This window comes from Cyprinodon tularosa, unplaced genomic scaffold (genome assembly GCF_016077235.1).
Source record: "Cyprinodon tularosa strain WSP-4 unplaced genomic scaffold, ASM1607723v1 ctg3, whole genome shotgun sequence".
Classification (NCBI taxonomy): domain Eukaryota; kingdom Metazoa; phylum Chordata; class Actinopteri; order Cyprinodontiformes; family Cyprinodontidae; genus Cyprinodon; species Cyprinodon tularosa.
In genome coordinates, this window is record NW_024039007.1 from 2,553,687 (window position 1) to 2,802,987 (window position 249,301).

Consider the following 249,301-nt stretch of genomic DNA (forward strand, 5'->3'; position numbering starts at 1 on the left):
GATATCTTGTCTCGAGGCAAGACGTAAAAATACGACAAAATGCGATGAAAAAAACGTCTAAAACGTACGAAATTACGGTGCATAACTTTTCGTACGATTTCATACGAACTAATATTGAGAATACACTGCACAGATCCAATTTTTTCCAATGCGACCCAGGCCACTTGGCTATGTGGTCCTGAATCCGATACGAATCTGATCTTTTCAAATGCGACCTGTGTGTGAACGCATTCATCCAACCTGAATGTCATTAATACCCGACAAAGGTCACTATTATGCGACTTAGAAACGGCAAGAAAAACAAAAACTATGGCAGATGATGATACAGAGAGCAGTATTTATGTTTAACCATATTGAAAAGATTGTGTCTTTATGGTTGGAAAAGACCGCTAGACGCGTGCCGGCACTACCGTCCATGTTTACTTCCGGGAAAAAAGAGCACGCTGGCCTGTGACGTCATTGCGTCCTCTACTGAGCATGTGGGACACTTGCGTTGTATGACTGCAGTTCACACAGAAGATCACATACAAGTCGCATATATTATGAAATATGAACGGCAACACGGAAAAATCGGATTTCACCAAAAAATCGGAATTGAGCATCAATGCCTGCAGTGTAAATGTACCCTAATACTCTCAAGTGGAATATTCAAAACATTTATATATTTTTTATATATTAATTACTTGACAACAAAAAATACTGTGGTCAATTATGCACATCAACATTAAAGATGATATGTACAGAATGCATGCTCTTTTCAGAAATAGATTTTGTGTTTTATGGGGTAAAGAGAAAATGATGTGTATCTGCAAGTCATCAAGGAGTCTTCAGTGAAATCATAGATAAATAACTATTTTAATACAAACTTAATCATCAATTTATGTAGATATTAGTAATTGTAAAAATCTATTTTATGTAGAATGATTACTGATAAAAGTAGGTAAGTAATGACAATGGAAAATATGCTCGCCCAAAATTCAAACCTGAAAGAATTTTATCCACAATACCTTTTATCTAGAAAGCACAGATGTTTGAATATATTTGTCTATTTGTTAGCAAAGGCTGTGGAAAAGTATAGTTTGTCTTTATTTAGAAAATATGGGTGTTTTTCTCGTTAATTTTTCTGTTGAAACAGTGTAGATCGACCCTGAGGTTATTGCCTGGCCACCCTTATTAAAATTTTCTGGTTACGCCTCTGATTGCTAACTGTTGAGGCTTTTCCTTTTACCTATTTCCACCCCTAAATATGGAGAGCCAGACATGCCACAGTTCAGTAACAGCTGGTGGGGTTTTCTCCAAGCGTGGTGGGACTATAAAATTGAAATAGACGTATACCAAAAACAAATCAAACCTATTCTAATTTTAATTTTAATCTGAGGCTTTGTGAATGCAAATCTGTGTTTTGCATGGTCCAATATTGTGTCAGTAACCTAAAAAAATATCTACCAGTTTACTAATGGAGAGGCTATTAGTCAGCTCTATATATTTTTTATTTATAAAAGTTATTTATTTTTTGAGAATGAGTTTATTTAAGAACAACTTTGCAAATTAAGAAAAAAGCTAGAATAAGTACACTGTATTATATTATTTTCCACGTGAATCCCAGATTGGTAATTCGTCTTTGCCTTTTCTAAAAAGTGTTTTAAATCATACCTATCTATATTCATGCTGGGTCAGATCCTGACATTTGAAAAAGGAGGCAGGGAAAGCAGAATAAAGCATTAGCCTCTCTGCATGCAGATAGCCAAGCCTTGTAGCTAAACCAGGTCCTGAGAAAAGACAGAGTGTAGAGTCTCTATCTGTCTTTGAATTTGCTGATTAACTTTGATGTTCAGCTAATCAGGTTCAAACAGTTTTTGTAAGTTTGTTTTAAGGGAGTTCACTGCCATGACTCGACCTGTCAATCACCAGCATGACTTTGATGACAATTCCAGTATGCTCCAGGTGCACCTCTCCTGCACCAAGACCTCTCCTATACGTCTGTATTGTAGAGGCTCTACTGTGCATGTACAACTTTTAAGAACATTTTAAAGAAAAGGACATCCCTATGAAAAACATGCCTAAATAACATAAACAGATATGATTATTATCTAATGATTTCATGAAATAAGACCAAGTATGGCAGTTCAAATTTAACATTCTGCATTTACTATGAATTTTGATATTTACTTATTTAATACTGTATTTGATATTGCAGTAATTTCTTTCTTTTTTTATGACTTTCTATGCAGTTTTATATACGTAAACCCAAAAGATTGTGAAAGTGTTTACATATAACACCTATTTAAAATATTTAACATTTAGTGAATTTCTGTACTTTTCGGTACCTTTTCCTTTTTTTTTTGGTTGTACTTTAGCCTTAACGCATCAACATGCAGACTCATTCTTCTCTTGCACTGCCCTTGTTCAACCACAGCTATGCTCACTAAAGTTCCTCTTAACACTGTTCCTGGTAAACCAGAAGAAACTTTCTGTTCTTTTTTTACTCAGTTAATCTTCATTGTTCAACTAAATCCCTTTGGCTGTAATGAATGAGTTCCTTGTTAATGGGCTCACTAATGATCTACAAGCAGAAGACTGCTGACTATGAGCTTTAGACTGTGAGCTATGAGCCTGATAATAATTTGAAGTCCTTAAGCTAAGAAATTCATTAAACCATTTTAAACAGGGGTTCATTCATTCAAGCAATGGCCACAAGATGGCAGTATTTGGCAAAAACGTAGGTAAGGAAAATGTATAAAAGACAAAAAAATAGATAAAAAAGGAACTAAACATTTTATTTAATCTGAAAATATAAAAAATTGTATTTTTTTTTCCAGGTAGCTTATATGCTTATAATGACAACATATACAAAAGTGTAAATATATAAAACATAACTGGCTGTAATAATATGAAAACAGTAAATTAAGTACAATGTAAACACCATTTGTGAATTTATATATGAGTGTTTGAAAATGACGCCTGCGCCAAAAACAATAAAGAGGTTTGGTTGTTTTGCAAAGGGCCAGAAGAAAATGTGCCGTTTTCTGTATAGTTTTCTAAATATAAAATATATATTTGTTTCCATCTTTCACCATCATGCTTGGTTAATACACAACCTTATATTAATGAAATGCTTTTATCCAACTTTAACATGGTAGATTTTCCTCAATCCAGTTTAGGAGATCTAATGTATTCAAAGTAAAATTGCATCAGATATTAAAACACTTGACTAACGTGCAGAACCTTACCGCATGTAAAGTTAGACATAAAAGAAAATTATTGAAATGATGGTTTAAAATGAACTGGTTTTGCATAATTTTCCATTTTCTTCATATGGAAAGTAAAAAATGTGAAAAAAATTGTAAAACAACCAAAAAAAAAAAAAAAATGCATTGAGATTTTCTTGTTTTATGTCACAATAAAAAATGAGGAGTCTTAAATTTAACTGATCCGCTGAAACTGTCCCAGCTGCTCAGCTCTTTGTGGTGCATTGCTCGTATGTTTCTGAGAAGGAGCTTAAACGAAGTGCTGTTAGCTGGCTGCTTCTTCTCAACTGTAAACAAAAAGGAAAGTCCCTGTTTGTTCACTTGGTCTGAAGCTGCTGCAGCAGGGGGTTAACTTCGCTCTCTGGGGTTTTGACGCTGTCCGTCCTGACGATGCATGTGGGGCGGTGGCGGTTAAGCATGAGGATGAGCTGCTGGCGTTCCAGCTTCAGCTCCTCGATCTGGGCTTTAAGGTCAGAGTTTAACACCTCTAATCTTTCTGACTCCTGGGAAATGAAAGAGGAGCTCTTTTTAACAATCGAAAAATAAAAGGTTCAAACTGTGAAACACTGCAGTGAACATGTCTTACCTTTTGTAGGTAATCTGTCCTCTCTTTCTTTTTGTTTCGACATCGAGCTGCAGCCACTTTGTTTTTCTCTCGCCTTCGTTTCCTCCTCTCTTCCTCTTCATCTCTCTATGGAAAGGCACAGCAAAGGAATACAGGACTGTCATTTAGTTGTTCTTCATGATTTTGCTATGTTTCAGTCAACATTTTTATAATGACCAGAAATAATGATATAATGACATTAACGCTTATATACCATTCAATTTGCAAATCTTGATAAACATGTCATTTTTGTTTGCTCATAATTATAATATTGTTAAAAGTGTTTTTTAGTTAAACTTATCTATGTAAACATAAAGCAATGACAAATTACCATTCAATACCAGAAAGACATCAAAGTCTATTTTAATACACAAAATATGATTTTGAATTACATTTTTTATGAGGATCAAAGAAAAACTGAATTGAAAAATGTTGCATTAAGCCCTGCTTTCTTTGCTGTACAATTTTCATTTTACTCGTTTATTGTTAAAGCCACACCCTGATACAACCAATAGATGCCCCTAAAGAGCAAGACATGAGAAAAATAATAGCGGTCACATGAACTGCTTTAAATATGCCTCGTTACAGCCTCATACTTTAGGTTGCGTTAGTGGAAAAAAAATATTGTGATAGACTAACACAAAGTAGCACCATACTGTATATATTTAATGCTCTGAACTACCATATCAATGCATTTTTGGAACCATTTTTTATTAAAATGTATTTATGTCTCTTCTCATTTACAGATTCTGACATTTTTATTGACAGATATAAAACCCCACGTTTTTATTTTTATTTTAAAGTTACTCAAAGAAAACAGCACGTCTACATTAGGCCAATGATACCAATATGGTTATGATGCACATAAAGCCCAGTATTTAAAAACACACTTAGAGGTTAGATTGCTAATGCTGTGGTCTTATCATTAATAGGTTGTTAAAAAAAAGTGTGTTATTCTGTGAGAATACAGTGTAAAATACTATTAGTTCATATTATTATCTAAAACAAGTGCAATAATTACTGTATAGTTAATAAAAGTAAGCAAAGCATTGGAAAAGTAAATATATCTTATATATATATAAGATATATATATATATATATATATCTTATATATATATAACTAATTAGGTGGCATTTTCTATGGTTTATAAAGCGGCTTCCCAGTCAGAGGCTAATGCTGTTTGTGGGACAGTGGCATGCACATGTTTAGGAAGCCTTGGTACCAAGCAATGCATATTTTGTTTCAGAGCATCCTAGTCAAAGTCCAGATGTAAATCCAATAGAAAATATTTTAAAATATGCAAAAGAGGTCGTTGGCTGTGGATTGACCAGACATCAGTGGTAGGAAAAGCCAATTCCTGTGTGTTAAGGATTCAGTTGAACTGGAGTTTTGCTAAATCAAATAGCCTGTAGGTTTAACACATTGAGTTACACTTTTTGTTGCTCTTTAACATTAAGTCTTGAAAAAAAAGAACACGACAATGTTTGTTGTTTTATTTAACTTAATGTAAAATAGTTCCAAGTGTTTTTTTGTTTTTTTTACTGATCTGCATAAATAGCTTTGATGCATCTTTTTATTCAATGACGCTTTTAATGGCTGAACATTTTACCAAAGCAACAGATAAGCTGGGAATGCACTACTCGCCATTTGCTTAGATTGTCCTGTATACCTCAGTTTTGATGACTACTGGTCTCTTTCCCTGAGTGTCCAGGAAAAGCAGGGGTGACAACATTGTTCCGATGTCATGGAGATCGCCAAACCTCAGCTTGTCCGTCAGCGTGGTGGCAGAGATCCCAGCAAGCGGCCCCAGGCTGGGCAGGGAGCCCGCTGTCACGGAGGGATCTGGGATTTGTCCTGGCATTGCGTCAGGCTCAGCCTTGACCACAGCTATAGGAGGCAACGAAAAAAAAAACATTCAGATGCAACCAAAAGCAAGTCAATTAAGAACCTGGAATGCTTTCACTTTAAAAATGTATTAGAGCAGAAAATACATATTTTCAACAAACTGGACACCACAAAGTTAGTCTTTACATTTAAATATTTCTGTATACAACAATACCTTTGGATAATAACTAAATTATGTTTAACACCCTTTAATAGAATTTGATCCTGCTTTATAAATATAAAAAATATCTAGTAATGTGTTTGGGGGGTTTTCTTCCTTTTAATACACCAAACTGTGTCTAAGTTAGAACCATCTAACCAATAACATCACCCTCAAAAGTAGAAACACTAGAGCCAGTTTAACATTCAGGGAAATTGAGGAGTGTATGTATGGCATATTTTCTTAAATTTCCATTTATAAGAAATCTGATAAATCACTTATTTTTCACAATATTATTTTGTGCTAGACTTAGACAACTTTTATTGTCATACACAGTTTGTATACAAAACGATATTTTGTTTTGTACAGCTTTTCAGACAGTAAATGAACATTTCAATTCTATAAAGTGCAACAGTGATCAAATGAAAACAGTGGAAGAAAAGAAAAACACGGAGCATAGATGCATTGATATGGAAGTTCAGAGCATTAATATATATGATGCAAATATGGGGTATTTTTGGTTTGGTCTTATCAGTATGATGTAGAGTTTGTGACATGATTTAAAGTTTTTTTTCAGCAGTTCAAGAGTCTGATGGCGTTGGACCAAATGTATTCTGGAATAAAGTCAGACTGACAGCATTTGATGGAGTCTCTGGAGCTTTTAAACTGTGTGTTAAACATGGTGGTGGGAGAATCATTATAAGGGTCTGTTTAGCTGTCAGTATTACTGGTGCACTGCACAAAGAGGCCAACATTAAGATGACTCTTTATCTTCACCTGCACTCAGCACCCAGATGGTTTAAACTTGGACAGATTCAGGTTTTCAAACAAGTTGATAAACCCAAGAAATGAAATAATTTTATGACTAAAGAAGGCTATCGGTGTGTTTCTAAAACAATTTTTCTCTGCAAGCAACTGTTTAAACTATGCTTCAAAAGCTTGTCTGACAGGAAAATAACCAGTTTTAAAAAAAAGTCATCTGCAATTCAAATATCCATTAAGAGTTATGCAAGAAGCCTGGTGGTGGATTTAAAAAGCACGTGATTTTCATGCTATGAAGCTTTGGACAAAAAAATCAAGTGTGTCTGTGTGTGCATAGATAAGAATAGAAAACAAATCAACATGTTCTAACTTGTCCGCACAAATCCTATATTTTTTTTGTATTCCTACAAATGCACAGTTAAAAGCCCCAAAAGAAATGAAGCTTTAGCTCCATGATGACCCTCAGAGACATGAAGCATTCCTCCCTCCACATAAACACGTGGAACACAAACCAATGTATAGTTCTCAGTGATTTATTTCAGGGTTTGTTTTTGAGGATGTTTCAGTGCGTCTTTACAGATCACACCACCATGAAGTATACCTCGATCCATGAAGCTTTGCAGCGTATTAACCACTCATTTTATCATTCATTCATTATCCATCCATTTGTTTTTTGCAGTATTAAAGTGACACTTTAAGAGTTAAATTTAACACCAATCAGATTGCATTTGGTCCCGCTCTGAATTAGTGTTAAATTAACTCTGCATAGTGTATATCTAAGTTCACTTGGTGTAATAACTCTAAAAGCGTCAATGTACTTTGATGCTACATATTTAACAGTGTGGAGTTTACTGTTTCTTTTTATTATTTATTAATTTTTTAACTTGTCAAATTTACTTTCGTTGCACCTCCGAAATGTTTAGTTTACTTGAAAATTGAGCCAAAACGCATTTCATTTGAAGAAGAGAATATTGAATGTCTTGGAGCAGGTTGCATTCTCAGCACCCTGACTCAGCTCCCGGAGATGAATTACTAGTCTGTTAGAGAGGCAGGATGCCAAGGCTGCTGCTTAGTTGTTAGTATTATTTTTCTCAGTTTTGGAGGAATTAATGTAAAACTGTTCACAAAATCTTGGCAAAGAGTTTCCTTATTTAATCCCGAGAGATGAAAAGAAGAATGAACAACTGTGCAACGCCAGACTCACACAAATTCCTCTTTATTCCAAGGGGAAATGAAGGCAAAGCCAAGAAATACCAGTTAACTGTGGTTTCCTCTTTATGAGACTCAATGTAAGCAAAGTGGAATCTGGAAGCCTGAGAGAAATCATAATATGGTCAAGATGAACTAAAATGATTCGTTTCACAACCCTTCCAAATAGAAGGTGACATTCAAAATAGTGTGTGGGGTTTTGCATCTAAAACGGCTTTCCTTGTTAGTGTTTTTTTTTTTTATATATATATATTCAGGAAAATTAAACAAGCATGTGAGCAAAGCCAGGCACGAAGGAAATCAGTACAACCTCACCTGGATTTCCAAGATTAATGTCACTCCCTCCTAAAACAGATGCCCAGGCAGACCAAGACCTATAATCAAACACCACAGAAGGGCTGCGACTGGAAGATACATCTATGCTGTCTTCCAGCACAGAGACGAAGACAGTCCCTGATGTTTTAATTGGCTCGTGCAGAAATAAAAGGACGTCCAAAGTTTAAATCAACTTTTCACCTTGCTTTTTTTTTTCTTTTTTTTTTTTAAAGATTTTGTCAAGTTTCACCAAATAAAATCCTTTTACCTGTGATTTTCTCAGAATTCTGTCAAGTAAAAAGAAAGCAATGCATGATTTACATAATGTTTTATAATGTTTTCAGCAGGGCCGCAACTAACGTTTATTTTGGAAATCGATTAATCTGTTGATTACTTTTCGATTATTGGAATAATAATAATCGGATAGGAAAAGTTCCTTAAAGAAGATTTTTTTATTAAATCAAAACAGGTGAAGCTAAACCTTTTCCAATAAAAAGTTTTTCTTATTTTGAATGCATACATATTACATATTTATATTTATATATTTTTCTTTACAATCTTAGTATACTTGCTGCTCTTAGGTTGCTCTGTCAGCTAAAGATTGTTTCCGTCTCTATATTCCAGTTAATCAATGACTAAGTTAGTTGATGATTACTTCGATAATTGATTAATCACGAATAATCCAATTGATTTTCTCAGCCCTGGTTTTCAGATCCTTAGAGTGGAATGATATTTGAGTAAAATACAGTTGCCAGTCTTCTGGGGAAATGCTTGTACCAGCTGACACAAACTCTTTTGGTATAAACAGAGACCACCTGTGAATGATTCTACAGCTATGGGCTATAGGCCATTTTAATATATGAATATGCTTGGAAATCAACCAGCACACTGCAGCTTTGACTGTATCTTCAAGGTTGTTATCATGCTGTAAGGTGAACCTTCACCGCCGACTAACAGGTTTCTTCCAGGATTGCGTCTTTCTAGGAATGATGATCAGCTTTCCTCTCCCAGGAAACAGAAAATGATGCTTTGCTACATGTGTCACTGTTTACATGCTGTGATCAAGGTAATATATGGTATTAGTCTTTTACACACACGTCAAAAACTATAGTACCGGTAGATAGGCTGACTGGGCTTGGTCTCATTTCACCAGAGCACCTTTTAACAAGGTAAACACTTATTGCCACAAATTAGGGAAGTATATGAATTGTAAACAGTTTGTTGTGTAGTGGATCTCTGCTGCTCCTTAAACCATACCGTGAAATTCTAAATTGCTTCCCTGATTAATTCTCTCTTTGTCCAGCATGTCAGTTTAGTTGGATGCATGTTGGTAGTATCAGTATGCCATAACGTCAATAAACAACAATGGTGATGAAATTGCTAAAGCTTGGGATAGAGTTTTGCTATCTAAATCTGATTTAAACTTCCACACACTTCTCTTCAAGGGATTTATTTATTTGGTAGGGAAAATGCACATTATTTAACAAAATGTAAATATGTCAGAACTAAAATTCCATTTTTCATCTCTTGTCCAGGGAGAAAGCACAATTTATGTAAAACCAACAAAAACTATAATCAAGGTTAAAATGACTAAACTGCACAAAATTGTCAAAGAAAATAAAATATGTCATAAAGAGTATAAAAAGCACTTGAAACTGACTTCATATTGATGGCTTTGCAGGATATTGACAGATCTAAAGTGTTATGAGTCAATTCTTTAGTTGTTTTTTTGAATTGATAATAACTAGCAGATGTTCTGATTGTCTAGGAATAGAGTATCACTCCCGTGCAGCTGTAACTGAAAATGCACTCTAATCAAAGAACTTTTCCGTAAAGGACCAATACAATCTTCCCTGATGCTGTTTGTTTACAAATCGAACAACGTAACAGAGCAACTACTTTTTTTTTTATATTGCAATGCTGGATTATTTACATTGGATTTTGCCTAGTGACCTATATTAATATGTAATATTACACATTAATATTGGTCTTTTAAACACAAATTCCCATAAAATATACAGAAATTAGTGGTTGTAAGTTAAAACAGTTAAGGCTGTATGAATGATTTTTGTAAAGCACCACACCTGGTTTATCTGAGACTCTATGAGAACTGATGGAGAAATATCATGTGTACTCTAACTGGTTAAGTATGAGTCTCACAACAGGGGCGGAGCTAGATGGGGGGCCAGAGGTGGCCATGGCCACCCCTGTGGCAACCCTACCATTTTTTCGCCTTCTAATACAGACGATGGCAGCAATAATACTCTCAAGAGGAATGTTTACACTTAATAAACACTTTAATTTTTCATATACTAATAGTTACTAGACAACTAAAACACTGTGGTCAATTATGCACATCAAAATACTATCATTAAAGTTGATATATACAGCATTCTTTTAAGACCCTAAATTTGTGTTATATGGTGTAAAGAGAAAATGGTGTGTCTCTGCAAGTCATCAGGTAGTTTTCAGTTAAATCATAGATAAATAACTTTTTTAATAATATTATAAAATTAGTACATGTAATATAATTTGTTATGCAGAACAATTTTTGATACAAGTAGGTAAGTAATGACAATGGAAAAGATGTTTGCCCCAGACATTTTGTCCACTATACCTTTTAGACAGCTTGTAATCAAAAGGCTGTAGGAAATATAGTTTGTCTTTATTTAGAAAATATGGATGTTGTGCTGGCTCCTGTTGGAACAGTGGAGATTGACCCTGAGGTTCTGGCGCCTATCCTGCTTTCGGCCACCCCTCAGTTTACTCTACATTGGTTTTTGACTGGCCACCCCTATTCAAATTTTCTGGCTGCGCCTCTGCCTCACAAATAAGAATATACATAACTTTCATTCCAGCTGTTCCCATAACACACCAAAAGAGAAAGTGGAACATTGGGGCATTTTGTTTAAATCCACAACCCTGCCAAATAATGCAACAACAATAAAAAATTATGATGTTTTATATATATATACAGAAACATTTATAAGATTACTAATATTTATGCAAACAAAGCCACTGACAGATTATATTAATGCTTAACTATGTTTAGTGCAAAGACACTAATTAAAATCATTGTTTTACCCTTGTTATATATCTTTTTGTGCTACTGCATGCGTTAAATTGTTCTCTTCCCAGAAAAAGCCTGATCTAATTTATTGCTTTGGCTTGAACATGTGTAGTCATCTCCCAGCAGATCACATTGCATGCATAGCCTGCTGCTGAATTGGTCAACTTGAAAGCGGAAGTCATTTTTTTTTTTCCAACTGTGGCGTTCATGTTATGTAACTTTGTCTATCTATCAAACACCTAAAGCTACCTGCAGCTTTTTTTGTGTGTGCAGGATGGATCAAAATCACATATATTTTAAGCATCACTGCATGGCTTTGATGAGAACATTATGTTCTGGATTTAGAGAATAGAGTAGAATATTTCTAATAGAAAAGCAGTTTGCATGAAAAAAAAAGAGAGGGAGAGACAAATGTATAGAAGGAGTCTGGTCTACTTCGTAAGCCACAATTCAGAGAAAGCGTAAAAGCCGCTGAATAACCGAGAACATCAGAGCTGCAGCCAATCCGCTGCGCCTCAGCCAGCAGCGGATCAGCGTGCGCAAAGGATCATTCAGCTCTCCTCTATTTTCTTTTCCCGGGAAGTTTTCTTTTACCGACCTGACTTTGATCCCTGCTGCAACAAATGTCCTCTCTTCTGGTCGGCCGAGGGTCGAGAGTAGATTTTAAAAAGTGGGAATCGTTGCATCAGACCGACTTTAAACGTGATCCCAGTCTGGGAGGATTTGGGAATGCGGAAATTAAGCGATGCCAAGCAAACGTAAGCAGGGATGTTAAAAAGAAAAAAAAGAAGCCATAGTATGGGGGGAGTTGGAAGAGGGGAAGTAACAACCGCTCCTCCCATGAAGACACTCAAGCTGCACTGCTGTTTTAAAGAGAAACCATTGCAACAGTGACCACAGTAACCTTAAAACATTTTTACACCCTTAATTCTTTTAGATTTTGATTCAGCTGCAACATAGCCTGTTAAAGTAATTTTGTTTCTTCATGTGATTTAAATGGTTTAAATCATCCCATTGGCGCAAACAGTTTAGTTTGTACAGAAGATGATTAGGGCCACTGAAAAAAAATTTAAAAAGTTAACTGATTTTTAAATTGTATTTCTGTATAATTTCAGAAAAAAGTCAGAATTCTGAAATTTTTCTCAGAATTCTGACTTTAAGCTCAGAATTCTGACTGCAAACTCAGAATTCTGAGTTAAATATCAGAATTCTGACTTAAATCTCAGAATTCTGACTGAATTCTGACAGCTAACAAACATGTTTGCAACAAGCCGTAGCCATGTCTGTTTTAGAGACTAGCTCTCTTATTTTAACCACCTTCTGCTTTTCCATTAATGAAATAGCATCACCAGGAACCCCTTGGGCACGTAAAAACTTGCCTAATTCTTAATTTTGTACCAGTGTGTTACTGGCCCTCTCAAACAACTCACATCTTTGTCAGTGAAGCTGAATGCTCCCACATCTCTTCCTACATTTTTTTTTTTTTTTTTCAGTGGCCCTAATGCTCTTCCGTAAGTTTTAAACTCGTATCCCCATTTTAATAAATGTATGTGTCGCCTTTTTTGACTTGGGCAGTTTGGCTTTCTTTTCGGGATGTAACAACACCTGGGCGTCAAAAGGCACAGCGACAGCAAACAAAGGGTTATTTCTGTGTTTTCTCATATAAAAAGGGCTTTCCAACATTTAAAGCATTTTTGAAATAAAGAGATATTTGAGGAAAGTAATGAGAACATTTTTCCACAATAGGACAAACATGAAAATGTGCTTAACTCAAACAAAATTGAGTTGGTCTGTATTTGTCTACTTTGCAAATGTAGTAATGTGATTACACCTTCAAGCTTTCTTCATCCATATTTTTGGATATTTCGGTGGGCATAACGACTCCCTACATAACACTTTCCGATATAAATATATTAAATCATTTAAAACAGAATTTAATCTTACTCAGGCCAGAGAAATTGTAGGATTACAGATGGTAAGCCTACTGGAAAAAACTATTGAAAAAACCTATTTATAGATCTGCAGAGTCACATCCTGCCACAGTCATAACATCACAAATAATTATTTGATTCACATATTTTTTAAATGACGAAACATCACTGTGTTCTTAGAGGGCACAGCTTTCTTTGACAACAAGGACAACCTGGTGCACTGTTAGTTTCCTTTTTTGAAGTCCAAAATAATTGCCTGTAGGATTCAGAGTTTCTAGAGACCGGAAGCAGCAATGGGTAGCACTGCTGCCTTGCAGCAAGAAGGTTTCGGGTTTGATTCCCAGCCCAGGGTCTTTCTGCATGGAGTTTGCATATTCTCCTTGGGCATGCAGCGGTTCTCTCTGGGTACTCCGGTTTCCTCTCACAGTCCAAAATCCTGACTGTTAGGTTAATTGGCTTCTCTAAATTCTACTTAGTAGTGAGTGTGTGCTTGAATGGTGGCTTGTCTTGTTTGTCTATGTGTTGCCCTGCGATAGACTGGCAACCTGTGCAGTGTGTACGCCGCGACTCACTCATTGACAGCTGGAGTTAGGCACCAGCACTCATGACTCCAGCAGGGATAAGCATGACAATGGATGGATGGATGATATACACTCACCGGCCACTTTATTAGGTACCCCATGCTAGTAACGGGTTGGGCCCCCTTTTGCCTTCAGAACTGCCTCAATTCTTCGTGGCATAGATTCAACAAGGTGCTGGAAGCATTCCTCAGGGGGTTTGGTCCATATTGACATTATGGCATCACACAGTTGCCGCAGATTTGTCGGCTGCACATCCATGATGCGAATCTCCCGTTCCACCACATCCCAAAGATGCTCTATTGGATTGAGATCTGGTGACTGTGGAGGCCATTTGAGTATAGTGAACTCATTGTCATGTTCAAAAAACCAGTCTGAGATGATTCCAGCTTTATGACATGGCGCATTATCCTGCTGAAAGTAGCCATCAGAAGTTGGGTACATTGTGGCCATAAAGGGATGGACATGGTCAGCAACAATACTCAGGTAGGCTGTGGCGTTGCAACGATGCTCAATTGGTACCAAGGGGCCCAAAGAGTGCCAAGAAAATATTCCCCACACCATGACACCACCACCACCAGCCTGAACCGTTGATACAAGGCAGGATGGATCCATGCTTTCATGTTGTAGACGCCAAATTCTGACCCTACCATCCGAATGTTGCAGCAGAAATCGAGACTCATCAGACCAGGCAACGTTTTTCCAATCTTCTATTGTCCAATTTCGATGAGCTTGTGCAAATTGTAGCCTCAGTTTCCTGTTCTTAGCTGAAAGGAGTGGCACCCGGTGTGGTCTTCTGCTGCTGTAGCCCATCTGCCTCAAAGTTCGACGTACTGTGCGTTCAGAGATGCTCTTCTGCCCACCTTGGTTGTAACGGGTGGTTATTTGAGTCACTCTTGCCCTTCTATCAGCTCGAACCAGTCTGGCCATTCTCCTCTGACCTCTGGCATCAACAAGGTATTTCCACCCACAGAACTGCCGCTCACTGGATGTTTTTTCTTTTTCGGACCATTCTCTTTAAACCCTAGAGATGGTTGTGCGTGAAAATCCCAGTAGATCAGCAGTTTCTGAAATACTCAGACCAGCCCTTCTGGCACCAACAATCATGCCACGTTCAAAGTCACTCAAATCACCTTTCTTCTCCATACTGATGCTCGGTTTGAACTGCAGGAGATTGTCTTGACCATGTCTACATGCCTAAATGCACTGAGTTGCCGCCATGTGATTGGCTGCTTAGAAATTAAGTGTTAACGAGCAGTTGGACAGGTGTACCTAATAAAGTGGCCAGTGAGTGTATATATATATATATATATATATATATATATATATATATATATATATATATATATATATATATATATATATATATATATATATATATATATATATATATATGCTATCATAGATTTATAACATTTTCAACACTATAACACACAATACCCTTGGCGAAACTTATGGTGGCAGCTTCATGCTGTGGGGATGCATATCTTCAGAGGAGACATGATCAATTAGCAAAAATGGATGAAGCTTAAAGAGGAAAGGGAATGAGTATCATCCCAAGACTCCCATAGCATCAAGCTTGGAGGTATTTTTCTACACATGAGACAAGGCGACTGCACTATAATAAAGAGAGGATGACTTGAGCTATGTATTATGAGATTTTGGGGAACAACCTCCTTCCCTCAGTTAGAATATTGAAGATGGGTCGAGGCTGGGTCCTCAAACATGACAATGACCTGAAGCAAACAGCCAGGATAACCAAGGAATGGCTGTGCAAGAAGCATATTAAGGTTCTGGCTTGGCCTAGCCAGTCTCAAGACCTAAACCCAATATCCCTCCTGCAGTGTGTGTGCAAACCTGGTGAAAAACTACAGGAAAGGCCACTATACCAAATATTAAAATTGATTTTCTCAGTCATTCAAATACTTATTTCCAGCTGTATCATACAAATAAGCAGTTTAAATAAATCATAAATTGTGATTTCTGGATTTTTTTTTCTAGATTATGTCTCTCACAGTGGACATGCATCTACAACCACAATTTCAGCCCCTTCCATGATTTCTAAGTGGGAGAACTTGCAAAATGTTTAAACATCTATTTTCTTCACTGTATATGTAACCAAACTAACTGCACCATCTGCTGACCCCTTTGCCCAATAACTGCAGGGTCCAGCAGGGGACCAAGGCTGTCCTCTAGGTACTGAAAAGCCAGATGATCAAAGGCTTTCATGACTAGATGTCAGTGTGACACCACCTAATTCATTTAACCATGTGATAACGTATCTCTTGGGGATTAGGTTGATGGAGGAACATTTGAACCTGGAGGAAATCTCATGTATCTCCATAGCCCTGCCTATACAGCAGCCTGCCCCCTCCTCCAAGCCTCGTTCTTGTTCCTATGCAGCTTGCTGAGATGTAAACGGAGCCATAGCTTCCTGTTGTTGTATGTGCAAAATATCTTGACCTGCACACATGTCCTACGAAAACGGATACAGCAAGTGACACGTGTCGTCAAGCTCATTAATGGATGTGGTTCCTAAGCAGACCTGCAACACCTGTTTTGACTGCTTCATCCACTTCAATGATTTCTGCTTATAGGTAGTCCCAAACCAGTCGTGGTGAAAGACAGATATGCATCAATGAAAGCTGAATAACACTGGTTGAGTGTGTTTTCATGAGATGAAATAGGTATTTTATAATCTTATTGGAGTTGTTTACACTGTTAAAGCTACAGTGTGTAATAATTACAGGGATATACAGTCAGAAATGTTATATATTATACATAACTATGTTATTTATCATCATCTACGAGCTCAGCCTCTTAACCTTAATATTTGCGTTGCCTTAGAATTCGTTATTTATAATTACATAGGAGCGGGTCTCGCAGCCATGGAGGCAGACATCTTTGCGCTACGGCAGCGCAGAGCCAACAAACTAGCGATTGCGAGATCGCCAAAACGTCACAACGATGTAGAAAAAATAACGGGTATATTTATTATCTTAAGTCTACATGAAATCTATACCCTACACAGACTAATGAAATACTATCTGTAAAATTATCTATGTAAACAAACCTCATCACTTGAGAAGGTAGGTGATGCGGACGTCGTGGAAGACATTTTGTCCCGTAACGCTCGCCGTACTGTTGGGGGGGAGAAGCGTGGGGGGGGAGATGTTCATGTTGCTGCAGTCTGCAGTCTGACCGCTAGATGTCGCTAAAAGTTACACACTGTAGCTTTAAAGTCCCTAATACCAATGATGAGTCTGTTATTAGTTCAGGACATGGTTTTTGGCCTCTAATGTCCAGGCTTTGTAATGGAATGTAAACTCCAGCCAGAGCAAACAATGAGAATGAGAATTCTCTTTGTAAATCAAAAAGCATATTAATCTGTATAAAGAGGCTAGTTGAGTACTACAGGCTCTATTTAACAGACATAAAAACACCAAACTTTGCTTATGTAAAAGCTTCTCTCTTTACGATCATTTAGTGCCGCGGTTTGGGGATTTCAGTAAAACAAAGAGGCGAAGGCAACTGTAGGGTTCAGAGTTTTTAGAGACCGGAAGCAGCATTTAGTCCATTTATTTTCTTCATCTCTGGTAAATACCATAGAGGGCCACTGCTTTGCCAACTAGCATCAGTAAGAGAGAGGAAGGTACTGAGGATGCCATTTGCAGCTATCCTCAATGTGTGAAGGGCAGATTAGATTTCTGCAACTGCACACATCACATCGTCGCTTGGGTCTGGTCGTGAACCAGTTTTGCTGGCATGCTTCTGCACCGTCGGTGTGGAATTTCTAGGGACGCACAGAAGATTCCCGCCAAAGCACAAGGGGGAGCCTATTCGAGAACTCGTGAGAACTTCAGCGGATGGTCACAAGAACTTTGTTTTGGCAGAGACCTTGGCATCTTTATATAATTTGTCTGAGGCATCCTACAAGTAGTTGTCCATTTTTTTAAATGGTGCACCCCGGCACCGAATCAAGAAGGACGACCACACAGACAGCCGGAAAGGCATACCAAGGACCAATAACAGTTGCTTTTTGCCTGTGCACTTCCGCTTGAGGTTTGCGACTGTCCAACAGGTAGTCAGGATTTTTTTTAGGTGCGCGACGACGGTTGCAGAACCTCTGCGCAGGGGGCACCTCAAAAAACATAAATCATGTTGAGAATATAAGACTTAAAGATAAAATTTAATTTACCAAGGCTTTGGTTCTAACTGACTTACTTTAAAACAAGGAATATACATATACTTTAGTCAGTTAAGGAGCTAGGATAGCTGAGACATACCTGCAGCTGTAGTTTTAGCTAAAATATTGACTGGCATAAATGGCACATTTTATTTTTAGGTTTTTAAGGAGAAATACGTTTTTAATTACTTCAAAATCATATTTTGATCAAATGCAATACAATACATTCAAGTTAATGGTTGCAATGTAAAAAATTATTTAAAAAAACAAAATTATTAAAGGGATATAAATGCCTTTACAAGCTTGCTTGCACTTTTAAACTCATCTTTGACGTCTGCTTGCGAAACTTCCTTATAATTCAGCTCAATAAGCAGATGGAGCCAAGTTGCCAACTTTTTTTTTTTTTTTTAAGACGGCAGCAGCCAACAGTATTGGGAACATAGATTTATTGTTATTAGGCAGCAGCATAGATTAACAATCAATGCTCTCTTTTTTAAAATGTTAACAAGTCAAAATCTTAAAGGTAAAAAAATAAATAAAAGTTACATCTCAATAAGATATATAGTGTATAGCACTGGATGTTTTCATGGAAAACCTTCAACATTTCAACAATGAGGTCAAAGCACAGCTGATGACACTGAGGTATGGATGAATATTTAAATACAGCAATCAATACATTTTTGGCACAAAAACACCATAGAGATACATCAAATTGCACAGTACACTTTAGACCTATTAACAGATCATGAATACTTATTGATTAGCTTCGAAAATGATTTCAATTTTCTCTGCATGCGTTTTAAAATCAAAACGTCAGTCCCTCGTGCTGAATTAACAGCCATGCTTTTGGCTACATCACTCTGTTGGCTATCAGAACAAAGTTTATATGCTTAGTCAAACACAAGACAATTCATTTTATAGCTATTCCTTGAACAGTTACAGCATATTTGGGCATATGTTGTTGATTTCTTTTTTGTCAAGTACCTAGAGAAAAACCAGAGAGATCAGGGATATCATTTCCCTCTTTGAGTTATAAGGCGAGGAGAGTTGGAGAGTTAAGGATATCGAGAGATTCAGCCTTACTCAAACCACCTTTAAGGCCGTCTAGGCCCTCCTCTGTAAGAGAGTCCAGCTCAGGACATGCAAATGTGAACACGGAAAGGTAACTACTGCAGGTGGGGGTGGAAGTCACCACCGGAGTGCTGAGAGGCTCCAGGTCACAGGAAACAGACTTATACAAGGTCTCCCAGTCCGAGACTCCGAGGGAGCTGCTCAAATCTATGTCTGGAACTGATCGAGCCGTTTCCATGGGGATTCTGTCCTCCAAACTAGGCAGCATATTGTCTAGAAGCCCCTCCTTAATGTCCAGGGAGGGCTCAAGGTCGGAGATGTTGATTTCAGCATTGGCGCACAGTAAGATATTGGAGTTCCCAGAGATTGCTGTGGACGGATCACTGGGGATGTCTATGTCCTGGAGTGATGGAGCTTCCTGGATGCCTTCATCCTGAAGGCGATCCTCATCTGAGCTGGGCGGCAACTCTGGGGAACTAGCAGAAGCCTCTAAAATCGTCTCAAGCTCCTCTTGGATCTGGCACACTGGTTTATGTGTGGTGAGGATGAATTCGAGCCGCTCTTTTTCTTTGAGCAGGTTGGCTATTTCTGTTTCCAGGGCTGCTTTTTCCTCCTCCAGCTTGTCTGTCTCCTTCAGAAAGATCAACATCCAAAATCATACACAGGGACAAACACTCAGCCGTAAGTGCAAATGACAGCTGAGTAAATGCATTACTGTTTACTTACAGCCTGCAGCGTATCTGTGAGTTCCCTCCGTCTGTTGCGACACTTTGCTGCAGCCATTTTATTCCTTTCCCGTCTTATCCTCTTCTTCTCCTCCTCCTCTGGAGACAGCTGGGGGATGAAAGAAATAATTCAGTTACTGCCTTCATCACCTAATCCATTGTATCCATTCCCACTTCCAGCTCTGGGGGGGGAAAAATGTGCAAAAGCATGTCTCCCTGCATTGCGTCTAAAAATAGATCATTGTTGCAGACTTGCTATGACCTGAATTTAAATTGACATCCTTAAGGAAGGCGCACAGCCACTGAGGAGCAGACACACAACAGCCCACACATCCTATCATGTAAAATACAGATTTTTCTTTTTGTTGTGGTTGGATTGCAGATGGGCTTCATTGATCGACCCTCACCTGCTCTGTTTTCCCCTTTCTGGCAGCATTTTTTCCTTTGCTCCCGCCTGCTTTGGGTGTTGCCTTGTGAGAGCTTTGCGGTTCATTGGCTTGCTTGCTGCCCAGAGATGAGGAGACAGATGTAATAATTGTAGGCTGGACCATCCACTGGAAATCTGGGGTGGAGGATATTGCTGTAACTGTTGGAACAAAGGGATTGTCCTGAGCACTCATATCTTGGTTGACCTCCTGAAAATGAAATTCATAAAAAAGATTAATATTTATTATTTTTTTATTTTCTGTGTGTGTGATCAAAGCCCCCAATAAAACCTACAAATCATATTGTTTTGATGTATATATATCCCTCACCAGAAATAGCCTTCTCCGGATCAATATTTGACTTTATCATTGTTCCTGACGTCAACACTGACGCAGAGCGGCTGAGGAGTCTCCTGAATGAATTTATTTTTTTTTTTCTCAATGAACCGCTGCATCGACACGCTCACAATTGGTCCCAGGACGTCAGAACCCAAAACAAGGCAAAACACCATGCTGTGCAAAAGCCCATCCATTTTGCGCACATGGCTCCTATTCAATAAATGCGTCAACATTTGATGCTGACATTAAGCGCTTCCAAATCAATTAAAAAAACATCAATCACCCCTTCTCCTCTCACCCCCCCACCATCTCTATAATTAAAAATGAAAGCATTGAGGCGCTGATGTAGGGATCAAATGTTTTATGTGCTTGTTAAAGCGTAGATATGGAGGCTGAATAGATGATCAACAAAGCCATTCATACCTTGGCACCGCTCTCTGACGCTGGAGAGCTCTCCTCTTCTGGCGTTTTCTGGCAAAGCGTCCCGACAGGAGACTCTGTCCGCAAGGTTGCATCCATATTCCCTCGTTATTATGCACAATAATTGATGATTTAAAAAATAATAAATAAAACCCACACCAGTCCTGCTCAATGACAAATATCTGACTTCCGCTGTGCAGAGAAAGCGTCTCTTTTCTCCAGGTATATACCTGGTAACTGGATGACTTGAATGCAAGCCCCTCCTATTAAGCCCTGCTAGAATTTTATGAATGAACCAGGACTGTACCACTATCTGATCAGGCGGGGGGGGGGTGCTGATTGAGCGCCACGGGCCTACATTCTCATGTAAAGCAGCGTCATTGTGTAATTTAACAGAAAACGCACATCGGATATGAGAAATAAAGCAGGACTCTTATTAATGTCTACCTTTAGATTACGTAGGTAGTGATGCACCGACATGCTTTAAGTAACCTTTACATACATTTCATTATTTTTACATTGATCAAGTGGAGCAGATCTGGTTAATTTTCAACATTTTTCATAAATGTTTATGCAAGAATTACGCATTTTAATTAACAAAAAACAATCACTGTTGTGCAGCTTATTTCGTTTTAATATAAGATGGATATTTTGAAAATAAATAAATAAAGAAATGCTCCTTTACAAACTGTTTACATGGCAGATTAAGAAAAAAAAAAACAACAAAAACAAGCAGATTGGCTTTAAGAGGTAAAGACCCACCCTAACAATGTCAGACACCTCTTTATTCTGGACTACCAATCACAGCAAAGATTCCTGCCCACTGTCCAAATCACTGATCCATCAAGCAGGGACCTTGGACTTTTTTTTTTATGTGGGGGCAGTGAAGTCACGTGGCATGACCCGGAAATGAAGAGGAGGATGCAGCAGCAGAGGGGGAGGGTTTCTCGGAGCAGCACCATCCTTTCCTCCCACCTGAACATCTGCATCTCCGCACACAAAGCCCGGATGCCTCTGCTACTAAAATCTCAAGGACATTTCCACTAGATCATAGAAAATGGTTGGAAGAAAAAAAAAATCTGCTGCAAAAATTGCATACAATCAAGAGGAAAAGCTTGGAACTTTTCTTCATCCCAAGTGACAAGTGTTGCACTGTGGTATGGTGATTTGCAAAAGTATTCATTCAATATTTTGACGCAGAGCAAACCCAAACCTTTTAAAATAATGAACTGACACATGCTAAAACGTAAATGTTCAGAGGAAGTTTAAGTCAACATGTTTTTTTAAATAATAAATCTGAAAAGTGTGGCATGCATTTCTAGTCAGCCCTGTTGCTCTAATAACATGAAAATTAGCTGAAGCTGGTTGGATGCAGACGTCGTTTAACTGGTAAATAGTCAGTCCAGGTCAGATAACATTGGTGAGAAGCATTAAAGGTATAGAGGACGATCTTTTGTTTCCAGGTGGATCATCTAAATAAGTGGTCCTCCTAATTGTCAATCATTCTGGTGAGATGTTCACGTAAGGCCGTCATACGTGCTTGTCCCGTTAGCCATCTTTTTCTGCACATGCACATTTTCAGGCAAATACGTGTGGTGAGCTATGGTTTCAGACAGTAATTGAAGCTCACCTTTCTCGCCACGGTTCTTTGAAAACAGCAGAGGGTCATAAGACAAAAAGTGTCGATGAAGTGTATGAGAAGAAAAAAAAGGCCTCAGAAGAGGCAGAAATATCCCAGAATGCTTTGCACAAAGCACTATGAGATTTCCTTTCACAGCAGCCCACTGTCGCTACCAGACAGCGGTGACTAATAACAAAGATGGCGCAAGCACCGCGCGATGGAGGTGGAGTTACATGACCAACAGGGAGCAAGTAGCAGTGATCATCTCTCCAAGCGGTCAGTTAACTGAGTTCACTATGAAGTCCACTGTATACTCCTGACTCTATATAGTGAATGAGGGATTTAGGGGTTCAGGCACAGTAAGCTTGTATGAGCTATGAGAACAGCAACTTTTAAACAGAGTGTGCACGAGGAGAAATGGCTCGTGCATGCTTCTGCACACCTTAATTAGGGGTTCCCTTTCAGGGGCGGGTACAGGGTTGTGCATTTACATTTTTTTTTTTTTTTTAATTTGTGAAAATCCTCCATAATACCTTTAAGTTAAAGAACAACGTCCGAAGTTTCAAAAATCTCACAGCACAGTGTTTTAAACCATGATTTGTAACATGTAAAAGAAATGAGACAACAGCCAACTACAAGGACGTCCCCCAAACTGACAGGATATGGGAGCATAAAGAGGAGCTGCTGACAGTAATAGTTGAGAGGAAAACTTGTAACTGAACTACAAAAATGAGAACAGGGGTGTTTAGAAAGCAATCGAAAGAAATCTGCTAACATTTTGGAAGTTTTTAAGCAGCTGTTTGAGATGCTGACCAAAGTATTAACATCAGACCTGCAGTGGTTTCTAAAATTATTATTATAATTATTAGTTGGGGCTGAATAATGCACTTCAAAAAATATCTAAATATATTTATATATTTCTTGAAATGAATGTAGCTACCCTTTGAGAATGTGAATACAATTATGTTCAAACAAAGAAAGTTTTTTGGCTGTCGAAATATGATGACTGTGCAGCGCTGAAAACACTAACTTACATTCACAACCTAAACTTTGATTTTCTTCTTTCCAGCTGTATTAATTTAGTCCACACAAACCATTGTCTTAATTTTTCAGTGTTTGTCTTGACTGTGCTGCTTCCATTACCTTTCTGTGGTTGCTACGGTATATTTTTTGTCCAATCACATTTCAGCCTTGGTGCGTTGATTTTTCATCCGTCAAATCTGCCCAGGACCTCCAGAGTCAGCAGTGCTGGTCGATGTTGCTTTAACAATATTCATAAGGAATATCTTCTTCTGCCAATCAGATTTCAGATTTGCCCCACTGGGCCAGCTAGAAGGCCCATCCTTACGTTAACATTTTCTGTCCTCTGATTAGTCAGTTACAGCAAAATGTTTACAGCCAAATTAAGCTAACGACGATCTGCATTTTAGATTCGTTTTGCTTTTGTTAAAAGTTTTTCTGGCCTCAATGACTGATACTAAATTAAAATACTAAGACTTCCTACACAGAGACAGAAGGATGAATTCTGTTTACAAATAACCAGCATCTCTGGTGACTGAGATATATTTTATTTCCACGCTTTATGCACCATTTTATCTGGTAATTAGATTCATATTGAATCTGAACGGCTAATGTTTATAAATCCGTGGTTATAGAGTCGAGGGTTGCTGTTGTCTTAACTAGGCTTCTTGCCTAATTGATCTCTGTATTCACCCTCACACTAATCTTCCTCTGTTATACCTGTGCTTGTAACATTTCATTTGAATACTATTGAGGGTTTCTGTTATTAAAATCTGAAAATAGTGATATTAACACCATGACACGTCATTGTTGCAAATAGACGTCCAAGGGATAAGAAGTAGGTTAAGTTGAAGTGTGCCGACTGAATGCCTAGGTACCATATGCGACACCTACCACTGGGTTTCAGTATATTAATAAACATTTATTTGTAGTTGCTGTTTTTGTTTCATTGGGCTTTGTTTGGTCATGTGACTAAAATAATGAAGAATGGCAGGAATGTAGGTGTCCATAGGATCGGGAAATATATAACCTAAGATTGGTAAATACTGGTTGTCAGCCATAACTTCAAAATTAATATTGGATGACGATATCAGCCCAGATTTTATCTTTACATCTTGTCTGAATAAGAGGGATGTTGGGTTAGTGGTTAGAGCAGTGCGCTTGTGCTCTGAGAAGGTTGCAAGTAACTGGTTTGATCCCCACAGACTGCTACTCTGGGTCCCTGAGCAAGACCCTTAAACCCTGATTGCCAAGCAATGGCAGCCCACTGCTCCCCAAGGGGATGGGTCAAATGCAGAGAGAGAATTCCCCATTGTGGGACAATAAAGGGATATATATGCATGCCACACAGCTCAGATTACTTGCAGAAAATAAGACATTGCATCACTGTCCTCAAACTTTACATTTATAAACGGTTGAGTGGTTTTTCTGATAAAACAATGAAACATGTGGAGGTGTAACATTAAACAAAGGTGGGGATATTTCTCTGAGGTACTGTAGTTCTCCCATTTTGTAATTACTAAAATCACATTGAGCAAATAGTGTCTTGGTATTCTTGGTTATTCTCTTCTGCATGTGGTAACTACAGTATGACTGTACTGTTTGATGCATCTCAATTTAATAAACAATCTGACTTCTTCACATCTAACCATTTTTTTTTATTATAAAAGATTTTTAAACAACAGTTTAGTTTTTAGTAAAGCTTTTTGTGTTTGCAGTAAGCTGCATTTTTTAAATTAAAAGCACACCTTGTTTATTTATTTCCATAAAGCTCCCATGCTTTATACATTCTTCTTAGCCTTTTCAGGTTTGGTTTCTGGAAGTCCTGCAAGAATAAAAATGTATGCTCGTGATCCGATTTCTGAGCCATTTAACCTTTTTTAGGATGTGTCCATATGTTCTAGTACCTTCTGGTCCTCGTCCAGATGAAGGAGGTCTACGAGAGGAGCAATAGAGGGGCGGCCGTGGGCGCACTGGAAGGGCAGCTGGCATGAAGACAAGGACGCTACCAGGCTGCGGCACTCGTCTCTGCTTAGAGTGTCATTAAACTTGATGGCACCTTTTCAGCACAGAAATGAATCAAGATCATCGATTTCAGTCGCTTCATCCTAAAAGAATATAAGGCATAATTTAATAAAAAAAAATTTATTACCATGGCATGCCAACGAGGAGAGGACTTTCAAAACAGTAAGTGGCAAAGGGCCTCCAATTCTGCCTGTTTGACGGAGTAACTTAAAGAGAAGGAAGAAGAAATGACTGCTTGTTTGTTAGGGTTATGATGATTTGCGAGAGGCAGAAAAACAGATGTTTTACCTCAGTCTGCTCTCGAAGATACTCCTGAGATGAGACAAGGCGGGAAGGTTAACCTCACCAAAATTGGGAACCGATAACGGAGTTATCGGTCCAAATTGTATCGATTGACCCGACTCTGACCTCCTACCTCAACAATAGGCTTGATGACAGACGGTCTTCCTCGCTTAAGCTCATTACTTTCTTTTTCCATGAAGCACAGCGGCACCTTTCCCACAAAAACCTTTGGAGCTCCGGTCTTTGAGAAGGTAACTTCCAGGCCCAAACTCTTTAAATGTGGCTGAGAAGACCTACAGGACGACAGTGATAAAGATTAAACTAACGTGATCCCATTGGTACAAAGCACTGCTTATAACATCTACAGCACTCTCTACATTATAACTACTTTAGAGAAACCTAGCAGGTAAAAAATGTGTCCACTACTGATAGGTCAACTAACACTGATTCATCCGAGCATGCGTGGAGCTAATAGAGCAAAACCCAATGTGTTGCACATATTGTTTCAAGAAAGTCTTGTGACAGGTACAGCAGCTGTTCTGAAATGACTGCCGCACTAAACTGTGTTTATAAGCACACCTGTCAATGTGCATCTGCCAAAAAAAATATCTCTGATCTTTTCTTTATCAAATTCATCAAGAAATATGGATCTGCCTTAAGGAAAAAGAAAGGTTTTAGCAGTGCTTGAGCTTTTTGTTCTCATAAGTTTCAAATTTCTTGTGTCGTCCCGTTCCTTCTACTTATGACTAAAGTTACCTGAATTCAAATTAAATTCAAATTGACTTTGTTTACCGTACTTACTGTAATTATATTTTAATTTTTGTATCTGAATCCTCGTCCACAAGCATTCTTGTTCACATTATTTATTGACTGCATCTAAAAATATCAACCATATTTTCAATATAAACGAAGATCTGAAATAATACAATATAACATAGAATGACTTAAATTATAGTATTACAAGGTCATGAAATCAGTGTGGGTTTAGTTTGTCAAATAGGCAGCGTGGAGGGATTTTAAAAGTCCAGCAGGTGTCAGTATTGAGTCAAACTTCATCAGCTTGGCCCCTTATCAACTCATCACTACTATCCAACAATGCTGAAGCCACCAAGAAGAAAACTATGACTTAATAATTATTAGTTAATAGTTAGAATATATATATATTATTTGACGGGTCAACAAAGAGTGAATACTAAGTTTAAGGGTGAGAAAACGTTTTTCACTTAGTTTTTCGTCACATAAAACCATAAGAAGTGTGGAGTGCATTTACATTCCCATTACCCAATACTCTCCAGAACCTGTGTTAAACATGCAGCTGCAGCTAAACCTGTCAGAGGTATTGCACATGAAATGTACTTTTATTATTTTACAAACTTTGTATATCTAGAAGTGGAAATTTCATCCTATATTTCTTTGCAAAATGACTCAGGCTTTGACAAACTGGATAAAGATCTGTGAAAATATGTTTCACAGTCTTTCCAACAAATTCCCTTTAAGATTTAGAAATGGACTGATCGGCTTAGAGCTGTGATCTTTTCTTTCTGATTTTAAAGAAGGACTAAACAGTCATGACTGAGATTATAATACACACAGGTGGGCTTTATTTACTTCTAATGCCAAATTTCAAGGCTGAATTTATTTAGAGATATCATAGAAAGGAGGAATAGTAAAAATTTCAACACGTACACATTTCTCTTTGTTATTTGTATTATAGTATTTTGACTCTCGGTTACTTTCTGTTGGTATATTACACAAAATTCTATTTCAATGTATTTTTTCAGGTGAATGAAGAATTTAGAAAAGTGAGCAGCAGCACAAAAGCAAAACAATGACCGAAAAACAAACACACACACCTAAGCAGCCTGAGCTCCTCTTCCGTCACATTGATTTCCAAAGGGGGTAAAATGGTTGATGAACAGAGACGTTTCTCCCTGGAGCCATCCTGGTCGTCTTTGTATGAATCTAAAGCAAAACCTTGAGTTATCAACCTGATATCTTCATGCTTCCAAATAGACAAACAGGGTCCCAGATATCGAACAGTGCGTTAGGCTACATTCACTCTGCAGGCCTTTATGCTCATTCTGATCTTTTTGTGAAATCCTCATCATCTCCTGTGTTAACTGCATTCATACAGCTTAAGTGTGCCGCATGCACATTAGAGGAATGCAATGACATCACAAACAAGCTTGCTCTGTAATAACAGAAGTAAACATGGATGGTAGTGCTGGAGCACCTCTAGCGATATTTTCCAACCTTAAAAACTCAATCTTTTCAAGAAGGTTGAAAATAAAGACTTCTCTCTGTATTGTCATCCCCCGTGGTTTTTTTCTTTTCTTCCCACTTCTGCATAGCAAGACGCAGAAGAGTGACCTTTGTTGAGTATTAATGACGTTCAGCTTGGATGAATGCCACCTGGCTTTCAGACACAGGTCAAATTTGAAAATCTCAGATTCGTATCAGATTCAGGACCACATATCGGTCCATTTCACATCACTGCATAAATCGTGCTGTTCAGACTGCCATGAAAAAAAAAAAAAATCAGATACAGGTTGCATGTGGGCAAAAAAATCTGATTTAGGTCACTTCAGGCTGCTTGTGAATGTAGCCTTTCACACTTTTGTTTAATCTTTTACCTGTGATTAAATTTTCAAGTCGAATCCTCTCGTGTGCTGCGTGCTGATCTACCAAGACCAGCAGGTTACCTGAGATTTCGACAGAGGAAAAAACATAAAAACACTACAGCAGAACAGTATCATCAAACTAAGGGAGGAGATGTTTTATACTCTTACCTTGAGTTTCAGTCTGTGCAGCGGAACCCTCATCACTGGTATCAATAAGGCATGCAAGAAACTTTTTATCCACTTGATTCACAACCTAGAGTATATAACCTTGTTATGATGTCATCAAATGAAAATATGCGAGTGTTACAAGGAAAACATTTACCTTCATGGAGTGAATCATATTCTTAGAAAAGCGGTATGGAAACAGGATGTTGTGGATCTTCACAGCAAGTTCATCAGCTTGTCCAGTGGATATATCCACCCCAATCTGGAGGCGTACAAATATTAAACTTTTTTTTTTTCATAAGCAGAAATGTGAATTTTTTATTATGCCATCCTTGGAGTGGGTGGGAGTAACAAAACTTTTTAACTTCATAAAAGTTTCAAATGTTTGGCTTACCGTAGGTGGGCGAACAAACACTGGATTTTTCCATTTAGAGTATAATGAAGAAAGTGAGTTGGAGCTCTGGTCTGCACCATCTGTAAAGACAGCAACATTAGCAGTGAGATAAAGACAACATAAATAAAAAAACAAATAAAAAAAATAAAAAAACAGACCAAGCAGGTAGCAGGTGGAAAATGTTTTACAAATAAATAACCTCCCTCCTTACCCATGCTAATAACTTTTGTATAAGGTGGCTTTCATTCCAAATAGGCTGCAGGGCTTTGTAAATAGCTCACATGCAGTCAGAGGTTGAAAAAAAATGTCTGTTGACATCAATTTTCAAGGCTTAATATTGTTTCTGTATAAAATTAAAGTTTTAACTTTGACTACATGAGTATCTCTTGACCCACCGCAGCCTTAAGCAGATGTGGTGTTTAGGGAACTTATGGCAAACTCAGGTCTACTGCAGCTTCTAACAGATTTACTTTTAAGGTTCCCCTGCATTTAGATCCATTCTTTTATTCACTGTTAGTACGATGTGTTCACAATGATTCTCTGGCAAATGTAGAGCTTTACATGTAGATTTACATTTGGTCTCACCATCTTATCCCAGTTTTGTGTGACCCCTAAAAATCTTGCAGCAAAATCCCAATAAAACAGCTAACAGGTGTTTCCTTGCTATGATTTGTTGGGCACATTTAAAACAGTTATTCTATCAACAGATATCACTGAGGAGCCGTTGATCTATGCAGATTCTACCTTGAGTCTCTAAATTGTTTTGTTTTTTTCAGGCCAATGCTCCTTGTGTTAGTTTAGTTTAGGTAGACGACCACATCCTGGAAGGGCTGCAGCTTTGCCAAACTCATTTCCTTCTCAGATTATAGGAAGACAGTACTGAGATATTAACAGGCTGAGGTCCTTTTATAAAATACAGCTTTCACAATTTTATCCCTTGCTTTGGTTGTTGGCCTATGATGCTGTTCATTAAGGTTCTTAAAAAATATCTACTCTATGCTGAACATAAGATTACACACTGGGGGAAAGTGATATCTAAAGGCAACGATGATGATAACAGAGTAACCCCAGGCTTAATAAAAATGCACATAACCCTTTTGTGTTTTGATTTGTAAAGGAAAAAAAAAAAATCACCAGCCATGTATGTTTTTGTAGTACCATTCTAAAGGTATAGTGGAGGATTTTTTCCCCCAGGTGGATCATCTAAATAAGTGGTCCTCCCAATTGTCAATCATCCTGGTGATATGTTTACGTGAGTTTGTCCTGCAGTTAGCCATATTTTACTGCGCATGCGTGCTTTCAGGCGTGTATGATGAGCTACAGTCTCACACAGTCATTGATTTCCGCCTTTCTCACCATGGATCTTTGAAAATGGCCAAGGTTTTTAATAGCAAAAGTGTCTACGAAGTGTACGAGAAGAGAAAGGCCTAAGAAGAGAGAAACAAGACCAGAGTGTATTTGGGAGGTTCTTTCACGCAATGGTGTACGCTGAAAGAGCAGGTTGGGTTTTCCACTGGTGCCTCTGTTGCAAAGTTTCTACTCGAAAGGTAAAGTTTGGCATGCTATTTGGAGAAATCCATTTCACATCACTGCAAGTAAAACTTATATACCTCTATATTGTAACTTTCCAGGGAAAAAAAGTTTATTTATTTTGTAATCTGCATCAGTAGTTGTTCCTTATTCCTAATAGATCCTTACTTAACCCACAGAGATGTCCATGTCCACTGCAGCACACACACGGATACAAGCAGGTCATGATTTTTTTAATGTACCAGTAGTTTTATTTGCAGGGAAATTTTTTATATATAAATATGGGTGAGATGAGATCCATCCAAGCGAGCATCTTATCATTGCATCCCCACACCTCCTCCAGGAGAAATGGACGCGTGCATGGTTTTGTACGCATTTGTTAGGCGTTCCCTGTCGGGAGCGGATACAGGGTTGTGCATGTGAATTTTTTTATTTTTTTTTAAGTGGAGAGAGCAGTTCTTTTCAAAAATTAGCAAAAATCCTCCACTATACCTTTAAGTTGACCTATCCCATAGTATCTGTATTAAATACCCTGGGGTTTCTAGTTGCAATGCGACAAAATGTGAAATAGTGCGAGAAACAGTGATGAATTTGTCAGCGATGTACCTCTACAGTCATTTCCTGAGCTAATCACTCTTCCTTGCCTGGGATTAGGCAGGAAAGGCAACACTAAATCCAGCTGAAATGGGTAACATCTGTATTCCACACCTACGGTTTAAGCAACAAGGAAACAATAATTACCTTCAAATAAACAAATCTTTCACAATGTTGAATTGATTAGCTTTCTTACTTACATTTTTAAGATATTCACACTATTCTCTAACTAGTAATAAAGATTCCTAACTCACCCATTTCAGAGAAGATGCTAACAGCCATGTTGGAGACATCAGATGTACACGGTACTTGTGTGTCTTTTAAAGCCGGGTCCTCGTATCTGCTGAGCCCAGTCTTTTTGTTGATATAAACTGTTTTTCCAACAGATGTATCATAGTGATGGAGCCAGTCACTGCATGCTGAGCCATCCTCATCCTCATCCATCTGATGTTTACAGCCGTCGAGTGAAGGTTCAGCTTTATTGTTCTGGCTATTGATCCTGTCCTGGGTAAAATCTGTACAAATGCTGAGAGTGCCTGGGTCTTCTGGAATATTCATGCAAGTTTGCTGTGGGATTTCTACATCTTCTTCCATGTGTTGTTTCAAATGACAGAGTTTAGCTGCCAAAGATATTTGACCACCTTTGGGATCAGCTGTAGGTGTTGCTCGGCTTTGAGAGTCTGTAACTTGATCTTGTTTATGTTCTTCACAAGACAAACGAGCAGGGTTTTTAGCCAAGCTCAAATTTTGAGAAAAATTTGCCACAGATTTACCGTACATTTGTCTAAACTTATCGAGCGAACCTGGCAGCTTGAATGCTGATAACTTCCTAACAGGATTAACTTTGGGAATCTTTGATGGGATCGCCGTAAACTGGTCTTTGCATGGTTTCTGAGAGGCGCCATGCAAGTTTAAATCAAGTGGCATTTGGCGTTTTGAAGCTGTGAATTTCCTCTCAAACTTTAGCTTTAAATCTTGAACCTGAGATGAAGACCTGTCGCTTCGGGACAGGTCTTTTATCTGTAAACTTTGGTGAACATACGGGTCAGACAAGCTAATCTTTCTGACAGGACCCTGCAATGTGTTACTATTAAACTTTGACTCTAGCTGACATGTTGGAATTTGGCTGACAGGGTGTGAATCGTCACCAATCTGTTGGATTTCTTGCTCACTCCAAACTGCACATTCTGCTCTCTTTTGCTTGTCTAAATTTTCAGCACTTTCAGAGACTGTTGGCTCGTTTTTCTCATTCAGAACAGTTGATGCAGGCTCCGGATCACAAAGTGGCATCTTCTCAAATTCATTCAAATCCACATCCATTTGCTGACATTGTGGAAATTCATCAGCTCTGCACTCATTGCCGTCATTAGCACTCCTACGATGAACAAAACCAGATGACAATTTTATTCCAACACTGCAGTCAATTGTGGTAGAACTAATAGCTTCCTCTTTTTTGTCTGTTCTTTCTGTACCAAAAACTTTAGGGGACGCACAGTCCAGATCTTCTTGATAAAACAAGGACACCAAGTTCTCCCGCTTAAGAAAAGCTTTAACTGCTTCCTCTACGCAAAGCAAGACACCATCCCAGTCTTTAAATTCAACCAGAGTTTTTGCTGGCTCCAGACAGATGTCATACTCCGAATAGGAACACTTTATATTAATGATGTACACTCCATATAGATCCTGATTTCGTTTATGCTTTGGACTCCGAATCAAAGAGGTGCCGTCTGAGTTGTCATGCTTCTGATTGGAGCCGCTCAGCCGGCGCAGGAGACAGTTGAGCAGCTTGTGGATCCGTGTTTTTAGCAGAAGTCTCTCGTTCACATACAGGTACTGCAAACTGTTGTTGTAGTGTCCCTCTTTGCCCAGGTAACCACTCACTTCAAACTGCTTGTGTGTGTGGCTGATGTCTCCCAGTTTCTCTGCCCGGGCCAGGCTGTGTATTTGAACAAAGCGGTGATAGGTGTCTCTGGCTTTTGGAAGCTGCACCATCATGACCCCTGTGAGGTCATTCTTCAGGGTGAAGGACACAGAGGGATGCATCAGGGACACAGCCTCCACTCTCTGTCTGATCCTCTCCCCCTCCATGACTACATCCATTCTCTTCCTACGGACAGGCATGTTGTGGAAAAAGTTACAAATGATAACAGTTGTCCCTGCAGAGGGTCGAGCAGTGTCTGCCTCACAGACGCCCATGCTCTGGCCATCCTTAAACAGTTTAACATGAGTTTTCACTGACATTTTGGTCCGGGAGGAGATTTCAACCAGCATGGCTAGAGAAATGATGCTCGCCAGGGCTTCTCCTCTGAAGCCATAACATGTGAGGTTCTCCAGGTCTTCAACACGGCTGCATTTACTGGTGTGGTATCGGATTCCCACACGCTCCATGTCCTCAGCGGTCATCCCGGATCCATTGTCGATCACCTGGACCTTGAACGCATCCATGTCGACCCTGACGCCCACACAGGTGGCCCCTGCATCGATGCTATTTAGAACTAGCTCCTCCACACATTGCTGGAGGGACGGTAAGGCAACACCTGAGCGAAGTTTTCCTTGAACCTCCGCGGGCAAGCACCTTATCATTATGCACACTTTACTTTACATTTCCGAGTCTTAGATAAATACATGCTTTTTTATATAGTTTACAGTTGCTACCAAGCTTACTCACCCATACGAATTAAATAATACACATTAAATCTGTGTTTTTGTGAGTAAAAATAATAAATTAAGCTGAAATTTAAATACAACACTGAGAGTACCTCGTCTGTTGTAAACATTCAACGTAGCACTAAAAAAGACGTTACTATGACCGTCACCTTTAGCATTAGCTAAAACGAGTATCGCCACCTTCTGGCTAGTTGTAGTATAACTTATTGTCTATGGTATCATGTCAACCAATTACAAGGCGAAATTTAGCTACCACCTGATGTTTTTTTCATCAAGTCCCGCCCCATGGATAGAACTGAAATATCACCACCATATTGTGAGTGGCAAACAAAACAAGTAAAAGCAATTTTCGCGGTTAGATTGAGTTGTTTAGCTTGGCTTTAGCAGCAAAGGGGTTTACTGTTGAACGTTACACAAACAAAACAAATGAAAAAATATAATTCAACTCATCAGAACTAAATATGGGTTAAGAATAAGTGTAAGATTATCATGTAAAACATATTTTTCAACATTATTATGAAGATAACTTGATAAAAAAAACAATTATGTAGTTTTATGAATATAGACAGTATTTCATCAGTAATTCTCACCAAAATATATCAGTAACACTGGTTTTGTAAAACTTTTAAAAAAAAAACCTAATTGAAAAATGCACTGCATTTAATTTCTGCAATTCTTCTGATTTTGCTCTAATTTCTTTGCAAATGTTTACATTCACTATGAGGTTTTTGTAAATATGTATTAGGCACGTAAAAATAACATTTCTGGACCCAGCTAAAGTTTTTCTTTGATTCAGAAAGCACAATTTCCAGCACTGTTGATGGATGTATTTGTTTTTATTTCTTAAGTATTTGCCCCTAAAGGCCAACACGCAGTCAAAAATATACATACATGTCCTAGGTTAAGGAAAAGGGATTATCTGATAATTTGCAACAAAACCAGAAAAAAATACATACAATTAGTTTTACAATTCTTCAAAAAAAAACATGTGCAGTCCAATACTGCAACACCCAGTGCACACTCTATGATCCAAAAGCAGGAAAGTTTATTTTACCTATAATATTGTCAATAATTGGGAATTGTAAATATTTACAACTTTAATTTCAGCAGAAAAGCACAAAGGGGAAATTCAAACCATGACATAAGTGTAGTTATGTTTTTATGTCTAAAATAATTCGATCCTCATCCAGGCTGCTCTAAATCCCATTCATTAAATTATTCCATTAGGAAAATTGAGAAAATGCATATGTTCTAATGTGGTTAAATAAATGTAAGGTGTTAAATCAAATAAGACACATCCTTTTACTTGAGTGTTTTAAACCCTATCATTTTAAAATAGTTAATAGCTTAAATAATATTACAGACACAATAAATAGCTCATTTCATTTGACTACATTAAAAGATGAGTGCTCTAGGCTCTCAATAGTTTTCTCATTCCTGAATTCCACCTTTGTGATGCGAGACTTGGGGCTCCCAGTAGATCTCAACCATTCTTGCATTTTTTCCACACTGCTGCGTGGACCTTGTAGCTGCCCCTGCACGGTTCCTGCTTCGGTGTTTTGGACCCATCCAACTAAACCAAGCTTCTTCCCCTCAGCCTAGACAGGGATTTAAAAGAATATGAAATACAATTCAAGAAGGAGGTGAATAAAAGGGGGGAAGCAGCTGAGCAAGGAGGTAGGAGGATGTATCAGAAAGAATTTAAATTATATTTGAAACTTTCTCTTTGTAATCAGATATCCATTCAGGTGCATCACAATTAACAGCTTGTGCAAAAACACCAAATGCTTTTCAGTCCATGGTATAATCACTAGATTCAGATAAATGGTAATGGAGAGCTGTTATTAGTATGTGAGTTAAAAACAATTTTTGACATAGTAACATATAATGTATATCTATATATGGTTGGCTAAGCTCCATCCTATGTGTCCAACAGAATACAGGTCCTTCTCAAAATATTAGCATATTGTAATAAAGTTCATTATTTTCCATAATGTAATGATAAAACTTGAACATTCATATATTTTAGATTCATTGCACACTAACTGAAATATTTCAGGTCTTTTATTGTCTTAATATGGATGATTTTGGCATACAGCTCATGAAAACCCAAAATTCCTATCTCACAAAATTAGCATCTTTCATCCGACCAATAAAAGAAAAGTGTTCTTAATACAAACAAAATCCACCTTCAAATAATTATTTACAGTTATGCACTCAATACTTGGTCAGGAATCATTTTGCAGAAATGACTTCTTCAATGCTGCGTGGCATGGAGGCAATCAGCCTGTGGCACTGCTGAGGTGTTATGGAGGCCCAGGATGCTTCGATAGCGGCCTTTAGCTCCTCCAGAATGTTGGGTCTTGCGTCTCTCAACTTTCTCTTCACAATATCCAACAGATTCTCTATGGGGTTCAGGTCAGGAGAGTTGGCAGACCAATTGAGCACAGTGATACCATGGTCAGTAAACCATTTAGCATTGGTTTTGGCACTGTGAGCAGCTGCCAGGTCATGCTGAAAAAGGAAATCTTCATCTCCATAAAGCTTTTCAGCAGATGGAAGCTTGAAGTGCTCCAAAATCTCCTGATAGCTGCATTGACCCTGCCCTTGATAAAACACAGTGGACCAACACCAGCAGCTGACATGGTACCCCAGACCATCACTGACTGTGTGTACTTGACACTGGACTTCCTGCATTTTGGCATTTCCCTCTCCCCAGTCTTTCTCCAGACTCTGGCACCTTGATTTCCAAATGACATGCAAAACTGAGCAACAGTCCAGTGCTGCTTCTCTTTAGCCCAGGTCAGGCGCCTCTGCCGCTGTTTCTGGTTCAAAAGTGGCTTGACCTGGGGAATGCGGCACCTGTAGCCCATTTCCTGCACACACCTGTGCACGGTGGCTCTGGATTTCTACTCTAGACTCAGTCCACTACTTCCACAGGTCCCCCAAGGTCTGGAATCGGCCCTTCTCCTCAGGGTCCGGTCACCTCTCTTCATGCAGCTTCATGCAGCTTCTTCTGCCACACGTTTCTCTTCCCACTAAGGTGCCTTGATACAACACTCTGGGAACAGCCTCTTCATTCAGAAATATCTTTCTGTGTCATACCCTCCAACCTGAGGGTGTCAATGATGGCCTTCTGGACAGCAGTCAGGTTTGGAGTGATGAACCAGGCTGGGAGTTTTAAAGGCCTCAGGAATCTTTTGCAGGTGTTTAGGGTAAATTTGTTTATTCAGATGCTTAGGTGCATAGATCGTTTAGAGACCTTTTCATGATATGCCAATTTTGTAAGATAGGAATTTTGGGTTTTCATGAGCTGTATCATTATTATTAAGACAATAAAAGATCTGAAATATTTCAGTTAGTGTCCAATGAATCTTAAATATATGAATGTTCAAGTTTATCATTAAATTATGCAAAATAATTAACTTTTATCAAAATATGCTAATATTTGATGGGACCTCTATTTCAGCTGACTTGCAGCCTATGATAGTTTTACTTGTGGGTCCTTGACCATCTAGAAACAGGGGATCTCAGTATTTCATCATTAGGAAGAATGTTTTCTACTTTTAAAATGACCATAATAACACATTGCAACAACTAACAACAGGTAATGTAAAAGCTGAACAGGCAAACTATTATACCAAAACAAACGAGGCCTGGCCTTCAATGTCGAACTCACTTGAGTGTATTTTCGAAAAAATACTCCTTGCACTTTGCCAAAAACTTCGTAATCCACAGCAACAAGCTCCTCTTTGGACATAACGGATCTAAACAGACGTAATAAAAGTCTCTGTGAATGAGAGATACACGACTGGGGTTCTTTAAAGCTTGCTAGGTAAGGCTAACATGGTTACCTTATGTTTCTACGGCTTCTTTCTATCTTTGCTTTGTATTATTTATCCGGGACCAGTGTGAGGCTCCGTTCCAACAATTTAATTAACCTTTAATTTAATAAATATACTCGTATGTCATTCAAATACCGCCATGCACGGAATGATCTCGTTTTTAAAACATACGGGACTCGATCACAGGAAGTGACGTTTGAAGGACCAATCAGAGCAAACAGAATCGTTTGGTTTCTAAGCAACAGAACTAAGCGTTGAAGGACTTATTTTGCTTTTTCTTTTTTCTAGTAAAATATAAGAGGGAGGATGTCTACAACTCTTACTTAATGTTTAGATTGAAATGTTTTTTTTTTCATTTAGGGATTTTTTTTAAGCTGATGAGTAAATAAAATATGCAAAAAGCACAGAAATGTACCATTTTTTCTATGTATTTAAACTGATCAAAATCCACATTTCTGTTTTAGAGATTTTAACACTACATAAAGGGACATTTTTTAAATAAACTAGCAACATTTAAATGTTTTATAATTTTGTCACTTATTTCAGATAGTTAAGCTCAAAGATTGCCTACATAGAAAAATAATGTGTTATATTGTGAGAATATGGCAAGCCTTTATTTAATATATGTTTGGATAATTATGGTTTACAGGTAATGAAAACCCAAAAATTAACTTCTGTGAAGATTTCAACATGGCAAAAAAAGCTAAATATGAAAACTCATGGTCTTGCATCCGATCAGCTAATTACCTGAAGAAAAAAAATAAATTGTATTTTCCTATCAAAATTGTCAGTCTGGGTCAGTAGGTCACACATTAATGAATCTAACACACTGAAGCATAATTTTTTCTTGAAATAAGTATTTTCCCATGATTTGATGGTGTAAGACAATTTGTAAAGGTAATGATATAATTTACATGTAAAAACAAAAAACATACAATTAAATTGTTAGGAAAGAAATACTATCATTAGCAGATGATCGTATTTACCTGCTACTACAAGTTTTATGAAATAAGTACTTATTTGTACATCATTTTGCAGTGCTGTAGGTGCTCTAATTATAGATCATTTGGTCAACATTTTTATCCAAGTTTCTGATTTAACAGGAGCTGTAAATATTTATGGTAAATCTTAGAGCTAGCACTTAAAGTATTCTGTTTGTTTGGTCCTTTTTTTGGACAAAGATGCAACTAAAATATATTAAAACCACAAAGGTAAATTTCTAGTTGGGAAAGGAGGAACTAAGACAATCACATCATGGATGTTTTCAAATGGCCCCAATCCATTCTCTCCCTTCATTATGTGAACAATGTGATATCTTTTTAGCGTGATACCAATGCCCGATTAACTAAAACACACACACACACAAAAAAAAAAAAAAAAAAAAAAAAAAAAAAGCACACCAAGGAAGAAACTGAAAAGTATTAAATAAATGTTCAAACTTTTAGGCAGCTGTGTTTTATTTCTGGTTTGGACACTAAACACAATTGAGGGAAGATGAAACATGTTGACAGAACCAATGACGGTAAACATACAGCTGGTGAACTACAGACAAAAAAAAAAAGCATCTAACACAACCAAATATAACATCTTCCCTAAGGCACAGTATTGTCATATTTGCAGTTGTTCTAATTCATTGGTTTACTGCATAGGAACGCTGCAAGTATGAACTAATAACAGCTCACATGCCCATAGACTTGGGAAAACTCTGCAGCAATAGAAGCGGTCCTGGTCATAGGTTTCACAACAAACATTTCCCCTTGAAATTTAAAAAAAGGGCTGGAAATAAAGTGCTCAAAGTAGAAACAAACACACAAAGAAAAAAAAAGATAATAAGGTACAAAGTACAGTCTTTCGCATCATCAGAACAATATTGTACTAAACAAGGTGGTGCTTTCATCCTGGAAAAATGGTGTGGAGAAAAAAAAAAAAAAAACAGAAGTCTGGTGGTAAAATAATTGAATCTTCAATGACACGCTGACCCAAAATATCTGATATCTGTTGGTTAAACAGCAAATGAATGAAAATCTTCCACAATCTAGAGGAAAAACAATAGACATCTATTGTACATATTGTGTGCATAAAAGTAAATAGCAACTTGACTCACCCCCACCAAAAAAAAAAAAAAAAACATACACAATCCAATAAAACAGTTCTGCTTTTATAAATGATGCAGAAAAGGTTACATTTACACATTTAAAAAGTATAAAATAGAAACATAGGCTTGAAAAGCAAAGAAGGAAGTCCGTCTGTAATGTAAATGTTATGATAAGGACCACATGTAATACAGCTTACAGAAACTGTTCAAGTGTTCAGAACTCCCCAAAGGTAAACACACACCTTTAATAACATATTTAAAGGCCTAAACATGTGTTACAAAAATAAATCAGTAGTTTTGTGTTTCACACTATTATTTTTAAAAATAGAACATGCAAGCTTGTAAAGTAGTATATATTTAACTGTGAAAGGCAAGATGTTAAATATATATTTCAAAAGGCTGTTTAGTTAAGGCCACAGAAGATAATCTGACACGTTGGACATAAGTGATTCCTGAAGCTTTGTGTTCACACTGATGATGCAAACGGATGAGCTGCCCACCCTCTCATGTGGGATCCACCAGCAAAGAGTTCTCTGCCTGCAGGAGCTAATCCAGACTATTATGTAAAATAAAAAAACAACTAATATTTAGTCATAGATAACTGAAGACTCAGTGCTGAAACTGAAAGGAGATAGTATCCCGACGGCAGAGCTAATCTGTGTTCAGATTGTCTCTCATATACTAAGGTTTGGTGGATCTTGTGGAACCCATGCAACATTTCAGGAGAAACCCAGGAGAAACGTTTGCATGTAATACATATTATTTATGTAAAACTATCATCAAACAGCATTGCTTTGATGTTGGTTTAAATCTCACACACTGGCTCCAGCAGATCTGCCCCCATGGTTTGTCAATCCGGATCTTCTCCTGCTTACTACTTTGCTTGTCACGGGTTCAGAGCGACGGTTTCCGTTTCGGTCTTTTTCCTGCTGCTGGGAGCGATTGATTGCCGCCCACAGCTTTTCATTTTCCTTTTGCTGCTCCCGGATCTAGAGGCAGAAACACAATATTAATATATAAATATACACATGCTGCCAATTAGGTCTATTTACTAAATAAATACACTCGTTGTTTGCTATAAATAAAGATGACACATTTTATAAGCCAGACACCAGTACTATTTAACTGGTCACTAAAATTTTCACATAAAAAACTTTAATAACTAATGCATTCTACAAATAAAACGTCATCTACTGACTATATGCTTCCATGAGGCATTCCATACATTATATGCAGTAGTCTGTTCACTACAAGCAAGTTTATTGTTGTTAAATTTTATAAAGTTCCTGCAGCTTTGCTTTTATATAACAATTTAAACAGTTCCTTAATTATTTAAAGCTACAGTGTGTAATTTTCAGCGACATCTAACGTCCAGACTGCAGACCGCAGCAACATGAACATCTCCCCCCCACCGCTGTGGGGGGGAGATGTTCTGCCGGCAGATTTCTGCATTTTAGGTTAATTTAGGCATCAATAAACTGTTTAAGAGGAGTGATCATAGCCTCTGATCATCAGCGCTGTGTCTCTCTCCCTGCGTCAGATGATTAAACGCGCCCGACGCACTGCTTCAGCTGCTCAGACGCGCTGCGCCTGCTGCTCAAAATGCGCCGCAGGACCTTTTGCTGCGCCTTGACACGCGTCAACCATTGACTTTGCATGTAAACTTGCTGCTTCTTTCGCGCCAGCTGCGTCCGTTGTGAACGCAGCATTAGTCATTCGTTGCGTTCGCTTGTCTGCTAAGCTCAAAACAACCGCGCCTGGCTTGACGGAGAAACCAGGAGAACAGCTGTGCATATTTACGACAGTGCACTTTTACTTTCGCCCTCTGGGGGGAGCCTTGCTGGAAAATCAACACCGGTTGCATAGTGTACCTTTAAAGCAAGCCCCCCTCTTTTGCTATTACAGCTAATATGCATTGGATGTTGAATACTTTTAGATAGATCTACTTTCATTGCTTCTTAAGTTCAATAGAAATAAAAAGATGGTGTGGAAAAAAAGAAATACCTGCTTCTCAAGCATCTCAATCCTCTTCTCTTGATTGGAAACTGTTTCTTTTAGCTGTAAAATGAGCCAAATTGTCTTTTATACTGTGGGTTAAATTAAGTAGCTTGTGATTTTCCCTGATAAGTGTGTACATGTTCTACCTGAGCCACCTCGCTGCTGGCTTTACAGCATGCACCGTACTCCCCATTTGTGCTCCCATCTAAACATTTCAGTTTATCACAGCTCAAGCGTCTTGTCTGCAGAGGCAAACAAAATAAATTATCAGTTTTTCACATTTTCAAAAGCAGAATTGTGAAAAACAAATATAAATCATGACTTTTTGTATATTAGAGGCATATTACCTCTGATCCTGCCTCACTGCTTACAGCCTCTGCTGCCGCCGTGAGCTCTTTCAGCTCTTCATACGGCCGAGTTACGCTTTCCGAAACGGACAACAGCTGGTCATGAGAAGACTGCTCCGAATCCTCTGGCATTGGGATATACTCTGCATCCTCTAGCTCCTGTTGGGGAAGAACATCTTGAATATTTGAGTGACCTAAAAATCACATAAAGATGTAATGTTTTAGGTTCTTTCATGGAGACACTAAAATATAGATTTTGAGCGTAATGAGAAAAATTCTTGATGTGATTAGTCTTAACCAGATACTGGACACGCAGAAACTAAAAAATCCCATCCTTTTTCAATTAATGAATGCACCTTACGTAGGCGCTGATTAGTTTTGCTTACAACAACACTGTTCGCTTAGGTGTTCATGTTGCAATTAACTTAACAATAGCAACATATTGAGGTGTTTAAAAACTAATGGAAATTATTTAAAAGGAAACTTATTTGAATTAAATAAGAACCTCCGTCTTGACTCGCATTCACCACTGATTCTACAATAATCAACCAATGACCACTGCTGGCTCCAAGAATGGAAAATATTTCTAAAGCTGTTTTTACATATTGTTATAGTTATTATAGCACTAACAGAAAAAACCATTATTGGTATTCCAATCAATGCTGCTCTATAGCAAACCTTTCTAAGCCACAGAGGACAAGAACTGTCCCCGGTCTGGTTTCCAAAAGTCATCATTGGTGCATCTGTGAGGCCCTCTTCTGTGTTGACCTCCCGAGTTCCTCCAAGGCTGCCGCTGCGACATTCCGTCTCCGATTCAGGTTCTATATCCAAATCCTCCAATGAAGTCGATGCCTCCTGGCCAAGCCCTTATTTTAGACACAACTGTATGTAGCCATTAGACCATTCAAAAGATCTAAGCCGTTTCTAGTGGTAGAGAAAAAATCATACCAATTGATATTCCACTGCTATTTGAACGGATGGTCTTTGAGTGGAGTACCTTTTCTAAAAAAAAAAAAGGAAAATTGTTAAGGTATTTTGATTAATTTGCTTGAGCCGTGTTTTTTATCTGTTTCTAATAACTTACCCATAATGATAATAGTATGCCAGCCTCGGCAGGAGAGGTCAGGTACATGGTGAAGGGAACCAAATATAGGCCTTGGCATAGCAGGGCAAACCTCTGAACCAAATCCTTTGTCTGCAGGCATTCCAAGTCGTCCATTTCCTGCATTTCCCCATGCAAATATCTGATTGTCTAAAACATCAGGGGGGAAAAAATACCTGATGACAGAGTCCCACAGCTTGACATAAAACCTTAAACATCACACTTTCTGCAAAAGATTTTTCCCACCTTCAGTGGCTGCAATGGTGAATCCATCTCCACAGGACACTTTGTTTACCGTCTTCCCTCCAAAAGGTCCAACAAGGACCTGGACGCCTTGGTGACGCTTGAAGTCCTTCACACCCAGCTGCCCATACTTGTTGCAACCAAAAGTTATCAGACGACCTCGTTCTGCAAGGCCAGAATAAATCAATCGTAAAAAAAAAACTGTTTAAAATAAATTCTCCTGAAAATAGAGAATCTTTTTTGTACCATCAATGGCAGCTGTATGGCTCTTTCCCGGTGCTATGGCTTTAATTTTGAAGCGTGACAGCTGTTTGACCAAGGTCAGCGTGGTGATGTACGGTATCCCCTGATAAGCCTGAAAAGTAATGAAAGAAATGAAGCTTGTGAACGTGCCTGTACTATCTGAAGCCTATTGCTGCGGCATTAGAAGTACAGCTTAGTACCTCTCCGGAGTGGTTTTTGATACCAGAGATGCCCTGGTTCAACCCCAGCTTGTTGAAATCGTTGTTTCCACATGCCAAGACTTTGCCCATCGCTGTCAGAAAGAAGGTTCCATCGCTGCCACACGACACAGAGGAAATGCTCGCACCTCTAGGAACTTCCACCTTAAAAAGTACACATGACCTCATATGTCAAGAGACAGAAACATCAATTGTTTTTACTAGGATATTTCAAAAAGGGGGAAAAAAAGAACCCCCACAAAAGTGGGGAGTCTTACTTTCATTGGAGAAGAGAAATCATCCTCACACTCAAGGCCAAGACGCCCTGAAACAGGAAACCAATAGACTTAATAGTACTTTTTATAATATCTTTACAATACCGAGAAGACTAGTGAAACCAAACAAGCCTGTCAAATATAAAGAAAGCCTTCTGAAGAGATCAGTTTCTCCACCTTGTAGCTAAAAGTATACCACCTCAACAAAACGCTAGATACTCCTCAGGACAGGACTCAGCTGTTCCCCCTGTGGGTTTGTTCAATACGCTGGATCTAATCAGAGCATAAGAACGCCAGTACTAGTGGCACAAACCAAGAGAAGCCAAAATAAATGCTGTGCCAATTACAACAGTGTTTGTCACAAAGACCAAATAGACAGAGACCCGTTGACTGCTGTTACACAGGGAGCAGGTAAATGTAATATTACAGACACAGGAGGCAGGTTTATTAGCGCTTTATCCATATTTGACATTTATCCATATTTGCAAAAATTTTACATCCCTGGAATGTTTTGGATATCTTTCATTAGACTTGCAGCTCACGTAAACACACCAACTCAGCATTTAGCGAAGGAAGTAAATACTTGCCAGGCCATCCTCTCTTAGCTATGGTTGCTAAGGTATTATTGATCAGGGGCAGGACGCAGTGAAGGATGAATTATGCTACAACCACCCAATAATTCATATTATTTAAGTAAAGCATAGCTGTGAAATAGAAGTAGAAGAATGATCTTAACTGAAAACATAAATCTGAAGTGTGTGGAGTACATTTGTGCTTTACTGTGAGTTAATATCTGCAGACCCATCTCTCAATGTTTATCTACTTGAAGCTATTTCAACAGTATGTTTGGCCATTCTTCTTTGCAGAGGCAGAACCTCGGTCAGATAGGATGACCTGATCTATTTTCAAGTCTTGCCTCAGATTTATTTGTTGGACTTGTCTGGATTTTGACTGTTTATTATATTGAACTTTATAGATCTCACATTGGAGAAATTTACCTCTGCATTTAATCCATCCCCGCGGGGAGAGTAGGCTGCCACTGTGTAGCACCCGGGTGCAGTGTGGTGTTAAGGGTCTTGCTCAGGGACCCAGAGTGGAGGCTGTGGGGATCAAACCGAGTACTTCCAACCTTCTCACAAGCGCACCGCTCTAACCACTAGGCCAACGCTCCGCGGCCAAACTCTGACACTCGAACAACAGTCTTTCCCTAAAACATTTCATGGTAGCTCCAGTAGGTTTGTAGGTTTATAGAGGACAGGATTTCCCTTTATTTAGAAAATTCAGTTTGGTCTCCCTGTCCCTATTGAGACAAAAAAATCCAATCTCACTGTAGGGACGCTTGTTAGGGGTCATGTGCAACTTTAGTATCTCTGCCTCTCATAAGATTTTGCTTGAGGGCAACACTTTTCCTTATTTTTGCCATGTCTTCCAATTGTTTGAAGAAAAACTGCAGACAGAACTTTTTATGACTGTTTTCTCTCTTTCAATTTTTCATAAAGGGAGTGCTTTCATATTCATTCTCTCTTTAGCTGCTCTACAGTTACAACAGGACTGCTCTCACCCTGTCAGTCAACCTTGGGAGACAGCAAGCTCAATTCGGGGCAGTGGAAACTCGTGATGGCACTTCCGGTGGCAGGTCGGGCTACCATGCCGTAGTACTGGCAACTGCCAGTAGGCAGTCAGATCGGCTCAAACGTTTACTGCCGCCGTTTTGAGGGCTGCAAAAGCCCAAGTCATTTCAGCAAATTACTTGGTTATATTTCCCCTAGACCGATTATTGTTTTAGCCTGAGGCTTTCACAATAATACTGGATTTATACTAAGATTTAGCTGGACTCTATTTAACACTAACTCACTAACTTAAAAGTTTATAGAGTATTTATTTATGGGTATCAAGTAAAGAATGTCAAACAACACATTTTTAAGATTTTTATCAATAAAATCTTCAAAAACTAAAATAAATCAAAACCATATTTTTCCTTTAGGTTTACAGCTATGTTTTTTTTTTTGTAAAAGAAAATAAAATAAAATCATGTCCTGTATAATAGCATCCCGACGTACCGTACTCTCCGCAGCCCCACGAGTAGATGCCACCATTCTGTGTCAGCACCACAACGTGGTTGTCTCCGCAGGAAACCTGCCGGACATGGCGGTCCTTGAAAAACTCCAGAAGCACCGGCTCCAAAATCTCCATGCCCATTGTGCTTTCAACACCAATGCAGCCGTAGTAGTCCGACCCAAACATGTAGAGCTGGTCTTCATCTGAGATACAGGAAGCAGGATTTGTAACATAACTTTTACACTTGCAGGCAGTTATTGCGATAACCTTAGAAAAAAATCTCTAACTCACCCGTTACACAGGCAGTGAAGTCAGCCCCACATGCAACCTGCCTGACCGCCTTCCCCTGAAGCTTCTCCACCCTCTTTGGCTGTCGGTAAGACGCCTGGTCCCCATGCCCAAGCTGGCCCACCATCTTTGCTCCACCTTGCACATTCTGAGGATGTAAAGTTTCTTTAAACAAAACAAATAATAATAATAATAATAAAAAAACAATGGCCTCTCTAAATTCACAAGAATGCAAGTATGGACTTGTGTTCTCGCCAAGTATGTTCTTGACAAGAAAACAGTAATGTGTACTTGGGGAGCACACAGCATAAATCTGGGTCAATTGGAACAGAAAAGTACTTGTGACATCACCACACGCTCGGTTCGTCTGGAGCTGCATTTCACCTCCTGTTAGCCTTGGAGCTCTAATGGAAAACACGGTCCGCACTAAATCAGTAAATGGGCCATATAGTGAAGCCTAAAAGTATAATGTTCTTGCCTTAAATGATCTTAAAACACACGTTTATAGAACAACGGCAACAAAAAAGAGATGTTTTAACTTAATAATCTGAGTTCTGTGAGCGCTCCACTGGAAACTGCTGCTGCCGCAGTGCATGCTGGGACATCTCGAGAACAGACAAGTCTGCTCTGATGCCTACTCTGGAAAAAGCAGAGATGGCAAAAGTACTCACTTTCCATAATTGAGTAAAAGTACAGATACTTGTGTTAAAAAATACTCTGGTAAAAGTGGAAGTACTGATTAAACTTCTTTACTCAAGTAAAAGTAACAAAGTACAGGCTTGTAAATTTACTCAAAGTATAAAAGTAAAAGTAGAAACCACTTTTTTCATGCCGTTGCCAACATTTTAAATGGATGTCTGCCAATAGGACTAGATCTCCGTTGTGTCCATTTTCAATTATCTCCTCGTCCATGCTACTATGCTAACGCCACCGCCACCAAGCTGCAATGATTTGCCGCGAATGAATACCGCCGAATCTGTCGATTCATCTTGTAGTGGTGCGTCAAATGCAACGTAGATTCCCATCCAATTAGATTGAATTTGGTATTGATGACGTGAAAAATAATAACGGTAACTCCATTGAAATGATTCAAAACTAAAGTAACGAGCCAAATTTTTAAAATGTAAGGAGTAGAAAGTACAGATATTTGTGTAAAAATGTAAGGAGTAGAAGTAAAAAGTCGCCATAAAAATAAGTAGCAAAGTAAAGTAAAAATATCAGGAAAAATCTACTTGAGTACAGTAACGAAGTATTTGTACTTCGTTACTTCCCATCTCTGGGAAAAAGGGAGGGCCGAGAACAACATCCAGGGACTTTGTCTGTTCTCGGTCTTGTGTTTTTGTGAACTGGAACAGTACTAGGGCTGACGCCGGTGACGTTTCATGAGCACAGAGGAACGCACAAGTATACATATTGAGAAACGGCCACTGTCTACTTTAAGGACTCATACTTACAGCCCATGTATACAGCTCCTTTTCCACAGTCACCACTGCAAAGTGATTCTCCCCTGCGCACACATGTTGGGCGCCGCTGCCACCTTTGAAGGAGTCTAGCTTCTGGGGGGTGAACTTTCCTCCTCCCCAATAATAAACGTCCCTTGAGCGTGTCGTCACCACAGCAACAGGAGTCTCACTCACTGTGCTCAGCCTAAAACAAGAGAACAGCAACACGGGTGGTAACTGACAACAGGAGGCTTTTACAACATTTAACACACAATGTCTCAACTTACTTTGGTTTTTTCATCGCTGAATTCAGCATAACAACTCGCTCCTCTAGCTCCCTAAAAGCAATACAAACTATTCAGGTGAATCACAGACATTCGCAATCAGATGTATCCACCGCTCCTAAGTAAAGGGTCTTACTGTCGGCAGGAGGATATTAAAGGCTGGTCCAGGATTTCATCTGCAGTAGGCCTCTTTGCAGGATCCTGAAATATGATCATTAAAGGGGTCCCAATTTTAAGCAAACACTTTTTCTATAAGCAGTTTTTAAGAATAAGAATCTGATTATATGTCTGACTCACTTGATTGAGGCACTCGTACACCAACTGGATTAATCCACTCCCATAAATATCTGTGTTCACATCCATCGTCCAGTTTCCTTGGACGATTTTCACGCACAGGTTTAGAGGGTTCTATGCAGACAAAATGTCATTATAGTGGGAAAATAGGTGATGCAAATGCATGCATCAGGTCATGATAAAGAGAAGAAACCCACCGTGGCATCAAATGTCTTCCTAAGCGTCATAACTTCAAAAAGGACACAACCCATTGCCCAAATGTCTGATTTGAAGTTGTACTTCGAACCCTGGCACAGCTCAGGTGACATGTAATAAGGAGTTCCCACACACTGGAGATGGCATGAGGAAGGCAGAGAGAAAGAGTGATCTTAAAACATCATAGGGGGCTTTTGTTGTAATAATGTAAGAGAGTCTGTTAAACAAATGTCTGAGAACTGTAGGGGTGGGGGCTCACCGTCTCTGCCATCGAAAACTCAGAGTCTAGCTTCTTTGCAAGGCCATAGTCTCCCAGTTTCATGAGGTTGGTCTTTGTTAGGAAAATATTCAGAGTTTTGATGTCTCTAAAGGTAAGACAGTCAAATTGACATGCATCAGTCATCTACAGCGGCAAAGAAATACATCTGCCAACCTTTTACTACATTCTGACAAGTCACAACCCTCAATTTCATGATTTTTAATGGGGATTTCATGCAATGAACAAAGCAGTACATTAGATTACAAATAGAATAAAAGAAATAAACTCCAGAACAAGGTTACTATAATTTAGTTTAAGCCATAAAGAGACATTATGGTCAATTTTACTGAAAAAATACTGTATCTTCACCTATCTAGCCTTTTTATTTTACCAGTTGCATCTAAGGCTACGTTCACACTGCAGCCTGAAGTGACCCAAATCCGATTTTTTTTGCCCATATGTGACCTGAATCTGATCTTTTCATGGCAGTCTGAACAACACAGATCGGATTTTTCCAATCCGACCCAGGCCACTTGGCTATGTGGTCCTGAATCCGATACGAATCTGATCTTTTCAAATGCGACCTGTGTGTGAACGGCCAGGTCGCATTCATCCGACCTGAACGTCATTAATACCCCACAAAGGTCACTATTCTGCATCTTGCTATGAAGAAGCGGCAAGACAAACAACAACCATGGCAGATGATGATGCGGAGAGCAGTATTTATGTTTAAACATATAGAAAAGATTGTGTTTTTATGGTTTGAAAAGACCGCTAGATGCGCGCCGGCACTACCTTCCATGTTTACTGCCGGAAAAAAAAAAAAAAGAGCACGCTGGCCTGTGACGTCAATGCGTCCTCTATTGCTCATGCGGGACACTTGCATTGTATGACTGCTGTTCACACAGGAGATCACATACAAGATGCATATATTCGGAAATATGAACCGCAACGCGAAAAAATCGATTTCACAAAAAAATCAGAATTGAGCACCAAGGCCTGTAGTGTGAACGTTTCTTGATGAGTAGACTGACACCTCAGTAGTTCAGTGTAGATGCATCTATAAGCCTGTAGGCTGTTTTCCTTGATTTATTTTGCTGTTCGGCAGATGTGATGACAAACTTGTCCATGTTAAATAAGTCCGACCTAGCAAACATTCGAAGTGTTATATTCAAGATGGATTTTGTGGATACTCAGAAGCGAACAGCTCAACTCAAAAACAAAGGCATCTCGAGTTAGTGGAAAAAAGTAATTAAACAACTTCACAGTAGGGCTGCAACTAATGATTATTTTGCAAATCGGTTGATCTGTTGATTATTTTTTCGATTAATCGAATTATAATAGGATAGCAAAAACGTTCCTTACAGAAGTTTTGTATTAAATTAAACAAGGTAAAACTAAAAAGTTTCCACTTGAGGAGTTCTGGATAGAGCATATTGACTGACATTTCTTTCTTTTTTTTAAACTTAAATACAAAATGTTTAGATATTTTTTACAATTTTGATATTATCACTGCTCTAAGTGGGTCGCTCTGTTAGCTAAAGGCATGTTTTAGAGTCTCTATACTCCAGTTAACGATTAATCGATTACTCAATTAGTTGACGAATAATCAATTAATCCGATGAATTCTTTCAGCCCTACTTCACATAATCAGCGATTGATTGAAAAGGCTTTTTATTGCCGATGTGAAATAACCATTATTATTATTTTTGACATCAATCTATCAAATGAGCTGATTATGTTTTTTAGAGAGACAGATTTTATTTGTCATTTTGTTTATACAAGTATAAAAACAAAAATAATTTTCGTTTGGAAACGGCTCTCTCTGATGATTGTTTTGGTAAATGGTAAATGGCCTGTACTTATATAGCACTTTTTCAAGTCAGGAAACTTGACCAAAGCGTTTTACACTACATTCAGTCATTCAGCCATTTACGCACACACTGATGGTGGCAAGCTACATTGTAGCCACAGCTGCCCTGGGGCTCACTGACAGAAGCGAAGCTGCCGTACACTGGCACCATCAGGCCCTCTGACCACCCTCAGTAGACAATGCAGGTGAAGTGTCTTGTCCAAGGATACAACAACACTGAAAATCGGAGCATGGTCTTGAACCGTCAATCCTTCAATTTCAGGGCAAACTCCTACATCCAACGCTACTGTTTTGGGGCTAATCTTCTAAGTCTTAATTGCTTATTCTTCCTCAGTTACGATGGTATAAATGACAAAATGATAACAAATACTAAGCAAGTCTCAATTTGAATAAAAAACAAACATGTATTAACAATCAAACAAAACATTAAAAATAGATAGTAAATGCAGGGAGCGAAGTTTGCACACGTCATCTCAAGTCATGGCTGCCGAATGCATTGATGAATCAGTGAATGATTCATCAATGCATGTATCAGAGAGAAATAAACCTTGATATCAGCCCAAAATAAGAGCCGGCCGACACGTGCGTCTACCGCTACACATAATTAATTTATTATTAGAGCTAATGAGCAACAATATTTCTGTTTGTTTTTACCCTTTACAACTCTGCACTACTGTGGTCTATCAAAAAAAAAACAATCAGATAGCTAAACCAGAACTGACTAGATCAACAACATGACTGACAAGATCCTTTAAATAAAAGAGCAAAAACCTTACCGATGTATGACCCCAGCCTTGTGAATGTAGGCCACTGCAGAGGCTAATTGGTACAAGTACCATATAATAATCTGCAGACACATTTTTAGAGATTAATAACAATACCACACATGTCTGTTTAAAATTAGCAAACCAAACACAATAGTACCTCTTCAGAGAAAAGCTTCCCCCTTTGCTGGATGATTTTGTCGTTCAGATTTCCACCTGTGAGGACACAGCTATTAGGGATTCTTCCTCCCAAACTAATCCACGGAACCAACCATCAGCCTTTACTTCCTTACCGTTGCAGTACTCCATCTCGATCAGCAGAGTATTTCTATCCATGAAGTGATTGAAGTAGGCAATGATGTTGTTGTGCTCCAGCATGGCGAGGATGCTTATTTCATTCATGACTTCTCGGCGCGTCTTCTCCGAGAGCGAGTTCAGGTCCACCTCCTTCCACACAACCAGGGAGTTGTCCTGTGAAAAGTGCACAAGAGGGTACTTTAAAGAAATGCAAGGACAGAATATGACCAAAAAGAAACATAAGAGGAATGAAAAGAAATGAATTGATACTAGACAAAAAAATATAAATGTTTAGAACTAGAAATATCTATTTTGTTCCAATAAGAAACAACCTTTAGAGAACATGGGTGGGAGAACAAGGTGATATTCAGTGAGTTATTTAGATTAACATGATTATATTTTTCTAGAAGACCTGAACAGAATTACTGGACCGCACTAGAGCTGAAAGAATTAATCGGATTAATCGATTTTTGACATAATCGTCAACTAATTTAGAAATAAATTAATCATTAACTGGAGTAAACAGACTGTAAAACATGCCTTTAGCTGACAGAGTGACCAACTTAGAGCAGTAATTGTACTAAAATTTAAAAAAAAAAAAAAAAAAAAATGTAAAGATTTTGTATTTAAGATAGAATACCTTATATTGAAAAAGTACATGCACATGTATGCTGCTGTTACTTTACTGACAAACATAGATAGATAAAATCTACGTTTTTTCTTTTCTTTTTTTTTAATCAAGTCATTGCAGCAGTTTGGAAACCTCATGAATAAAGATGGGGGTTGTTGTGTGATGGTTAGACTTGCCCTGTTTGATAAAACTATTATTTCATCAAACAAGCAAAACAAAGGCTTTGGAGTGGCCTAGTCAAAGTTTGAACCAAATCTAATTTGGCTCATTTGCCCACGATCTTAAGATTTTAAAACCTGTCAGTGAAGATGAATTAAAACAATTCAGCAAAGATGAGCAGACCAAAACATAACCTAAGAGACCCACTGGCAGTTTTCACATTGTCTGTCTCATATGAAACACTGTTTAACAACAAAATAAATCAGTAATGATCTGTTAACAAGCATGCATACATATGTTCTTTCACTTCGTTGTTAAATTACTTTTTAAAAAGGGAACTCAAATCCCTGGAAAGTAGAATATTTTTGCTCAGTATTCATATAGCTAGAATTACTTTGGAAAGGAAACCAAACACAGATATATTTTATAGTCTAATCCGTGGGGTCCACAGAGGTACTGCATGGGGGTCGGAAAGTTTTGGTTGATTAGATTAATTTTATTTTTTCCTGCAATTTTTGTCCACTAATTGAAACGTATTTAAATCCACATTAACATTAATTCAACACACTGTGGTAAACAGATAAATGGAGGCAGATGATGTCTTTTAGTCATCAATGCACACATTGAGAGACATAAAGGAGCTCTTTCAAGCTGGGCACCGTTTCATTCACAACACCTGTCCCGTCAACGAGGAATCAGAATCAGAAATAGTTTAATAAAGTTAATAATCCCAGGGCGAAATTGCTTTCATTACTTTACTCCATATGTAATAGAGCAGCTATAGAACCAGTTTGATATAAGACTATTTAAAACAATATATATAATTGGGGGTCCTTGGCCTGGAAAACGTTGCAGATCCCTGTTCTAATCTGAAAATCTGCCTTGACTTTGAATTCTGATTTGTATTCTTTAGGTTTTGAGAATTTAGAACATAAAACTGAGACACAATTAAAGAGGATTTTTTAAATTAAGAGCATCAGTGCTTATTTATCAAGAGTTGATAAGGCTTTAAGCTAAAAAAGGAGACACATTGTGCCCTCTACATACTTTATAGTCCACAACAAATGCTGATATTAACCTTTCCCCCCTAGTATTGGCATCAGCTGACAAGTCCCTGATAAATTAGAGTATTCAGCAGCCATAGCTTGACATAGTGTGAAGACCATGCATTGCAGCTCTTGCTCTAGCTTTTGTGTCTGTGTGTTTTTTTGTTTAAATTGAGACTTGCTCGTCATTTATATCATACAAAATAAGTAAGAATAAGCTAGATCAGCTTCTATAATCAGCAGGGATTGATGTCAAAACAGTCTACATGGGCCTTAAAAGCGTTGACATCTGCTTTGTATGGCTTTTTGTTTCCACCAGAGCTGTGAATCTCTGAAGCTCCTCCAGTGCTGCAGGTCTAATCTGAATTCTCCCCTGGCAGGGCCTGTCTATGTTTAGGTTGAAGGCCATGTGTTGTCATCCACTGAATTTGGACTAGGTAACAAACATGTGGACTCCACTGATGAGGTGACCTCTGAAAACAAATGGTTGCATTTACATTTAAGCATACTAAAGTAAACAAGGTTAAACAAAAATGTAAACCTTATTAACAGAAAAAGTTTGTAACCCTTTACTTCCACTTCTTTGTGTGCAAAATCCCAAATAAGTGCATTAAAGGCTAAATTTTAAGAAAAACATGTTAGGTTATAGAAATCTTTATGACTGAGTTCCATTTTTTTCTGCTAACCTACTTACCTCCGTCCTTCTGTAGAGGGTAGCTTCACCAAACGCCCCCTTTCCAAGGATCTTGATAGGAATGTAATGCAGCTTCTCCTCCTCGCCATTAAATGTGCCTGAAGCTGATCGCTCGCTGACCACAGACCCTCCGTCCAAATCTGAAGTCAGCGAGTCGAAATGTCTCTCAAAGTCCTCCAAAGACATTTCTGCTAGTGCAGTTAACTACAGACAGAGGGGTGGAAATAACCCGACAAGGCCTAACGACAGCACTTAATAAAATACTTATATAAAAGTGCGCACACATGTACCATATTAGCCCCTTCGACCATAGGAAACAGTTGGTGAATTAAAAAAAAAGTCCGCCAGACTCCTCCAACATGTAACACACACCGCCACAAATAGATATCGTAGCAAAGAGTTTAACTACAGGAGTTACAAAAATATCAAGTGCCATATATTACGGTGAAGAAGCGAAGTTAACTTTTTCTTGGACTTTCAAAATAAGACACCCTAGGTTTAAACGCACTGTGGTTGATTTAAATGTGAAGGAACAGGAGCCTACTTCCGGTTAAGTTTATGTTCCGTGTCAACGGTAAACTTGATTTAGCCAATGGGCTAGCAAGAAAGGCAACCTTCAACTAAAATCGACACATTTTCATATTTCTGATGATTTTTATTCTTCTCTAATTAGCCAGCTTTACATTTTAGAATCCAAAGGCTGAAGACAATTAGAGCTAAACTATCTTAGAATACGGCGCAACAAAAACACCGACAACAGCTGCGTCACTTCCCAAAGCACAAATCCGGAAACTATAAAAAATACTTTTTTTTTTCTTTTTCTTTTTTTCTTTTTTTTTTTTTTTTTAAAAAAGACATTCATTTGCATTTTCAAGTAGGAACCTCCACTTTTATTTCTTACAAAAAAGGTGAAAATAACAGTTATATACAGGAGATCAACTTAACTTGTGCAATGCAACAGAAATAAATAAATAAATAAATAAACAGGCAGTAATATTACAACCAATGGAAACATACAAAACTTAAAAAATTATTAAATTAAAATAAAATTCAGACTCATCCTGCAACAACACAGTTTCTTGCATCATGTTAACTTTAGCAATTTTGTGAGTCAAAAAAACAGAAATTTTGACATGTCACTACATAGTTTTTGTCAATAATTGTCAGCTAACAGAGACAAAGATGAATAGAAGATTTTGAGCTTGCTTTTGAAACTCATTAATGAAGGTTTTTGATTTTTTTCCAATTAACGTACATGTATGTGGTATCTTCCCATACTTATAACAATATGGACCATGTCAGATAAATCCTTAGGAATGTCATTCTTGTATATTAATATTTGACTCAAAAGGTGTTATATTATCTATTTTGTTACTTAACCAAATTTGCAGGTTCTGCCAAAAACAACCTGTGACTCGACACGAATAGATGTTCAATAGTTTCTGGTTCTTCAAGGCGAAATATGCAGGCATCCACCTCAAATCCAAATCTTTTCTTAAGAGTTTCTGCTGTTGGATAATAACTATTAATAATTTTATATGGTATTTCTTTTACTTTTGGTGGAATTTTTTGCCATTTTAAATATCTAAAATATTTCCCTATGTTACCTGAATCATTTATAATTCGAATGTCTATCATTCCAGTAAAATTATGTCCTATAAAATGATTGTTACACTTTTTATCTCTAATAGGCAGTTGCTCAACTTTTAGTTTTGGCAAGACTCCTTGTATATTTGACTGAGAGATTGTGCTTCGTATTAGATGCAGCAGAGCAGCAGGTATTATTTAGCATACTTTGTTAAAATCTGTGGATGAACATTGGATACCACTTTTTTTTTTAAAAAGGTGTTAAAATGTAAGACATTTCCTTGCTCATCCATTAGGTCTGTTACAAAGATCAGCTTTTTTTCAAACCAAACTTGTTTAAATATTGTTTTCCTGTTTATCACTATAGTTCTGTTGTTCCAGAGTGTGAAACCATGTGGAGTAAAATTATGTGAAAAATCATCTTCCAAAGATGTGTTATATCTATTTATGAAATTCAGGTAATTTGACTGGCAGTTTCTTAATTTCATAATCACATTTCAGTACGAAATTTAACCCTCCGACTTTCTTAAAAATATTTTTTGGGTTATGAAACCAAATGGATTCTTTTTGTGACATAAAAGCTTTTATCCAATTTCTTTTTAAAACTCCTAACCATTGATTCAAAATCTATTGTTTTCAGACCTCCTTCTTCATAATCTTTAACATAAAGTATATGAATACAGTTTCCAATATTGGGTCAATAGTAACAAGCTTAAGTTAGGCATGTGATTTTAGTATTTAAATTTTCAAAGAACATCATCTTACTCAGACATTTTTTTTTTAGATCTGTGGGTTTACATTTTTGAGTAATTTGTTTTACTTTTAAAACTAAGATTTTGTCAAACATTGTTCCATGTATGGCTGCAACAAATTATTATTCAGCAAATCGATTAATCTGCTGAATATTTTTTCGATTAATGGATTTATAATCGGATATCCAAAGGTTCCTCAAAGAAGAATATTAATGAAATATAACCAGATGAAACATAAACTTTTCCACTTGAGGAGTTCTGGATAGTATGGAAGCCTGTTTCCGACCACATTAAAATAAAAAATGCCAAATAGAAAGTCATAATTATGAGATAGATACAAAGTCACAATTTCGACTTTCAAAGTTATAATTATGAGTTACAAAGTCGTAATAAGGAGATAAGTCATAATTATGAGTTACAGGGGTCATAATAATGAGTTATAAAATCCTAATTCTCTGTATCTACTCTGCATCAAACTGACCATATAAATGTGTTTATTTTGCACTATGTTTTGTTCTCCCACAATGTTTACATTTTATAACTGCTGCACTTTAAGAAAATGGAACTCTGTTTTAATTATTAGTTACAAAGTCATAATTATGGGATACAGAGTTTGAAAGTTGAATATTTCAAAATTATGACTTTGAATCTCATAATTATGACTTTCTATTTAGCATTTTTTTAAAGGCACACTATGCAACATTTTTCAGTTAATTAATGTGTTCCATAACGTTTTGGATGATTAAATGATTCATTTCAGGTTGAACAAAGGTATTCTCGGCCGCCCTGGTGGTCTGTGGGGGAAATACCGCACTTGCAATTGCAGGAGCACCGACCCGCACCCACAGGCTCAGAAGTCTCACGAGAGTCAGTCTTGCTTTACGGCGAGAACTGCTACACGCCCCCAGTTAAAAGCATGCTCGTTGCTAGCACACTGGCGATCTTTGTGCAGTTATGCTACGTTCACGGACGCAGCAAAAGCAGCAAAATCGCGTCTGCTGCTTCTTTTTTGCTGCTTGTACCAGTTAGTTCTGACGCGCGGCTGAAGCAGCTTTGCTGCTCTGGCTGCGTGGTGCAAAAGTGTGTCTGACGCGCGTTGGGCGGAGCTTCACTATCCTTTCTCTGCCTTGCAGCTATATTTGCTGTGATCAGTGGGAATAAAGTAGTTTTAATATGTTTTTAAGTGAGAAAATACAGCTGAAAATGTCATCAGTGCAGTCAGTTCATTCAGATTATCATCCTGCCTTCAATATTTTTTCTTCCGCTCAGACCTCCACATACCAGCGGTGCGCCGACAGTCGGAATCCCTTCATCAGCAGCCTCTGGCCGGGTCACCTCCTTGCGGTTCACCGGGGCAGCTGTATGGCAAGCCAAGAAGGTCACATTTCGCATTGAATTGTCGCGTTAAGAGGTCCCGCGGCGCGTTTTGAGCAGCAGGCGCAGCGCGTCTGAGCAGCTGAAGCAGCGCGTCGGGCGCGTCTAATCATCTGACGCAGGGAGAGAGACACAGCGCTGATGATCACTCCTCTTAAACAGTTTATTGACGCCTAAATTAACTTAAAATGCAGAAATCTGCCGGCAGAATATGTTGGCTTTTATTATCCTGCTGCCTGCAGTTTGGATTATTTAGATGAAAAACACCTAACAACCGCGCCTGGCTTGACGGAGAAACCAGGAGAACAGCTGTGCATATTTACGACAGTGCACTTTTACTTTCGCCCTCTGGGGGGAGCCTCGCTGGAAAATCAACACCGGTTGCATAGTGTACCTTTTAAATTTCATTTGGTGGAAGGGATAGGATAGCATAACAACAGACGAAAAAGATTTTTATTTATCTGAAATAAAAAATGTTTACATATTTTTCCTAACAACTTTTTTATAATTACTGCTCTAACTGGGTTGCTCTGTCAGATAAAGGCATGTTTTACCGTCTCTATACTCCAGTTAACGATTAATCGATTACTAAATTAGTTGACGATTATTTCAATAATCGATTAATCACGATTAATCGGATTAATTCTATCAGTCCAGGTTCCAGGGATGTAAAAGTTGATGTTTTGAAACATAAAACTGCATTTATACTGAGATTAAAACTACACACAGTTGAGCTATGTTTGCTAATCAAAATTATATTAAAATGCAATTAGGTGCACAGGTTTTCATTTGGGGACACCATAGGATATCAGTTTATCTAATTGTACTCAACACTTTTAAGCTTTTTAGTAAATAATGGTTTATTAAAATTTTACAGCACACTCATGCCATTATTTGAAACAACAGGAAATGAATAAACACAGAGTAATTTAAACTAAATGTTGTGGCCCAGCTTTGATGACACAAAAAAAGGTCCACAAAGGCCACAGATGCACCATGGACAAGTAATTTAAAAGAAAACATTTTCCAGGTAAACTCCTTCAGTTTTCTTAGTTTATTTCTGCTCAGGCAAGCAAACAGGAAAGGACAAACATTTCCTCCATACTTCACTTACGCTGGTAAAAAAAAAAACATATGGCCATCCAGATGCATGCTGGTCCTACCATTGACAGCCTATTTATAAAAAATAATTCTCTGAAATTAATCAGAACTAACCAGAAACAAAGGAACATGACTAAAAAACCAAATAGCATCATCTCATAACAGATATCAAACAATAAAGTAGAATAAACTTAGCTAGATTATCCACAAAAAAAAAAAAAAACTTTGTTTATTATTAACAAAATATAATTGGCTCCTACATTAAGCTAACCTCAATAAACTAACTAGAGGCAAGATAAACCAATCAAAGCGTAAAACTGACCCATGCTTAACTAGAGTAGATTAAGCTAACCCAAGCTACCTACAATAAGATAAGTAGGTTGTGGGTATTGGTGTAATTTGGATCACATGGTTTTCCTAGTGATTATAGGATCACCTGCTAGCTCACCTGGTTAGCTTTAGTGACTGGCTGACCACTTTAAGCATCAGATGTGTTTTGCTTTCAATCACTGTTTAAACCAACAGTTCTGTCTTTATTATGCTGCTGTGCTGCATAGATACTACAGTTTCACAGTCCCCAACATAAAACACAGAGATGCTAAATTAAGCAAAGATCCTTTAGGCTCATCAAACTAAAGCTATTAAAAGTACTTAAAGGTAAACTAAGTTAATTGGGTTTGAATAAACTAGCTGGGGATACATGCATTGATTATGATACCAAAACAATTCTATGTACTTTCAATAGCAATGTCTAAAAATCCAAAGCTTAAATCTGTTTTTATTGTTTTATGGGTAGTTAATTTGCTAGAGTTCCTTTATTTGAACTAAATTAGGTATGCAGTGACTCAACTATCTGCATATGAGCATGTACTCTTTATGTACTGTGTTGTACTTTTCAAAAGCAGTTAAAGGAACACCTATAGCAGCATCTGGAAAAATACATCCTACATAAAGCAGGTACATGTATTTATATGTCATATTATAGAGATTATACTGTATAATATTAAAATCTTTAAACTAAATCATGGACAGACTTTGATTTCAGAAGTGGGAGGGGGGGATGCAAGTATTTTTTGATATAACTAACTTCAGCGTGTAAGACCATCCAATCACCGACCTGCCTCAGCTTGAGCTGCAGTTTTCTGCTGGGTCCTAGTGCTCAACGAATGTCTATGTACTGTAGTATAACATTGTTTTTGGACAGTAAAACGTGCAGGGGACCAAAACTGATGTTTGAGAATGCAGGGGACATGTCCCCACTGTCCCCCAAAAAATTACGTTCATGAACTAAATATATTATTATGTTATGTCTGTTCTAAGCCCCTTAGCTGTAAATTGCACCAAGATAACTGAATTTCCTTTACCTTTACCCCGTGCCTCTAATGGTAAACACCACACAGTCCCGAGCCTTCCATTTAAAAACTGGTCACTCAAGCACACACCGCCCCCTTATCGTCAGTTTGAACAGGACAGACAAACAGATCAATGAGGACTACTTGCAGTGGTTAAGTGCAGAACTCAGAGTAAAAGAGAGGAAAGAGAGGAAAACATGTCGTTCGGAGGAAAGATTTATCAAGATTTGACCACAGAGGAGAGCTCACATTCTCCTCGCCAATCATTTGGTCAAGGTAGAGTTTGCAAGAAACTTTAATGTCTGTCTGTCTTCCTTTTACAAATTTTAAATAATCTATTTAAAATGTAAGGAAAGTGGAACAAAATAGTGTCACAATTGATTTGAAATTGGTATTTTTTTCTTAAAAAGTGAAACTTTTATATCTTCCATGAGGAGTAAACACATTAGAGCGTAAACAGTAACTAGGAAATATTTTCTAATTTCTGTTTGAAAACAATAACTGAGTAGAATTAGCTATGAATACTAACCCTGATAAATGTTTTAAAGGTCTGTTTACCGAAATTGGGAGAAATAGGTTTCAACACCACCGACTGGTTATACTAAGTCTGGGTCTGCTAAATGCTGCTCTGCTCATTTCTGCTGCTGTCATTGGGATTTATTGTAAGTATGAAAATCTGTATTGTGCACTACTGTTAAGTTATAAAATACCTGAGCCGATCTCCAAACTAATAGGAGGATATTAGACATATCAAAAGCAGAAATGTTTGCCCTTAAGGTGCCACAGGCTAGTGATAAATAGGTAATGTCAATTGATTATGAGATAAACACATTTTTGCATTACTAAAGTGTTAATGAACACCTTCCACTAAATATCTCATAGTGTCTAACAGAGTTTTCTTATCGTACAGGTGCTAATGCCAAAGACCTTCAGATTCCTGATTTGGCAGCTTCACCCCTTCTTGTTGAGGTGAACTTTCTCCGCAACCACACAGAGATAATAAGAGAAAAACTGGAGGCTCAGAGAACGCTGGCGAACGAGCGCGTCAACCATGTGCAACTAAAGCTGCAAGTGAGGCAGAAGAGGACTCTGACAGACAACCTTCAGAGGCAAATAGCCAAGTTGCAAACAGAGAAGACAAATCTGAAGTCCAATACATCTGCTTTTGGTAGTTTTAAGCATTCAAAAATTATGTTCCATTTTCTACTGTTTCTTGCTAAAGTATTTGTATCCCTCTTTTTGATTAGTTAATCTGGCAATCAGTCAAAAATCAATCATTCAATAACTGATCATTAAAAGAATATGTTTATAGTATTATGCACTGGTCAAAGTAAAAAGCAAACATTGAATACATAGAGCAAAATATATTACATTATATATTGTAAAAACAAAGTTTGAATGAAAAAGAAAAAAACCCAGAAGCATAGAGCAAAGGCTTGCAATACAGACTGGTGAGATCTCTACCATCTCAGTGACATTTTATCATATTTTGATTAAAAACCTAAATCTATTCATTAAATAGACGAGTAGTGGATAATTCCGGAGTTGAAGAAAAAGAGCTCCTACCACATGGTGTTTCCACCCCCACTAGTAACAATGGAGTGATGTGCCTATTTTTTGGCTGCATACATAAGCTTTTTTGGGGATTTCTTATGTTTTCCTTTTTTCTTACCATCCATCCATTTTCAGTCACACTTTATCCCTGCTGGGGTTACAAGGGGTGCAGCTACCTATCTACAGCTGTTAATGTGCGAGAGGTGGGGTACACCCCGGACAGGTCGCCAGTCCATCGCAGGGCAACACAGAGACAAACAACCATTCACGCACACACTCATACCTAAGGAGAATTTAGAGAAGCCAATTAACCCAACAGCCATGTTTCTGGACTGTGGGAGGAAGCCGGAGGGAGAACATGCAAACACCATGCAGAAAGACCCCAAGCCAGTAATCAAATCCAGAACCTTCTTGCTGCAAGGCAGCAGTGCTACCCTTTTCCCCACTGTGCAGCCCTTTCTTTCTTACCACTCATCCATAAAGGCAGTTTTCCTGAAGTGCCAAGCTATTAGTTTTTCTATTAAGAGATTCCCCCATCAGACCTGTAAACCTGTAACCTCCAGTTACCCCCCTAAGATCTTTCTCTGATTAATACGCCTTGCAAGCCAATCAGTTTTGAAGGACCGGATCTTGGTAGGTTTGTAGTTGTGAAAGACTCTTTAGACCCAGCTTTAAAATTATCTTAACGTCTCCCTTCTTTCTGTGGTTTGTTCAGTAATGTTCTTTGAAAAACCTGCTAGGCCTTCAGAAAACATGAAAGTTGGGTATAGTTGTGTCGCCTGACTTTTTGATGCAAAATTCCGACTTTTAGGGGTGTACCGATTCAGTTTTCTAGCAAAGCAAATTCTAGGATTTATTACAAATAGGTGGACTCTGTGCAAATTACACAAGTTTTAAAGGCCATTGGATGCAAAAGATTTTATCTATGGAAGTCAAAGTAAACATCACAGTTTAAGGTACCTGCACTACTCTGTTTTGGTCTGTCACATTACAATATAATGAAGCTTGTGGTGGTAATGTGGCAAAATAGAAAAAGTTCACCAGGTCTGAATGCCTTTGGGAAAACATTACAAGTTTTGTTGGACTGTTTCTGAAACCATTTAAAAAATTCTGTTCTCGTTTTTATTATAACAGAGAAAAGCTGTGGCAGATGTCCATCAGGGTGGATCCTGCTTAAAACATCCTGCTACTACTTTTCTGAATTTGAACCTGTTGCAAGGAAGAACTGGTCAGATAGCAGAGCAGACTGCATTCGCCAAGGAGGTGACCTGCTGGTGATCAACAACTTGGAGGAACAGGTGGGTTCAAACCTAAAGACAGAGTTATATTAAAAGAATTTGACTTTTTAGGAAAAACAATTATTTAAGGGCTGAATTCTAATATATGTATGATGATGAAATAAATGAGATCCTGCATAGAAATAAAGTAGTCATGCCAACATCAATGTTTAATCGCCTGTTTACTCTTTGACTACACGAATGTCTGACCCCAAATGTCTTATTGTTTACAGCAACTCATAAGTACTAATTTCATAAGAATAGACAGCAGCAGCATGTGGTGGATGAATGGTTTCTGGATCGGCCTTACTAATCTGCAACATCAGGGGAGATGGACATGGATAAGCAATGTGACTGACGCATCCGTAATGTAAGAAATCATTCGCTATTATGGCACTCATATAAATACCCTTTAAAACCATCACTGTTTCTAAGAAACGCAACCATAAGTATCTCAGAATATTTTTAAATAATCACAGGTACTGGAGAACCGGGCAACCCACTGAAACTGGACATCAGAGTGGAAACTGTACTGCGTTTCATTATTATGGAGACCCTATGAAGACTTGGTACAATGGAGACTGCCAGCAGCTTCTACTTAACTGGATCTGTGAGATGTCATTGAGCAATGTGTAAAAACGCTTAAAGATACATATGAGCTGACTTAAAACTTTTTTTAACCAATCTAATCTGTTATAGTGTTTGTTATTAAAACTTTGATAATTACATTAAATCATAAAGAAAGATTTGCTTCCTGTTTTGTCAAAGATTTTTACATTATTATGTTTGAAGTATTAAAATGCAATTCATTAGGGTCAGGCCCTAGAGATTTAATCTTACTGATATAAGTCACAATATACTGAGAAGTTAGGTAGTAGGGGTGTAATGATACACATAGAATAGAGATTTTAGCTTTCAAAAACTAGAAAGTTTCATTGTTTTCAGAAATGCAGGTTTAGCAATTCACAAACCGCATTTTAGAATATTTCACAATTTTGGAAAATTATAGTCATGGTTTGACTTGTCTATTGGTTCCTTTTTTTATGTTTGCCTAGTTCTAGAAATACATTACTGCATGAATAAACATTCAAATTGACAAATTCTTTGTACAAATAATTAAAGGCTTTGTGAAAACTGTGTAACAGTATTTGAGTTAAGGACAAACAGGCAAGTCATAGCAACTTGCTTTGGCGACCCCTGAACAATTCAATTCAACTCAGTTTATTTATATAGTGACCAGTTCACAACACACGTGATCTCAAGATACATTACAGAGACAATAGTTAGTGAGTTGAATGTTTTTTGTCAAGCAAAATCTGTTGAATGCATCGAGTCATTGACTAGCATCACATAGTCATCCTGATTGACCTTGTGGCGATGAAATTTATTTGCATTTGACACTTCAGCATACCTTCACACCAAGCATGAATGTAGCGACAGTGGAGAGTAAAATCTCTGTTTTAACAGGAAGAAACCTGCTTCAGAACCAGGCTCAATGTGAGCCCCCTTCTGCCAAGGTGACTGGCTTTCAAGCAGACAGAAGCAGACATAAAAAAAGAAGCAGAGATAAAAAATATAACTTTTAACTTGCTCCACAGGTGGCCCTGTAGAGTAAAGGCACATCCAGGCAGACAAGCTCAGAGCTAATTCTCTTGACAGAGGGTGAAAGAGAGCACATATGGTTACTCATACTAAAAGGCTGGTTATACTCCCTGCAGCAGTGTGTCGCAGTGAGCTTGACACAGACATTTTTGATTTATGCTGAATTTTGAAGCGTGGTCTGCGCTATATGCTGTGGGTCTAGATATGGCCGAGGCGGTGAGGAAGTGGAGGCAAGTTTGTCTGACAACGGAGGGACATTAGGGCGAAAAAGAGCGGGGATCCAGGTGGAAAAAGGGTCCCAGTGTAACTGCACACCTCGCTCTTCTAGCTGGTCCAACTTGACGAGTTGTTTTCTACAATTAGGATAATAAAAACAAAACAGGCTGGCCTCCTGTCTGAGTCACTGTCTGCATTCACCTACAATTTGGGAGAGGTGCAGCAGGGTGTCTGCGGAGGGGGCGGGGACGTCTTTTTGTTTACTGCGACACATACGCAGACAACCTAGTTTTGAAGCATAAATAAGCCTTAAGAGAAACAGGACTACACTGAAAAACAGGCCAAGCTCCAATATCTATAAACAAAGGTGTTGTTGGCACCAGCACAGCTGATATTTCTCTCCAGGATAATGTCACATTCAAACAGAACAGATTAGATGAAGCTACTGGTACTATGGCAAGAAAATGCAGAGACAATATACAGTTAGGGGTTGAACTAACTAAATACTGCAGGAGATGGAATGATGGAAAGTGGTCCCTAAGTCCTCCAGCGGCTTAAACTTATAGCAACATTAATATAGAAAAAAGCTCAGGATAACCTACATATTTTGGGTGAGGTATGAGGAAGATAGAATTGAGTCAAGTCCACCTCAGCTGAAAGTACAAACAGGAAGCTTTAAAGCAGTTTCCTGCTAAGTAACATTTTTCACGGTTCCAATGCAGTATTTTTCAGCATTTTGGAAGATTGAGCTTCACGATTAAAGCAGTTCCTACATGCCAGGTGTATCCAAAATGTGTTGCACTTCTACAAAATCAACGTAACTTTAATTTAGACATTTGAAAAACAAGGTAAAACAATAACATCACAGCAAAAGTACCCAACTATGTTCTGATACAGCAGAAACATGTGAAAGTCACATGATTAATCTTAAAGTATCTGCACTACTTATAATAGGAGCCAATAAAAAAACCATACAAATTTAGACAACATTTTATCTTTCAAAATTTACATTTAAAACGGTTTAAAAGGTGCTTACAACTCAACAGCATACATAAGATCAGGAACCCTGTCAAAAATGATTTATTTAATTTGTTGACTGTTAAAAAAGAGAGAAGAACAGCTAAACTACTTTCTTCTTAATCTAAGTGAGAGTTTCAAACATAGATGCATAATGGTTTTCAAATTTAAAGTGCAAACAATATGCAGCGGTGAACCAAATTCAGGGTCATTTTCTAACTGTGATATTATATCTCTTCTTTTTTAATTGGTTCCTCAGAATTACAGTGTCACTTCTAGAAATGTTTCACCCATGATTACATATAAAACATAACTGGCAAAACTTTTGAATAGTTTATTTATTTATTTAGATTTTTTTTTTTTTTTTTTGACTGATTCCTACCTCATATCCTTTCAGAAACAAACCTTCTGGTTGGTTAAAAGTCATTTTCAATAAAAATAAAGGGTTTTAAAGTTGTTGGGGTTAACTGTATTTCACTTTAATCAATCAGAATACACTAGCTTAACTTAATATGGGGTTACAGGTTTTGTTTCTAAATTCCTAAATATAATTTCCTTGAGATTAGACAATTATATTTGAATTTAATTGAATTAATATATTCTGCTTGTAAAAACATCCATTTACTAGACAATTAAATAATTATTTAGCCCCAGACTGGGGTCCAGCCTAGGTTAGTCCTGCTAAAGTCCGGCCCAGTCACTTGGTTTACCTCTGTCAATATTTAACAAATGAACTTTTTCTGTGTGTAATGTTACACAGGGCAACGTCCTGACAAACAATCTCTGCTGGACTGTTCTTTCAGACCACTCTCAATATAACATTCAAAAATGGATGAAACATTAAATGCAAGTCGTCCTTACAACCAACTGATCAGTCACGAGGAAGCCACTGAAGATGATTATACTTTTTCTTCCAATTCAGAGAATCAAGGTATGGCAGACCTGTGATTGGCTTTATTGACATTTCAGGACTAATTTTGGCCTTGTGTGTGGCTGTACAATTGGATTTAAAAAAAAACAAGTGAAATTTAAAAAAATACATTCAACTAGTTAAAAAATACATTCAACTGTTTTCTCATGCTTATATATCCCTCTTTTTCTCAACTGTCGATGGCTCTAATATTTCCTATGTAGTGACTGTGTCGGCGCTGAGACCTGAATCAAGCATAGATCATTCCAAGTTGCTCAAAGTGGGTCTCGGAGTGTTTGCACTGATCCTGCTAGTGGTGAATATTGGCCTGGGGGTATACTGTAAGTTATTTTTATGCAAGTAACTTTACACTAATGTTGATGTTTAATGCAACACTTATGATGTAAAGAGAGTTACAGTAAACTGACGATATTGAATTAAGGGATTAATATGTTTTAATCAAATCTGTTGTCAGATTTCTATAATGTATTACGATTCAAAACCAACCAGATTAGACAACTTGTTGTAGATTAATCACACAAGTTTGTAATATCAAGAAAATGCAATAAGAAAAAAAGATTATGTGCACCAATAATGATCAGATAAACAGCATATTGCAGTTCTTCTGCTGCTTGAACTGATTTTTCTGTATATATAAAACCATTCATCTATATCTATATATATATATATATATATATATATATATACACTGCTTTTTTTAAAGTAGATACATGTGACCAAGTTAAATTTATCCGAGATTTACTGTAATCCACAATACAACTACTATGCTTAGACTATGCTAAGACTGTCAAACCTTATTAGGTTTGAAAGTCTCACAATAGTTTATCCCAGTATTATTCCTATCTTTTAGGCCGAACAGTTTAATAATAGTCTAATTTGACTAAAAAGCATTTTTTTGTTTCAGAAAAAAAGGTTTGAACAGTCTAAACATAAGCAATATGATGAAATGAACTTCAATAGCATTATTGTAATAACAGTTGCATTCCATTATGTTCTCGTTTACTATTGCCTTAAATCTTAGTCGCTCCTACAATGTTCTTAAAAATACAAGCATGATATTTCTAATCCGCATTTGGATTAGATGATTGGTATCTGGACACAAATGAATGTTCCTACTGGATGATGACCCTCAATGCAAATCTGAATGGATTTAGGATTTTTTTCTCATCGTAACCATATTGAATATATATATTATTGGAAAAATAAACCTTCCAATATTGTAAAGAGTGTAAAGAGTGATGAAATATCCAGTCAGAATGGATGGGTCTGAAATTTGTATTGTATGTTCATGTCCACCATTAGAGACATAATCTAAAAAGAAAAAAATCTAGAAATCACAATATATGATTGGTAAATTTTTAAGTAAGAAAATGAAGTAATCTGTGTTCAGAAATTTTAAAAAGTGCAAGCTTGTATTGAAAAATTAATAATGTTCTATTCTGGATATATAAAGAGCACAGCGAATAAAGGTTTAATCTAAAACTATAATGGGCAAACGTCTCCAAAAGTCTTTTAACATCTTATCCTTTTATTTAAAGATGTGGTTCCTAAACTGTGATATATGGAAACACATATTCTGAAAATGTTTTTAACTTTACAGAATAAATTATTGCCAATATTTCATACTATTTATTGTATATATCATCCAATAAATGAATGAAACGTACTCAAATAAAAATTTGAAAACTTTTCTGTTCTATCAAAAGAATTGAGGGGAAATAACTTATCATTTCACAATTTTTATTTCCTACAGATAACAAACTCACTGCTAATAATATAGTAAGAGACATCAGTGGTGAGATAACCAAACTTCAAGCTTCTTATGACGCTGCAGTCCAAAGTAGGGATGAAGCCAGGAAACAGCTGGCGATGGAGATCCGTGAGCAGCAGGTCACCAAGTGGGAACTCGCGCACCTGAACGTTAGAGTTAAGGACTATGAAAAAAAGGTTGAAAAGATTCAGCTGGACACTGTAGCACTGAGATCCCACCTCCTAATGATAAGTGCGAGGCTCTTCAATAGTCATTTCATATATGTAATTACTGTAAACAAGCTAACAAGAATTTAAGATTCCTTTTTTTTCCAAAATAGAGGAAGGCTGCAGACACTGTTTGCCTGGATGGACTTTCATGAGCTCAAGCTGTTTTTACTTCACGTTTTCTGACACCGTCAGCCGCGTGTCATGGAACGGGGCCCGCCAGTCCTGCAAGAGGTTAGGAGGGGACTTGGCAATCATAAACAGCAGAGAGAAGAATGTAAGGCAACACATTCACACTCCTGACAGATAGTTTTCATCTCAATGCATTATTATTTTTACATTTAGCATATGATTGTCATTTTTTGCTCTTCGTTATTTTTGTTGATTTATGAAAACTGACCTTTATTGAGGAACAATCATTGATACACTCTTTGAGTAATTTTGGTAGCAGGCCAATACTGAGAAAGACTCACCGCATGCTCTCTCCATTTGTGGATAACAGCTCTCAGGAGACTCAAAGTCTGAAAAAAACATCTAATGGCTTTATTTCTCATCCGCTTTCAACTTTCTCCTCAGATACTGAGCTTTTTCAGGTACTTTAGCAGACTTCATCTTGTCAGACTGGTTCTACTCAAGCAGTGTTGGGAGAAACACATCACATAATAATGCTGTTAGTAACTAATTTCAGAAATGGAGTTATCTAACCAATTACCTTTCACATATCGATAACGCTGTTATGTTACAGTCTAACGCAGAGCATTAATACACCTTAATCAATCAAAGCGACTTTTCACGACTGCATTTTCTCTGCTGAGGGGAGAAAAGGCTTTTAGTGCAGAGACAGAACAGGAGCTGAGGTTATACATGAAGCTGATTGGCTGAGGGGACGTAATGTTAGTGATCGTTCATGATGCAATGGTTGCTCGCACAGAGGAGAGACCTAAAGCGATGGGGTAAAGAGCATTATTGCCATTTTATAGCCAACTTCAGCCTGCTAATGTGTATTTAAATCAAGATTTAACACATCTAGTTTGCTTTATTTTTGCTTTACTTATCTGTCTATTATGTCAAAAATTGTTTAGCAATTAAACAACAGAATAAATCCATAATGGGATAAATCCTTTTTTTATTGCTTTGGTATACCCAACTATGAAAACCTGTGTGTAAATTTTCTTTTTACAGATTGGAATAACTAGTTTGATTAGCTCTTACCAAGACCCCTCAAGAGCAATGATCCACAGTGGTTTCTGGATCGGTCTGACAGATGAGGAGGAGGAAGGCGTTTGGAAATGGCTGGATGGGACGAGACTGACTGAAGGGTAAATTTTGTATATGCCTAATAAACCTGCTTAAAACTATCTGTGGTTTTAGATAAACCGTGTAAGAGTTTATATTACCTCTCAACAAAGTGACCTAATATTTGCTGCAGGTTCTGGAATCCCGGAGAACCAAACAACGTTAACAACGAGGACTGTGCAGCAGTGTATCCCAAAAGCAACCCTTTCACATCCTGGAATGATGCACCTTGCAATTTTAACTTAAAGTGGATTTGTGAAATGGCACCAACATCTTTGAGATAAAAAATAAATCGTTTCAAGGTTCTGGTTAAATTTGGCAAGACAGCAAATTAACTCTGAGATTCCTTTGTCTTGTTTATTGTTTACCACTTTATGAACTATGCATGGAAGATCAAACTACAAAACAACTGTTACAGAAAATACATCTGTTTAAAAAGTTTGTATAACAACAAAAATCTGACTTAAATGTATAAACAAAATATAGAAACTTAGCACTTAATTTTAAAGTTCTTCAGAATTTTACATAAAAATAAACATATGAGTCCTTCTACACACAGAGTAAAAGTTAAAGGCTACACACTGTCATAGAAAACAAAATTTCTACTTGTGTAAAATCTTTGCTAAATTCAACTCTTATTTGTATAAAACATTAAGAAATAAAATGAATGCCTCTTTGCCGTTTTCTGTCTGACTAACCCCTTCGTCTTTTACTATTTTCATAAACTTTTAGTGGGAGGCCTGATAGACTTTGAACCTCACAGCGCTGCAAAGTGCTGCCGAAGCTGCTTGAGGAGCTGCTGAGTGTCGGCGTGCTCTGGAAAAGCATCTTCAGACTTCTGAGCCGCAGTGTAGCTGCTCTGAAGGTCTCCTATCTGGACAGAGGCAAAAGACATCTGTATCATTAACATATATATATATATAAAAAAAAAGACCATGGCAGAAAATTACATTTGAGAAGCTCTTATATATCACAAAGCAGTGCTTTACCTTTTCACACAGAATGGAGAGATTGTAGTTTGGTTCATACATGTGAGGGGCCAGCGACGCAGCTGTCTGCAGGAAGGCTTTGGACTGAACAGGAGATGATGTTTCTTATAAACACTTCTCTATAAGATTGTAAATAATGCAACCATATTCATCTAATGTCACCCAAGCCACTTATCTTTTTAACAACTTTTTTCATAATGAATAGCTTCCACAAATGTGCTTTACGAACGAACACGAACGAATACTTTATTTGGTTAACACAAACTCCTCTTATGTCTGATTACAAATGAATGACAAGACTATTTATAACAAGTTTCGTATTAATGGGGATAATATGGAACTTTCATTTTGTTATAACGATACAAACACATTGTAGCTATAAAAACAAAAACCTTTGCATATTTACAGTTGAATAAAATCCATGACCTCACCTGCTCAATATGACCTTTCCGAAGCTCCAGTACTGCTAGGTTGTTGTATGCCTCAGCGTGATCATTATTGAAAGCCAGGGTGAGCTTGAAACACTGATACGCCAGAACCAAATCCCCAATGCCCTTAAAAAAAGACACAACTCAGTCTCAATTTGTTGTACACTGGCTTCCAAGTTCTTTGTGGAAACGTTGTTAGTAACAACAACGTAGACCTTCTGGTATTTTTCTCTAGTTTGCTCACTCACCACAGCAACATGTCCAATGTTGTACCAGACATCTGCCAACTCTTCATCATTGGCCACCAGAGTTAAAGCCCTCTCAAATGAGGACAGGGTCATGTCATACTGTTGTGCGTAGAAACAGCAGAGGCCCAGGTTGTTGTACAGCTGGCAGTTATATACTCCCATTTGGAGAAGCCGTCTAGGAACAGAAGAAGCACCCTGCATTCAGTTATAACTTCTCATTAGAGGCGGAGCTTTAGAAAGTATTAAAAACCCTAAAACCTTCTCACATTTTGTCAGATAACTTCCCAAAAATATGTCATTTGTTGCACTATTATGTGGTAGACAAAAAAAAGGCAACAAAAGAATTACAAAAATATTAAGGCTGGTTTTTGAAATATAAGACTCTAAAATGTTTAGCAAGCATTTACATTCCTCTCATTTGACTTTGATACATAGTAAAATCCACTGCAGTCAGCGTACTACAACTGTAAACCTATTAAGACATGGAGGTCCAGCTGAACTGACAAGTGGAGTAAGGAGAGATTTTATCAAAGATGAAGTCCATCGATCCATTTTAACTTTGGAGGAGCTGCAGAGCTGCAAACGTGTGAATGATGGTGCACCGCTTAGATGAGACCACCTTTTACTCTATGACTTAAATAAAAATACTGGCTTTGGAGGAACACTAATGAAACATAAACTGCAAACGCCAGCAATATTACGACGCATGGTGGTGGCAGAATCATGCTGTGTGAGTAGGTTCCTTTATTGTTGAGAGGGAAGCTAGTCAGAGTTGATGAATGGAGCTGCACACTGGGCTATCCTCAAGGAAAACCTGTGAAATGAGCTCAAACACACAGCCAAGCTAAGAGAAATGGTTTAGACTAAGATAATTAGTATATTTTGTAATGGGTAAATTGACGTTTAATCCTTTATCCAACAGAGAATTAATGTCAATAAAGCTTATGTTAAAAGATACTATATAATCTGAGCTTGAGCTATTTTGTAAATGCTAATGGATGAATATTTCAGTCTCGATATGAGAAACCAAACTGGTAGAGTTCTACCCAAAAAGACTTTCCATTATAATTGCAGCTGAAAGTAGTTCTACAAAACAATGCCTCCCGCCAGACTACATCTTTTCTCTTCCCAATTATTGACTAGTTGGTGTTGCTCATCCACATTCATGGATTAAAATAGTGAGTCCTCAAAATGTAAAAAAAAGCTTCAAAAGATTAATTCTGGATGGAACTTTAAACTGTGAAAATACTGCAATAATTCAAAGTAAATCTTCCCGACCTGTAGAACCGCAGGGCGATTTCAGGCTGATCAGTATAGAAGTGATTGCTGCCTATGCAGGCAATCGCCTCAACGTGTGTGTTGTCCTGCTTCAACACCTCCTTGTAGTACTCTGTGGCTGATGAAATGTTGTTCATCTCCTGCAAAGAAATCACATTAGAAACGGTAAATACGTAATTTTTCCTAATTTGTATCCCGACAGGAGACTTGAAAACCGAGGCTTTTATGTCGACTCATTGTACCTCATGGATGCGGGCGATTCCTGTGAGAAGCGTAACCTCACCAGGGAAGTGGTCCAGACCTTGCTTGAAAAGGTTAAGAGATGTTAAAGGTTGATCCATCCGCTGATAAACCTTGAAGTAAACACAGACACAATTTTTGAATTTCAGGATTCTTTTTTTTAAGTGTTCTTAATCATTAAGTCCCTACCTTTGTGAGGTAGAGATATGTATCTACCACCTCCTGGTGGTTCAGAGCTGATCGAAATTGTTTTTCTGCTTCTCTGTATAAACCAAGTCTGAACAGGCAAATAGATTGACAGTTTTAATAAACAACATTATTATAATGCTCAGAGTTTAGATGGTTGTGAGTCCCATTTACCTGTAGTAACATTTTCCCAGTTGAACCTTCCACCACCAATCTTTGAACTGCTCATGTTCAGTGGCTAGAGCTGCCAAATCTAAAGCCTTGCAGATAATTAACCCATATTTATCAGCTTCAAATAGTCAAAATGCAAACCAGTTCTCTATACAGCACATATGAATGCAACACTCACATTTTTTACATCGTTTTCATGATGAAAGATGTACTCAAATAGAGTCTGCAAACAGAAGATTAAAGAAATGACAAAAAAAAAATGAAAATAACTTAAATAAATTATTAGAATGCATTTTTTTATTGTCTTACCCGGGATAAACTGGGTTTTTGGGAGTATTTGGACAGATTTATTCTTGACAGATTTATAAAGGGTCCTTCTGGATTGGTTAGCATTGAAGCCTGGGGAAAAAAAAGAAAATACAGTGTTGTTTTAGACATTTAAAAGAAATTTATTTTTAGAAATGAGCTAAATAATATTTTGTAAGATCAAATGTACAGTGATGTATGTTTACTGGCCCCCTGATCTAAATGTCTAAAAAGGGTTAGAATAAATTCATTTTTAAACTAGAGGTACAGAAGATGCTTAAATTATCAGAACGTATTAACCTATATTTGGTTAGACTGATAATGGGAAAGGTCAGCCTTAGAATAATAAATTGATGTTTATTTTTTTATGCTTTTTCTCTTGCAAAATAAATGGGCTAACTATCTATAGTTTAATAACTTTAAATAAATAAATAGAATCTGAAACACTTTTTAAATACATCCTTGTTTTAGGCTTATCTGAGTTTCTTTAAAAAGTAAAATCAATAGGAAATCCACAACTTGTTGATGTCTTAGGATGTTCTTCTTCATACACATTTTTACCAAAGGAGTCTCATTAATTTCTCAATTCTTTTATGTTATGTTTAAATTAATTTCTAAATATGATCTGAATTGGCTTCGATAAAAGCAGAACACTCACCGTTCCCAAACGAATGAATCTACCAGAAGCACTAGTGACAGGACGAGCGGTGCTTGCTGTGCGCGGTGTTTTGATTGCCTGCTCCATGGTTCCAGGTCGCCCTGACTGTGTGCTGGGTCTCACAAACCCTGTGATAGGACGCCCCGATTGTGTCATCGGCCTGATCATCAGAAATCATAGTCAGGTTTATTTTAAATATTAACACAGAATATTTAAATATATTCCTGGTGAAGGCAACATACCTGACTGCTGGAGTGGGACCACCACCCTGACTTGTTCCAGGGAGTCTCAGTGATGTTCCAGGTCCTAGAGGAGAGTTTAAACAATTACAATTTATCACAAAATTTATCAGAAGTTTATTGTTTTTGCTGGTAAAGAGCTGAAACCTACGTGCAACTTGTGCAATCGAGCTCTCATCCAGTATCATCTCGGCAATTCCCTCCTCATCAACATCAACTTCATCAATGTACACCATCTCTGTGAGGGCTCTAGTTTTCAAGCTCCATGCAGCCTGTAGAGGACGAAGCTTGAATCATACAAAGCACCCAAATGAAGCTAAAGGTGGACATTTTACAATTTGGGCCTATTATGGACACAAAAAGACCCAGAAAAGAGTGCAGCATTTTTTGTTACCTCTGAGATAAGGAAGGATGAGTCCTTAAGACATGCAGAAAGTTACACAGGGATAAAGCCAGGATGTAAAAAAGGATAAATGGGCGAAAGACAGAAAAAAGGAAACAAAAAGGACGAGCAGAAAAACAAAAACAAGCATTAAAAAGCACAAAAACATTTTGATAGTTGAAACAAACACATGCAATCTTAGTGATATAGGTTGCACCTAAAGGACTAATCTGGATTAGTTTGCGACAGCTTTAAAACTGTTAGCTAGCATTGTCAGCTAACATTACCTGATCGTAGGGACTGTCTTGCAATATTTTACTACAAATATCCGAACACTGTTGAAGCTTCCGCCTCCTGAAGTAGCTCCATGCAAGAAACAAAGGGTCCATCGTCACCTCCATCGCTGTGTCAGGCTGTAAGCTCTGCTAACCTGCTGCTATAAGAAAATAAGAAGCTGACGAGGCTAAAGCTTTTTTGGTTACTTAGCAACAGCGGAGAAGGCGGAAGTACCGGAACTTCCGGTCCAGATTTAAGAAATAAAATATATTCATTAGATTGAAACACAAATAAAAAAGAGTTTAGACTATAATTTAAAATCATATGGCATTGATAAACGACTTTTGTCTTTTGAAAATTAATTATAAGTCGCTATGGTGGATTCTTAAAGTATAATCTATTGCAGTTGCGGACTTAGCCATTTCGGGGCCCTTGGCGAACTTCAGCCCCTCCTCCAAGTCAGCCCTCGTGCCCCAGTCGGCCCTGAGTGTGACAGATTATGTGGAGTAAAAATAAATAAATAAATAAAAATAAAAAAGATTGTATGGAGCAGTGATCATACTGCAATAATGCAAACCAGAGAGCAGCGCCTTTATTGTAGTCCCTCTCCTGGCCTCCACAACTGAAAAAATAGATGCTTATCCCACATCACTCAATGACAAATATACATGTTGATCTGGAGTCGCTGTCGTTCAATGGTACTGAAGCCGAGAGCGGCCGTCCCCCTCTGATACTTACACAATGGTTTTCTCGAGAAAATGTGTTAATTTTCTCATTAACAAAACACAACAAAAGCTGTTTGCTCATGATAATGAGATGATTGGTGGGTGTTAAAAATTATTACATCCTTCAATACCAGAACAGCGGGAAAGGATTTATAAGTATAAGTCATGGCAGCCTATGTGTAATTCTGTTAATAATCCTGTGTTTAACATTTAGGTAATGAGATGACGTTGTTGGTTTGATAATTTGCTTCCACTTCAAATTCATAAGCAATTAGACCTATGCCGCTGGCGCCGTAGCACCTGGTGTTTTATGAAACAGCCCCAGTGTTACGCCTCTAACAGGTATCAGTTGCATTAACCCCCAAAATGAGTCCAGATTAAAGAGTTTCATTAAAAAAAACAGTCAGATTTGTTTCTACTGTATTCCACGCAATCCAATCATCCACCATGATCTGAAAATGAGTAAAAAGATAATGAGATAATTATCTTGTTATCTCGAGAAACCATTAATGGTTTAAATGTGACAATGAGATAGTTATGTCATTATCTTGAGAAGACAAAGAAAAAAAAAGTTGAGAAAGACCCCTCTCGGCTTCCGTACAATGGACATTAACCTTAGAACGCAATATAAAATAGGTGATGTGTCTAGATCAGTTAAACTGCCGCACTGTATAGGAGGCATAGCTCTTAGGGAATAAAGAAGGTGAAATATCACTTGTTATAAGAAGAATTGATGGAGAACAAATATTGGGTTCTGGGTTCCTGAGGATCTTGCTCAGGAACCTGGGTTCCTGAGGATCTTGCTCAGGAACCCAGAGTGGAGGCTGTGGGGATCGAACTGGATACTTGCAACCTTCTCAGAGCACAATCACACTCCTCTAACCATCTATGTATATGTATATGTATATATATATATATATACATATATATATATTTTATTTTTTTTATTTTATTTTATTTTTTTTATAATTGTCATTATTTCATCTTTCTTTTATGGACACTCGCAAACTACCAGTAGCAAACACAATTACCTGTTTAAATCAGGCAGACCAAACTGACTTACCCTTTTTATTTAAAGAATATTTTTTATTTAAAAATCACCTGTCAGCATGTTCATGTTAAAACCATTCAAAGAAAAATTTGAAAAAAGGAGAAAGCCCTGCAAAAAATTTCTTGAGTAGTGTAAATTAAAGGAACACTTTGTAATCAGAGTATAGCATTAAGTTAATTAAACTTCTGGGATATTGATTTGCTCAGGTAAGTAGCAGAGGGCGTTGTTAATCAGTTTCAGCTGCTTTGGTATTAATGAAATTAACAACAGCTGCACTAGAGGGGCAACAGTGAGACACCCGTCAAAACAGGAATGGTTTTACAGGTGGAGGCCACTGACATTTTTTCCCCTCCTCACCTTTTCTAGCTCTTTTTCACCAGTTTTGCATTTGGCTAGGGTTACTGTCAATACTGTTAACATGAGGTGCTACCTGGACCCTACAGAGGTTGCACAGGCAGTTGAACTCCTCCAGGATGGCACCTCAATACATGCCATTGCCAGAGGGTTTGCTGTGTCTCCCAGCACAATCTCAAGAGCATGGAGGATATTCCAGGAAACAGGGAGTTACTCCAGGAGAGTTGGGCCGTAGAAGGTCTACAACCCATCAGCAGGACCGGTATCTGCTCCTTTGTGCAAGATGGAGCAAGAGGAACACTGCCAGAGTCCTACAAAATGAACTCCAGCAGGCCACTGGTGTGAATGTCTCTGACCAAACAATCACACACAGACATCACGAGGGTGGCCTGAGGGCCCGACGTCCTCTAGTGGGCCCTGTGCTCACTGCCCGGCACCATGGAGCTCAATTGGCATTTGCCACAAAACACTGGAATTGGCAAGTCCGCCACTGGCGCCCTGTGCTTTTCACAGATGAGAGCAGGTTCACCCTGAGCACATGTGACAGACGTGAAATGGCCTGGAGAAGCCGTGGAGAACGTTATGCTGCCTGTAACATGGTTCAGCGTGACTAGTTTGGTGGTGGGTCATTGAAGGTTTGGGGAGGCATATCCATGGAGGGACGCACAGACCTATACAGGCTAGACAACGGCACCCTGACTGCCATTAGGTATCGGGATGTAATCCTTGCACCCATTGTCAGACCTTATGCTGGTGCAGTGGGTCCTGGGTTCCTCCTGGTGCATGACAATGCCCGTCCTCATGTGGCGAGAGTATGCTGGCAGTTCCTGGAGGATGAATTGAAACCATTGATTGACCCCCACACTTGCCTGACCTAAATCCAATAGAACACCTCTGGGACATAATGTTTTGATCCATCCGACGTCGCCAGGTTGCACCTCAGACTGTCCAGGAGCTCAGTGATGCCCTGGTCCAGATCTTGGAGGAGATACCCCAGCACGCCATCCATCTTCTCATTAGGAGCATGCCCCGACGTTGCCAGGCATGCATACTCGCACATACACATTACTGAATACCATTTTGAGTTGCTGCAATGAAATTTCAGCAAAATGGACTAGCCTGCCTCAAAGTTTTTTCACTTTAATTTTTGGGGTGTCTTTGAATTCAGGTTGATAATTTTAATTTCCATCAAATGATGTGGCATCCTTTTGTTCCTAACACATCACCCAGTCCATATCAGTATAATATATATATATATATATATATATATATATATATATATATATATATATATATATATATATATATGCAATCTGAGTGATTTGGTTGGTTTGTTTCCGAAAATTAAATTACTTAAAAAGTGAAGACTCCTCTCCTATTCACGTGGTGTGTTATCATCCAATGGAAAGCAGAGAAGAAAAAACAACAACAGCAATTATGCTAATGTTGTCTTTCCCTTTTAGAGATGCCCTTTTTGATTTTTCTAAAATGTTCCCTTTTTTTGATCTGCAAAGACTTTTCCTTTTCGATTTGCTGATCTTTCGGACTTTTTATCCAAAATGTGATTGGTTGCTCCGCTATTCCGTCAGCACTGTGGGCGGGGCTTGTGGGAATACAGTACAGCTCCATCTTTGGAGGAACTGACAGGAGCTTTGACCTGTGTCGATGAGAAGCGAAAGCCCGCGACAAAAGAAGTGCGAGGAGAACCTCTCAAAGGAAAACAAAAACGACGTAGAAAATTGTTTCTCAGAGACCATTAATCCGAGTAGCCAAGCAGACTTTTTTAATTTTTGCAAAGCTTGAAAAAATGCCTAATTTCTACACCCGCTGGACTGGTTAAAATCCAGCGGAACTAATGTAACAAGGGGGCTTAAAAATAAATCCTTTTTGGCGAATGACCCTGTATGAGAGAGCCTACGCGACAACATCAGAGAGACACACACTGAGGAAGAGATGGCTGACAGGACTGCTCCCAACTGCCACCTGAGACTGGAGTGGGTGTACGGATACCGGGGACATCAGTGCCGCAACAACCTGTACTACACCGCCGCCAAGGAGATCGTGTATTTCGTCGCGGGTGTAGGAGTTGTGTACAACACCCGAGAGCACAAGCAGAAATTTTATTTGGGGCACAACGATGACATAATCAGGTAGAGTAAAATAAGACATGCCTAAAAAAATGTTGTTTTCTGTACTTCAGCACCACGGACAGCACCAGACTCCCAGCAGTCTGTGCACTGACAGTCTGCTGCTGACATTGTGGAGGCAGGCGTCACCTTGTGCGGTGTAAGATGATATGGAAGCAGCATGTCCAGAAATTGTAAAGCGAGGTGGAATTTTAAGGGCAGACACTTTGAATCATCCACTCTACATCACGCTGCTCCCACCCCGTGTGGCAAATGCGCTGGCTGCTTGGTTATCCCGTAATTAAAATCTAAATATAAGAAACCTGAACGCAAAATGTATGAGTGACTTGTGAATAAAATGCAGTAGTGAAGTAATTATCACTCATTTTTGATTAAAAAAAACCCCAAAAAAAACCAAAACTAATTTCTTTATTTCATTAGATGTAAGATCTAGTAGTAATTTATTCCTTTAGGGGTAGAGACATACATCAAAAAAAGGACAAAAACAGTAGTGTGTATCTTTGCATGATTTGCCAATTTACAAGTAAGTTAACTAACTTATGTACTGGTACATGATGAATATATTACATATATAGGTACGTATATATAGGTACATATAAATATATAAAAATTTATATAGATATGTATATATATATATATATATACATAAATGTACACACACACACACACATATATATACTGCTACGTGATCTATACATTACATATATAGGTACATATATATATATATATATATATATATACATATATATATATATATATATATAGTTAACTAACTATATATATATGTATATGTATATTCATGACTATATGTATATATATATTTATGTATATGTAAATCCCTTTTGTTATCCCACATTAACCTATCCCCTTGGTGAGCAGTGAGCTGCCATTGTGTGGCATGTGGGGAGCAGTGTGGGGTTAAGGGTCTCGCTCAGCAACCCAGAGGGGAGGCTGTGGGGATCGAACCGGATACTTGCAACCTTCTTAGAACACAAGCGCACAGCTCTAATCACTAGGCCCACACTTCCAGCTATATATATATATATATATATATATATATATATATATATATATATATATATATATATATATATATATATATATATATATATATATATATATATATATATATATATATATATATATGTATATATGTATATATACATAGATATCAATGTATGTGCTGTACATGTTGATAGAATAGGATTTGTTTAAAAGAATATAAAAACTTGGCCAAATTGAAAACTATTTTATTGTTTAAATGATGCAATTATTAGTTTCCAAAAATGTCATTGTACACACTTTTTCTGCATTGGCCTTGATAAATGAACTGTCTTTAGGACCTCATGATGACTTGTGTGTGCAGTGGTTGGCCTGGAGATGACAAGCTTCATAAAATGTGCCGGTTGTCAGCTGGGCTTATGCTTCATTATTAATCACACAATAGAGAGACAGTAACCGCCAGTTGCCCTGTGCCTGGTCAAGTTCAGCAAGGAGAGCCCTGAGTTAGAGTTCCTTGGAAAAGCTTTCATATCATTTGAACATTTACAGTACTCCTCTTTGTCTGCTGGTACTTTTGAAATTGTGATGATTTCTTTGGAATTAATTTAAGCTAATATACCAACAGAATGTAGCACATAATTGTAATGGTTTTCAGACTATTTTACCGGTAAAAAATTGACAACCTTATTCCTCCAGTGCATCCAGTTGCCATCTACATGCAGCAGTTTGTCATTGGGGTCTACTGGTGTTTAATTTATACTTAGTATGCATACAGCTGCTCTGTAAAGGCCTCAGAGGTTTTGTTAGAGAACATTAGTGAACAAACAGCATTACAAGGGCCAATGGACATAGAACATAGTTTGGGCTGAAAGTTGGAGAGAATGTTAATGCAGGACTAGGATATATAATATTGCAAGCTGTAAACATCTTATGGGGTACTTTGTTTTCATAAGAATATTGTACAACAGCACAGCCATGAAGATGTGGCTACCCAGCCAAATAGAAAGGATGAGCAGGGAGAATGTTAATCAGAGAAACAGTTAAGAGGCCAATGGTCAATCTGAAGCAGCCTGAGATACCCACATATCCTGATTTTGAATCTGTTAGCAGGATGGCCAGTCGCTGTGCACTCCACAAGTCAGGCCTTTATTGATGAGTCCCAACATGAGAGCCCCTGTTGCAAGAGAGCCATAAAAAATAGTTTAATATTTGCTAAAAGCAATGCTGAACACAATGGAGAGGGTAACATAAGAACTGTAAAAACTCAGTGGTTTTGCACCATGGTGAAACATGCGGGAAAGATAAGCTAATCAATCTTGATTGAAAGATGGACTGATCTAAATACAGAGTGGTCAGAGGCAAATACCTGTTAGAGACTGTATAATACTGAGCAAGAGGTTGATCTCCTTGCAGAGAAAAACTATTCTAAAACTCCTGCTAACTATTTTGGGAATAATGGGTAGTTATTTGTAAAGCCAGATGGGAAACTTGCATTTGCTCTGAATGGCAGTTCTACAAATAATTGAATTATACATGAATAAGAATACAAACAACACAATTCAGATTTTATTTATAAAGTTATGGATTATTTTCCTTCCACATCACAATCATGCAAGACTTTCTGATTGTAACATTAAACAACATTATGAAAAACTTTATTCATAATAATTTCTAAAAAGCCTGGATTGGTTTCTTTTTGATCATCAGCTAAATTGTACTTTAGATGGTCTACCATATTATATAAAATATTCTAAAAGAAAAAAAGAACTTTTTGTTTTATTGAGAAAAATAGAATAAGAATCAGTGGTTTAAACATTTCTTTAATCCACATTTAGTAATGATATTTATTTGGTTTATATTGTGTCTCCAAATAACTAGACATTCCTGCAACATTTTAAAAAGATCTGGATGTTTTTTTGTCCAGATATATAAAAGTTTTTCTTCAGATGTTTCTTCTTTTTTGATTTATTTCTATCCAATTGATGCCAGAATATTAATTTACCACTAAGGACCTTTTCCTTGGATAAATGCGATCTCTTGAAACATATTAATAATTATATGGACTTAGTGAAATAATGCCAGCAGACCTGCCTTAATAATATAGCAGACATTGGATCCCATCGCAGCAGAGGTCAGGAGTTCATGTTTTCCATTCATTTTATCAGCTGGATTTAGTAGTACTACAATGATTATGTCTCCACTACTCAGATGAGATGTTAGAGAAATGGAAAACATGCTTTCCATTCAGATAGATCGACATTGCAGATATGATATATTCTGGTCATTTTTTAATGCTGTCATTCTTTTAATTTTAGGCTTCAAGTTTTCAGTTTCAGTCTTAGTGTTGGATAAGAATATTTTACAGGTCTGTTCCCTGTCCTATTATCCGTTCATCCGTCCATTTGACCATCGTGGAATTATCCATAAACCAACAGCAGGAAATCCCAACATAAATTTGTATTAAAACCCTGAAAATAGGATTTTTACTTTCTGAAGTAATCTCTGCCTTCATAAGCCATGCTCCTTCTCTGGTTATGGAGGAAATGATGAAAAGATTCTTGTTGAAAGAAGAAGAGATGATTTTAATCTCTTTTAAGGTAGCTTTTTGGATCATTGCCAGAAGTTTTTGCCCAAAATATAGTGTGACTAGTGTGGATAACCTTCATTTAAAATAAAAAATTGCAAGGAATATGAAAAGACTAAAGCTCCAAAATTAATAGTAGTCATAGTATCACAAGAAACCGTATAAATACTAGGAAAAGGTTTTTAGATTGTAATTATTTAGGCAAACATATTACAAAGAGTGTGCACTTACGTTGTGCCTGCCAGTAATATACTTGGCCAATCAGATGCACACCCATTTTATAGAATAGTGTCTGAGATGCTGAAGCATAAGGAGAGAGAACAAAACAGCTGACAAAAGGGAAAAAGGAGGAACACATATAGTGCACATAGTCGTACACTCATCCTAGTATCAAGTAGAAATCCATATTACCCGATTTATTTACAAATTACACAATTAAGACCACTGAGTTAGCTCAGCTGTTTCTGTTTGCTCAATGTTTAATGAGTGGAGCATTTTAAGATGTCAGCCCTGATTTCTTTTCTGTTGTGAAACTCCCTAGCCTCCTTATTAGATTGTCAGACAAAAAAAGATGAAAATATTTTATTGTAAGATTTGTAAACATATTTGGTGTAAGTATGTATTTAAATACAAGATACTTGCTCAGAATAGTAAATGGAGTTCAGTACAAATTTTTGATTCAAACAACAGTGAAAAGAACAAATGCTCTTTCAGAAGAATGTTTAATAGCTTCAGGCCCACAGTGTTAATGTGTTAGAAATACTGGCTGTTTTGTGTGAAGCTGTTTTGGTCACAAGTATAAGTAGCTTCTTCCAACCTAAATAATTTCTCTTCTTTCCTCTATTTTAGATAATTATGAGTAAAGCTGATCATTTTAAAAGCACCTATAGGGATTCATGAATAAAAAATATTTTAGATTTCCAAGTTTGTGCTGAACAAAATGTACAGGTTAAAAATTAAATAAAAATGGAACTGAATCAGAAGAGTAAGCGACAGAGTGAAGGGGTGGCGGCCTAGTGGTTAGGGCAATGTGCTTGGAATCCAGAGGTTCTTGTTCATTAACATGCTAGTATTAGTTTGTGTTATAATTTTAGCCAAGGTTACCATTAGAATAACAGACAATAGAGGAGTGGCGGCCTAGCGGTTAGGGCAAAGTCCTTGGAATCCTGAGGAGTTAAATGCAGAGAGTTAATTTCGTTGCCCTGTACTTGTGACAGTCTAATAACAATAAAAAGCTGGAAAAAGAAAAAAACTTAGGAGTTGTTGGTCACTATATTTTGCTTGGATGAAATGTGTCACATAAACAGAGTGCATTTCTATTAGGGCTGCAACTAATGATTATTGTACAAATCAATTAATCTGTTTAATTTTTTTTTTTTTCGATTAGTAATCTGATAGCCTAAGGTTCCTTAAAAAAAGATTTTTTACTAAATTAAACCAGGTAAAAACTAAAACTTTTCTTCTTGAGTAGTTCTGGATAGAGATTACTGACTGACTAAAAATATTTTTTATTTTAAATGCAAACTTTTCACATATTTTTTAAAATAATTTTGGTATTATTGCTGCTGTAAGTGAGTTGTTCTGTCAGCGAAAGGCATGTTTCAGAGTCTCTACAATCATTTTAACGAATAATCGATTACTAAATTAGTAAACTATTATTTCAATAATTGATTAATCATGTTTAATTGGATTGTTTCAGCCCTAATTTCTATTCAGCCTCCTTTACTTAGGGTCCCACACCCCAGCTCACATTGGAGACAAAATCCTGCTATGGGGATGCTTTTCTTTAGCATGCATAGGGAAGCTTGTCAGAGTGAATGGGAGAATTGATTGAACTAAATGCAAGGTTTGTCCTAGAAGAAGAACTTTTATAGACACCAATAATCTAGTTTCTGGGATGGAAATTCACCTTCCAACAGAACAAGAGCACCTAACATGCAGCAAAAGCCAGAACTGAATGAGACATGCTCTTGCTTTAAATTGTTAGACTCAAGGTGCAGAACATTTTTTAAATGAGAATTTGGAAAGAGATTAGAAGTCTTTGATATTCATAGATGGTCTTCATCCAGTCTGATCAAACATGAGATATTTTGCAGAGAAGAATGGACATTAATATCAATCTGTTAATGTCCAAAGATATTAGAAACATACAGTAAATAAGGTAAATGTATTTAAAGATGGTTTCACAAATTATTATTAGCTTCACAATAAAATTCTTTTAAAGTTTTTGGTTATGATATGAGAAAATTCTTAAAAGGTATGAGTGGGTGTGAATACTTTTTCTAGACACAGTACATCTAATACAAATGATGTGGCAGTCCTGAGAGGTTTGGTAGGTGTTAGGATCAAAGTTTTCTATTCAGATCCCAAGAGGCAGGAGATTGAGAGGAAAATCAGTAATTTATAAAACGTATGAAAACAGGATAGATGAAAAACAAAGTATATGTTTGAAAAGGGAAAATGCTTCATAAATCCATTAAGGATAATTGAAAGCAGGTTAAACTATGCTGTAATACAGAAAAAGGAAGAACAGGAAGAACAATAAGGAGCCCACGTGTCGACTCTAGACAGACACACTCTGCGCCAAAGGAGTCAACAATAAATGCAATCAAATTTGAAGACCAAAGAAAAGGTAAAATAGCTTTATATGTACTGTATAGAGAGGTACAAGAAAAGCCAGTAGAATATTATATTTTGAAAGTTTTAAACCAACAGAGGAGTGATGGCCTAGTGTCTAGGGCACAGAGCTTGGAACCCTGAGGTTCTAAGTTCGAGCCCCACTCCCACAGACTGCCACTCTGGGTCTCTTAACCCCACACTGCTCCCCGGGTGCCCCACGATGGCAACCCACTGCTCCCCAAGGGGATGGGTTAAATGCAGAGATACATTTTTCCAATGTGAGAACAATAAAGTTACATTTTATTACCTTCTTGAATGTTTCTGTGTGTTTTGAAGGCATCTTTTTTTTTTTTTTTTTTTTTTACCAACATTAACATGAGAAATTCAAATTTGAGATGAGCACCTGACCCATATTTAATCATTGGTTTAAGCTGTAGAATGTAGATCTACACTATATTGCCAAAAGTATTTGCTCACCTGCCTTGACTCACATATGAGCTTAAGTGACATCCCGTTCCTAATCCATAGGGTTCAATATGACGTCGGTCCACCCTTTGCAGCTAGAACAGCTTCAACTCTTCTGGGAAGGCTGTCCACAAGGTTTAGGAGTGTGTTTATGGGAATTTTTGACCATTCTTCCAGAAGCGCATTTGTGAGGTCGCACACTGATGTTGGACGAGAAGGCCTGGCTCTCAGTCTCCGCTCTAATTCATCCCAAAGGTGTTCTATCGGGTTGAGGTCAGGACTCTGTGCAGGCCAGTCAAGTTCATCCACACCAGACTCTGTCATCCATGTCTTTATGGACCTTGCTTTGTGCACTGGTGCACAGTCATGTTGGAAGAGGAAGGGGCCAGCTCCAAACTGTTCCCACAAAGTTGGGAGCATGGAATTGTCCAAAATGTCTTGGTATGCTGAAGCATTCAGAGTTCCTTTCACTGGAACTAAGGGGCCAAGCCCAGCTCCTGAAAAACAACCCCACACCATAATCCCCCCTCCACCAAACTTTACACTTGGCACAATGCAGTCAGACAAGTACCGTTCTCCTGGCAACCGCCAAACCCAGACCCGTCCATCAGATTGCCAGATGGAGAAGCGCGATTCGTCACTCCAGAGAACGCGTCTCCACTGCTCTAGAGTCCAGTGGCGGCGTGCTTTACACCACCGCATCCGACGCTTTGCATTGCACTTGGTGATGTATGGCTTGGATGCAGCTGCTCGACCATGGAAACCCATTCCATGAAGCTCTCTGCGCACTGTTCTTGAGCTAATCTGAAGGCCACATGAAGTTTGGAGGTCTGTAGTGATTGACTCTGCAGAAAGTTGGCGACCTCTTCGCACTATGCGCGTCAGCATCCGCTGACCCCGCTCCGTCAGTTTACGTGGCCTACCACTTCGTGGCTGAGTTGCTGTCGTTCCCAAACACTTCCATTTTCTTATAATACAGCTGACAGTTGACTGTGGAATATTTAGGAGCGAGGAAATTTCACGACTGGATTTGTTGCACAGGTGGCATCCTATCACAGTTCCACGCTGGAATTCACTGAGCTCCTGAGAGCGACCCATTCTTTCACAAATGTTTGTAAAAACAGTCTGCATGCCTAGGTGCTTGAATTTATACACCTGTGGCCATGGAAGTGATTGGAACACCTGATTCCAATAATTTGGATGGGTGAGCAAATACTTTTGGCAATATAGTGTATCTTTGATGAGGCAGAATAAGATCTGGCTTGTTGAAAACCAGGAAGTCTAAGCTCATGGAATAGTTTAAGATTAGACACCAGATAGGAGCTTGGTCCCTGAAGAGCACATCTGTTCTTTCTTGTTAGGATCCTTTACAGTTTGTGCTTTTACTGTGGCACTGAGGTACCATTCATCCCAGCTTTTACTGGAGTTTATGAAAAAGAATTGGTGCTTGAATGTTTCTCACAGCTTCCCCTTGAAAGTTTGAAGGAATGCCAAACTTTATTTCAACATCATTAATGTTTTATGATAATTACAAATTAAATAAGTATATGTATAACTACACAATATATTAGACAATAAAAATCTACGGTAAATTATCTCTTATCCAAAGGGTTAACATTTCTACATATGGACTCAAATATTTACAATGGTTTTTGTCTAATAGCCCTTGGTAGGTAGTAGAAAAGCCTGTTTTTTTTTTTTTTGTAGTAATCGACAAAGTCCTGGGTATTATTCTGGTTGGATCTTTTTCTATAGGAAACAGTAAAGCTTATATAAACTGAATCACCTCCTGCCTCAGATGTGGCTATAAAACATCGCCCTCATATTTCAATAGACATGGGTTCAAGGACATTCAATAATGCAAGCAACTGCAGCTCAATGGAGGAGCTGTTGGGCAACAAACTTCGCCCAAAGTTACATTTGTAAGTACGATTTGGTGAATGCAGCTCTTGTGAAAAGCACTTTTAGTGATTACTTTGAGTAAAAAAGCAACGTATACGTTCAATTTAATTACCATAAACTCTATATATCCTTTCTTCATCTATTCAAATGCTCAGTGTCAAGATCAGTTTGGAAAGCTAAATAAGAATCAGTTTTTTGTTGGAGCCATCAACATGCTCTTCTCTTTTTTCAATCTAACCTGAAGAAAGGCTGTTTATGTGAGGTGAAGATAATGTATTTGAAGATAGTGATACTGCTTCATCCTTATTGCCAGTGTTGTATAAAGTACTGAAATCTTGGAGTCAAGTAAAAGTATAAGTACCTCTCCAAAATATGACTTTGGTAAAAGTCTAAGTCACTGACTGAAATTTTACTTGAGTAAAAGTCTTAAAGTATCTGAAATTGCTTGTACTTAAGTATAAGAATTACTGTAAAAATAGATGTACTCAAGTAATGTAGCGAAAAGTATAAGTAAAAAGTAAGTGCAGTTTGAATGACATTTTTTTTATATTTTGGTAAACTTTAAAGGTTAAATTAACTTAAAATAATATACACTACCAAGTGTAAGATAAATTTAGACTGGCTTTGCGAAACAGGCGTATCCTATTGGTGTTAATGAAAAAGCCCAGGCAAGACCTGACTTTGTAGTCAGTAGGTGGGGTCAAAACACTTGCGTTTCTCTCGTTCGTTTTATTTATTTATTTAGTAACTAAACCAAACATTGAAAAGTATGCAATTAAGTTTGTAAATGTAGTGAAGTAAAAGTAAAAGTTCTCAAAAAAATGTATACTCTTGGAAAGTATAAAGTACTCCAAAATATACTTAAGTAGAGTAGTGAAGTATTTTTACTCTGTTACTATACAACACTGCTTACTGCTTAATTCACTGTTTAAGTGCAGTTCCTTAACATGATACCATGATCACCATCCTTCACAGTAATATAGTAGGTATAGTAGTAGTAGGTTTGAAAGGTTTGAAAGCCTAAATATCTTCATTTTCTCCATAGCTGTCATTTAAGCTGCTTATTTTTGAAATGTGGCTCCTTTTTATCAGTGGTAACAGAATGCCATTCCTGAATTTTCTGATCATTTACTTTAATCTAATATAACAGCTGGGTCTAACTACTGACACAGAATTGGGTGTTAAAACTAATCAAAAACTATCCCTAACAAACTAGTTTGTAAATGGATAAAGAGAGACCAACATAAAGGTTTTTTTGATTAATACCAACAATTAGTCTACTGTTTCTTATAAGAAGGTTGGTCAAATCTCTGACTGGAAGCTTGTTGTTTTAAACAAAAGGGATTTTGTGTTTTCTTCAACATGCTTGGTTTTGTATCTATTTATTTGCATTAAAACCAAACTTTTAATGCCATTTCTTGTTTCTAAAATTCTTGAATTATTTTTAAAGGAACATATTCCCTTATATGCATCATCAAGAGCTGAAATTAATATTAAACCTGTTGTGGGTAAACATACTTTAAGTGACAAATCTGGGCCATGAGAATCTCATCATGTTTTAAAGATAAAGTAAAGCTGTTAGTGGTTTTTAATGTGTCTTCATCACAATCATGAGGAAAACAACTGGTATCTTTTATATGATGCGGGAAAAGCAAAAGTAATCTTTATATACTGTCCGTGTTATCATTACTTTAATTAAACATATTTGTTTAAATTTGGGTTTTAAAACATATTCTTAAACAATCATTAATTATGCTGAAATTGTCCCCACTGTTTGAACATTTTGTCTTTTTTTAAATTAGTCTCAAATACTGTACCCTAAACATGAGAATTCATCCTCAACAGTTGTTATTTATGAATTATGTATCTTTTAAGTCAAGAGATTGGTGCTTACTTTTACTTTGCTCTGTAAAAGTTAAAGTTTTGTGTCCTTCAAATTTTGTGACGCATATGTGCTTTTTTCACCTTGAAAATCGACCTCCCTAGGCTGTTTATTGGCCCTGAATTTACATCAAAACAGTTCATTTAATTGCTGCAGCATTTGCCTTAGCTACTTTCATGCTAGAGCATTTGGCAGATGGAAGGCAGCCAAGCAGCCATTGCTTATATCAAACAGAAGTGCCGTGGTAACGCGCTGCAGGCTAAGTCATTAGTGATGGCATTTAGCAAGCCCTTCAGATGGAGAAATGTAAGCGAAACAGCGATCTTGTAGCTGTCACTAAGGCTTCTTGTTTAACATGCAGTAACATTGTTATTCTGTGCACATTTAAATGCACTGGGATTAACTAATTAGGGGGCATTTTTATTTAAAAGCAGCGTTACCGGTGGATACTGTTGAGTTTTTCAGATTAGATGTGTTTTCAGTGCAGAACCTGCTTGTGTCAAGGATTTTTCTCTTTTGTGTCTATCTGCATCTCGAAAATGCTTCAATTATTTTTTTTTCCTTTTCCTCTGACAGCTATTTTTAGCTTCTTTTGCACTCTGATTATGTAAGGCATAAAAAGTAAAATGAGGAATGAATGAGGAATGTGCCAGGTAAAAAATAGGTGTTTATGTTTGTTAAGCCAGGTCAAAATTTTAGCAGAAAAAAATTGGGAATTCATGGTTTAAGAATTCTTGGAAAATGAGTGGAGGGGATACGAGTAACAATTAAATACAGTCACCTGTTTCCCAGCAGTAGAATGGGAAAGCTGGTAGGTGGGGGGGGAGTTTGAGTGAATGAGAGTGAAGGATTATGTAACTGTTACAAACATACGGTAGACCAGGTGAAGTGAGGAAAACCCAGATGGGTGACAGAAATAGAAAGACCTAAATCATGGTTCAAGATACTGACAATAAACAACCAAACAAAATAAGAACGGATCTTGCAGGTTTGCTAGTGCTGCTTTTGTCCTTAAGTAAGCCTTGCTGTGTGTGCATCTGAGCGTGACCGGGTTAATTGAACCATGTCACCTCATCAAGCTGCCCCTGTGATTCCACTTTCAGACCCAGTGTGGACTTAATGTGCTCATCTCAAATCAGTGGTTTCTGCTGGCAGGGTGAATCCCTCGTCTGCCTCCGGCACACGTGCATGCAAGCGAGCAAGCAAGCACGCAAATGGGAAAAGCTCACTTGTTCTCCCTTCTTTGTGCTTCGTTACAGTTTAGCTCTACATCCGGAGCGTGTGCTGGTCGCCACAGGACAAGTTGGCAAAGAGCCTTACATCTGTGTGTGGGACTCCTACACTGTGCAGACTGTGTCCATCCTAAAAGATGTGCATACACATGGCATCGCCTGCCTGGCGTTCGACCTTGAGGGACAGGTAAATTGTGCAAGCTATTACTGCAAGTTTGAAGAACAGTATATTCTAAAGTCCAGTTTGGTTAAATAGTCTTTTCTTTCTTGGTTTAATTTCTTTTTTTTTTTCTTTGGGATTTAGTTAAATTTGCTTCTTTTTTTTCACACTGATCTGATCAATTTCAAAGGATTACTCTTTTGAAATGCAATTTATCTGAATGTCGTGTAATAGACCAGGATAGAGCACCACACAATTGTGAAGTAAAAAAGTTAACAAATATATTTTCAAGTTAGCCACAGATTCTCGGTTGGATTAGGACCTAGACTTTGAATGGACACATGAATGAGTTTTAATTAAAGCCATTAAATAACTGTTCTGGCTACATGTTTAGGTCCACTGTCCTGCTGTCAGGAGAATTTTCAACCCAATATTACACTTTTAGCAGTTTCTAACAGGTTTCCTTCAAGGAGTGACACTTTATTAACTTCATTAAGCTTTACAAACATTTGGACAGGCTTTTCTGTCCCAGTTTAAGAAAACTGCGTCATCCTGACCCTGCCACTGTGTTTTCAGTACAGAGACTTGCTGCTCTGGATTACGTCCAGTATTAGCCTTTATTCCATAGAGGCTGAAAAGTCAACAGATCTGGACTCTTTACACAACATTTACTGGTTTTATTTTATCATTTAGGAGTATGAATGTAACGGAAATGAAAAAAATGCAGCATAGTTTTCAAATACTCATTGTTTTATTTATTAAAAACCACATAATTTTTCCTTTACAACTCACAATCTTAGATATGTAGTTTTGGTCAGTTAAGCTACAGTCTTATGAAAAACATTCAGGCTTGATTTTGCAACGACCATATGTAGAAATGTACTTGTACTTGCACTCATTGTCTTCCGCTTCGTCTGGGAGTGGGTCACAGGGCCAGCAGTGCCAGCAGAGACTACCAGACTTCCTACTTTGCAGACACCTCCTCAGCTTTGCTGAGGGAAGCCCAAACCTCTCCCAAATGACGAAGCTCCTCACCCTATCTCTAAGGAAGTGCCCAGCCAATCTGCAAAGAAAGCTAATTTCCGACACTTGTATCCGGTATCTCGTTCTTTTTTCATTTTCATGAGCGTGTCTTTTCTCAGCTCTATTTTCACCACAACAGACTGATCCGTCTATCAATCTCCTACCTCATTCTTCCCTCACTTGTGAACTGGACCCCCAAGATACTCAAACTTATCTCAGAGATGGGGGACCTGGAGTCAACAAGTCATCTCTATGTCATGTATTTTTTCTACTCAGCCACTGAACCAGGTGAATCCAATCTGCAAAGTTTAAACAAGTTTGGACTCGAAAACTCGTCTTCGACAATCAGCCAGACTCTCCCCTCAAGCACTCTGACATAAGCCCTCCCAGGGAGGCTAAGAAATGTTATCCCCCTATAGTTGGAATACACCCTTCTATCCCCGTTCTAATGCTACATTCAGACCGGACGCTGCAAAAGCAGCAAAATCGCGTCTGCTGCTTCATTTTTGCTGCTTGTACCAGTGAGTTCTGACGCGCGGCTGAAACAGCTTTGCTGCTCTGGCTGTGCAAAAGTGGCTCTGACGCGCGTTGGGCGGAGCTTCACTATCCTTTCTCTGCCTTGCAGCTATATTTGCTGTGATCAGTGGGAATAAAGTAGTTTTAATATGTTTTTAAGTGAGAAAATACACCTGAAAACTTCCAGTCAGTTCATCCAGATTACATTCCTGCCTCCCAATGTTATTTCTGTCGGAGCCGCTCAGACCCCCACATACCAGCAGTGCGCCGACAGAAGGAATCCCTTCATCAGCAGCCTCTGGCCGGGTCGCCTCCTCGCGGTTTACCGCGGCGGCTGGTAGGTGTTTTTCATCTAAATAATCCGATCTGCAGGCAGCAGGATAATAAAAGTGAACATATTCTGCCGGCAGATGTATATATTTTAAGTTAATTATGCGTTAATAAACTGTTTAAGAGGAGTAATCAGAGCGGTCTGTGTCATCAGCGCTGTGTCTCTCTCCCAGCCAGCTCCCAGATCAGCTTCTCTGATTGGTTGACGCGGCGCGTCGAGCAGCAAAAATTCAATTTTCCATCTCGAGCAGCAACGCGTTTGCGGCGCGTCACGCGCGTCAGATGCTTAAACGCGCCCGCCGCGCTGCTTCAGCTGCTCAGACGCGCTGCGCCTGCTGCTCAAAACGCGCCGCGGGACCTTTTGCTGTGCCTTGACGCGCGTCAACCATTGACTTTGCATGTAAACTCGCTGCTTCTGTCGCGCCAGCTGCCCCCGGTGTGAACGCAGCATAATGCAGATGACCACGTCCCCAGTTTGCCAATCAAAAGGGACTATCCCTGACCTTCACGTGATGTTGGAGAAGAATGCCAGCCATGACAGATTGATAACATCCATAGCTCTAAGGTACTGAGGGTGTATCTCGTCCACCCCCAAAGCCTTGCCACCCTGGAGTTTTTTGACCACCTCGGTGAATTCAGCCTGGGTGATAAGCAAATCTGGCCCCCCAGCAAGTTTTCCTGAAAAAGATCACTTGGGACAAACTCTTTAAATAACACTTCATAACTTATATGTATTAAATAATAATGAGGCATGACAAAAGATTTTGATAGAATTTATAATCTTACTCAGATCAGAGAAGTTGCTTAGAGTTACAGAAGGCAGCTGCTTACCCCCGGGCTCACTTTTCGGGAAGTGGCCCAGTTTAACAGTTAAAGAAGCATTTTATACAACTCCACTCTGCCATATCATCACATTTTACATCATACATGTTTGCAGATGAGGAGACATCCATGGCCTCAGCCTTATATAAAATTATAACACTTTTTTCTTAGCTGACAAAGAACCATGACTGAAAAAGATCTGTTCTGTAGAAATTGCAACATGGCTCAAAAAGTCTGTAGGTCAGTGTGGAAACCTGGAAAAAACTGTTTTACAGCTCACTGTACAAATATTTTAAGACGCAGAAAGAAATTGTGAGCTAAGAAAAAGTCTCATTCTTGGATAATCCAACCTATACATTGAAAATCTGCCATGTTTCTTTTGGATGAAATTTTTGTCCTTACTGAGGATACCTTCCTATCACAGGACCTCATCTGAGAAGCGCATGTTCACAAACCGGTCTCAAATCTCGCAGTGCTTGGCTTACTACAAATACCTTAGCCAAGTCACATTAGCAACTGCCAGTTAGATCCTTGGTTTAAGGAAAATGTACTACCAATACAAACATATCTAAACTTTAACAGGCTGGTATTTCTTTCTCATCATGGGAGTGTACATTTACGAGCCACTTTATGACACCTGCCCAACTGCTCGTTAAACTTCTGCAAACTTCTAATCAGCCAATCAGATGTCAGCATTTCAATGCATTAAGGCATGTAGACATGGTGAAGATAATGCAGTTCAAACTGAGCATCAGGATGGGGATACAAGGTGATTTAAGTGACTTTTGAATGTGGCATGGTCCATCTCTAGGGTTTATAGAGCATGGTCTGAAAACAGAAAATATCCGGTGAGCGGCCATTCTGTGGAAACAAATTCCTTGTTGATGCCAGAGGTCAGAGGAGAATAGCCAGACTGGTTGTAACTGATAGAAAGGCAACAGTAACTCAAATAACCCTTTGTTACAATAGATGTATGCAGAAGAGCATCTCTAAACCCATAACATGTCAAACCTTGAGGCTGATGGGCTACAGCAGCAAAGGACCACTCCTGTCACCTAAGAACATAAAACTGAGGCTACAATTTGGACAGGCTCACTAAACTGGACAAAAGAAGTTTGGAAAACTCTCTGATAAGTCTTGATTTCTTCTGCAACATTCAGAGGGTAGGGTCAGATTTTAGCGTCAGAATGAATCCATCCTGCATTGTATCAATGATTCAGTCTTGTGGTGTCACAGTGTGCCAAGGGATACATTATTGGCACACTTTGGGCCCCTTAATACCATCTTAGCATTAGGTCAATGCCAAAGACTACCTGAGTATTGTTGACCATACCCATCCCATTCTGACCACAGTGTACCCATCTTCTGATGGCTCTTTCCAGTCATGTCATGTCATGTCATGTCAATATGGGCCACACTCTCTGAGGAATGTGTTCAGTACCTTGTTGAATCGATACAATGAAGGATTAAGGCAGTTCTGAAGACATCCTGGTACTTGTGGGGTTTACCTGATAAAGTGGCTGTAAAGTGTAGGTAAGTGCTTTCTCGTGACTTGTGCTCAAGTGTTTATCTGACAAATATCAGTTGTGCACTCCACAACTCTAGACTTTGAGGAGGATTAGCAAGGACACTAATGTTGTAAAAAAGTAAAACAAAACAACATCTGTTTGTACTTTACTACAAACCATCCAGGGGATACAGCAGACGTTGAAAAAGGTTTTTTTTTCAATCATGTTGGATGGGAGCCACAATCAAGAGTACAATTTATGGAAAAAAAGCACACACAAAAAAACTCACTGTGCACATCAACCTTTGCATAATTTCCCTACTGCTAAGCATCATTGTGCCAGCAGTATTTTGTAGTAATGTTTTTCTGACCTGGGCAGTCAATATATATAAAGTTGATTTAAACAGAAAAAAGAGGGCAATGACGAAAGAAAACCTATTAGAGGCTTCAAAAGAGACTAATAGTTTTAGCTTCTAGCTTATAACATCTTAAACATACAGTATGTTAAATGCAATGAAAGCTACAAGGTAATGCTTTAAATCAGACAAATACTAAAATAAATGTGCAGTTATAGCAAACGGTTCTACCAAATATTGGCTTAGGGAGCTGAAAGAAGTTACATGTACCCATTAGGTTGCTTCGATCCAAATTCTTCTGTGCTCTAATAAGCAAAATGTCTAAAAATAACTAAAATCAATGTATGCTCACTTTAATATCACAGTTTTTATGAAACACTGCAAATGTAAGGGAAACGTGTTAGTATTCATTTTTCTGCGTAATCAAAACCTATAATCTTGCAGCCATGAATATAAATAAAAACATAAGTCTATTTCTCTGACAAGCTGTTGTGATAAATCAGCTGACAGAAGATTCGTAAATCCATACAACTTACTCTCCAAGCACATGAGTTTATTGGAATTAACCCCTGCTCCCCATAGCACTGACTGCTAAAATACATCTCAAGACCTTCCAAATGCCTTACCAGACACTTCTATAGTCAGCTGAACATTGACTCTGCAGAGGATTAAAGAGGGCATTCCTTAACATGTGAAGTAAGCTACAGAGGAAGGATTTCCATGAGCTGCTTTCTCCTCTTCTGCTCCACTTATGCTGCCTACTCAGTCAGCTGTAGGTGTGTCCTCTGGCAAAAAAATGCTTAAATGTGCTCCATAGAACTGCCAGAGGCTGGACAACTGTTCTGTAGTCATTATTAGCTTCTTAATGTGATTAGTCAGACTGCACTGGAAGTTTGCAGTAATCTGTGTTAGAAAGCAGACAGTATTTTCATTTATTTCTGTGCCCTCTTTGCAGTGCCTGGTGTCTGTGGGATTGGACTCAAAAAACACAATCTGTGTGTGGGACTGGAGAAGAGGGAAGGTGCTGGCAGCTGCTCCTGGTCACACAGACAGGGTAAATACTTTCATCCTATTTATTCTTCATCACATTTTAAAAGAACCAATACTGAAGTTTTGCCTCTCTCTTCAAAATAAATGCTGCATAGCCACCTGTGTGCTCTAATTAACAAGGTTTTTTTTTTGGTTGGGTCCAAAATGCAACGCATTTTCGCATTTAAAGCTAAAACATAAATTTAACTAAATACATTTTAGCAATTAAAAGTGAAAATCATCTACTAAGCTAAAGTAGAGTCTGCATTCATTAATGTGGTAGCATAAGCTAGAATGACGTTATCTTACAGGAGCTAATATTAATGATAATTAATAATTGAACATTATTAATGTCTCACTGGACAAATTCCCCTTTGAATTTAATCTATCCTCTTAGGGAGCAGTGGGCTGCAAAAATTCTAATATAAGTTAACATATTAATACATGCATATTGACTAGCACTGGTTTTCATTAGCCTATTCTCTATGTATAATGACAGTTTTTTTTTTTACTTTGGATGAAAAATCATTAGCCTTTATTGTTATTATGTAACCATAGGGAAATTATGCTGTGACACTGGCCAACTATGGTTAACAGTGAAAATAATATTTAAACATTAAAATATCATTATTTACATATTTTCATATATCACAAAATAATAATGTAATAATATTGATATATTAATAATTATATAAAGCTGTAAGTTACATATTATGACCATTTAACAAGATATTTCTATAACTTTACAACAGTTTTTACATAACTTTACAGTTAATTTCAACTCGTTCCTAAAGAGGAACGTTCAAGCACGTTCAATTGAGCTCCAAAATACTCTTTTTTCCAGTCAAATGAGATGGCAGGATGAAACACGCTTCTGGACAAAATAGTTTTTTATGCTTTTAAATAAAAAATTTCCCTCAGGGGACATTAAAATAAAGTTGATATTAAAGTTCAAAAGCTTTGTGACAATTAGCAACAATTCTAACTTTAGTAAATAAGTAAACATTAGCATCTTGGAAAGAACTTGAATGAAAGCTTAGATAGTGGTAAAATAAAAGCTGTTTTAATGTAATTTTTAACTGATATGTTTATCATAATGTTTTACATATTTATTCAAATAATAACATATACCAATATGCTAGTATCAGCTTTCTGGTTAATAATATTTATTTAGTCAATGATAATATATTCTACCATGCTCACAAAGGCATCTTTTATGCTATTATTCGCCATCATTCTATAAAATACAGTCGATCATTTAACATTTGCTAATATGCCATAGTAAGAATTAACATCTTATCAAGTTGGTTTCATTAGAAAAGTCTTTTAATTTAAAGAGTCAATGTAATCTTTTATTTTGAAAGTCGTAATTACTAACCTTGTGTATTGAAATGACTTATTTTATGAAAAATCTACTGATTCATTTTAATATTCCAGAAGTTTATGGTCTTTCCTCTTTATTTTTTCGCAGATATTTGACATATCATGGGATCTGTACCAGCCAAACAAGCTTGTCAGCTGCGGTGTCAAACATATCAAGGTAAAGCCACTTTTATTTTACAAGCAGCTAATCTCAGTCTGAAAAATTCTGAGTGTCTCTGATTCTGTCATGTAAAGAAAAGAGCAGATTTTGACTGGGTTTAAAGAGACAGCTGACCGTAAATCTTTGTTTCCTTCCCTGCTTTTTTCTGCTTTATCTCTTTAACAATATCAAGCGTTACTAAAATAGATCTATGCAAATCCATGCTCATGGTTATTAGGCACTTTACATAAGTAGGACAGGCACTGACTCAGAGTCTCTCCCCTCAAAATTGTAGTAATCTGCAGTGCAGAAGAAGAAAATGTTGCTTTTCATCAGAAACCATGACACTGCCACTCAGTCCTTTCAGATTTCTCCTTTCAGCTTTTGAAATCACTCCACTGTATGAGCCACAGATGCGCCCGTTTCCTTTCTGACCCAATCGCTATCACCTCTCTTCGCACAAAAGTGGTGTGCATAAATCTTCAATGGGTTAATGCAGAGTGTCTTCTCCTAGTCCACCCTAAGGATATGTAGTTCCTCGCTGTGAAGACCTTATTTTCTAAAATGCTGGGAAAAGAATAAATTCTGCTTGAACTGGAAACCCCCCCTGGCCCTAGTTTAAAATAAAGCATTACCGAATGGGTTTGATGCAGCCAGGTCAGATAACTGTATTTATCTTTTACTGGTGATTCCGTCATCCCAAACCAGCTAGACTTGCCTCTCCTCTCCTCTCGCAGTAGCCGTCTGCCTCCCCAGAACTTTTCCTTTACCCCCAATCAAGCAATCCCTGCTGAATCCTATAGCATCTACCCTTCTCCTCTTCCTCCCTCCCTTTCCCCTCTTCTGGTTTTCTGATGCCAAGGCAATCCACCAATTGTCCCACTTAATTCCCCAGGCTTCACCCTGTGGACCATGTGACATCTGCTCCCCTGTCCTGTGCTCGCTCAGCGATTATAGCACTCAGAGCATAGAGAAGATTTAGACCCGGTAATCCACTCACTATGGAGCTGAGGAAAACACAACCTCGGTGGCGAGGACACTGTCTGCCTCCCTCTGTTGCTTTTTTTATTTAGATTTCTTCAGGAAATATTGCAGTCAGTTTGCTCCTCTGATGCAGCACATCAATCACTCATGTAAATCACATCTGGTCCCTTTTTTTGCTTTTGACTGACTGATTATTTCAAATACTTAATGGAAAAAAGACGCCTTTTTCCCTCTTTGTTTTTCTGTTATCTTTCCTTTTCTTTGATCTCTCCTGTTACTTAGAACGTATTGCAGTGACCTCCCAATCCCCATCTTATGCATTGCTGCGGATGCAAAGACATTCTGCTTTATAAGAGGGTTTTATATCTAATATTGTAGTGAGAAAAAGTATTCAACTACTCACCCCAGTTAAATAAATGTGATCTGTGGCTATTTCACTCAGTCTGCACTGTATATTTATATCTTTGCAAATAGAGAACAGTTCATCATACAGCCCTGGTAATCAGCCCTGTTCCGCCTCGGCAGCGTTCGTTCCCCCTTACTTACAATAATGGAAAGTTGTCAGGGTCAAAACAAATTACAAACACTTTGGTTAAACAGTAACATGTTATGAATCAACCTTAAGAAAGAATCTGGTTTGCTATGGGAAGAAGGTACGTCTTTTTAAAAAAACACCCTTAGACAGGGGAATTGTGTGGTCTTGCAGGTGAAAAAGACTGAGTGCAAACTTTCATATTGAGTAAATAGGATAAATTTATATATGAAATAAAAGAAACTAAAATTTCAGACCACAAGTATCCTGTGTTTAAATGCCAACCAATGACTGTCTGCATACATTTTTCCTATGCATATGAGGGTTCACTGCCAATGCTGCTTTTACAGTCCAGCATGTTCGGCTGATTAGTCTGTGAATGGTGTTTGTTTTTGCCCTGCTTGACTGGCAATGTGTCTGACTGCTATGGATATGCACTCTCCTTCCTGAAAAAAACAAAAAAAACAATTAGGAAGCCAATTAAATCTATTTGAAATGATTAATATCTAGATATGCAACCATCCATGGAGCAGACATCAGAATGATCTAGTTTTCCTTTAATCAGATCTGATTGTTGATCAGCATGTCATGAAATTTTATTTTCCCTTTTTACTAAAAGCTTTAAAACAAGGACACTCTTTGAATCAAAGGGATCTACTTTGTGATTTTCAAATTTAGTTATTAAAACCACATAGAGGATAGCGGTATACCTTTTGACCCAGAGGGCTTTTATTTTTTTGTTTAAATGAAATAATTCTGCAATAAAAAAAAAAGGCCAAGGGGGATATCTATGTGATTGCTCTTTTCCCTGCAGATAAAACATAAACATACAGCTCCAGATGTTGTATTTATGTGATGTAGTTTAACTGTGACATTTGTATAAATAAACCAAATCAGCTTTATTTCCACTTGTGACAGAATTCTATCCAACAACAGGAAATACAGAACATGATCTGAACCACTCCACAATTGTTTATAAATAACTTTTTTTTAATCGCCATTGCTTAGTTACCACTATTAAGGTATACTAAAGATTTTGAATATTATGGTTTAAAAGTGGGCTGCTCAGTGGGTAGCACTGATGCCTTGCAGCAAGAAAGTTCCGGGTTTGATTCCCAGCAAGGGGTCTTTCTGCATGGAGATTGCATGTTCTCCCTGAGCCTGCGTGGGTCCTCCCCAGGTACTCCAGCTTCCTCCCACAGTCCAAAAACATGACTGTTATTTAGCTTCTTAAAATTCTCCTTAGGTGTGAGTGTGTGTGAATGGTTATTTGTCCTGTTTTTCTCTGCGTTGCCTTGTACATCCTTGACAGGTCGCCAATGAATACATTGGCGACCTGTCAAGGATGTACCTCTCCTCTTGCAGGTAGACAGCTGGAGATAGGCACCAGCACCCCTAGCAACCACAGCAGGGATGAAGCGTGACGGAAAATGGATAGTTTAAAAACTGCTAAAATGTTCTGTCACAATACTTACTTCATATTTCTTAAGTAAGCTAGAGTGCCTGTGTCCCCTGCCCCCTTTTTGCTACACTCTGCCAGTCAGCTTGATAAAAGAAATTGCTCCCTTTCTTTTACTGACTTATGAGAAAATGTTTGTATTATTTTTCTGGTTGTAAAAACATGGATATTCATGGTATGGAAAAATTATTATTGTCATGCCTGTTGCTGGGGGCTGGTTGCTACTATGAAAAGTGCTTAGAAATATACTTACTTAGTTGGTATCTGCTACCGCACAATTGAGGTGAAACTCTGACTTTGAACCTGAGTTAGAAATCAAAGAAATTAATTTGATGGTCCATACAAATACATGTTATGTTCCTCTGTGAATTGAAATTGCCAGTGCATATTGGTTTAAGGTGTAAATACAAAATATGCTGTTTCAGTTAATGGCTTTTAAGAAAACTGTTTTTTTTTTCCTGTTTTGTATGTTGCATTCTCCTGCTTCCTGCCCCAGAATCCATCATAAACCCCCTCCAGCTTCCAGTCTTCCTTCAGTAATTTGGGGGTGAAGGGATTAGGCAGTTCCTGTGTCTCGCTGCCTTATCAGTTGAAGGCAGAGATGACTGTACAGTCAAACCTCCATCCCTACTGCTCCCATGTGCACCACAATCCAGCTCATGACCCTTTTCAATCTGCATCTCCATCCTCCCTGATAACACACACCAAAACCATCTCTCCCACTTAACCTTCAGCTCTGACCCCAACATTCATGTTTCTGTTATTAATACTTTTCCTGAAACCTTTTATAGGATGCCTGGATGCCTCCTCTCCTGTCAGTGTGTGTACCAGGCAGGGTTTTAATCTAAGCCTGTGATTCCTGTCTCTGATAATCGATCCATACTGTTTTCGCTCACCAGCTTTATCAGTAGAAAAAAACAGGTGTTATTGAGGGCGTTGATGGACCACTGCTGTCATTGAGCTCATTTGCTTCCTTTGCATCACCCCTTTCCAGTCAATGATCGCTCTTGAGCTGTAAAAAAATCAAAAACCAGCTTAACTCACCTAAATCACTGAGTAATATAATAAATCTGGAATCAACCAACTGTTGCTGTAAACGGAGTAAATGTTCCTCTAGATAAACCAGCGAAGGCTGTCAGAGGAGTGATGAGAGTGCAGTGGTTTAATGTGCCAGCAGCTTTGTTTCTGTATTCGAGACGTCTTCCCTCGACTTCATCCGTCTGATCTCATCCCCAAGCAGACAGGGCGTCTCTCTTTCCTTCTTCCCTCCTGCGTTGGATGGATTCAGCCTTCAGATGAGGCCGTGCTCATGCATCCCAATGATGCTGTTCATAAATAATGAGCCTGTGTGGACATGTCTGTGTCTGTGCATGCTGATCAGGTGGTTGCAGAAGTGGGAAAAACTACAAGTGTCATATTAAGAGAAAGGAGATATTTTAATTGTACTAAACCTTACTGTCCCCAAGGGGTTTGTGAGTTGTTTGGACAGTCAGTGGATTTGAAAAATCTGAACATCATATTAAATACCAAGATTTGTGATGGAACCAATCCTGGTCTAAGCTTTGGCTGGTCCATTCAAAAACTTCCTTCTACTGATATTATTATTTTGTTTATTTGGTGTGTTCCTAATAAAAACAAAGTTACTATTCATTTTTAGCTTTCCAAAAGAAGCCTGTAGGTTTTTAGCCACATTGATCAGAATTAATGACTGGTTATGTTGGAAGCTGGAGAAGTACCTCTCTTCTCCAGCAGAGTCCGCTGTGGATCCTCCTGAGCAGAGCCCTCTGCACAGCTGCTGCTCGTTACCATCATCAGGAGGACCCTCTACTTAAGCTGTCTTCAGACCTTGCCTCAACGCCGCAGTGTTGAGCCAGTTGGTTAGCACCTAAGCCCTGAACCTCTGAGAACTTTTGCTTGCTCTGAGATCCTGACAGGATCCTAATCTTGTCTCTGTTTTTCCAGGAAAATCTGATCCTCCTTCGTGAAGCTCTGGAAGAACTTAACCCACCGAGCCTGCCCTCAGAGCCAAACCTGAAGACTTCCCCTGGATTCTCTTGCAGCTCTGGACCAAGAGCTGGAGATCCTAAGTCAAGGTCAGCTACCTTTCAGAAGCAAGACGCTGAAGCAGCTAACGGACTCAGCTAATCAGACTCTCTCCAGTTCCAACAACCTTCCTCTCCAAGATCCATTCAAGGACCCACAAGGTACAAACCAGAGACTATCAAAGGACAAACCGCTAAGAGCCCAGCTAACTAACTGTCTTCCTCACAGACTCCGGTGAACCCGTTTGCCCAGGACCATAACCAGAACATACTATCGTTGGATTGTCTTCAATAAACTCTGTTAACTTTTCATCTGTTTCCTGTGTCGTGGTGTTCTGCATAATTGGGTCACATTAGTGTACCGATCATGACAGAACACTGCGGCCAAACACAAGGCCCAGCAGATCACTTCACCCGCCACTTGGAAGAGCAGGCGGCCCAACTAAATGGACATGCCTTGGCCTTACGTGAGCTAAACACCCGCATTGAAATGCAGAACCAGGTAATTCAAGGCTATGCTAATTACTTTAATAGTGCTAACGCCATACCGGCAGCGCAACCATTTCCGGGTCCAGTTCCACCTCCGCGGTCACCAGCAGTGACATCATCAGAGTTCCGCCCAAGCCTCCCTGAAAAATTCTCCGGTAATATGAAGGATTGCAGAGGATTTTTATTTCAGTGCAGATTTTTGTTCCAGAACTCTCCCAACAGTTTTTCGACGGACTTTAAGAAAATAACCTTTATTCTCTCTCAACTAACAGGAAGAGCTTTGGAGTGGGCCCAGGCCAGATTCCCCTCAGATGAAAGTCTCAACTGCCGATACTCTGATTTCATTTCTGAGTTCTCCCAGATTTTTAATCAAGAAACTGATCAAACAATTGACTCTCGTGCTCTTTTCAGTATTAAGCAGGGAAACTCATCTGTGGCTGATTTTTCGATCAACTTCCGGGTTAAGGCAGCGGCTTCCGGATGGAATCAAAGTGCTCTGAAGGGAGCTTATTTCATGGCCTTAAATGAGAATATTAAAGACGAACTGGCAACTCTCGACGAGCCAGCCTCCCTTGAGGATCTAATCAAACTGACAATTAGATTGGACAACAGAATTAGAGCCAGAAGCAGCTCCAAGTTAAGAAATTCTGGGTCTCATGCCTCTACATCTGCTTCAAATATTATGACTGGTTCTTCTCCTCCCACAGGGCGACCTAAAGCCCAGTCCCTCCCTCTGCCTGTTCAGGCGTCACATTCTGATGGTATGGAGGTCGAACCTATGCAGGTGGGACACACTCGGCTTACTCCTGAGGAGAGGCAAAGACGTTTTTTGAGCAGACTTTGCATCTATTGTGGTGAAAGTGGACATATCATTGCTTCCTGCCCGGCTAAATCAAAAGGCAGGGCCCGCCAGAGGATCTGAGGAGTCTGGCGGGCCAAACCAACTCTAAGAAATCTCCTCGATTGATGCTTCCTGCCACTTTGTTTTGTGATAATCAGAACCTCTCCTTTTCTGCCTTTATTGACTCAGGCTGTGAACGGAACCTCATAGACTCTAACCTTGTTCAACAGTTGATGATTGAAACTGTTCCCCTTTCTCAACCTCTCCGTGTCTCTGCCATTGATGGGAAAAATCTCCACCAAGTTACTCATCAAACTCAACCCCTCGAGCTCCTCCTCTCAGGTAACCATCGTGAAACTATCACATTTTTTGTCATTCCCTCCGCATGTTCCCCGTTGGTGCTCGGATTCGAATGGCTGGAGAAACACAATCCACGCATTAATTGGACCGAACGTCACGTGGAAGCATGGTCTACGTCATGCCATGAGACTTGTCTTCGGTCGGCAGCCCCCGTGGTGGGGCCACCTAGAGGGGGGGAGGAGATGGACTCCCCTGACCTATCTTCAGTCCCCTTTGAGTACCATGACTTGGCCCCGGTCTTCAGTAAGGTCAGTGCTACGTCCCTTCCACCACATAGACCATATGACTGTGCAATTGAGTTGTTACCTGGAGCACCGTTACCCAGCAGCCGTTTATACAACATCTCCAAACCAGAACGAGAGACAATGGAGAAGTATATTAACGAGTCTTTAGCTGCTGGAATTATTCGTCCGTCCTCTTCTCCTTTGGGTGCTGGTTTCTTTTTTGTTGGCAAGAAGGATGGTTCATTAAGACCATGCATTGACTACAGAGGGTTGAACCAAATCACTATAAAGAATAAGTACCCTCTACCTCTCCTAGCCTCAGCTTTTGAACCAGTTCAGGGGGCAACAGTCTTCACCAAACTGGATCTGAGAAACGCATATCATCTCCTCAGAATCAGAGAAGGTGATGAATGGAAGACTGCTTTCAAGACACCATTAGGTCAGTTCGAGTACCTGGTGATGCCTTTTGGTTTAACTAACGCCCCCGCCTGTTTTCAAGCACTAGTGAATGATGTTCTCAGAGATTTTTTAAATGTGTTTGTCTTTGTCTATATAGACGACATACTCATTTATTCACGGAACTTAACTGATCACAAGAAACATGTCCGCCTGGTGTTACAGAGGCTACTGGAGAACAAGTTATTCGTCAAGGCAGAAAAATGTGAATTCCACCAACCATCAGTGACCTTTTTGGGGTTTGTGCTCGAGGGCGGGCAGGTTAAGCCTGCTGAGGACAAGATAAAGGCGGTATTGGACTGGCCGATTCCTGAAACTCGAAAACAGCTTCAAAGGTTTTTGGGGTTCGCCAATTTTTACCGTCGTTTCATTAGAAATTATAGCCAGACGGCTCAACCTCTGACCTCTTTAACTTCGGTTAAGAGGAATTTTCAATGGACTCCCGAAGCTCAGTCTGCTTTTGACAAACTGAAATCTTTGTTTTCCAGAGCACCGGTGTTAATTCAGCCTGACCCTTCTAAACAGTTCATCCTCGAGGTTGATGCTTCGGATTCTGGCGTCGGAGCCGTCCTTTCCCAGAGACTCGACTCAGATCTAAAGATTCATCCATGTGCTTTTTTCTCCCGCAGACTCTCATCAGCAGAACAGAACTACGGTGTTGGAGATCGAGAACTATTAGCCATTAAGTTGGCGTTGGAGGAGTGGAGACACTGGTTAGAGGGAGCTGAGCACCCGGTTCTAGTCTGGACTGACCACAAGAACCTTGCTAGCATCCAGTCTGCCAAACAGGCCAATCCTCGTCAATCCAGGTGGTCCATTTTCTTCTCCAGATTTAATCTCGTTATCTCCTACAGACCCGGATCAAAGAATGTGAAACCAGACTCCCTCTCGCGCCTATACTCCGTCGATCAACCCCAGACTCCAGAGCCAGTCCTCCCGGCCTCTTGTACTGTGGGAGTCATGAACTGGGAGATCTCCGATCTCATTAACTCCGCCCTGGCCACGGAACCCGACCCAGGTAACGGTCCGGCTAACAGAACTTATGTCCCGTCTTCCGTCAGGTCCAGGCTCATTCAATGGATGCACACTGCCAAATTCTCGGCTCACCCTGGAGTCAGTAGAACCATCGCTCTCATCACCAGACGCTTCTGGTGGCCCACTCTCCACAGGGACGTAAAGGAATATGTGCTGGCCTGCCCCATTTGTGCTAGAAACAAGGCCTCGCATCAGCCACCCTCTGGTCTGCTTCAACCTCTTCCGATCCCTTCACGTCCATGGTCCCACATTGCCATAGATTTCGTCACTGGTCTCCCCGTCTCTCGAGGTATGTCCACAATACTCACCATCGTTGACCGTTTTTCCAAGTCCTGTCATTTAGTCCCTCTCAGGAAGCTCCCCTCGGCATTCCAGACTGCTCAGCTTCTCGTGAAACACGTCTTCAGATTACATGGCATTCCCCAGGAAATCCTATCAGACCGTGGTCCTCAATTTATCTCACAAGTTTGGAAAGCCTTCTGTTCAGCTCTGGGTTGTAAGTCTGCTTTGACTTCAGGTTATCATCCACAATCCAACGGTCAGACCGAGCGCATGAACCAGCACCTTGAATCCACCCTCCGCTGCCTAACTTCCAACAACCCCACCGACTGGAGCCAGTATCTCCCTTGGATTGAGTACGCCCATAACTCCCAGAGATCCGCTTCCACCGGCCAGTCACCATTTCAGGTCAGTCATGGATACCAACCACCACTTTTTCCCGCAGATGAAAAGGAGATATCAGTCAGGACGATCAACCAACACATCCGCCGCTGTCAAAGGGTTTGGAAGGAAACCATCACCACTCTCAACAGATCATCAGAAACCTCCAAACGTTTTGCCGACTCTAAGAGACGTCCCGCTCCTGAGTACACCATCGGACAGGAGGTATGGCTGTCTACCCGGGACATTCCCCTCAAGGGAATGTCTCGGAAACTGTCTCCCAGATTCATCGGTCCGTTTAAGGTTTCCCAGGTCATCAGTCCCTCCGCAGTCCGTCTCCAGCTACCTCCGAGTCTACGCATCCATCCCACCTTTCATGTGTCTCAGGTCAAGCCCGTAGTCTCTAGCCCTCTGTGCCCGCCTTCCGACTCCCCACCACCCGCCCTGGAAGTCGATGGTCACCCTGCATTCACCGTCCGTCGCATCGTGGACTCCCGTCGGCGAGGTCGCGGCTGGCAGTACCTCGTCGACTGGGAGGGCTACGGACCTGAAGACCGTCAGTGGGTTCCCGGCTCTTACATCCTCGATCCTTCCCTGATCGAGGAGTATGAGCGTTCCTGCCCATCTACTTCCTCCGGACCGCCAAGGGGCGGTCGTTGAGGGGGGGGTACTGTTGGAAGCTGGAGAAGTACCTCTCTTCTCCAGCAGAGTCCGCTGTGGATCCTCCTGAGCAGAGCCCTCTGCACAGCTGCTGCTCGTTACCATCATCAGGAGGACCCTCTACTTAAGCTGTCTTCAGACCTTGCCTCAACGCCGCAGTGTTGAGCCAGTTGGTTAGCACCTAAGCCCTGAACCTCTGAGAACTTTTGCTTGCTCTGAGATCCTGACAGGATCCTAATCTTGTCTCTGTTTTTCCAGGAAAATCTGATCCTCCTTCGTGAAGCTCTGGAAGAACTTAACCCACCGAGCCTGCCCTCAGAGCCAAACCTGAAGACTTCCCCTGGATTCTCTTGCAGCTCTGGACCAAGAGCTGGAGATCCTAAGTCAAGGTCAGCTACCTTTCAGAAGCAAGACGCTGAAGCAGCTAACGGACTCAGCTAATCAGACTCTCTCCAGTTCCAACAACCTTCCTCTCCAAGATCCATTCAAGGACCCACAAGGTACAAACCAGAGACTATCAAAGAACAAACCGCTAAGAGCCCAGCTAACTAACTGTCTTCCTCACAGACTCCGGTGAACCCGTTTGCCCAGGACCATAACCAGAACATACTATCGTTGGATTGTCTTCAATAAACTCTGTTAACTTTTCATCTGTTTCCTGTGTCGTGGTGTTCTGCATAATTGGGTCACATTAGTGTACCGATCATGACAGGTTATAATTCTGTTTTTGACAAATGCTGCTTGCTCCAGTTGAGAGAAAACAAAAAACATCCCCAGGGCATGATACAGCCTCCACCGTGGTTTACTGAGGGTATGATGTTCCTCCAATGATGTGCAGAGTGGTTTTTTGTGTCAAACATCTTTTGGGATCAGGGCTAAAAATGGTTAAACATTTGGTATCATTATACCATAGCATAATTTTTTATGTATAATAATAATTAAAAAAAACACCTTGTAAAGCCTCAGCTGCGCCTCCCCCAAAGCCCAGGTAAAAGATATTCCATTTTTTTTATTTTGTTAGGCAGGAAGGATCTTCTATGGCGGTCTGTCTTGCACCACTACTGGAGAAGCCAATGACTGAAGACACTCTGTTGTTGTTTATAAAATCTTCTGAAGAGGATGATCACTGTTGTCCATAATGCTCTTCACTTTGAGAAGAATATATATATTAGTCTGTTATGTGCTTTGCTTTTTTTTTTGCAAAAATACATCTCATGCTAAAAGATAAAACAAAAAAATATCTGGAAAGTTCCCATTTGTACAGGGGAACTTTTTGCTGTTTCTTCAGTTTTTGATGTAGGTTTGCACAAACTTAGATGCGGATATCAAATGCGGATGGTATGGAATGCGCTAACGGAATAATATTTAAGGGATATAAATACCTAAATGATCTTGCTTATCTATACCTCTCTTGTTTACTTACATTTTTATCTTCAGGCCATTTGTCCCAAAAACAAGAGACTTTGGTCTGATTTAATGTTTTCTGTTTCTGCTCCCATATTTTTAAGCAGGTCTAATTGTTAATCAGATGTCATTGCTACATGTTTTTCAAACTCTTTAAGAAATTCTGTTTTTAAATAGCATTTTCCCAAGTGTGATTTGCTTTTTTTTATTGTCTTTGTTTGAAGTCAGTGTTTTTTAAATTTTATTTTAGTTTCATGTTTTGGTTTAAACTTCTTTTATCAATCTTACTTTTGTGCAGCCCTTTGATTAAACTCTGAGTTTTTTTTAAAATGTGCTTTGTGAATTAACCAGATTTCAGCACACAAACTGAAGGATTGTTATTGCACCCCTGACGTATTTGGTTGGTTTTCAATTAAATTGTAAGCAATACATTTTGCATTACAGTAAAGGTGGAAATGTTTTGCAGATATTAATTTGTATAATGTTTGACTGTCTGTTTTGTTTTGTTTTTTTCAGTTTTGGGGGTTATGTGGTAATGCTCTCACACCCAAACGTGGTGTTTTTGGCAAAACGGGGGATCTCCAAACCATCCTCTGCCTCGCCTGCGCCAAAGACGAAGTCACGTATTCAGGGGCCTTGAATGGGGACATCTACGTCTGGAAAGGCATCAATCTGATGAGGACAATACAAGGAGCTCACGGGGTATGTTAAAACGTACAGAAGTGAAAAAATACATTAATAAAAGGTAGAAATGTAAATATAGCTTTTTTATCATATATTTTCATCCGACAACCCAGAAGACATCACACTTTGATACCATGTAGAGTAGAGTTTCAATGGTTTTACTTGAATCCTTTTCCACACCTATGTGATGACATGAGTGAATGCTCCTCTGTCTCTGCATACTCCTCACCTGGTCGGCGCCACACACAGTGGATACAATCTGAAGCAAATAAGTTTATCCTGATCGCATGAGGCCATGGTTCTAGTAATCCATGCAGCTTGCAGCGTTTGGTCCGAGCTCAGACTGGCTGATTCTGCACCTCTGCAGAACTACTTGGTCTATCTTTTAAATCACAGCCTCTGGATATGACACTAAGCATTGGCACTCTTATACCTCCATTAAGGAGGTATGTTGACCATCCATCTGCCAGTATGAGACAGTGGAATTGCAATAACACTAAATTTAACACATCGGTTCCCCATTCACACCTTAGACCTTAACACCAGCAAATCATAACCCCCCATATAGATAAAAGCAAATTTACTTTGTCATACAAGCTGCACACTGAGTATGTTACATGGTATCGGAGTGACATATACAGATGGATATAGAAAAATGTTGCAACATAAGGATCGCAGTTAAACATATCTAGTGAACCAGTTAAAAGCTGGAGCCATGCATGCTTGCTTCATTTGATTCTGCTCAGAGGAGGAGGATCAGCTTTTTGCTCCACAGGATTAAATTATATCTATGGGATCAACAGCTGGATGGGAGGGGGGGTAGGTAAATGGGGGGGAGGGGATAATAACTACAGTACATCGTCATTTCTGCTGTCTGTATTTCTGTGTTTCTTACTACAGCTTCAGCAAAAGGGTCTGCTAATGCTCAGGGCTTTAGCCGAAAGAAAAGACTATTATTAGTACTTAGAGTGGAACATGAAAAAAAAAAGCAATTGAAGTAAAATCTCCTGCTCCTGTGAGGCCAAAGTTGCATGTTTGCAATTTTTAAAGGCTTTTTTAGCAAATGACTGGGCATAGCTGGGACTGGTTGTGTCGTCCCCCCTGTCTGCTGTGCAGATCCTCACTGACAGCCTGTCATTTTTCTTCCGCAGTCAGGGATTTTCAGCATGAATGCCTGCGAAGAGGGCTTCGCTACAGGGGGACGGGACGGCTGCGTCCGGCTATGGGATCTCAATTTCAAACCAATTACTGTCATCGATCTCAGGGAAACAGACCAAGGATATAAAGGTGATGTCAAACCGCCTACCTATTTTTGTTTAATGAGGGTGCAGAAGAGCAGCAAAACAAACTGTGTTCTCTGAGGCGCTGAAATAATCCCATAAATCTACGTACAAACACTGTTGGATGTCAATAAAAAAGTCTTTCCAAATTTCTGTTTGGTTTACTAACCATTATCCTTCTTGTTTCTGTTTCTCCTTTACTTAATGGACGTAACAGTAGCTAGAGGTGAAAATAGTCGAGGTGGGTAACATTACGGAGGGTGGAGATTAATTCCCATTTCAGTCTGTTTGTAGCAGTCTCCATTGTTACTCAGCTCTCTCTGGTTGTAAGAAGGTCTGTGGCAGTTTATTTCCACTCTGTACCATTCCCATCCTCATTTAACGTTGTGTGGAAAAGGTGAAATGTTAAAAGGAAAAAAAAATCTGTATTCATTTGGTGTTTCAATAAATCCACTAAAGTGAAAAGAGCAGAAAAGACCAAATCAAACTAAGGCAGCTCTGGCTTTAACAGTACCTCTCAAAGTATTCATATCTTTATTTTTATTCACATTCTGGTACATAATAACATCCAAACATTAATGCATTTTGCTGGGATTTAATGTGATATATCATTACAAGGTTGTGCATAGCTGTGATGTATGATGAAGTATGTTATTATTCTTTTTAAGTTGTTTGCATGTAAAGTCTGAGTTTCTGACCCCTTTACGCTGATATTTCTAAAATAAAAAATAAGTAGCTGCAAAGCAGCCAGAGGGCAACACTGAAGCATTTGCTTAAGTAAGGTTACCTGTTAGTTTTAAACGACACAGAGCTGGCCTTTGGGTAATAGTGGCAATAATAAAAAATAATAAGATCTCTTTACAGTTTGCCACAAGCAATGTTGGGGAAAGAGAAAATGTGTTAAATGAGATATTCTGGTCATATGAAACCAAATCAGCACCCTTTGGCATAAATACAAAACTCTATGTCATCAAATAATGGCAGGTTAAATTGTGTGAGCAAAACGAAAAAAGAAAGAATACAGAGATTATAGGTGCTAACCCTACGCTGTGCAGACTCCCTTTAAAAGAGCAAGTTGCTGGTATTACTACAGGTCTGAGAGTGGCTGTTAAAGATAAATAAACTTATAACCAAATGATAATGATTATTAAAAAAAGAAATAACGATACAACCCTTATTAACATTATTTATAGTGCACTTAAGATAAGAATCTCAAAGTGCTACAAACAAAGGTAAAGGAGGGATAAAAAAGATGAAAATAACAAAATTTTAATATAAACCATCAATCATAAAACCTCCATCACCACCATAACAGTTCCCTCTATCAGAAAGAGCCACAGTAAAATTCATGCTCCTAACAGCTGGATTTACCTCCACCAACTCGTCACAGCAACAGCTTGACCCATCATACTTCAAACTAAGGTAGACTCATAATAATTTAATGAGATATCAACTTCTCCTGTTAATCTCTCAATCCACATGTGGATTTGCGTGCCGTCTGCCGTGAAGCGGGTGCTGTGCCGGTCAGTTGAGCCAAAAGGCAAAGCTCTCGATTCACCAGTTGATCTATGTTCCTTCCCTCATCTGCGAGATCCCGCATACAAGCGGCCGAAATGAGCTTTCCCGTAGAATGTCTGAGCTCTGCCTTAGAGATAGAGGAGCTCAGTCATCAGGAGAGGACTCAGAGTAGAGCCGCTGCTCCTCAACGTCGAGAGGAGCCAGTGGCTCGGGCATCTATTTAGGATGCCTCCTGGTGAGGTGTTTCTGGCACGTTCCAGCATGAGGAGACCCAGGGAGAGACCCATGACACGCTAGAGGGACAATGTTTCTCTGCTGGTCTGGAAACACCTTGGGATTCCCCTGGAGGAGCTGGCCCAAGTGGCTGGGGAGAGGGGCAAACTCTACAAACTCTATTAATCTCTTAGCAACTTGTATAAAGATCTGCTCTGTTAATACAAACACAAAGTTTGCACATGTGTTAACCCTCTCAGGCTGAAATTAAGTTGGTACCTGTTTGGGCACACGTTGCGAATCCACAACATTGAAATCGAGATGCCTCAGCTAAAAAACCCAGAGGAGATCAAATCTACAAATTGGCACGTGTCACATCTATACACATTCATGATTCATCTTATGTAGTATTGATTTCAAAATAATGGAAATTGGTAGTGATACTTAAATGAAATTGGTGCTTAGAAAATCTGTTTCAGTGACAGCAAGGACTCAGCCATGTTGAAAGTGAGTCAGTAGTGATATCTGGTGAGCTGGAGAAAAACTGTTTGCTGCAAATCCACAACTAAGTCCTTCTGTTGTACTTCTGATTAACAAAAGCTCTTAAAATATGGATGTGGAGTAATTAGCTAAGAGGCATTTAGCTGTTGCAAATCTGCAACATCTGCCTGGAGAAGGTTAATACACACAAAGCATTTGAAGAGCAGGCCCTTACACCCTAATATGTCATCACTACAGCGAAGCATGGTAAAGGGAGTATTATACTCAGAGGTAAAGGAAGGCTGCTCAGAACTAATGGTAGAGTTCTGGATACTAGAGCAGAGCTTCACCTTCCAGCAAAGGGACAAAATCCAAACATACAGACAGAGCTACAATGCTTATTAATAAGTTACACTATAAAAAAATGTTGCTCCATTCATTTAAATGAATTGCTTCAAATAATTGAATCACTTAAGTTGAAACTTTTTATTTTTACCAATTGAAGCAATTCATTTAAGCTGGAGTTGTATCTTTTTTTCAGAGTGTGGAACTGCACAATGAAAAAAATCATTAAGAATCCCCAGAAAGATTTCAAACTGGTGGTAGAAGCAATTATTGGCTTGTTTAACCCCACAAATTAATTACCGTACCTAACCTCTAAGATCTTCCTATGGTGAAATTGCAAAAATCTTTATTAAATTTAAAATATAGGTTAAACAAGGAGACAACAATTTCATTGCATTTGTACAGTTTGAAAAGGATTTTCTAACTGCTGACAACTGCTGAGAAGTTCAGACTATCAAAATGAACTAACCTTAAGGTACATTTGTCTGCTAATGAAACCAAAGAGGAATAGAACATAAAAGAAATAATCTTTTTATGTCCGTCAGTGGGCAAATTCAGCAAAAGAATTTACTGAACTTAAATTGAGCTCTGGGGGACAGCATATTTGGCAGCAAGAGTTTTACCACTACACTATCAGGTTAGATCTATCACAATAATCTTCCAGATGCCTTTTTTAATAAAAGGGCTTTTCAAAACACCTGGTTTCATTTGCATTACTGCATGAATTCATAAATAAACAATGCAAATCCGATAATGTTTTCATCCTGTTCTAATTGAGTGTTTAAGGTTACTGTAATCTTGTTATATGTCCTGCATGATAGGTAAAAATAAAACATCTTCAAACAACCAAAACATTTTGCACAGACCTGTATGTGAGCAGCACATGCATCATGCATTAGACAGCAGCTTTATTACTCAGATTAAGTTGCACACCAGCCTGACAACTTGTTTCATCACCCTATAGAAATCTCCATCCTAGCCTGCAGGAGGCTATTATCACGTCCTGTCTTTATAACAGCTTTTGTGCTTCTTTTAATGGCAGTAAAAGCAGCACATCTGTCTCTCCCTCCCATGCTTGCTGTTATTCTTGTTTCTTCTGTTTTCACAGTTTGCCTGAACCACTGTGTGTGTGAATATTTTGGATAGGGCTGTCTGTGCGCAGCGTGTGCTGGCGTGGAGATCACATCCTAGTGGGGACGCAGGACAGTGAGATCTTTGAAGTGGTGGTTCACGACCGCAACAAGCCCTTCCTCATCATGCAGGGTCACTGTGAGGGCGAGCTGTGGGCGCTGGCCGTGCACCCCACCAAGCCTCTGGCCATGACAGGAAGTGACGACCGCTCAGTCAGGTAAAACTGCTCCTTTATTTGCTTTATTTTGTAACATCAAAAAAAAAATTTGAATTGATATATTCTCTGACTCTCTTAGGGTATTTCAAAGACTTTATAACCTGTTTTCATTTAACCAGCTATTATTTTCTTGAGATGACAAATCTCTTTTACCAGAGAGACCTGGGCAAACCTAATAACAACATACCAATAATTACATATCAAAACCACCTATATATGCTATATAGATAATACAAAGAAAAACACAATCAAACAGCCATGTATATAGAATAGAACTAAAATACCAACCTCTTACACCCTAAGGGGGTATAAATAAATTTCTGCCTGACAAAAACACACAAAAGTAAATAACTTATAGCCTCAAAGCTATTAGATTTAAGAAGAAACTTTTGGTACGTCTGTAAAGGTAAGATGTCATAGAATGGTTTTCTGGTGTCAGCACCATTGTAGCTTTGACCCTGCCTGAAATATTAGGGACAAAATACAAAATATTTTGCATTTTTTGAACCTCGCCAAAATTTTCTTTGAAATAAACATTGCAAAACACTACCAAAATATTATTTATAGCACAAAAAAGTAGTACAGACTTTCAAATCTAAATGTTGTGTAAAAATATACCAAATTTGGACTCAATCAGATGAATCATATTTATTTTAGAATGGTATAAGTGAGAAATTTCTTAGGCGGAGAGAACATTTTGGCACATTTATCCATAAATGTCACCAAACTGTGCCAAATATGTTTTTTACATCAATACTGGGGGTTTGGTAAGATTACGGGGTCACGTAGCAGCTGGACCCGCCGGTGGGTCCGTAGGGTTCAAGGGGTTAAAGGTGTATTGAAGGATTTTCACAAATTTTTTAAAAGACCCGCCCTCTCCACTTAAAAAAAAAATGCACATGCACAACCCTGTACCCGCTCCCGAGAGGAAACACCTATTAAAGGCATGCAAGAGCATGCCGGAGCCCATTTCTCCTTGTGCACGCTCTGTTTAAAAGTTGCTGTTCTCATAGCTCATACGAGCCATAACCCATAAATCCCTCAATCACTATATAGAGCGGGGGACTATATAGTGGACTTTATAGTGAACTCAGTTAACTGACCGTTCAGACAGATGATCAGTGGTTTTGCTCTATGTTGGTCACGTAACTCCTGCTCCACTGTAAGGTGCCTGCACCATCTTTGTTATTAGTCCCCGCTGTCAGGTAGAGACAGCCAATAATGAGGCAGGCAGCTGTGACAGCAAATCCCATAATGCTTTGTGGAGAGAGCTCTCCGCTCAAAGAATTCTGGGATATATCTGCCTCTTCTGAGGCCTTTCTTTTCTTCTCATACACTTAGTCGACACTTTTTCTCTTAAGACCCTCTCACATTTTTAAAGAACTGTGGTGAGAAATGTGAGCTTCAATGACTGTCTGAAACCGTAGCTCACCACAGATATACGCCTGAAAGTGCGCATGCTCAGAAAACTATGGCTGTCTAGGGACAAGCATGTAGGACAGCCTTACGTAAACATATCTCCAGAAGGATTGACAATTAATTTCTATAAAGACATAAAAAAACAGATGAAGAGCGGACTTTACAGATGAATGACCAACAGGAAGTTTTCTAACAATAAGAGACAAGAAATAGGGGGGATAAACCCTAGATAGCTTTAGAAATAAAAAGATACAAGTGGTAAAACGTTGGGGTGGACAGGGCAGTCCCACCAACAGTCGTATACAGTAAACACTGGTGAGTTAGAGCTTCTTGACCAGGGATGAAACATAACGCTTCATGATGTACAGTATCTAACCTATGCAACCAGTTTCATTTGACTTGGCTACCTTTTAACTAGGTTTAAGTACATTTATGGAATTGATTTTAAGATTATTAACTTAGTAGAGTTAAACCATTTTTTAAACTTCTAGGTATTTCTTCATTTCACAATCTATTTTTTTTATTTAACATTGGAGCTGTGAATTATAACAGAGTGAACAGTCTGGCTGAATAAACAGTACAATAGCTAGTGTAACCCCAAAAAGAAAATTGTAGTTCTTTGTTTGTTTTTTTGGTGTTCTGATTGACATATCAGACAGAAATGTACATCTCGTTAAAAATAATATTTTTGTAGCTTCTTTGATGTGACTCAGGACTAGAGATTCGCTTCACTTTTACTCTTCTGTCTGGCTCCAGCTGATTGTGTCTGGCTGAGTAATTTCACTCCTATTTATTCCCACCTTTCTGTTTCTGAAGGATATGGAGCCTCATAGATCATGCATTGATTGCTCGATGTAACATGGAGGAGCCAATCCGCTGTGCAGCTGTGAGCACTGATGGAATACACATTGCATTGGGAATGAAGGATGGCTCATTCACCGTTCTTCGAGTCAGGTTGGTCCCACAAAGGACAAAAAATACATTTTGCTTCTTAATCCTCTGTAAATGTGTAGCTATGTTATTTATTTTTCATTTAAGCTCTTTATCTACTTAATTCCTTTTTCTTAGGGACATGACAGAAGTGGTACACGTCAAGGACCGGAAGGAGGCTATTCATGAGCTGAAGTACTCCCCCGATGGGGCTCACTTGGCTGTCGGCTCTAATGAGAACACAGTGGACATCTATGGAGTGGTGCAGAGGTACAAGAAAGTGGGCGAGTGCATTTCCTCTAACAGCTTCATCACACACATGGACTGGACTACGGACAGCAAATACCTGCAGACGAATGACGGCAGCGGCAGACGGCTCTTCTACAGGATGCCAAGTTAGTCCACAGCCATGAACTCGCATTTTTCTTAGATGTTTTAATGACATAGCTGTTTTTGTGAGATAAAGTGTCTTCTGTTGAGGTGGGAAAGAGGTGACCAACAAGGAGGAGCTGAAGCTGGTACAGTGGGCTTCATGGACCTGTGTTTTGGGGCCTGAGGTCAACGGAATATGGCCCAAATACTCCGATATCAATGACATCAACTCTGTTGATGCCAATTTTAACAACCAAGTGTTAGTAACTGCAGACGACTATGGATTGGTTAAGTTGATGCGATACCCGTGCATAAGAAAGGGTAAGAATTATATAAACATATATATATTCCTCTTTGATTATATTTCTGTCAAACTCTGCTAACGTGTCTTTTTTCTTTGGAGTTTAGGTGCCAAATTCAAAAAGTATTTAGGTCACTCAGCCCACATAACTAATGTCAGATGGTCACATGACTACCAGTGGGTCGTAACGATTGGTGGGGCCGACCACTCAGTGTTCCAGTGGAAGTTTATCCCTGAAAGAAAGTCGAAAGAGGCTCTTCATATCGCACCCCAAGGTGATATTAGACTGCCACCGTTTTCAGTGATCAGATTTTAAAGCAATGATGATGTAAATAAACCAATGCAAAATTGATCAATAAAGTGGTGTTAAATTTTATTTCATAATCGTTTACATTTTTTTTTTCTGATAGTGAATTCTTCTTCTATGGAAGAGGATTAGGGCCACTAAAAAAAAAAAAAAAAAAAAGTTAACTGATTTTTAAGTTTTATTTCAGTGTAATATTGGAAAAAAGTCAGAGTTATGACTTTAATCTCAGGATTTTGACTTTAATCTTTAGAGATTAAAAATGTTTTCAACTACCTGACAGATTACTCCCTATAGTTTATTTTTAACAAACTGTCATTTTTTTCAAAGTGCACCAAAGGAACATCCGTCGCATTAATTAAGACCAATCCAATAAAAGCCAATGGAGCTTGGAAAGTATAATTGCTTTGTCATTCTCAAGTCATATTTTTCCTTAAAGGAGGGTATAGCTGTGCTCTATGGAATTACACCACATACTAACTGCCTTTCCTTTTAATTTTCCTAATGGATCTTGTGAATAGTCGCCCTAAGCTGCCAGCTTTGGCAAGGATTCGCTGTGCTGCATCGGCGTTTTTATACATTTTGTCTCCAGCGTTTGTCACCATGAAGCATGACAGCCTAATATATATGAGATGTTGTGGTGTTATCACATGATCGAGCTGCACTGCAAGGGAAACTGGCTGTTGTTTGTATTAGATGGTTTTTCTAATGAGGCAGGGTAGTCGATTTGTTTTTTTTTTCCTCTGAGGCTTTTATGTAAACTTGTTTTCTCTTCTGCAGAGACCTTGGCGGATTCTAACAGCGAAGAATCCGACTCTGATCAGTCAGATGTGCCTGAAATGGACTCGGAAATTGAGCAAGAGACACAGCTCACATATCGGCGGCAGGTTTGTCATAGCTTTAAACACAGTTTGCAAAAATCAGGTTCTTTTATTAGCAGCTTTAAACATATATTTTAATCGCATTCAGGTATATAAAGAAGATCTACCTCAGCTTAAAGAGCAGTGCAAAGAAAAACATCGAACAACAGCAATGAAGAAAAGAGAACGAGCACCAGGGAATGGTATCAAGCTGCACTTCATACATGGGTAAAAATGAAATGAATCTTTTACATCCGAGCTGCATCTGTTTTTTTATCACAAACATCAGTCCTTATATGGTTTCATTATAGCTACAGGGGCTACGATTGCAGAAGCAACCTTTTCTACACCCAAACTGGGGAGATTGTCTACCATGTAGCTGCTGTAGGAGTTGTGTACAACAGGCAACAAAACACACAACGATTCTACATGGGCCATGATGATGATATCCTTTGTCTGGCTATCCACCCTTTGAAAGACTATGTAGCAACAGGACAGGTAAATACCAGAACGTAAGGCTTTTTGGTAAAAAAAAAAAAAAAAAGAAGCAAATTTTAGGTGATTCTATTCCCCTATAACCTTAATCTCTAATTTGCACCTGCTTTTATTAATTAGATTCTTGGATTTTCTTTTTTTTTTTATCCAGGTTGGCAGAGATTCCTCAGTACACATCTGGGACACAGACACATTAAAACCCATGTCTGTGTTGAAGGGTTTTCACCAGCTAGGAGTGTGTGCCCTCGACTTCTCAGGTAATGATCAATTATTCAAGATGGAATATACACTTTACCTTGTTAAAGTATTAAAATAAAAAGATAAAAAAAAAAGGATTTCTTAATTTTTTATTTTAAATTTCAAAAAATCTTCATGTACTTTATTGAAAACTAGATGGAAAGACCAACGTATGGTGGATGGCGTACATTTACATTTAAACCTCTTTTATTCTGAAACCTGGAAATAAAATCTGTTGCAACAAACAAATATTTGCAAAAAAAACAACAACTAATGATTGAAAAACTGTGTAGAAGTGTCATCGCATTTCAGTACAAAAACAGCTGTTTTGTTTATAAACTGAGGTTTACTCATCAAATAGACTAAAGAAAAACACTGAAAGGTATAAAGTAATTGGCAGGTCTCACTCCTGTTTGGCTATACAACAAAAGCCAGGAGTTTAAAGATCTCATAGGACAATTAATAAGCTGACATTTGGATACGAATAGTGAAAGACAACTGCAGTCCTACCTTTATTTTGCCGCCCACATCACTGACAGACCAGGGAAGGTGGGCATTAATCAGAGAAGCAGCCAAGAAGCCTCCAGTAACTCTGGAGGAGAACCTGTCAATAAGGCAGCTAATGTATTAGTTTTGCACCCTTACAAATCTAGGCTATATAGAAGATTGGCAGAAAGAAAGGCATTGCTGGAAAAAAAATCAAAAAGTCATGAAAAAATGCAATCGAAGGTTTGATAGAATAGTATAGTGATGAATCATGCTGCCAAATATTCTGAGCACCAGGGTTCAATTTAAGTTCAGTAAAATCTTTTTATTTTCATTTCCAACTGACATACACAAAAAATATTTCTTTTATACACTTGTTACGTCCACCAAAGACACAACATATTTTAGGACACGAGACAAAAGATGAGGGTTCAAAAAAGATATTTTATTAATAAATCTTCTCCTCTTTAACTTTTCTTTGCTCGCCTTCTTCTGTTTTTCTGAGAAGAGAAAAAGAGTTAAAGGCCCTCAAATCCCGTGCCCCAAAAAGTAAAAATAGAAACCCAAAGTAACAACAGAAAGTTGGACCTGGCAGGCCGATCAAACAGAATAAAACGGTACAGCAGGGGGCCAACCCTATACAGGGCCGTCGAAGCCCCTACTAGTACCGGACTAAAGGCCAAAAATAACCTAAGTAAAAGAAAAATCGAAAACAGGACAACCGGTCCCGCCAGGCCAAAAACCTCAAGAAAAAAGTAAGAAACAGTTAACAAAAATACCGCATGGCAGGCTGGAACGTCCGCTGCAGGCCGCAGCGACAAGACAAGTGCGCACCGCGCACGATGGAACAAGTGGAAGCAGGTGGAAAAGCGGCGTCCAAGCGAAGTTGGAAAGGAACGCCCCAACATGCTGAAAGCCAGCCTATTTATAGGCGGACGACAGCACCACAAATTAACGTAATTAACTCGCTAAAAGAATCCCAAAATATATTAACAAAAGATCCTTCAACTAAAGTCTGTAAGAAAACAAAGAAAAGAAATAGACAAAAATCCTAATGTGCCCGAAGCACATAACACCCCCACCCAAAGACTCTGAATGGGGTTTGAAGTAAAAAAAAAAACTCAACCCATTCAGAGAAAAAAACGGGACTAGAGTCGCGAGAGTGCGTCGGCCACCACGTTGTCTTTACCACGAACATGCTGTATAGAGATGTTAAAGGATTGGAGTCGCAAAGACCAGTTCATCAAGCGGCGGTTTTTATTACGCATGCGAGCCAGAAAAACTAACGGATTATGGTCCGTAAAAACAACCACAGATCCGCTAGAACCTCCAACATACACCTCAAAATGTTCTAAAGCAAGGATCAACGCTAATGCTTCCTTCTCAATGGTGGAATACCATCTCTGATACTTATCCAGTTTCTTAGAAAAATAAGCAACTGGATGTTCCACCCCATCAGTACCATCCTGGAGCAGGACAGCTCCGACACCAGAATCACAAGCGTCCACAGCCAACTTAAATGGTACATCAAAACGAGGGGCAGACAACACAGGAGCATTAACCAGCAAATGTTTAGTTTGCTCAAAAGCAGATTGACACCGATCAGACCAAATAAAAGCCACTTTAGGGCTAAGTAGGTCTGTCAACGGGGCAGCTACAGAGGAAAAGTTTTTACAAAACCCCTGTAGTAGCCAACCATCGCCAGATAGCGGCGTAGCTCAGTACGAGTGGTGGGTACTGGGACAGATAGAATAGCCTCTACCTTAGCCTCAACGGGGCGCACCTGACCTCCCCCCACCCTTTTTCCAAGATAGGTCACCGTCGCGTGGCCGAATTGGCATTTAGAAAGATTAACCGTCAAATTAGCCTCACTCAGACGCGTAAAAACAGCTTTTAAATGGTCAACGTGCTCAGTCCAGGTAGCAGAACAAATCACCACGTCATCCAAATAAGCCTCACAGAATGACAAACCCAACAAAACAACATTCATTAGCCGTTGAAACGTCGCTGGGGCGTTACGCATCCCAAAAGCCATCACGGTGTACTGAAGGAAATCATCGGGTGTGACAAAAGCGGAAATCACCTGGGCTCTCGCCGTTAAGGGCACCTGCCAGTACCCCTTTAGCAGATCCAGCTTCGTAACGAACTGGGCAGCCCCCACATGGTCCACACAATCCTCCATACGAGGGAGTGGATAACAATCCGGCCTAGTCACCCCATTTACCTTCCTGAAGTCCGTACAAAAACGGTCCTCCCCATTGGCTTTAACAGTCAGGAGGCATGGTGAACTCCACGCACTACTGCTGGCAACAGCAAGTCCATGTTCCACCATGTACTCCACCTGCGTCTGCAAACGGCGCCGTTTGTCTGGGTTCACTCTGTACGGATGTTGTTTAATTGGCTTGGAATCACCAACGTCAATGTCATGGCTGAGCACACGAGTCTGAGTGGGAATATCTGCAAACAGAGACCTATGAGACTGGATCAAATGAACTACATCAGCCTGTTTGGAAAAGTCAAGATGGGACAACAAGAGAGGCAAGTTCCCCAAAACCGCTGAATTTGGAACCCTCCCCTCAGTAACAGCCGGGGAGAAAATGTCACCTTCAGGTTCAGCACCGGACAGCTCCTCCCGTGCATCTGCAGCTGCCCCGACACCTGCGTCATCTCGTTCACTGGAAACACAACTGATAGATTTATGCAGAGCAGATGCACGTTCGACGTACGGCTTCAGCATGTTCACATGACATAAGCGTGAAGTGCGCCTCCGATCAGGAGTAGAGATCAGATAGTCACGATCACCAACCTTTCTCGTGATTGTATAAGGCCCACTATAGCGCGCTTGCAAGCTGGAACCAGGAACCGGAAGCAACGCTAACACTTTCTCCCCAGGCTGAAAAACTCTCAAAACAGCCCTTCTGTCAAACAAGGACTTCATTTTAGCCTGTGCAGTTTTAAGATTCTCTCTAGCAATCTCACACGCACGATTCAACTTCAGCCGGAAATTACTAACATAATCTAACAAATTCTGGTCAGATTTGTCACACAACCACTTCTCTTTCAACAGCCTTAAAGGGCCGCGAACAGTGTGAGCAAATACCAAGTCCGACGGGCAAAACCCCAGAGACTCCTGAACCACCTCCCGAATGGCAAACATTTGTAAATGTACACCTTCATCCCAGTCTTTTTCAAACTCCAAACAGTAGGTGCGAAGCATTGTTTTTAAAGTTTGATGGAAACGCTCGAGTGCGCCCTGACTCTCTGGGTGATAAGCGCTGGAATGACAGTGCTTTATGTCCAATTGATGTAAAACCTGTGCAAAAACCTTAGACATGAAGTTAGACCCCTGGTCAGTCTGCACAACCCGAGGTAAACCAAACAATGAAAAAAACTTTGTCAATGCTTTAACCACCATGGGCGTAGTTATTTTACGCACCGGAAAAACCTCTGGAAAACGAGTAGAGGTGCACATCACCGTCACTAAGAACTTATTCCCCGCTTTGGTTCGAGGCAACGGACCCACACAGTCAACCAATACTCTCTCAAATGGTTCGGTGATGGCTGGGATGGGATACAAAGGAGCAGGAGAAATCGTCTGATTCGGCTTTCCAGATACTTGACAAAAGTGACACGAATTACAGTAGCGCACGACATCGCTCTTCAATCCTGGCCAAAAGAAATGACGCAAAATGCGATCATAGGTCTTTCTGATGCCAAGGTGACCCGCTAACGGATTATCATGTGCCAATCGCAAAATTTCTGAACGATATGGAGATGGAACAACAATCTGCTTCACCACACTCCACTCTTCAACAGGAGACACATTCAAAGGGGTCCATTTGCGCATCAGAAGACCATCATCCAAAAAATAGCCAGTAGAAATGGAGTCAGGCTTATCAGTTAATGCATCGCCGAACAATGACTCCAAACTTTTATCATTTTTCTGGAGTTCGATCAACTGCTTCCTAGACCTTGATAGTGTATTCACATCCAACATGTCATCCTCCACAGGTTGCTTCACTGGAACATGTTCGGATTCAGCGTTGAACAAAAAACTTCCACTCAAGTCAAACTCATCTTTACTCTCGTCTTGATGACGTTTAAGTGCTGCACGTGTAACTGCGCATGACGTGAAAACATCTGGGAATTTACGGGCGAGCGCATCTGGACAGTCGCTCAACACCGGAACAGGTGTAACCTCCGGGGTAACCAACACTCGACCCCCAGCCAAATCGTTGCCCATGATCATGGAGACGCCCGCTATTGGAAAACTAGGACGCACCCCAACCACAGCGTCACCAGACCACAGCTCAGACTGGATCACGATTTTATGCAGAGGAACGCAGATGTCTTGCATGCCAAAACCACGCACTGGAACATCAGAACCAATCGCAGTGTCGTTATTCAACGGCAAGATTCCCTCCATAATAAAAGATTGAGAGGCAGCAGTGTCTCGTAATATTTTTACAGGGATCTTTTCACCAGTTAGAGACAAAGAAACAAACCCATCCATAATGAAAGGCTTAAAATCAGCATACTCACAAGGCTGTGTCGAAAGAGAATGAGCATCGCCTTTCACAGTTTTAATTAGAGCGACGGGCTTAGTGTTCCTTTTCTGCAAAACCGGGCAATTGGCTATAACGTGTCCTCTCTTTTTACAATAAAAACACGTCCCATTAGTTTTTAATTCCAACCTGTTATCCGATTTGCTTTCAACGCCACCGAGCACAGCAGATATATCTGTTTCAACAAGCGGGGCAGTTTTGGCACACTCCTTCCCATTATTTTCAGAGTGGTCAAACTTACCAAAGAGATGTGAGCGCTCAAAATTACTTTTGTGCGTTAACATGTACTCATCAACGAGCACCGCAGCTTCTGACACATTTGAGACTTTATTTTCATTCAAATAGGTGGTAACTTTCTCAGGCAAATTATTTTTAAAGTCTTCCAACAAAATAAGTTGCTTAAGCTGCGCAAAATCAGCAATATTCTTAGAAGCGCACCAACGATCAAAGAGAATTTCCTTATCTCTAACAAAATCCACATAAGTTTGATTGTAGCGTTTTTTTAACTTACGAAATTTCTGACGATAAGCCTCCGGTACTAGTTCATATGCCCTCAAAACAGCACTTTTAACTTTTTCAAAGTCAAGGCTATCAGCCACAGAAAGAGACGCATATGCCTCCTGCGCTTTGCCACTTAATGCACACTGCAACAACAAAGTCCACACATTTTTGGGCCACTTAAGTGTGAGTGCCACTCTTTCAAATAAAGTAAAGTATTTATCAACATCCCGCTCATTAAATGGAGGAACCAGGCGAACATTTCTACTCACGTCAAAATCTTTCGATTTGGGTTGTGAAGACCCAGCACCAAGCTCGAGTTCCTTCAAACGCAGTTCGGCTTGTATCTCTAATCGTCGCTGTTCAAGATGCAGCTCCTTTTCTCTCAAAGCAAGCCGACCCAATTCAACTTCCAGTTCCTTCAAACGCACCGGGTCATCTTTCAACGAAGCCTTCGATGGCGATCCAACAGGTCTTTTCGGTAAAACTGTAGCAGGAAAAATTCCTAACTGCACCAGTGCTTCTAACAACTCAGCTTCAACTGTTCCTCTCTTAAAACGTTTATCTACGGTAACCTTGAAATGCTCGGCTATTAACAGCAACTGATCCTTTGTGCATTTACGCAAAATATCCAAAGTGGGCCCTCGAACAAACTCATCCAGGTCAAACTCCATATCTACCTCTGGAATCAAGCCATACTAAATCAGGAACACCCCTGCACAAACAAAGCTACAGCACCACCAGAACCGAATGCTCCAATTAATCAGCGCAACGCGCGTCAGCTGCGCAAAAACACACACAAACCCAGCACAACCGCCAATAAACAAGAATCAACCGTAGGACACGACCTGTCTCTAAAGGCACACTATGTTTAAACAAGCCCCCATAAATATGTTACGTCCACCAAAGACACAACATATTTGAGGACACGAGACAAAAGATGAGGGTTCAAAAAAGATATTTTATTAATAAATCTTCTCCTCTTTAACTTTTCTTTGCTCGCCTTCTTCTGTTTTTCTGAGAAGAGAAAAAGAGTTAAAGGCCCTCAAATCCCGTGCCCCAAAAAGTAAAAATAGAAACCCAAAGTAACAACAGAAAGTTGGACCTGGCAGGCCGATCAAACAGAATAAAACGGTACAGCAGGGGGCCAACCCTATACAGGGCCGTCGAAGCCCCTACTAGTACCGGACTAAAGGCCAAAAATAACCTAAGTAAAAGAAAAATCGAAAACAGGACAACCGGTCCCGCCAGGCCAAAAACCTCAAGAAAAAAGTAAGAAACAGTTAACAAAAATACCGCATGGCAGGCTGGAACGTCCGCTGCAGGCCGCAGCGACAAGACAAGTGCGCACCGCGCACGATGGAACAAGTGGAAGCAGGTGGAAAAGCGGCGTCCAAGCGAAGTTGGAAAGGAACGCCCCAACATGCTGAAAGCCAGCCTATTTATAGGCGGACGACAGCACCACAAATTAACGTAATTAACTCGCTAAAAGAATCCCAAAATATATTAACAAAAGATCCTTCAACTAAAGTCTGTAAGAAAACAAAGAAAATAAATAGACAAAAATCCTAATGTGCCCGAAGCACATAACAACACTATATATCTTTTTTAGTAGACAAAGATAACTTATTTTTAGTTAAGTTCTATTTGTCTGATCTGACAAGAGATGCCATAAGCTTGTCTCTTTTCTAACTGGTTTCAGAGGGAAGAGAATAAAAATTCTGCAATGAATTTTAAAATGAATATGGATTTTTGCATTTTCATCGAAGGTAGTTCTTAGTAGCAACGTGAGATATGTTAAAACTTTTGTAAAGCAGGCTACACACACACACATATTCTGATTTTTCAAGCTAGAAAAAACCTTGTAAGGAATTGAACTGATTAATTCACAAGGCTAATAATTCAGAAACAACACTGAAAAATCTATTTCTGCTTTCTTCTAGTCACGGTTGTCTTAGCAGCATTAAGGTAGAGCTCCTCATCTCTCTGTCTTTAATTAGGCCCAGATAGACGAGTGGCAGAGATCACTGAACCGCCTGCTGCAGATCAAACTGCTGGAGGGCTTTTATGTTGCTAATGAGAACTAAACTTCAGTACAGCAAAGTGGGGACTGGTTTTCTTATCATCAATGTGCTAAAGGGATTTTTTTTTTCTTCCACAGCGGATGGTAAACGTCTGGCCTCGGTCGGCCTGGATGACAATCACACCATCGTGCTGTGGGACTGGAGGAAAGGGGAGAAGCTCTCTGCCATGCGGTTAGTTTAATGCAGCTACATCACAAGGCTGAAGCTGCAGCCTGGTCCGACTGTACACCTTTAAAGATTTAACCAGCCTCTCTGTTAATTCAGCTGAGTGGGACTTACTTAAATATGGACATTTATAGATGAGGCTAAATTGGAGCCACTTTGTAGCTGAAAGCTGATTAAAAGGAGATGATAGAAAGGAAATGACTTTCTATATTACGAGGTTCCTTAAGTGTAATACTAAACTCTGCTGAATGTTACAGCAGGAGTTTGCTGCAGGGGCTTTGGTTTGGATCCATAATAAAAATAAAGTGCAAGTAAGCAAATCATGTAGATCTTTACTGTGAAAAGAGATGACGGTGTCCTTTTTGAAAATGGGTTCAAAATGAAATAGATAAAAAGTTTAAAGGAAAAAAACAACATCTTTACTTTGCTTTTTGTCAAGTTCAAGCCACACTCCCACAGACTGCAACTCTGGGTCCCTGAGCAAGAGCCTGAACCCCATTCTGCTCCCTGGGTGCCACACAAAGGCAGCCCACTGCTCCCTAAAGGGATGAGTTAAATGCAGAGAGTGAAGTTTGTTGCTTTGTACTGTGACAGTGTAATGACAATAAAGTTGAATTCTATTCTCTATTCTAGTTCAGATCATCAAACAAATTTTGATATCAGGCAGGTATAATTGGAAAAGTAAATATGTTGTTTTCATGTAGTTTCATTTATTAAAGAACTTTGTAAATCAACTTTCACATAAGAGCTGAATGAAGATTAAACAGTGATTAGATGATTAAATTGGAATAATTAAATTGAGGCAAAAAAAGCCTCAATTTAATTATTCCAATTTAGATTTTCATACATATTAAATCAAGAAATCACATAAATACAGTGTGTCTGACAAAATGAATGCCTTACAATATTATATAGTTAAATATTATCTTCAGATCTGAAAAAATTTAAAATCTAAAGCCTGTAAGTCACATGGAGAGCCGCAACCCACCAGCGGGGAATACATGGGAGAGTGGGGAACCTTCCTAGTCAGGGAAAGGGGGCCAACCAGGAGGGTGAAAACGAACTCAGGACATCTAATCAGCCTGAGGCATCTTTTGCCTCAGTTATGTTAAAGGATTAGGATCCAATAAAAAAGACATAAAGAGGAAATCAACTAGTTGATCCACAACACCTTCGGGGATCATCAAGTCTGTTTAGTCACAGTTTAATATCCTTCTGGTATTAAAATATGTTTCGTGATTAGAAACATTTAAGTGAAGCAAAGTTAACGGAATTAATCGAAGAGGAATCGTAAAGTCCTTAAATTCATGTTTTAATGATAAATCAGTTATTGTGAGACTGACTTTCTTTTGCAGCACTGATAAAGTTGCTTCCATGTTATGTAAACCCTCGATATAAACAACACCAAACACCAAAATTTGGCTAATCGGTCTTTGTCAGACACGTGACTGACACGCCCCCTAGCGCCATTTTTGTGGTGAGCGGAAGAAAAACAAAACAGCAGAAAACAACCTTGCATTATAAATTTCTATAAAGCTTAACGTGTCCAATTATCTTACAACTTTCTATTTGAATGCAAAAGTTGCAAAACCCAGAGGCTACAATCGAAGCAACTGACCCGAAAAGCTGCCAAAATATCTATACATTATGAACAGGTGTTTTATTGTTGCTGAGTCATTCCATTGAAATCCACCCCTCCTGGCCGTTTTAGAGCAAGTACGATGCAGGTTGCTCCCAAGGCTCTTAATGTACCTCAGGGACAGCTTGGAGCAGCACTAATCTCCTTTGCAGACCCCTGTTGTGCAGTGCAGTGACTCGCACAGAGGGAGATGGAGCCTGACAGAGCCGGCTTGTACAGCATCACTGTCTCCTCTTTAGCTGGGAAAGGAGGAGGATGGATAAGACAAGGAGGCTGCAGGGGAAGGTGGTTTAACAAATAATAGACTAGGATGGAAACTTTGAAGCAACTAACAGGGAAACCAGAACTTTTCTTTTATTTGTCTTTATTTCATCATTATTAATGATTTATAGCCTATATGTATTTCCTTATTTAAAAATGTGCATCAATTTTCATAAAATGCATTTTTTTTATTCCAGTGCAGCTCAAACTTTGATCGAAATTCAACCTAATCTGTTCTAAGAATTTAATGCATTTGATTAATAATCTAATTTTTACAAGTAATATTAACAATCAGCAAATAGTTTAAAGTAGGGCGGAAGATGGCAGAGCTAAACATAAATCCTGAGCAGAAATCCTGTTAGAAGCTGCAAGCGATTTGAGACTGGGATGGAGATTGAAATCTGAATAAAAAGCTGTGAGAAGATTTGGAAAACTGATGTTTACCTATAATTTCCACCAAATCTGACAGATTTTGCAAAGATAAACGAGCAAATTACCAGTCTGTACATGCACTAGCATGGTAGGGGCTTTATTAGCGGCAAAGAAGAAGGCGCTACAACTCTTGGACTCATGACTGTGCACCTCTTTATTATTTTTTCCCTGAAACCTGGGAAAATTTAGGAAAAATTCATAGAGCAGAAATAATTTGAAGACCACTGAACAGTTGTGTATGTTAAGGAAGGAGATGCGCTTAAACAAAATGTACCACTGTGGGACTAACGTTGAAGGTGCTATTTTAATGCTTTGTTATGTGCATCTTCTCTTTCAGAGGAAGCAAGGACAAGATATTTGTTGTCAAAATAAATCCCTACCTACCTGACAAGCTCATCACTGCTGGTGTGAAACACATGAAGTTTTGGCATAAAGCTGGTAAAGATTACATTTTTTTTTAACAACGTTCATAGAATTAGACTCTAACAAGCAGAAACTCTGTCTCTGCTCTGACACATTTCAGAGGCAGTTCACCGTTTGTCTGGCTCTCTTTCAGGTGGTGGACTAATTGGACGCAAGGGGAACATGGGGAAGACGGAGACGATGATGTGTGCTGTGTACGGTTGGTCGGAGGAGATGGTGTTCTCAGGAACATGCGGGGGGGACATTTGCATCTGGAGAGACATGTTCCTTATGAAGACTGTCAAAGCTCACGATGGTCCTGTTTTTAGCATGCATGCTCTTGAAAAAGTGAGTTACAGAGCCAAAGGAATGTGTTTTATTGTCATTTGATTTAAAGTCTGTTTAGATTTCTACTTTTATTGTGTGGAGAACATTGTTATACTATGCTCTGACGGTGGGATGTGCAAACAGACTGTATTACAGCACTGTGACATTTTTTCCCTGTAGGGCTTTGTGACCGGTGGAAAGGATGGTATAGTAGCTCTGTGGGATGACACTTTCGAGAGATGCCTGAAGACCTATGCTATAAAGAGAGCAGTCCTAGCTCAAGGCTCTAAAGGTAAAAAGGTCATCCTGTTCCCAATTATCCATCACCATTCATCCTCTCCATTTACATTATACAACCATCAAATCAAAATGCATTAAAAATATACAGGATTTTTTTTTTTTTTACAAATAAAGCCGCTCTGCTTCAAGACTTTATTCTGTAATTCCTCCCCCTCTGCAGGGCTCCTTTTAGAGGACAACCCCTCCATACGTGCCATATCTCTCGGCCACGGCCACATCCTTGTTGGGACCAAGAACGGCGAGATCTTGGAGGTGGACAAGAGTGGCCCCATCACTCTCCTGGTCCAGGTGGGGATAACAAAAAATACACAATGCAGTAATCACACCCTTTCAACTATTTCACATTTTGTCACATTACAAAGATGAACATTCAGTGTAATTATTAGGATTTTGTGTTGTAACAAGCCCTAATGCAAATTGCGATGTGTGGTTAAAAAGCGGACTCATCCTGAAAATGCCTCATATTGAAACACGGTGGTGGAGGCATCATGCTGTGGGACCGCCTTTCTTCAACACAAACAAGAAAGCTGTTATGCAAACGAAGAGTCTGATTAAAGTGTAAAAAATATAGTTTATGGAAGCAGTTCATTCAATCAGGCTGAGATTAAACAACTTGGCAAAAGTGTTGTGGCTGTGTGTGCAGCAAAATCTGATTATTGATTCACACACACTTCTGATTATTTTTTTAATGTTTTATTTTAATTTTCATCTTATTACAACCTCTCCACATTCTCTAACATAATCCTAACAAAAAACAGTTTGTGGCTGAAATGTGACAAACGGGGAAAGGTTTAAGTGATGTAAATGCCTTTTGCAAGGCCCTGCAGAGCATTACTGGAGCTTACAGGCTTGTAAGCTCCAGAACCAGAAGCTGATTGTTCAAATATTCTTGCTCTGTGTTGTTTTATGAATCAATATCAGCATTTTGACAGTACTTTGTCCAAACAGATAAAATTGTAAATGTAAATGTAAATAAATACATACAATAATAATAAGTAAATTAATTTTTTTGTGTTATCACATAATTTATCCTTGGTGTTAAGGCACATTTTTTTTAAGCTTTTCAGGTGTATAACAATAGTGAAACATTAATGAGATTAATGGGCAGTACTTAAAAAATATGATGAATTAGTGTCAATCAATAAGGAAATTGTTAATTTAGTTTAGTGGTTCTGAAGCTTCCTTGAATTCCTCTTGATTGTGGACAAGAACAAATGGTATTGGCCTGTTGATGGGCATTTTAACAGCCAGGATCAATTCCTGTGAGACAAGAAACAAAATTTGCCCTTGAATCTGGTTTCTAGGTAACAGGCGAGCCAGGGCAGCTATAGTGGAATCAGAATATGAGTGATAGACCTTGATAATGCAGTGAAGACAGTATAGTAAGTTAAAGGTTATATTGGCATAGTGGGCGGAAGATCACTGCTTCTAGCCTCTAAAAACCCTGGTATCCCTCTTCATGTGTTCTTAGATTAAATATGTACACTCTGGGATGTATCTGCAGGGTCATATGGAGGGCGAGGTGTGGGGCCTGGCCACTCACCCCCACCTCCCACTCTGTGCCACGGTCAGCGATGACAAAACCCTGCGCATATGGGACCTCTCACCCAGCCACTGCATGCTGGCTGTGCGCAAACTCAGGAAAGGTTTGTCACATTTGAAAATCACCAAAGGATGTCTGCATTTTCCTGTCAGACGGTGTGCTGGTTTCAAAAGACAACCTCTCTCCTCCACAGGCGGCCGCTGCTGCTGCTTCTCCCCGGATGGGAAAGCTTTAGCGGTGGGCCTGAACGACGGCAGTTTCCTCATTGTAAATGCAGACACCCTGGAAGACCTGGTGTCCTTCCACCACCGCAAGGACATCATCTCCGATATCAGATTCTCTCCAGGTTGGCGGCTCACCTACGCATTCCTTTACCAGCCGATAAAACTCATCCGGATGTAAATAGACCTCTTAAATCTCCATGCCCTTCAGAGCAGCTAGGTGTACGCCATGTAGGAGTATGTGCTGAATATCAGCAGGTATACATGTTTTTTTTCCCCCCTCCCACTGTGAGTCGGGGGGAGAGAACTGCTGCAGGCCTGACCCAAATTAATAGCTTTCTGTAACAAGGCCAGACAGAGAAGCAGCGAGAGGGGAATGAGAAACAGTGGGGGACGACAAAGTGAGAGCTGGAAACTAAACTCTCTTTCGTCTGCACACTTAATCTTCAAAGGGATACGGTTTCTTCACAACATCCATGGATTTCTTTTAGTATCAACGAAGGTTTCAGGATACAAAACAGGCTGTTGCTGTTAAACGATCACTGTTTCTGCTCAACACACAGCTGAGAACCCAATGCTGAAACTTGACCAAGAGTGGATCACATTTTAATCTCTTTACACTTATGCTTTATAGTTATAGTAGTTCTTATAGGTTTATATAAAGGGTAACAAATACCATTAATATTATTTTGTTCTTTGATGGTCTTTTTTGGCTGATTTTCCATGGTAGAATAGTTATAGAACTTTAATGAAACAAAAAACAAATTGTTTTCCAATATATCCCTTATTAATTCCCAATGTCGTTTCCCTTATTTGATTATGTATTTTCTCTGATCTACTCAAGCTCAAACACATACAGTTAAGCAGGTGAGTATGCATAGTCCCCGACGGCTTTAGGTTTAAAGTTAGCTTTTAATTTTAACATAAAAAAGCTGATCAGCAGGTATGGGAGGGGTTCCATTTCCCAAATGCTAATTAAGATTTTGGCTCTTATTATTAAGAGATATATAATTTGTTTTAGAACTGTTAGTTTTCACTTAAATCTTAACTAATAAAATCGGTTGCTTTGGACTGGACAAAAAAAGCACCAGTACTAAAGACCATTCAGGTAACTTTATGTTAGCCTGGTTTGTCCTTTCAGCACCAGTTCAGGTATATTATTGGACCTATTTTTCTATTTGATTACCTGGTTCTGTCATAGTGTGAAATTTAATCAAAGGGAATTGATTAAGATATTAAAGAGCAACTCAGAATCCCGTTAGACTGACACCGATAATAAAGAGAAGACCAAGAGTTTAACATCCTGATGGAGCGAGTTTCTAACCAACACCATCTAGCTTGATGGACACTTTCAGCTACTGACTTGATCAAACCAAATACCTTCTGAGAATAGGTTTCGGTAAAACTTTCTTTTACAGTATATCAATAATATAATAATAATAGGGTAATGACATAGCAAGTGACACTAAATTACTTCGTAACAAGAAAAACTTAATTTAGTAAATGACCCAAAAATTGAGGTATATAATTGCAAAATAATTATCTGCATGTAATTATTCCAATTATATGTTACTAAGTCACAATGGACACATTTGGCGGGTAATTACCATTAGGTTACTACATAATGGTTTCTATTTTTGGCCACCACCTACCAAAAGATTATGAAGTAAATTGTAACTTATGATCAGGTAAATAAAGCATTATAAAACTGAACTCAAGATACATAGAAAAAGGGTTTAGTTAAGAAGATTGGCTTGTTGTCTTCTAGGTTTGGTTTTCTGTTACATGTCAGGTAATACACTGCATTTTACTAGATAACTAACTCATTCATTTACTGCTGTTGGTACAATGACTGAGTTACCTGGTAATAGTACTTACCAAAATTTTCCATTAAGTTTTTCTTGTTACCTAGTACTATAGTGTAACTTGCTATGTTATTACCCTGTTATTACATGCTTATTGATGTACTGTGAAAAAAAAAAAGAAAAAGTAGTCAGACAAGACAACAAATACAGATTTAGAACAGGAATTTTGTTTATCGGAGTTGATGTGTCTCATGCAAGAAGCGTTTTACATACAAGTTTGATCCTAAATCTTGATTTGGAGTAAATCAGAGTTTCTGGAATTACTCTGACCTGAACCTTACTGAAAATGTATGGATTATGCTTAAAGGGCAGCTCAGTGCAATTAAACCAACCAGTTTAAATGAGCGCCACCAATTCTGACAAAAAGGATGGTTATTTTTGTCCAAACTGAATGAGAATAATTTATAAAAATCAAATAAAACCTCAAACTATAGCGACTTACATGACAGTCCATACTGTATGCAGACTGGTTTACCCTGAAGTAAAAACATGGTAGGAATTTTTGAAATTCTTATGGAAAATCTTGGCTGAAGGCTCATTATGTAACTGCTTTATCTTTTGTTGGCTTAGGAGTCGGAAAGTACCTTGCAGTCGCCTCAGGAGACAGTTTTGTTGATATTTACAATGTAATGAGCAGCAAACGGGTTGGAGTGTGCAAAGGATGCCTCAGTTACATCACCCACCTGGACTGGGACAAAAGAGGTGAACAGGGCCCCTGAAGCACTGTTTTTATTGCATTTTGTTTTTGAGAAACAGTTGTGAATAATCTAAAAATGTCTCTGGACTCTTTTATTCACAGGAAAACTACTCCAGGTCAACACGTCGGCTAAAGAGCTGTTCTTTTTCGAAGCTCCTCGTGGCAAAAGACAGACCATCCCTGCTTCCGAGGTAAGCAGGGAGGGAGGAGGATATACGGAGGAGCAGTCGTGTCTCTGGCGCCTCCAGCCCGCTTTTTCCCCCTCGGGATCAGACGAGACTCGGCGAAGGGCACTGAAGCATTAACACGGCCCATTTTTCACCAGTATCGTTCTAATTTAGGCCAGGGAAGTGGGATAGTGTTGGTGGTCTTGAGATAATACGTCGTGACATTTAGGCACCTGCGAGGCGCACAGCGGAAGGGGAGCATTTACAAAATAAGTGTCGTAGATGATAGATGCGTTAGGTCGAGAATGACACATCCACCTGAGGCATTAATCTTCTCCTCATATTCATTACGTTAGTCTCCTGTAGAATTGATCAAATGAGCTTCACAAGTCTCTTTTTTCCATTTATGCTTCAGATAAACACATATTTTCACATAATCTGGTAAAATGAACTTAGATTCCATCTGGTTATACTAGTTTAAAAACACTGTTGTATTTCCAAGTGCTTGTTTTTTTACATTAATTTCACAAATCTCTCTATCTAATTCTTTTATGGGGTCTTTTTTACCAGTAGCAAAAAAATTCTTTCTTAGGGATAATCTGGCACCCATTTTCATTTAACCTTTAATTTTACTTTGATTCCCTAGAGTTAAAACCTTGGAGAAGTTTAAAGAAGGTATAAGCTTGCCATTGAGCCATGTTCAGTGGGTTGTCTGAAAATGGAGCAAATTAGGAACAACTTAAAAGCTACTAGGACATCTCCATCCACTTAAGCCCCATTTACACTACCTGTTTGAAACCATGCGGAGATCGGTCCGAGCCTGGTAACCAAGATAACTGTTGAGTGTTATTGGCACGCATAACTGAACTGGACCGTGCCAGCCCCAACCAAACTGCACTAAACTGGTACTAGTTCATCAGTAGGTCTTGGCGCGGGTCAGGAGTACCTCGTTTCTCAGATCAGCTGCTCAGACCGCATCATCTCCTTACATTCAGCCTCTGTAATCATGAAATTTCAGACATTCATAAAAATAATAATAATAATACATTTTATTTAACAGAGCCTTTCTGGACACTCAAGGTCGCTTTACAGAGGATAAAAATTAAAATAAAAAAATACAAATACAGGAACATAAAAACAGTTATTGGGAAGGACAAGAGCAGTGTATTTACAAATAAGCGAGCTGGAACAGATGGGTTTGAGTCTGGTTTTGAATAAGGGGACATAGTCAATACTGCGGAGGTCAGGAGGGAGTGAGTGCCAGAGCTGGGGAGCAGAGTGGCTGAAGGCTCTGCTCCCCACTGTGACAAGTTGTACACTGAGGTGGATGGAGGAGGAGGATCTAAGGGAGCGGGAGGAGGTGGCAATGTGAAGGAGGTCTGACAGATATGGAGGAGCAAGGTTATGGCTTTGAAAGTATATAGAAGGATTTTAAATTGTATTCTGAACTGAAATGGGAGCCAATGAAGTTGGTGAAGGACAGGGGAAATATGATGAAAAGAGGGGGTTCTGGTGATGACACGAGCTGCTGAGTTCTGAAGAAGTTGGAGTTTATGGAGGGATCTATGAGGGAGGCCGAAAAGAAGAGAATTACAATAATCAAGATGGGAGGTGATGAGACTGTGGATAAGGACAGAGGCAGTGTGAGTGGTGAGGGAGGAACTGAGATGGTTAATGTTACGAAGGTGGAAGTAGTAAATACTAGTAAATACTAGCTTCCCTACGTTGCCACAAGATTTCCAGTGATAATTCTGCTTAGCATTGTGATGAACCTCAACGTCTGTTGTTGTTTCCTACGTCTGTAAGCCCTGATTAGACTGCTGTTGTATCAACTTCCCAAAAGCCGTCTGATTCTCTCCATCTACTCTGATCTGAACCATCTATTAAGGAAAAATGTGTAAAAATGTTTGTCATTACACAAAGAGGTAGTACATTTGAAAACAAATCCATGCCAGACTTTATTTCTCCTTACCAAATCTAGAAAACTGATCTAGAAAAATGGATATATTGTATGAAACAGTTATATTGTTAGTGTCAGCTCGGCTTAGGGGGGCAGAGAGGCACCTTGCTGTTAGTCTGACATTGAACAATTTAGTTAAAAGGCAGCCTTGCTGAAATAATCTCTACTGACTTGTTTCAGGTGGAGAAAATCGACTGGAGCACGTGGACGTGTGTCCTGGGGCCGTCTGTTGAAGGCGCCTGGCCTGTGATCAGCGAGGTTGCCGAGGTGACCGCTGCCTGCCTTAGCAATGACAGGAGGGTGCTAGCAACAGGGGACGACTTAGGATACGTCAAGTTATTCAGATACCCTGTCAAGGTAATAGTTAATAATTACTTCGCCTTACACATACTTATAGAAGGATTTTCTAATGTGTATTTTAATGGTTTATATATATATGTAATATATATTTCTTAAAGGCTTTTTGGTGGATCTAATCCAGAAGTGCCAATAAATGTGCATTTGTGCAATGCAGATTTCTTACGACTCAAACAAACGTTTTTGGATTCATGCAAATATTATGCTAATGTGTTATCATCACAATTGCTAAAATGATTTTTTTTTCTTTTCCCTCCAGGGAAAGTATGCAAAGTTCAAGCGCTATGTGGCGCACAGCACACATGTTACCAATGTGCGATGGACCCATGATGACAGCCTCTTGGTGACAGTTGGTGGGGGTGACACGTGCCTCATGATCTGGGCCCACGAGCCCGAGGGCCTGCGGGAATTCAAACCGTGCGACAGCGAGGAGTCGGATATCGAGAGCGAGGACGATGGAGGCAAGAGATGAACTCCTGTTTGGGGTCTAAAACTTCAAACTGTGTCGTTGTTACTTTAAAGATGCCATTTTTTTGTGTTCTATAAGGTTACGACAGTGACGTCACGAGGGAGAATGAAATCAACTACACCATCAAAGCCTTATCTACTAACATGCGACCAATGACGGGGGTGAAGCCTCACCTGCAGATGAAGGAGCCCTCCATCGACGAAAGGTATTTATTACCCAACTGTGATGGAGTTTTATCCCCTTTGTCTGGAACTTTATTCCAATAATTTCTTTCCCTGTGTGTGAATTCTCTTCATTTTCTCTCTCCTTTGAATTAACTCTGCCTTTTCTGCTCTTCTTCTTCTTTCCTTTAATGGCTGTCCATCTCTGATTATCCACTATTTTCTACCACATGAAGGCAAGGGGTGGTCAGGTGAGTTCTGGTGTGCTGGTTCTGAAGGAGGCATAAAGCTGTAACCATTGAAAACCAAAACAAATTCAATTATAGTATGTTTTTAACTTTTAAGCTCATAGGCTGAATTCTATATCCTCTAATAGTTTGAATGTTTTTGAATTGTTTTTAAGGCAGGACACGTCTCACTAAAGGTCACAAAGGAATCTTGAATTCCTTCTCTTTAAATCTGAACTGGATGGATTTTGTGCAAATGCTACAGAAAGCATGGTTTGCATCCGGGCTTCCTCTATGGAGCTCAGCATACCTTTAAGTGCAATTTTATCCAGGCCTCCTAAATCAACACAGTTCATCATGATTATCATTTTAGATCCATTCTTTTCTGTAAATTATGTCAATCTTAGTCCAACAGGATGGATATCCTTTGTGAACAAACATTTTCAGTTCTCGTCACAGATTCTAATTTAGATTTAGTGCTAGACTTTGACTAGGCCATTGTTAGCACATTTTAAATAGCTCTGATCTGCATTGGAGCTCTGGCTGTATTTTTAGGGTTCTTGTACCACTGGAATGTGAACCTCCATCCATGTTTTAGGTGATTTCTACCTCTAGTGTTCAGTTGTAGCAAACTGTCTCCATACTGTACATGGATGAGGAATTATTATAATTATTCAAAGCCTGGGATATAGTTTTATAGCAGTGGGTCTCCACGCAGGTCCTCAGGGAGCCCTGCCATGAGTGTTTTAGAAATGACTCTGTTACGGCACACCTGCTTCAAATGAGCCGGTTAATCATCCATTCTTTTCTGGCATGATGGAAACACCTTAAACGTGCAGGACATGCAGGACAGGGTTCCCTGAGGAACATGGTTGAGAACAACTGTTTTATAACCTAATTCTGCCTTAAATATCTCCTCAACTTTCTCCCTGACCTGCCTGCTGTGTTCCCGGGTCTTTATGTTGTGTGTTCTCTAATGCTGTCTAGCAATCCTTTTTGTCGATTTTACCGAACAGCAGAATAAATCATGCTGGATCTTTCTATAAGAGTATATCAGCAAACAAAGTTTTTTTGTATTTTTCTTATAAAAAGTTGATATTTTTCCCCTTTTTCTAACTTTTGCACCGTTCGCTTTTTAGTCTTTCATGAAGCATCATTATAAGTTCTTAACAGGGTAAAAAGTGGAGCCTTTTGCAATGCCCCGTTTAGACTGAAATGCCGTTTTATCTGTTTTGCAGATCTTTTTAGCTGCACAGATTAGGCTAAAAATGATTTCTGACATTTAATTTGACTCTCTCCATCTTTCAAATTGAACATTCAGTAATAAAAGTTGTCCATTTAAGGTGGATTTATTATTCTCTGTCTCTGAGCAGTCACATTTCAATGCACATCTAATATGAAAAATATTAACAATTCATAAATCTTCCTGTGTGGTTTTAGTCTGTTTGAAGAACCTGTTTCTTTATTTGTCACATTAATCTATTAACAGTTTACATTACAATGTGGGAAAGACATCCTGTGCCTCGGTGCGATTAATTTTAACATTCCCTCTTTTCATTTAATGATGACAGCTTTCTGTGCAGCTTCCTCTGGCCAGCAGTTTTCATAATTAGACCCATTTACTGTGTGTTTATATAACAGCGCTGATTGGTGTTAATATTTTGTGTCCAGAGCAGCTGAAGGTTGGTTATTTTTGTTTTCAACAGCAGAGAGAAATGCAGCGAGGGATTAATTTTTCTAATTTTGTTTTCTTTCTTGTTTTTGCTGCCATAAAGAGGGTCAAGGTAATCATCATCATCATAACATTTGCTCTCATGTAGAAATCTAAAGAAACCTATAAACCGGAGAGTTTAAATAAGATATTATAGATATTTATCAACATTTAAATAATATTTTATAACCTCTAAAATTAATTGTTTTTTTTTTCTTGTTTACTCTCAGCTTATGGTTTATGCAGTGCCATTACTCTCATTTCACAGAATTTTTAATCTCTTTTCACCTGTAACATAGAAACCTTTAATCTTGTTAAAGCTGCTGTTCATTAGATAGAAATAAAGATGTTTTCAGCATGTCGTTTGAATCCAGATGGTTTCCCTCCAAAGACTCAGGCTCTCTATAAGGTGATTTTTGAAAGTAGTTTTTGCAGAAAGTAATTTTGGCTGTAAGAAAATATGTACTGTTAGTCAAAGACATTTTTTCCCCCACAAAATATCCACAGTACGCCAAGAAAGTCTAAATAAAACTTTAGAAACGCTTAAAAATCACTGTTTTCAAGAGTTCAAATTTACAAAGCAAATATGGCTGCTTGGAATCAAATAAATAGATATGAGAGATGATGATAAAGGTTTACTTCAAACATTTAAATACAAACAAAAAATAAAGCAAATCTGTAATAACCTCAAAAAGGAGTAGAAAGCACCATTATTATTTATATAATCCCACCCTTTCTCCTCCATTTATTATTGAATCATCGCTTTACCTCCTGTTTGTATCCATCATAATTATCTTATTACCTATTCTATGCAGATAGTGAGGAAACATTACACTCTACCGTATACACAGCTTTTATGGGCTTCAGCCAATTAGTGCAGATTAGTGAGAGTGACTAATTTCCAACCTTTACTTCTCCTTTTTATTGCGCCCACTAAATGTTTTGCACTCATATGGTGTAATGTAACTGCTATCATTATCATCCTCTTTATTGCCATCATGAGCTGCAGGAGCCCTGTCATATCCCAGCTGTCTGTTCCAGGCCTCCTGTCAGCAGAGCGCTGCCACAGCCTGAGAAGCTGCAGACCAACAATGTGGGCAAGAAGAAGAGACCCATTGAGGTAACTTCTGCACGTCCTAACCAAAATAAGGCGAACTAATGCAAACAAACCCAAGATGGACAGTACATAGCTTATATTTCAGCTGAAGATGCCGCTTGCTTGCCGTCCATCCATTCGTCGCCCCATGGGAGATTGTGGCCATGCTGTAATCGAATCATCTGTGCCGTCAGCTGGCTCTGGACACGTCTCTGTTGTCATGGAGTTAACCTTTCTGACTCTCAGACTGTCTTCTTCTCTCCCACAGGACCTAGTTCTGGAGCTGGTGTTTGGTTACCGTGGCAATGATTGCCGCAACAACGTGCACTACCTGAACGAGGGGGCGGACATCATCTACCACACGGCCTCAGTCGGCATCGTGCTCAACCTGACAACCTGTAAATAGAGGCTCAAGACAAAAGGGGATATTCTTAATGAATCGAGCTTTATTTCATTTTCTTCTGTTTATGTTTGTCCCGCAGCCTGCCAAAGTTTCTATGTTGAACACAGTGATGACATTTTGTGCCTGACAATCAATCAACACCCAAAATTTCCCAATGTGGTGGCAACGGGCCAAGTAGGTATGTTTGGGAAAAGTCATTCTCTTTGTTTGTGGCTCAAAATGTGAGGATTTATTACATTGATGATGATACCTGGGATCAAATACTCTGAGGTACAAATATACAACACACACAACACAGCACAGATATTTACATTGGAAAGTTTGAGACTAAAATACACAACAGAAGCATCTCTTTAATTATTCAAGTGAAAAAAAAATGCTAATTATGAAGTAAAAGGAAAATTAGGAAGATTTGTAGTGTGGATTTTTATTAAGCCTTCTGTATAGATACTCCTGTAAATAAAAAACAGTCCAACCAGATGTAATCAGGAGGTGTCTAATTGCTAAATAGAGTCCATCTTTGTGTGTTTTTATTGTAAGTTTAAATCCAGCATCATGAAGACCAGGGAACATAAGTGAGAGATTTAAGGCAGAGTTAGAGGATGAAAATAATATCCCAAGCTTTAAACATGTCACAGAGCTCCCTGCTGTCCGTCCTCTAACCCTAACTGCAGATCTACCAAAACATGGCTGTCCACTTAAACTGTCAGGCTGAACAAAGAGAGCATTAATCAGGGAAGCAGCACAGAGGAGCTGCCTAGGTGGGAGAAACTGCTGACAAAATTATGGTTAGTGATGCATTATACATATCAGGCCTCTATGCAAGTGAGAAGGAGAAAGCGATTGTTAAAAGAAAGCAGACCGTTACCCTGGGTGGGCTCTGCAGCTGTACGTCTGGTTTTCTTCTGGATCTGTCCAGCATGTAGAGGCCAGATGTGGGAGTGGACTTCCTATAATTCCAACTTGTTTTCACCAGCCTGGACCTAATGAGGTCCAGGCTCCTAATGAGGTCTATTGGGGTTGATCTTATGGTGATATACGGTGGTGGCAGCATCAAAAACAAAAACTTCAGCTCAAGGTATGCAAAGCAAAATGAGACGCTCCCCATTATGTGCAGCTTTAGTTGAATGGAAATGCGGTTCTACAAAGTATTGGCCGAATACAAATAGATGCTATTTTCCCATTAATATTTATTAAAAAATATGCATCCCTTTCCTTCATTTTCAAATGAAGAGCTTGTTTTTGCTATTTGTCTAAACAGGAAACAAAATGTGAAAAATATCAAGCTTACTTTATAAGGATAAATCAGGCAGTAATGAAGGAAAGTTGTAAATTGAAACACTCTTTTTGTTCAGATTCATAGTCCTAAAGCCTCTTCTGCTGGGTAAAAATGTTTGGTGACTATTGAAATAACTCACATTTTCTGCTTTTACAGGTGATACTGGCGACATGTCAGGTAAGACATTTTCTAAATCCATAAGGGTATTATCATCTGTTAAACACTGAGGGCAGTCCTTTACAATCGTTAGATTACGATTGTTAGATTACTGCCGTCTAATGGCCGTTAATGTGATTTTAAAGATGGAATTTGCATAAGTCAATACGCAAATCACACCACAATCATTTAATTTGTTTTAAATAAGAGGAAATTTAAGTAAAGCTCCAGAAGCAAAAAACAAAATTACAGATATAATTTATTGTGTTAATCCGCTCCCAGCCACCTCTCCCTCCATCCATGTGTGGGACGCCATGACCAAGCAGACGCTGTCTGTTCTGCGTTGCTTCCACTCCGGTGGCGTCTGCTCCGTCAGCTTCAGTGCCACAGGACGGCTCCTGCTGTCAGTGGGTCTGGACCCTGAACACACCGTCACTATCTGGAAGTGGCAGGAAGGTAAACCAGGAGAAAAAAAGTCCCCTCTGGTCTTTCCTTTCTACTCTGGTTTGATGAGGACTTAATATTGGCTGCTCTCCTCCAATCACCTTAGGTGCCAAAGTGGCCAGCCGGGTCGGTCACACACAGAGGATCTTTGTGGCAGAATTTCGTCCTGACTCGGACACACACTTTGTGTCAGTGGGCATTAAGCATGTGCGATTCTGGACGTTAGCGGGTCGAGCTTTGCTCAGCAAGAAAGGTGTGCTGAGCTCCATAGAGGACGCCCGGATGCAAACCATGCTCTCTGTAGCATTTGGAGCTGTAAGTAACTATTACCTTCAGTATTTGATTTTGCCACATTCCTTAATAAAATAATAAAAAAGAATGTAAAATTGCCACTGGTTGTTTTCTAAATCTGTAACGCTCTGCTCAAACATGCTGTGAAGTCTTTTTGCATTGCTTGCTCTGCTCTCTTAGGCCACTAGATTAGTGCAGATTTGTTTTCTTTTCAGAATAACTTGACATTTACAGGTACCATAAGTGGGGATGTGTGTGTTTGGAGGGAACACATTTTGGTAAGAATAGTGGCCAAAGCTCACACGGGCCCCGTGTTCACTATGTACACCACTCTGAGGGACGGCCTCATCGTCACGGGAGGCAAAGAAAGACCGTAAGTACTTCTGTGTTAACTGTCAGCCCTGGTAAAGGTAACATTTTCTAACACATTCAACGCACTCATGGGATTTTTCTTTATTGATCACCGCCAGCTAGAACGGTGTAAAGAAGAAATTTGATCACGATTGTTCAAAATAAGGATGGAGAAGGCTAAATACCTTAGAGAGGAAATCATTGCACCTCATTAAATTTTGACCTTTTCTTAATAGTTTTAACTTTAAAATTAATTTTGGTTATAAGCATAGACATAGGTTTGGATAGGGATGATAGGGTCATGTCTCTACCAATATTTTGATGTGAATAACATGTTTATAATTTACAATACAGCGTTGTTGCAGCAGTCATTTCTTTTCCTTTTGTAGCTCAGCTGCCTGGTAGCTGCTGCTGCCGCTCTGAGTGCCTGCCCAGTTTTTCTTGTCCCTTAAACTTAGCACTGCTAGGGCGTGCAGGTGTTGCAGTGGTTAGCGCGCATGACCCATGTAATGAGGCCTTAGTCCTCGACGCGGCTGACCCGGGTTCGAATCCGATCTGTGGTCCTTTGAGGCATGTCTCTCCCCCTCTCTCATACCCCCTTTCCTGTCAGCCTACTGTCGTAAAAACGAACCACTAGTGCCGCAAAAACTTAGCACATCTAATTTATCAGCACATAACTGTATTCCGCTGTTTAACTCCACAGTTAAGTTCCGCCTTCTCTCTTCCTGATTGGCATTTTTCTAGTCCGTATGTGTGCGTGCTTGAAGTGCGAAATTTAAATGTTATTTGTGCTTGAATACCCCAGTTACTACAATTAATATTAGGCTACAAAGCAAGTCCCAATTAAAAAACTAAATATTATCTACACTAAAACAGGCAAAAGCTGCTGCTTGCAGTTATGTAAAGAAGCAAGAGAGAGTGTTTTGATTTGTAGAACTTGAGAAATGTAAGTAACCAACGTTAGCATCTCAAAATAATATTTAATTCTGAATTATAACACATTTTATCAACAAAAAACTTTTTTTCTTTTATAAAACTAAATATTCTAAGTCAGACAGGAGTTCTGAAGACTGCTGGAAAAAATGGACAAGCAAAGACTGTAAGCTATCAAAAATTCAGATTCTTAGAAACAGCCAACTGAAAAATAAAAGGTGAGGGTTTCCTTTTTATCAATATTTCATTGCTATTAATGTTTTCCTTTTTTTGACGACCCTTTGAGGCAGTTCAGGTATAAATAGCAGCTGCTATTTCTTTTATAGAGTATAACAACACAAGATGGTGTCCAAACATCTGCTATTTTTTGTTTAGAAAGCATAATTACATTTCCGCATAATAATAGTGCTATTTAATTGACTATATCTACTTCTATAAATAGGATAAAGACAAGTACAAACAGAGGAACACTTTACATTAATTTTATTTTTCATAGATTTCCACACAGTCCAGAAGTAAATTAGTACAAACAATAATGTCCGGGTAAAAATTATTGCATCTGTTTATTTTCAATTTTATTACATTACAGATAAGATTGTGTTATATTTTCTTTTGATAATTGTTAAAAGGGGTTTTGTATTTGAATAAACTTAGGCTCATTCTTGGTGTGCTTTATAGATGATGCCAATAAAAAGAAGTGCTCTTTAGATGGCAAACCTCAAGAGCTTATAAGAACTCCACCACTCAGCAGCCAAATGGAAAAAAAAAACAACATCTACCAGCTCAAACTGGACAAGTAGCAGAACGGCTCATAACCACTTGAAATCAGAGAGATTATAGGCGAAGACAACATGCTGGCAATTTACAAACGGAGCACAAAACATGCTTCAGTCCCGTGTTGTCCACATGTCAGAAGTCCCCTGTTTTTTAACGACTTAGCTTTCCATAGTTTTGCTTATGTCTCTTCTTACTCCAATAATATGGCAGCAAACCTGGCTTTAAAATAATCAGCAGTGAAAATAAGATTCAGCAAAGGTGTCTTTGGACAAGAAACACGTAGCTCGAGTTGTTTGACCATAATGAACAATGCAGTGTTGTGAGGAGAATTATCTTAATGCTTCAAACCACCTGTTGTGCACGACAGTGAAGAGGTGATTCCAGCACATGGTCACTGCAAATTGCAGATATAATTTTAAAGATAAAGTCCTCTGTTGAACAAAGTATCTCTGTAAGTGTTTGTAAGGAAAGTGTCCAGACACCTTCCTGGTCGAAGCGTTGTGATGTGGATTTATGAGGATTAGGAGAACTTCAAATTGGACTGAAATTCCTTCACAGCGACATAAGAGACTGACAAATTTAAAATGAAAATTAACTACTTCTAGTTTTTTTTTTTCCTATGAATGGGTTGAAGGTCTTTGAAAATGTATTTTTCTCAAGGCTTTAAATTCTATAATAAACCAGTAAGGTAGGTATGCTGTGATATCAGTTGGCTGATGAAAGCAACAATCTTTCTCCAGATCAAAGGAAGGAGGTGCTCTGAAGCTCTGGGACCAGGAGCTGAAACGCTGCAGAGCCTTTCGACTGGAAACCGGACAGATCATAGACTGCGTCCGGTCTGTGTGCAGAGGAAAGGTAATACTGTTTTTTTTTTTTTTTATATATAATTATTTAAATGTCTTCCTCTGCTTTCTGGTGACTTTTAGTTGTTTTTGGAACAGGGTAAAATCCTGGTGGGCACCAGGAACGCTGAGATCATTGAAGTGGGGGAGAAGAATGCAGCGTGCAACATTCTGGTGAATGGACACATGGACGGCCCCATCTGGGGTTTGGCCACCCATCCTTCAAGAGACGTTTTCCTTTCTGCCGCTGAGGACGGCACTGTTCGTCTGTGGGACATCCCGGAAAAGGTCAGGGTGACTCTCAGCTTGACTGTCTGACCTTGCATTCCCATCAATTGTTTCTTTAAATATTGCTAAGTCGTCTGAGTTTCTGTGTCCCAATGTGGAAAAACAGAAGATGCTGAATAAGGTAAACCTGGGCCATCCAGCGCACACCATCAGTTACAGTCCTGAGGGGGACATGGTGGCCATCGGCATGAAGAACGGAGAGTTCATCATCCTGCTGGTTGCTTCGCTTAAAATCTGGGGCAAGAAAAGAGACAGGCGCTCCTCTATACAAGACATCAGGTAATGATGGTGGACTTTGATGAATTTCTGTAACCTCGGATTTTTATGGGGAAAATTAAAATCTGCGTTTTTATAAATTTAGTTCATATTGTGGTTGCAGGTTCAGTCCAAATTCACGTTTCTTGGCTGTCGGCTCCACCGAGTGCGCCGTTGATTTTTATGACCTGACGCTTGGCCCGCAGCTGAACCGCATCAACTGCTGCAGGGACATTCCCAGCTTTGTCATGCAGATGGATTTCTCTGCAGATAGCTCCTACATCCAGGTAAAAACCTAATTCATACCAAATCTCATAACCTTTGTTGGTATGTTATTTCAAAGTCTTGTTGTTGTTGTTGCACAGATTTCCACAGGTGCTTACAAGCGGCTCGTCTATGAGGTGCCATCTGGGCGGCAGATCACGGAACAGATTCAAATTGACAGGATTACCTGGGCCACTTGGACTAGGTAAGAAATATTCCTACAGGCATCAGAAATGTATTCAAAAAAATATTCTGTTTTTGGGGATTTTATATTTAATACTAAGGGATTGAAAATGCTTTTCCATTTAATACCCCTATATCAAATCTAATGTAACTCAACTTCATAAATCATAATCCCAGTATCAATCAGTTTCTTCTATAAAGGCTTCAGAGGTTTTTACAGAACATCAGTGAACAAACAGCATCATGGCAAACTCCAATGATAAGTTGTGGTGTGATAAAAAGCAGAAAAAACAAACTTTCTAATGTATGGGTATGTTTCTTCCGTAGTGGATAAAAGTGAGCTAAAAGGCCGCAAAAAAAAAAACTGCACTTAACCCATCCCCTTCGGGAGCAGTTGACTGCCATTGTGTGGCGCTCGGAGAGCAGTGTAGGGTTAAGGGTCTTGCTCAGGAACCCGGAGTGCAGACTGTGGTGATCAAACCGGGTACTTGCAACCTTCTCAGAGCACAAGCGCACTGCTCTAACCCACTACTCCAACACTCCCACGCAGTCCCAAAAGACTAAACATAGAGCCATTCACAAGCATCAAAGTATATCCATGTGTTGGAATGGCCTAGTAAAAGTCCAGCTCTCGCTCTCATTCCAATCTGACTGAGCTCCAGTTATTATCCAAGGAAGAATTTTTAAAACATCAGTAGATACAAAACGTTTGGAGAAGAACCCCAAAAGACTTCCCACGTTTCCCTCTACCTCACGGTTCTGCTCTGCTTTATGTTTGTCTATCACATAGAAATATAAAATGGAACATTTCATTGTGTGGTCGCACCTTTTGAAGGCTTTCTTTTGTAAATGTAGGAGGATTATTGACGTTGTGTTCTTTGTGTTTCCGACAGTGTCCTGGGAGACGAAGTGGTGGGAATCTGGTCCCGTAATGCAGATAAAGCAGATGTGACCTGTGCTTGTGTGTCGCACTCAGGCCTTAACATTGTCACAGGAGATGATTTTGGAATGGTAAAGCTGTTTGACTTTCCCTCTCCGGAGAAGTTTGTAAGTATAGCTTTATATTATTGTTACTGTTGCAATAATTATTCTGTCTTAAAACGCTGCATTGAAGACGGTTTAGTTCTGAGAACATTCACTTTAGTCTTAACATCACTTTTGATCTTTATTGCCCCCTAGTGGTAATTAGTGATTTCTGGGTGCTTTATGAATGAACCATGCTGGGTTTCAGTCTTCATGTGATTTTATTTCAATAATCCCTTTTTTTTTCTCTACCATGCTGTTTAAAATGTTGTATCAGTGTTTGTTCATGGATGTATCTGCTCTGATGGGGTTTGTATCTGTGTTTCCGTCTCCTTTTAGGCCAAACACAAACGATTTCTGGGTCATTCCGCTCACCTGACAAATGTTCGCTTCACAAACGGAGATCGCTTCGTGGTCAGCGCTGGCGGTGATGACAGGAGGTATGACTGAGGCTGACAGAGCAGAGTTATAGGCTGTAACCCCAAACTTTAAGGCATTTTAACAGGATTATATTGGATATATCAACACAAAGTTGTGCATAATTCCAAAGTGGGAGGAAGGAATGGATTTTTTCATTTTCTCAGTAAATAAAATTTTCAATACATAACAGTGTTACAAACTTAAGGATTATTTTTTGTCCCCTTTTTTTGTTGCAAAATAGCTTAGATTGGATAGAGCCTAGATGTAAATCGAGTTTAATGTATTTACGCAAATTTTGAACTAGATTAAGCTTTTCAGCTTTTCATTGTATCTCTGCCTGTATTTTTAGGTTTGGTATCTTGCAGGAAGTTAAACATCTAATCAGAATGTAATCCGGTGTTCTGTCAGATGAGCATACCCCTTCACACCACCATACCCATAGTCAATACACATAACCGAGATGCAAGATGTCAGATTTGCGTTTAAAAATAAAACAATTTAAGGTAGGATTGCCATATGCTTCAAAAAAACACCAAAAAGTAAGTAATTCTATTGCGTTTGTGTTCATGACTAAATGGATACACGCCCATTGAGGTAGTTTAAAATTTTTATTTCACATAAAACTAAAGGGATAAAGTCTCTTGTAGGAAATCCCACCGGATGCTTGTAAATGCATTCCTGTATCAACTAATCTGTGGATTATTTTTATGATTAATAATCGGATAGCAAAAAGTTACTTAAAGAAGATGTTTTGCGCAATTAAAACAGGTGGAAACTAAAACTTTCCACTTCTGGTTCTGGATAGAGCATATTGACAGACGGAATATTTTATTTTTTTATCTTGAATGCAAAATGTTTTAATATTTGTTTACAATCTTGGTATAATTGCTGCTCCGAATGGGTTTCACTGTTAGCTAAAGGCATTTTTTAGAGTGTACACTCTACACTATACAATTAATCACTATTAAACCCATTAATTGTTTCAGCCATAATCCAGACAGCCTCCTCTCTTATTTTGAAATTAACCAGATCCACTTTATTCTTTATGTTTGAATTCCTGTGTTGCTTGTGTTTTAGAAATTTAAGTATGCATCAGACAGCTGTGCGTATGACAGAGTCTGTGAGAATAGGAGATAATAGTTTTTCTTTTAGAATTACTATGAAAATGTTGGTCTCATTTCAACACCTGTTACAGGACTTGATATTCCTTAGGACTTTTTTTAAGGCTTTAGAGTAAAGGGGTGGGAATTAATACCCACACTTTAAATTTTTCTACGTAAACAGCGTTTCTAACAGTTTTCCTTTTGTTTGCACAATCTTTAATCCGACAAAATGCGAAAAGATTCAGAATTAAAAGCGCTGTGATTGATGCACACGTTCCACTCCTCTGCATTCATCTACAGCCTTTTTGTGTGGAGGTGTGTCCACGCCCCTCACTGAGAATCCCGCCTGGACCAGCGTCCTGCATCAGAGGAGCGTCAGCGTCTCCCATCACGGCTCCACGAAGAGAGGAAAAAAGGATGAGGAGGACAGACGTGGCAGCTTGATGAGTGAAAGTCGTGATTCTATTTACTGCCTCAAACCTTGGTGCATGCATGTGTGCTAAACTCATTTTCATTTGAGTCATGAAAACAGTTGGAGAGCAAACAGACTCTTGTGTAACCCATGATTATAAAGGAGGAAAACCTAATGTGTGCATATCATTCAGCAGTGAATTATTTTTTTGAAGGAAAAAAAAAATGAGAGCTATCTGTATACATCTCTACACTCGAAAGGCCTATATTATTGTCGTTTCTGATAATGCCATTTTTTAATAACATGTAGCATTAATGAATTAGCCTTAATCTGAGTGTCTGTGAGGATTTTGGGGGTTTGTTTTTTGTATCTTATGGATCATGAATTCATTTGTCGGTTTTTTTTTTTTACTGGTTATTCAATCTCTTGTGGCCTTCCTCCTGAATGTAACATCCACTGTTATGTTCTGGATGTCAGCATGCCAAAGCATACTATGCACTGTACACCTGACCTGGTCACTGTGTTGCTCTGGTGGATCATTTATGAGTTAAGTGGTCGTGCTGTCGACTGGTTGACCTCTGACCCCTCCCAGCGATGTTTCCCCTCATGACGTTACGTATTTGTTAGAGGATCTGTTCTGTGGTTTACGAGCGTGCATGGCTTACAGAAAGACAATCTGTCCGACCAAATTCCTCAGAAAACAAAAATGAACAAAAAAAAACTGCTGTATATTGACCTCTTAATGCACTGTTGCAATTTTTGCCGTCACTTTCTTTGGTGTGCTGCTATATTATCGTTGCGTTTTCTTGAATATGAACAGTGTGACTTTTATGGAGAGTAACTAATGTTTTTGTGTGATAACATTTATTGTGAAAATGGAATGTTTACCACGGTCTAATATAAAAAGTGAAAAACAATTTCCACGTATTTAAATACTAACTACTAAACAAATGTTGCTGCATACTTTGATTTACATTTCACCATTGTAAATACCATTTGTAGATATTCTTTTTGTATATTTTTGTGAAGTGTTTCTTAAACTCCATTTTAATAAAAAATTAAAAAGAACTTTAATATTCTTCCTGTTTTTTTTTTTTAGTTTTTGTTTTTTTACACCGGCATGTTGACATGAATTGAGTCACTGCTGCCTTGCAGCAAGAAGGTTCTGGGTTCGATTCCCGGCCCGGGGTCTTTCTGCATGGAGTTTGCATGTTCTCCTTGAGCATGCGTGGGTTCTCTCCGGGTACTCTGGCTTCCTCCCACAGTCCAAAAACATGACTGTTAGGTTAATTGGCTTCTCTAAATTCTCCTTAGGTGTGAGTGAATGGTTGTTTGTCCTGTTTGTCTCTGTTTTGCCCTGCGATGGACTGGCGACCTGTCCAGGGTGTACCCTGCCTCTCGCCCATTGACAGCTGAAGATAGGCACCAGCACCCCTTGTGACCCCAATTGGGACAAGCGTGTCAGATAATGGATGGATGGATGGATGGACGATCCAATTGCTTGTCAACTTCCATCTTAAATTATCAAACTCCTTAACTTCTACTCTGACATTCAGTCCATCCTGGAAAAATAAACCTCCCCCAGCATCATGCTGCCCCTGTTCACCATGATGATGGTGCAGTTCGAACACTCAGCCCTATCCTGTTAAATTTGGTCTCATCTGACCAGACCACCCTCTCCCACATGATGGCCAACACCTGCTACTTAAAAAATAAATTGTCAAATCTTTAAACAGGACCCCTTGCATTCCCACTTTTGCATAAAAGATTGTCTCGTCATCAGATTCACCCATATGAGCTGTAGGTCTCTGCAGCTCCTTCAGTTACCAGGAATTGTGCTTCACTGTAACTGAATAAATGTCTTACAATGCTAGATCTAAAGTCCTTAAAAAAAAAATAATAATAAGTTCCGTTTACCATGTTTTACTAAGACTTGAATGTTAGAAATTAAGAAATGTAAAATTTTAGATAGTAAAAATTCATATTTCTTATCTTTAGATTTTTAAAATAAAATTTTGAATGGCAGGATGAAAAAAGCAGGTTGGTTTCAGTTCTCATTAGATAAACACCAAAACCAAAAGATGTTCCTAATGATTGTTTTTCTATTGTTATCTGCTTTTAATGCTTCGGCAGCTTATCTCTGACCTGTCCGTTCTGTTCATTGAAGTTTGTTCACTTACAAACCTGAGGCTTTCCCAGGACAGCTGCATTTATCCTGAGATTAGATCACACACAGCTGGACTCCTGTTTGCTAATTAGGGGATTTCTGCAAACAGCCTGCGATGGATTTAATAGGAGCAGAGAAACAATTCTACTGGAGATTGAGGAGAAAAAGCTTAGAGGGGACAGAAGTTTTGCTTTTGAATCATTCCCAGCCTCCTCACTTTGTATTTTCAAAAAAAACACTTTTCATTTCTTTCTTTTACCAAATTATTTTTTCACTTCTTTTTGTGTTCTTCTATTCTTGTTTCAGTGCTTTATTGTGTCTGCTCAACACTTTGATCAATACTTACACATAAAGCTAGCCTAGCTTAGCAGAGAAAGGGGAGCTGAATATTTTTTTTCTTTCCGCTACTTTCCAATTTTCTGTCGTTTTAGTTATGTAAAAATTTTATGCGCCCAGTCTTAGATTTTTAGGAAATTGCTTCATTGAAATAATTAAATTTATCACATCACAAATGTGCTTCATAAATTGCCTGGTTTATTTTAGATCTGACACGATAAATTAAACCTTTATAATCACACTGCAGTTCAGACTTATTTACATCATTTACAGGAAGGAAACTCAAAACACTCCAGAAATCTTCTGTTCTGTAGGAAAACATCAGCTGCTGTACACCTCTTCAAATAGCAGACTAAATAATCAATATATTGGATTCGCTTTCTCGTATTTTCACAAACACACAAGAAAAAAAAAAGGAAAACACAAAGCTGGCAAATGAATCTCCAGTTTCAGTGTTACTGGTGGAAGAGAACTGATTTAAACAGCAAAATACCCCTTTACTCACTAGATTATGAAGTTAGTTTTTAGTGTATGCATCTTGGCATTAACTATTAAAGCTAATGCACCTTCCTTTACACAAACCTACAGAATTTGATGAGATTCCAGTAACATTTTGGTAGAAAGATAAAGTGGCAAAGTGGTAATGTAACATCCTGAGCTGTTAAAGTTAATCCCAACACATCATCTTATTGAAACATTAAAAACTCTTTCCAACTAATGAACTGTTGTCATTACCAACAACAATTAGTTGTGGAACGGAGCATAAATACGGCATCTGAGGCAAATGAAATGAAACGAAATCATTTAAGCTGCTACTGTTCTTATCATTTTTGCTTTCTAATAAAGACCATCCACTAACACTTTGACTGACATAATGCAGATCGTTTAACTTCACATAGAGCAACAGCACTGCAGAGGGGCAACATTTTCTTTGTCAATGTGCTTACAGTGTCTCCATATTAAAGATACTGATTTCTGTTTTCTTCAGGTTAAAAGGTTGGTTTTTTTGTCAGTAGAAGTAAAAACTGCCTGAATAAAGCCTTCCACTGATGCAAATGTTAGCAACAAGAAAACTTAATAATGACACATATCTTTTTTTTCTTTTTCAAAAAAAAAAAAAAAAAAAATCATTATTTTGTTCTAGATATCCACCTAATAAAATACTGAATCAACACATTCAACAGTGGAGATGCACTGATCATAGTTTCACAGAAAAGGAGCTTCCACAGGAGCAGCCATGGTCTGCCTGAGGGTTTTTGAGCACCTGGAAGGTGGAGCGGATCAGCTCCTGAGTGAAGTCCACAGTGGATCCCTTCACAAACTCTAGACTCTCCTGGTCAACGATGATGCCTACGCCACCCTGCTCAAACACCCTGAAAGCAGAGCAGAAAGAACCCAGGGGTGGATTAGATGAGACAAGCAGGACACCCCAACATCTATGTGAACCAATATTTTTGAGACGAAGGTGTGCGGAAAGCGTTACCTATCTTCTTCATTCTTGTTGCGATCTACAGAAAACTTATACTGGAATCCAGAACAGCCTCCTCCTTCCACCTGTATTCTTAAATACTCGCCCTTCTCCATGATTTCTGAAAGCCTCTGGAGTTAACAAAACATAAAACCTTTGATTATATATAACATCATATTAAATCAACAATTAGGTTGAAAAGTAATTAGTTTTTCCCATTTATTAAAAATTGCATATACAGAGTTTAGACTTAAATTACTTTAAAAAAAATCAATACTAAAAATCATAAAAATCTGGAAAAACGGTTACATTCCCTGAATATTGTCTGACACACTTTATATTGTAAATAAAAAAAATGTTTTTGGCAAGGAATCGGCTAAGATTGGCAACTTAAGAAGGTGAATATAAGATGAAGATGTATATGCTTGATGGTTCAGAAACGTTTAATCCCTACTTTTAACGGTTTCAATCAAAATTGTATTTTCCTGCTCCCTCAGCCCAAAAAGATGACATTTTAAAGCCTGATCGTGAGTATTAACGTACCTTTACGCATGAATCGGTGAGGAGCACCTTGTCTTCTGATGAGCTCGGCTCCCCAGACTGCTCCTTCCGGGCGGAGGCGTTGCTGAAGCCCCGCTGCCCCGCTATATAAAGCGGTTTGGAGCGTTCAGGAAGCCGGTAAAGCTCTTTCTTAACGCCGACGTTGTTTAGGAGAATGGACGCCCTAAAACACAGAGCTGTGTTTACATGTCGACTGTCAAGATACCTTTAAAGCTACTAGCATCTAGGCTAACTAGCGTTACTTAACGGTTGAACTGACAGCTAGCTTGCTAACTGAGATAAATACAAACCGACAGCAGCCTTTAATTTCTTCGACACCATAATAAAATATCATGTTAAGTAAGGAAGTTCTGAAATTACTTCTACAGTGTTGTAAAGTTCAAATTACCTCACAAGGCATACCACTTTTGTCTTTGACGCAGTTATCATTGCTCCTTTAAACGCAGACATCTTTCATAATAGACCTCGGGGAAAATTTCACTACCACCACGTAGCAACACACACAGAGCGTTCTGATTGGTTGAAATATTTCTCAGCCCAATGGACACGCCCCTATTTCCACTGTTGTGCTATGTGATTGGTCAAAAATTCTGTTTTGCAGTTCAAGAACGACAGTTTTAGGGTGCAATAAATTTAAAAAGAAGCAAAATAGGTCGGTCGAAATAGGAAAAATTCGCAAAATGTGTCTCCTGTGAAAGAATAGATATGCAATGTTTTTCCTTAAAAATTAGCAGTAAAATTTAACCCCCCCCCCCCAAAAAAAAAATAAAAAATTTTTTATAATACAACCATCTAGAAAAAGTTTTGCAAAGTAAAAGAACATATATAATAAAAAACAAAAACAGAGTTTCTAAGTGGCAAATTGTCCGTGTAATAAAAACCCTAGAATTTCATAGTTTTTAAAATAGGGGGGACAAGCAAATAATAAATAATAATAACAATAAGTAAAATATACATTAAGGCTGAGTTTTTTTGTTTTTGTTTACATCTGTTAATTCAAATGGGACCGCAGAAGTTGCAGTATTGAAGGAAAAACATGTACATAATTCAGAGACAATATATAAAGGATAATTTGGATATGTGCTCAAACCAAAGGGGTCTTTCTTGGTTTAAACATGTTATTTGCCTAAAGGCACCAAACTGAGTCAATCCACATTCAACCCTCCCTCTTCAGCAGCACTATTTATAACACATTTTTCAATGGAACTTTGTTTATCCCACAATCCATTACGGCTATTTCCACATTTATCTGGTATAAATGTGCCATATATGTGTCGTAAAAAAACCTCTATAGACTCTCATATAAAAAAATTGTGACAAAATGTAAAATAAGACAGGGAAGCGTTGGGTTTACGTCACTCCAGTAGGTGGCAGTGTTGCTCCTCAACGTATTAAAGCTGGTCATAACGCGCAGAGAAGTAGTGAGGGCGTGACTTGAATCGCGTGATTCTATTCACGGAAATAACAGCTTGTTGGTTTCATAGTGGAGCTGCGTGTTTATTTGGTGTTAAAAACTTATAAAAGCTGCAGTAGATACCTGGGTGACAGAGGCGACCGGTTCTGTTCGTCTCCATTTATTGTTTTGTCACTTGTTAACTTTTTAGGTTGGTACATCGATACTCAGTCACATTTTACCATGTTTTTAACTAACAACTCATTGTGTAACGTATTCTAACAAATGGTGTTCTATTTTAGGCTCAAACACAAGATTAGAAACATGGATGTGCGGACTGGTCTAATAGTTTTGCTCTGCTTGATGGGAGTCAGCTGGGCGCAGCCGGTGAAATACCTGGACTGTGGTGAGTTTCATTTCACCTAAGAGTTTCATTCCTTTTTTTTTTCTTTTTTTTTTGTGTTAACTCTTTATTCTCTCGGAATGTATAAAAACATTGAAAAATATAAAAAATAAATAAATAATAAAAACATTAAAAGTGCCTTGGATTGGGAAACGTCGGGGTTTTAAATGGGAAGTAGCCTAACGCTGTTTGTTTTTGAAGGCCAGCATTTATTTAAAGGGCAAAGCTTAATATTAAGATCGAAACGAAGCACAGGAAAATTTCAAATTTGAATGTTAAGTTCTATTATCAGGTCCCACCAATTGTACTTAATAAAAAATCCAATAATGGACCCCCGCCCCCGATTTAACTCATGCTGATTAAATCAGCTACTCATGTTAACAGTTAAAGATTGTTTTTAGTCATTCTACAGACACAGGAAGATTTGCATTTTTCAATTCCTTTATTTCTTCTTCACATGGCTGAAATACAGATTTGTTTCTTGCAGTGTTTTTTCTATCTTATTTTAGAGTTTAACTCCTCTTAAAGTGAATGCAACTCAAAAAAATTGCAGATAAACTTGATAATTTTATCATTCTATTCTAGGAGGGTGTCAAACTGTTTGTTTTCTTTATTTGCCTACTGAGAAATGTAAGTTTTCCTGTGGAAACACTTAATTATTAGCCTAAGCTGATTGGACTTCACTCCGCCATTCTATTTCATCTGGTTTTAGCACAGATGATGCGTTTTTTGATGTTCCACCATGTTTTACTTTATAATCAGGTCTGCTGGTCGCCTGGAAACAGGCCTTTTTATGAGTTTAAGCTACTAATTTAAGACCTTTCTTCTCCAGCATAAACCAATATGAGTTATTTAGGTATGACGATCTGTTCAATGTGTTTCAGGACCCTGGAAATAAGTCTGTATCCTACAAACCCAGTTTCTCTCCATGTTTGTTCCCAGGCTCCGTTTCAGGCAAGGTAACCGGCGTGGACATCAACCCTTGTCCCTCGCAACCCTGTCAGCTTCACAAGGGAGACTCCTACAGCGTCAATGTCACATTCATTAGCAGTACGTGTTGTTTCTCAATGAGATGCTTTCACCCTCAAAGTAGTCCAACTTAAATATGTGTATTGATCTGTTCTTATACATCCTTTAAAGATGTGGATAGCGACACGAGCACGGCTGTGGTTCATGGTATTGTCGCAGGTGTCCCGCTCCCTTTCCCCATCCCTGTGCCAGATGGATGCAGATCTGGAATCCAGTGTCCTATCACGAAGGGCCAGACCTATAACTACCAGGCTTCATTACCAGTAAAGAGCGAGTATCCTTCTGTAAGTGTGACTCAGTTCCTCATGCTTCACATTTAAGTGACTATTTCTATAATCAGTCAAAGCAGTTTGAATCTGATGGCAACAGTTAACTTCTTCCTCATTTATTTGATCCAACATCTGATGCACTGTGGTTACTGACTTCCCTCTGTATTTCTAGATCAAATGTGTTGTGGAGTGGGAGCTGAGAGATAAAGACAACAGAGACCTGTTCTGCATCAAATTCCCAGTTCAGATTGTGAGCTAAGCCATCATAACAGAAGAACCTCAGATGAGCTGCTTTTAAGAAGGGATTCAGCTTTGAGTAAAAAAAAAAAGAAAAATCTAATATCTCTGGTTCTTGAGATTTCTTTTTTCCTCATTCACAGCACATGTTCAATTCTGGAACAATACCACACATTTTGATAACTAACTGCCTTATGTTCAGCTTAAGTATTAAAAGTTTGTAAATAAGGCTAAATATGAACAACATTCCACTACTTTGCAAATGTTTACTGGCTGCTGTGTAGTCTCTGTCTTTGCTAATAAGTTGTAATATTTCACAATGATCTACTAGCAGATCTGTTGAATTGAAACTATGCAACCAAAATGCTAATAAAGAACTGTAAGAACATTTATTTCTTGTAGTCTGAATGAGCTTGTACCTTTAAAGCAAGTGTATTGACTTTATATCAATTGTTATGAAATAAAATTGGAAGTCTCTATGATCCAAATAATTCTCCATTGTGGGACAATAAAGGGATTTTCTATTCTAATCATGGAAATAGCCCTAAGTCATTGGTTTACATGGAGGTTGAGCTACAAAACATAATTGCTACTGGAAAGTTTTATGGAAGGGAAAAAAAATGCTAGCCTTATAAAAAATGTAAGCAAGGGATTGATGGAGACGAAAAATGTGTGTATTAAAGCTTCAAGAGGCGTTGTACATATTTGGGACATGAGAAGCAGTGGTTGAAGTCTTTGTGTGTAGATATTTCTGAACTAGCAAAGTCTGCATATTATTTTTAGTTAAGAGACTGGATTTGCTCAATGAGGAGACAAAGAATGATCTTTTGAGATTCCAGCTTAAGTTTTACAATGATTTGGGTAGGGGTGGGTAAAAAAAAAAGGTTTTGGATCGATTCCTTTGCATTTTTGCAAAATCAATGTGTAGGGAATGAGATCAATGAGTTTTAGTGACGCATGTGACGTTCACATTCAACTAAGTAGGCGTGTGCAAATGCCAACCCAAGTAACACCGCTCAGCAAGCTGTCTCAACTGAAGTCTGTTGTCTGGAACCATTTTGGATTTAAAACAGCTAATGTGCTGGATATGTGACATTAAGGTGACTTACCATTACAAAGATTGAGTGGCACCTCGCAGCTTGTGCTACAGACCACCAAGATTACTTCAAGCCAGACGGCTGCAAATATAGCCAAAATGTTGACTGAAGACATTAACAAATGGGGGCAGTTGTTACAGACAACGCTGCAAATATGGTTTGTGCAGTTAAGATAATGCAGCTCATGCATGTCTGCTGTGTCTCCGCTGTGTCACGTCTGCTTGCTCGTGTGAGGCTTCACTTTTTCACTTTTCACAAACAAGTTTGCACTTTTGAGACAGTTTTGTTCACATCTCAAGTTTAAACTGTCTAATTTACAAGTTTGCACTTTGTGTTTAATGTGACAGGAAAAAATAAAATACATGAGTATTTTTGAAACAGTTTAACCACTTTCATTATTGTCAAAACAGATCGAATCGAAATTAATCTATTTAGAACTGTATGAATCAAAATCAAATTTATTCAGGACTTTAGCTAAAATACAGAGGCTCTAGATTTGGGTAGACATGTCATGTAGGTTGGAATCTGTTTCCTTTATATCCCAGCATTGCCACAGAGTGACTGCCTCCATGGAAATACTACAACAGTTATGAAAAAGGAGCACAAACAAAGTATCTGTACATGAACAAACTCCTCAGATGTTCTGCATCTGAAAATAAAAGGTTTGGTTTCTTAAGGTTGAGATATTGATCGAGTCTAGAACAAAACCTGGGATTCAGTCTACTGGATAAATGCACAGAGGAAATTAAGCCTTTTAACACTCGAACATGTCCAGGATTAAAGGATGTTCCATGCAGGGTCTCTGAAAATCTCACCCATGTGCTATCTTTAGTTTAATAAATTACAGCAGCAGTGTCTTCACAGGTCTGCCTCAAAAGCAGACCAGACGGTGGATCCACACTGCTGCCTGCCTCCTCATAAGTGGAGAACATCACCCCAGTTCTACAGTTATTACACTGGCTCTCTTTTAGTCTATAAATCACTGAATGGCTTAACACCAAAGCACATTAAGTTCTTTAAGGCTACTCTGCATACCTAGAATCAAACATGACAATTGAACTTTATGTATCTCACATTGGAGAAATTTACCTCTGCATTTAACCCATCCCCTTGAGGAGCAGTTGGTTGCAATCGTGGGGCAATGAGGTGTTAAGGGTGTTGCTCAGTGGCAGTCTGTGGGAAGTGGGTTTCAAACTCACAGCCTCAGGATTCCAAGCTCTATGCCCTAACCACTAGGCCACCACTCCCCTTAACACGAAGAAGCAGCTTCTAGTTCTAATTCTCCACTAATCTGATATGCTGATGAAGATTCTCAGTCATCCAGCTCATAGTCATTCCGTAGAAGTTCAAAAAAATCCACTGGACTTGGTTTCCAAGATTTGAAGACGTTTCGCCACCACTCCGGGAAGCTATTTGAATTGAGAAAGCTTCCTGGAGAGGTGGCGAAACGTCTTCAAATCTTGGAAACCAAGTCCAGTGGATTTTTTTGAACTTTTACAGAAAGGCTAATCTGAAACAAACTTCCAGGAGTGTTGAAACCCTAAGTGGCTTTAAATCAATGATAAGAGCCTATTTGTTACGAGCTGCTTTTGACTGTTTCAGTTTGTAGTTGAACCTTTCTTTATCTGCCTGTTATGCTGTTAGAGTGTGCCCTTTTCAGTTTTAATTTCTAGTAACTGATATGTGCAACAAATGTGTTTTAAAATAAGCCAAGTCCAATATTTGCACCAGGTTAAATATATTTTTATAATTATTTTTTTAAGAATACAAACTAGAAACATATTTATTTTGATCCTTTAACTCTGGATGTTTGCTTGATTATAATAGGTTCATTGGTAGGGGCTTAATCAGCTACAGAAATAAGAATGCTGCAAAGTTCGGAGGGGGAAATGCTTCAGTAAAAGAAAATATAGATTGACGCTCTGAGTAGAGCCTAATTCAATTAGCATAATAAGATATAAACAGTAGGATATGCTACACATGTATTTTCCCCATGAAGGTGTTTTTGTTTCCTACAGGGACATTTTATTCAAAGAGACGGCACACAATTGACATATTTCTGAGATTTTATTGTTAGCAAAGGGCAACAACAAGGGAGGGAATGTATAAATGCAGGAAGAGAGCAGTTTTTCTTCCTCAGTCTTACAACACTAAAGGATTATGTCTAGGTTATGACACAGGTTATATTTACAGTAAAAAAAATGTTTAAAGCAGCTTTAAAATCTTAGCTGGAGACCAATAAATGCTATTTCTGGCATAACGAGTCACATGATTCAATGAAAAAAACACAATAAAAGCTTTTGTACAGCTTAAATTGCAGGTTGAGATGCAAACGTTCAAAAAACAAACATATCTAGATTTTGGCTGCAACTAATGACTATTTAAATCGAATGAAATTAAAACAGCTGAAACTAAAACTTTTCCACTTGAGAAGTTCTGCATATAGCAGATTGACAGATGACAAAGTTTTTTTTTTCTTGTCTTAAATGCAAAATGTTTATATATACCGGTATATATATATATTACAGTTTTGACACAAAACAGCTCTAAGAGGGTTTCTCAGTCAGCTTTAGAGTCTCCAGTTAACGATTAATCGATTACTAAATTAGATGATTATTTCAATAATTGATTAATCACAATCAATCTTTTCAGCCCTACTATAGGTGAACTAGATGATAGGAACTGAAAAGCAGTTCCAGCCTAAACAAAATGCTGGCAAATGAAACTAAATGAGTTCAAAACCGAAACTTCTCTTACTAAATATCAATGAACCTTAGTAGTTTTCGTTAAAAAACTCACTTGTTAAGGCAGATTGTTTCTAAATAACTGCTTACTGGAGATCTGGGGTGAAAACAAACTGGTTAAGCAAGATCTGAGCAGGTATCAGGTCAGCTTCAATAGGGGAACAAGATCAAATGAAACTGCTTCTCTATGCTTGGTTTTGATGAGTTTTAAAAGGAGCAGCATTTTCACTTAGTCACTAAATACACATGGAAGAAATAAGATATTTTCACAGTAAAGTAAACAGCACACTGTTGCAACAGATCCCAAACAGCCAGCCTGAAGCAGCGGCTAAATCTAACATGAAGTCCTTCAATGTTATGAAATTTAGAGAATAAAATTAGGTTGATTGGCTCTGCAGCCTTTATTAGTAGTGGCAACTAGGTTATTGGGCATCATGTGAGACAGGCCACAGTAAAGTGACCAACATGCTGTTTGTCCCTTTTTTACTGTCCGTTTTGCTTTAACCTTTCCAGCCGCTGCAGTAGAGCGTTCCCAAACGCTTCCCTGTATCCTGGACTGAGGTTGTCCAGAAGAGAGTAAACCGTCTCGTGGTACTGGGTGTTTAGCTCCTCATTCACCTCATCGAAAGCATAGCCCACCACCTGTTTAGAGAGAACATTAGTTGGTTCTTTAAGAAACTACAAAAAAAAAAAGTGAATAAGTGTCTCCTACCCTGAGTCCGGCTTCGGTAAGCTCCAGACAATAACGGTTGCCCTCTCTCGTCTCCACATTGATGTAGGCCATGTCTAATGCTCTGGTGAGACTTTGGGAGACGTGCATTTCGTTTACAGCAAAGAGAACGTCATTAACGATGGCGTCTGCCTCCAGTCTCATATCCTTGACGTCTCCCAGTTCAACCGAGTCCTCATCGAATGTAGATGTTATGGACTCCTCTGGGGGACAATCTATCTCCATCTGCAACACAGAGCGGCAGGATTTATATGCACAGCTACAGCTATCTCCCTGCAGTGGAACTTGGCCTTCATGAGTGTTTCTTTTTTGCTATGGAAACCGGAGGCTACTATAAGGGAGCAGCCCGATCTTTAGAAAAGAAAGAGTTGCATGTTCTTTCCCATACCACATGATATGGGTCTCATTTGGCTGAAACAGAAGTGAAACAGACATCTGACTGTTCAGCCTATTTTAAAACACAAACCTCAGGTGCTTCTAAAATGAGGAACTTCTTTGAGTCCAGTTTAGTTGTTGTCTCCTCTCTTTCTGAAATCCCCAAAGAAATAAATCAAAATATTTCCGTATTACTGTCATAACATCAAAGCGAAGCAGCACCTCATGCCAACCTTTTTATTTCCCATAGATATTATAATAATAACCACTACCGGTAATTACGGTAGGGCTTAATCATTAACTTGAGTATAGAGAATCTAAAACGTGACTTTGGCTGATAGAGCAATCCATTTAGAGCAGTAATTATACCAAAATTGTTACAAAATATATATAAATATTTTGCATTTTGCATTTAAGATAAGAAAAAAAACCTTCTCTCCTGTCAATATACTCTATCCAGAACTCCACAAAAGTTTTAGTTTCACCTGGTTTAATTCTGGTTAAAACCTTCTTAGAGGAACCGTTCTCTATCTGATTATTAATTGAAAAAATAACCGACAGATGAATCGATTATGAAAAGAATCGTTAGTTGCAGCCCTAAATGACAGTAACACCAAACGTACTTTCACACCATTTTAATCAGTTCCTGAACAAGCTGCAACATGTCGGGTCCATTTTCTTTAGGTTGCAGCCTAACCTAACATTTTAGTATGCGTCAGCGGTTGTGAATGGCTTCACGTGTGGCTTCATCATAATTGGCTCAGTTGGCTGAGGGATTGCAACAGCAGTGACACTGAACAGCTCATTACTTCCTCATTGAAAAACGGTGAATCAGCCGTTTTATGGGAGGGGAAATAAGCAAAGACTGTAAGCACAGCATTAAAAACTCACCGTGGATCACATGGGAATGAATTACTGACATAAACCTGATCTTTGCTATTGGATTCAGCTTCACACAAAGTTTTTTTGTTTTTTTTTTATATCTTTGTAACAGAAAACAGAGGTTTGAACTTTCAGTTGACTCACAGATTTGATAGACTTGGTTATATTTAAAAAGACTCAATGCTTAAAGCTCTGGGGCTGCACAATGGATCTTTTTGCATTGAGTTTGCATGTTCTCCCTGTGCATGTGTGGGTTCTTCCCAGGTACTCTAGCTTCCTTGCACATTCCAAAAACATGACTGTTAGGTTAATTGGCGTCACTAAGGTATCAGTGTGCGTGTGCTTGGTTCTGTGTCGGTGTGACAGACTGCCAACCGGTCCAGGTTTTCTATTATTGGAAGGCGAATTAATTAAAAAGAGGAAGTTACTGCTGTTGTTTCCTGCATAAAACCAGATATCCAGATTACTGACCACAGTTTGGAAGTTGTGCTTTACTTCCTGCTTAAGCTGGAATTTTGATGCGAAAAGCAAAGGTTTCCAATTGAAAATCCTTATTAGTAGTTGCTATATAAAGGTTACTGAAAGACTTGCATCCGAGCACTTCTGACAGCATTGTCCCTTGGTGTTTGCTTTCTTTAAACACAGATGACTACATTGACACTGACTAGCCGTTTAATAGCAATGTATGCATGCCTGTAATGAAGATAGCTGCTATACTGCATCAAAACTTTTTTCAGATGCTATGACTACAGTCACAGTGCTTGTGTAGGTAGGACACATATATTTTAGTTTTTATAGTTGGTGTTTAAGCTGCCTCGAAGGCCATGAAATTACAAACATTAGGATTCTCCAACGTATAAGTACCCCACCTTACATCCATAGACTGATGTAAATAGTCACTGGCCCTGCAATGGCATAAAGATCTAAATGATGGCTCATTATGAATTTACATTTAAACCATAGAACTTGGACTTGACTTGAGAGTTGGGAAGATAGGACCTGTACCCCCGTCTGTTGCTTCAGCCAGGTCTGACTGAAACATCACATTTAATAAACACACAATCTTTGCTAAAACTTGCAAAAACCAAAACCAAGATGTTTTTGTACATATCGTGTAAAAAAAAAGTTGGTTTTTAATGGTAATATCTGAAGCTTAATGAAGATAAGTCTGAGTTTGAGCTTTTCTGCAAACAACAGCCAGAATATTCAGTTTCTATTTATGAAAAGCTGGCAAATAACAACCCATAAAAAAACGTACATCACAAATTATCACCCTTTTTAAATTAGGAAAACATTTTTTTCTACAATGTGTTGCCCTTTTTTTTTCTTTTTTTTTCTATTGGCTCTTTATGCCAGTTGATAAAAGACATACAGCTCATACAAAAATGGATTGAATCTCCATTAGCCAAACAATGTGCTGGCCTCTCACAGACATATTCAAATAAACTAAACCAAGGCTTTTGGCTGCAACATGACAAACTATAAAAAAAGGGATGAAACTATGCATACTTTCTCTTAAGTCTTTATAACTGGTACAATTTCTAAATTAGTATTATTTCAATTTATCCTAAGTCTTAGATTTTTATTTAAGGAGTGCATGTGCAGACAACCTCCTCAAAACACAAATGACAGAGGAGCCATTATATTGGTATATTTTACTAACTTTTGTCAGATAAATTGTACTTTAATTAAAATATAACTTTTGTAGTATTTATATCATCTATACTAAATATTGATTGTTGTAATACTGACATTTTAATTATAAAAAGTAATGTATTTACTGAATGTAAATGAATTATAATATTGGATTATAGGTACAATATACATAAAGAAGGTAATGTAGTGTAATTACTACAATACTAATGTGTGTATCTGCTTAACTAAATTTAATTGATGAAAGCTGAAACAGCGACATCTTGTGGACACTAAAGAAAAAGACGAACATTTGAACACGAGCGTCAATAAAATGAAAATTACATTATTTTTCTTTTAAATTTGCTTTAAGAAATGTAGGCATGTAAACTGGTCACCTGTTTTCGGATTAAAAGTGGGGCTAACTCCACCATTCAATAGATGAAAACTAAATAACACTTAATTGCCATTCTTGCAACTCTTAAGATTTTAAACATGACTATGCTTTCAGTTTAAATAAAATTAAAGAGCTTCGATGTGGTTTGAAGTTGAGAAATCAATTTTTGACGAGGTTAAGTGCGTTTAATCTGCTCACCTCCTTGTTAGTTTTCTTCTTCCGGCTTGTAGAAGCTTTCAGCCCCTCTCTGAGCAGCTCTGAGTGGGGAGGGACCAACACAACCAGTTTCTCCTTAACCTTCAAAATAGTAATTATAACAGCCTGAAGAGAGGGTGAAGTCTCCTTCTACTATTTTGTTATTTTGATAGCGATTATTGACTTCATAAAAGCTCGATAGGAATCTGCATCGGTAAAAAGATCCCCCATGAGCATAACGGTCCCCCCACGGTATGACATCATGCACCAACCGAACCATGAGTGGTTAGAGATTGTGCTGCATTCAAAATAAACCGACAATTAAAGGGAGCGTAAAATAGGAGTAAAAACCAAACAATTAAGATAAAACAGAAAGAGCAGATAACAAGTTAAAACATTTTTATGAAGATTAAGCGCTTCTTTTTAATAGTTTATGGCATAAAAACATCAATTTTTGAATTCGAAGGTCCTATTTCCCAGGTACCTCTATTGCAGCATCATCCAGTGGTGCGAAGTCATGAAAGTGTTTGTAAACATCTCAGTCAGAAGGTAACTTACCTGCTGATTTAATGTCTTGCTTTTTGTTTTTTTTGTAAGTTAAATAAAATCACAGCACGTGTCATATATATGTTTGTGTGAATTGTATATATATAATTAAATGTTCAATGTAAAATTGCTTATAAAGGGATATATTGGATTTTAGCTTAGCTACATTGCTAGCTAGCTCAATGCTATAACCTTAGCTAAACGTTAGCCACCGGATGCTGTAGCTTCTGTATATTCCCTATGCTAAACATCACTACTAGCCGGCTAGTTAGCTAAGTCTCTTGACGTCTCTTGCCTTTGTCTGACCGGTATTCGAAACAAATGTCCGGTTGGATAATGACAGCTGGGTTTTTATTAGCAGAGCTAAATCCGACATAGATTTGTTTTCATCCCTGCGATGCTAACAGCGATTTCGCAAGCACATTTATGAGTTTGAGGGGTAGGGGCATACTATGTACACACACACAGAGGTTAAATTGTTTATTTGTTGTTTGTTTGTTTATAGTCTGCCATATCGCTTTTTATTTATGATTTATAAGGTGGGTTAAAACACGTTTTGGTGTCAGATAACAAATGTGTTTTCATTTGTGTAGGTGCAGCAAACTGGAGTCGGATCGATTCCCACACCTATCTCTGAGTGTCAACACATCCTCCAGCGTGTCCCAGGTCTTGGGATGTGAAGGATGTTTGAGCTCCCCTTTTTCCAGGACCTTCAAATCGACAGGATGACAGGACTGTAAAATCAGTGATTCCTTCATAGCTTTGCATAGCAATAACAAAGTCACAAAGCCCCCATTTCATTCCCACCGCATTATTCCACTACCAAGTTAAGATGCCCTGGCCATTTTCAGAGTCAATCAAAAAGCGAGCCTGCAGGTACCTCCTGCATCGGTACCTGGGCAATTTTCTGCAGGAGAAACTGAGCTTGGATCAGCTCAGCCTTGATCTCTACCAAGGCACTGGGTCACTTGCACAAGTACCACTCGATAAATGGGTATGCATTGTGTGAAATTGACAGTTTTAGGAGCATTTTTTGTTAAAGTGAATAAAAATGGAAACCAGAAATTATTATCTGCAACAATGACTGCAACAGGAACTAAAAATGGTTCCCATCTTGTCTTATAGTCTCTTAATGAGCTCCTAGAGACAGCGGATGCCCCTTTTGAGGTAATCGCAGGGTTCATCCAAACGATATCCTTGACCGTTCCATGGGCTGCGCTGCTACAGGAAAACTGTGCCCTGGAGGTGAAGGGTTTGGAGATGGTGCTCAGACCAAGGCCTAGAGTTGGTAAGCAGACTCCTTTTTGTCTGTCTATTGCATATGCCTGATAGAGGAAATATGTTATTGGAAGGGGCTTAATTAAACGGGTTGTTTTCATGAATGAACATCTTCCTTCAGCATCTGGCACCGAGCCCATGTACTGGTCCAGTTTTATGACAAGCAGCATGCAGCTCGCTAAGGAATGCCTGAGCCAAAAGCTCACAGATGATATGGGAGAAAGCTTTCAGCCTTTCGAAGGATTAGAGAAGTTTGCAGAGACAATAGAAACAGGTATGTTTCCGCTCTATTTTATCTGCATTCATCATTCTCAAGAGAAAAATTCAATAACAAGGATGTACTTTTTTTTTTTTTTGTGGCTTTCCTCCAGTTCTGCGACGAGTCAAAGTGACATTTTTGGATACGGTTTTGCGAGTTGAACACATTCCAGAAAATTCTAAAACTGGAATTGCAATTGAAATTAGAATTGGAAAGTAAGTAGCTGTGTTGATGACACACAAGGATAGAGAAGTGTCCTTAAGAGTATCTATATCCAGAGGTGGATAACTGAGGTCTAGAAAGCGAAAAGCATCACAGAGATTAGTTCCAATTATTTGTATTTCCAGCTCCTCAACACAGACTGGGAATTAATCACCTGGTGTAGTGAAGAAGATGAAGGGAATCTATGCATTGTTTCAACTTTGGGACCTGGATTATCCACCTCTGTCTAAATCAGATTACAACCACTTTATCATAATATATTTTTTCATATAAGAGACCAACAGAAAGTGTGTAACTGTGTTCTTGAAGGAAAATGATACGTGCTTAAGAGTTTGTATAAATTGTTGTAAAAGCTTTGCACATTCAGAGATTTTTTTTTGTCCATTCAAATTGAAGTGTTATTAGGGTAACTGACTGATTTTAACACAAAATTTATACTTAATGAAACCCTGTGTGGTTTTTAGGGCTCATTTGGTATATTTAGGGCCATAGTCCTGCATTTTTATCTTCTAAAGTTTATCTGTCCTTAGCTGTCTTATAATGAATTCTGAATAGTTTCCCTGTCCCTACTGAAAAATAATAAAATAAAGCATCCCTCAGGATGATGCTGCCACCGCCGTGGGTTTTCTCTAAATGTTGAGTTTTGCGTTTGGGCCGAAAAGTTCTATTTCAGTCTCCACTGTCTTGAACACTTTTTACATATATTTACTGTTGCATACTTGGCTTGTCATAAAGATTAAAACCTACTTCTCGTGATGTTGTGTTAACAATGGATTTTTTTCTTGCTACTCTAGATTGAGACCAGATGTGTGGAGTAGATGTTTAACAGTTTGATCTGGATCTCTGCAGCTCCTTTCGAGTTAGCGTAGCCCAATTAGCTGCTTATTTTATAAATGCCCTCCTTGCCCAGCTTCTAAGTATACATGGCTCAGAGTATCGTCATTGATTTGGATTGAGCAGGGCTTTCTGAGCTGTTAAAAATCCTAATGTCCCTTGAATGCATTTCGTTGCACAGGGTTTTATTTGGGCGGCATTGGTGTACAGGTGGATGGAGAAATATTCATGCCACTCTAGATTTTTATAACAAATTGGTGTTTTAAACCCTGTATCATTTTCCTTCCATCTCTTTTTGGGAACAATTTATTTTGGACCCTTACACTTAGATAACTTTTATTGTCATTTTGTATACAGAGTGTATGCAAAACAAAATTTCATTTTGTACAGCTTTCAGATCATTTCCATTCCATAAAGTGTGGACATCAGACGCATGTTAAAGGCTAATGTTCAAGGGGTGTAAACACTTGATAAATGTTCACAGCATGAATTACGTTAAATTATATCCTGAACGTTAGACAGCCGGTCTTTCTTTAACTCGATTTTGTAATTGTGTTCAGAATTGTGTACTGCGATGAAACGGGAGAAGAGACCCCAAGTGTGAATGTGCATCAGCCAACCACTTTCGCACATAAAAACATGCAGATGGAAGGAATCACTGTTTTCTGGGACGAGTTCTCTGTCATGTCTCGCGATGGCAGATCTTCACCCACCCCTTCGGTTGGTGTCTACAGTATTTCAGATACTAGAGAGTTGCCCATAAACAATGTTTTAACACACAAATCTTTTATTTTGAAGGAAACCGAGCCAAAACTCTCCCCCAGCTGGAATCCTAAAATTATATGTGAGCCCCATCCACAGTTTACAGAGCCGCTGTCCTCCACAGCTCCCTTTGAGACGGTGCAAGTTGGAAGCCTTAGTGGTAAAATTGAGCTGTCCCTCACTCTGAAAAACAACCTTGCTCTGCCTGGTGCAAAGGTAAAAGAACTAAGCTCTGTATTGAAAAGAGTAGAGATGTACTTTTTTGTCACAAGTGTAAAACTAATACTTCTGTTTTTCTGGTATTGCTTCCTAGCTGGATGTTGTTGGACACATTGATTCGTTGCTTATTCTGCTGTCCCCAAGACAAGTCCACCTACTTTTAGATTTATTTGGAGCTTTTTCTGGTGGAGGTGAGAATCAGATGTTTAAAAAACAAATGAGACCCTTTTTATGGTGTCATCTGGAAATAACAGAGAACCTGTTCGTCTCATTAAAGGGGCACGAGAATGGAACAAGGACAGAAAAAACCGTCCCATGCAACAAGAAGACGAGTATCGTCTCCATTTGGAACTGAACCGGTGTCTAAAGAGAGACAACGCCATTCCAGGCGCAGACCCAGAACTCTTTGACAGCCAGACAACCAGAACGGTGTCAAGTCGAGGTTTGGATAAAACACTTGTTTTGTGGCAGTGTTATACAGCATGAACTGGATGATCCACCTTCGCTTTTAATCACATTGAATGAAAGTCACACTAGTGTTTATTTTGGATGTTGCATCACATTTCACCTCATATTTATAGCCAGAAGGTAGAACATACCATTTATAAAGTTACGCTGGATGGCTCTCTGTAAGTGAGCCTGAAACAGAAACTATGCATTGTGTTTAACTGTATTATTTTTTTCTTTTGTAGATGACGTGTTCTTCTCCATGGCTGACATGGACATGTCGCACAGCTTATCATCCCTTCCTCCTCTTGGAGAACCGCCCACTGTCGACTTGGACTTGTCTCTCAACAGCAACTACTCGGCCTCACCTGGAGAGTCTCCATCTGGAAATGCAACAGTGAGCCCCCCTCAAATAAATCTTCTTTATTAATTAATTTGCAGTTTTAAACTTTTTGAAACAGTTTTAAACTAAAGGGCTCTCCTCTAAGAAGGTATCTGTTTCTATACAAACTCAAAGAAAAGAAAATGTTCATAACAAAACCTTAGTAGTAACTTGTGAGATTCATCTTTGAAATTTGTCAAGATTTGTAGAACTTAATGGTTTCAAAATCCACATTTCTCTAATTAGTTTTATATTTGTATACAAATCCCCTTTGCAGTACAGCTTAAAGGCTGATTTATACTCAGAAACCAGGTGGTCTGCGTGTGTGTCGCAGTGAACACAGATGTCCTTCCGCCCCTTCCACAGACACTCTGGTGCACCTCTCCAAAATTGTAGGTGACCGCAGATAGGCGGCCTCTGATTGGTCAATTCTCCATCTGCTCTACACTATGCGTATTTCCTGTTTGGTACCTTACCGGCTTTTTTGGACCGCCATTGCGCTAAACAACTCTTGAAGTTGGACCAGCTAGAAGAGCGAGGTGCGCAAGACAATGGGACCCTTTTTCCACCTGGATCCCTGCTCTTTTTCACCCTCATGTCCCTCGTTGTCGCACAGACTTGCCCCCACTTCCTCACCGCCTCGGCCGTATCTAGACCCACAGCTGGTTCGGGATTATCTCTCTTGTGTTGTGGCGTGGAATAACATAGCACAGACCACCCTTCAATATGAGGCATAAATCAAAAATATCTGCAACAAGCTCACTGTAACACACTGCTGTGGTTACGACCAGAAAATGGTGTAAATAAAGTTCATACTGTTTGTAATCCCTCCTCCATCCAGTAAAGGCCACAGTGCCTGTCTTATTGAAGTTAGAGCCTACTTTATTGTTTTTATTAACGTTTTCTCAGTGAGTTATTGACATGTTTAATTTTCCTGTATTTGAAGGCTCTGTGGGAGGACTATATGGACGTACCGCGACAAACAGAGAAGCGGACTAATGAATCCTCGGCCCAGTCGCGGGACTCGCAGCTCCCTCAGAAACTGCTGAGACAAACCTGTAAGCACTTCTCTAAACTGATAGCTAATCTACCTGGACTTATAACAGCTGTCTGTCAATGGTTTGGTGCTGTTGGAATACATTTTTATTGTTTTCCTTTAAGCCCATTCTACCAAAACACACGGGGATGAGTCGAGGCCAGAGTTGGTGCTGAAGCTGTCGCTAAGGGGCTTTGCTGTCTCTGTCCTCCACATTGACCCCCTGCCACCGCCACACGCAGCCCCTGGTCCTGTTGGACCTGTTGCCGGACAGTTCTTCAGCACACAGGGTCCAGGCCAGCTTTCTCCAGATGCTTTCCTTCAGTCTCGCTCAATGTTTGATCAGGCGTGCCCCCATGATCATTTGAGGTAAACGCAGTTTGCGGGTAGTTTTAACAGTTTGAAATGCTTTCTTTCTTTCTCGACTAAGCCAGTATCTGTTAAAATAACACGGGCCATTGATTACAGGTTTGTCGGTCAGGGTTTGAAGATAAACTATGAGCACTGTCAGGGATCAAACATTCGGACTTTCAGGACTGACATCTCTCTAAACCAGATGGAGTTCGTAGAGTGTCTGTTCCCTTCTGAAGCTGCTGTTGGCGGCAGCCAAAGGGGAATCCAGTACACCGAGGTCAGTGTTTCGCTTTTCATTCTCTGTTGTTTCAACGCTGCCTCTCCAGTACAGATAAAAAGTCATTTTTCTTTTCGAAACTCCCATCTTGTCACATTTCAGCTCCTTACATTTGAGACCCCAGCCAGTGAGGATTCATCTGTGTCCACCTGCCTTCACCTGCTCTACAAGCTAGCAGAACGCAGAGGTCCTCAGGTGATTACTTTTGAATCGCAAAAGAAAAAAAACACATTAGTATGATACCTTTTCTACATGGCTCACGCTCTTCCCGTCTCCTTTTCAGGCAGGTCAAGTGCGTCTCAGCACAATACCGAGGAAAGCCGAGATCCGGGTGGAGCTGGGCCCTGTTCGCTCCGAACTGGACATCAGCATCGTGGACCGTCTCAACTCTCTGCTGCAGCCTCAAAAATTAGCTTCCACTGAGATGATGGCCTCCCACTTATATACATCTTACAACAAACACCTCAGTTTGGTAGGCTGATAATATTTATTCAAATGTTTCATCTTCAAAGTCCCTGTCATGTTAATCTAAGCTGGTTGGAAAACCACAGAGCTTTCTGTGCCACCGACGCATGGTTGGCCTTACAGCTGTGTTGTTGTTATCGCAGTAAGCCGAACAGTTTAGCCTCAACCCGATATAAAGCTATTGGCTTCAGTAGCCTCACACCTTCAGTTTTCTACAAACAGGACAGTTTTGTTTGTTTTTTGTGGAGGTCTATGACATAGAAGAGCCAGAAAAGAAAACCCTTGTCAGAAGAGGAAGGAAAAGAAAAGGAGAATCGGAGAAGGACAGGGCTCCAACAAGAGTGAATTAGGGAAAGGCATTTACTGTTTTTTGCAAGACCTTAAACAAAAACAAGGATGCAAAACTGATGCAGACCTTGCATTGTTGTTGTCGGACTTATAAATCCTATGTGCTTACCTCTGTCAGTGTTACTGTTGTGACTTGAGAGTGATCGATTGATATTTAACTTGTCTAATGAGAGTAATTAAAAAACAGGTTTAAGGCAGACCTACACTTCACTGACTTGAAGAAAAGTAGCAATTTCCAGCAAAAAGGCGACTGTACACTAATTTACATTAGATAATACTGCTATTTTTAAAAGGTCTCTTAATGAGACCACCATTAAAAAATTACGTAATGCTTCATTAACTGACTGTTTTCTCTTATTTTTATTTAGCCAATTTTTATTTGATCCTACAATATAAATGGGGGCTTGTATTTAATAATGTAAATAAATGTGAAATAAATATGGTTATTTTACCATCCTTATTCCTGCAACAGAGTAAAAGGGCTACGTAAACATAAAATTTTGTGGTTTTTATCCTACTTTATATTTTTTATCTTTGCTATCGGACAGGTAAATTTCCCCTATCAGGGAATCATAAAGTGTCTGTCTGTCTCTTTCACTGATAATGAAATAAGCTGTTGTTAGTCATGTCCACTGATGTTATTATCCACTTTATTTTTAAAACTGTTTTAAACTTTTTATTGACAGTTTTGACTTTATTTCAATATATCAATTTAATTCTCGACATTTCAACTTTACTGACTTGGTGAGGAAGAGTGAAAAAAAAAATCCTCCCCCAATTTCTTTTACCTTAATGTGTCCCTAATACTCCAGGAAACCATTAAAATTGCATTCCATTGGACTCAGTGCTCTGGGGGGTGCGCCTCTTCGGCTCTCCACAACCACTATTGAGCATTTCTTCCCTGGATAAACTTTACATGCACAGCTGCACTCTCACAAACAACTACAGTTGCTTGGTTCCAGGTACTTAGAGATTCACTTCCATACAGAAAGCCCATACTCTTATCTTCAGGTAACACAGAGTACATGTCAGACTAAATAATACTACTTCAGCGATAGTTTGAAGGTGTTGCTTTATTGTATGTCTCGTACCATGTCTTTCGGTTGTGCTGTTCTTTTTGCATCTCGTTGCCGGTGATGAAGCAGACTGAAAATGTTTTGTCGTTGTCTCCTTTCTATCTCCTCTTTCTTTCATCTTTTCTCTTTTTTTTCTTTTTTTTTTCTTCTGTTTTTCCTCTTCTGTTCTACTTACATTGCAGTGTCCATATAATCTGTAAAACTCCCTGCATAATTATAATAAAGCAATTTATATGCATGAAACAAGTGGAGCAATACGGCAATTGCCATACTGCTACACTTGTGAAAGTAAAATCTGTGGCAATTATTCTTATTGCCACATTGCCAGACAGGACACTGTAAGAAAAAAAAAATTAAAATTGCATTCCAGGCTTTTCCATGAGCTGACTCCTCCTTTTCACTTGAACGAGGGCGTTTGTTCTAAAGCTTCTATTTCTTTACTCTTTTTCAGCACAAAGCCTTTGCAGAGGTTTTCCTAGATGACACCCACACACCCTCCAACTGTCACACGTCAGTGACAGTCAGTGCTCCGGTGCTCGGCCTCACCGTGCTCTTCCCGATCCCCGACCTGCGTTCGGATCAGGAAAGAGGGCCCTGGTTCAAGAAGTCCCTGCAGAAAGAAGTGCTTTTTCTTGAGTTGGAGGAACTGGAAATGAAAACCGAGTTTGTTGGTGGAAACTCACCCAACCAAACCAAAATGGAGCTCACCTTCAAGGAGCTCACTGGTACGTCTGTCAGACTTCCACTTGAAGAAAGAAAATATGATCACAGAACTTGTACTGACTTTTTTCTTCTTTTTGATGCAGGAAAGTTCAAGGAGGAGCCAGATCAACCCGCTGCTCGTTTCATCAGAGTGTCCCACAACATGGAAGGAGACATGATGACATCAGAGAGTGTGAAATTTGATTGGCCGAGGTACATCCATGCAGCCGGCAGCAGGCGGAGAACTCCATTGGGCTCTGACTTGAAGTGATAGATCGTTTCTTCTGAGCAGGGTTGTCCTAAAGATAAATCCCACCACGGTCCACTCGATCCTGGAGCGTGCTACTGCTGAAGATGACGAGGGGGCCGAAGACCATTCACTTGAGGAAGAGGAGGAGGAGGGCGCCGCTCATTCATTGAAGGATGTGTGTGACTTTGGTAAACCAGAGCCGTCACCTTTTTCTTCTCGGAGGGTTATGTATGAAAACGAGGAGGTGAGTCGTAAGTGAAACGTAATGCATCATAATCCTTACATTTGATCCGATCATTTTACACTCATGTCATCATGCTTCCGTTTTTTCTCCCTTTTTTTTCACATTAGCAAAATAAACTGAAATGTTTCTTTGATTGTCTCCCTCCATATTCTACTCCCGCAAAATACGATTTAGGGAAACGCACTGTCTTCATAAATGACTTTGTTAGTAAAAAGAGTTGATGTATGATGGTTCCAGAGGTTTGTTGGAGAGTGTTGGTAAACAAAAGATATGAAGACAAATAAAACTAAAACGGTGGACATGTCAGGGAGAAGGTTGTGGAGGCAATCGAAGAAGGGAGGGATAAGCTTTAGTCTCCCATGCAGTAACATTCAACCTACAATCTGACAATAGATTTAAAAAAAAGGGGGAAGTCTAGTAAAATAACTTCTTAAACGTTGAATAATAATGAAAATTAAGAGGAGGTTCGCCTTCCAGTAGGAAACATGCAGCCTCAGATAAAACTGAATGGTTTAGAATGGTTTTAAAGCTGTGCTTTATGAGTACTGAGTCAGAAGAAGGAATACAATACTGACCTATGAAGTAGTTGAAAGTCTGATTAAAAAAGAGGATCAACCGAATAAAATAGCAGAATAAAATTTTAGCTAGCAGTCTTCAACATCACCAATAGGGGTCATGTCAGTCTCTATCTAAGGTCATAATTTTTTCGTCTTTAGAGAGATATCATATGTACTAAAAGACATAATTTTTGTATTTAATGAAGAATTTTTTTTTATCCGAGTTAGATTTAAGTAAAAAAAGAGTTAATCTGTAACTTTCCTTCTCAGACAGAAATAAGAGGCTCCATTTCTTCTGTTAACAATCTGTTTTTTGTTGTAGATAACTAAATGCCATGGCTGAATTTACCTTTTTGTTAGATGTACACATCATATAGCCATGACTGATTAATCTACGTTATTTTGAAAGATCACATAAGTGAAATTGGTCAGAAAAAGGTGAGCAGGGAGCAGCTGACAAGGTCTAACACATCCTACCTGTACATGAATACGAGGCTTGAGGCACAAGCCTCTATATAAAGAATGTTTAAACCAGCAGACTCTTTTATTTAAAGTAACATATCAAATATACTTTTTATAATCTTTTACATTTTCCCTTAAAACTGTTTCATTTAATTATTTGCAGCCAAAGATTTGGTATTAATATTTGACGGACAGGTGTGCTTTATCCAGGTGCAGAAAATTTGCATCCAGGAGCGAGAACCTTCCCTGGTCAAAGTATTGACTTTGACTTTGTTTGACTGATGAATCCTTAGGCAAATAAAAGATCAAGGTTTTGCAAAGCTCCGAGGTGTGGACAAAACAGGTGGTTAGAAGGTGTTTGTGTTCCCCTGTTTGCAGATGATCATTCCTGGCGATGTTGGTGAGATGACAGAGTTCCAGGAAAAAACCATGAACAACTCTCGATTCTTCCTGGAGCTGTGTTTCCCTAATGTGCAACTGGCGCTGCCCGGCAAGGCTTTCTATGAAAAACTACACAACAGGTTCATCATTGACTATCAGGATTTAGATCAAATAAACACAACAACATGATGGAAATGTCTAATAAAACAGTGGTATTTTTTTAATCTGATGTTTAAAACATGTTGCATTAATCCCATTGTGAATGAAGGGTTTTCTAGTTACACATTCAGTGCTGGCAACATTTTCCTGATAACAGGATGTTTAAGAAGATTTCAAATATAATCACCATTAAGAGGTTTGAAAATCCTTATCTACTCATTCATTGAGTGTAGATTCCCATCTTCTGATGTATTTTGCTAAAGGGACATCAAAAGCCACTTGATGTACATTTAGAACATCTATCCAGGTTCACTATGTGTTCAGACAAAAAAATGGACTCACAGCATCACACATCCTCCACCTGGGGGTGTGGGAAAAAAATTGACTTGGCGATATATATTGTGTTTTTTCTGGTGCCTGATATAATATCGATCTTTCTGTTCGTAATATCGTTTAAAAAACAAAAACAAAACATTTTTACCTTAAACTTCGAAGGAAAATGGGCTACCTCTGCACCGCCACTCTGGCAGATGGCGCTGTAGGGCCCTTTAGCTTTGCAGCGCTGTGCCATATCTGTAGCTCAGGCAGTTACAGTGGAAGATGTGGACTGACTGTCACTGCCCGATCCATCTCGGAAGCACTATCCATCCTGCGCATACCTGAACTGAATAACTTCCGTTTAGGCAATACTTTTTTTTCCTTTTTGTATTTGCATAAATATTACATATTCTAAAAACGGGAAAAAAAAGCAATATATAAATAAAAGAAATCCTTAAAATGTTCTAACGTCACTGTGACTGCTCTGAGCATGTCCGTTGATGACGTCACGCAATACAATGGACAGAATGTAAAACGTATTAATTTCTTCCAGAAAAGTCTTCTATATTTTCTAAACAATGTAGTTTAGCATTCTTTAATGTTTTAAGTATATAAATAAGTATTTTCTGTAATGTTATTACATAGTTTTTTCGGTGACCCGGATTTATTATTCTGTTGGCTCATGTGCAGGACAGATCATGCTTCCTGGAAGGATCGGTTGTGACACTGACTCAAAACCCAAACAACATGGATACCAAAATAACTGAACAATCAATACCTTCTGTTGAACATTTACAGAACTTCCTTTTTTTAATTAGACGTTTAATTTTGATAGCTTGGTAAAATTTCACAATAGATAGTAATATTGCAATATGGGGATAACATTGTAATATTGTGACACACGTATCGTATCACAACACCCATACAAATATTCTCCTCTACTTAAAAGCATCCACAGCTTACTTTATACCAATCTTTTGTTTCACGCCAAAACAGCTTCATTAAAAATAAATCTCCTCCATGTTTTAGGATAAGCAATGACCTTCTGCTGTGGGAGCCCACGGCCCCGTCCCCTGTGGAGACCGTAGACAACATGCCTTATGGAGTCGGACTCTCAGTTGCCAGTCAGTTGATTAACACTTACTCCAAAGACAGCTTTAGCCAGTTTCGCTCTACTGGGCCTGAAGGTAATATTTAATATTTTAGATGAATTTCCTGTTTCTCATTTAGATTTGTGATCTGAATTCATGTTCAAAGATTTTTTTTTTTTTTTGTAGAGGAGACCAGTGGCTCAGAGGAGGAGAATTTGCATTACTACTGTCCTACCTCAGATATAGGCTACAGATCACGAAAGAAGAAAAAGCCTAAACCCCAGAGCAAGACCTCACAGAGCCTTTTCTCTGTCATCCTTAATGTCAATCATGGCTTAGTGGCTCTTCAGACAAACGCTAAGGTAAAATCCGCTAAAAATTCTCCTATGTTCATCCCAACTTCAAAATAAGTCATTCATATGTTTGTTTACTTTTTAAGAAGGAGGATAAATCTTTACTAAAAAACAAACATGGCGAGTTCTGGATGGAGGTGAAAAATGCCGTTTTGTTCAGCGTCAGTCAATACGAAGGCTTCAAGGACCAACACTATGTCTGCTTTCATACCAGCAGCATCTGTATGTACCACCAAGGTAAGCCACCTCCACTTTTAATAGTTCTCCTTTATCATCAGGACATCTATTGATTATGATTATACATTTATCCTATATACTGATCTACCCAGGACTATTAGATGGAGGCACAAATGTCTTAGACATCAAGCTGCCATGCAGGACACATCCCCACTGGCTGGAGCCGATCATCTACCAATCAGAGACCTCTTCAGAAAGGTCTTCCACTCCCTCGGAGGGTATTGGTCTGGAAGCTCGCAGCATGGTGTCTGTCGCTGTCAAAATCTCATCACAGAGCTCAGAGCGTAACATCAAGGTCAAATATTCTTGTTTGGATTCGCAAGTGGGTTTTTATTAATGAAGGATGAAAAGGAAATCATATTTACTTTTATTTCTTTTTTGCAGTACAACTTAAGAGACTGAATAAAATGTGATTCAATTATAACTTTGTGATTCAGTTACATTGTTGACTTGATGTTATGTAACCTTTGGGTGGAAAAGCTCTACAATCATCCATAAGCTGGAGCTTAAAGTGGAAGTTATTGAATGTGAATTTAAAAAAGCCCTTAAAACATCTGGAATTCAATTTGCAGAAAGACATTAATATGGGATTGAATTTAAAACAAGAGGATGGTTAATTATGAGTAATAATAATATATTACTTTTGTAATTTGATGTAATGTGACAATATTTTTTGCAGAACACTGAGTTAAGATCCGGGGTTGCATCTTTGGTATTGTTGCTGACTTTAAGCATGTCCCTGCAGGAGTTCCTGGTTGCTATTGGAGTGAGAGGAGCCACACTGCAGCACAGGGTGGTCCCACCCAATCTGGGCTGGTATGATCAGGTAGAACAAGCTCCTTGGTGTTCCTAAAGGCCGATATGTTCACAGATACCTTATAACCTACAGACTTTAAATGAACATTTTCTCATGTTTTGGTGAAACAGATCGTTGACTTTCTGAATGTTTCTGCTGAGCCTGTATTGGGTTACGCCCCTCCCCTCTCTGTCACCACTCTGCATTTACATCTTTGGAGCTGCTCATTAGACTACAGGTAAGCAGATCTCAGCAACATCTAATGAAGATTTGTTCATTACTATTTTTAATGGAAATTAAAGTTATCTGTTGTCTTTTCAGACCTCTCTACCTGCCGCTCAGATCTTTGGTGTTTGTAGAAACATTTAGCATCACCAGCAGCGTCTCCTTAGACAATTCATCCTCAACCTTAAGGTTTGACTGTTATTATAAGTATTTGGAAAGATTTTATTTGAAATCAGTTTTAATATGTTTTAATTGTATAAAGTTTTCCTTGCAGGATAATTTTGGACGAAGCTGCTCTTTTCCTTTCTGACAAGAGTAATGCCGTTTCTGTTAATCTAGCACGTGGTGAGTTGACTTTTTGGGCAACATTTTGGATGGCTTCCTTTGGATTTTTTTTTTTTTGCTGGTCTGGCTAAACTTTAAGACAACAGATTTATGGAAAAATATATGAATTTCAATACGTTATTTACATTCCAACTGTCTCAATCCATCCATCCATCCATCCATCCATCCATCCATCCATCCATCCATCCATCCATCCATCCATCCATCCATCCATCCATCCATCCATCCATCCATCCATCCATCCATCCATCCATCCATCCGTAGCTCATTTAAAATATTTTAAATTAGGTATTTGACTGTGTTTTATGTAAAGATTTTGTCATTGTTTTCTTCATTTAAAAGACTACGTTAAGGTTGTAGACATGGGCACTCTGGAGTTGAGGATTACGGCTGTCAAACCGGGACCAGATGGGAAACTGGTAGGTTTGTTTTCCAACTCCGAATGAGATTTCTAACTGCAGTGAGAAACATCTGATATTTTATTTGTTTTTGTTTGTTTGGCCGATAGTCTGAGCCCAGATTTGAGCTGCGCTGCTCCAGTGACGTGATTCACATTAGAACATGTTCCGACTCCTGCGCTGCGCTGATGAACCTCATCCAGTATGTGGCCAGCTATGGAGACCTAATGCCCCCAGAGGAACCAGAAACCAAGCGCAGCAGCACCACACAGAAAAACAAGGTCAGATATAACCTTTGAGTTATTGCTATAAAAAAAAAACACTCTCAAAAAACAAAGTTTAATGTTTTTTATTTTTTTATTATTTTGACAGGCAGAGGTTCCCAGCAGGCCGACATCTCAAATCTCGCTGCTAGCTGAGAACGAGCAGCAGATGCTGCAGGACCTGATGAGTGAAGCTATGGAGGAGTCTGACGGGCAACAGCCGCCTTGCCCACAACAAAACGGTACAGACCTCCCTCAGTTAAGGAGAACCTATCTAACTATGCACTGCTTTACTTCTGATGTTAAATTATGTAATAAATAATTATTCTCAGTTTTGGTAATGGGGGTAGTTTTATTTTAAAACTTAAATGTGTAAAAGTTTATGTTTTAAATTTCAAATAAACAGTTATCTTCCCAGCAGTTTTTATGGTACCTTTAGGGCATAATATTTTAAACCATTGAACTTCTTCATCTATTTTCATATGAAAACCACAAATATCAGATGATTTCATTGGGAAATAATTCACTAGACCAGGACCACATATTTGTGCTTTGGTTAATTTTATTTATTTATTTTTTTAATAAATAGGGTGACTTCTGAAAACAGTTTGGATGAAGTACCAAAACTACCGGATCAACCTAAATACAAACACTTTTAAAGTGTGAAAGTATAAAAATGGTGGAAACCCGTCATCCTTTTTCTTTCACTTTACAGTTGTGCAGTTTTGTGTTCATCATTGCAAATATTCCCTATAAAACTCATTTAAGTTAGTTATTTTGCAGTATACAAATTTTTTTCTCCGATTAAATCAGGTCAACTTCCTTGTTTAGAATCATAGAAAAATAGAAAATCAGCAGCTGCTTTTATAGCAGTTTGACTGGAGAGGTTAGAATAGTTTGATGAATCCATGTGTGTTTGTATTTCTCATCATATGTAGGATCCCATGAGGAGCAGATGCAGGACCATGACCCGCCTCGCTCAGACCTCTTTCTCTTCCCTGATGAGAGTGGGAATTTAAGCCAAGATGCAAGCCCCACCTACCCCATCCTTGCCTCTCCCCTCATCACGCCTGCTCCCAACCTTGCCCAAGAGACGGATGACTTTTGCATCATCGATACTCCTGATTCCAGAGGAGAGGTAGAGGATTACTGACTCAATTATATGATTTTGTAAATAAAAAATATGATGCTTTAATTAAGAGGTGTGTTACAGGATCAGGACCAGGAACCTAGGGTAAAGCTGCTTACCTCAGATCCAGTGGAAATCAAAAACAATCACTTCAGTGAGCCTTTGGAAGGAAATGATTCCTGTCGGGGAGCCATGAATTTTCCCATCCCAGAGGTCCGCTATCTCATCAGGGAGATATCCGTCATCTGGCATCTTTATGGAGGAAAAGACTTTGGGAGTGCAGCATTCATTGCCTCTCCTGCTAGAAGCCGGGGGTTAGCCATTTTTTTTAGTTTCTCTTAAACTTGCATTAAGGTAAACCAATTCTCTAAGCTTTTTGTCCCTCCCTGTGTGCCTTAGATCTACTCCTCATGGCTCTCCATCTCAAACACCAGTTAGACAAGTGAAGAGTTTGGGGCGGATCGGAGGTGGAAGAGGAAGGAACCCTGATGTCCTGATGGAAATCCAACTCAGCAAGGTTTTTTTCCTTATTTATCAATAATTGTTCATTATAGAAATGAAAGATAGGAAAATGTGAGGCTGATTATTAAATTTTCTGGCCTATTGATACAGATTTAACTAGATTTGTGTGTTTTTTCTTAAGAATTACAACTAGCAACACATTTCATTATAAATTGATGACCATTTTGAACCTGTTCAAGGTTCCCGCGGGTCCTTAAAAAGTCTTAAAAGGCATTGAATTCTTCAAAATAAAACTAAGGCCTTAATTGGTATTAAAATGTCTTAAATCAGTCTTTCGTAGGTCTTAATTTTTAAAACATCAGCGTCAAAAGCGTTTAAAGCATCAAAATCGAGTTACCGAGAAACAGCCGGTATTTCTCAGTTTTGTTCCACCCTTGTCTCTACAACGCCTCCACTTATCACCAAATCAAACATACTAAGAAAATGATACAAAGAAAAATAGCTGCAATGGCTTTAAAACTGATTTGTTTTGTTCCCTGCTAAAACAAAGTTTGTGAATTCAGTTAAATAATTGTTCAAATATATCTGTCATTTGTGTGTTTTTAGCTTTCTTCCTGTATGGGAAGCTTTTAAAAATTTGAAACGTTAGTGCAGTGGTTTATGTTAAGATAAACCTTTGGGTTAAGTTGTCGCAAGCAGGTTTTTCTTGTGTTTCTTGTGAATTTGGTCTTAAATTTTTATTTCAAGTGGCATTAAAAAGTCTTGAATTTAACTTGCCTTATGCTGTAGGAACCCTGCTGTTGTATCGGTAAATGTTTATGACCTAACCAAAAGCAGAATAAAACTTGATATCACGGTCAGCACTACACATCTGCACAGTTAACAATCCAATGAAAACAAAGACAAAATGATCACAGGGCGGATGCCTTTAAATTCCCTGCAAAATCATGTGTTATTGACCAGCACTGTTTGTGTGTCATGCATTTCTGACAGCAGTATCTATGTTTTCCCTTTGGAGAATTTGAATCTTATCTCTGAAATTAAAATAAAATCCCTGAATATTTATATCAGGCTCAATTGATAAAGAGGATAAAACGGCTTTATGTCTGAAACCCATCTGCTTTGCTGCCTCTCTAGAAAAATACAGAGGTCTCCTGTTCGGAAGCTGCTAAAGTGACTTCCTGCTGGTGGGCTACTGGAGATGATAGCCTGACTAATACTAGTGTTACTCTGCAAAACCCTCTTTTTCAGTCAGGGTAGCACATTTAATTGCAAACCATCTCTGTTTCTGCTCGCTCTTTAAAAGTCCTACATATTTGATATCTCAAAAAGCCTTCAAGAGTTTAAAAAATCTCCACATTAGGTTTGAAATTTCATTTACTAATATCTTTACATCTTATTTATTTCTACAAATTAGTTTTTTTTTAGAAATGTATATTTAGTTTATTTTTTTTTTTTTGTAGCTCTAAGTAATTTCCGGATGATTACATGTTGTGAAAAAACTACAAAATTTGATAATTGTCTTCCCTAATTAAAACATAAACAAAAAAATTGCTCATGAAACGCCATAATAATGCCTAAGGGAATTAAACCCTCCGTTTTATTATCAGATTATTTGATGTAAAAGGTTTGTTATTTTATTGTTAAAGTTAAATTACCTGTAAAGTTTTTGATAACTCGTGCAGGTCATAAATTTAAATTCAGTGAGTAGAAAAAGGTTTCAAAAAGTAATTCGATTTTATCAGATGTGAAATCAACGTTTTATTTGTCTATGGATCAAATGAAAACAAAAATAGGAAACATTATAAACTTAATAATTAATATTTTGTATTGTTTTATTTTTAGTGGAAGTAGTTGTTATCTTTCTGTTTGTTTATTTTCGTTTAGAATTTGTGTAAAAAATTTTTACACTGGGATTTTCTTCAATGTTAGCCTGAGACTAACTCACCAGTGAGTTTTCCTGTGCATCAGCTCAAGTTGATTAGAATGATCTAGAACCTTATTAACAATTACATTCATCATTTGTTCAGTATTGAATTTCTTCTTGTTTCCTCAGGTGAGATTTCAGCATGAGATATACCCGCAGCCCCCCCCAGCATCCCGTCCAGCGGTGGACCAGCCGTTGTCCCGGCAGGTGTTTGTTGTGCAGGACTTGGAGATTAGGGACAGACTCGCTACCTCACAGATGAACAAGTTCCTGTACTTGTACTCCAGCAAAGAAATGCCCCGAAAAGCCCATTCAAACATGGTAAGGCGACCAACTGTAAATTCAATAGGTTTATGAATCTGGAACTTCATCTATAGTTTTTGTCCCTAGTTGACAGTTAAGGCATTGCATACATGTCCCGAGTCGGGCCAGGCTCCTCCGGAGTGTTCCCTACGTGTTTCCCTAATGCCTCTGCGCCTCAATATCGATCAGGTAACCAAGTTGGAAATAAGTTGTGTTTTAATGTTAGCAGCTGTAACTCAGATCTTATGTAATGACTTATTCTTTTTGTTTTCCTTCTAGGATGCACTGTTCTTCATGAAGGACTTCTTTAGTAGTCTTGCCAATGAAGTTGAGTTTTTCTCCCCACCTGCTCAAGAAAGTAAGACTAATAACCTAATAACACGTTCATTATTTTCCATTTTTACATGATTAAACAGCTACTGTTTATTATCCACGTGGTGCAGCTGTTTGCGCTCCGACAAAGAAAGCATCCGCCCCAGAGATCTCCTGCAGCTTCTCCAAACAGACTGCTGGGAGCCAGGATCCAGCCCCGATCATTTCAGTCCCTGCTCAGAGGCAGATCACCATCAGTAGCTTCTCCACATCCGGCAGGGAGGAAGTGAATGACAGCGAACCTTCTCCTTCTTCTTTTTCGGATCAGCCGATCTTCTTTAGGTCAGCGATATGAACAGAACACTTGAATCCATATTTAACTGTGACATGACTATGTTTAATCCCCTTTTCTAATATCAGGGAGTTTCGATTCACCTGTGAGGTTCCAATTCGTCTGGATTACCATGGGAAACATGTATCAATGGATCAGGTATATTATCTGAAACAAACTTTATTTTATAAGTTTTTTTTTTTTTTATCAATAACAGGTAATGTTTTGTCTCAGGGAACATTTGCAGGAATCGTCTTTGGGCTGACGCAGCTGAATTGTTCAGAGCTGAAACTAAGGCAGCTGTGTTACAGACAAGGGTTTGTTACCCGACTAGGACACGAACATCCACTGCTGCATGTGTTGCCTTCCTTAAAAACTAAACTTATATTTCCTTGTTTTTCAGATTACTTGGAGTGGATAAGCTGTTTTCTTATGCAATAAATGAGTGGCTAAATGACATCAAGACCAATCAGCTTCAAGGGATACTAAGTGGTGTGGCGCCTATTCACACTCTTGTGAAACTGGGTGAGCATAACATCTGGATTCATTGTGCTGCTCATAGAGCTTCTCCGATCTCTGTGGTCTTGGCACATAATTCTTTGGTTTTGGGATGTTAGCTTTGTGGCTGTAGATTTCTTTTTATGTTAATACACTCCTAAGAAAACTATTTTTTTCTCCTCAGTTCACGGCCTGAGGGACCTGGTATGGCTGCCCATTGAGCAGTACAGAAAGGATGGTCGGATAGTCCGGGGATTTCAGCGTGGCACTGCCTCCTTTGGGACCTCCACTGCCATGGCTGCTTTGGAGCTCACTAACAGGATGGTGCGGACCATTCAGGTAAATACTCTCCCATTTAATGCCCCTTAATGATTACGTTATGTTTCAGTTCATGCTATTCATAGTGGTTGATTTGCTGCATTTAATCCTCCTGGAGTCGCTTGCACCGTGTTGTTGAATTGGCAGCAATCCCCTCATGCATGTAGCAACAGTAGAAAGGAAAGCTCTCTTTTAACAGAATTATTAAGGCATTTATAAGTACTTGAAAACAATTAAATATTCCTTTTCTGCAGACGTGCTCTGTCTGTTTTTTTCTGCAATTATTATTCTATTTCTGCTATTCAGATGTCAAATAATCAGCTCTTTCAGAAGCCTTTTGCTAAACTTAATGTTTTTCAGGAGAAATGAAAAGCAGCCTTTCTAATCTTTCAAATACCAGATTATCTTTGAAAGCTAAACTATGATCCCTCACTTTTAACTACAAACTCCATTCTTTAAACAGGCTTTAAACAGGTCACAGGACATTAGGCTTTTATTACATGCTCCTGCTTCTTTTTATTTTGTGCAAATTCTGCTTTTCCTCCACCTAAAGGCACTGATATTGACCACTTTAGTGTTCAGCCCACTTCCTAGTTGTAGATTTTCCTGTATTACCTGTTCTGCCTTGTTGTAGTTTGAATACAGGCGTCAGAATCAAGAGCAGCAAATCTATGTCTTGACTGAGCCAAATTTAGGAGTCAGTTCGGGAACAGAGTCAATCAATACACACCTGCTGCTGATGCCATGGTTACTTTAAGAGCAAGAGGCATAAGGGCGACACTCCCTTAAATAGTTTAGAAAAATTGTATTTAGTCTCTCCAAGCACTGGTAGGATATGTTAATCATCTGTTGAGTTAATATTTTTCAACCGGTTTAGTTTTCTTTATTCCCTATTATGTCTTTTTATGCAGAGAGGCACTTGTGTGAAGGGCCTCCCTGTATTTAAAGAGGGCGCAACAAAATGAGTTGCTCTGTGAGGCATCTCAGAATAGAGTGAAAAGAGGGGAGGGGCCTGTGGAGCAACACTAATGAGACCAAACCATTGCAATTTCACTTTACATGGACCAAGACCTAAAGATTTAAATGTGAAAAGGAGACATTTAAAAGAGAATGATATGTACCCTTTAAGATTACATCATACATTTGTTTGTACTTCAAATCAAACCAATAAAACACAAGATTTTTTGTTTTTGAGGGATTTATTTGTTCATTTTTCAACCATTTTAAACTTTAGTTTTAGCTGTGAATTGGATTTCTACGTTTCACCTTTTCTGCATCTGTCCACGAGATCAGGATAAGCTTCCTCTGAGGTTTTCTGCTTCAGTTCAGCTTCTAAGGCACGGATATTTAAACAAAACTAAGTTTTACATTAGATTCTTTAACTTACACATCTGGATTATTTGCATTACTTTTATGATTCAATGCAGTAACATAAACATATATACAAAGTAAAGGGTCCTTCTAATGATGTACAAAAAAGGGTAGTTTTAGAAGGACCTTTTACTTTTTATATATGTTTATGTTACTGCATTGAATCATAAAAGTAATGCAAAGAATCCAGATGTGTAAGTTAAAGAATCTAATGTAAAAGTAGTGATATTGATGCCTCCTATTTACAAATATATTACTCTGCCATCTCTGACTTGTCAAATCGTTAAAATACTTCATGCTATTGAGGAGAAATGTAGCTGCGTCTTACTGGAAATGTAAATTTTCAAAGATTTTGAATTTTCTCTTTAGGCAGCGGCTGAGACGACCTATGACATGGTGTCCCCAGTAGCAGACGAGAGAGACATGAAGAGGGTGAAACGGCACTCCCATTATGGCCTGGCTCATCAGCCTGTTGACCTGAGAGAAGGTGTAGCCAATGCTTATACTGTGGTGAAAGAGGTAAGCAAACAACACAGCTTAATTCCTCTTTGCACCATTGAAAAAGGTTTCTAATTGCTTTAGAAATTTTGTCTCTCCAAAAATGCATTAATATTTACTTTTGTTTGCAAAAGACAACACCAAAGGATTCTGCAAGAAAAACATGCAGAATTTTTATCTTCAAAAAAACGTGAAAAAAAGAGCATTATTTTGGTGGAATTTGACTTGGTTTCTTATCTCACTAGAACTTCTAAGGCAGTCATTTTGATGGTTCCGAGATTTTGAAGTGAAAGAATTTTATTTACAATAATCTTATGTTGGTCATCTGACTTTTCCTCTTTCTATATTTCCTTCATTAACATGTTGTTTTTTTAAATAAAATGTAAAACCTAAAAAAATGAATATGGTTAATTTTACCTCGATCTCACACAGTGTCAATATAATTTTGACGGCTCTATCCATTGCATTGTAAATTCTTCCCATGGTTGAAGAACACTTTGGCTAATATGGAGAAATGGCTTTAAGAAGAAATGTAACAGTGCAACAGGGTTTAGAAATGCGTCAAAATATCGATGACATGTGCTCCAGAGAGCGGCAGGTTACCAATTCCTCCGCCGCAGGAGAGCCAGTTTTGGTGAGTCAAAGAAAACAGGACCAGGTGCTTCACTGCTGCACAAAAAACTGCTCATATGATGTTTGTTATAAATGTGAAAAGGTGGGGTGCAGGAAATGTGCAGGGGGAATCAATCAATTTCTGCAAATAAAATTGTAATTTCAAACTTTGAACCTGTGTAATAAAACTTTTGTATTTTTTTTACTGATTTATTTTTAAAACAAATTTAGACTACAACAATATCATATAATAAAGCCTTTAAAAATATATATATTAGACTTATTTTAACCTCTACATATCCACAATGGGTTTATATGGCACACTAAAAGCTCTTCAGTTAATGACATCATCACTACTCTTGCATCCCTTCAAACTGACTGCCAGTGGGAGTTCTGGTAGAATCAGAATTCTGGGAGTCCTAGTGTTAAAATATTCTCCAATGGCATTGCACAACATAAAGCTTATTCCAGAAGCTTTGTTTTACTGCTACCGGCTAATGAAACAATTGAAATATTTTATCTTAGAAATAACAATAATAAACATTAGCTTTAAAATCCAGTGAGATGGAAAAAACATGAGCCCTGTTAGGTACTGTAATGGGCCACCATTATTTACCAGTAGTGAAAACCTAATTTGCATTATTTTATGTGTACTGAAACATGTTTGCATTTTTAGACCATCTCCATTTGCTTGTTTTTTTTACCTGTTTGTTGCTGATTGAGAAACTGTGATTTTACTTGTAATCTGTAATGTTGGTTAACGCTATTATTGTTGTGTGTTTAGTGTATGATCATTTCTTTCTGATAATTTTCATTAGTTATATATTTTTTTGTTCTTTTAGTTTGTATTAAAACATATGCTATTAAAGAAATAAAAAAGGACTTGTCTGAAAATAATTGCAATGTAAAACTTGTGATAATTATTGAAATAATTCCACTCGGCATTAAGGTAAAGTCATCCTGCTTTAAATCTCGTGTTTGGGATCACCGTCTCTTTAAAACACCCTGTTTTATACTAGATTTATTCTTCTAGATGTTGATTTAAGGTTAAGAAATTGAGACCCTTGCTCAATACTTTTTCTTCCTTCTTCCTTTACCAAACATAATTTAGAATCAGATCCATAATTCCTGTGTGTAAAGCTCTGACCAGATCTGTCTTTCCGCCCACAGGGCATCAGAGATACTGCTCTGACCCTTTACGACACTGCGACACGGGAGCACCAGCAGCGTGGGATGACGGGAGCGGTCGGCGGTGTCCTTCGCCAGCTGCCACCAGCCGTAGTCAAGCCGCTCATCATGGCCACCGAAGCCACGTCTAACGTCTTGGGTGGAATGAGGAACCAGATTCATCCAGACGCGCGTCAGGAGGAGTCGCAGAAATGGAGGCACGAGGAGGAGTGATTCTTAACGCTTTGAAAGCATAACCGTGCAGAAGCTGCAGGCAGGACCTTGTTTTGTTTTTGAAGAGAGGCTGACAGTGACTTCTGGTGTAAATAAAAGAGTCTCATCCTGTGGCAGTGTGTCCTAATGCTGTCCAGCTGACGGTTCCCTCACAGTGCCTTCATGGTCATCAGCAGCGTCAACTGTTTTGCTTAATAAATGTATATATCAAATATAATGTGGAGGCCACATATCATTCTGATCTGATTTAAGGTTCAAAGCAGAATCGGGACAGACAGGTCATCTCATTAGCTTCCTTTTCAAGCATCTCTGTTTACAGATAGTGTTCTTATCCTAATCGGTGTCAATAAACACTAGAGTAAGATGTTTAATTTAATAAATGTACTATATATTGCCCTTGTTAATTACTGTAAATATTCCGCATTTGTAACCTCTCATGCAAATAGAAGAAAACAAGAACAGGAACTGAACGTGTCAAAGGTGTGTAAAGTTATTAAATAAAGCACTTTTGAATGACTTGAAGGGTTACATGTCCAAAAAAACAAAGAAGGGGAAGGTAACCTAAATGTGTTGTACAGCTGCACAGATTTACTTTCATCTTCAATGTGGGCTATTTTCACAAAAGCTGCTATTCAGAAAGTCACTTTTAAATATTTGGTTTGTGTTTTTTTTTGTTTTTTTTTGTTGTTGCAGCTTTTAAAACATTACATCTACATATCTAGTGTCTTATGTCAGCTGTTTTTATTTAAGGTAATGAGTATGGATGTTGGTTGTGATCGTTTGTGCTCCATGATTTGGATTTGCATATTTTCAATGTTTATGTGGAAAGAATTTTTTTTTTTTTTTTTTTGGGCATATGTGTAATGTTTATTCATTGTATTAAATAGGTGAAAGGTCAATAAAAACGGTTCAGATCATGATAGTCTGGTGTATTTTGTACACATTTTGTAAAAAAAAAAACCAAGCCAAGTTCTAGCAGAGGTTAATTTATCTCCCTTTTAGGTTACTTTGCACATAAGGAAGGAAAAGTAATGAGATGTATTTTTCACAGGCTTAAAATGCATTGTATAAATAATTACCCTCTTCCCCCAAATGTGACTAAAACCATGCTATTAACTTTGGTTAAGAGTTTTAGTTGCATGTTTGTTCTGAATCTGGAGTGTTGGCTGCTGGCCTAGTCTCATCTGACAGCAGTTGTGTCAGATCTATCACTGATTGAGGTTTCATGTCCTTTTCATAAAAGATTACGGATGGAGAATTTATCTTAACTCCATTTTAAATTCATTTTAAAAAGTTTAATCGTAGGAACCTTCACCTCAGGTCTCAACTAGGTATGTAGAGTGTTGTACAGCCTGTTAAACATCTGCACCACTGCCCCTCTGGAGTCCATTTTGACTCTTTCTCTAATTAACACCATATTCACTGAGATAAATATGTTGCTCGGGAGCTAGTAAGTAATCAAAATAAAATCATACTATAAATCTGCCTTTATAAAGCTGGAGCTCCTCTGAGTAACTCCCTTATAATCTCATTTAAACTTTAGGAATTGGGAATAAAATACTGAAAAAAATATAGTCAGACTTTATTTTCCTCTGTTTTCATCATTGATGACACGTGAGCTGTTTGATGAGCTCTGACAGCAGATACTGTTCTCTACATCCAGTCTGTTTCTCTGCTTGGTTTTGATGTGTCACAGCTGAAGGTGAACTCAAACATGTAAGAAAAACTAACTTTTTGGTCTTAAAAGCTTGTTTTAATTTTCAGGAAGGTTTTCACAAAGCAGATCCCAGATCCCAGCCCTATTTTATTTTTGTACCTGAGAAATAAAATATTTTCATGCACCGTTTGCGATGCACTTGCGGTACACTAGGTACTACGCCTACTCCTAGTTGGGAATCAATGGCATAAAGTACTTTTCTTTAGAAAAAAAATTATTTTAATCTGTATTTTGAGGCAGTACTTGATTTAAAACCCTCAAAATATAACTGGGAACTTATTTTAGCCTTTAATGATCTAAAGTATTAGTAAAAACTAATACTGATTTTATGTGTAATGTTTATTATTCAATTATATTTTAGGATTTTGGTTCATATTAATTTTAAGTAGTATTCTTCTTCCTTGTAAATATTTATAGGATACACGAGTTTCTGGTCTAAATATATATATATATATATATATATATATATATATATATATATATATATATATATATATATATATATATATATATATATATATATATATATATATATATATATATATATATATATATATATATGAATGACACGTTTAAAATGCAGGCCTTAACATACTTATACTTTTTAGTATAAAGAAAGTTAATTTGCTTTCCTACCAAATTAATAAATAAAACCATTTTTCATCCGCTGCAGCTTAGAAATAGTTTTTTAGTTCGCTGCTTTCTCCAGAGATGATGATGATGATGAAGAAGTCTCCTCTTTCCTTCGGCTCTTAACTTCGCAGTTTTCCGTCAAAGCTCGGAAAGCCGGAAGTCACAGGAATCTGCGTCCGTTTCTTTTCCCCGAAAAGCTGAAGCACAGCCGCGGGGACACTTGTCACAAGATCGGGAGGACATGGAAGCACTTTCTTAACGGTCTGAGCTCATTGGAGGACATTAAATCGGACTGTCAGGTAAGGAAATACCAGCTTCACTTTATCTGCTCTCTGTTTAGCTAACGGCTAGCCAGCTGTCTGCTAAATGGAAGCTGGGGAAAGCAAACAACCAAAGGAAAGCAGAATCTAGACGAAGAAAGATGATGTTTAACTGCGGTTAACAGATTTATTTCAGTTTCCTTTATTTCCACCCCGTTTAAAGTGTGTGTGTCTCTCTCTCTCTCCCTGTGCGGGCTCAGAGGGGCGGGCTCTCCTCTCTTCCAGCCCTGCAGTCAGAGGTGTTTGTCTTGTCATGACAGCCATGGAGAGATTAGAAGCTACATCTGAGCTCCAGTCTCGGTTGTCAGCCTTGTCCTTTTCATCCTTCCCCGGTGTAACCTCCAAGCAGTGCGACAGCACACCCCCGGGCAGGTAACCTGTTGCTCAGAGCTCCTGCAGTGCTTTCACCGCTTTCTGTTGTTTTTTTTCTTCCTTTTGGTTATTATGAATCCCTTTACATCAGGCTGGAGAGTACAAACCTGTCGGAGAGCACCCAGTCCAGCATTCAACCCACCATGGATGAAGCCAAGCAGCTTTCAAAGGTTTGCTGCAAAGCTGTCAGGAAGTAAGGAAAACCTGGAAGTAGGTTGTTGTTTATTTTCTATAATGTGTCATATGCGTGTTCCCTTTTAGGGTGATGAGGATGCTCCTACTGAGGGGGCCCTGGGGGAAGGATGCAAGGAGAACATCAAAACTGGGAGCAGTCCGCTCTCTGCTGAAATTAAAGGTGAGAACCTGCTGTGTGTGTTCACACAGCAGGTGACTCTTGTTTATTAGAGCACTAATATAGATTTAGCAAAGCTTTAATCCACTAATAGACCTATGCGTTCAGAAGATGACAGGGCTGCATACTGTATCCCTATTGAATTGTTGTTATTGCACATTAGAAATACAGGAGAGGCCTATTTGAAATGCAGAAACTAGAGGTATAATATACTGATACGGCACCCAAAATGCTGGCAGTTTGAGTTCACGTTACAGTGTGAGAGGAACAAAAGTTTTAACTTTGTTTTAAACGGAAAATAAAACCTGTACGCAGTTCCTCTGAGATTTGTTAAAATTCCCAAATCCAGCATGTGCCACAACACGAAGGTTGAAAGCTGAAGGGAATAAAGCTCACATAATTTGCTGTAATTCTTTCAGCCTTTCTGGTATCTGCTGTAAGTCCTGCTCTCTTTGCCTCCTGAAAAAACCTCAGACGTTACTCCATTTTATACCAACTTACTGAGAATAAAGTAAAAATCTATTGTAAATCTTCCAGGAATAACCCCTAACAGAAGCATTAAATAATACCTACTAACCCATTTGTTTTAACAAACAAACAAACAAAAATCTGCTTTTAAGCAGAGCTGTCACTCTTTCCTTAAACTGATGTTCTGTGCTTTTCTTTCCCACCCAGAGGCAGCCCAGATGCCACCCCTGCCGCCCCCTACGACTTGGACATCTGCTGCAGTGAAGGAGCTGAAGGCGAAGCTCCGATCTGAGAAGGACAGTGTGGTGACAGTGTATCGAGGAGACATCATGACGGTCCACGTCCCTACTGTCCCCGAGGCCAAGAAAGTGTGCTGGGAGTTTGCCACAGATGGCTACGACATTGGCTTTGGCATATATTTTGACTGGACCCCTGTGACCAGCAGGTCCATCACTGTGCACATCAGCGAGTCGAGCGATGACGAAGAAGAAGAGGAAGAGCTGGAAGGTCAGCTTGATTTAAGGATCTAGATTTTTGTGTTTATGATGCTGAACATAAAACCATGGCAGGTAATGTTTGAAGCATTTTAACAATGGAGGCACAGAGGAATAAAAAAAAAAAAAATTAACTCATCTTTTAATGAGTTCTACTGAATTCACCACATATGGGTCAAAATGAATTACTTCTCCTGCATCATTTCCAACATGAACTATCATACATTTATTTTTACCTGTGTGATAGTATGGGAGATAAAAATGTGACTCTATGCAGCTTTGCTAAGTTCTGCTGCATCTTCTGCAATTGATCAAATCGGTCTGAGAAAAAAAACAAAAGAACAATATAAAGTGTAATTCATTATTTATAAGGGTTAGCTCACGTTATCTTAGATTTGATTGTCTAGTTTCAAGTTGTGCAGAGACTATCTGCCCCACCATAAGCGCTCAGCCATTTTGTTTTGAAGGGAAAAGCGACTCTCATCAGCTTATATCTGCCTAAAATGAGCAGTTAACCACTGTAAATCAGTTGTTCGGTGACTTAATGTGCGTCATATAAGAAAACAAAAAGAACTACAGCCTCCAAATTAAAGTTGAATTTAGGGCTGCAACAACGAATCGATAAAATCGATAAAAATCGACTTTTAAAAGCGTTGGCAACGAATTTCATCATCGATTAGTTGTGTCGCGCGATTAATGCGTCATCCGCCGCGCCGTCATCACTGCCTCTTGACTGAAAGAGGAAGAAAAAAAAAAACGGCAGAGCGAGCCAGCGCCGCAGGTGCAGTGTTGCCAACTCAGCGACTTTTCAGACCCCTCCAGCGACTATTTTTCAAAAAAGCGACTAGCGACAAATCTGGCGACTTTTTTCGGTGTCGCTGGCGGCTTTTGGAGACTCTTACGTGAAAGCATGTATCGTTCCTACTCTGCCGTGGGGCGCCTCCCCCACCCAAACCGCGTTTTCTAGCAGGAGTCCCTCTCAGCGCTGCAGTCAGAGCCTCAGCGTCCAGACTGCAAATGAAGCGCGCATGCACCGGGATTGACGGCGCAAATTGATCACAATAATTAAAATAGCCTGCGCTTTGTAAAGTGAAAAAAGTGATAACATGCAACTTTTGTCAAAAGAAATTAACATGGCACGGAACCACCATGTTTGTTTGGTTTTAAAGTGGGGAAACGTAACGTTAGTTTCTCAGGTAGCTCATCTGATGCTTTCCTTACCGTGTTAGTAGGTTACAGACAGTGATAACGTTGGCTGCTTATTTTACTTTTAATTTCATTTGAATTAGCTTAAGCAGCGTTTACATTTACTTTATAAATAAATTAACTTGCAAATTATGAGGGCAAGGCTTTTAAAGTTTAAATCTTCTGGCAAAGATAAAGTAAAGAAGATCCTGCAATTTATGGAAGTAAAGCAGAATAAAATCCAGCAAGATCAGTAATATGTCAATTAATTATATGCCACATTCCCATGTAAATTGGAGTCTTTAGAGGATGTGTTTTTTAGCACCCCTAGTTCTCGCATTTTTATTCCAAATACAATTTATAATTTGAATCACAGGGCTATTTTTTATCTCTATGGTTAAGTATTTTGTCAAGTAGCAACTTTAACTGCTATACTTTCCTGTCTTAAAAGGCAGAACTCTTCTAGTCTAAAAAAACTCTTTTTTTGCGCTTTATGAAACAAAGTAGCCTATATTTTGTGGATGTACAGCTACATTTCTCATGTAAGTTTGCGTAGTTTTAACACAAACATTTATTTTTCATATTGCACCAGTACAGTTAATGAGCAACCTGTACTTGTGTGCTTGTTTGTTCTGTCTAAAATGTTTATTTTGGAATAAAGAGGTTAATATAAAAAATATTTTTTGTCCGATTCATCGATTAATCGAAAAAATAATCGTCCGATTCATCGATTTTTAAAATAATCGTTAGTTGCAGCCCTAGTTGAATTCCTTTTACAACTTTTCCATTTACACTAGTGTTGCGCCGATGCCATTTTTTTGGCCCCGATACCCAATATCTGGCTGTGCAATATTGGCCGATACCATTTGTTTGAAATTGATTAGTGTGTATATGAAGAACTGCATACTACTTGGATGTAAAATAATCACCATCATGGCTTTATCAAGCTGCTGCCTACCTTTGTGAAGCAGGAAAAAGATTAATACAAAGTAAATCCAGTAGAATTTTTTATTGCCTACCTGGAATGGGTGACAATAGTTGAATAAATTTTAGGCAAAATGGTATTGGTGCCCTATTTGTTGGTACTCGCCTATGCCACCATTTTGGTGCTGGATCAGGGCCCCAGCTGATACTGGTATCGGTGCAACACTAATTTACACCACTGATCAACTGATACCATCGTTTTAATATTTAAAAAAAAATGTTGCACTTGCATGATTCCCTAATATCACACAGCTCTAATCCAACCGTTTCCTACAGAAAAATACCACGTTCCCTTTTAACGTGTTCCACAACACGTTGAAAATTTGTCTAGAAGTTTGAAAAATACAATTTTGCAGTTTTTTTTGTAAACCAAGTTGGTTGATGAAAATTCCTTTTGCATAATTCTCTGGGTAAAAGTCTAAGGCAGCAACTAACGATTATTTTGCAAATCAATTAATCTGTCTATAATTTTCTTCAATCAATCGTTTGATAATCGAATAGCACAAGCTTCCTTAAAAAAGGCTTTTAGGAAAATTAAACCAACTGAAAATAAAGCTTTTCCACATGAGTTCTGGATAGAGCATATTGACAGACGAAAAATATTTTTATCTTAAATGCAAAATGTTTGCATTTCTATTTATTTTTTACAATTTTGGTATATTTACTGTTCTAAGTGGGTTGCTCTGTCAGCTAACGCTATGTTTTAGAGCCTCTGCACTCCAGCTAACGATTAATCGATTTCTAAATTAGTTGACGATCATTTCAATAATCCATTAATCACGATTAACTGTTTCAGCCCTATAACAGTCACTGGTTCTGCCAGGCTGTGGGAGGTTCCCAATTAGATTCTTTTTTGTTTTTTTTGTTTTAGAATTACCTCAGTTAAGATAATAAGTGATGCTAACACAATAGATTTATTTATTTTTTTATGTTGGGAAGGAAAAACGGTGAAGATAATGATAAAAAAACTATCACCCATGCAGATGCTTTCAACTAGCTGACTGCTTCTTCTGCGACGCAGCATGCTAACTTTTTGATTTATGCGATGTCTATCTCAGGGCCTCTCAGCAACGATGATGTGGAGAAAGGCTCCAAAAGCCACACCAACTCCAACCTGACCGAAATCCTGCCCGTGTACCGTCAGGACAGCCACTTGTCCGTCCAAGGCGGCAGCCACGACTTCCAAGGCGAAGGCACTTACCTCCTAAAGTTCGACAACTCCTACTCCCTCTGGAGGAACAAAACTCTCTACTACAGGGTGTACTACAGTGCCTGAGACACCTGCTTTGTTGCTTACGAATGTATAACCTACAGAAGAATATAACCCTTGAGAACAATGAACTATTTTTGGGATTTCCAACATGGTAAAATATATCAAATAATTTAAGGAATACATGCAGGCACATCTATTTTATATTCCCTTGTCCGGTTAAATGGGTTTCGGTGCATCATCCCTGTCAGTGTCCTGTTGGAATATAATCAGAAAAGCCTTGCGTATGTCATGTGCCATATGTGTGCACTGTGCTGTTTGGTCAAGTGCCCGTCATAAACTATATATTGTCTACCTGTTACATTTCTATGGTAGCAGCGATCAGGGAGAACCTGCACAGAGGGTGTTACTCCGCACCATGTCCTTAATCAGCGGTGCCCCGAAGAAATTCTTTTTCACCCATCCATCCGTCCCTGTGCACCTTTTTTGCTCTGTTGCATCAATGTTTGCTGTGATAATCATTCAGCTTTGTCGTGTAACTTTTTATTTTATTGTTTAATGTAAAAATGCAGGACGTGATCTACATTCCCTCTACTGGTGCAGCTGTTGTGTCGAAGAGATTTAGGTTGAACATACTAAAGTCACAGTTTTTATGACGCATATAAAAGCCCTTATCGAATAACGCTCTAGATTCAATATTTACCTTTGCTTTGCCAGCGTTTTAATTAGCTGTTTTTAAAGTAGAGGTCAGTTGCAGTGTTTCGCCCAAATGTGTTTTTCTGAGTGAAGATCGCTGTTCTTTTTTCTTTTTTTTAAATCTCTGTGTTTGACCATCCTTTTCATGCTCAGTCATGCGTATATTTCCAAAGATGTCGCAGATCTGGCTGCTAATGTCGTATGCAATGTAAAGCAACCGTTTTCAAGCTGTTTGCTGTCTCATACCTTCACTTTAAACTGTACTGTTCGTTCCCTGAAATTTATATATTCCACAATAAAGAGATTATCTATTTTTTTGTGTCATTTAATTGTGCGGAAGGGGAGAAAGGTATAAAAGAAGCTGTAGATGCAAAATGATTGTCGTGTAAATATGCTCGTTTAGCTTGCTGTCATCTCAGTCTCACAGCAGAGCCAGGATTAGCAGGTTCCTCAGTAGGTTCCCTTGTGTTTCTATTAAATTGCAGCATTAGGGGATTGATGTAATTGTTACAGCAGTGCTGATGAAACCTGGTTTTATTTTGAGAGCTCCCAGAAGGCCAGTCACAATAAGTCAGAGTACCAAAGTATTAACTGCTTTCTATGATGGCTCTTTGTTTCTAAAAAGCAAAAAGATACATTTGTTTGAAGTTTCTTTTGTTTAGTAAAACTACTTTGTTAAATACTTGAAACAATGATGACTTTATAGCCCAATGGGAGACAGAGTGGTGCTGCATTATGAAAAGCTTTGTGTTTACACAGTTGAAAGCAATAATAAAGAAAAACACCATCTTTATCTTTGAGCGACGGCGGCTCGGTAGGTGGGGATCGTCCTGTAACTGGCAGGGTACCAGATCAAGCCATCTGTCTATTGTTTTGGCCTTGGGTTAGACACTTTACCCTGCTGTTGGTGGTCAAAAGGTTCAGTAGCACTGATTTACACACATCGCTGTAATTGTTGGTAGCCCCCATTTTATGAAGCACAATGGCCACAGAAATAACTTGAATCTGACTAAAATAATAAAAAATCTATGAAAAATAAACAAATGAAAGATGGAAATTGCTTTTCAACCTGCTTCAACAGAATTATAAAAAAAAAAAAAAAATTAAACTCATCAAACAGGCCTGGACAAAAAAAATGCAATCTCCTCTACTCTTCACCTGAGCCTGGCACACCTGGAGGAGAATAACACCCACATGCGGACGCTGTATCTGGTCTTCAGCTCAGCTTTCAACACCATCATCCCACAGCATCAGATAGGAAAACTGGAACAGCTGGGCTTCAATACACCCCTAATAGACTTCCTAATAGACTTGCCGAGGTTGAGAAGAGCCCACCTGCCCCCACCCATCCTCCCGACCTTCTACAGAAGCACCATAGAGAGCGTTCTGATCAGCTGTCTCACTATATGGTGTGGGGGCTGCAGCGCCGCAGACTGGAGGAAAGTGAGAAGAGTTCAGAGAACTGCAGAAAGGATCATCAGGGCTTTTCTTCTGTCCAAAAACAAAAACCATTACATTCCAGCACCGTGTGTCCTGAGCCCGTAACATTATAAATGATCCCTCAAACCCCCACCATGGACTGTTCTCCCTGCTGCCCTCTGAGAAGAGGCTTTGCAGCATTCAATGCACGTCCATCAGATTCTGCAACAGTTGCTTCCCCACTGCTGTCAGACTGCTGAACTGTTAAAAAAATAAAAAAACAACAACCTCAAAATCATGTCGCAAACTCTGCATCACACTGACAACACCAAACCAAAAATACTGCATATTTGCACAATGTATATTTAAGGCTCTGAACTTCCATATCAATGCATTTTTTGCACCATGCTTTTTCTCCCACACTGTTTACATTTAATCACTGCTGCACTTTATGGAATGGAAATGTTTATTTACTGTCTTAAAAGCTGTACTAAACGAAATGTAGTTTTGTATACACTCTGTGTGTATAAAATGACAAAAGTTGTCTAAGTTGTTACTGGGAGGTGCTAACTTGCTTAGCTCCAGTGCTCCCTTGTTTATCCTGCTGTGCAGTACCATAAATACATTGTTATATATATGAAATTGTTTTATATATATGAAATATATATATATATGAAATGCAAAAACAAAGCATGAAACACAAAACTAAAGAATATTTCAGTAGGATGCACTAATCTCTTAGAAAACCTTTGGATGCAACCAAAATGAGGTACTGTAAATTAAAAAAAAATTTATATAACCCTGAGTGCAGTAGGTTAACGATCCAAAGATTTAAGTTAGACTGATGATGCACCATGACTAAAAACAGACTGTTCATTCTGAATAAAACCCTTCTCAGCTATTTCTTGTAATAATCTCTGATGCTTTCTGGAAACACTTAATGGAAATTATTGCCCCTGACTTTCCATAAGTATAGTTACCCATCTTTGGGGATCTTCCTTTTTGTCAGAGGGCCAAGTTATTTTGGGAATATTTTATTTCTAGAAAAGCAGAACTCCAAGGAATACATTTGTGTTTAAATCGGTTAACTCCTGGTTAAAATGTTAAATCTAGCTTTAAACCAGCAAGTGACTGAAATTAAGCTGTTGGGGTTACTTTAGATCTTCACATATTAATAGTAATGTGATAAAAATAAGCAGAAGTGTTACAATGCCAATTTTATGTCAACTAAAACAAAGGAAGTAATAATTCTTTATTCTCAGGTCGCTTAGACTGCTGCTAAATTGTGTGGCCAAATGCTGCTCATAAGTACACTATATTGCCAAAAGTATTTGCTCACCCATCCAAATTATTGGAATCAGGTGTTCCAATCACTTCCATGGCCACAGGTGTATAAATTCAAGCACCTAGGCATGCAGACTGTTTTTACAAACATTTGTGAAAGAATGGGTCGCTCTCAGGAGCTCAGTGAATTCCAGCGTGGAACTGTGATAGGATGCCACCTGTGCAACAAATCCAGTCGTGAAATTTCCTCGCTCCTAAATATTCCACAGTCAACTGTCAGCTGTATTATAAGAAAATGGAAGTGTTTGGGAACGACAGCAACTCAGCCACGAAGTGGTAGGCCACGTAAACTGACGGAGCGGGGTCAGCGGATGCTGACGCGCATAGTGCGAAGAGGTCGCCAACTTTCTGCAGAGTCAATCACTACAGACCTCCAAACTTCATGTGGCCTTCAGATTAGCTCAAGAACAGTGCGCAGAGAGCTTCATGGAATGGGTTTCCATGGTCGAGCAGCTGCATCCAAGCCATACATCACCAAGTGCAATGCAAAGCGTCGGATGCGGTGGTGTAAAGCACGCCGCCACTGGACTCTAGAGCAGTGGAGACGCGTTCTCTGGAGTGACGAATCGCGCTTCTCCATCTGGCAATCTGATGGACGGGTCTGGGTTTGGCGGTTGCCAGGAGAACGGTACTTGTCTGACTGCATTGTGCCAAGTGTAAAGTTTGGTGGAGGGGGGATTATGGTGTGAGGTTGTTTTTCAGGAGCTGGGCTTGGCCCCTTAGTTCCAGTGAAAGGAACTCTGAATGCTTCAGCATACCAAGACATTTTGGACAATTCCATGCTCCCAACTTTGTGGGAACAGTTTGGAGCTGGCCCCTTCCTCTTCCAACATGACTGTGCACCAGTGCACAAAGCAAGGTCCATAAAGACATGGATGACAGAGTCTGGTGTGGATGAACTTGACTGGCCTGCACAGAGTCCTGACCTCAACCCGATAGAACACCTTTGGGATGAATTAGAGCGGAGACTGAGAGCCAGGCCTTCTCGTCCAACATCAGTGTGCGACCTCACAAATGCGCTTCTGGAAGAATGGTCAAAAATTCCCATAAACACACTCCTAAACCTTGTGGACAGCCTTCCCAGAAGAGTTGAAGCTGTTCTAGCTGCAAAGGGTGGACCGACGTCATATTGAACCCTATGGATTAGGAACGGGATGTCACTTAAGCTCATATGTGAGTCAAGGCAGGTGAGCAAATACTTTTGGCAATATAGTGTACTTCAGCAGACCGTAGATAACTCAGAATCGGGCAGCAAGATCTGGGATGAACGTTTTGAACCAGTGTTGCATCAGAGACTCATGGATTAAAGTCAAAGACAGACTGGTTTGTTATTCTCTGGTGTCTTTGCAAAAAAAATCTAGACTTCACACAAACCATGAAGTTGACCTGCTCATTAAACTACAGCTGACCTCACGGGTTTAATCAAACACAAGCTGTTAATTTGACTTTTTCTTTGCCTATCCCGAGGACTAAAGCATTAAAAAACCACACTTTTATAAAGGGCTATACATGTTGCAATACAAAAATCACATCTCTTTTAAACTAAACCTTAAGAAATCTATAATTCATAAGCATATTCTGCTTTCCTAACCAGGGATGACATGGTGTGCATTTCTGATATTTAGCCTTGGCTGTATGAGATGTAATAATGGTGATGTTTCTTTAGTTGAAAATGGACTCCAGTGAGAGAAGTCTTTACTCTTGTTCTGATGGAAAACCCTTAAAATAAACAAAAAATAAGACAAGAAAATACATTTTCTAAAGCACTGTAAATTGGAAAGTTTCTTTTTTATTTACAAAAATGATTCAAGCTTGTTACCTGTGAAATAGACCTTCTGTATTAATGTGTCACACATTTTGTTTCACAGTAAGTTTGCATAATACTAAATACTGGAAATACATTTCTATAGAATTTAAAGTTTAAGATAAATAAACTTCTCACTTGGTGAAAAAAATGTATAATTTTTGTAACGAAGCAAACAAGTTTCCAAAATGGAAAGATAATAATAATAATAAAAAAAAAAGACTGGACTTTGTTTCCAAGTTTGAAGACGTTTCGCTTCCCATCCAAGAGTATTTTTCAATTCAAAATTACATGTATAGGGTTGAGTTTGGGGTTTTATACAGTAGCCCAACGAAGCCTTGTTTTTGTATTGAAAACATGCAAACATGCTGGGTAAACAGGTCTGTATGAGAGCAAAATGGAGAGTAAAGTTTTCCTCAGCTTTGTTCAGTACCTGTAGCATCAGAGTTATATTTTCAATTTTAAAACCTCAAGATTTATTTTGCAACACTATTTTTTAGTACTCAATTTTAACTACTAACATGTGACACCTCAGAGTTATATTTGTATAATATAACTCTATTAAGAGTCTTTGAAGAAAGTCTACTAACACCATATTTTTTAACACTTGTCAATTGCATGTTTGTTGGGACTGTGGCCGCTGGTTGCTAACCAACCAATGGGCAGAAGTTGACCTTCTAGGAGAGGCATCCCCAACCTCGGTCCTCGAGGGCCGCTGTCCTGCAGGTTTTAGAGGTTTCCTTGCTCCAGCACCAACCCATTATCAGGCTTTTGGTCTACTGCAATCATTATAATCAGCTGTGCTAAAGAAGGGAAACCTCTAAAACCTGCAGGACAGTGGGCCTCGAGGACCGAGGTTGGGGATGCTTGCTCTAGGATACACCCCTCCTCATTTACATAATAAGGCAGAAATGCATAAAGAAATGTAAAAATGACAGGCAGAAATAAAAAGCATTGAAGAAATAAATAGGGTAAAAAAAATAAAATAAATAAAAATACAAAGGAAGAATAAACCAGACAAAAATATATAACATGCATGAACAAAAAAAAAAATACTTAAAGAAATAAGTAATAAATACATAAATAAAGATTATAAATAAAGAAGATTTAGGACAATAAATAAGGAAATTATTACAAAGGCAAAAAACAATGAAGACAATTAAAAGAGATATATACATTTATGTCTCACTGTATTTCTGTATTTATTTCTAATTATGGCAGGATTGGTCCTCCATATATTGAGAAACTTTGAGCAACTATGTAACTTAATTGTTAATATATGATTTAATAGCCATCCATTTGTATTTCAATGATACAATCCATCAGGGTTGATTTCCTCAAATACTAACAGATTTAATCCGTCGTTAATATTTAAATTTCCGTGCGCCATTCCGTATTAATTGATCTTCGGTCTCACGTGCGCTCTTCTGCAGACGCCGCTCAGCGCAGCTCCACGTTTTCCCTCCGCTGTTTAAACTTCCATATCATCCAGACAAAATGGGAAAATTGAACTTTTACCTCCTCTGGTCCCTACGTGACGCTCCCCGACAGTTTATTAGGTATCCGTTATATTTGTTTTTATAAGCCCGCATGATTATTTTCTTCTTTTTACATTTTAACTCTCGAATTTAATGCAGCAAATCCAACCGAAGGTGCTTCCAGGTCCACATCCCGCTGCCTCTTCCCAAACAGCTGCTCATCTTCGGTTTCGGAGAATGGTTGGGAAAAGACGCGGCGTTGTCAGCCGAGGTGGTGGTTGGTGTCCAGACACAGAACATAGGGACTCTGTCCCCGCAGATAAAGTACAATAAAGGTGGTTGAAAGATTAAATTAGTGGTCTCTGGAGAAAATGCTCAGGTCTCTTCATTCCTCACAGGTGCTTGACCTGGGAAGGTGAGTGGAGTGATGACATCATCGCCGAGGCTGCAGAGAGAGGCAGGAGAGGAGTTTATGGAAAGATACTGCTGAGGGTCTGTGGAGAGGTAGGACCCCCTCATCCCTCACTTAAAACATGCAGAGGAAAGCTGTGCAAAGATAAATACAGTCTCATTTTAAGAGGAAGGTTTTTATTTCACTGACATATACTAACTGACACACTTAAGGCCTGCAACTTTTCAACAACTGTTTATTTATAACAGTAATTTCTTAAACACAAAACAGAACAGTATTGGTCTTTTATTTTTAATTTTCAATACTTTCAATCTTGTAGCCTTGAACATCGGTTGTGCTTTCTGTTTTTCATGGGACTTCAGCATACAGTGCACCTCGCCACGGTGTCATCATTCCTCACCATGGCCGGTCCTAGACAGGGGCCAACGGGGGCCAGAAATTCTAATGATGATATGCGCTGGAACACACATTGTTACTGATAGAACCTTTGGAACTACTTCATTCTTTTTATTTACAAATTCTGTTTTACTAATTATTCAAAAACAATAAGGTGATAGCTTCAGTTGTACTGAGATAGGATCCCAGTTTTCATCTGCCAAATGTTTTATTTTCACAACAAATAAAAAAATCCTAAATTTTTTACAGATGAATTTATCAGTTTTTCTTGAGTTCTAATTAAAATTTTATAGCAAATTAAGTCAAAAATATGTAAAATTCCTAAATTATAAATGTCTATTGACCTCATACGAAGTAGAATTTCTATTGAACCTAATTGAAAAGAAATTTCACTTCATTCAGCTCTCTTAATATATTTGAATCCCTTGCCCTGTTTTTTATTTCATGCTTTTCTTTGCCCCCTTGTAAACATACTGCCCCCCTCCTGGTCCCCTGGTAAATTTTGTCTAGATCCGGCACTGCTCCTCACCCTCACTAGATGTGGATTTACTTTAGTATATTCTGCTGTAAAATTAGTCCTATATTTTTGTTTTTTACTCGAGGATTCAACCTCTGCTGTTTGACAGGATGCACAGCTTTGAGTGGTAACTAGGTGACTGCCAGAGAGTAACCCAGAGAAACTTATCGGACTGATCCAATCAGCTCTGTGACCACCGGTCGCCTGGAACGCGGGTTGAACAGAGCATTGCTTTGGACAGTACTGCACAGGTTTCACCAGCAACCTCCTCCTCACACCCCGCTCTCTCTTGTCTGTGCAAACGCAGTAGTTCTAATCCGCACATGATGCACAAATTATTGTACTACCCGCTCTCTCGCATTAAAAAAACACCACCTCGCAGAGTGTAAAATCCGGGATAATTTATCCGACTCGCGGGCATCTGTGAACAACTATCTATATCAGGGAGACTCCCGGAACTTCAAAAACAAAATTTAATAAGGGTGGCCAGGCAATAACCAATGTACACTGAGGGTTGGCCGAAAGTAGATGGGCACCAAAACCTTACGGTCAATCTACGCTGTTCCAAGAGGCAAATTAACGGGCAAAACATCCATATTTTCTAAATAAAGACAATCTATACTTTCCAACAGCCTTTGCTAACAAATAGACAAAATATATATTCAAACATCCCTGCTTTCTAGATAAAAGGTATAGTGGATAAAATTCTTTCAGGTTTGAGGTTTGGGTGAACATCTTTTCCATTGTCATTACCTACCTACTTTATCAATAATCATTCTGCATAAAATTGATATTTACAAGTACTAATATCTACATAAATTGATCATTTAAGTTTTTATTAAAATAGTTATTTATGATTTTACTGAAGACTCCTAGATGACCTGCAAAGACACATAATTTCTCTTTACCCCATAAAACACTAAATCTATTTCTGCTTGAATTCTGTACTTATATAATGTTGGTATATTGATGTGCATAATAAACCACATTGTTTTTGTTAAGTAATTGTCAAAATATGAAAAATTTAAAGGTTTTGAAATTTCTACTTGAGATTATTACTGTTGCCACCATCTGTATTAGAGATAAATAAATGGTAGGGGTGGCCATAGAGATGCCAATGATTGGCTAAGGGTCACCATGGCCACCCCTGGCCCCCCATCTAGCTTCGCCTCTGCTTGGTAGTAGGGCTGACTTATTTTAAAATGATTGGGATACTGTTTAAACTTGGGCTTTAGGTAAACAAAAACTAATCAATAATTATTGACATGGCTGATATGAAAGGCTTATATCATGAAACCTTTTTTCAGCCATATAGCCTTATTTCCTCTAAATGAGCATTTATAATGGAAATCAAATTCCTTGTTTGTGCCCACAATCTTGACCAATAAAACATCATTTTATTTATTCTGTAACACATAATAGTGAAGCTGTAAAGCTGGTTTAAAAAGAAAAAAGCGGTCTCAAACTGTTGCCTAAACTGAAGCAATATCCTTGACCTTAAATGGCAAGAATGAAGGCATTTTAGTTCTTTTTTTAATCGATAAAGGCTGCCAATTCTTAAACAAACAAAAAAAGGGAAAATAATTAACCAAAAGCAAAATGTTAACACAATCCGGCTTTTAGAAAACAAAATGAGAACTGGTAGTTTGATATTATGCATTGCTAATTCTGTTTTTGTCCCAGGATGACCTTAGTGTTCTTAGCAGCACCCCTATGGCTCAGAGGAAATGCCTTATGTCAGGACATCACAGTACGACTGAGCTCTCCAGCACTTTACCGGAAATTGCTGAAAATGAAACGGTGAGACAAGTAGGGTTTTATCTTTGTTTTTAAATCCACAACTCTTGATCTCATCCAAATCTTTGCAGATAATCTCAGAGACTTCACATGTAAGTAACAGTGTTTGCTATTCTGAGATCCAAGTGAATCAAGTTGACACCAGTGAACCTCGCCACCCTGCAGCTTGGCCTACGGTGAGCTTGTTGGCATTATTACTGTTAATGGTTAAATAAAACTAATGTGTTCCGTGCAACTGATAGGATAAGACACCCAGGCGTAAGGTCACTAGTCAGAGAGCCTGCCTGACCTGGTGCTCAGAGGATATGAACAGTCTCATAGAGGATACGGACAAAGCTTCCACCCCCAAGAAAAGGAAACTGTTCAGGATGCACATCCCGGAGGAAATAACTGCACAGATTAAAAATGAAAGCAGGGAAGGTCGGTATAACAAACCTTAATGGCCTCTGAAAACACATCTATGTCCCCAGAAACTGTGTTCACGCCGGCCGTGATTAGTTTCAGCACGTCCATCAAAGCGTTGGAGCCACGCCATGTGTTTGAGTGACCCAGATACGGCTGTCCTCATCGGAGGAGAAACATCGGATCAGAACTACTGCAAGGACTCCTTGTGGAAGTTTGAGTTGGGTCAGTGACAACCACCAGAGGAATGAATAAATAAAAGCAAATGTAATGATATAAACCTTAGTCAATTAAATAACATGCTGCTGTTATTTTGCGCACCTCTGATGTTGCTATTTTCAAATATTAATTACTGCAAAAATGTCCATAGCTGTATATTGGTTATTTATTCTCCAGATGCACAGTTTTTATATTGTTAAAACTCTTTACAGTACAGTATTTTATTTTTTATCTTTAACTCTTCACTATCATGTTATTCTTATACATTTTTCTAAGGTTCACATTTGTGTGACCATTTCTTTCTATAATCTTTTTGCCTCTGTAAACAACAGAATTTCCCCATTGTGGGGAAATAAAGTGATTTTCTATTCTATAAAAGGTTTAGAACCATATAAGTAAATCTAAACAATATATGTATAAAAGATATATCTGAAAAACATTTTATTCACAACAAAAAATACTTATGTAAAACATTTTCTGACCACAAAGTCTCAGAAGAACAAAAAATTGTACACGCGTAGCGCTAATCCAGACATTGCTTAAGGCTTTTTTGTCTTGCATTATTTTTACATTTGTTTCAGACAACGATTTCTGGTTCCCAATGAACTCTTCTTCTTCTGGACCCATGCCTCCATGTGCCAGAGGACACACAGCAACCTTTGACCCAGAATCTAAGTCAGTCTTTGTGTACGGTGGCCTGAGGGATGGTCAGCGCTACAGCGAGCTGTACATCCTTAATACAGTGACCTGGAAATGGAGACTTGTCACTGTAGGTTTGTTAGAAGAATTAGTAGTTCTGAAAGGGACTAATTCAGGTGTATTATTCTGTAAAAACATATGAGAAAAGCTAATTTTTCTCCATGATTCCCTTTAAGAGTTGCTGTCATAAAAGTAAACGGATCATTGTGCACTAATTTGTATTTTTTTTTTTTTAAAGCTTGATAGTTTTATACCAAAGGTATTTATTTTCATCTACTTTAAAGTCTTCTATCAAAGGTTTTGTACAGCGTTCAATGTTAAAATGTGTTTAAAGGTCTGTTGGCTTTATGATGTGGTGCTTTTTGTAAATAATTTGAAGCCAAACTGTTTTAAAAACACTCATTTGCATTGTTAAATGTAAAATGATGTTTAATATTTATAATTACAAGGAACTCTGTAATTGCATGCTATGCTTGATTAAGAATTATATAAAAACTTTGGTTGATTCTCAGAATGTTTAACATTGCCAACATTGTTGGTGAGTTCAGTTTAACTTTAATTTAATCAAAATGAATGTCGTCAATGTGTGTGTGTTTTTTTAAGCGTATACTCTAAGTACACCGCTCTGTTTTTTTTGTTGTTTTGTTCATTTCCATCTCAAGGCTAAAGGGGATGTGCCTAATTTGTTGTACCATTCAGCGGTTTTCTACCAGAAGGAGCTTTATGTCTTCGGAGGAGTTCAGCCAAGCCATTCACTGCGAGACAAGTTCTGCAGCAACAGTCTCTACATCTTCAGCCCAGAATATGAGCTCTGGTACCAGCCCATTGTGGAGGGGGACAAGCCTCTTCCTCGCTTTGGGTCAGTCTGCTTTGCAAGATTTAATTGTAAAAAATATTGTAAACATGCTTCACATACATGGGAATACTGAGCACATATTCTTCAGGCACTCAGCTACTCTTCTTGAAAAGAAGCTATTCATTTTTGGAGGACAGAAGACTGTTGCCTACTTGAATGATATTCATATTTTAGATCTGGGTAAGGGGACTGATTTGATGCCTTCTTTAAATATTTTTTTGCCCCAGTTTGCTCTGATGTTTGGATTTTTCTCTTTCGTTAAAGGACTGATGGAGTACACAGCTGTGAAAAATGTCAACATGGCACCGCTGCCTCGGGGGTGAGTACAGAACAAATCAACCTTGATAAATGTCATTGACGAAGCCATCTGGTTCCTGTTTTATTTATTTATTTATTTATTTATATATATATATATATATATATATATATATATATATATATACACTCACACAGTGAGGAAAATAAATATTTGAACATCCTACTATTTTGCACATTGGCACACTTAAAAATAATGGAGGGGTCTGACTTAATCTTAAATAAAAAAAAATAAAAAAAATCATGGTCACGAAGAACCAGCTTCAATCCATCTTCAATGCTCTAACTGAGGTCATTACCCAAGATATCTACAGTACATGGCCCCGGTCATCCTCTCCTTATTTCAGTGCAGTCGCCATGTCCCATGTGCAGAAAAACACTCCCAAGACATGATGGTACCACCCCCATGCTTCACTGCAGGGAATGTTTTCTTGGGATGGCACTCATCATTCTTCTTCCTCCAAACACGGTTAGTGGAATTATGACCAAAAAGTTCTATTTTGGTCTGATCTGACCACTTTCTCCCATGACTCCTCTGGATCATCCAAATGTTCATTGGCAAACTTCAGACGGGCCTTGACATGTGCTGGTTTAATTGGGGAACCTTCCGTGTATTACCAACAGTAACCTTGGAAACGTGGCCCTAGCTCTTTTCAGGTCATTGACCAGCTCCTCCCTTGTAGTTCTGGACTGATTTCTCAGCTTAAGATCATTGAGACCCCACGAGGTGAGATTTTGCATGGAGCCCCAGTCCAAGGGAGATTGACAGTGATGTTTAGCTTCTTTCATTTTTTAATGATTACTCTAACAGAGGACCTTATTTATCTATCTGCTTGGCAATTTCCCCGTAGCCCTTTCCAGCCTTGTGGCGGTGTACAATTTTGTCTCTAGTGTCTTTGGACAGCTCTTTGGTCTTGGCTATGATAGTAGTTGGATTCTTACTGATTGTACAGGGTTGACAGGGGTCTTTATGTAGTTAACAACCTCAAACAAGTGCATCTAAATTAGGAGAATAAATTGAAAGGAGGTGGACATGTTGAAGGGGGACTAACGGGTCTTTGAGGGTCAGAATTCTGGCTGAGAGATGGGTTATTTGCAGCTGTATCATACAAATAAATGGTAAAAAAAAAAAAAAATCATATATTGTGATTTCTGTATTTTGTTTTTTTGATTGCGTCTCTCACAGTGGACATGCACCTACAATGACATTTTCAAACCCCTCCAGGATTTATAAGTCGGAGAACTTACTTGAATATTTTCCCTCACTGTGTATATATATATATATATATATATATATATATATATATATATATATATATATATATATATATATATACACACACACATGTTTTGATCTCTTAAATAATCCAATTAAACCAAGCTGAAAATAAAGTGGCTGGATATGCTGATAAAACCCTCTCCCTTGTAAATCAGATTTCATGCAGCAGTTCCAGTGTCGGATAACAGGATTTTGATCAGTGGAGGTTGCAGTGCAATTGGAGCTCTGCAGGATGTACATGTCTTCAACACAGGTGAGTGTTGGTAAAGTACCAACAATATGCTTTTTTTTTTGTTTTTTTTTTTTTGTTTAAAAACAAAAAAAGCCGATTTGTGATCTCATGTTTTAAAACGAAGATGCTTTGTTTTCCATATTTAGACACCTGTATGTGGAGCTCAGTGGCATGCCCCATGCTTTGCACCAAGCCCCGTGCAGGACACAGCATGATACATTTACAAACGGAGCGGGATGAAAACAGAAATATCAAGTGCACAGTAGTGGTCTTTGGTGGTTCTGACTGCTCTGGTTCCTTCTATGACGACACAATAAAATGTCCAGTGGAAATAACTAGAGACAAATGATCCAAAAAAATTATGTGAAAGAAAAAGTGAACTTTTGTTTGCTTTGTACTGGTTGTAAATTAAAGTGTTAGTATAAACTGTTCACCAGTAATAAGATGTATGCACTTAGGTGCTCTACTTTGAATAACAAATGTACAATTTGCATGTTTTATAGATTTTTTATTCCATGTTGTGTATTTTGGAAAAACTGATTTTCTACAAATTAATGACAGAATGTTTTGAAAGTTTCACTGCTATTTAATGGGTTCAATAAAACATTTTTTTTAAAGCAGTATTACACAGTACATGTGCCACACTGACATTTCATGCTCGAAGATCTGCAGGTGTGTCCGGCTGGCGAGATGGATGGCTCAGTTTGAAAGCTTCAACCTCGAGCAAAGTCTCATTTAACCTTTTGATGGTTGGATACTGGCTTACATCCACTTTAAACCTTTAAGGAAAAAAGATTGTTAAATTAGCAGTTCAGCAGATCAATTCTGAAAGGATTTCATAAGGGGTTCAATGAAAAGCACCAACACCAACTACTGCATAAACATGGAAGTTTTTTGGAAAATGGCTCATGCTGTGTTCAACCACATGGGGAGTATCTGGGAAAAGCAGTTTTCAAAGCTTGTGCTCACAGTCGTGTAGGCAGAGAAGTTAAATTAAGATCTTTTGGGACCAGAGCACCTTTCTCTATATTTCTAGTAAATCCCCCATTAGGGTTTCATTGAAATTTGAACATTGCTTTTCTGGGGTGCCTACCTGCGCTTATGGTTGACAGCCATTTCTCTGTAGATTTGCAGTTGGGTAAAAGTTTCCATATCCAGAGGAGTGAACAGTTATCTGAAATGCTCAAAGCTTAAGATGCTCTCTGATAATCTAACTAGTGTTGCACCGATACCAGTATCGGACGGGGCCCCGATACTGCCCTAAAATGGTGGTATCGGCGAGTACCAACAAATAGGGCACCGATACCATTTTGAGAGCCATAAGTTTATTCAACTGTTGTCACCCACTCCTGGTAGGCAATAAAAAGTTCAACTGGATTCACTTTGTATTAGATTTTTTCCTGCTTCACAAAGGTAGGCAGCAGCTTGACAAAGCCATGATGGCAATTATTTTACATTATTATGGTATCGGTATCGGCCGATACTGCACAGCCAGGTGCCAGGTATCGGGTATCGGTATCGTGGCCAAAAAATGGTATCGGCGCAACACTAAATCTAACCCAGGTTTAAATTGGGGAGTGGCGGCCTAGAGGTTAGGGCATTGCACCTGGAATCCTGGAGGTTCCGATTTCAAGCACCACTCTCACAAACTTTCACCCTTGGTCCCTGAGCAAAGACCGTTAACCCCATACTGCTCCCCGGGCACCGCACAATGGCAGCGCACTGCTCCCTAACAGGATGGGTTAAAGGCACAGATTTCATTTTGTTGCTCTGTACTTGTGACATTGTAACGACAAAAACTGAACGGTACCAGAGAAAATCATGTATCAATTTTCTTCCACCTAATGACTATATACTATACATGAAATATCTATTAAATATGTTGAAGTTCGTTTAATGTTGCGTGGCAGAAATTGGAAAAGTTTAAGGGGTAAGAATGCTTCTTGAAGGCCCTTTATCTTGATATCCAAGCCGAACACTTTAAAGGGAAATGCTAAAATACGCACCTCTCTGCATTGTAGACTTGTGGGACCAGACAAATGTCTGCCATGGAAATCTAAAATAAATCACCAAAATGTTAATCCTTGGCTGCATTTTATGGAGTTTACTTACGGTCTAATAGGTGTTTTCTTACCTCATCACCTACACAGTATTTTCCTGATGTTTGCTTCAGAATAGGCTCTAGAGCTGAGAGATTGTAAAGTTCACACAAACCCCAGTGAAAAAAACACACAGTGCATGAGCTTTTCTACTACAGTAAGGATGGATAATGTCTTCCCCTAACCTTGAAAACCACGGTTAATGAAGTGCTGTGCCCATGGTACCTTCTCCGCTCCGATCTTCTGCAGTACGTATAAGTTCTGAAATTAAACTGAAATTACTTAATTTTTTTAGGACGGTCAAAGTAGAAATATATTTTGGTTTTATAGCTACCTGCACAGGCTGTATCCCAGAGGCAATGAGGTCACTTATCATCCGAACGTGGGCGCGTGCCTTTGGGTCTGCAGGAAGAAGACGGGGTCCCGGTCTGGTCTCGTCAATGTACTGAATCACAGCAAGCTAGAAGAGCAAAACAAGCATGTTGAAGGATTGCTCATGATGATGCCACCTTAGTTCATTTGAAACATGCCATGCTAGACTTCTCACAGGTTATTTTCATTTTTTTTTTTACTTTTAGGAATCAGCCCTGACCATAGAACCAGAGCTACAATAAACTCTTTAAATTAAAACATATTTATGACTAAGACGTCCAAATAAATTTAAAAAATAAGTGTGACAAGTCTTAAAAACTGATCTTCAGATTAAGGCATTTTTTTTTTAGATATTTCTCTTAAAATGTGTAGAGTTGTGTAGAGACATGTAGGTCCCCAAAACACTTGAATCTGTAAATGCAGTTAAATACGAGTCTGCAAAGCCATACATATCAACACTTGTAGATGAAAGTCTAAACGCAAACTTTGTTGTTCCTCCTCAAAGTATTGCTCGTTTAGTGATGCTCTATGACATAAAATCCCCCCCCAAAATACACAGACATTTGTATGTCAAAACTGAAAAAAAATCTTCCAGCGGTGTGAAGACATTTGTAGGGCACTGTATGTGCTCATGATCTGGGATGAATAAACTCAAACTTACTGACTGAGACAGAGTAATGCCATCAACTTCCACTGCAGGAACTTGTTGCATGGGGTTTAATGTTTTGTATTGCTCTGTAAGCTGAGGTGGACAGAGACATGCAATCAGATTTAGTCATTCATTAAAATCAGGTTGGCTAAACATTTTTGCAAAATATTTTCTAATTTAAAAAGCTGAAAAAAATGAATAAATACAAGAAACATTTTCCCAGCAAAAAAGCATGTGCTTACATATTTAAATGCATTACTATACATTTAGTGTAAAGTTTCAGTATGTTTCACTTACAGATCTGTATCTCTAAATAATGTGCTGTATTTTTCATACAGTATGTTAATGTTCTAAAGTGCCTCTCTAGGAACTGTGATAGCAAGGAAGAAAGTGAATGTAAAGACAGCTGAACCACATTTGTTTTGTGTTTCTGATAAATATAATATTTTATGTATTTTGTTAAATCCAATACCTTTAGAAGTAAAATGGGCCCATGGCATGACAAATTCTCCACCATGTAAAATAATAGGCATATAATAGTTCACCACAAGTTTGTTTCCAAACAATATAAGATTTTTTTTTTTTTATTTTGTTCTGGGTTTTGGGAGATTTTTCCACTCATCTTTGCCAAGAACCCCTTATGTTTGTGTGATATCAAACACCTATGGTGTGATTGTTCAGAAATGTTACAAGGGCATTGTTCCCATAATTGCTTCAAAACGATGACCCCATTAAGATTTCCAAGGAGTCCTGCTCTTCACTTCTTGTGAAAAATAACATTTCTGAACACAAAAAAAAATTGTATTTGTTATTTAAACCTCAGATTTAAAAAAGCAAACATCTCTGGGACCTTTAGGAGTGCATACACCCTCTTCAGTCTTATGGGCCGTAACCAGGATTTTGGAATTACCAAGGTCAATCAAATATTGTGATAAATCTTACTTGACAAAAACACATCATAATATGGTGACTTTAAAGCTCATCAAGGAGGTAAATATGAACATGTTTATTATAAAAAAAAATCCAAAACTCGCAAAATTAGAGTATTTTAGTGAGTGAGAGTTATTATTATTATAATCATCATTATACTATATTATTATTGTTGTTGTTGTTATTATTGAATTATTATTAATACTACTATTATTGTCACCATCATCACTATGCATGTGCATGGCCCACGAAATGAATCAAATGACTTGCAATAATATTGGGGACTTTTATTTTTTTCCTAACCAATGAGAATGCATGCTGATCTTTACACCAATCGAAGTCAGAACAATTTTCATCATATAGTTTGACATTTCTCTGAGTTAAAAAAAATAAATAAATTAAAAAAAAGGGGAAAATACCAAGGACATGACCTCTGTGTTCTCAATGCTGGTTACGGGGCTGCTTATGGCCCCTAACAATGAGTGGACATTTAGACTGCTCATCTGATAGTTTTCAGATTTTGGGACCCAATATATTTAATAGGTACATGGAAAATTGTAGCCTAGTAAACTAGCCCCACCCACCAATCTTTCATTTAGTCCGGTTTATCAGGCTAGGAAAACTGTAGATTACTAAACTGAAAATTCTAGACACTCATAAGAACTTAAAGTAAAAACAAACCCAAAAGCTCATTAATTTCATTAAATTTAGAGGTCAAAAAACCAACACAAAAAAAAACTGATAAAAATAACTAACAATATGCTAAAAAAATATGCTTATTGCAGGAATAAAAAGATGTGTACAGTAGTTCTTTCAATAAATTGAATTATGGAATAAAATCAAATTGGATTTGTTTGTTTTTTGCTATCACAAATGAACAGGAAATGTTAATACTGTACCTGCTGACCTCCATCTTTGATTAGGTTGACTGCAACCTGGTCATATTCAATACCCTTAAGAGCAAAAGCTGTTCAGAAAAAAAAAGTTCAAAGTTATTTTGTTAACGTCCATAATCTGTAAAAGAAATAAGCAGAGTACTGAAGTACGGCTCACCAATCCGGACCCTCCAGGAGCAGGAGCTTCTGAAGTATCCATGAAGTATAGGCTAAAAGAAAACAAAAAAGAAATATAGAAGGTTGAGAAAATATAGCAAAACAAATAATTCTTCCTCCATGCATTTTAGGTTTTCTTGCTTCACCTTGTTTTTGTTTGCCATAGCTCTATAGATCTAGCGGATATCTCTTTGGAAGACTAAAGAAAGTTTTGCATGTATTCTTTTTTTCCTCTGCAAATTCCCATCCTCCTCTATCAGCCAATAGGATGTGTCCCTGAATTCCCTCCTCCTTATACTTTGGTCCATGACTGTGCAACATCTGTTTCATATTAAACACATAGTCTCACACTCACAGCTTGCAGAAACAGATATTACAGTACCTTAACAAGGCAAACTAACGTCAAGCGCATCCTTGCTGTTGCTTCTAAGACGTTCGTAACATCAAATTAGATATGTGGGTTATAGTCTTGCCTTTATGAATCTATGAATTCGCCTTAAACTTATGAAATGAAAAAATAAAAGCAGAGAAAAAAAACCCTAAAAGTTGATACAAAGATTTTAGAAAAGTTCTGGTATGAACTGTGCTGCAGGTTACACAATAGCTCTAGTTAAACAAACAGCATGGTAGAGCAGCAACGTCATAGATATAGAAAAATAGATGTTGCATCAGCGTCGGTGTTGTGCGTAAACTTGGCCGCCATATTGTGAACGCAGTTTGTGGTGTTTAATCTTTCCTATAAAAAACATTCCTGTTGGACCCAGTACGAAGCTACAAGAGAAATAAATAAAGAAAAATAGTTTTAACAATAAAAATATATTATTATGTGTTATTTGTTCATTCTTGCAACAAACCACACAATAACAGTAGCTTCTTCATAAAACCCCCAAATTGAAAGAGGCTTTCTGTACCATAGCATCTCTTAGAGGGATTAGGACCATATAATAGAATCTAAAATAAAGCTATTTAATCCACTAGTTTAGATTGCTCACATTGCAATTGTTTAGGAGGAAAAGGCAGTACCAGCATATATGCATTAATCATCAATGCATAAAACACACATTCCTATTATTACTATTAGTAGATGCAGTAATAGTAGTCATTTCTTCTGCACCACATACATTAATATCTTAAAAAAAAAAAAAAAAGAAATTCAAATCGTTTTGATAATATTATAATATTTTACAGCAAAACTCCTGTATATTATATACACATGAGAATAAAAAAATATTTGTATTTCATTTTGTTTATTGACCAAGTCATCACAGTCTTCACCTTTTTTCCAGAACAAGATCACATTTAGTTTTAATTTCCAGATATTTTGTCACTTTGTCCAAATAACCTTCAGTTTTAATACCGATAAGAACATATAAAGTTAGAAACAAAAAAAAAATTATCAGGATTTGTAAAATATAAGCTTTATAAGTTAAGAAAACTCTGCTTTGAAGCGTTTTGAGTAACCCTGGCGAACTTGCCACTCACAAAAAGGCGGCCACGCTGACGTACAATGCCTAGTGGCTTACTAATGTTCCAACACACTATCTATTTTTCTATTTCTATGGTCTCCATTGACGAATTTCTTTTTTATCCAATAGTTATACGACTTTTCTAACTAAAGCGGAAATTTGCTTCACGTAGAACACTGATTGGATAGACTGTCCAGCAAGGAGACCAATCATACACGATTATTTGTGGGCGTGAGTAAATCTGGACCAATAGCGAGCCTTTCTTTTACTCAGATCCCACCTCCGGGTAATCTATGTCCGTAAGGGAGGTTTCTGGTGTTCTTGGACCATTTTACCACCTGCAGAATCTGTGAGATCAGGTCGTTCTGGGTCCTAAGCATTTCATCATGGCGGCATTAGCATTAAGATCGGCTCTAAGAAGCAAGGTGAGCTTTAAAGCTAAAGCTTTTATATCTGTTAAAACCGAAGCAGGCATTCCAACTGTCATTGTTTACAAAGTTAGTGTCATTGGAGCAGCATGTGTGCACTGCAGACTGAGTCAATAAAGATGGGTTCAACTTTGCATGTTTCTTATAGATGTATAAATAATCTCTCAGACTGTAGGCTTGTTTAAAATGCACAGCTTCACTTGGGTTGATGCTTCTTGTCATGCTTTTATTCTTTCAACCTGCTCCACTCAGTTTGACTTTGTCCCCTTCCCAGCACCATGCATGTTTTAGTTGCTTATTAATCATGTGCTCCTACAAGCCACAACAGGAGCTAACCGGTTATATGCGAATCATCTTAAATATGCAAATGAAGCTTGCCTTTATAGGTTTTTAACATACCATGAAAAACACTATATATTCATTTTTCAACAGGTCCATCCTAAAGCTGGCCGTTTGTGCTACTCCTCCTCCTCAGCGGTCAGTGGAAAAAACAGCTTTTCTTGTATCTCATTCATTTTGATTCCTTAAATTTTGCATTGTCAGTAACAATTGGTGTTTTTATTTTCCTTACAGCCGACTGTAAATCTCTTCATTGATGGCAAATTTGTTGAGTCGAAATCCTCAGAATGGCTTGATATTCACAATCCTGTAAGTATCATACAAGGCCCCAAAAAATTCTACTGGTGTTTGACTAAAAAAATCAGGTCAGTATCAATGTCTGGTTTTCTTTTACGTGCTTGAATTTGATTTTATTTCTCCCCCCCCCCCCAAAAAAAATTATAGCACATATAAGAAAAAAGTGAGCTGTAGAGTAAAGCACCAAGGCTCATTTTTACTCTTGTGTTATGTTAGGAATGCACCCTGGATTGGTGCATTTATAAACAGAAAATGGGAGGCCTTAGTTTCAGTTCCAAGGAGATTTTCTGCTGCAGATTAACAACCATGGCTTATTTAAGGCGGTCATTAAACAATTTGCTGATTGATTTCTTGCAGGCTACTAATGAAGTGATTGCCCGTGTTCCCAAAGCCACCCAAGAAGAGATGTTGGCTGCTGTAGACTCTTGCTCCAGAGCCTTTCACACGTGGTCTGAGACCTCAGTTTTGTCACGGCAGCAAATCTTCCTGCGCTATCAGCAGCTTATTAAGGACAACATTGTGAGTAAAGTTGTAAAGTGTGATATGCCAGATGACATAAACTGTAGAGCTGAACTCCTGGTTCCTTTTCAGAAAGAGCTGGCCAAGTCGATCACATTGGAGCAGGGCAAAACCCTAGCTGATGCAGAAGGAGACGTATTCAGAGGATTGCGTAAGTTTCTCTTCATACAACGATTTCCCTTGAAGTTAGACATTGACATTTCCATGATTTTTTTTTTTCACTTTTCAGCCAAAATAATGGCTTGCATCATGTCTTACCTGCTTTATTTTTTGCAGAGGTCGTAGAGCACACCTGCAGCATCACATCTCTGATGCTGGGAGAAACCCTACCCTCCATCACCAAGGATATGGATACCTACACCTACCGCCTTCCCATCGGCGTGTGCGCTGGCATCGCCCCCTTTAACTTCCCCGCTATGATCCCCCTGTGGATGTTCCCCATGGGCATGGTGTGCGGCAACACCTACCTGCTGAAGCCGTCGGAGCGTGTGCCGACCTGCACCATGCTGCTAGCTAAGATGCTGCAGGACGCCGGTGCTCCAGATGGGACGCTGAACATCATACATGGACAGCATGCTGGTGAGAGCTGATGTAGCTTGAATGAAAATTGCTAATAACAGTAAGTTTGATTTCTTTCTATCCTTTTTGCATGTTCTTTTTCTAACTGTTGAATCGTGAACAGTGACCTTAACTGATGTATTTTAGGCCCAAAACGTCTTCAGATTATGTTCTGGTTCCTTTGTTACCTCCAGGGTGAGTTGTTAAGCAATGAATAGAAATAGCAGAATAAGCAAAGTGAAAAGTACATTCCTTTTACACACGGAAATGGGAAAAACGGCAAGTATGTGAGCAATGACATTATTGGGAGTGTTGATGATTGTTAAGTCTAATAGCGGCTGGAAGGATCTGTGATAATGCTCTTTTGTGCACATATGATAACTCAAACTGTCCAGTTCTGCAACAACTTCATGCATGAAATGGGAGACATAGTCCAACAGTTTTGTTTTTGCCCGGGTCCTTTTATCTCTGACAGGCTGCTCTGAATTGTTGGGACATTTTAGGTCAGAGTGTTTCTGATAAGCTTACCCAAACTGTTTCCTCTAAGCAGTAGATAAGCTGCTGTTCCAGTAAACCTCAACAAGAAAAGACGGCTGATGCTGCCATATAGCTAAAAAAGAGTTGTAAGGAGCCTTAGTTAAAGGTGTAGTAGTGGAGGATTATCACAAATTTTTTAAAAGATCCCACCCTCTCCACTAAAAAAAAAAAATGTACATGCAGAACCCTGTACCCGCTCCTGAGAGGGAAAGCCTATTAAACGTGTGTGAGAGCGTGCACAAGCCCATTTCTCCTCATGTACGCTCTGGTTAAAAGTTGCTCTTTGCATCGCTCATACAAGCTTACTTTCTAGAAGAAGATTTGCAATTCTTCCACGTAGACATAGATAGATTTTAGACATAGATATATCACCAGAATGATTGACAATCACTTATTTTGATGATTCACCCAAAACATCCTCCACTATACATTTAAGTAATTATGGTAAGTGATTATAGTTATCTGACGGTTTCTGTGAAGTTAATCACTTTTCCCTATTTTCTCCATTTGTGAATTATGGTTCTTGTATTGGTTACGGAAGTCCGAGATCATAAAAAGGTTTCAGCAATACTTTTGAGGTAAATTTATGTCAAATTCTTTGTTTATTACCCGTTAGATTGGGTATTCTGTGTCAGAAATGTTCTTTATTGGGATTTCTTTAAAATTCTGCAGCTCAGGCAGCTTTTAGCCCTTAGTCCGGTTGATACAATTTAACCAAAGCTTAGTTAAATACCATTATTTCATTATTTGTCAGAGGGAAAGGTGGAAGTGTATTTTTACACATGGCAGCAGAACAATTTAATTTGATAAAAAAGACCAAAAAAACTGAAGAAATCTGTTGTAAAGATACAATTTTTGCTCATTGCTAATGTGACTAATGCCTGAAAATCTCTCTTCCTCAGCTGTGAACTTCATCTGCGACCATCCAGCCATCAAGGCCATCAGTTTCGTGGGCTCCAACCAGGCTGGGGAGTATATTTATGAAAGAGGCTCTAAAAATGGCAAGAGGGTCCAATCCAACATGGTGAGTTCCATAAACAAAGTGACCAGACATGCAGAAAATGCCCAGTAGGTGGCAGCAGCGCTCAACAGATTCTCAAATGTTTTTACTCACTGGTCATATTACAATGACTTTTAAATGTACTGATGAGTGCAGAGAGCAGATTACAGCTCTGCCACACTGTGGAAACAGGCTATTTTTATTTGCACCAATCGTTCTAGGAATGAACCTAAATTTGAAGCATATGTACTATAATGATTTACCCACAGTTTGTTTAAAATAATAATCCTATTTGTCACAAACAGGCTTCTGTAAAGTGGAGATCAAACAGCTAAGGGTTAACCACTTCTTGTGTACTGCAGGGAGCCAAGAACCATGGTGTGGTGATGCCTGATGCCAACAAGGAGAACACTCTGAACCAGCTTGTGGGAGCGGCGTTTGGGGCGGCGGGGCAGCGCTGCATGGCCCTTTCCACGGCCATCCTGGTGGGCGAGGCGCGGAGCTGGCTGCCGGAGCTGGTGCAGCGTGCCAAGGCCCTGCGCGTGAACGCAGGTACCACACCCGCCCGTCGCCCCGCCTTTCAACAAACCCGTTCTCCCAAGGGGCCCTTTGGTTTAGACGAGCCGGGGCCACCCACGCCGCCCTAACCTCACCTCTTGCCTGATGCTCTGTTGTAATTTCCCTTTGGAGTCAGCTGGAAGAACAGGGTTTGTCATGGCAGTCATGCAGCAAATTTGTGGCCAGATCTGCGGGCCAGACCTAAATGGCGGTTTTTGACCATCAAATCCTTTGAGAATAAAGTTGACGTGAGGTAAAACGAAGATTGGCTCTGCCCGTTTATGGGGATTTGAAGTCGCAGTCAATTTGTGTTGGGCATAGGATAGCTGTTTGAGAGAGGAGCACCTTTAGGGTCCTCATCCTGCCTGCTGAATGTTGGTGATGAAAGACAAATGTGATTATCAGTCGGGCTAATGTGTCGTCACATCATACCGTCTTGTTTTTGTGGCTCTGCTAGGGGACCAGCCTGGTGCAGACGTGGGGCCCCTGATCTCTCCTCAAGCCAGGGACAGAGTCTGCAGCCTGATCCAGAGTGGCGTGGACGAAGGAGCTCAACTTCTCCTCGATGGGCGAAACGTCAAGGTCAAAGGTTACGAGAACGGCAATTTTGTCGGCCCCACCATCATCAGCAATGTCACGGTATGTGGTGCCCTGTGCTTAAAGGCAGACAGCAGATCTTTGCACAATACCTCATAAATGTTTCCAAACCTCTTTAACTATTTGAGTTTTTAACTATTTAGAACCACAAATTCCAATTTATTTAGATTTTATGTGATTTACCAGTAAAGAAGTTAATTCTCTGTAAGATTGATAGAGAGCAGCAGTAAACATCTGCCCTGGAAATGAGCCAGTTGGACTTTGACTGGGACATTTTTTTTTTTATCTAAAGGGTTCCACTGTAGCTCTGCTGTCCGTTCAGGGTTGTTGTCCTCCACCACTCTCCTGTCTTTTGCAGCCTTTCACCTGGAATGCCTTTTATTTAGCTTTTGTCAATCCTCTGTTTGCTAAAGAAAAGTATCCCCACAGCATGATGCTACCAGCACCATGTTGATACATGGGAAGACTGTATTTTGCTGCTCAAACTGTTTGTTTCCCCCACACATAGAGTTTTACACGCACCAAAAAGTTAATATTTTGCCTTGTTTAAACATCCAACAGTCGTTCCATCAGGAGATCCTCCAACCTGAGCTGTGGACCTCTGCAGCTCCTCCATAGTAAATACAGGCAGCTACATTCTGGCTGTTTAGGTCAGGAACCTGCAACCTTTTACACTCCAAATCTTAAATTCTACCCCTAGTGCAAGACATTTTCCTATAGCTACAAACCATTCTAATAATAGCTTAACAGTTTTTCATAAATATCTACTGTAGAATGTCAATGGCTGATAAAAAAAAAAAAAAAAAAAAAGGGTTTATGAGGGTTATGACATAAGACAAACCATTAAATTCACTGAATATTTTGATTAAAAAAAAAGTGAATTTTGCAGACAAGTCATTCTGTCATGACCTGGAATTAAAAGAATAAATTAGCTACTCTTTTTTTAATAGTTAAATATTTTATTGCACTACTTTGGGCCGGATTTATCATGATCCAATTTTGCGTGCAGTTATTTGCGCTCGCAAACTGGAATTTTGCGCGAGGGGCTGAACCATGGTTTGCGGGTGATTTAACAAGAGCGATTGCGTAACTGGTGACAGGTGCAAAACTGTTGGTGACGCCCTATTTAAATGACGCTTTTGCGCGTTTTGTGGTTTTCGGCATGGCGAGTTTGGACAGCAGAAGGCGCAAAAGGAAATTTGACCCCATGGAAATGGAGATGTTGGTGGATGAAGCCAATAAACATTTAAGTGAGCTACAGCAAAGAAGTGTGACTATCACAGAGGAACGCTATATGTGAACAAATCTGTAATAAAGTAAACGCTGTTGGTGAAACCTTGCGAACAGTGGATGAAGTAAAAAGAAGATACCAGGATATTAGAAGGCGTACCAAAGAAAAACTGGCATATAACAAAACATCTGCGAACAAAACAGGACGGGGCACAGTAGATGAGATGCCTCTGACCAGCATTGAGGAACAAGTACAGCTGACGCTCTGTGAGGAGCAAATCACTGGAATTGCAGCTCCAAAATGGCAATGCAATTATAAACGATATGTTTTGATGATCGTTTCCTTGTTCATTCCAAAAATATTCACATGGAGTGAAAAAATGCGTTCTCTGAGCCTCCTTGCTTCATTTCGATGTCTCCTTCTTGCTACAATAACCGCTGCCATGTGTGCGCAATTACGCATACAGACCATTTGCACCTTCTTTTGGAATGTGTTAAATATAGAGTCAGATACCATTAGCAAAATTGCTTTCAGGTTTGATAAATCACTTTGCGAGTGCTAAATTAATATATTTACATGTTCTCCTCCCACAAGACGCACTTTTGCGTGTAAACGCCCCATATTGCATATTCATTGCAGAAAAAGTACTAAATGGATAACAGGCGCTATTTAGCACGTTTTAAAGACCAAATCCTTTTAGCACGCTGTTGATAGATCAGTTTGTACATTTTTTAGCGTGCGCAGTGAAATAGCTCACGTTTTTATACACGCAAACCTTTGATAGATCCGGCCCATAGTGTTCTATCACATTAAATTCTTTGTCAAATAAATGTGCATTTTGTGGTTTTAAAAATAGTGTTGAACATTTTAAAGCTGTCTGTCTGGATATGTCTTTTCTTAAAATGTTTCTCCTTCCGTCTCTCAGCCCGAGATGAAGTGCTACAAAGAGGAGATCTTCGGGCCCGTCCTGATTGTCCTTGAGGCAGACAGTCTTGACGATGCCATCCGTCTGGTCAACAACAACCCCTATGGCAACGGCACCGCCATCTTCACCACAAATGGTGCTACGGCGCGCAAATACACTCACGAGGTGGACGTGGGCCAGGTGGGTGGCTCCGTTCTCCAAATGCCCCTCCGTCCTTTGGATAAAGGAGGCATTCACATCCCTCTGTCATGTCTGTGCTTCATCCATAGCAGCGGGGAGCACATCACGCTTCTGTTTGAAAATCTTCACGTTTAAAAAGGAAAAAAAATAAAAAATGTCCATGTCACGTACCTGCTTGTTTGCTCCTCACCTAAAATACACACAGCAGGTAACCCCTGTTCTCTCCACTTCCCCACTATCCGGGACTCCAAATAGATAAAGCAAACATGCGTTTGTTAAATGAAAACAGAAGGGTATAGAAGCATTTTTCCAGGTGGCATTCGGAGCAGGGAATTCTCAAATAAAAAATTCAAAAGGGATTCCAGGGACCGTTTTTAGCAGACTTGCATTATGGCCAGCCATCACCCTGTTTGTTTGCCTGTGGAGCCTGGTTATGCCCTGTGTTTGCTGTTCACATGTCGGGGAATGTTGTGCAGGCCATGTGCTGCGCTCCACTCCAAACCCTCTGTGCAACAAACATCTACTTTTCGTTTTTTCTTTTTTTTTTTCACCACTCGGTGCATCTTCGCCAAAAGACCTCAATGCATCCAAACTTCTTCTCTCTGTTTCAAACATCCTAAACAACCATGGCTCTGCAGTTTTCAAAACAGAATGTTTTATTTAGCTTTTTATCCCTCTAATGAAGGCATGCTGTTCTTTTAAAGCGGCAGATCTAAGCCGCAGGTTCGGCTTTGTTTATTATGGTCGTGTAGGCTTGTTTTTTCAACAAGCATGGAGGCACCACATCTTTTTTGTCAGCCGCATCTCACTCATCCCGGCAATTTGGGTTCTTGGAATTGTTTTACAAAACTTTAAAGTTATGGAAATGAAAGGGACTGTGCTTGTTTGTATCCAGGTTGGAGTCAATGTTCCCATCCCCGTGCCGCTGCCAATGTTCTCCTTCACAGGATCGAGGGGATCCTTCAGAGGAGATACCAACTTCTACGGGAAACAGGTAGGACCCGCTCATAAACATGGAAACTCTAATCACATTATATCTTTTTATAAGATTAATAGCAGACAACTTTAATCTATTTTTGGGTGGATTTAATAAGACTTGTGTATTTATATTCAAGCCACTTAATCTCATAGCCAAAGATAGATCCCAAGTTGACTAATTTACATCAGAAGTGATTTTTTTTTTTTATTCAGCTGTTCTGTGAGGACATTAGAGGTTCCTTTGAGAACATTAGCGAGCAGACATGATCATGAATACCAAAGAACAGAGCAGAAAGGTCAGGGACAGAGGTAGACGGAGTTAAAGCATGGCGATGTTACAAAACGGTGTCTGAAGCTTTAAATGTTTGGAGATAACTGCACAGTCCATCCTCTCAGAAAAAAATAAACCTATCAAGACTTGGTAAGACTAGCAAACCGGGCCAGGAGTGCTCTGTTCAGGCCCTGGAGAAATTTTGGAAATGATCCCGAGATCCACAGCTCTGATTAAAGAAGCTCCTAGCAGAAAAAAAGAAAAAAAAAAAGAAAATCAGTTATAAGTGAAGAAAAGTAAGAGGAGGGTTTAGATCTAAGCCTTAGTGGTAAAAAGGCCTAGTCAAAGTCCAGAGCTAATTCAGTGGAGCATCTTGGCAAGATTTGAAAGCTAATGTCCACAGTTGATTTCCACCCAATCTGACTGATCTTGAAAGGTTATAAAAAAAAAAGAAAAGGTCTCTAAATGTGCAACAAAGGTGCAGACAATCCCCAAAGGGGCTCAATCTGTAGCTGCATTAAAAGGAGGTTCTAAAAAAACATTTAAGACAAACCTTTCAAATTGAAAGTAAGTCGTAAACCATCTCTCTCTCCTTCCATTTCACAGTTGTGTGTTTCTTTGGAGTTTGGTTATCACATAAAAACCCACCACAGTATACCGAACCTCTTGGTTGCTATGTAACTTGGGGGGAAAAAAAAGAAAGAAAAAAGCATCAAGCTGTAAGAATTGTATTTGACCATTTAATTTTTCTCTCTAGGGCATCCAGTTCTACACTCAGATTAAAACAGTAACTTCGCAATGGAAAGCTGAAGATGCTACCTTGAAAAGTCCTGCCGTTACCATGCCAACAATGGGACGCTGAATGCTTCGTCCTATAAGTGCTTTGAATGTCATTTTGAATTTTCTTCCAGTGAAACCACATAATGTTTATATACATGCTGTGAATTAACACCCATTAGAAAGACTGTATATGTAATCTGTGTGTATACAGTAGATGCTAATGAATGTTTGAAGATCCGCCCACAAAAAAAGAAACGCTAATAAACCTTGTCTCCTAAAAGGTACTTTAGTTTTTTCATGGAGGCAATCAGTGTTTGTGTTGTTTTTTTTTTGCACTGAATACAAAACTAAGACACAAAGAAATGAAAAATAGTTAAAATGAAAACAAGGCTATATTTTGCACCCCTGCTTGACTCTTCTTCGGAAGCACACAGTTCAAAGATGCACAGTTCTGACATGCGATGAGAACAGCCGAGGCTGCACTGAGGTCATGTGGTGCGGTGTGTATCTGACAGGCTGTTTGGGGTTGAGGGCACAATGGACTCCGGCGCCTTGGGGCTGATAGATGCCCCAGCAGGCCTCCTCTCTAATTCTGGAGGACAGTCATCATTATGCAATGCCAGAATGCAAACCGTCTTGATAAATCACATGCAAGCACTCAAGTCCTCACAGCCGCTGCTTTTTCTGCAAAACATGAGATGTGGGAGCAATAAATCTGTGCAGGCTGTCTTAATTGCAAGGATGAGACAATTTTTTTTTTTTTTTCTGTGTGATTTCTTTTCTGTGTTTGAGCTCCCTGTTTTTCAAAAAGTCTCTTTTTGCTCCTCGCTGGAAGAACACGGATCTAGATGCTTGCAGACTTTCCTGTCAGGGGGAGAAAAGGCAGGAAGTTGTAGTTAAATAGAGAACACTGAAAACGAGAAACCATGTTTTATAACACACTGGTGTCTTTTTGCTCGAACCTGCGGAACCCCCCACCCCCTGCCCCAAAAGCGGTTATTTTGGGTCAACCAGATTTGGACACTGCTTACTGATTGTCTCAATTTACCAAATGTTCAGACTGGATGCCAGACCACTGCTGACATGAATATACTTCCCGTCATTCCCCCTCTATCCCATACATACAGATGCCCTGCACCATCTTCTCTGAAAATCATGTTACCAGCTGCTCTCCGACCACAAGCGTTCAAAGAACAAAATAAACTGCTTGTGCACGTAAAGAGAGGAGACCAATGAGCTGGAAGAAAAATCGTTGTGACCAGATGTTTGTTTCCAAGCACACGACTCTGTGGCCGAGCCTATTTTTACTATTGCGCCCAGACTCTTTCTTCATTCTTTTTAAGCAGCTGGATGGAAAAGAAAATTGGTTGAAGCCTAGCTTATGTTTTTATGGTATCCTCTTCTGCCGAGAAAATGGCTGCTTAAGGCATTAAAAGGAGGGAGGAGTCAGCAGTTTCAATTTAGCTAACTGCATGGTGTCACTGCACTTTGTTCTTCGGAGTTAATTGATGCAGAAGTTTTAAGTTTCTTTTAGAAGAAAACAAATGGATTTAAATGTAGGCAGTGAGCACAAATCCCAATAATAGTTTAGCTGTGTGAAACATAAGCCACTTATGCGGGATGCTTTATTACCTTTCCGTCTGTCCATTCATTTTAGCAAAGAGGAGGCCGAGAACTTTTTCCTTTTGCTTCCAAGTGAGATGAGACACGTGGACCTCACTGCTTGGAGAAAGAGGCCTACAGAAAACAGAAGAAAATTATTTATGATATTGCATTACTCTTAAGTTTCTGACTTTAGAGTTACAACATTTATTCTATTTCATTTTGATTTTAATGAACCACCTGACATTCTTAAATAAAGGTTCTCCATGGTGCACCCCTTATCCTGTGCCATAAAATATGATAAAATTATACTTCTTGAGAAAATATAGTTCTCGTTAGGATATAAAATCCAGAATAAGTTTTAAACTATCTTTACTAATCTATTGACTATCTGTAACCGCTGGTCTTGGCAGGGCTTGGTGTACCTGAAAATGGGCACGCCATACGCCCAAGGGTTATTTAGTGCGCCGTTTAACCTACGGTAAGTCATGTTTTTTGGTAGAATAAAGTATAGAATAATTCAGTCAAACCTGTCTATCTTTAATGGTTAACATACTTATCACAGTCCAAGTTGTTTTGAGGTCAAAAATAGGGGGAAATTATTGTATGAATCTCAAACTGCGTTGTTAAAAATATCTTGTTAGTGTTGCAGTTTTTCTTAAAATGCTCATAATGTGCGCTGTGTGATGCCCACTCAGCTTTCACTGACTGGATACTGTGGGGAAACTTCTTTTTTGTTGGTCCATTGGCTCCCTAATAAATCCAGAGTATGTTTTTTTCTCTGATGCATAAAGCTCTAAGTATTCAAGCTGCATCATGTTTTAAAGAACTGATTGTTCCAAATCGAGCTTTCTGTTTACTAGTAGCTCTCTCCTGTGGAACCACCTTCCAGTTTCAGTCCAAAAGGCAGACAGCCTGCCCACTTTTAACACTAGGCTTAAAACTTTCCATTTTAATAAATAATTAGGATGCTTTAGGCTTAGGCTGGTGGAGGACCAAGGGACCGGTTTTCTCACTCTTCTAAATTCTACTTTGATTCTCCAATTTTGCAATATTTTATTTCAAATATTAACTTTGTTTTCTTTGATTTTTCTTGTCATAGTAGCTTCATCTGGCTTGGCACTCTCTTTAGCTACCTCACCATCCTGGAGGAAGGCATCAACCAAGCTCCTGCTGTCAAAAACGTAAATTATAAATGATAAAGTTGTGCCTGTTTTTCAGGGTTTAGACCTTTCTCCCCTAGACATAACTATCGACTAATGGAACTAAATCTATGTGCTATATTTCATCTTATCTAAAATACTTGCTCAGAGATCATCTGTTTCTTTCATTGAAAAAGCCACCTATGGAGGTAATTTACCGTTTATTCTCTAACACACACAGTATTTCAGGATCAGTGCTGCCATGTCCCATTTGTGTGTCTGTCTCTGTTTTCTCAAACCCCCAGTCGGTCTTGGCAAAAGACCGCTCACACTTAGCTTGATTCTGCTGAAGGTTTCTTCTTGTTAAAAGGTAGACTTTCCTCTCTACTTTCACTGCGTGCATGCTCAGTGTCTGAGAATATCCACTGATGCTACATGCTCATCCAGACTTGCTCATCCAGAGTTGCATTCAATAGGCTTTTCTTGATTAAAACGTTGAAACAGTCTGACTTTATAATTTAATTGACTCGACTCTCTAAAATGCCACATGAGATAAGATGTGTTACGAATTGGTACCAGAGTATATAAATGAAGTGAATTGAATTTTACCATTCCCAGTTAAACTGGCACATCGAGGGAAGAACTGTATACTGATGCAAGAAAAAGATCCATAATAAATCTTTTACAGCCAACCGCTCTAACATGTCATATTATCAGTGAATACGGCCATGGAAGAAAATGATTAAACAAGGAAGCCGACAATAGGCCTGCTACCTGTGAAGGAGCTGCAGTCTTAAGCCCAACTGCCAAAATTTGCCAATACACGTCTGGCCTTTATGAAAGTTGCAAAGAAATGAAATGTATATTGATTACAGTAGGTCCAAATAGAAAAACTTCAGATTTGGACCAATGACTTTGAGTTTATTTAATTAAAGTATGACTAATCCTTACCTTGATTAATTTTTGACAAAAAAAAAAAAAAAATCATAAGCTACCCTGTTAGCAGTTTGCCACAATCATCTAGAGGTCACATATGGAAGAATGCTCCTGTCAGATGAGAGCAAAAGGGCTTTTTGGTCTACACACACAAAATGCTACATGTCAAAAAACTAGCGGTACACATCAGTAACCATACTGTGAAACATAGTGGTGGCAGTATTATGTACTATGAATAATTCTCAGCTTTGTTTCAGCTAATGAAATGATTCAATTTTGTCTTAGTCTATTCAATCAAATCCAAATAAATCATAATTTTTTTTTTTTTGCATACATGGAAAAATCACATATTCAACCACCGTGGTTCGAGTCAAGTACCACAGTAGTTGAATGGAAGGTTGATGTACCGTTCTACAGTTGCCTCTATGTCTGCATAAAGGTAATTGGTACTGTTGGGACTTTTATTCACGGTACTGATGGGTGGAAACTTTATCATCCCGGCTGTGGCCTCCTTAAATTTCTGCTGATAATCCTGAAGCGCTTCCTTTTTGTACTGAATTCTGCTGGCAATGATCTCCTGCCTGACGTGATCCAACGCTTCATGGAAAAACTCCTCCACTTCTTTGCGCTTATCAACGATAGTCCTCGCCAGCTGCTTGACACGCTGCATCTCCTTCTCTCGCATGGCAAGGAGCTTCTGCAGTTTTTCCAGCTCCACCTGGCTGGCCTGGATGGTAATCAGGTTTGTTTTCTCCTTCTCTTCCTGCTGCTCAAGTTTTCTGGAGATTTCCCCAAGGGCCAGTTCCAGGGAAGAAACTTTGGCCGTGACTTCAGAGAGCTTCTTTTCTTTCGCTTCCATCTTTGCAGAGTTTTTTTTAATCGTCAACTCAAGCATGTCCTAAATGAGAGAGTATAAAACATAGTCAAAGGTTTATACACATAAAATATGATAGGTAGATTATCTTTGGTTTTCAGTACTGCACAACAATGAGCAAATTCGAAACAATGTCTAAAATATTCATACATTCTGAATTAAACATGTATACTCCAGTAATATTTGGTTAAATCTTTTAGGCAAGTTGGACCTTGTAATAAACAAGCATACAGTAAGGTATAATTCAGGTTAGATATTTGACTCCTAACTGAATATTAGTGGACTCTTTGTATTTTTGGAACCTTGTGTTTGAACTACATTCCAGTTTCTAGTTGTATTTACATACATGGCATCCATGCCGGTAAAGTGTGTATGTAAACCTCTGACCATAGGGGGGATGAGTTCTGATTCTGGGTATTTATTTGTTTGTGATTCCTCTTGTTCTGCTGGATGAGCTCCAAAGGTGTCAGCAAGCAGATTTAGTCTTTAGATTAGCTGTCATAATCAGGGGTGAAATTAATGTGCCCAATATTTATTTGACGGAAAGAATCGGTGCCAGAGAACTCCAAGGGATAAGCCGTTCAATTAGAATCCAGACACCAGTGGAAACACGCCACAACCGCTGACCACTGAGAGGCTGGAGAGCAGTCAGGAGGTCGGTGGGAGCTGGACCACAAGCAAAATACACAGAGTCAGCACAAGTAAACAGCGTAAGGAAAAAACCCACCAAAAATATATTTTGGACGGATCCGACAAAGACTTTAATAACTTAAAAATTACTTGAGACAAAGGGTCTCTTTCCAAGGACTGCTACTGAAAAGTCACTCATGTTTAACGTCAGTTGGGGCTAAGATACCTTCTCCAGTGTTAGTGAGAGCTTTTCCTTAGCCAGTGAATGTGTCAGTTCCTTCAGGTCCTCTGCTTCTTGGATGGTAGATTTCAGAGCTTCATTTAAGCAATCCTGCTCCTCGAGAGCAGACTTTAATGCCTTTTCCATCTGACTAAAAGGAAAAAATAAATCAAACAAACATAAAGGCAGCTGAGAGATTGTTTCCAGTTTAAAAGATGAGGTAACTGTGTGTTCATGTTGAAAAAATACAACTTCAGTCTCGACTCAGTTTTTTTGGGGCTGAATGATATTACTAAAACTTAGATCACGATATATTTCTTCATTTTTGCCGAAACAAAAGAATTTTGATATTGATATAAACAGACTACCAGTAATGCCCAGAACAGACTACTGTACAAGCTTATGGCAGTGATTCGCCATATAAATAAGACTAAGAAATGTGTTTAAAGACGATCACTATTATTGAATTAAAAAAAATGATTTTATTGAATTTACCCACAAAAAAGAGGAAGAATAAAAGAATGCAAAACAAAGGAACAAAAGGAGAAATTAAGGACACAATACAAGAAGAAACGACAAAAAAAACGGCGAAAATCGGAAGGGAGGGGAGAAGAAAGGATACAGGGAAAGGGTGTGGGGTGCAAGGAAGACAAAAAAACAAAAAAAGAGAACAATAGAAAGAAAGAAGCAAGGAAAGAAAGAATTACATAATGAAGGGAGAAATGAAGGACACAATAAAGAAGATATGAAACATATTTCCATACTTTGTTTGTTTTCCCATAATTATCCAGACCAGGAAAATACGGAAATCTAATTCAACACATTTCCAAACATTTGCAGACTGTGAATACCTCCATGTAATTTCCGTCATTGTCCCACTTTGTAATTTTATCTCAACATGATTCATTCGCCGAGTTTTGTCAAGACAACCAACAGAAAGAGAAACATTAACTTTAGGGTTACAACAAAAATCTTTTGTTGGTTCTGAGGATTCCTTCTCTGGAAACCGGGTGGTGCTGGGTCGGTTTGTTTAACTTCTAGGTTCAAAATTAAATCAAATGAGGACACTCAGACCATGCAGGCAGGGCCACACCAGCATCAACGTTGATGTTTCTTGAGCTGTAAAAACATCGCCGCCAGAGCAGGACACATCCTATAGCCTCAAAAGTAAACTATGGTCATCCCCACATGCTTTAGTGTCCGCTTCCTGCAGGAGATTCTGGGTTAAATGACAATGCGATAGTTGACTTAGGTAATATATACTGTCATGAAAATGACAAATCCAAATATAATAACATTAATTCTGGTCACATGTTTGTATATTTAAATACTGACATTATTTTTTCTTAGTGTTCTGCTCAACAGGGCATTTTATAGGATTGAATATCAGGATCTAAAAAAATGAAAAATCACTCACACAATAGCTTCATGGTGGTCCAGCTTCATCTGGGCTATCTCTTGATTGCACATCACCATCATGTCTCTCTTTAGGCTTTCCTGCAGAGACATTTATACGGTTTCACTCCTCCATTTGGAATATCTGAGCTTGTGTTTTACCACTGTCTGTTCTTATCCAACAGGGAACAGGTCTTTAAAAAGGATAATTTCCTCCCGAAAGTCTTAGCATGTTGTCATGTTCCAACCACAGTCTTGGATGTATTTTATTGGGGTGTCATATGATAGACCAACACAAAGTAGTGGATAATTATGAAGTGGAAAGAAGATTACATATGGTTCTTCTATCCTTTTTTTTGGTATCGGAAGCTCTGGTGTGCTTTTGTAATCAGCCCCCATGAGGTAAAGCTTTGTAGAGCCACTTTCACTGCAAGTTTTTTGAGCTGTTTTCTTCAAAATTCTATCAGGTATAAGTATGGTCTTTGACTAGGCCATTCCAACACAGCTCTGGCTGCATGTTCAGGGTCATTGTCCGGTTAAAGAGAGGACCTCTGCCACAGTCTCAAGCGTTTTGCAGCATCCAACTGGTGAAATGCCCAACTTCCAATCAGCTGTGCGCACAATTTCATGAAGGCCATACTTGTAATCTAAATGAATAGTATGTCCCTCTTAAGCTGGGGATATATGTGGCTCCTCCATACTAACCACTGACCTCTTGGATGCTTCACTGATTAATGCTCTTCTTTAAGCAGGGGCCCTCGGTTCGGCTCGCTCTGCCAGCAGCTTCCTTGCTGACTGTCAGTTAAGGTATTTATAGGAACTATAAATGAGAATATACTTTAATGTTTCTTTGTCTGAGTTAATAGCTGTTATGGTTTTGTTTTAATTTGTTTGTTTGTAGAGGAATGGGTCAACTAGATTTGGGCGGAGATTTGTAATTGGGCATATTACTCACCTGTTGGAGTGTCACTGGGAGAGAGTGGGTGAGTGGGCCCATGTGTTTTTGTTGACCGCTACACAGTTTGCAGAGATTAACGTTTGTCCAGTTATATTTTGGATATGTTATCCTACATTGATTATTTATTTTTTGTTCTTCTTTATTAAAATTAAATAAAGTTCATACATCAGCACCATTTTGATCTCAGAGGATCTTTTTTCAATGAGCGAGTCAGACAAGGAACAGCCCGACCTCAGCCTCTCAGCAGTTTTGTTTTGTGAAGTTGCTGCAATAGTGCTCTTTGAAAGATTGTGATTGGTCCAAATTATTAATATCTTTAGCTGATTGATTGAACAGAAATCAGTGAGATTTTTAAAGCAAAAAAAATAAAAAATAGCAGGATTAAAAAAATGTCCACATCTGTGTTCCCTGGTCTTCGTGATGCTTTTTAACTAATTCTTTAACAAATCTGAGGCCTTAATAAACTGAGATTCAGTGCAAATGCATACTTTTAAAGGTAGGTGGCTGAAACCAGTTTGTGGTATTGGATTTTATTTAGGTGTAAGAGAGGAAATGGGGCTAAAAACATGTGCATGCTACACTCGTCATTTTTTCTTTTTCTTTTACTTTATAGACATGCATTACTTTGTGTTGAGATTAATAAAATACTAATGTTTGCCTTGGTAAAATGGATGAATGCAAAAAAGCAGTACATAACTTGAAAACTCCTTTAAGGCTTTTTATCTTTAATGCATCAATGCAATGCACTTTAACACATACTGTAATCCGTGGTCTAACCTTATCTATTTGGAAGTTATCCAGCATTTCCTTTAGCTTTTCTTCATGCTCTTTCTGTTTCAAATCCATGTGTTTCCCCATCTGGAAGCAAAGAAAAAAGTCCTGAATGCAACTCCATAACCTTCAAAGTGAAAAAAAAAAAATGTTGCTCCTGTTTCCCGCCTCCTCACATTGCTGAGTTCATCTTTCAATCGAGCTTCCTTCTCCTCCATTAAACTTAACTCTTCCTTGAGCATTTTATGGGCTTGAGCCTTTTAAGACATGACATAACAGAAAAAAAAACAAAAATTACAAGTCATAAATGGAAACCATCAACTTTTATACAAGGACATGATGCAGAAATTCTTCCAATTCAACGTGTGAAAAAGCTGTAACCAGAACTTAAATGCTAACTCATAGATCATTCATCTTAAATGTCTTAGGATGCTACTGTGGAGGAGTCAGTCTGAGAAAAAATGTGACAAAGTGACCAAAATCATGAAGGACTGGAAACACGCGCGCCCACAAACATGGACATGACGACTAAATGAGAGGTTATCAACCATCTGATTACAGCTTTGAGCCTAATCGTTATTCTTCAGATAACTCTCTAAACGTTCGTCTACATCAGCACTGCAGTATTTAAACAAGCCGGTCTGTATCTTCTAATTTTCCCCCAATGTAACCCATCATATGGTAAGGTTTCCAAAAATATTCACCGCTTTAGGGTTGAAAGCCTTTCCCTCATGCTGCACAGAATAATTATTCGCCTGACCGAACTGCTTCGCATGTTCATCACTTTCACATACTACCATTTTATCGCCTTGCGAGGTTTAAGGCGCCATCAAAGTCCCAAATGCAGCTCTTAAATAAAAAGGGACATATGTACATGTCTGAAATAGGTTTGTTTTAAGTCGGTCCAGACCATTTCCCTTTTTTTTCTCATCCTCAGAAGCTCGGTTTTACTATCATGAAGTAAGACTTGGAAGATGGAAACCAGCTGCCAGCAAAAGAAGAAGACTTTTTCTGTCACTTGACTTTGTCATGTGAATTTAAAAGCTTTCGGCTTTTATGGTGGGAAACAGAGGTCAGTGAGGGTATGAGTCCAAATTAGTTTCTTTGGTGTGCGTTATGTAACCTAAAGGGGCCTTTCTAGACTGAAGATCCTGTGTGACAATGGAAGTATGGTTAATGCATCAAGACCAGCAGCGTGTCTGTATTTTCCCGACCAAGCACTTTTAAATTATGCTTTTTCACTGTGGCCACTGGAATAGATTAAAATAACATTAGACCAAGTTACTTGGAATGCAAAGCTTTGTTTTTTTTATTTTTATTTTATTTTATGGTGCCTTTGTTTGGTTGTTGTTTTTTTAAACGTGGCAAATGCCAACATAATTACACATAACACCAGCTGTCAGTAGACAGCGCAGCACATTTTTGACATGCTACAGGTTTAAGATGCGCAGTGTAAATCAGAGCAATGTCACGCCTGGCCTGTGTGGATAAATAAACAGACCAGATTCTTGACAGAAATGTGTCCTTTTTTTTTTAAGAGGACACATATCTGTCATGACTGACTAAAACATTATGACGGACCTTTGAATAACAATGAAATGTGGGAGAAGATATTCTCTAAGTTGGCTTTGGAAAATATTAGCAAATAATAAATTATATTAATGCAAAGTCATCATTTATTTCCAATGGCTAAGTTTAAGAGATGATTTCATCAAATCCCCGTTTTTTTAAACAATGCATTGTCCCCAGGCGTTAGTCAAGGTTCTTTTTTACATCCTACAGTTGATCCAATCATATTACTAGACTCCTTATCAGTATATAAAGAAAGACAAAATGTCTCCGACCGTTTTAATTCTTATATATGTTTGTTGTTTAAGTCCAAATTGATTTGAAAATCGTGACACTGCCCAGTCATAATTAACCTGAGGGAATTGTAGTGGACTGAGTACACAACCCTGAGGAGCTCCAGCACTCAGAGCAGAGGTTCTGGAGTTATTCTTAGCAGAGCATATATATAGTATATATAAGCTATTGAATGGTATAGGATTTTTGTGAATTTTTAAAAAAGACCCGCCCTATCCCCTTAAAAAAAAAAAACTGTACAACCCTGTATCTGCTCCCAAGAGGGAACCCCTATGAAACGTGTGCAAGAGCGTGTACAAGCCCATTTCTCCTTGTGCACGCTCTGTTTATAAGTTGCTGTTTGCATTGCTCATACAAGCTTACTTTCCAAAAAGAAGATTTGCAAGTTTTCAATATGTCAAACTCACCACCAGTAATTGAAAATGGGGACAACCACATAGGACGGCCTTATGTAAACAAATCACCAGAATGATTGACAATTAGGAGGACCAATTATTTTTGATCATCCACCCCAGAAATATAGCATCCTCCACTGCCCTACTAAAGAAAATTCATAATTATAACTGTCATAATTCATATGCTAATATTATAATTTAATTTTGCAAATCCATGCATTTTTAATAGGATTTTAAAATTGTGTAATAAATTAACACTAACCTGTTTATTTCTCTCTTGAAGTGCAAGGGCCTCTTGTCTTCTTAGTTCATCTTCAAGCATATTTATCTGTGAGGGTAAAAAATGGACCTTTAAACTGTTTAAATCTGCATTCCAGGTTTGTAAGGTGTGTGTGCATCTTCCCTCCCTGACCTTCTCCTCTCTGGCTTCTACTTGTCTTTGCCAGTAGCCGGTCATGTCCACAGAGTCCTGCTGCTCGCGGTGCAGCTGATTGATGAGCTGCTCGTTCATGCGGGCCATGTTATGATGGGCCCCCCGGTAGTCGGACAGATCCTGCTCTGTGCTCTTCAACTTCAGCTCCCACAGAGCGGCGTTAGCTCTGGCTGTCTCCAGGTCCGGCTCTTTCTCGGATTTGGATTCATGTTTGGAGCCTTTCTTCCCTTTCCTATGACAGATTAAAACCCGCAAACCGACCTCAGCCCAAATTTCCTCTTTGCGCATGAACGCAGTAAATACCCGCACACTTACCCGCCTTTCTCCCGCTGCATCTTGGAGGGTTTTGTCATGGGCATGACAGATGCGCTCCAACTAACAGAGAGCAATAGTTGCTGTCTCCAGGCTGATTTGTTGGGTTGTGGCTATGGTGACGCTTCATAAATTATACAGTCTTGTAGTTTGATACCGTTTTAGTCCATTATCAGATGATAACAGTCAATACAGAACATGCGCAAATAAATGAATGAACCCACAATCAATCATTTAATTAAAGAATAACTAAGTTAATCAGATGGTACACCCATTTATAGGGCTGCCAACTTTTCACCAAATCTTGGAGTGAGAATTTGAAATAGTTTGGACAAAAACTCTTGTCGGGGTTAGATGAGGATAAGTGCAGCTGTAGGTTGGAGGTTTTCAGAGGATTTGACTAAAACAAAGTGTCAGAATGTGGGATTTTTATTGCACAGTAAATATTACAGAGTAGCAATAAGTGATCTGTAGTTATGTGGAATATTTTACTCAAGATATACATTATTTTCTACATTCTGGTGATTTTTAGAGAATTGAAGTAAAGCAGAATAGGCCGTACTAAAATATTCGCATGTTAAATATACTTTAAACTAAGAATTTCACAACTTTGTTGATTATCATTATAAGTAAATTAAAGAATGGGGAACTAATAGGCTATTACTGGATTACTGGCACTAATATGGGAACCAGCGCAATCGAAACCTATGCAAACTGCACTGTGTATGAATATTTGGTAATAGGCTAAGGATTAAAAAACTTAATTCAGTATGTTATTAGTTACAACCAATCTGAAAATTGACAAAACGGCTAAACAACGATTATATAAAAACTCCTCATGACAGGAGACAGCACTTCTCTTAATGTTTCATTTGGAAAATGTGATGGAAATTAAGTCAACATATTCAATGGACCAAAATAAAGATAAATGAATAAGACAAGTAATAAGAAAAGACCAACATACCTGTGGTTCTCCCTTTATGAATCATGGATAACTGAGCTGTTCTGACTGCACATCCTCTCTGGATGTGGTTGGTCTTTTCTTGGTTGACTGATCTTTTGAAAAATAAAAAGCAATGGTTGTTTTTCTTTTTTTGGAACTCATATGGGTTTAAGAGGCAAATCTGGAAGCTTTAAGAATTAAAATATTTTTGTTGGTTTAATTACTCCTAAATGTCAACGGGATATTACTAAACTAGACTGAGCAATAATTATTTAACTTGTGAGCAAAACATGGACTAAAACTGGGACTAAAAAAGTCATTTGATGTGATCCCACACTCAGTCTCCACACCAATAATTTAAGTAAGCTGCTGTATTTTTTATTCATATTTACTCAAAGTACTATACAATACATAAATAAGTGTAATGGAGTTGAGTTTTAATGTCTGTCATTTTTTTGTGTAAGAAATTGGGAATATGGAGTGAGAATGTGTGAAGACACTGAGATGGGTGAGTCTCACTCCCAATGGGTGAGAGTTGACAGCCCTGCATTTATTAGCAACAGATTCAGTCCAATATGTGTATTTTTAGATATTTTCATTTATTTTATTGATTCACATGCTACATGAAAGAATTCGACTAAAATTAAAAGTGCTGAAGGCCTGAATTTTTTTAAAGTCAAAGTTAAAAACCTATTTGTTTAGAACTGCCATTGCCTGTTTAAGTTAAACTGTTAACTGAGGTATCATTAGTTAAAGTTGTAGTCTGTTTTTTTATACCTACTACCTGGTTTATCATGTTTTTATCTTTATTTGCTTTTATCCTGCTTTCATTTTCCTTCTGTTTTATTATTTAATTCATATAAAGCACTTTGAAATGATATGACCTGTGCAGTGCAAAAAACTTTCCTTGTCTTGCCTTAAAATGAACACTTACCATCTTAAGTAATGTAATCTCAAAACAGGTCCAGTTGGAATATTAAATTTATATGATATTCAGAGCTTTAGAGTGTTGTTAAAAAGTGCATTTATTTCAGTAATGCAATACTACAATTAAACACATGATAATTACAATTAGATAGGAGTTTTTATTTCAGTTATTCATCATTTTCACCTTACAGCGTATGAAAACATGATAATTAAAATTTATAAATCACATCAATAAAACATTTTAAATTCACAATTGCTAGCTTAAAAATGAAGTTTAATATCTACTTAAAAGTTTGTATTTTTTTCAAAAGAGTTTTGGGTAGTCATAGAGATAAAGCTTATATTCTTTTCCAAAAAAATCTTAATTGATAGTGCAATATAATGCTTTCTTTGCTTCACAAAAGGTTTGAAAATGACAAACACCCATCTATATATCTATATTTTGGATGCGTTCATCTTGAGCCCAAATGTAAATTGAGTTTTGACATTTATTCATGTGAATTGCTTTTTACTCAAAGTGGAATAATCATCTAACAAACAACATCAGTATCTTTATTTAAATCAAGAATTTGGTATGTATATTTAATCACATATGTTTAGACCTTATACATGTGCTCATACATGCATCCTCATTATATTTTGATGAATATCCCTCAGATGTTTACATTTCCTTTAGAGTAATTTTGACTGGTTTGTTAACGGCTGTTCTTGGCTGTATTATTTATTGCCTGCTGGTTGTAGGTATAGAAACAGTTGTGAGGTAGTTTTCTTTCTGCATTTTATAATAATTTTATCCACTAGTATCGCTTGTAATACAACTGTCCCAGTCCAATTTTATGTAAAACTCTTTTCTCTTGATGCTGGTGTCTGATTTTGAGTTTTGATCCTTTTGTGTTCCTGCCGTTTTCCTGAATCTCTTCCCCAATTTTAATGCAGCTTAGATTTTCTTCCTCACCTTAATAACACATAGAACTGACATGCATTCACTCTGAAATTTTTGACATGTTGATTATGGGATCCATAGTTTTTCTACGGATTGATTTACGCATTGAGTGAATTCATATAACTCGCGGTTTGTGTTTGTATCAAAGACAGATGTTAGTAGATCTTAGCCTATTCATGGCAAAACAAAGTTTAGATCTGCTGTCTCCAAAGGTTTTGAACCATGGGGCCAAAATTACTAAATAAACAATATGCAATATGGCCATATTTTTATGATTTTACATTGTTTAATGAAACAAAGAAGAGAAGTCAGGTCTGAGACGCCTGCCTTAAAAAAGAAAAAAGATATTTGGTTTCCCACTTTATAGGTCAAATGTCTTCTATTTTGTTGGTCAAAATGTTTTTAGTCTTTTCCCAGAAAAAAAGCGACGTTTTTTTTGTTGTTGCTGTATTTAGACAAGGTTAATGAATGGGTGTGACCATGTTTTTTTTTAGTAAAAAGTTGCTAGATGTTTGTGGCCCTACTTACTACAATGTTGAAATGAAAAACATGTGCAATAAAACCAATATTTTACGTACCATTTTAATTTAAAAATATATAAATTCTTTTTTTTTAACCATCCAAGAAAAATGCAACTGCTTTAGTACCTTTAGTGCATTTCATTAAAATGTTTAGGTATAGATTTCCACCTGTATTTATTGGATCTTCGTTTATAAGACTTAAATAATAAACTTTAACTTTTGTACCCAGTCAGTAAAAAACAAAACAAAAAACAAAGCAATGGTGTTGTGTAATGTGTTATCATTTAGATCAAATGGAAAGGAAAAAGGGTCAAAAGGAAAAGATAAAAACAGCTCCATTGTTGCTGTGGTTTTCCTCGCAGAGCCTTAGTGAATGATAAAGTCTGCTAGGTCATTGAGGAATATACAGAGGCACCAAAAAAGACCTCCTAAAAATAAAACAGGTTTGGAATATTCTTTTAGAAAATCTGACATTTTTTTATGTTATTTTTTTTTTTAAACAAAAACTTGTTTGCCAGTGTTTGAGAGGCAAAATCCTATTTTTTGGTTACTTTTAGTGAGAATTGAACAGGGGATCCTTTGCAATGTTCTTTCGAAGTTTCCCCCTGTAGATCAACAAAATCATAGAAACAATAAAGGGAAAAACATGCACTAGTTGGAAGAAACACTTTAACATGGTCGGATGTCTGACAACAAAACAAAATGACTAAGATGTTTTTTTGGGGGGATGTTTGTTTCCTTAATCTCTCATTTTGTACCTAACATGTGATTCTGGTATTGACTTGGACAGTGTAAAACCACACAGTCTTTTTTTTCTGATAAGAGCTGTGCTGTTTTGGTTCCGACTGTGTGCCAGCAACAACCACAAAGAATAAATCACATGTACCTGTTTTTGTTGTTTTAAATTCCTTTTTTTCTGATTTTTTTTTTAATCTAAATATTTTAAGATGAGGACATAAAAGAGCATATTAAGCTTACAGCTCTACTACCGTAGTTTTGAAAATACATTTGAAATATTGTTGGTTATTCGCTATAAGCAGAAATAAATAAATTCCCTAAAATATATGTAACTGTTTTGTGACCTGTTTAATTTTATTTAAGTGTGAAACTTAAACAACACAACCTTTCTTTATGTTCAAATTCATTGTTCTGCATGTTTGACTTATACAAAATCAGCTTTAATTTTCATTTCTCATCCTGCATGCTTCAACACTGATTTACTGAGTGCCATGATTCTGCTAAGATGTTAAGGAAGGCCAGGTTGTTTTAAAATTTGCCTTCAACCCATCTATACCTTCATCTTGATGATTCTCAATAGATTTGCTGTGCGGTTTCATTCTGAACAGTCCAGCCCCTTGACACTATAGGTATTAAAACAGATACTGGGACCTTCGGTAGTTGGGGTGGATGCCATGTCCAGCTGCAAACTGCAAGAAGCTGGTCAGCAGAGAGAAGCTTAAGTTGATTTAAAATTTCCAGGAGGATGACCTCAGATTATTTGAAAAAAATAAAAAATAAAATAAAAATTGGTGAGCAACAAAAGGCAACATGGTTTGCCAAGTGGGGAAGTGTTGGCCTAGTGGTTAGAGCAGTGCGCTTGTGCTCTGAGAAGGCTGCAAGTACCCGGTTTGATTCCCACAGCCTGCACTCTGGGTCCCTGAGCAAGACTCTTAACCCCACACTCCTCCTCAGGTGCTGCACAGTGGCAGCCCACTGCTCCCCAAGGGGATGGGTTAAATGCAGAGGTAAATTTCTCCAGTGTGAGATCAATTAAGTTCAATTGTTTTATTTTATTATTATTTTTTATTCTCACTGGAGTTCATGCAGCTTTCTGTGCCTCTGTTCTGCCAGAGTTTGGGACCTTGCACTAGACAACCAATCCTTTCCTTAATCTTTATATTTCAGGTGAAACCATGTGACTGACTAAGGGCTTCACACATGGAATGCGCATGTTGTACCCTATGTTCTAAACTCTATAAGCCCAGAATCAGCTTATAGTTGTAGTTTTAATTATCCCTGTGGGTTTTGCACTTAATTTTATATTTTCCTTCCACTAAATTCTACATTAATAAGCTTGGATACAGTTTACTGCTTTAGGTTAGACCTTTAGAGGCTTACTGCTGGGCCATGATTGGAAATTGTTCATTTAAAATCTTCCCTATTATGGTATAGGCTTGCATAACATTAATATGTTCTTGTTAAAATGCCTTTATTACTGATGTCATCTTAAGGTTTCATATTTAAAAATGTATTACTGAGATAACTCAAAGCATTTTTTATTATAGTGTTCCTTTATTAGGGGAATATGTGAATTAATGAGCGAGTAAGTGCCTATGATGGAGCTGTGATGCACGTTCGCTTGAGACTGATGAGATCGCTCATCATGTAATTACAGTTTTCTCACGCCGGGCTCTATCACACAGGATCTGTTTGCACATGATCTCTTCCCACAAGATGACATGAGGTACATTTGGCTTCTGTCAGCAGTATTGTTTGTGATGTCCTGAAAAGAACTGTGTGTTTTTCCACTGTCATCTATGCCGTTATTTTCTGGTGCAGTTATGGGAAAACCACTGAGATAGTTTGCTCATATTTTAAAGGAAGCTCTTCCAATAGAAACAATGTAAAGGCAAGTTATAATTCAGAATGAAAGCACAGAATTTTTTCCGTCATCTTGTTCGGGATCCTGCAGGTTGGAGCCTGGATGTCCAGAGCTGATTATTTATCATACACACACATGGACAAAAAGTGGTAGAAACTGAGAGTGTGTTGGGTGTAGCTACTGTAAACAGAATCATATAGGGTCGCTCTGTGCTCTGGCATTACTATGAGAGTTTGAAGACTAAATTTAAAGGTAATTACTATGACAGCGAGGAGAGAAAACTGAAATAACCCAGAGCTTTTCAAAGCTGTCATTATCACTGGAATTGTAATGACAAGGCTTGGGTCTCTTCAATGGACTTGTTGGGGTAGGACACCCACAAACATGACATTCCTGAGGGCAACATTGCAGCATATTAATGATATATAGCAGAGTGTAGATTACAAAGCTGGGGTCCCTTCTAGTGCTTTAGGGTTTCAGTTAACTTGAAACGAAATACCAGACCTTGAAACTAGAGCTTGTCTTACATAGCATGCGTGTCTATATGTGCGTAATGTGCTGTGTCATGTCTTAGAAATAAGCTCACACAGCAGTGCATATTTCACCATCCCAACAAAATTTAAATCCACAATTTCTTTGCGGTTGTTTGATTGGAAATCTACTTAAAAGTGATGTTGCTGCCGCATATATTTCAAACAGCAAAATGAACGTAGGTGTGGGTGATTCACCACAGAAACATTACTGTACTTAAGGGGATTACTGCTGCCCAAATATTGCACATTACAAGTATTTCTCACAGCATTACACACCGGATCTGTCTGAACACATTCAAAATGGTTTTAAAATTTGTACGCATATCAATCATGAACTTATTTATGAATTTTAATTTTTTTTAAATTTCAGGGTTTAATCGATATCCCCTAACATGGCTGAAAAACCAAGACATTGACGAGCGCAAAGGCAGCAAGAGGTTCTGCACATGCACACTTTGATAGGGGCAAACGACCATTCTGGTGAGCCGCAAGATTTAAGAAAGTAGCCGCAGTATTTACAAAAAAGGAAGGAGGAAAGAGAGTCCAATATTTTTAGTCCAAATTACAGTGTTGGAACAGTGCTTTGCACAGTTGAGTGTCCAGGGAGTGGAATGGCATGATGGGCGAACACTGCTGCCAGGCCCCACCCTCCCCACATTGTCCTCACTGTGGAGTTCCTGCTCTCTAACAGCACGTTTGCCCTCCTCGTACCCTCCTGGCAGCTCGTGCCAATAGCATCATTCCTGGCAAGGTCTTTGCTGGAGCTGAAACAAAGGGGGTGGGGTTGAGACAGGGTCAGTTTTCTTGGGATGTTTCAGTTAACTGCTTTTTGTTATCTTTCTGCTCATACAAAATGCACACATCTCAGGTCACTTGAGGATTTCGAGCCATGGTGTTAGCCAAACACCATAGTTCAAAGTACTCAAAATAAAGCAAGGATACATAAATGTTAGGTATACTTGATGAATCCGCATCCTCGACTATCCTTAAGAGAAAGAAACACTCCAAACTCCCACTGAAAGTGGAAAAACAGCTATTCATGCTTTTCATGCATTTTCTCTTTAAATGTGCCTCACAGCCTAAACATTTTTCTCTTGGAAAACCTGTGGTTAACACAGAGATGAGTAGGAGTGAGATGATTGCTGTAACATTCTTTTAACTTTTATGTCAGCTGGAGAGAAGCTTAGATTGACATTTTTTGAAAGATTCCACAAGCCCAAATACGGTGAGAGGTTTAAATGTGAAGTTTTCCTCGTTTAAAAAAAGATGATGTCATTCTTCTTTCCCTCTAAACGCTTCAAATGTAATCAAATGAAGCTCTTGCTCTGTGCACCTTTTGTTTTTGTGCACTACATAAAGTAAGCTTGTGGCTAATTTAACATTTTTTCAGCCATCTTTTTATAATTCAAAACAATTTTTCCAAATCTGAAACAATAGTATTT

The 249,301-nt window shown here is 38.6% G+C and overlaps 17 protein-coding genes across 32 annotated transcripts; 7 read left to right on the forward strand and 10 right to left on the reverse strand.

The window, feature by feature from the left end:
- Positions 1 to 3,414: 3,414 nt before the first annotated feature.
- Positions 3,415 to 12,051, reverse strand: jdp2a (Jun dimerization protein 2a). The gene is made up of 4 exons (XM_038291402.1): positions 11,852 to 12,051; positions 5,523 to 5,740; positions 3,835 to 3,939; positions 3,415 to 3,751 (listed from the first exon to the last, which is right to left on the reverse strand). The coding sequence occupies exons 1-4, from the start codon at positions 11,937 to 11,939 to the stop codon at positions 3,566 to 3,568; spliced, it is 597 nt and encodes a 198-aa protein (XP_038147330.1). The 5' UTR covers positions 11,940 to 12,051; the 3' UTR covers positions 3,415 to 3,565.
- A 6,326-nt stretch (positions 12,052 to 18,377) lies between these two features.
- On the reverse strand, positions 18,378 to 21,053 carry fosaa (v-fos FBJ murine osteosarcoma viral oncogene homolog Aa). Its single transcript, XM_038291476.1, has 4 exons — positions 20,932 to 21,053; positions 20,152 to 20,330; positions 19,746 to 19,853; positions 18,378 to 19,650 (listed from the first exon to the last, which is right to left on the reverse strand). Exons 2-4 carry the CDS (start codon positions 20,293 to 20,295, stop codon positions 18,979 to 18,981), a joined length of 924 nt encoding a protein of 307 aa, XP_038147404.1. The 5' UTR covers positions 20,296 to 20,330; positions 20,932 to 21,053; the 3' UTR covers positions 18,378 to 18,978.
- On the reverse strand, positions 20,246 to 33,990 carry mlh3 (mutL homolog 3 (E. coli)). 4 transcript variants are annotated; one of them, XM_038291475.1, is made up of 14 exons: positions 33,420 to 33,990; positions 31,435 to 33,287; positions 31,193 to 31,294; positions 29,057 to 29,136; positions 28,820 to 28,924; positions 28,666 to 28,750; positions 28,510 to 28,578; positions 27,730 to 27,838; positions 26,010 to 26,169; positions 25,883 to 25,906; positions 25,722 to 25,800; positions 25,477 to 25,628; positions 25,318 to 25,394; positions 20,246 to 20,379 (listed from the first exon to the last, which is right to left on the reverse strand). In XM_038291475.1, the coding sequence occupies exons 1-13, from the start codon at positions 33,761 to 33,763 to the stop codon at positions 25,323 to 25,325; spliced, it is 3,234 nt and encodes a 1,077-aa protein (XP_038147403.1). In that variant the 5' UTR covers positions 33,764 to 33,990; the 3' UTR covers positions 20,246 to 20,379; positions 25,318 to 25,322. The 4 variants fall into 4 exon arrangements, with proteins under 4 accessions (XP_038147403.1, XP_038147400.1, XP_038147402.1 ...); XM_038291472.1 differs by having other exon boundaries at positions 31,435 to 33,990; XM_038291473.1 differs by lacking the exon at positions 20,246 to 20,379 and adding an exon at positions 20,932 to 21,031 and having other exon boundaries at positions 31,435 to 33,990.
- Positions 33,991 to 34,659: 669 nt separating this feature from the next.
- On the reverse strand, positions 34,660 to 37,876 carry acyp1 (acylphosphatase 1, erythrocyte (common) type). Its single transcript, XM_038291442.1, has 3 exons — positions 37,702 to 37,876; positions 37,527 to 37,614; positions 34,660 to 35,445 (listed from the first exon to the last, which is right to left on the reverse strand). Exons 2-3 carry the CDS (start codon positions 37,605 to 37,607, stop codon positions 35,230 to 35,232), a joined length of 297 nt encoding a protein of 98 aa, XP_038147370.1. The 5' UTR covers positions 37,608 to 37,614; positions 37,702 to 37,876; the 3' UTR covers positions 34,660 to 35,229.
- A 1,248-nt stretch (positions 37,877 to 39,124) lies between these two features.
- LOC119787529 (serine/threonine-protein kinase Nek9) lies at positions 39,125 to 55,180 on the reverse strand. The gene is made up of 23 exons (XM_038291441.1): positions 54,477 to 55,180; positions 51,943 to 52,120; positions 51,810 to 51,865; positions 51,662 to 51,732; positions 49,013 to 49,118; positions 48,756 to 48,887; positions 48,562 to 48,672; positions 48,401 to 48,465; positions 48,268 to 48,318; positions 47,993 to 48,185; positions 46,542 to 46,686; positions 46,253 to 46,453; positions 44,196 to 44,242; positions 43,921 to 44,082; positions 43,724 to 43,832; positions 43,481 to 43,642; positions 43,217 to 43,384; positions 43,081 to 43,134; positions 42,811 to 42,998; positions 42,133 to 42,291; positions 41,932 to 42,027; positions 41,792 to 41,845; positions 39,125 to 40,776 (listed from the first exon to the last, which is right to left on the reverse strand). The coding sequence occupies exons 1-23, from the start codon at positions 54,660 to 54,662 to the stop codon at positions 40,600 to 40,602; spliced, it is 2,871 nt and encodes a 956-aa protein (XP_038147369.1). The 5' UTR covers positions 54,663 to 55,180; the 3' UTR covers positions 39,125 to 40,599.
- A 5,542-nt stretch (positions 55,181 to 60,722) lies between these two features.
- Positions 60,723 to 71,195, forward strand: LOC119787493. The gene is made up of 12 exons (XM_038291384.1): positions 60,723 to 60,918; positions 61,191 to 61,304; positions 61,553 to 61,810; positions 63,331 to 63,494; positions 63,707 to 63,843; positions 63,953 to 64,107; positions 67,132 to 67,239; positions 67,443 to 67,559; positions 68,993 to 69,241; positions 69,330 to 69,493; positions 70,399 to 70,535; positions 70,646 to 71,195. The coding sequence occupies exons 1-12, from the start codon at positions 60,840 to 60,842 to the stop codon at positions 70,794 to 70,796; spliced, it is 1,833 nt and encodes a 610-aa protein (XP_038147312.1). The 5' UTR covers positions 60,723 to 60,839; the 3' UTR covers positions 70,797 to 71,195.
- On the reverse strand, positions 70,844 to 76,131 carry ttc8 (tetratricopeptide repeat domain 8). 2 transcript variants are annotated; one of them, XM_038291499.1, is made up of 15 exons: positions 75,925 to 76,131; positions 75,650 to 75,673; positions 75,407 to 75,527; positions 75,259 to 75,322; positions 75,017 to 75,176; positions 74,362 to 74,451; positions 74,231 to 74,275; positions 74,056 to 74,141; positions 73,885 to 73,972; positions 73,698 to 73,808; positions 73,456 to 73,595; positions 72,178 to 72,352; positions 71,933 to 72,055; positions 71,502 to 71,585; positions 70,844 to 71,386 (listed from the first exon to the last, which is right to left on the reverse strand). In XM_038291499.1, the coding sequence occupies exons 1-15, from the start codon at positions 76,036 to 76,038 to the stop codon at positions 71,270 to 71,272; spliced, it is 1,542 nt and encodes a 513-aa protein (XP_038147427.1). In that variant the 5' UTR covers positions 76,039 to 76,131; the 3' UTR covers positions 70,844 to 71,269. The 2 variants fall into 2 exon arrangements, with proteins under 2 accessions (XP_038147427.1, XP_038147430.1); XM_038291502.1 differs by lacking the exon at positions 75,650 to 75,673.
- Positions 76,132 to 79,657: 3,526 nt separating this feature from the next.
- On the forward strand, positions 79,658 to 152,851 carry eml5 (EMAP like 5). 8 transcript variants are annotated; one of them, XM_038291485.1, is made up of 45 exons: positions 79,659 to 80,193; positions 91,904 to 92,063; positions 97,546 to 97,644; positions 99,091 to 99,159; positions 110,804 to 110,989; positions 112,123 to 112,258; positions 112,472 to 112,492; positions 115,954 to 116,155; positions 118,391 to 118,528; positions 118,643 to 118,899; positions 118,985 to 119,197; positions 119,285 to 119,452; positions 120,262 to 120,368; positions 120,451 to 120,569; positions 120,653 to 120,839; positions 120,988 to 121,093; positions 128,784 to 128,877; positions 131,541 to 131,641; positions 131,760 to 131,953; positions 132,113 to 132,224; positions 132,393 to 132,520; positions 133,737 to 133,878; positions 133,969 to 134,121; positions 136,432 to 136,563; positions 136,661 to 136,749; positions 138,866 to 139,042; positions 139,302 to 139,503; positions 139,590 to 139,716; positions 139,909 to 139,923; positions 141,675 to 141,683; positions 142,652 to 142,730; positions 142,975 to 143,104; positions 143,189 to 143,287; positions 144,545 to 144,565; positions 144,827 to 145,000; positions 145,095 to 145,303; positions 145,495 to 145,652; positions 148,081 to 148,195; positions 148,282 to 148,470; positions 148,577 to 148,749; positions 148,850 to 149,012; positions 149,091 to 149,194; positions 150,066 to 150,219; positions 150,535 to 150,635; positions 152,019 to 152,055. In XM_038291485.1, exons 1-45 carry the CDS (start codon positions 79,997 to 79,999, stop codon positions 152,053 to 152,055), a joined length of 5,946 nt encoding a protein of 1,981 aa, XP_038147413.1. In that variant the 5' UTR covers positions 79,659 to 79,996. The 8 variants fall into 8 exon arrangements, with proteins under 8 accessions (XP_038147419.1, XP_038147413.1, XP_038147414.1 ...); XM_038291484.1 differs by having other exon boundaries at positions 79,997 to 80,193; positions 112,469 to 112,492; positions 152,019 to 152,851; XM_038291486.1 differs by lacking the exon at positions 141,675 to 141,683 and having other exon boundaries at positions 112,469 to 112,492; positions 152,019 to 152,851.
- A 1,963-nt stretch (positions 152,852 to 154,814) lies between these two features.
- Positions 154,815 to 157,193, reverse strand: isca2 (iron-sulfur cluster assembly 2). Its single transcript, XM_038291544.1, has 4 exons — positions 157,051 to 157,193; positions 156,645 to 156,825; positions 156,117 to 156,232; positions 154,815 to 156,006 (listed from the first exon to the last, which is right to left on the reverse strand). Exons 1-4 carry the CDS (start codon positions 157,110 to 157,112, stop codon positions 155,832 to 155,834), a joined length of 534 nt encoding a protein of 177 aa, XP_038147472.1. The 5' UTR covers positions 157,113 to 157,193; the 3' UTR covers positions 154,815 to 155,831.
- Positions 157,194 to 158,081: 888 nt separating this feature from the next.
- LOC119787480 (NPC intracellular cholesterol transporter 2-like) lies at positions 158,082 to 160,385 on the forward strand. 2 transcript variants are annotated; one of them, XM_038291363.1, is made up of 5 exons: positions 158,082 to 158,259; positions 158,352 to 158,461; positions 159,401 to 159,508; positions 159,599 to 159,771; positions 159,929 to 160,385. In XM_038291363.1, exons 2-5 carry the CDS (start codon positions 158,380 to 158,382, stop codon positions 160,013 to 160,015), a joined length of 450 nt encoding a protein of 149 aa, XP_038147291.1. In that variant the 5' UTR covers positions 158,082 to 158,259; positions 158,352 to 158,379; the 3' UTR covers positions 160,016 to 160,385. The 2 variants fall into 2 exon arrangements, with proteins under 2 accessions (XP_038147291.1, XP_038147290.1); XM_038291362.1 differs by having other exon boundaries at positions 158,084 to 158,266; positions 158,358 to 158,461.
- A 2,753-nt stretch (positions 160,386 to 163,138) lies between these two features.
- Positions 163,139 to 168,310, reverse strand: LOC119787500 (gsk3b interacting protein). 2 transcript variants are annotated; one of them, XM_038291396.1, is made up of 3 exons: positions 168,049 to 168,310; positions 164,547 to 164,789; positions 164,318 to 164,476 (listed from the first exon to the last, which is right to left on the reverse strand). In XM_038291396.1, the coding sequence occupies exons 2-3, from the start codon at positions 164,787 to 164,789 to the stop codon at positions 164,318 to 164,320; spliced, it is 402 nt and encodes a 133-aa protein (XP_038147324.1). In that variant the 5' UTR covers positions 168,049 to 168,310. The 2 variants fall into 2 exon arrangements, with proteins under 2 accessions (XP_038147325.1, XP_038147324.1); XM_038291397.1 differs by lacking the exon at positions 168,049 to 168,310 and having other exon boundaries at positions 163,139 to 164,476.
- A 136-nt stretch (positions 168,311 to 168,446) lies between these two features.
- On the forward strand, positions 168,447 to 193,415 carry atg2b (autophagy related 2B). Of its 2 annotated transcripts, none has more exons than XM_038291394.1 (43): positions 168,447 to 168,594; positions 169,185 to 169,585; positions 169,717 to 169,879; positions 169,991 to 170,143; positions 170,241 to 170,343; positions 171,745 to 171,904; positions 171,983 to 172,162; positions 172,260 to 172,356; positions 172,443 to 172,607; positions 172,858 to 173,009; positions 173,941 to 174,052; positions 174,156 to 174,399; positions 174,499 to 174,661; positions 174,764 to 174,856; positions 174,945 to 175,133; positions 177,002 to 177,275; positions 177,357 to 177,465; positions 177,545 to 177,746; positions 179,144 to 179,286; positions 180,653 to 180,810; positions 180,901 to 181,076; positions 181,154 to 181,304; positions 181,397 to 181,599; positions 182,050 to 182,130; positions 182,232 to 182,338; positions 182,422 to 182,514; positions 182,600 to 182,670; positions 183,013 to 183,089; positions 183,179 to 183,349; positions 183,441 to 183,573; positions 184,270 to 184,469; positions 184,545 to 184,774; positions 184,860 to 184,977; positions 186,979 to 187,170; positions 187,240 to 187,341; positions 187,432 to 187,510; positions 187,596 to 187,806; positions 187,885 to 187,954; positions 188,030 to 188,112; positions 188,199 to 188,320; positions 188,478 to 188,632; positions 190,352 to 190,501; positions 192,263 to 193,415. In XM_038291394.1, the coding sequence occupies exons 2-43, from the start codon at positions 169,424 to 169,426 to the stop codon at positions 192,491 to 192,493; spliced, it is 6,228 nt and encodes a 2,075-aa protein (XP_038147322.1). In that variant the 5' UTR covers positions 168,447 to 168,594; positions 169,185 to 169,423; the 3' UTR covers positions 192,494 to 193,415. The 2 variants fall into 2 exon arrangements, with proteins under 2 accessions (XP_038147322.1, XP_038147323.1); XM_038291395.1 differs by lacking the exon at positions 168,447 to 168,594 and adding an exon at positions 168,843 to 169,030.
- A 1,556-nt stretch (positions 193,416 to 194,971) lies between these two features.
- On the forward strand, positions 194,972 to 201,237 carry tmed8 (transmembrane p24 trafficking protein 8). The gene is made up of 6 exons (XM_038291533.1): positions 194,972 to 195,142; positions 195,364 to 195,535; positions 195,627 to 195,705; positions 195,797 to 195,890; positions 196,563 to 196,862; positions 200,077 to 201,237. Exons 2-6 carry the CDS (start codon positions 195,417 to 195,419, stop codon positions 200,292 to 200,294), a joined length of 810 nt encoding a protein of 269 aa, XP_038147461.1. The 5' UTR covers positions 194,972 to 195,142; positions 195,364 to 195,416; the 3' UTR covers positions 200,295 to 201,237.
- A 5,630-nt stretch (positions 201,238 to 206,867) lies between these two features.
- zgc:163014 (uncharacterized protein LOC100038766 homolog) lies at positions 206,868 to 214,871 on the forward strand. The gene is made up of 13 exons (XM_038291354.1): positions 206,868 to 207,050; positions 207,129 to 207,293; positions 207,368 to 207,473; positions 209,978 to 210,094; positions 210,163 to 210,267; positions 210,334 to 210,511; positions 210,590 to 210,718; positions 211,294 to 211,481; positions 212,074 to 212,270; positions 212,356 to 212,447; positions 212,532 to 212,586; positions 214,017 to 214,114; positions 214,240 to 214,871. The coding sequence occupies exons 1-13, from the start codon at positions 206,989 to 206,991 to the stop codon at positions 214,440 to 214,442; spliced, it is 1,695 nt and encodes a 564-aa protein (XP_038147282.1). The 5' UTR covers positions 206,868 to 206,988; the 3' UTR covers positions 214,443 to 214,871.
- gstz1 (glutathione S-transferase zeta 1) lies at positions 214,655 to 219,802 on the reverse strand. Of its 2 annotated transcripts, none has more exons than XM_038291355.1 (9): positions 219,578 to 219,802; positions 219,197 to 219,248; positions 219,043 to 219,110; positions 217,226 to 217,306; positions 216,527 to 216,652; positions 216,378 to 216,453; positions 216,228 to 216,280; positions 216,100 to 216,149; positions 214,655 to 214,872 (listed from the first exon to the last, which is right to left on the reverse strand). In XM_038291355.1, the coding sequence occupies exons 1-9, from the start codon at positions 219,605 to 219,607 to the stop codon at positions 214,746 to 214,748; spliced, it is 663 nt and encodes a 220-aa protein (XP_038147283.1). In that variant the 5' UTR covers positions 219,608 to 219,802; the 3' UTR covers positions 214,655 to 214,745. The 2 variants fall into 2 exon arrangements, with proteins under 2 accessions (XP_038147283.1, XP_038147284.1); XM_038291356.1 differs by lacking the exon at positions 219,578 to 219,802 and adding an exon at positions 219,342 to 219,498.
- A 1,140-nt stretch (positions 219,803 to 220,942) lies between these two features.
- On the forward strand, positions 220,943 to 230,110 carry aldh6a1 (aldehyde dehydrogenase 6 family, member A1). Its single transcript, XM_038291509.1, has 12 exons — positions 220,943 to 221,086; positions 221,522 to 221,566; positions 221,663 to 221,737; positions 222,083 to 222,244; positions 222,317 to 222,395; positions 222,521 to 222,823; positions 224,242 to 224,363; positions 224,702 to 224,891; positions 225,355 to 225,536; positions 227,651 to 227,830; positions 228,726 to 228,824; positions 229,837 to 230,110. The coding sequence occupies exons 1-12, from the start codon at positions 221,048 to 221,050 to the stop codon at positions 229,939 to 229,941; spliced, it is 1,581 nt and encodes a 526-aa protein (XP_038147437.1). The 5' UTR covers positions 220,943 to 221,047; the 3' UTR covers positions 229,942 to 230,110.
- Positions 230,111 to 230,252: 142 nt separating this feature from the next.
- LOC119787563 (basal body-orientation factor 1-like) lies at positions 230,253 to 241,456 on the reverse strand. The gene is made up of 10 exons (XM_038291510.1): positions 241,394 to 241,456; positions 241,058 to 241,310; positions 240,908 to 240,973; positions 238,564 to 238,644; positions 238,394 to 238,474; positions 236,681 to 236,760; positions 235,270 to 235,414; positions 233,947 to 234,437; positions 231,492 to 231,596; positions 230,253 to 230,723 (listed from the first exon to the last, which is right to left on the reverse strand). Exons 1-10 carry the CDS (start codon positions 241,435 to 241,437, stop codon positions 230,663 to 230,665), a joined length of 1,407 nt encoding a protein of 468 aa, XP_038147438.1. The 5' UTR covers positions 241,438 to 241,456; the 3' UTR covers positions 230,253 to 230,662.
- Positions 241,457 to 249,301: the final 7,845 nt, after the last annotated feature.

Excerpts from the sequence above, each read along its gene's own strand:
- fosaa (XM_038291476.1), bottom strand. The coding sequence starts at position 20,295 with ATGGTCCAGCCTACAATTATTACATCTGTCTCCTCATCTCTGGGCAGC. Across the intron at positions 19,854-20,151 it reads GAAAGGGGAAAACAGAGCAG|CTGTCTCCAGAGGAGGAGGA; the intron begins GTGAGGGTCGAT and ends TTCATCCCCCAG. Across the intron at positions 19,651-19,745 it reads TCACAGATACGCTGCAGGCT|GAGACAGACAAGCTGGAGGA; the intron begins GTAAGTAAACAG and ends ATCTTTCTGAAG.
- aldh6a1 (XM_038291509.1), top strand. The coding sequence starts at position 221,048 with ATGGCGGCATTAGCATTAAGATCGGCTCTAAGAAGCAAG. Across the intron at positions 221,738-222,082 it reads GGCTTGATATTCACAATCCT|GCTACTAATGAAGTGATTGC; the intron begins GTAAGTATCATA and ends GATTTCTTGCAG. Across the intron at positions 228,825-229,836 it reads CCAACTTCTACGGGAAACAG|GGCATCCAGTTCTACACTCA; the intron begins GTAGGACCCGCT and ends TTTTCTCTCTAG.
- LOC119787480 (XM_038291363.1), top strand. The coding sequence starts at position 158,380 with ATGGATGTGCGGACTGGTCTAATAGTTTTGCTCTGCTTGATGGGAGTC. Across the intron at positions 159,509-159,598 it reads CAATGTCACATTCATTAGCA|ATGTGGATAGCGACACGAGC; the intron begins GTACGTGTTGTT and ends CATCCTTTAAAG. Across the intron at positions 159,772-159,928 it reads TAAAGAGCGAGTATCCTTCT|ATCAAATGTGTTGTGGAGTG; the intron begins GTAAGTGTGACT and ends CTGTATTTCTAG.
- LOC119787500 (XM_038291397.1), bottom strand. The coding sequence starts at position 164,789 with ATGGAGATAGATTGTCCCCCAGAGGAGTCCATAACATCTACATTCGAT. Across the intron at positions 164,477-164,546 it reads TTACCGAAGCCGGACTCAGG|GTGGTGGGCTATGCTTTCGA; the intron begins GTAGGAGACACT and ends CTCTCTAAACAG.
- acyp1 (XM_038291442.1), bottom strand. The coding sequence starts at position 37,607 with ATGTCCAAAGAGGAGCTTGTTGCTGTGGATTACGAAGTTTTTGGCAAA. Across the intron at positions 35,446-37,526 it reads TTTTTCGAAAATACACTCAA|GCTGAGGGGAAGAAGCTTGG; the intron begins GTGAGTTCGACA and ends ATCCCTGTCTAG.
- isca2 (XM_038291544.1), bottom strand. The coding sequence starts at position 157,112 with ATGTCTGCGTTTAAAGGAGCAATGATAACTGCGTCAAAGACAAAAGTG. Across the intron at positions 156,826-157,050 it reads AAAGTGGTATGCCTTGTGAG|GGCGTCCATTCTCCTAAACA; the intron begins GTAATTTGAACT and ends TCTGTGTTTTAG. Across the intron at positions 156,007-156,116 it reads AACAAGAATGAAGAAGATAG|GGTGTTTGAGCAGGGTGGCG; the intron begins GTAACGCTTTCC and ends CTCTGCTTTCAG.
- LOC119787529 (XM_038291441.1), bottom strand. The coding sequence starts at position 54,662 with ATGTCTTTGGAGGACTTTGAGAGACATTTCGACTCGCTGACTTCAGAT. Across the intron at positions 51,733-51,809 it reads GGAAGCTTTTCTCTGAAGAG|ATTATTATATGGTACTTGTA; the intron begins GTACTATTGTGT and ends ATGTGTCTGCAG. Across the intron at positions 48,319-48,400 it reads TTAATATCCTCCTGCCGACA|GGAGCTAGAGGAGCGAGTTG; the intron begins GTAAGACCCTTT and ends TATTGCTTTTAG.
- LOC119787493 (XM_038291384.1), top strand. The coding sequence starts at position 60,840 with ATGTCGTTCGGAGGAAAGATTTATCAAGATTTGACCACAGAGGAGAGC. Across the intron at positions 60,919-61,190 it reads TCGCCAATCATTTGGTCAAG|GTCTGTTTACCGAAATTGGG; the intron begins GTAGAGTTTGCA and ends AATGTTTTAAAG. Across the intron at positions 61,305-61,552 it reads TGCTGTCATTGGGATTTATT|GTGCTAATGCCAAAGACCTT; the intron begins GTAAGTATGAAA and ends CTTATCGTACAG.
- zgc:163014 (XM_038291354.1), top strand. The coding sequence starts at position 206,989 with ATGGGAAAATTGAACTTTTACCTCCTCTGGTCCCTACGTGACGCTCCC. Across the intron at positions 207,474-209,977 it reads TGCTGAGGGTCTGTGGAGAG|GATGACCTTAGTGTTCTTAG; the intron begins GTAGGACCCCCT and ends TTTTTGTCCCAG. Across the intron at positions 212,587-214,016 it reads ATGGCACCGCTGCCTCGGGG|ATTTCATGCAGCAGTTCCAG; the intron begins GTGAGTACAGAA and ends CTTGTAAATCAG.
- atg2b (XM_038291394.1), top strand. The coding sequence starts at position 169,424 with ATGCCCTGGCCATTTTCAGAGTCAATCAAAAAGCGAGCCTGCAGGTAC. Across the intron at positions 184,470-184,544 it reads CTCCTGATTCCAGAGGAGAG|GATCAGGACCAGGAACCTAG; the intron begins GTAGAGGATTAC and ends GGTGTGTTACAG. Across the intron at positions 188,113-188,198 it reads CAGCTGTGTTACAGACAAGG|ATTACTTGGAGTGGATAAGC; the intron begins GTTTGTTACCCG and ends CTTGTTTTTCAG.
- tmed8 (XM_038291533.1), top strand. The coding sequence starts at position 195,417 with ATGACAGCCATGGAGAGATTAGAAGCTACATCTGAGCTCCAGTCTCGG. Across the intron at positions 195,706-195,796 it reads AAGCCAAGCAGCTTTCAAAG|GGTGATGAGGATGCTCCTAC; the intron begins GTTTGCTGCAAA and ends GTTCCCTTTTAG. Across the intron at positions 195,891-196,562 it reads GCTCTCTGCTGAAATTAAAG|AGGCAGCCCAGATGCCACCC; the intron begins GTGAGAACCTGC and ends TTTCCCACCCAG.
- jdp2a (XM_038291402.1), bottom strand. The coding sequence starts at position 11,939 with ATGCAACGATTCCCACTTTTTAAAATCTACTCTCGACCCTCGGCCGAC. Across the intron at positions 5,741-11,851 it reads GCAGCAGGGATCAAAGTCAG|CTGTGGTCAAGGCTGAGCCT; the intron begins GTCGGTAAAAGA and ends TGCCTCCTATAG. Across the intron at positions 3,940-5,522 it reads CAGTAGTCATCAAAACTGAG|AGAGATGAAGAGGAAGAGAG; the intron begins GTATACAGGACA and ends GCCTTTCCATAG.
- eml5 (XM_038291484.1), top strand. The coding sequence starts at position 79,997 with ATGGCTGACAGGACTGCTCCCAACTGCCACCTGAGACTGGAGTGGGTG. Across the intron at positions 119,198-119,284 it reads ATACCCGTGCATAAGAAAGG|GTGCCAAATTCAAAAAGTAT; the intron begins GTAAGAATTATA and ends TTTGGAGTTTAG. Across the intron at positions 148,471-148,576 it reads TGTGGGACATCCCGGAAAAG|AAGATGCTGAATAAGGTAAA; the intron begins GTCAGGGTGACT and ends GTGGAAAAACAG.
- LOC119787563 (XM_038291510.1), bottom strand. The coding sequence starts at position 241,437 with ATGCCCATGACAAAACCCTCCAAGATGCAGCGGGAGAAAGGCGG. Across the intron at positions 236,761-238,393 it reads ATAACTTCCAAATAGATAAG|GAAAGCCTAAAGAGAGACAT; the intron begins GTTAGACCACGG and ends ATGTCTCTGCAG. Across the intron at positions 231,597-233,946 it reads ATAGAGGCAACTGTAGAACG|GCCTCTTTCTCCAAGCAGTG; the intron begins GTACATCAACCT and ends TGTTTTCTGTAG.
- mlh3 (XM_038291472.1), bottom strand. The coding sequence starts at position 33,763 with ATGATAAGGTGCTTGCCCGCGGAGGTTCAAGGAAAACTTCGCTCAGGT. Across the intron at positions 28,579-28,665 it reads TGCACAGACTGAAACTCAAG|GTAACCTGCTGGTCTTGGTA; the intron begins GTAAGAGTATAA and ends TCGAAATCTCAG. Across the intron at positions 25,801-25,882 it reads ATCTTCGAGAGCAGACTGAG|TTACTCCGTCAAACAGGCAG; the intron begins GTAAAACATCTG and ends CTTCTCTTTAAG.
- gstz1 (XM_038291355.1), bottom strand. The coding sequence starts at position 219,607 with ATGCGCTTGACGTTAGTTTGCCTTGTTAAG. Across the intron at positions 216,454-216,526 it reads CTGGGATACAGCCTGTGCAG|AACTTATACGTACTGCAGAA; the intron begins GTAGCTATAAAA and ends GTTTAATTTCAG. Across the intron at positions 216,150-216,227 it reads AATACTGTGTAGGTGATGAG|ATTTCCATGGCAGACATTTG; the intron begins GTAAGAAAACAC and ends GATTTATTTTAG.
- ttc8 (XM_038291499.1), bottom strand. The coding sequence starts at position 76,038 with ATGGAGGTGACGATGGACCCTTTGTTTCTTGCATGGAGCTACTTCAGG. Across the intron at positions 75,674-75,924 it reads AAGACAGTCCCTACGATCAG|GACTCATCCTTCCTTATCTC; the intron begins GTAATGTTAGCT and ends GCATGTCTTAAG. Across the intron at positions 72,353-73,455 it reads ATCGCCCTGCGGTTCTACAG|ACGGCTTCTCCAAATGGGAG; the intron begins GTCGGGAAGATT and ends TTCTGTTCCTAG.